Source organism: Dasypus novemcinctus, chromosome 8 (assembly GCF_030445035.2).
Source record: "Dasypus novemcinctus isolate mDasNov1 chromosome 8, mDasNov1.1.hap2, whole genome shotgun sequence".
Taxonomy (NCBI): domain Eukaryota; kingdom Metazoa; phylum Chordata; class Mammalia; order Cingulata; family Dasypodidae; genus Dasypus; species Dasypus novemcinctus.
The window spans coordinates 10,606,729-10,895,086 of record NC_080680.1 but is presented as its reverse complement, the minus strand read 5'-3'; the positions used below and the strand labels follow the sequence as shown (position 1 = coordinate 10,895,086).

At 44.4% G+C, this 288,358-nt stretch overlaps 2 protein-coding genes, 1 long non-coding RNA gene and 2 pseudogenes across 4 annotated transcripts; 1 reads left to right on the top strand and 4 right to left on the bottom strand.

The window, feature by feature from the left end:
• Positions 1-70,994: 70,994 nt before the first annotated feature.
• Positions 70,995-85,900, top strand: S1PR3 (sphingosine-1-phosphate receptor 3). Of its 2 annotated transcripts, none has more exons than XM_004481424.4 (2): positions 70,995-71,242; positions 80,193-85,900. In XM_004481424.4, the coding sequence occupies exon 2, from the start codon at positions 80,354-80,356 to the stop codon at positions 81,488-81,490; it is 1,137 nt and encodes a 378-aa protein (XP_004481481.2). In that variant the 5' UTR covers positions 70,995-71,242; positions 80,193-80,353; the 3' UTR covers positions 81,491-85,900. The 2 variants fall into 2 exon arrangements, with proteins under 2 accessions (XP_004481481.2, XP_004481482.2); XM_004481425.3 differs by lacking the exon at positions 70,995-71,242 and adding an exon at positions 74,771-75,522 and having other exon boundaries at positions 80,193-84,001.
• Positions 84,923-268,369, bottom strand: SHC3 (SHC adaptor protein 3). Its single transcript, XM_058301443.1, has 13 exons — positions 267,401-268,369; positions 265,937-266,802; positions 214,325-214,395; positions 160,872-160,935; positions 158,532-158,651; positions 154,412-154,465; positions 147,622-147,673; positions 136,089-136,215; positions 128,553-128,703; positions 127,466-127,553; positions 122,848-123,042; positions 118,061-118,356; positions 84,923-93,152 (listed from the first exon to the last, which is right to left on the bottom strand). Exons 2-13 carry the CDS (start codon positions 266,423-266,425, stop codon positions 93,024-93,026), a joined length of 1,836 nt encoding a protein of 611 aa, XP_058157426.1. The 5' UTR covers positions 266,426-266,802; positions 267,401-268,369; the 3' UTR covers positions 84,923-93,023.
• LOC139439479 (uncharacterized) lies at positions 181,232-214,313 on the bottom strand. Its single transcript, XR_011649346.1, has 2 exons — positions 208,869-214,313; positions 181,232-181,516 (listed from the first exon to the last, which is right to left on the bottom strand). It is a non-coding gene; the product is annotated as an uncharacterized lncRNA (long non-coding RNA).
• LOC139439422 (WW domain-binding protein 11 pseudogene) lies at positions 187,920-189,106 on the bottom strand (annotated as a pseudogene).
• LOC139439421 (WW domain-binding protein 11-like) lies at positions 189,108-190,364 on the bottom strand (annotated as a pseudogene).
• Positions 268,370-288,358: the final 19,989 nt, after the last annotated feature.

Here is a 288,358-nt window from a genome sequence, read left to right as displayed (position 1 = left end):
GTAAGGGATGCAGCAGGTGAGCATGGAGGTGCACTGGCAGCACCGGGCAAGGCAGTCTGCACAGAATCTTCCCGCACAGTTTATAGCTCCAGCCAGTGCTACTAAATCTTCACTTTCTGAGTACTAAATTCAGCCCCAACTGTTTTCAAAGTAAGAAAATAAAGTTAGAATCAAGAGCATGAGATATTTCTGTTGTCAAAAAGCAAAAGTTAAGAGTAAAACCAAGTCTACAGAGCCAGTAGTGAGAGTTTCTACTGGTCCGAGTTGGTGAAGGGGAATTCTGGAGGTTCTCCTTATCTTCATACATCCTTCTGGCTTTCCATAATTCCAAACGTACCAAACAGAGCTGACAAACTGGATTCCAAGTCACTAAGTTGACACATATACATTGAATTTTGTTTTCTTGCTTGTTCTTTTTTTTTAAGATTTATTTTTTATTTATTTCTCTCCCCTTCTCCCTGTCCCCCAGTTGTCTGCTCTCTGTCCACTCGCTGTGTGTTCCTCTGTGCCCGCTTCTATCCTTATTAGGGGCACCAGGAATCTGTGTTTCTTTTTGTTGCATCATCTTGCTGTGTCAGCTCTCCGTGTGCACGGTGCCATTCCTGGGCAGGCTGCACTTTCTTTCGCACTGGGCTCTCCTTATGGGGCGCACTCCTTGCTCTGTGGGGCTCCCTTATGCGGGGGACACCCCTGCGTGGCAGGGCACTCCTTGCGCGCATCAGCACTGCGCATGGGCCAGCTCCACATGGGTCAAGGAGGCCCGGGGTTTGAACCCTGGACCTCCCGTGTGGTAGGCGGACGCCCTAACCAGTGGGCCAAGTCCGCTGCCCTCTTGCTTGTTCTTGAATGGTTTCCACTTGACTGGATACTACTGGATTGGCTTTGAGCACTGCTAGCTTCATATTTAGGGCAAAAAAGGAATTAGTGTCAAAGTCTTAGTTGAAGATGTGTTTTCAATTATTGCACCAGGAATAGATGACATAAAAAATGGATTTGAAGACTCCCCACTGGATACGATGCCACTATTTGATCAAAGTTCTTCATTATTTGCATCACAAACTTTTGGTTCCATATTTACGATTGCTTCCTCCTCTTAGAGATCTTGACCTAGGAATGCTTCCCTGTTTGGTTCTTTCAGTTCTTGACTTAATTTCCAGATATTCTTATTTTCACTTATATGTAATATTTTTAACACCGGAGATCAACCACCTCCTCCTAAGACATCTCCGCGGGGGCGCGGGCGCCGGGTCTCCTTCCACCTTCCGCGGGTCGCGAGGGGCTCCCGCTCCCGCCCTCAGCCCCCCGGTGGCCGGGGGCGCTGGCAGCCCACCCCGCCTGCTCCGCCGCGCCGGCGTCCCTGCGAGCGCGGGCCGAGACCTCGGGGCCCTTTCCTGGCTAGGAAGGCGGTGGGCGCCCCCCACCCCGGAAGCCGTCGCCGAGGTGGCCGAGCACCCGCCGTGCTTTTCCCGCTGCCCCACGGCCCACGCCGAGGGAGCTGGTTGCTCCCAGCCAGACACCAAACCTTGGCAGCCGTCTCCAGCCCTTGCTCATTTGTGTCTTTTCTTCTCTCCTTGACTTTTTTTCTTTCTCCTTTATTCTTACGTAAAATACTTGGTTTATTAAACTTCAGAGCAGCATAGGTTTTTACTGTTTTTTGAAATCATTTTGTATGTTCTGCCTCATTGGATTATATATGTATACACGTACCATTTGGTGACAAAATTTCAGGACGTTGGAAAGTGAAAGAACATTGGTCTGGAGATGGTTTTAAGAAAACACATCTGTCTACAATTAAATTTTTAAAATTAAAAAAAAAAGACATCTGCCTGTATTATATTGTTCATGGGTGAGCAGAGTTGCTGCACAGGGTGCCTGTTTTGTGCTCTGCTCATTTGTCTTGCCTGCACAGTGACAGTCATACTCACGGAGCCACCTCATCTTGGTAGAGCACAGTATGAAAAAGAACACTGCCTCTAGAAGATTCTGCTTAAGTGAGCTACTTTTCCTCCAGAGGTTTCCAGGTGTTTTTTTTTTTTTTAAGGCATCCTGTTTCTAATTTACTAACACACAAGTTCCCAGCAGCCAAGCTCCCTTTCACTTTTCCATTACACATTTACTCCTTTCTATTTTTCTCATCTCAATTGTTTGCAAAGAACAGAATTCTTCATGCTCAGGATTTCAGCATAATCCTAGACCTTTGGAAACTGGACATTTCCAACTAACCATGAGGCAAAAGGCCAGGCTGTGCACCCACTCATACGAGTCCCTTACTCCTTTTCTCTTTGCTTGGCAGGGTTGAGTAGTTACCCACACGAGTCCTGGCGTATGGCCAGGTGCAACACTGGTTATGGGGTGACTGACTTAAGCCCCCGCGGTTTAAACTTACGGTGCTGAGGAGAAGCTGCCTGGTGGCTATGGAAGTTGTCCTCTGAGCACACACAATGTCACCAGTTGGTGTGACAATCACAAAAGACCTATGAGGGAAGCGGATCTGGCTTAACTGATAGAGCATCTGCCTACCACATGCGAAGTCCAGGGTTCAAACCCAGGGCCTCCTGACCCATGTGGTAAGCTGGCCCATGTGCAGTGCTGATGCACGCAAGGAGTGCAGTGCCACACAGGGGTGTCCCCCGTGTAGGGGAACCCCATGTGCAAGGAGTGTGTCCCATAAGGAGAGCTGCCCAGGGCAAAAAAAGTGCAGACTGCCCAGGAGTGGTACCACCCACACAGAGAGCTGACTCAGCAAGATGATGCAAGAAAAAGAGATGCAGATTCCCAGTGCTGCTGACAAGAATACAAGCGGACAAAGAAGAACACACAGCGAATGGACACAGAGAGCAGACAATGGGAAGGGGGGAGGGGAGAGAAGTAAATAATTAATTAATTTTTAAAAAAAGAAAAGACCTATGAGTATGGGGCAGCAACGCAGCTATGTTGAAGGCCAGGTGTGTTTACACTGCCTTTGAAAAGTAGATTTATTTTGTCCAGGGTCCCAAATAATCTCTGCAAGACCAATTCTCACATCTGAAAATGCAAGTGAGACAGAAGCACATACCAGGAGATCAATTTATTAATGTCCACATCAGCTTCTCCAGTGCATTCTCTCCTCACAGTTACGCTACTTGGGAAGCCAAATCATAGTCAGAAGCCACTTGACTGATTTACCATGCCAAAATGGCTTTCAAAAAGACCAGAAATATGCATGCTCATACTCTATAGAGAGAGAAATCCGCACAGCAGTTAAGTTGCTTGCCCAGGACAGATCAGTGGGAGCTGAGGTCTGAGGGCTGGCCTTGAACCCATGCTCTGAGCTGACACTCATTATAACTTACACAAATCCCATGGGAGTGAGTCTTATAATTGAACTTTGGGAAGACCATTTAAAAGACTGATATTGGTCACTTAGTGGGTGTGTGGGTTTCCTTTTGGTTCAAAAATCAAGAAATAGGAAAATGGACTTTGGCCCAGTGGTTAGGGCGTCCGTCTACCATATGGGAGGTCCGTGGTTCAAACCCCGGGCCTCCTTGACCCATGTGGAGCTGGCCATGCGCAGCGCTGATGCGCGCAAGGAGTGCCGTGCCACGCAAGGGTGTCCCCGCGTGGGGGAGCCCCACGCGCAAGGAGTGCGCCCGTGAGGAAAGCCGCCCAGCGTGAAAAGAAAGAGCAGCCTGCCCAGGAATGGCGCCGCCCACACTTCCTGTGCCGCTGACGACAACAGAAGCGGACAAAGAAACAAGACACAGCAAATAGACACCAAGAACAGACAACCAGGGGAGGGGGGGGGAAATTAAATAAATAAATAAATCTTTAAAAAAAAAAATCAAGAAATACAGTGGCACAACTTTGTAGAAGAATGAACAGTTGCAACCAAACTTAAGCCAGCCTTACCATTAATCAGGCACCATTAACCAACCTGGAAAGTAAAGCAGCCTCCCTGGTCCTTAGTCTCATTATTGTTCACATTAGATGGTGGAGTGAGCTCACTGTCTTTCCTGGAGCAACAGGGATTTGGCATTGCTTGTTGAGCAAGCAGTATGTGTTTCTGGGGGGAAAAAAAAGAGAAAACTTTTCCAGGGAATGCATTTTCTTTCCTACCCCTCTGAGAAACCATGGACTGTTTGCCCTTGAAAATTCTTCCAACACCGATGGTCTGTTTGGGGTTTTTCCAAATGGGGTTTGAGTGTGAGAATCCATAAGTATTTGTGTTTACAAAGAACATACACACATATCATCTCAATCCTGGGAGAACTGATGCTCCAAGGAGCCACTGGCTCCTTCCCCAAGGACACAGAGCTAGCATGCTGCAGGTGGCCATTATGTATTTTGTCATAACTTACAAAATTGTGCAGGACAGAGGGTAAATTATAATTTAAATTTATAATCCATGGTAAGGGGCAATGCTTCACTATATGTTCATCAATTCCACACCAATAAAGGATGTTGTTAATGTGGGAAAGTATGGGAAGGGGAGGGAGTGGGGCATATGGGAATCCCTGGTAATTTTTATGTAATAGTTATGTAATATAAAGCATCATTAAAATTTAAAATAATTAATTGGAAAAAAAAAAGAAAGCCCAGTGTTCTAAGTGACTACAGAGAGTAGGGCTCCATGGCTGGGAACTTGGGTAAATGGTACTTAGTCATCTACTTCCCACCCTTCCTTTCCTGCAGCGCCAACAGTTACCTTCACACAGTGTTTCCAGGTGAGGGAAACACTTTCAGACGTCCATCAATCCAGTTTCTATTTTTATTTCAGGATTTAATTCAAATGCTCATAAAAGTCAATAGCATCTTGATCAATAGAATTCTTTAAACTGCTTAAGATAACTAACCCCATGTTGCTTTGGGCAAAACATTGTAGAAACATTCTCAATGGGATTTGACTGGGATTGCTGAGCCATATGTTCTATGTAAATGGCATTCTCTCACTGGAGCACCCTTTGAGGAAGTCAAAAGATGGTAGCACAGTAAACAGATTAATCAAGTTGTTCTTAGCAGACCACAAAACACTCTCTAACCCATCCTCCACCTGTATCCCAAACCTGATTAATTCATTCTTCCTTTGGGAAGAGTGAAGTCAACTAATTTGTTCCACTTCCAGCTCATGTCTTTTCTATTTATGGGATGCTTATTTAGGAAATTCCCAGTCTTCCAAAGCCTCTTATCTGGCCAAGTTCTGCTACATAAACTACTTTCCCATGTGCCTCCCTTCCACGACCACTCTGCTTCTCCTGCACCCCAACAGATTCTTCTTTATCTGGAGGCAGGTGAACCATGCCAGTGACCAAGTGGATTTGCCCATTCAGCAGAAATTCATCAGCAGCCTCAGCCCTGCCTTCTGCCCAGAAGTCCCTGACAACCCTGCTGGACCACTCTGCCAAAGAGCCAAGGTCTCCAAGCAAGAGTGTTTTTCCTGGAAACATCTGTATTCAATTTCAAATTCTTTCTCAGAGTCTTTACTTAGCTGAATAGGAAAGAGTCCTGCTGGGGATGGAGTGCAAACATGGGCCAAATGATCTCTAAGGAATGAAAGAAACTGCCCATGCCAGGATTCCACAGAGGGTGACAGTTTCATTGCCCTGAAAGCCTATTTCCTATCAAGCAGGCATTGCTGGGACAAGAGATGTAAAAGGGAATTCTCTTTTCTTATTATTTCCACCAAGCATTGACCTAAATGCAGAGGTTGAATCTGTAAGCATCTGTGGATAACTGAAATTGTGAATTTCAAAAGCTAATTCTCAGAAAGAAACATCAAATGGGCCTGCAAATAATTTAAAATTTACTGATTCCGAGTTTGACAGACATGGTAGGGTTGCTGCTGTGCAGGTGAATCTCCTGGGAAGACAGAGTCTGTAGAGGGTGATTATTCAATCCAGATATATACAGCCCATATAAAAACTTCTCCAAATTAATTATAAGGAGACTTTAAAAGGCAGTGGAGGAGGTTTTTATGAGAGTCCAAAATGGGAATCCTTTGGAAGGAATCTTATTTTCCCCATAATTATTAAAATCTTAAATGTGCTAGTCCATTAGCAGGTTACCTGCTCTCTAAAATGCTTAAAATTCTAAGACTTCTCAATTAGCTGTGATGGATGGATCCTAATGCAGCTCTTTTTTTTTTAGTTAATTTTATATTTTTAAAGAAGTTTTAGATTACTTATTTTTACATCAAAACTATAAGCAGGCAGGAAGTGGACTTGGCCTAATGGATAGGGCATCTTCCTACCACATGGGAGGTCCGCGGTTCAAACCCTGGACCTCCTTGACCCATGTGCAGCTGGCCCATGTGCAGTGCTGATGCGCGCAAGAAGTGCTGTGCCACGCACGCGTGTCCCCCACATAGGGGAGCCCCATGCAACAAGGAGTGTGCCCCGCAAGGAGAGCTGCCCAGTGTGAAAGAAAGTGTAGCCTGCCCAGGAATGGCGCCACCCACACAGAGAGCTGACACAACAAGATGACGCAACAAAAAGAAACACAGATTCCTGTGCCGCTGACAACAACAGAAGCAGGCAAAGAAGAACACACAGCAAAATAGACACAGAGAACAGACAACCAGGGCGTTGGTGTGTGTGTGTGGGGGGGAAAATAAATAAATAAATAAATCTTTAAAAAAAGCTATAAGCAGGGGAACAGATGTAGCTTAAGAGGTTGAGTGCCTACCTCCCATGTACAAGGTCCTGGGTTCAACCCCTCATACCTCCTAAAAATTAATTAATTAATAAGTAAACTCTATCTTTAAAACATATATGTAGGGAGTTCCCATATACCCCACCCTTTCACCCCTCCCACTCTTTCCCACCTTTACAAAATCTTTCATTAGGGTGGTACATTTTTTACAATTGATGAACACATATTCCACAGATGATAGTTTACATTGTTTACACTTTGCCCCACGCAATTTTATAGACTTTGACAAAATGTATACTGGCCTGTATCTATCATTGCAATGTCATGCAGGACAATTCCAATGTCCCAAAAAAGCCCTATGTTACACCTATTCTTTGCTCTCCCTCCCCTCAAAACCTCAGGTGACCACTGCCTTTATATCAATGACACAAGTTCTTCCATTGGTAGAATAATAATGTCTACTTTAATCTATACTTGCATTTCCCCCTCATGTTTGTTCATTCCTCAATCTTGAGGATTTGGGGATGTTGATGCCCACTCTGTTTCTGATTGAGAGGGGTCTTAGATCCCATGGGATGGGTGGATGGAACTGTCTTGCTTGCAGTTGTAGATACTCTCTGTTTTTTAGGATGGGTGTTGTCCATCATCATTTTTTTGCAAGTTGTCTTGAGTGAGTCCAATGAACTGGAGAGGACGTGATACAATTCTGCTAAGATTCAGGTCTCAACTGGCATATGAACAGACCAAAGATTTAAGGACATATATTTAATGAGTTTATCTTGAGAAGATAAGCTTAATAAGAAGAAAAAAGAAAAAAAAAGATAGGATGTAGAATTTTTCCACATTAATATGCATTCTATATCTAACCTTTAAACTCATCGCAATATTCCATTTTACTATTAAGAGAACCTGGCAATATATTGGGCTTCACTTTTCAGGAAGTTTTGGATCACAGAGAGGTTCAACAATGGCAGCGGAGGAATACTGGTGTGGGATGTTATTGACAGGGGACGCATAGTTGGCAGGGAGTTCTACAGGGCATATATCCAGGGTACATAAAAATGTTTGGATGTTTTCATAGTGGATACAATTAAAAACAACAACTGAGGGAGTGCTGAGTTCCTAGCCAGGAGAGCTCTATCACAGTCTCTAAAGGAACAGCAACAATCCCCCAAGTGCAACAGCAAAGACCAACAAAGAATGAAAGTCCAACAGTGAGCCCTTGATACTAATGACTATGCTTGTGATCCTGTGCACCTGAAATAAGAACAAGGCCTAGAGCTGCAGTGTGCCTAAGAGTTACCTCCTGAGAGCCTCTGTGTTGCTCAAATGTGACCAGTCTCGAAGCCAAACTCAGCATGTAAATGCATTGCCTTCCCCCCAGCATGGGATATGACTCCTGGGGATGAGCCTCCCTGGTGCTGAGGGATTATTACCAAGTACCAGCTCATGGTGTAACTAGAAAATGACCTTGAATAAAAGGTTCAACTCGGACCAGCAGAATATCTCAGGCTACATATAATACAAGGAGTTAAAAATACTTTTTGACCTGAACCAAGGGAGAAATGGAAAGGACAAATGAGTTTATATGGCTATGAGTCTCCAAAAAAGAGCCAGGAGGTTATCAGAGGGGTTGCCCTTATGCACACCTCAGCAGAGTCCAAGAGACAGATAAAGTAGATACAACCCCAGGTATTGGTTCTTCTGAGGGCTACAGAGACCCACAGGTCCTATGGTCATGGCAGATGGAGTTCAGTGCCATGTCAGTTGGCCCTTCTTCGGAGTTTGTGTATCTGTGTGATGGAGCTGGACTCAGATGTGATCTTTTTCCACAAGCCTTTCCTGTTACTTCACCAGAATTGTAGTTGGTGCTGGGGTTTAATATATACCCAGGGGATCTGAATCTCTGGACTGACCATATGATAGCCAGGCCCTGAGCCTCAACAGACTTCAGCTCCTACACTCTGGTTTATTGGACTTACCCCACTCAGCTAACATGGAGTTGAAGAAGGTCAACCACCACACCATGGAGCCTAGAGTGCCTACAACTGAAAGCAGGAGAATTGCATCCAGCATCCATGTGGAATCTAAGCCCCCTCTTGATATAGATGTGGAATGAACACAACCAATCCAAGGTCCACAGGATGGAGGAATAGAATATGGATTAGAGTGGACTTACTGATATTCTATTCATGAACTATTGTGATTAGCAATCGAAGAAAATGTGGCATTGGTGTGGAGAAAGTGGCCATAGTGGCTGCTGGGTGTGGGGAATGGGAGGAAGAGATGAGATGTGGAGGGGTTTTCAGAACTTTGAGTTGTCCTGGGTGGTGCTGCAAGGACAATTACCGGACATTGTATGTCCTCCCATGGCCCACTGGATGGAACTTGGGAGAGTGTGGACTATGATGTGTACCATTGACCATGAGGTGCAGCGATGCTCAGAGATGTATTCACCAAATGCAATGAATGTCTCATGATGATGGAGGAGAATGTTGCTATGGGGGGGGAGTGGAGTGAGGGGGGTGGGGGGTATATGGGGACCTCATTCTTTTTAATGTAATATTAAAAAAATAAATAGAGACCAAAAAAAGGTAAAAAAATATAATAATTTCACATGATGCAAATAGACCTAAAAAAAAATTTAATGAGTTTAGTACTAATTACACATTCAAATAAAAGAGGCAGAAGAGTTATGTGTAGGGAAATTATGAATCAGTCTAACTCTGTTACATTGGGGATCACATATTACAAAGTAAAGCTCACTGACAGGGTACCAAATTCCTGAGATTGTCTACCCTGCCTATAGGACTTACATGTCCCAAGACCCTCAGGAGGCTTGCTGTTTGAGGCACTATTTACTGTGACAGTCAATGAGATCCTGCTGAGACGTGCATAACCATAACCTCTCGAATGACCTCCTGACTCTTTTGAAATCTCTTAACCATAAAAACTCATTTGTATTTAGTATTCCCCCCTTTCAGTCAAGGTCTTTTTCCAAATGTATTGGTAGTTTGCACTTGGTAATAATCTCTTGGCGCTAGGGAGGCTCATCCTCTGGAGTTTTGTCCCATGCTGGGGGTGGGAGGGAGGGGAAGGTAGTACATTTAAAAGCTGATATAAAGTACAATAAAAATTTTCTTTCAGTATTTCTTTCATCACCATAAGATCTATCTTTCATATATAGTAACAATTTCTTCCGAATGCTCCCCCAGTGTCTTATTTTTTTTTTCTGTTTTATCTTCAAAGAAGCTTTAGATTACAGAAAAGTCGCATAGAAAATTTAGGGAATTCCCATATACCTAACCTCCTCCTCCTCTCCCCCTCTCCCCTATTAATAACATTTTACATGAGCATGGTGTATTTGTTACAACTGATGTACAAATATTGAAACATTTCTATTAACCATGGTCAATGGTTTACATTACAGTTTACATTTTGCACTATACACTTTTGTAGGTTTTGACAAAATTTGAAATGACCTGTATCCATCATTGCAATGTCATGCACAACAATCCCAATGCCCTAAATTCCATCAATAGATTCTATTTATCCTTCCCCCTCCTCTCAGACCCTAGAGTGACCATTAAGTATCAATTTTTGAAGAATAGGGTTCATAGTAGCTCTTTAAAAGTGGTCTACCTTATGTTACGGTGCTTAACATTTTGAAAGAGAATTCTTAATGACAGAAGGAGAGAGAGAAAGAAAAATTGGCCCCTATAAGACATTTGTGGCAAAAAATCAAGTTTAAAAATAAGTTTCTCATTTCAGCAAAATCAAAAACAAAAGTCTCTACAAATATGGACATCCGTAATAGAAGAGAAGGGAGATGGGTATGGTGGCAGACAGATTTCTAACATGGCCCTGTGATCCCTGCTCCCTGGTGAAACACTCTGTAGGATCATCTCCCCTCAGCTGTGGGCAGGACCTTTGACTTCCTTCTAGCCAACACAGTATGGCAAGGTGATGGCTTAGCTTTTCCAAGCTTGCCTTTCATGGTAGCATGTACAAGAGAAATATACCTGCCGGTCTTGAAAAAATGAGCTGCCATCTTGTGAAATACTTATGTATGGACAGGGCCATGTGGCAGGGAAATACTGCTGCCTCTTTCCTATAGCCTCAACTCTACTGCCACAGGAATCAAATTCTGCCAGTACCAGCAAGAACTTGGAGGAAGACCCCAAGTTTCAGATAACGCAACCTTCTCAACAGCTTGATGGCTGCTGTGTGAGATCCCCTGTGACACTCAGCTAAGCTCTGTCCCACCTCCTGACCCACAGAGACTGACATAATTAATGGGTGTTTTTTTAAAACAGCTTTATTGAGATACAAGTCACTTACCATAAAATTCATTACAAGTGTATAGTGCAATGTATTTTAGTACATTCACAAGGTTATGAAATCATCAACACTCATTTTAAGACATTCTCATCCTTCCTTAAAGAACACCATACACATTATTTGTCACTCCCTATTCCCTCTACCCTATCCCCTGCCTAGCCGTGAACAATCACTCATCTAGTTTCTGTCTGTATAGATTCATCCATTCTGGACATTTCATATAAATGGAATCATACAATATGGGGTCTTTAGTGACTGAATACTTTCACTTAACATAATGTTTTCATGGTCCATCCATGTTGTAGCATGTATTAGCACTTCATTCCTTTTTATTCCATTGTATGGTTATACCACATTTTACTATCCATTGATAGGTTGATGGAAATTAGTGTTGTTTTTCCTTTGTGGCTATTAGGAATAATGCTGCTATACATATTCCTGTACAAGTTTTTTTTTAAATAACTTGGATTGATCACAATTTTTTTAAAGATTTATTTTATTTATTTATTGCCCCCCCCCCATTGTTTTGTGCTTGTTGTCTGCTCTCTGTGTCTATTTGCTGTCCGTTCTTTTGTGTCTGCTTGTCTTCTTTTTAGGCAGCACCAGGAACCAATCCTGGTACCTTCTGGAGTGGGAGAGAGGTGCTCATTCTCTTGAGCCACCTCAGCTCCCTGGTCTGCTGTGTTTCTTATTGTCTCTCCTCTGTGTCTCTTTTTGTTGCATCATCTTGCTGTGCCAGCTCATTGTGTGGACCAGCACTCCACTCAGGCTAGCTCACCACGTGGGCCAGTGTGCCTTTCACCAGGAGGTCCTGAAAATAAAACACTGGACCTCCTCAATGGTAGATGGGAGCCCAATTACTTGAGCTACATCCATTTCCCTCTGTACAAGTTTTTGTGCAATCTTAACAACTGTGGCAATTTGAAGTTTTTGTGGACCCCAGAAAATCCTGTTCTTTAAGTTAATCCATTCCTGTGCATGTAAACCTATTTTAGGTGGGATTTTTTGGTAAAATTACTTCAGGGAAGGGCTATTGATTAGGTTACATGACCCACGGTGGTTTTTAATCCTTTTATTGGAGTCCTTTATAAATGGAGGAACAAAAAACTGTGCATACAGAAAAAAGTAGCAGAGCCAGAGAGGAACCCAGAAGCTAAGAGAGCATGCCCTGGGAGTCAGAAGCTGAAATCGATGGAACAGAGAAGCTGAGCGGAAGACACTGTAGCCAGAAACCAAAAGCAATGAAGCAAGCCCTGAGAAGAAAAGGGAGATGAGCAGATGCTGCCATGTGCCCGATTGCCCACAGCTGCCACTCAGGGGGAAGGGATTTCATGATGATTTGGACACTTTCATGACCTCAGAACTGTAAACTTTTAACCTAATAAACCCCCATTGTAAAAGCCAGCCCATTTCTCGCATATTGCTCCCAGCAGCTTTTACAAACTGAAACAACAACATTAACTCTTACAATCCAGGAACATGGAATGTCTTTCCAATTATTTGGATCTTCTTTAATTTCTTCTAACAATGTTTTATAGTTTTGAGTATTGAAATTTTGAACATATTTAATTAAATTTATTTCCCAGGTATCTTATTCTTTTTTTAGTGCTGTTGTAAATAAAATTGTTTCCTTAATTTTTTTTTTCAAAATGTTCATTGGTAAAGTATAGGCATACATTAATTTATGTATACTGATCTTATGTCCTGAGACATTGCTAAACTCATTCATTAATTCTACAATGGATTTTTATAGAGGATTCCTTAGGATTTTGTATATACAGATCATGACATCTGTAAATAAAGATAGTTTTACCACTTCTCCAGTGTGGATGCATTTTACTTTTATTTCTTACCTAATTGCCCTGGGTAGAACTTCCAGCACACAGTTGAATGGAAGTGGTGAAAGCAGACATCCCTGTTTTGTTCCTGATCTTAGGGATAAAAGCAATCAGATCTTCATCATCAGTATGATCTTTGCTATGGTCTTCTTGTAGATGTCCCTTAGCAGTTCGAGGAACTTCCCTTGTATTCCTTGTTTGTGAAAGATTTTTTTAATGAAAAGGTTTTGAATTTTGTCAAGTTTTTTTTTTTTTGTCTTTAGATATGACCATATGGTTTTTGTTATTTTATTAAATGGTGTATTCCATTAATTGATTTTCAGAAGATAAACCAACTTTACATTCCTAGTATGACTACCACTTGGTTATGGTGTACAATACTTGCAATATTTTGGTGGATTCAGTTTGCTACTATTTTATTGAACATTTATGAATCTATATTTACAAGGGATACCGGTCCTAGTTTCTTTTTCTTATGATACCCTTGTCTGTTTTAGGTATTGGGGTAATACTGGCCTAATAGACTGAGTTTGAAATTGTTTCCCGTTATTATATGGAAGATTTTGTTTTTAAAAAAAACTGATATAATTCTTCATTAAATGTTTGGTAGAATTTACTGGTGAAGGCTTCTGGACCTGAAGTTTGTGTATATGGATGTGGAAAGTTTTAAAATTATTAATTTGATCTCTTTATTTGTTATACATCTATTCAGACATTCCATTTCTTCTTGAGTCAGTTTCCATAATTTGTATCTTTCTAGGAATTTGTCCATTTCATCTAAGTTATCTAATCGGCTGGCACATAGTTGTTCAATGTATTTCTTTCAAATAAAATTTGGAAAGTTCTCAGTCATTATTTCTTCAAAAATTATTGTGATCCTTTTTCTCTCTCCTCTCCTTCTGATACTGCTTTTACATGCATATTGGCTTAGACAATGGCTGCTACATTTCTCTGTATCTCATTTTGAAATATCCTGGAGCCACTAGGCTCTTCTTAAATGCTCTCCAAGATCTGTACTATTTTCCCAACACTGGTAAGCATGGAATTATCCTTCCTCTTGTTCCAAAGCCATAATCCTCAGGTAAAATTTCAGAGCTACCTTAAGGGCTATGTTTCCACCCAGACAGAACCCCTGTTACACTGTACTGGAGCTGGGGGATTGGGAGCCACTTTTCCCAGAGTCACAAGTGAGCTCCTTGGCCTTCTCTGCTGTCCAGTCCCGTCAGGGAATTTCCACTCTTAAGTGAGCTGGAGCAGGGGCTGGTTGGAGCCCCAGTGCTCTTGGCCTGCCATGCCTGGGACAGATCTACCCTTTTAGTGGGATCTGGGTGGAAAAGATAGACCTGGTCCTCTCAGCTGTACTTACCTGGAAGAGAGGTTCTGCTGCACAGGGTAAGGGACCTGAGAAACACCAGAAGCTAGCCTTAGCCCTAGGATGGAACCAGAGTCCTAGATTAGAGTCTGGGAAGGAGAGAAAGCCCTGTCTTCTTGGCTGCACTTGCTCAGGGTAGAGCTCCTGTAGCAAGAGGATGCTGGGGCAGAGAACTAGCGGGGCAGGTCTCAGTTCAAATTCCACAGACTCTCACTGTTCTTACTGAGCTTTAACAGATTTCCTTAAATGAATGTTTCTCCATTTGCTGTATTGCCTTAGGAAAATTTCCAAACACTTTGATTGTGTTTTAATATAATTTTTGCCAGTTAAATTATTATTTTGTTGGAGAGGGGGCCTGTGGAGCTCCTTAATTCCTCATTCCAGAAGTCTTGCCCTCTAGATATTTTTTTTTTTTACATTGTTAAATGTTATACAGCAACAGAAAGCTAATACAAGTGTGATTTGCATTCTGGTTGCGATTCTATTGAATACAGAAAAGCAAATGCAGAAAAATGTTGTAGATGTCATACCTCTCTAGATGATTTCTCTAGTCCAGGCCACTAGCCAGGAGCAGGCAAACTGAGGACATGCCCTTTGGAGAAAGCTTCATTTTGCCAAGGAGCTCACAGGGGCTGCAAGGAAGCAGCCTGTGCCACACAGAGAGGCCAATATTCCTGCTACTCAGGACTGAAAATTTCCAGGCTCCAACTTCTGAGGCCCAAAGCACCTCTACTGAGAGTTAATCCCCAATTTAAAACTAAGAAAAAGTATTCAAGACGAAGGAAGTACTTACTCTGAGACAATAAATGCAGATACGACTTTAGTAGAGACTAGGTAAGTTAGACATAATAAATTCTTAGCAAGTAAGAAATCTCTGTTCCTTTTGACCACCCTTTTTTGCTTTATTGATAAGTTATACCTAGCTATGATTATTTTCACTAAGTAGCTGTGTCATTATTTTAGAAAATGCTTACATTTTTAGAGGTAAGATTGGTTTCTTTTAGTAATCCAACCTCTGGGAAAGATTCATACAAACCTATTTCCACAAACTGGCGTGTGCCAACTGGTAAATCCATGAATTGTTGCCATCCACCATATGAGGAAACTGGTAACTTGTGGAGATGTGATGTTTATCTCAATCTTCCAGTGAAGAAGATGCCACAGAGGATGGAAACAAATGATTTAGCAGCACAGACAAGGCATAGAAGAATATGAGTTGCTGCTTCCCTTCTTGGGAAAGGTCCCTTTGAGTTTAGGACTGCAAGGAGCTTAATATAGGGAAGTATATTATGGAAGTATTGATAACTGCCAAGTGTCAGAACAAATTAAAGGATAAGGGAATGGTTAAATAAATGATGGTCCATCCATATAATGGAAAACTGTAGTCATTGAAAATCATGGTCTTGATATTTAATGGCATTAGGAAAACTGTACTGGTTATTCTTATTAAAGAGCAAGACAGACTATCTTAGTTTCCCAGCTTCTATGACAGATACCAAACAATGGGCTAGCTTAGACAATAGAGATTTATCAACTCACGATTTCATAGGCTAGAAGCCTGGCTTCCTTCCGGGTCAGTAGCATTCTGGTGCCAGCTTGCCTCAGCCCTTGGGGTTCTTCGGTTTGAATCCCTAACTCACGCCACATGGCATTGTCATCTCCTTTCTCTTCCAGATCACGCTGACTTTTGGCTTCCAGCTTCTCCCTGTGACGTTTTCTGAGTTTCTTGACTCCAGTAAGACCTGCTCTCATTCAGTTAGGCAACTACTTTAAAATAACATCTTCAAGAGGTCCTATTTATAATAGGATCAAGACCAAGAGCAAGTCAAAATTGGAGTACATAATTCAATCCACCCCAGACTCTTAGGTCACATCACTATAATTCTGTACTGTACAACATATGATGGCTCTCTATGGTTAGCAGATGTGGGTCTTGTGTATATTCACACACACACAAATGCACACACCATGTAGTAGGGAACATTTGTTCTCTCTTTGTATACATATATTTTTAAACTTGAATACTAATACAAACTGTCATGTATCAAGGGCACACACGATGCTAAGTACTTTAGAATCATCATCTTATTTGTTCCTTGCAACAATTCTGAGGTCAGTATATTTATCTCAATGTGGTACCCCCAGAAAATTAGGATGTGTAAGAGTAGGAAAACCACCGAAGACCACACCAAGTAGGTGTGCAGATGGACTTTGTATGCAGGCAAAATGGTGCCAGGGAGACCAGAGCCAGCAGGCCAAGCTGCCTCCTAGAGTTTGGTAAATGTCACAGGGAAGAGATCTTAAAAACATTCCAGCATTTATTTCTGGTAGTTGAATAATGGGTGATTTTTATTTTCTTCCCTGTACTTTTTTGCAGTTTTCAGGGTGAACATATGTAAATGCTTATATAATCCAAAGAAAAAGAATTGTTATTCAAGAACTCTGTCTCCCCTGGGGGGCCGTGGTCACAGGTAGAGCACCCCTCAACACCTTTCCCTTCCAACCAGCCTCTCAGGACAGCTGGCTTGAGGCTAAATCCAGAAAATGGCAGAGGAAACAGCAGCAGACGTCCCTCCCAAGATGAGGCCCTTCAGCCCAGCTGAGTCAGGGGACTGCAACTTAACAACTAGTGGTTTTAGCTCCTGGCACTCGAGGCTCAGGACAGGTTTGAGTTCTAATGGATGGCTGTTCAGGTGGAAGTGGAAACCCCTCCTCGGTGAACACCTCCCTGGTCAGGGGGCCTGCAGGGGATTCTCTTGCCTCATCATATAATTTACCGGGATTCAGCACCACCCATGCTGGGGTTCAGGAAGGCAGGTCACGGCTACAATTATTTCCACCCAGAATGATCAGCACATCTACTAACCAGTCGAGGCTTTTGGAAGTGCATTCAGGTAAACGTTCCAGCACTCCCCCTCTCCCTGTTTCCCTTTCCTCCCAGACCCCTCTCTAGAGTAACTGCTGCTGGCAGTAGCAGGGGCTGGGCTGCCTTCGCAGTGCCCAGGGAGCTGGGGGACAGCTGCCGAGAGATGGCTCTCACTACCTCAGGGCTCTGCAAGAACGGGGTGTGAGCTTCTCTTCAGGCCGCCTGCCGAAGGCGGTGCTTTCTCCCGAGACCCTGCTCGGGTCCTGCTTGCTCCTAAAGACCCTCAGGAAGCCTGGGGCAAACACCCTAAGGGGCCAAATGACTCTGTCACCAAGGTCAGGAGAAAATGGTCTCTTGCACCCAAAGACCTAAAAATATGCTTCTGCTTTTCCTGCTCCCCCCCCAAAACAGCAATTTGTCAGCCCATGCGGCCTCTCTGAAGAAAATCCTGGAGGAAGTTCTCCAAATAAAGAATGCAGAAATGTCACCTTAAGTCTCAAAGCAGGGAGCGGTGGCCATGAGAGCCAACAGGTACACATGTACAGCAAGGTAGATCTGGCCGGTCAGGCGATGGTGACCGCGATGGTGATGATTTGGCTGGAGTGTGGTAATACCAGAGCTAAGAATGATGTTTAAATGAAGAGAAACTGTAATTTAAAATCTAATAATGACCTGGAACTAAAAGTTTTTAATTACCAACAAAATTAGGAGTTTGGGGGAGGCAGGGGAGCCAGGGGAGAGAAAACATATTTTGATAGTTTCCCTTTCGTTTGTGGGGAGAGGATGGAGGCCCTAATATATTTTGGGGAAAGATAATTATTGAATGTTTGTGTAGTTATAAACAAATAAAGACTGAGTTACAAATGTGGGAAACAGGAAGTGGGATGGATATATTGCACAAATTCCAATATAAAAGGGATGAAAATATGAAGGAAATTTGATCATAAGACAATACAGTAGACATGTGGGCAAAATATATAAAGAAATATTTCACAAATACATTCAATGAGCTTATAAATTTAATTGTCACTTATATAATTCAAATTAAGATCACAATGAAATACCAATACACACTCATTTGATTGGGAATATATAAGAAGCCTGAGAATACCAACAGTGGGAGAGGGTTTGGATCCACAGACTCTGACATACTGCTGCGGGGGAGTGCAAATTGAAACAACGATTTGGGAAATAATTTACCATTTTCTCTTAAAGTTGGGTAATCATACCTACAGCTCAGCCATTCCATTCCTAAGTGTGTGTCCAAAAGAAACTTCTGCTTGTGGACATCAGAAGACCTGCACAAAAATAATCATACCACCTAAAACCTAGAATCAATGAGAAAGCCCATCAACAGGAAAATGGAAAAGTTGTGGTATTTTCACAAAAGGAATGTGATACAGCAATCCAAATAATTGAACAGCAGCACAACAGCATGAATTGATCTTTATAACCCAAGATCACATGCAAAACACAGGTTCTAGGAGAGGATGTATACCATGATATTCTTTTATGAAGTTCAAAAATAAGCGAAACTAAACAATATATGCTTTAGACATATAAACAACTTATTACAGAGCAAAAGATTGATAAACCCAAACTTCAGGACAGCAAATGTAGTTGTTAAAGGAGTCAGCAGAAGTTGCTTTGATTTTAAAACATGTTCACAGTTTATTCCTTAACCAGTTTCCAGATAAGTCAGGCTTTCCTGCAGTTAGCAAATGACAATTTTAGGCAATGCTTTGCCTCCAAAATTTTTCTCCACCAAGCAAATGTGTCATTTCAGTTTCTATTTACTTGCTGACTTGTTTGAGAGATGTTTTTTTAGTGCGTCCTTTGAGAATAGCCTTGCTTATAGTGTCGAAATTTTGTGATATCTTGCGGAAAAACTGAATGAAAGCATACTGTATCTACAAACAGTCAAGTTTTTTCAGCAGGGTTCTTTAACAGAAGTGTTTGTTTTGTTTTGTTTTTCCCTTGGAAAATAGGCCAGTTGAGTAACTCCCATTGTCCTTCTGAATGCACATCATTTCCATATGAGAGTCTACTCTGGGAGTGAGGGGGCAGAGTGTGGATGGTGAATTGGTAGCAAAATGCGCTTCCTCCACTCACAGGAATGAGGACAGGCACATCCCAGACTTGTGCTCCTCGTGAATTTGAAAATCTGAGAAGACCCTCCGACTGCAACGAGCCTGGCTCTTAGTATCTGGCCAAGTAAGAATGCTGTGTATTAACACTTTTATTAATTTTAAAGTTGCCTGAGCCCCAACTCCAAAGGACAGGGCTTCTTTTTCTGCAATTGTGGTAAATAGAACTCCATATGATTCGAGCAAAGCTGAACATGATGCCACTGCCTACATGCTCCGCACGAGTTATTTTAAAGACGTAATTTCTGGGATCTGAGACTTCTTACTGTTGGGGACTGAGTCACGAGTCCCATGAAGATGGGTTCATCTTAATCCCCATTTGGGATGTGACCCCATTTGTAAGTTGGGCCTTTGAAAATGTTGCTGTTAAAGTGTGGACTCATTCGTGAAGGTCCTCATTAGATGAGGCCAGATTGAATCAACACGGGCCTTAACTCTTGTGGCTGAAGTCTTTATAAACAAAGGAAACTGGACGTGGAAGTGGCAGCCAGAAGTTAGCAGAAACAGCAGGGAGAGAGGGGCCGCCCGTGACAGGAGGCTGAGGTGCCAGCCAAGGGACCCCCAGGATTGCAGCTGCCAACACCAGAATGCCACAGGCTCTGGGGGAAAGCAGGCCCTGCCAGCGCCTTCATTTTGGACTTCTAGCCTCCAAACTATGAGACAGTACAGTCCAAAGAGTGTGCCGTATTTGTCACAGCAGCCCTGACAAACGAAGGTACTTACTATTGTAAGATTATTATTTAGGAAAAAAAAAAAAGATATCAGGGAGGCTGGAAAACCTGCTGATACCATTTTTCTAAGTTCTCCAAACAACAGGAAAATTAGGAAAGAAGCTGTATCTAAGTGAATAGCTAGTTGAAGGGGAACATTTTCCTAAATCACAGGCTCTGTTACTGAAAATCCCCTGTAACCCTAAATCCATTAGATGGTACAAGGGTTAGACCACCTCTTCTTACCAGTCTTGCAAAGGAAGGAACATGGCCAGTGCACACCCCTTTTGAGGCATGTGCAGGGCAGATAACAGGCTCTTTGCGCTTTTTTTCTTCTTTCTATAAAAAATATCCAAAATGATAGGAGAAGAAATAGGAGTCAGCTGTCTGAGGAGAGGTGTGGGTGCAGAAGCCAGATTGAGTGTCCTATGAAAGAAGGAGGTGAGCAAATAGAGACATCTGGTGCAAGCTCTGGACAGGGAAAGCTGGAGAAGGGATCAAAGCCCAGCCAGAGGGCACACAGGCCAAGGGAGGTCTTCTCATTCGCTTATCTAATTCTTTGTGGGGTGACACATGATCAGGGCAGCTTTCAAGCTACAGGAACAAGAGGGAGACGGTGGAGAGGACGGGTCTAAGGATGGCTGACTGGAAACATCTCACGGATGTTTGGTGAGAATTCAGTGGTGGATGGCTTAAGTAAGAAATTAAAAGAAAAGGGCCGAGGGACCGTGTCTACAGCATCAGTCTACTAATGGTGTATGTAGGAGCTTTAGGCCACTAACTCAGGTAAGGCAAGACACAATCCTTTATTTTTCTTTAAATAAGACTTTGAATCTTATGCTTCCAGGCTTGGGGAATTGGACTTCGGTCAATCTGGATATCTCTCGCTTTCCCAGACTGCACCCCAACATGAAGGCTTATGGCATGGGAAGAGCCTCTAATGCAACGCATCATCGTGATCACTGACATCTCACTGAGTTATTTGAGTTCTTATGATTTACTCTTTCCTTGACTTTAGAAAACTGAACTCTGAAACCAAAGCATTTATCAAAAATATCTGTATGAACCAAGAAAATTGTGTTTTTTCCTCCCCTAATCAAAATCTGATTACATCAGCAATAGATTGGTGATAGAATAAAGCTGAAGACATCAATGTGCGCTCATAGTTCTGTTTTGTTTTGTTTTTTCCTACCTGATTGTATCATCATCTTGTTCATATGTCCCTCTGCCACGCTGGGGCCTGTGCCTCACCGCACAATGGGATGCCCTTTTCCTTTTTTTTCCCACCAGGAGGTGCCGGGGATTGAACCTGGGTCCTCCATGTGGTAAACAGCAGCTCAATTGCTTGAGTCACAGCCACTTTCCTCGTGTTGGTTTTAATGCAGTTATAGATTGTTTTAGTTTCCTAACTGGACATACCATGAAATAAGTCTGGTTAAACAATGGGGATTTATTAGTTTATGGTTTTGAAGCCAAAAGAAAGTCCAAATCAAGGCATCAAGACAATGCTTTCTCCCCTAAGACTGGTATTCTGGGCCCAGCTGCTGGCAATCTTTGGTCCTTAACTTGTCACATGGCAGGGCATGTGGCGGCATCTCATGGTTTTTCCCTTCTCTCCTGGGTTCTGTGGAGCTTCAGCTTCTTGCTTCTGTGGCTTTCTCTCTCTCTGTCTGAGTTTCAGGCTCTTATAAAGGACTCCAGTATTAGGATGAAGAGCCATCCTGACTGAGGTGGGCCACACCTTCCTAACTGAAATAATCTAACCAAAATTTCCTTCTTACAAGCACTCCTTGTGCGTGGGGGTCCCCTACCTGGGGGGCACCCCTGCGTGGCATGGCACTCTTTGCGTGCAGCAGCACTGTGTGTGGGCCAGCTCACCACATGGGCCAGGAGGTCCTGGGTTTGAACCCTGGACCTCTTATATGGGCTTGATGTAATCTCAAGGGCCATTTAAATGTGGAGCAGGGAAACAGGAAAATCAGTGTGGGGAGAAATTTGAAGATGCTAGGTTACATGGTTGACTTTTGAAGATTGAGGGAGGGGGCGTGAGGTAAGAAATGCAAATGGCTTCTAGAAGCTGGCAAAGGCAACGTGGTAAGGGACAGTCCTAGCACGACCTTTCCACCAGAGCTTGTGTACATCAGGCTTTTGCTGACGACCCCAACAGCATCACTGGAGTGGTGTCTCTCCTTTGGACTGACAGGTAAGGAAACAGCTTCTTCCCTAGAGCCTCCAGAACAATGCAGCCTGGCAACACCTTGATTTTAGCTCAGTGACATAAAATCCATTTTGGAATAAATAAATTTGTGTTGTTTCCAAAAAAAAACAAAGCAGGTTGAGACCACAGGCAAAGTAAAACAAAGCCCCTCCTGCTACACAGAACCTGGAACTCCCTCCAGCTATAGGCGAACTGCACTTTTTCATTCCCTTATTCTCAAAATCAATTGAACTATATTTATTGTTCCATCCATATACTTCAATTTTCCCTACCCAAGGAACACGGCTCATTTTGGCTCTTCTCATTGGGATTCCTTTTCCCTAATAATTCACTGTTTTCATTTACTTCCCTTTCTAGATTATAAATTCCTGGAGAATAAAACCACCAGCTGCTCCACCTTTATAGCCCTCAACTTTTGCACAGACTAAATAGTGAAAACAACATGATTTTTAAAAAACGAATGATTGGCTTATTGAACAAATCATACCAGCAGGTTCTTCCCATAGGCAATTGGAAGACCAGGCAGGGAAGTTAACAATGAATGCAGATTTTGAGGAAAGAATAGCAAAAGAACTGGTAGAAATATTGGGGACTATGGTGAAGTATTTATATTTTATTTGGACCATTGAGAAAAAAATACATATATCCTTCTGGCTGATATATGTATATTGCTTGATAATAATCAGTTTTTCATTATTAGTATGTCACTGAGATGGCTAAGGAGCAAATGTACATTCAGGGCCTCTCACCCTGTGTTAGCCAGAGTTCTCCAGGGAAACACAAGCAACAGGATATTTATATATTCACACACACATATGTAATTATCAAGAGATTTGTTATGGAAATTGGCTCACATAGCCATGGGGACTGGCATGGGCAGGTTTTGTAGGGCAGGCCATGAACTGGAAACGCCAATGAAGGTGATGCTGAATTCCCCAGAAGCAGGCTGGCTGAAGCAGAAGTAGGAATTCACTCTCTGGCTTCTGAAATCTTTGGTTCTGGCTCTAAGTCTCCAACTGATTGGATGAGAAGATGCCCCACTTTGCTGAGGGCTCTCTCCTTGGTTGGTTGTAGATGCAATCAGCCATGGATGCCACCAACAGTCTATAGCTGCAAATCCATCTATGAAATACCCTCCCAGTAACAGACAGGCCAGAACTTGCTTGACCAAACAACTGGACACCATAACCTAGCCAAGTTTACACATGAACTTAATCATCATACACCCAACCCCAATACTGCATCTTCCATGTAGTGCTGGACCCTGAGCCTGGAGAATGCTAGCTTGGGCTCTTTCCCAGGATAGAGTCATGCTGGATCATCTAAAGAGTTTATTCTGAACACACAGTTACTGGGCATATGACAAAATCCACTATTAGACTGACCCCTTATTTTGTTACCTTGATGTTTATTTCCTTTAAGAACATACAAAATTAAAACAAAACCATATTCAATGACAGAGTATAGATGCAGTAGAAACTGTGATGGTTTTAAACTGTGCATACCCTAGAAAATTATGTTCTTAAAGCTAATCCATTCCTGTGGCTATAAACCTATTGTAAGTAGAGCCTTTTCATGAGGTTACATGGCCCAGAAAGGGTCTTACTGGAGTCCTATACATATATACCTATATATGTATATACACACGTATAAAGAGAGAAAGCCATGGAAGCAATAAGCTGAAAGCAATGAAACCTAAGAGGAAGGGAAAGACTAGCAGATGCTGCCGTGTGCCTTGCCATGGGGCAGAGGAGCTAAGGATCGCCAGGAGCTAGTCTTCAGGAAGAAAGCATCACCTTGATGATGCCTTGATTTGGACATTTTTCTCAGCCCAACAGCTGTAAGCTTGTAAGCTAATAAATGCCCATTGTTAAAAGCCAACCCAACCCACTTAATGGTATCTGCTTTGAGCAGCTTAGCAAACTAAAACAGAAGCACCTAGGACCAAAGAAAACGAGTTGGTAAACAATAAAATGTTCCAAGAAAAGAAGGTAGGAATAAAAAACAAATGAACCAAAGAGCTAAAACCTGGAGGAATCACCTCCTGGATAGGAGAGCAGCTATGATCATATCACTATCCCAGCTACATAGCTCATGAGCAATGTTTTAGGGAAATATACACATCTTGTTGCTTTAACATTCATGATTTGCTTAGAAAAATTCATATTCATGGAACAATTTAACTCTCTTGACTTTTAATTTTATTTTTATTCTATTTAATATTTATACATATATAAAATATAATTATATTATTTCTGTTTATTATTAAATATTTCAAAAACACAAAATATGAATAACAAATAATCAAATATTCAAGTACTTCCCATCCAACTTAAAACATCACCCCCTGTGGCAGTTTGTTATTGCTTATAAGTTCCAAAAATAGATGTTGGATTGTGTTTGTAAACAGGTCCATTCCTTTGAGCATATTAGACTGTATTAATTTCAGAGGCTTCACTTTTACTTGATTAAATTATGATTAGGGCTTTGATTGGACCACATCAGTAAGACATTGAGTCCCCGCCCCCTTGATGGGCAGGGACTCACAGAGAAAATGACAAGGCAGAGGAGAGAGTTTGAGTTTCGGTGCTGGAGCCCCAGGGACAGAGCCAAGCCATTTGCCTGATGGTTTGCTGCTGAAGAGATCAGAGCCCTGAACAGCTGACAAAGCCTGGGAAGAAGTGAGCCCCAGGGAGAGGGACAAGCATTATGCTAGCCTACATCTGAGTACAGAAGAAGCTGGCTCCACAGAGCTTTAAAAGGGAGAAGGAATGCTGAACCCTTGCAGACTTCAGCAGCCATCTTGTTCCAACACGTGGCAACAGGCTTTGATGAGGGAAGTAACTTACGCTTTATGGCCTGATCACTGAAAGCTTCTACCCCAAACCCTTTATAAAAGCCAACAGACTTCTGGTATTTTACATCAGCACCCCTTTGGCTAATACACCCCCAATACCCTCCCCATCGCATCTTTTCTCAATGATGACACACATCATGCCTGTCCATTCCTTTACACTATGCTATACATGAAACCTTATGTTAAGGTATTGCACAATTTGCTTTGTATGCCCTTAAACTCTATACAAATGATATCATAATTCATGTATTCCTCTGCACTTTGCTTTTTCCTTGAGCATGTTGTTGTAGAGATTTATCCACATTATTAGACATAAATCTAAGCCATTCATTTTTACTGCTTTGTGACCATATCATTGCATGACTCTACAGCTATTTAATCAGTCCCCTGTTGATGGACATGTGGCTAGTTTCTATCTTCTAGCATTTAAAAATTGTTGCTAAGACTAGCTCTGTGCCTGTCCCCTTCTGCTTAGTGGCTACAGCATCACTGGGATACTTACCTAGGACAAGAATTGCTAAGTCACAGGGTTTGCATATTAGATACTGCTCTCTCAAGTTTGTTTATAATAAAAACTCCTTGTGTTTATCCCAGATGAACAGAAGGCAAATGTGCATTCCCTGCTTCCAAACTCACCTGTTGGCTGAAATTTCCCTCTTAGAGTTTCCCTCATGCTCTTAGGAGTGGATTTGGTATCCTGATTCATGCTATGGTGTAACGACTGTTAAGCTCGGGATTTTTGGCTTTTTAACAAAGGATAAAAATCTTACTTGCTTGCAGACAAAATAAGTATCCAGTTTAGTCATTTATCAGCAGGGCTAGGAGAAGGGGCAAGAAGGTAGTGTGTGAATGGCTTCTCCAAGCCCTGGAAATCATGCAGAAAAGTGGTTCCCAACCCTGTGTCAGTGGGAACAGCATTCATTAGTGAATCCCAAGAGAAGAAGACTAGTGCAGGAACAGCGGGGGTAAATATGTGTGCAAGGGTGCACTTCCGGTGTGTCATGGAGGAGGGCACAGTGACAACTGCAGCATTTCTTCTGATTAAGGCTTGTCCTTCTCACTGGATGGAAACTTCTCCCCCACCTCCATCAAAATGTTATTAAATTACTGTTTTTTGATTTGTAATGGGAGAATGGTATTGGTGGATTTCCTGACTTTGCTTAATGCATGCAAGTCTCGATCCATTAAGAATCATTATAAAGAAGGCTATAATGCTTTCAAAGTATTTGTTTCCAAACCATCTTCCTCTCAGCCTTTCAAGTGTTGGGAGACTTGGCTATGGTAATCATTTTTTTTCCAAAACAGTTCTTAGACATGGATACCCAAAAGCATCCAACGAGGAAACTAGAATTAAATAAAAAATACTGGCATCCCCATAAAATGAAGTTTGCCAAAGAAGCACCCTTGAGTTTCGCGAAAGGAAATTGCGCTTAAAAGGGAAGGTGCAATGTGATGCTGTCTGTCTCAGGCTAAGGCACAAACTGGGGGGCTTGAAACAATAGAAATTGATAGTTTCACAGTTCTGGAGGCTTGGAGTCTGAAATCAAAGCGTCAGTAAGACCAGGCCCCCCGTGAAACCTGTGGGAAAGAGCCCTTCCTCGCCTCTTCCCATTGTGGCGGACTGCCGGCCCTCCCTGGCATCCTCGGCTTGTAGAGGCAGCACTCTAATGTTTGCCTCCTCCATCCTCACTGACCGTCTCCTTAGTTTCTGTCTGTGTTTTCTCTGCTTTTCATACAAGGATCCCAATCATACTGGATTGGGGCCCATTGTAATCCAATTTGGCCTCACCGTAACTAATCCCATCTTCAAAGATCTTATTTCCAAATAGGGTCACATTCACCGGACCAGGCCTTAGGACCCAAAACCCTCACACTGTTGCTGGATTTTTTTCCAGGGTCTTGGCTAAGCTACAAAAAAAAGAATTTCGAGAACACACCAGGTTAGTTAGGCCAGTAACTAATTAGGGAATGGAGAGAAGAGAAATGGGAGAAAATTACAGATCGTGGGGCCCAGGTAGAGAGGAAGGGACTGAAGAGTGATAAAGAGGGCCCATTTGCAGACTACAATTCCCCGTTACAGATGATAAATTCCCGGGTTTACTTGTGTGTTGATCCAGGCGGGCAAAGATGGCCAGAACAGGGCACCAAAGGGCGCAGGGACAGGGCTTGTTCGCCTTTCTGCTTGCCTTTTAAACCGTTAATTATCCCGCCCCCTTTGCTAAGGCAAGGGGAGGAGTTCCAGCTGTTTGCTGTTTTGATTGATTACCCCACCCATCAATCCCCCAGGAAGGCCCAATGAAAAGGCCCCTGGAGAATACCCAGGGCTTCTCCTGGCTTCCAGAGAAAATTTCGTTCCACCTGGGAGTTCTCGTGAGAGTCTCCCAGCAGCCATCTTGGGGGTACTGATGTCCACGTGGACTTTTGCCGGGTTCCAGATCCATCTGTTGATTTCCTGTTTTACTAGCCTGCATCAACACTGTGTCTAAGAAATTCTATGGGCACATTCTACAGCGAAGTGTTTGTGTAACCAATCACAAAAAGCTGAATTTCAGGACAGCTGTTGGACATCACTGCGGGAAGCATGCCGCATTCAACAGCCAAACCTCGGCACCACTTCCCTGAGAGGCAGGTTATGGTTACACACAAGGAATCTGACTCTTTGGCACTGCCCTGGAGACTCGAGCTCAGTTTATTTTAAGACTCAGCTAATCAACAAAGCTGCACAGACTTTATCCGATAAGGAAAGTTCAAAGGTGGAAGAGAATGTTCCCAGAACAGAATTTTTCTCCTGGTACTTTCAGAGTCCCTCAAGTGCGTGACCTAGTGCTGAACCGCGCTGGCAAAGCAGTGGAAGCTCTCGCCCTCCACCTACACAGGGCGAAGGGAAGGCGGTGTCCCTGCTTGGCGCTGAGAACACAGAGCATTTCCACTGCCTACGTGGAGACTGGGGTCCATGAACACCACACGGACGACAAACAGCACAGCCAAGGCTATAAAAATGCACCATAATCGTTAAAAACGGATACATGCATTCCCCAAGAGAAACTCAGTCCAAAGCGTCATATTCCAAATGGACCGGTCCAATGTTTTGGCATTTTGTGCATGTGCGTGGCACACATGTGAAAATGTTTACTACTCTGGTATTAGTTTGCAAAAAAAATTACTGTGCCTTGTAACACCCAAATTTAAGCCACATGCCTAAAGAACTCGCATCTCTTTTAGGGTTTATCCAATCTGTCTTTATAATATTTGAAAGAGGAAGTAGAGATTTGATTTCACAGATATGCACACTTGATTGTGAACTGACTTGCCCAAATGAGTGGAGCCGACTAGGTAAAGAAAGACTAGAAATCAGTCTCATTCTCAGGCTTCCCAGTTCTGCAGGGGTTTGGTCCAGCCAACAGCCTCATGTTTTGGCTACAGGGCTGAGAACTTTCACCATTTTGTGGGCACCCAGTGGTGGCACTTTGAGCTCAGCTCTCTGTCCTCAAGACCTTTTTTGCTCACTGCAGTAGTCAATTTTAACACGGCTGGCTCCTGGATCCCTTTGAAACTTTGATTAAAGCATGCAGAACAAAGGGGCTTGCTCACAGACACATCTTGCATACCTGCTAAAATTGCCAGTGACACCTCCCCAGCCAATTTCACAAGCAGCTGCTTCTCTTTTCTTATCCATCAGAACCCCTCCGTTTTACTGCTCAAACAATGATCACCTCCTCCCTGATGCTTCCAGAGCTCCTACTAACCTGGTAAGGCCTTTTCTAACTCCTCCAAGCTCTCACATTCCCTCCTCCAAACCCACTCTTTTATGCACAGTTATAATTTACCGGGACCACGTGAGTAGCTTTGTACTATTTCATTCTTTGTGTCTTTCACAACAACACTTGCGAAACATTCTTGAACAAACACAATGCAAAGCAAACAAGATGAACCTCTTTAAAATTTTACTTAAATGCACTCACTGTCTTTTCAGTATAAAGCTCTCGAAAGCTTCACGAGCTTGAAGCTCAGGAAAATAAATATTCCTCTGTGATTTGCCTGTAAGAAAGCATACACCAGTAAGCCAGGTCCAAATCTGAGACTATTTCTTATAGAGGAGTTTGATCATTTTTATTTTTATTCTCACAGGAATGGATTAGCTCTAAAGACAGGATTGCGTGGGGTTCATCCAGCTTCAGCCCATCACAGGGTGTCCCCAACATTGATGTTCAATGAGCATGGCATATCTTGTGAGTCCCAGGCCTGTGCAGCAGGACACGGTTCTCAAGGACCTCACAGGCATAGAAGGGAGCAGTGAAGACTCTCTCCACAGTTTAGAGGAGGGGGCGGAGGTCAGAGAAAGTGCGGGGCAAGAGAGAAGCCAGCTCAAAAAGAGAGTGGTGAGAAACGGCGTGCTGGTAAACGGACATCAGAATGATGGTGTTGGTGAGCACAGGCCGAAAACGTTGGCTTCAGCTGATCTTAGGGTTGGCACAAGACTTGTCCTATCTTTACTGTAGTGGTTCTCCTGAATCAGAATCCCCTGGAGGCCTCCTGAAACAGATGGCTGGGCCTCACCTCAGATTTTCAGATTCAGTAAATCTGGGGCGGGGCCCAGGAATTTGCGTTTCTAACAACCTCCCAGGTGACTCTCTGGTTGTAGAACCCCGTCCTGTTGGGATCCGTTTGGAGGCATCCATGTTGCTCCTTCATTGATAGCTGAGAATCAGCGCAGGCCCTCAGAGGACCAGAGAGTACGCTGGCAGAACTGTTTAGTCTTCAACTTTATCCGGACTCCAAAGAAGGCCACCCAAGAGGAGCCCGGGTCGTGACTCCCCGCCTCTCGTGGATGGCAGCTAGAAGCCACAGGCCAGCCTCCACTCTGCCCTGGTGGTCTCTGCTTCCCACACCCTACTCCGGCCCACCAGGATGAGAGTCCACAATTCCACAGCCACTCCTTTGCCCCCACAGAAAAATGTGGGTAGCCCTCGCTTCTCAGAGTGTTGTCCAGGGACCACCCGCGGATACTTATTTAAAAAATAATAATAATAAGCTGCTTCTTGATAGCCTAAATCCAAGGCTTTGGAGATATGGCATTACAACAGCACCGTGTTGGCCCTGGGTGTGCTGGAGTTTGAGACCAAAGGAGATTAAGCCTTATGATTATGCACCAAAAGAACCTGAAAGCAGGGTGTGTTCATCTCCAAATGCCCCCGTGCTTCTGCACCAGGCTGCCCTCTACCCATTCATCCAACGCACATTAATATCAACTCCAAGAATAGGTTCCTTGGACTGTTGCAGGGAAGGGGTGAGAGTGGGCAGGGCAGTAGTGAGGGCCAAGTTCAGCAAGAGACAGGCCAAAGGGGCCCCTACGAAGAGACTTATACCTATGGGGAGCCCCCCTCGGAGGGAAGGAACGATATTTCTCCCTGTGGTTTATGTCTCTGTGTATGTCAGTGGACATCTTACCAACATTACCTTTTATGTTTAAACATCTAACTACCCCCTGCGGGTCCAAACATCTGTGCTGGGTTGAGGGTAAGGGTGAGAAGCTCCGGTCTCCTTCTCTTTCCAGGCCTTTCCCTGGGCTGTGTCCAGGACTCTCCGGAGAGGCAGCCCAACCCCCATCTTCTGAAGACTGTCAGGGAAGCAGGAGGAAGTCGAGCAGGCGGGTTTCTTCAGAAGAAGCATCTGGTGGGCTCAGGCCCGCCTGCATTCAGCTCTGCTAAGTTCAGGGCAGCTCCGTTCACCTCCTCATCCCTCGCACGTTCGCAGCCCTGCACGGGTGGGCTTTCTCCTTCTTAACCTTTTGGTCAGCGTGCAGTGAGGAATCAGAGCACATTCCTGCAGAGGCCAGGAGTAGACCTGGTTGGTGGGGTGGGAACATCTGGGTTAGCAGTATTGCTGCCCTAGCCCAAATCAACACTAATAAAAAACACTTCTATCGGGTGATTTGGGGACAGGAGGAACAAATTAAATCATTCAGAGTGAAGGGTGCACCCTTGAATTAATCATAGCCACAGTAAACTGAAATCTCTTCATTTTCTACACTTCGGAGATTATATAAGGCAAAGCCACAGATTTTCATCTTCTGATTTCCTGATCCTTGTCAAGACTGTGGGGGGAGGATTTGATGAGCCCTTTGCACAGCAAGGTGACAGGTTTTTGTTGTGTTGATGATGCTGTTGCAGCCAAAGGAATGAAAGGTACTTCCTAGGGAAGGTGGGGGGCCCAGGTTGGACCCTTCTTTTTTCCAGGGAGGCAGCAGTTGGCCCTTGTGGTTAGTTAGGCAAAGGGGGACGTAGCCAGGCAAGTGTGGAGGCCCATGACCACCTGGTCTTTCTGTTTTGTCATTTGCTAAACCTATAGTTGGGGAAACAGACCTTCTTCTGTGTGCAGAGGGTTCAAAAGTGAAAGTGGTCATGGGGTTGGGATCCAGAACCCCCCAGTTCAAACAGAGGAGTCCATCAACTGAGGAATGGATAAACACACTGCGGTGTATACACATGGTGGAATATCATGCAGCTGTAGGAAGAAATGAAGCCGTGAAGCATATGACAACACGGATGAACCTGGAGAACGTTATGTGAGCAAAGCAAGGCAGACGCAAATGGACAAATACTGTATGATTATTCTATTATGAACTAAATATATTGTGTAAACTCACAGAGTTAATAATTAGAATATAGGTCACCAGAAAATAAAAGGGGGGTAGAGAATGAAAAGCTGAGGGTTAATCTGTGCAGAATTGGTAAAAAGATTGTCTTTGGAAATGAATAGAAACGGTGAAATCATATCATGTTATTTGTAACTAGCAGTGCTATTATGAGTATGACAGTGGTTGAAAGGGAAAGTCTAAGGACATGTATATGACTAGAAAGAAAGCTAAAAAATGTAACATGGGACTGTATAACAGTAAAACTTCATGTAAAATATGAATATGGGTAATATTACATATATAAAAATTTTATAAAATATAAATACAAATATATTTGAAAGAAGGAAAAAGAATAGCAGCTATGTATAGCAGGGAAGCATAGAGAGATTGAGAGGTGATGAGTTTTGTTTTTTTATTTTATTATTATTATTACTGGAATAATGAAAGCGCTCTAAGAATGACCAAAGTGATGAATGCACACTTTGTGTGCATTCACAATTAAATATATGATTACACCGAATACCATTGATTATACACTTTCAATAGATTTATGACTAATATGTATCAATAAAATTTATAACTTAAAAAAAAAAACCCACACAGTCCATTCACTCCCCAGGGGCCCATGGCTGGGCACAGAGAATTGCAATCTGCAGAGCTGGGCTCTGTGTAAGGGAAGAGTTTTCCCACAGACAGCTGTTGTCTGTCCCCCTGGCAGAGAGCCAGCTGCCCAAGGGAACTCTAGCTCCCACAGGCAACAGCCATGACATAGCAGCAGATGCTAAAGTACTAAGTAGTGGGGCTTCTTGAAGGGTAGCCACACCTAGCTTAAGCCTCGGAGCCTCTGACTTCATGTTATACCAGAGCATGGCATCAGAATGTGCAGGGGCATTGTGGTTGGTTGACTGATGTACACCCACAAGACACATCCTTCCTCTTAATCCCTAACCCTGTGGGTGGGAACCCATTTGTAAGTAGACCTTTGGAAGATGTGTTATTAGTTAAGGTATGGCCCAGCTGAATCAGGGTGAGCCTGAAGCTGTATCACTGGAGTCCTTTAAAAGCAGAAGATACTCAAATGCAGGGAGTCAGAGAAGGCCTCGGGAAGAAGCTGGAAGCCAGTGAAAACTAGAAGATCAAACACAAGGAAAGAGAGAGATCTCCATATGATAGGAGGCAGAGATGCCCACTGTGATGGTAGGCTATTGTGTCAACTCGGGCAGGTAATTGTGCCTGGTTGTTTGGTCAACCAAGCACTGGGCTAACTGTAATACAAGGGCATTTATGGACTTTAGTGCAGTGGTAAGTCATAGATAGCTGATTACAATTACATCAGGAAGATTGCCATCAGCAATGAGTGATGCTTTATCCAATCAGTTAAATGCCTTAAAAGAGGAAGTGATTCCAGCATTCAGTGAGTATTTCCTAGCTCATCTTTAAACAGCCAATGTCTCCCAGAACTCATCAAGAATCTTCATTGGACTTTCATTGGAGCCCCTGGTTGCAGCCTGCCTGCGGAACCTGGACTTGTGCATCCCCATGGCTGCGTGAAAGACTCTTATAGAACCACATACTATTGACAGACATCTCTTATTGATTCTGTTTCCCTAGAGAACCCTGATTAATACAGCTGTCCAACCCCAAGGATCACAACAAACCATGCTAAAGTACCACAATCTTTGGGGAGAAAGTATGGTCTTACCAACACCTTGATTTTAGACTTCTGTCCTCCAGAACTGTAAAACAATAAACAGTTAAGCTAACCATTGTATGGTATTTGTCATAGCAGCTCTGGCAAACTAATACAGGCATGTACAGGTGGTGTCTGCTGAAGCTGAGGTAGCCTCTGGAGTGGACCAAGGGGGATAAGGGCAGGTGCAAGCAAACCTACCCCAAGCAAATGTGGGCTGGAAGTCTTCTGAACAAACCCCTATTCACCTGCATTTGCATCACAGTGTCCTATCTTCAGGTATCTATAAACACTTGAGGAAAAGGAATGCCTGCAATAATGGGCTTTGAAATGACTGACAAAGATATCAGTTTCTTTGTTTAGCCAATTGTGCCTCTCTTGCCAAAGTAATAAGAACTAAATAGCAAGAATCAATTAACCAACCCACTTTAAAATAATATTTGAAAATGCACTCTGTGTTCAACATTGATCTCAGTGCAGTCAGAAAGAAAAAATAAGTAAGAAACTTGATCCCTGCCAAAGAGAAGCTGACAGTGAATTGAGAAGATTCATGCACCACCATATTGAACCCAGAAGTCATCTGTGGTGATTCTGAAAATGTTCTCTGGGTTGACCTCCCCAGTTCCTTGACTTGAGTTTAAACTGGAGAGAAGCAAGAGCCACTAGCTGCACATAAGGAACTACAAGAGAAAATCAAAAGTTGTATGGATTTAAAAGATCTTGCACAGTTACCATCCTACCCTCTACATTTTTCCAAACGTTTTATTATGAAAATTTTTGAAACATACAGAAAGATTGGAAGAAATTTGCAGTAAATACCATTAAATACCATTAAATTTTTAATTTATATATGTGCTCACCCTTCCAACCACCCATCAATCCCCTACCTTCTACTTTTAGGCTGGATGATAAAGTTAACATATGCCAGATCTTTCTATTTTATTTGATGAGGGAGGATATAGCACAGTTAAGGAAGGCAACTAAAGCAGGCAAAGAATTTGGATTGAAGAAAACCAACCTTTCATGATAAGACTTTCCTGCAGGACACATTATATAAGAGGTTTGAGCTAATGCATTACTTAAAACATTTTCTGGTGTTGACTATGACCAACCCTTGACTATGGGCAAACCATTCTCTCAACCCCCGTCAAAATGTGTGGGAGTTTGCCATACCAGTGAGTGCATTTAGACAGTTTTGTTAGAGCAGAACATAGTTTCAGGACTTAAGATAAAAGGCCAGGCTTGTAACGGTTGATGGGGAAAATGGGGTCTCTTCCTACTGTGAAAGCCCCTGCAGAGCCTGCTGTCCGCACTTTTGGCTAATGAGTAATCAGGAAATGGTGCCCAAGAAAAACGCACTGAAAATTTACCAGGGTTAATATTAATAACTGGAAATGTATTTGCTTAATATTTTGGAAATTCAACTTTTCATTTCCACCAGGATTATTAAACATGTGTCTCTATTTTGGATAAGATTATGTAACAATTATGTGTTTTTCTGAGCATTTACTTAAAGAACTTTATGCATTTTTGCGCAGTTATTTACCTCATCAAAAGGTTGAGCATGAAAAGAAATATCTGAGAAACAAAGAAATCTTTAAAAGAAAAGAGGGGAAAAGCAAATAGACCTCAAGACCCAGATGACATTTTAAAATTATAAAAATAGACAGAAAAATAAATAAATGTGTAAAAGTGGAGAAAGAATGATTGAAAATCAGGAAAACATTGGTCAAAAACAAAGACAAAACCAAACAAAAGAAACAAATATCATTAAGCAATCGTCAGCAATGTGGAAGAGCACAAAAAAGAAACTGGGTATTATAACCACGAGTACTGCCTACATAGCATGGCAAAATACTCTGCTTAACAGAGTAAATCCTATTTCCAACAAGACAAAAGGAATGGCCGAAGGCTGCTCAGGCATTCAGCTAGGCTCCCGTCTGTGGGTGGGAAACAGCAGACCTCAGTGGTGCTGACTACCCAGGGACAAAAGTCACATGGATGCTCCTGGGAAGTCAAATCTGTAGTTGTTCCACAGATTGACTGCTTGGCTCACAATAAGCCCCCAAAGAAGCCTGTGGGTTACGATACTCAAGACATACATGTTGGGAAGTGGAGGTGGCTCAAGCGCTTGAGCATCCGCCTCCCACATGGGAGGTCCCAGGTTCAGTTCCCAGTGCCTCCTAAAGAAAAAAACTGAACAGACAAGGAGCAGACAACAAACAAGAAATAACGAGCAGAAAACAAGTGCAAAACAAGGAGCAAAAACAATCAGCAATCAGACAAAGGAGCCATCGGGAGAGAGAGGCAATAAAAAAATAAAAATTAAAAAAGGACATACTTGTTAAATAACATGTCAGGTGCATTAAATCCAATAAGTTTGTCTTCCAGTACTGAATAAAATAAATATCCTCTAGTGTAAACATTCCTTCTTCTGTTCCTAATCTTTCTGGTAATAGTTTTCTTCCTCTATCGCATGTATTTCTCTCATTTTTCCACGTTCACGCTCATATTGCCAAATGTTGCAACAACTTTCACAAAATAAGACAGCATAAATATAACTGAATGCAAGCTGTTAAGTAGCTAACTTTTCAGCTTTGGTGAAGATTATCTCTCAAACAAAGATTTTCAACTTTTTTTTCTCACGAGTTTTACTAACTTGTGCTAATGTATGAAAATAATTTACTATGAGTATAGTTATTTCCTGGCAACTTGCACACTATCCTACATAAACAATTAAAAGGGTCATCATCTCCACTTCTGTTTTAAAGACCATTACACAAGAATATTGAACATAGCGAGGATATTACTTAAAATGAGCTGTTAAATAATTTAGGAATTATATTGAAGCTGACTTTTAAACTTAATGGAAAAGCAAAGGAGACACAGAGTTACAGAAAATAAAGATAGGAATCTCGAAAACGATTTCCCTCTTGCAATATGAAGGCGGCTGATCCATAACAAATTCTAAGGGATTTTGGTTTCTGTTGTGCTTTAAAAAGCCCTGATGGTGGATGTTTCACCATTTTGCTCTTTTGTCAAACAGATAACTTGGAAAATTCTGGAAGAGGCCCTGACCAGAAGAAGTTGGATGACTGACAGCTCTGGAACACAGGGTAGGTAGCACCAGTTTTGAGTGGAGCCCAGGAGTGCCTGGCACCCAGCAGCCATGCCTACTGCCCAAAGGACACAGTGAGGGGCTCCTCTGGCCTCCCTCCTCCCTAACTTCCTACCTCAGAAGGCTTCCCTACACAAAATCCTGCAACATCTCCCTGCCACACTCAGATAAAAACCCAAACTCCCTACCTAGCGAAAAAAAATGAACAATGTCCTCCAAAGCTGTGCACATCTTGATCCCCGGAAATTGTGCATATCTTGGCTTACATAGCCAAGGGAACCTAAGGAGGCAGGTGGCATTAAGGTTGCTAATTAGCTGACTTAAAATAGGGAGATTATCCTGTATCACAAGGGTCCTTAAAAGGGGAAAAGAGAAACAAAGGGGTGGCAACCTGAGAAGGACTTGGCTTGCTGTCACTGAATTTGAAGATGGAGAAAGAAGTCATAAGCTAAGGAAAGTGGTAGTCTATGGAAGTAGAAGAGACCAGAAAATAGATTCTCCCTATATTAGTCAGCCCAAGGGGTGCTAATGCAAAATACCAGAAATGGGTTGGTTTTCATAAAGGGTATTTGGGGTAGGAGCTTACAGATACCAGACCATAAAGCGTAAGTTACTTCCCTCACCAAAGTCTTTTTTCATGTGTTGGAGCAGATGTCTGCCGACGTCTGTGAGGGTTCAGGCTTCCTGGGTTCCTCTCTCCCCAGGGCTTCTTTCCAGGCTTAAGGTTCCTCTCTTTCTGGGACTGCAGCTTAAGGCTTCAGCGTCAAACTCCAACATCAAAACTCCAACATTAAGAACCCTCCAACTCTGTCCTTTGCCATGCCTTTTATCTCGGAGCCCCCACCCACCAAGGGTGGGGGCTCAATGCCCTACTGGCACAATGTACCTACTGGTACAAGAGCCTACTGGCTCTGAATCCAATATAATCTAATATGCCCTGAGGAAAAGATCAGTTTACAAACATAATCCAATATTTCTTTTGGGAATTCATCAATAATATCAAACTGCTACACTCCCCTAGAGCCTCCAGCAAAGAATGCACCCTGTCGAGACCTTGCTCTAGCCCAGTAAGATCCACGCAGGATTGCTCCTTAACAGAGCTGCAAGATCATACACTTGTGTTGTTTTAAGCCACTAAGCTTGTGGTAATTTGTTATAGCAGTAATAGGAAACTAATACCAAGATGTATAGGTTTTCCCCCACCATCTTCTCTGGCCTTTTCTGTACCATTCTGATCATGGTTCATTATGCCATGGGCAAAGTGACTCTCTCATTCCTACTAAAATGCCAATATGGTGGCCACCTCAGGCCTTTGCACAGGTGGCTCCTTCTGCTTGGACCACTTGGCCATGCCCATCTTCACACAGCTGGACCTCCCAAGCAACAAGGGTCATGCAAGCACATTCCCAGAGATCTTACCTGGCCACCCGACTGAAGGCAACGCCCACACTCTCCACACACCACTGTGATCTGTTCCCTCAAAGTCCTGCTGACCTGGCAGGGAAACAGAATGGTCCCAGCATGGAGTCTGGAGCCAGATTGCCTTGCATTATGTTTTCATTCAGTCATTCACCCGGGGCGTGCTCTTTGGCAAGTTACTTATCTTCTCCCTGCACCGGTTTCCTCCTATGCCACGAGGCTTAAAAACAGAACACATGTGACGTGCACAGAATGGTTCCAGCCACGTGGTTAGTCCTCAATACCTTTGGAGTATTGTGAGGGTTAATTCTATGTGCCAACTTGACCAGGCTATAGGATCAGACTGATTGTTTGACATTGGCCTAGGTGTTGCTGTGAAGGCATCTCCTACAAGTGAGGAGCATCCCTTTAAGTAACGGAGATTCCCTTGATAATATGGGTAAGCCTCAGTCAATCCATTGAAGGCCTTAAGAGAAAGAAACTGAGGTTTCCTAGAGAAGAAGAAATTCTACATCAAGACGTCACCTTTACTCTTGTCAGAATTTCTAGCCTGCCGATCTGCCCTCTAGATTTCAGACTCAAGATGCAACATCAACTCTTGTCAGAATTTCTAGCCTGCCAGAGTTTCAGCTTGCCAGCCTCCACAATCATGTGAGCCAATTCCTTAAAATAAATCTCATATATGTGTGTATATATATATGTATATAAATATAATTATATTTATGTATAACAAATATAGTATATTGGCTGTTTCTTTGGAGAACACTGATTGATAATAGACATCATTAAAATCATCACTCAATGAGATATGTTACTATTATTTCATTGTTTATTTGATTATTAATTGGTCTGTTCCTCTCTGGCAGATAATACACAACTTTTTATATTACTGAGGGAATGAGGGTGAGATACTCAATAAATGATTATGAAATGAATGAATGAATGAATTGTCCCACCAGAAAAGAGGACAAACTCAGTGACTTCTAGCTCTACAAGTCCACGATTCTAAGTCATAAACAGCCATTGATTTCAATCTCCCTTTGTGTGTGATAAAATATCTGCCCCCCTTGGGAATCAATGGCTTTAAAATGATCTCTATTGAGCCAAGATGTTATCACTGCAGAAGAATCACTGAAGGTCTGGGTAAGTAGGCGGCAAGGAGAACTGTAGCTCCTGTGTGCTCCCCATTATGACTTGAAGTGATTTGGGCAAATGGCTACCACACACCTACCTCCATATATAACCCAGACGTGCATGCGCACAGCCCTAACCTCAGCTAAATCTTCATCCTTTTATTTCTATTTGATTTCTTTGTCCCTGTAGTCACTTTATTTTGTGTTTCTTCTTTGCACTTTTTCCTTTTTGTTTCCTTTTCTTCCAGTAGTTTGAAACCCAAAACTATGCACAGTTTCAGAGGCTCCCTAAAACCTGAACCTCAGAAAGGTGGAACCCAGCCTCCAGGGCAAGACCCTTTGGATCCAGCCTGGGTGCACGATGGGCTGGCAATGGAATCCTGGGGGATCCCCAAAGGCAAAGGATCATAAGTGGGGTGCTTCAGAACCGTTTAGTACCGTTCTGGAGACACAACTGTCTTTCCTCCCAGAGGTCTTTACTCTTATAACAACCACATTTGAAATTAATGCTTTGTAGCGAGCACTTCAAAACACTTTGACATTACCATCAATCCTGGATGTCAGAGTCATCTGCCCAGATGCATGTCACCGCTGGTTGCTGCTGTCACATCATGCCATATGACATCTGTGTCCTGCCCCCACTCTGCACATTCAGGCCTCAGAGAGGGAAAGCCTTCCGCTCCAGCTGAGGCGAGCAAAGGGTCCTGCTTTCCCACTAGCCCCTGCAAAGCATTTGGCAGTGATATCATTAGTTGAGGGCAGAATCAGGCTAGGGAAAAATAAAATAAAATTTTAAAAACTCCAAGGATCCGTGGTAACAATGACAAAAGTATTTTAAAACTCAGGTTTGATTAGAGATGGTAAGTCAAGTCTCTGAATTACACTTGGAAAGGACTTTCCTAGATCAGGGGAGAAATTGGAAAAAACTTTCTTAAATAACCTGTGGTATAGTTCTGGCAGAGGTCTTTTTGTTAGGTAGATTGAATTAAACCAAACTATTTTCCCCTGCCAATGAAAGCTGTAGAGGTAAAAAGCAGGAAGTCTCAGGAGTTCTTGGGAAGGGTCTCTCCAGTATGTGAATTTCAGTGGAATGAACCTCATGGAAGTCAACTTACAGAAATATTCCTGTACTAACCACAAAAGATAGCTTACCTTGTGGCCTGATTGACTTTATATCTCTTGGTTAATACGCACAAAATCTGCAAAGCGACTTAGGATGATTTTCTTTTGTCTGATCCTGTGTGCGATGGCTTTCCACCACCATCTGGCTCCAGCTCTTGGCTTGTAGTGCTGGCTGGAGGAGTCTGTCTGCATGCCAGGTCATATCTGCCTTCTTAGAGGTTAAATCTCTCCCTAAAGGTCTCCTGGAGTATTAGAGTCCCTCCTTTCCTTATTCGTCCATGTTCCCGGTGTCTGGGCTGGGATCTGTAGTGCCAGCCACTACAAAATGGTGAGTGACTTCAGTCAAGTCTCTTAATTGTTAAGGTTCTTCCCCTCTGCAAAGAGATTTGGGAGAAACCACTACTCAGAAATTTTTCCAAAGCAAAATCTATCTGTTTCTCATAGAGATAGCTAAATAAAGGAAGGATGGCCACATAAACAAGCCTTCAGATTAAGTAAAAATCAACTCATAATTTAACAAACTCTCTGCCAAAATGCCTTGGCTTTCGGGATCATCCCTGAAGAGTATGCAGAGGGGTAACTGTCCTGGTTTCCTGATGTCCTTTATACATACACTGTGCCTGTCTCCTGGCTGCGCTCTCTTTACCCTTCATTTCAACGTCCCTCTAAACTTTTTAAACAATAGCCTCATTCATAGTCTCAGAAAATGGTCATGAGCACTCTTTTGTTATAATTTTATTATATAGTTTTAATAAGGCATTGTTCCCAGCCACGGTCAAGAACCATTGATATAAACAGCCCAGTGTGGGACATGCTGTGAAAGGTCCAGGGCTGGGATCCACCTCCTCTGACCTTTGAACCCTTGGCAAGGTGTGGGACCCCACAGGACAAGATCCCGGAGTTCCATCCTTAGAACTGCAACATTCCATAACTCTGTGATAATTTCTGCCATAAAGAGAAAATGCCGTTAGAGAATTAAAAAGCTACATAAAATTACAAGTGGTAACATTGAGAATGGCTCCATCATGCAAGATGATACTCCTCTTACAGTGAAAGTCATGGCCAGAAGAGTAACCAATTTTTTCTCAAGCTTTAATCTTTTAATCGATTGCCACCTTTACGTGAAACACGTCCAGACCCTTTTCACTGCGCCTCACTCAGGTTTTAGGGCAGAAGAAATGGGGTTGTTTGTATAGATGTATCAAAGACTCAGAACTTCCATGAAATGTATCCACATAAAATGTTCTTAAATTTTTTATAGAAATTAAGAATAAGAGACTTTTGGTCTCTCCATTTACCCTAGGTCAAGCTCATTCACCCCAGAGGATGAAGGAAGGTTGCCCCTTTGTGTCCTCCCTTCTCCTTTGTCCTCTGTCTTTCCCAGAGGCAAACACACTAACTTAGGATAAGGAGCTGGAGTAACCCTGGGGAGGGGAGGGAGGGAAAGGGCACAGAAGCCAGGCTCCCTCCCACCTCCAGCAGCTCCAAGGCTGCTCCTGACTCCTGGGAGGACAGAAGGGGATGTGGAGGGGTGGGTCAGGAGCAGGGAGCAGCGCAGAGCAGTGCCTGCTGCTGGGCTCTTTCCCAACTCACTGCACAGGTGCAACAGACATATGCCCAGCGGGGCTCTTCACCGCCCAAAGGGCAAGGGAAGAACACTGCTTTATAGCTAACAGGGAGCTCCCTGGATATCCCCAGGCCACCAGCCCTGGCGTTCCCCCACTCCATCCTGCTGACCAGCCTTCCTCCCAGCTGAGTTGCCCTGGAAACCCTGAAGGGTCTGCGAGCGGCCAGCAGGTGCCCGGGCAATCACTACAGGACAGAAGGGCGCTAGGCAGAGCCGGCGTGGCCAGGAGCTGCGGGAGGTCAGCTGGCCTTGCCTTTCCCCAGTGCGTGGTCTGTGCAGGCAGAGGTCCCGCAGCCTCCGCCGGGCCTCCAGCTTTGAGTCAGGCCCAGAGGCAAGCCTCGGCTTTGTCCGTCACCCCACACTTGATCTTTGCAGAGAGGAAACCCCTCCCCGGGAGTATGACCGTCTGGTCTGGCCACCCCAGCTGACCACATCCTGCCCTGGCCAAGGCCATTCTGGAGAGCCTTTGATCTCAGGTCCTGGCAAAGGACCCAGCCTGGGAGGGGGTTGAGTCTCCTTCCCGCCCACCCCAAAGTGGGGCCATGATTGGGGGTAACGGGGGCCTCCTGTACCTCCCCAGAAGCCACCCAGAGCCTGTCACCAGCATGCCCCCAGCTGTCTCCTGGCAGACTTCTCCACCCTCTACCTCGCCAAAGGTCCTTCATCTCACTTCTATGGACTTACCCATGACCCACTGCAAGTCGACGCCTCTATGAAGATCAGGAGAGCTGTGCACATCACATCCCCACCCAAGCCCTTGACCCAAGCCCCTAGGCCTCCTGGCTCTACTCACAGCCCATCCTCCGGAGGCTCAGCCCCAATTCCAGCAGCAAACTGACCTGTGCCTCCAGCCCCATCGTCCCTGCCCTTCGCCCTCTCCCGATCCTGCGGCCCACATGGCGCAGGCATATGGAAGCCACTTCATAAGCGTGCCCGGAGGGGGTGCCCTCCTGTGCTTCTTGCCAGCAGCTGGTACTTTGCGCACATCATTAGAGCCAGGCTGAAGTCATGTTGTCCTTAGATATTTACGTGAAAGATGTAGCCTTGAAAGAAAACTGCCCTTCACCTAACAGATATGCTGATGCAGCCCTGCCACATCTATTTCAGATAAGATTCTCAGAACTCCAGGGGTGCAGAGGACTCCCATGTACTCAGATTCCCAGCATTAAACTAGGAGGCCGTGGCAAGCTGACTTGCCACAGTTTTTCTCTTCTTGCTGCATTTTTGATGAACATCCAGCTCTTTCCTCTGCCCAGTTCTTGCCCCGTGGTCGAAGCTTGTCTTTTAATTGGCTGCTAACACTTACTTGATTTCAGAAATTCCAGGACACTTTTACATGCATGCTGTGTGTTCAATTCTCCCCATAATCTCTTTGTCTCTGGCCTGACAAAGTAGGAACCTAAAACCTGGAAAAGGAACATTCCAATATTCAAAGTACCTTAACTTAAAAGAAGAGCTCACGGTAAAAGCTTTGTTTTTAAAACGATAGTAATCAGTCCCCAAACTTGCAGAGAATCACAGGCAGGAAAGGATTGTTATAAATACAGTTGGATTTCCATAAAAACAAGCAAAACAATACCTACAATGTTCATTGACTAAACACAATTTTCAGGACTGAGATGAATGTATGTGTATGTATGTACCTATATATAAAGTTTATGTACCTAGTTTATGTAAATACATGTTTGTGTTGCTTTGAGATAAATAGATGCTAAAGTTATAGATATATATTACAAGAATTATATGTATGTTGAATGTGTGTATATATGTGTTGCTACATTTGTATGGGTATGTATACCTATATATATGCATGTGTCTACATATACATGCACAGGTGTGTATATGATAGCCATATATGTGTGTGCATGTATGTGCATGTGTGTATATGCACCTATATGTATGTATGTATGTATGTATGTATATTAGGTTACAATGTGTTCAGTTTGAGATACCTGTTGGACACCTGGAGTCTAGAGTTCAAGGGAGGCTGGGGTAGGGATTGCTATGTATCTGTCATCAGTGCACAGATGAAGCTTAAAGCCTTAGGAAGTGGCAGATAAACTGGGTAGCAAATCGGGGCGGAAAAGACAAGAGGTCTGAGGCTGAGCCCTTCGGAATGCCTTGATGAAGTTCCAGTGAAGGGGCCTGGAAAGGAGCTGCAGTGAGGCAGGAGGACCCCCAAGAGCATGCTGGCCCCAAAGCCCAGTGCAGAATTGTTTCCAGCTGCATTAAAGCCCCAATGGTTCAGGGAGATGAGCACTGAGCCAGATAGAACAGCTCTGGCAGAACGGTGGGGAAGACAGCTGAGCAGTAGATTCTAGAGAGGAAGCAAGGAGAAGCAATGGGAACAGTAAATAGAGACAGCTATTTAGAGGACTCTGGCTATGAAATGGAGCAAGACAGGGATGTGGGAAACAATAAAAGGCTTTTTTAGGGTGGGAGATCTCACACTGTGGTGAACTTTGATGAGATCCAAGCAACTCTGAAGATGCAGGAAAGGGGGGAGACCACAGCAGGACAGAACTCTTGAAAAGGAAACACGGGGTGGGGGAGGGTCCAGGGACAAGTGGGGGGCTGCCGTGGGTAGCTTTCAGAGACTTCCTCCACTTTAACAATAAAGAAGACAGGCCTCCAGGATAGACCTAGTTGGTGGAAGATGAGGTATGGGAATATAAATTTTTTTTCTAGTTTCTTCTATTTGCTTAATGGAAAAACGAAAAGCAGCAAATGATGAGAAGGGCAAGGACATGTAAGCAGAGAACAGGAGATGTGAAATAATTGTCTCTGAGGATGGGTGGATAAATGGATGACCATCCAGGACAGCACCAAAGGGCCACAGATGTAGAGTCTGACCCATCGGTGTCAATGCTAGACTTCTGTCCCTGGCTGCCTTCAGCCACTTGGAGACCAGGAAGGAAATAAGTCAGAGCTTGATTAAATGAAGCTCCAGGTCTTGTCAGAGGGCTCAAAAGATGTCAGAGGAAGAGTGATTGGAAGTGGAAGAGGACAGCAAACGGGAGATTATAGTAATGGGCCATGGACTCTAACCTTGGGAAGTGAGGACACGTCAGGAGGAGATAGATGACAAGAAATCAACCTGATGAAAGGAGTTTTGAAAACAACACTATCTCTGGAGTTGGGGCCCAGCTCTAGAAACATGTCAAGCTCCCAACTTTGCAGCCAGGGCTAAGAGGCTGCTCCAGGCTCACCTTTTGGCACTACCCCAGATCTGTTAGCCAGAACCTCCTGGGCCTGGGGTGGTGCCCAGGCATGGGTATGTTTTAAAGCATGCCAGGGGATTCCAAGCTGCTGAGTCACCAGAGGAAGAGAACACAGAGATTAAGGAGCCCCAGAGGGAGTTGCAGAAAGTTCCAGATCCAGATGGTATGGGAGGCTAGGGCAGGCCAAGACCATTATTAGCAGATCCACTGGCGATCGAGATGCTGGGCTCAGGTCCAACCAAACCCAGCAGGTGAGTCTGGAGCAGCTTCTCAGCCCTGGTTGCACAGCTGGGAGCTCAAGAGGTATCTAGGCCTGAGAAGTTGCTTCAGCTGGAAAGTTTCAAAAGCTTCCCCCAAGATTCTACTGAGCTGAGAACTGCGGTTGTAGCTCAGAGCTTCTCACATCTCCATGTGCACACAAAACACCCTTGGTGGGGGGGGGGGCAGAGTAGGGGGGGGGTGTCTTGTGAAAATACGGATCCTGGTACAGGAGTTCCAGGGTAGGGCCTGAGATGCTGCATTTCTAATGAGTTCTCAGATGGTGCCAAAGTTTCTGGCCCACCATTCACACTTTGAGTAGCAAGGCTGTCTTGGTTTGCCAGAGCTGCTATAACAAATACCACAGGCCATTTGGCTTAAACAACAGGAATTCATTGTGTCAGGGTTTGGGAGACTAGAAGTCCAAAATCAAGGCTCATACTTTCTGGTGGTGGCTTGCTGGTGTTCCATTTCTTAGCCTCTGCCTGTCCCATGGCCGTCTATCTCCTTATCTCCTACTCACTCCAACCACTGTGTCCAAATTTCCCCTGCTTACAAGGATTACCATCATATTGTAATCTGATTCAGTTTGGCCTCATCTTAATAGGATCTTTGAAGATCTTATTTACATACTAGTTTACATCCACAGTACAGGAGTTAGGACTCAAACATGTCTTTGAAGGGGACAGGATTCAATCCATCGCCAAGACCCTAGCAAGTAGGTTTCTTTAACAAAATCTTATTTCTACATGGTGACTCATGCAGGTTAACTAAAATATACCTGCCGGAATACCTGATGTGCATGGATAATATAGATGTTTATGGGAAGCACTCAATCAAAAGTACAAATAACCATTTCCAAAATATTCCTGATGAATCATTACAGCAGAGTTCACCCTATTGTGGTTCGAATGCCATCCCCAGGGCTGCAGTTCCCAGGGGCTCAGAAGCTGGGGGGACACATCTCCCCCAGTGTTCAGCCCGGCCCAGCCCTCCCCAGCTCCCCCTTCTCTTTGCAAGGAAGCCCTTCCTGAGGGAGAAAGTGAGAACTGCCTGCAGCACCCGGGACCACAGCCACCCACCAATTTTGCAGGGAAGCGTGAGGACCTGTCCCCTTTACTCAGAGCCAGTCATGACTCTGCCCAGCTCTCAGCAACTCCTGTGGCTTTTCAGTCTCTGCAGCCCTTGAAGCCTCTGCCCTCGGACCCCCAGGTCCCTATCTCCATCTCAGTCCCCACCCTCGCCCCTGAGAAGCCTCTCCCCCTTCCAGCCCTGGAATATGCTGCCCAGGGTTCCGAACAACTCCGTCTCTTCCGTGTGCCGCTTCACTGCACAGGGGCCAGCGCCTGCCGTGCGGGGGCCCTAATATATTTATTGAGCCTTATTCTGCTTTTACTTACTGAAGTGGGTTTTGTTGTCTGCAGTCAGAACTCTAACCAATTCCCCGGAGGTCACTGCTCCAGGAAGCTTACCAGCACACATTCCAGCCCAACCTCGCAAAGCGTTTACATACTTATGCGGGTCTATTTAGCTGCCCCTGTGTGGGAGATAGATTTATGTATCCCAAATTAGATTTATTCTTAAGCTTTTTAAAGATTTATTTTATTTCTTTCTTTCCCCTTCCCCCCAGTTGTCTGCTCTCTGTGTCCATTCGTTGTGTGTTCTTCTGTGTCTGCTTTTGCATTACCTGGCAGCTCTGGGAAACTGCGTCTCTTTTTTGTTGCATCATCTTGCTGCATCAGCTCTCCGTGTGTGTGGTGCCTCTCCTGGGCGAGCTGCTCTTTTTTCATGCAAGGTGGCTCTCCTTACGGGGTGCACTCCTTTCATGTGGGGCTCCCCTATGCGGGGGGCACCTCTGTGTGGCACAGCACTCCTTGCGTGGCTCATCACTCCTTACATGGCACGTCACTCCTCGTGCAGCAGCACTGCGCATGGGTCAGCTTACCACACCGGTCAGGAGGCCCTGGGGATCAAACCCTGGACCCTCCGTATGGTAGGCAGACGTTCTATCAGCTGAGCCACATCCACTTCCTGTTCTTACGCTTAGTCTGCATTCCTGTGGGAGGAAACCCTTTGTAAACAGGATTTCTCGAAGATGAAAGTGATGGGGAACCCTTGCAGCTGGGCAGGGCTAAAGTCAGCAAAGTCTTCCTTCCTCCAAGTCAAAGCCGGCCTCCCAGACATGGACTCTTTAGCCCGGTGATGGTCTTGACAGTTGCACAGAATAAACTTCTCTAAGTCCGTGGTTCTGAATATTCCATGACCAAAGTCATGATAAGCAAGGGTTCTTGGAGCTGCTGTGCTGCCCGTCCCCCCTTCCTTCTCATGCTATTCAGAGAGACAACCACATGTCACAGCACCTGGGCAGAGGGACCCCTCGATAGATTCACGGACTTTCAGAAGAGTGCTCCTGCTACTTTGCAGAGCTAACACCAACACCAGAGCATTTTTAAAAAGGAGAGAGAAACAAGAACTGGTAGAGGTGAAAAAACTTACTTCAAAAAGCATGTTTGAGAATAAAATCAAGAATCAGCCAATATCGCCCCAGCAAATTCGACTCCCCAGAACTGGAAAGTGTCCATACACACTCTTGTGCGCCAATAGGCATAGCAGCATTATTCAAAATAGCCGAAAGGTGGAGACAGTCCAGGTGGTCATTAATTGCTGAATGGATAAACAAAATGTGCTCTCTACAGACAGCGGCATATTACCAGTCATAGAAAAGGAGTGAGGTACTGATACCCTCTACAACACAGATGAACCTTAAGAACATTTTGCTGAGTGGGAGGCAAACACAAAAGGACAAATACCATATGATTCCACTCATATGAAATATCTAGAATAGGTAAATCCAGACCAGAAAGTAGAATGCCAGGAGCGGAAAGGAATGGGGAGATAAAAATGCTCTAAAATTGATTGTGGTGACGGTAGCACACCATCTGTGAAAACACTACAAGCTACTGGTGGGCTTTAGAAGAGTGGATTTAATGGTATTTGAATTCTTGCTCAATATAAAGTAGTTATAAGAAGAAAAAAAAAAGGATCAACCAATAACTTCTCCTTCAGGCCAAGAGAGAGTAACAGAAAGTGGATTTAAACTCCTCACATGAAACTACCAAAAAGCTGGACAACTGTATGCAACAATGACCTTCGGGTTGACTGGTTTTCCACACTGGACATTGAGCCCGGCTGCCTATCGGCTCCCACTCGGCTGGAATCCAATGCACGAAAAGGAAAGAGTGCTCACCCGTGCCACAGAGAGCGAGAGGCGTTCAGGCCAGGTGGAGTCCAGGGGTCACTGCAGACGCGGGAGGGGCAGCCGATCTGGGAGAGGGGAGACACCTGCTCTGAAGGAAGGCAGCTTCGACTCCTCCTGGAGGGGTGACGTAAAAACTGACAGCAACGTTCAAACTCAAATGTGCAGAAGGATCCCCAGGGAAAGGTGTTCAGCATGCAGACTGCCGAGCCCACAGCCCCCCACCCCCAGCCGTCTCCGAGGCTGCTCTGTGCCAGGCCCCGGAATCTGCATGTTTAACTCGCACTGCAAGAAAGTGAGACACAGGTGATCTAGGGCCCTAATGGATACCTGGACCAGGTCAACCAGCCACCTGGACTCCAAACCTAATCAACGTGGAATGGAAAAACACAAAGCCTGGAATTCGGGTGCTGTCTCCCTGGGGACTCGCTTGACTTGGGGACACTGTGCCAACGGCAGAGCTTCCCACCGGCCCTGCCCCAGCCGCCCTCCAGCCCCAGGGGGGCCTCGGGATCAGCAGGTGTGCCTCCTCTCTCCTCCCAGCCTGGGAGGGACACCTGTTTGGTCCATTTTGGCTTTTTCTCAGGCCGAGGCAACTGAAAATGAAGATGGTGCAACAGGATCTGAGCAGGTCGGGAGTATGTCCTACATTCAACAAACATTCCGCAAATGCGGAATCGGGTAAGCACTGAACACTTAGCCGGTGCATTCCCTTTCTAGGCACTTGAACCGCCGACCTGAAAGAAAATGGTTTTCATGGCACAAGGGTGAAGAGGGGCAGCACAGGCTCCAGGAACCCGAGACGCCCCTGCCTGGAGCCCGGGCTCCCAGGCTCCCCTGGCCACCATCCCGGTCCCATCGCCGGGCCCTGAAGCCTCCCTCCTCACCCCGCAGGGGCCCCGGCCAGGCCGTCCACGTCCCCACAAGCCTGAGGGGCAGGTGACCCTGCAGCCGCGAAGCCCGCAGAGGCCCCGAGGGCACTCAGAAGACCGTGGGAGAAGCGGAGCAGGGCGCAGGAGGGCTTCCGGCCCACTCGGCCAGCCCAGACTTCACAGGTCTTCCCCCCCAAAAAAATACACAGGCCCATCTCCAGCCATTTGTATATGTGTGCAGAACCCCGAGGGGCCTGCCCTCCAGCCCCCCAGCCCCTTGGCTCCGTTCCTAGAGTCCAGGGCTGGGCCCCTTCCTTCCCTGGACGCCTTCCCCACCAGCCCCAGGCCCGCTGCTCCCCTCGGCCTGCTGAGCCCGCGTGAGGGCACCTTCAAGCTGTGCCATCGCCTCTACCTTCTGTCATTCCACCGCCTCTGGATTACAGGCTTCTGGAGGGCAGACATTTGATCCTTTTCATCACTGGGCATTTTAAATATTTTCCAGGGACAGAGGAAAGATACATGAATGGTGGATGGGAGGGGGAGTGGAAGGGAGGATGGGAAGAAGGAAGAGGAGAGAAGGGGAGGGAGGGAAAGAGGGAGCGGAGAGGGAGGAAAAGGGAGGGGGAGAGAAGGGGAGGGAGGGTGGAAGGAAAGCATTTAGTTGCCCCAATGTCATTTGCTATTTTCCAATCCAATCTCTATTTCCTCTGGTGAATAAGACTGATAGTGAGAAAAAAAATAAGAGAGGATCCATCTTAACTTTTCCTCCACTATTGTTAAAAGAAAACTGGGTTGAAAATACTAGGGACTAAAGCGGTAATGAGCAGGAAGCATTCAGAAATCATTGTCAGCCCCATCAGATACCAGAAATGCCTGCTAAACAAGGAGCTCGGCAGAGACAGGTCAACTGACTCAAAGTCAGCCTGCTCTGGCTGCAGAAAACCGCCTCGCCCAGCTCTGAGACCCTCCCCGCCCCAGCTCCAACACACACATTCCACCTCGTTAAGCTTCAGGCCATAGAATTGCTGAGCCTACATTTCGGCCATCTCCAGGAGTTGGAATCTTTCCAAAGCCCAAGTTTTTATTTCCCTCCTGCCTTCTTACTTATTAAGCAGTCAACCGTTAAGCATTTTAATTTGGTGAGCAAACACCTCTTGACCCCAGAAGACTGTGAATTGAGTGTTCTTGCTCTGCATTGCCACCTAGCTCTGCTGTGCACATCTGGCCACCTCTGGGGCTTCACAGCCCATCAAAGGGTGGTACCCGCCCCCCCCCCCCAGGGACCCAAAGCACCCAGGCTAGGGCATGCCATGATGAGATCAAAATAGTCTCCACGTCCTAAAAGTTCAGGGCTATACATGTGCATTTTAATGATGTGAACTGAAAATAAAATAGCACTCCACACTAAAAATTTTAAAAATCTAAATCCTTCTGCAAAAAAAAAAAATCCTCCCTCCCCTACATAATTTGAAAGCTGGCCAGAAAAGTAAATGTAAATTGCTTCCACTACAATCACATGGGAGAACAGAAAAGCCCTCCAACCTGTGTCAGGACTGACTGGCACGATGCTAAAAAAAACATACCAAAAGCTCACTTGAAAGGCAACACATGGGAAACGGACTTTGGCCCAGTGGTTAGGGCGTCCGTCTACCATATGGGAGGTCCGCGGTTCAAACCCCGGGCCTCCTTGACCCGTGTGGAGCTGGCCATGCGCAGTGCTGATGCGCGCAAGGAGTGCCGTGCCACGCAAGGGTGTCCCCCATGTAGGGGAGCCCCACGCGCAAGGAGTGCACCCATAAGGAGAGCCGCCCAGCGTGAAAAGAAAGAGCAGCCTGCCCAGGAATGGCGCCGCCCACACTTCCCATGCCGCTGACGACAACAGAAGCAGACAAAGAAACAAGACGCAGCAAATAGATACCAAGAACAGACAACCAGGGGAGGGGGGGAAATTAAATAAATAAATAAATCTTTAAAAAAAAAAAATTAAAAAAAAAAAAAAAAAGAAAGGCAACACAGATCCAAGCCTGCTCAAATGATGAGGCTAAAGGTCTTGCACAAGCAGAATCCAGGTGGGGCAGTGGAGAGGGGAGTAGAGGAATATTTGTCCTTCCAGTGACCAGAAGGGAATATGGAGTGAATCAGATTTGTCAAGGGTGGCAGCCTTCAGGAAAGGCCACTTCATCTAGAAGGATTCGATGAGGTGAAGAGGAGGACAAACATGCAAGGTGATCATGTGCAAAGGGTCCTGTGGCAGGAGACACATGGTGAGGGTGAGGCTTCCCCAGGGGGAGAGGAGAGCGCCAAGAGGTCTAGGGAGAGCATGGATGTGGCGAGAGGGGAGATGACCTAAAGCTGGGGCACACTGGGCACGTGGGCCCTGAAGGAGTCTGGACTTTATCCCAGGAGCCAGAGCTGTCAGAGGGCATTGTGAGGTGGGGAAGGATTGAAGAAATGTGTAATCAAATTTGCATTATGAAAAGATCACTTTGGCTACCAAGTGAAAAACGAATTGGCGGGAGGTAAGAGATATGGGCAGACAATTACAGAAATTGAAAATGAGAAGGCCTTAAGAAAACCACGAGTTAGCCTCGAATAAAGCAAGGGTTGCCTGAAAGAGGAGTAAAGGGAGCAGCAGATGGGAGGATAAATAGACGGTCAGGGAAAGAATGGCTTTCCCAAAGGGTGTGGTCTGTTATTAAGAGTGTGGGCTGAGGGATCATGGTGAGGACTGAAAAAGAGAAGGTTTTGGGTTTAGTGGCATGGAGGTTGTTGGTGGCCTCAGCAAGAGCTGTTTTGAGGAAGCGAATGTGGCTCAAGCAGTTGGGTGCCTGCCTACCACATGGGAGGTCCTGGGTTTGCTTTCCAGTGCCTCCTAAAGAAGATAGGATGCAACAGGTTGGCATGGTGAGCTAATGTAACAAGATGACGCAAAGAAGAGACACAACGAAGAAACACAATGAGAGACACAACATGTGGGAGGCAGAGGTGGCTCAAGCTAATGGGCACCTACCTCCCACAAGGAAGATCCCGGGTTCACTTCCTGGTGCCTCCTAAATGAAGACAAATGGACACAGAAAGCAGACAGCAAGTACAAAGAACAAGGTGGGGAGGGGGATTAAATGAATAAATAAGTCTTTCATAAAAAAAAAGATCTGTTTTGGCTGGAGCAATGGATTCCAGCTAAATGGGAAGGAACCGAGGTATATGCGAGAGAGGAAATAGTAATTTTCTAGAGAGGAAAGAAAATAGGTAAGATGGTGCTTGTGGGGAAGGAGAAGTTGTTGAGGCTGTTTTGTTGTTATTTTTTTTAAGTAAAAAGTTTTGGCTCTGTCTAAAATCCAATGAGTTTTGCAGCTAAATATAATGCATTGACTACACTTATTTATCTTTTCTGCTTTCTGAAACCCCACTATAGTGGTAATTAATGTCAAAGATTTGAAAGTTAAAGGGACAAAGAGAAATGTACCAGAGACATCAGTGAAAGGACATTTCAGCTAACTTTTGGGAGAGGGAAAGAGGATAAAGGGTGGTAACCACCCTAGCAAAGTGGAAAAAATCTTTACCCTGGGCAAAAGGGACACCGACAAACTTGCCTACTTATCCTCCAGCACCCTGGAGCTTCAGGATCAATAGCTTAGAGAAGGAGCTGAGCTGAAGCAGGAGAGTTCAACAAACTGTGGGACTCCACTCACTTCTCTGACAACACAGCCACGTTGAGGTCTCATAATGAGAAGAAAGGAGGACGCTGCTGCTGATGAAGAAAATGAAGGAATGGGCAAACAAAAGAACTCCAGACACTTTCTACCGACAGGGAAACAAACTCCCAGATACACAGAGCTTCTCATCAGCTTTTTGGTGCCCCATTCTTAAATATGAACAGAGAGCCAAAGATCACAAAATATTTAAAGAAAGTCTCCAGCTTGAAAGAGAAAGATCAAAACAAGCAAACAGAGGAAAATAATTTTGGGACAAACAAATACAATGTAGGGAACAGAAGAAAATATTAATTATATATATATATCCATAGAGAAAAATTTACATTAATAAAACAAGAAGAGGGTCCTATGAAAAAGAAGCAATCAGAGAAAGAGCCTGGTGTGTGTGTGTGTGTGTGTATGTATGTGTGTGTACAGGACCTTTCTAAAGATTGGATGGAATTGAGGATAAAGTTTTTAAAATCTTGCCAGAATTAGAGTAGAAAGACAAATAGAACTTAAATAGGGAATAAAATAAAATAAAATTATAAAATAAATCCAGGGAATCAGGATTCAGAAAGAAGACAGAGAAAATAGAGAGGAAGAAAGTTTCCAAAATGGAAGTTCACAAGTCTCCAGACTGAAAGGGTCCCCTAAAGACTGACAGAATTCCACAGCCATCATCAAAAAATTTCAAGCACTAGGGATGAAGGAAAGATCCTAAAATCTTCTGGTAGGAGGAAAGACAAAATAGGCCACATGCCAGGAAACAGTTATCATGCCACATTAAACTTCTCCACAGTAACTCTGGAAGGAAAAAGACAATGGAGTGATGCCTTTGAAATTCATAGGGAGAAAGATTTTCATCCTAGACTTTCATACCCAGCCAAACTACCCATCAAGTATGATTATAAAGATCAGGAAATGAAAGATTTAAAACCATTTGCCTCCTATGCCCTCTTTCTTGGGAAGCTCTATGAGAATGAACTGCTGCAAAATGAGGGAGTAAACTAAGAAAGGGAACAGAATAGGCCCAGGAAATAAGAATCCCCACACGGGCAAGCAGGACAGCCAGCATGCCTATGAAGGGAAGTCTCCGATGACAGTGGTGCAGGAAGGAGGCTCATCACTGAGTATTTCTGTTCTTCTCTCCCCTCCTTTTTATACCACTGTAAGAAGAATAATCTTCCTTCAGTTTCCTGAGTAAGCTATCCTCACCCGTCTGAAATATTAAAGTTTGTGAACCACATCGAATATTGATATCTCCGAGGAATGGGTAAATATTGTGGTCAGTTAAGATGGCAACAAGTGAAATGAGATGAGGCTTGTCAGAGGAGGGGGACTAGGAAGAGAGAGAGAAAAAACATGTTTGTATGTTTGGAGTAGAAGGAGGTGGGTGGGAGAAAAGACTGGATACTAGGGGAAAGTATTAAATTGAATCTTGTGAAATTGCCACTTTTCAGCCATTTTTTATCCATTAAAATGGCAATTTTATATGGTTCACACTAAGAAGACTATTACTAAAAAGCACAAAGCTCGTCAGGGTAAATGACCTCAATCATCCATAAATAAAATATAAAACCAAGCTACACATACATCCTGTCCTCCTTCCTTGTCTCTCCTTCCATGACTCTCTTGTTTCCTTCACTGTCCTAAACAATAAGGGAAGAAACAAAATGCCCTCTCTAAGTCCCTGAACCCCAGGAGTTTCATTTCTTCAATTCTGAAAATCCCTAAGAGTCAAGTCAAAGTCAGCAGTGCAAGGGTCCCCCGACTCCCAGTTCTATAGATTGCTGTAGCCTTAGGATTTTGCAAAGTGAGATAAAAAGCCAAGGAAAATCATTAACTAGAAAATAAATCCTGCCTGGAAGGTCTAACCTACTGTCTGAAGTCCCGTAGGAAATTTATAATCCTCTGCAATGGCCTGAAGAAAGATTCCATAAACACTAGAAGGAACGGACTTTAATTCATAAAAAGGAGAGTCAATTCTATTCAATAGAAGCTGCAGGGTGAAAATGTACCAGGAACTTCATAGAATATAATGGCCTATATAGGCACTTAAAAATAAACTGAGTGGGAGAAAGTCAAAAAGAAAAAAAATAAGAACCTTTGGAACATTATGATTTTTAAATTTAGATGCTCACGCTCACCAAGGAGAGATAAGTGGATAAACCCAGGAAAAATAAACACTCCAGCTGGGAACTATTCATTTATCTAAAAAGCTGAGTCAAAGGCAGTAAGTCCCTTGAGAACCAGCAAGAACCACAGGGGCCAACCTTAGTTCCTTGAAGGAGGAAACGGCAGAGAACGCCCCCAGCCTTGAGCTCTTCTCTCTGGAGTGCAGACAGGCCTGCAGCTCCGTGACCTGCCTCCAGCCTCCTCACTTACCGTGGGATCCTAGGATTCATTGGCTTAAGGTTATTTTATCTCTCCAAGTGCTGTTGCACTGTCTGGAAGGAGGATGTTGCAGACTAAGACACTCCTCATTGAGACCACAAGCTCAGGGAGCAGCAGCATGATTTGAAACCAGTTCTGCAGGATGTCCGAGGGATTTCCAAGCCACCCGGGCTCTTTCATGAGAGATGGGTTCTTTTTCATAGGATACCCTGGTCATCAGCACTTGTTTATGATTATTTGGATACTTATTCCTGTCAAACACACAAATGCGTCAGGAACATCACGTGTGAAAGCTTCCGCTCAAAAAGTGGATTTTTAGGGAAACGGATGTGGCTCAACTAATTGGGCTCCGTCTACCATACAGGAGGTCCAGAGCTCACAGGCCAGAGCCTCCTGGTGAGGGCAAGCCGGTCCACGTGGTGAGCTGACCCACGCGGAGTGCCGGGCCACGAGGAATGTCACCCCGCGCAGGAGTGCTGCCCTGCGTGGGAATGCCGCCCATCGCAGGAAAGCTGCCCCATTCAGGAGTGCCGGCCAACGCGGAGAGCTGGCACAGCAAGATGACACAACAAGAGACACAGAGGAGAGGAAATAAGAAGACGGGGCAGAACAGGGAGCTGAGGTGGTGCAAGAGCGTAATCGCCTCTCTCCCACTCCAGAAGGTCCCAGAGCCACCTAACGAGAATACAACAGACACAGAAAAACACAGTGAATACAGAGAGCGTAGAACCGGGGTGGGGGGAGGGGTAGGAGTAAAAAAAAATCTTTAAAGAAAAAAGTGGATTTTTACATTATTTACACATTTCCTAAGTTTCTATTTTTAAATAAGTACACATTCATAGGAACTTTTAACCATAGTACATAGTGTTTCCAGGTACCTTTCACAATTTCCCACAATGTGACGTCTTACTTAATTTTAGTGTAATATCAAAACCAGGAAATTCACATTAATAGAATGTGTGTATGTGGTCACATGTCATTTTTATCACAAGGGTAGTCATATGACCGCCACCACACACAGGATGTGGCTTCATCACCCAGCGGCCTCCCCCTCACAGTCACCCCCATCCCTCTCCTCCATGACCCCTGCCAGCCCTCTCTCCTCCATGACCCCTGCCAGCCCTGACTTCTGGAAGACACCAATCTGGTCTCTCTAATTTTGTTTCTTCAAGAATGACAGTGACGTTTTCACTGTATCCAGTTGTTGGCTATTACAAATAAAGCTTCTATAAACAATTGTGTACCTTTTTTTTTTTAGCATGGTAATAAATCTTCATTTATCTGAGATAAATGCCCAGGAATACAATTGCTTGGCTATTCAGCAGGTAAACATCCAGTATTTTAGAAACGTGCTTACCCTGTTTTCCAGAGGAACTATCCATTCCCATCAGCGATAGATGGGTGATCCAGTTTCCTTCTCATCCTCACCAGCATTGGGGGTTGTCACTATTTTTTGTTTCAGCTATTTTCATCCATGTGCAATGAAATTTCATCATGGTCTTAATTTGCATTTTCCAGATAGCTAGTGATGTTGAACATCTTATCCTGGGCTTATTTTCCATCCATTTATTCTCCTCCATACTTTTGCCAATTTTCTACTTGAATTGCCTGTTTTTTATTATTGTTTTTCAAGTTCTTTATACATTCTAAATATGGGTCCTTTATCAGATACCTAGTCTGCAAATACTTTCTGCCAGTCTACTGCTCATTATTTATCCCCTTAAAGGATTTTTCACAGAGCAAAAGTTCATTTGGGTGAAGTCCAATCTATTGATCTTTTTGTGTTCACAATCACTCACCATTCTAGATCCTTTGCCTTTCCATGTAAATATTAGAACAATCTTGTCTATATCTAACACAAAATCTTGTTGGAATTTGGGTAAGAATTGTGTTAAATTTGTATGTAAGTTTGATGAGAAGAGTCAACATCTTCACGACGCTGAGTCTTTCCATCTATGAATATGGTATATATCTCCATTTACTTCTATTTTCTTTTTCTCTTTTCAGTACTTTGTAGTTTTCAACATACAGGTCTTGTACATGTTTCATTAGGTTTGCATCTGAGTGTTTCATATTTTTAACGATTTTATATGGTATTGTGTTTTACCATCTGTTCAATGCTAGTATATAGGAATGCAATTGTTTATGTTGATTTTGCATGCTGTGATTTTCTTTATTGATTCCATGAGTTTTGTTTTGTAGAATCCTTGGGATTTTCTATATAGACCATCATGTCAACTGCAAATAGAGACAATTTTATTTCTTCTTTTATAATACATATGCTTTTTCTTTCCTTTTTTCCCTTATCACACTGTCTAGGACTTCTAGTGATATGTTGAATAGCAGTGGTGAGCATGGGCATCTTTGTTTTGTGTCTAATCTTAGTGAAAGAACTCAGTCTTTCACCATTAAGTATGACATCAGCTATGGATTTTTTGCAGGTGTTCTTTATCAAGTTAAGGAAGTTGCCCTCTACTCCTGGTTTCTGGAGAGTTTTATCACGGATGCATGTTGAATTTTGTGAAATGCGTTGTCTTCATCAGTTGATACACTCAGATTATTTTTCTTCTTTATTAATATTATAGATTACTGTGGTCTTGTTTATGAATTCCAAAAATAGATATTGGATTGTGTTTGTAAACTGGTCTGTTCCTCTGGGCCCATTAGACCATTTTAGATTCAGAGGATTCACTTTTACTTTATTAAATCAAGATTAGGGCTTTTACTTGACCACATCACTAGGGTGTGCAGGATTGAGTCCCCACGCCCGTGGTGGGGATAAAACAGACTCTCACGTGAGACTCACAGAGAGTTTAGTTTTGGATGCTGGAGTCCCATGGAGAGAGCTGAGCTGTTCACCTGATGGTTTGTAGCCGAAGAGAACAGAGCCCTGAACAGCTGAGAAAGCTGGGAAAGAAACAACCCTCAGGGAGAGAGATGAGCCTTATGCTAGCCTACAGCTGAGACTGGAACAAGCTGGGACCACAGAGCCTTAGGAGGAAGAGGAAGGCTGAACCCTCACAGAGTCTGGGAGCCATCTCGCTCCAACACATGGCAACAGACTTTGGTGAGGGAAGTCACTTGCTCTTTATGGCCTTGTGACTGTCAGCTTCTACCCCAAATAAATACCCTTTATAAAGCCAACAGATTTCTGATATTTTATATCAGCACTCCTTTGGCTGGCTAATACAATTTGATTATTTTTGAACATTGAACCAGTCTGACATCTTGGAATAAATTTCTCTTGGGCATACTATACAGTTCTTTTTATATATTGTTGAAGTAAAGGTTGTTAAGAATGCTTATGAGATATATTGGTCTGCAGTTTTATTTAATTTTTCTTTTTCTGATTTTGACATCAAGATAATACTTGCTTCATGAAATGAGTTGTTAAGTGTTCTCTCTTCTTCTATATTTTGGAAGAGATCTGTAGAATTGATCTTAATTTTTCTATAAACATATGGTAGAATTTTTTCAGTGACATCATCTAGGCCTGAAGATTTCTTTTATGGGAGTTTTTAAAATTGTGAATTTCACATCCTTAATAATTACGGGGCTTTTCAGATCACCTAATTCATATTGTTGAGTTGCGGTCATTTATACATTTTTAGGAATAGGTCCATTATATCTAAATTATCAAATTTATGAGTGTAGTGTAGAGTTGTTTATGGTGCTCCCTTGTTCTCCCTTTGATGTCTTCAGGGTCTGTAGTGATAACACCTGTTTCATTCCCGATAGTAATCATTTGTCCTCCTTCATTGTTTCTTTGTCAGTCTTGCTAGAATTTTATGAGTTCATCGATCTTCTCTAAGAATCACCTTTTGTTTACCTGATTTTTTCCCGTTTTTCAAAATTTCAATTAATTTCTGCTCTTTAATATTACTTTTCTTCTGTTTACTCTGGGCTTGCTTTATTGTTTTGTTTTGTTTTTTTAAGATTTATTTTTTATTTATTTCTCTTCCCTCCTGCCCCCCCCCCCCAGTTGTCTGCTCTCTGTGTCCATTTGCTGTGTGTTCTTCTGTGAGTATCCATGCCACGTCTTTCAGGAGAGTTGCAACCCTCAGAGGGCTAAAATAGATCCACATACTCCTGCTGTACAAGGCATCGCCACTGGTTCTCTAAAGCCAGGGTCAAATCACAGCTCCACCACTTACCGCTGGCGGTGGAGGAGTGAGGCAACGGGCAATTACTGCTTATTATCACGGCCATCCTCTTCCCATCCCTACCACCAAGAAAACCCTTTACTTGCCAAGAAAAAGCAAAGTTACTCAGCAACATTGCAGACACTTGTTCAAGAAGCCCGGAGCTCAGGAGGAAAACACTCAACCAGCCTGAACAGAACGCAAACAGGTTTGCACAGAGCCACTCCACCGCATGTTATGTAAAAGATAACATGAATGGGATTCAAGTCGTTTTCGTTGCACCACACAGTCTACGGTGTGTATGTACAACCTTCCGTCAATTAAGAACTTTGCTCCAGCAAGCCAGCCTCATAACAACTTCCCCGGTGTGTCACCCACAAAGACACGGGCATGTTTAGAGATGAACTGACTCAAGCTGTCAGGACCGCATAAGACTGAGCTGCCTAGGCTGTGGGACTCAGATGCTTGTACTGGCTGCCATCCCTCTAGTAATTCTCCCCGTCAAAGCAAAAACGTGAAACAATAGAGTGAATCAAGCCTGCCTCCGCCCATGGATGCACCCTCCAACATACCTTTCCTCACCTGCTTTCAGAATGCTGAGGCTTTTACTGAAATCACAGGCACGGGCACACACACAAACCCAGGGTTCCCTCGCCACTTCCTGAGTTCCTATGTTCCCCTCTGTTTGGTCTCGCGGCATCTGAAACCTCCTGCATCCTGTCCAATGTAACTCCCAATTCATCATGCTGGAAGATTTTGCTAATTTGTTTCCAAATCCTACATGATGGTGCAAGTAAGCAAGTAAGAAACTCCTCCCCACAGGTGAAAAAGTCCGGTGTTCACTTCAGTGATGGAGCCTCTCTGGGCAAAGGATGCCAGCCTGCAGTGTGCTACAACAACATGGACACATTGTTTCTTGTTTCCTGTGAAATAGTGTTTCTTTGGGGTGGCAGTTCAACAGTTTGTTCCTCAGCAGGTTGACCTGGAAAGAGGAGCAACAAGAAAAGAGGGGAAGGGGCCTGCCTCAGTTTCCTGGCCTCTGTGACAATACCGCTTTGCGGGATGACTTAACAACAGGAATCTGTTGGCCCGCGGTTTGGAGGCTAGAGCGCCAGCTTCCTCCCGGGCTGGGTCGCGTGTGGCCCAGCGGGCAATGCGGAGGCTTCCTTGGTCTTCCCGCCCCGTGGCTGTGTCCTCCGTCTCTTCCAGGCTCCTGCTGATTTCGGCTTCTGGCTCCTTCCACGGCTTCGTTCTTTAAGGCCCATCCTACTCGGGTGGCCGCCACTTCACCCCACATCTTCAAAAGGTCCCGTTTACAGTGAGTTCACACACACGCATTTACACACACGAAAGGGATTAAGATTAAGAACAGGTTTTTTCTGCCTGGGATACATGTTGGTGGTTTTTTTCCCTGAATACATGAGAATCAGTAGCTCTTGTACTTATGAGCTACATGAATTTGAACTAGTTCCCCTCTGTGAACCTTAGCTTTCTCATTTGTAACCAAGACTAATGCCTTTCTGCTTCACAGAAACGGTATGAAATGACCCTGATTTCATATGACATTCTGCAAATTCGGTTCCAACAGTAGTGATGTTGGATATGCCAAAAACAATTCTTCCAAATTTTTAAAAAAATTTAAACTTGTTGCATGACCTAGGTGATGATTTTCAGTTTGCTTTCAGAAAGTTTGAATACATTTCATTTTATTCTGTGATGGTGGAAAACAGTGTGGTCACATGCCCACAGGATGGTTTATTCCCAGTCTTCCATTAATCAGGACCTGCTCTGGGGGGAAGGATTTCACCCGGAAAGGGGCTGGGATTGGTTAAACTTACCCTTCACTTATTAAAGGGGATCACTTCACCGAGAGGGTTTGGGGGCCCCAGGAGCTCCTGGGTGTGTCTCCTGTTCAGGTGTGCCGTTTTACCTGCAACCTGAGGCTAACTCAAATTCTGCGTGGATTAGCTTTAGCAGAGGACACGCAAGGAGAAGGCAGAGCTCAACGAGGAGACGGTACCTGCACGACGGAAGGACAGCAGGGGACAGAGGGGCTGCTCTAGTGACTCCACCCTCCTGTGCAGCCCTCCTGCGCTCACGCAGCCCCCAGCCCCCGGGGGTCGGGGCCACGCCAGGCATAGGGTGGGGCGACAACGCAGCTGCGACCTCTCACTCCGGGGGAAATAGCTTCCCCTGAGCTGGGTCTCTGGGTGGCCTTCCATCTGCTGGCCGCTCTCTGGTTACCACCAAGGAGTCAGGGAGGAGCCTGCAGCCGAGGGCGGGTGTGTGCAGGGCAGGAGGGGAGGCCCGCGCCCTTCAAGCCCCACAAAACCACGGAAGCCACGCAGCTGCGGGGAGCAGAGTTTCACTGGACAGCGGGCAGGGTGGAGCCCAGCACAGCCAAGGACAGGGAGAAAGTGAATCGGGAACCCTAACCACACTGGTCGTCCAAGCAACAAGGGCGAGCCCGGGCCTTGCTGTGCACGCATTTTCATGCAGATGGGCCAGCACGTGGTCATCACCACCAGATGAAGTCTTCCGGGTTACTTTTTCTTAAACTAAAAGTAGGAAGGACACATGGTCAAAGCAACCCTAGTTATAAGGAAAGGAACCTTTTTTTTTTTAATAATAAAAGGGGCATCCAACCCCATAAAACCCAGTCCTATTCTACAAAAATGAGTGCAGGCTTCAAGAAATCTCCCATACAAACCTATATGATGATTTAAAGCTGTTCGATTGAGATAGAATTCATACCATGTATCCTGGGTTGAGTTGTGTCCCCCAAAAAGGTGATGAAGTACCTGTGAAGGCAAGCTTATTTGTCGGTGGGGCCTTTGCAGATTATTCAAGTCAAAATGAGGTTACAGTGGAGTAGGGTGGGGGCTAAGTCAGAGACAAAGCCACACACACCGGGGAAAGCCAGGTGAAGACCGACACGGCGGCGGGAGGGACGCAGCCACAAGCCGCCACCAGATGCTCGGGAGAGGCAAGGGAGGCTCCTTCCCTGGAGGTTTCAGAGGAAGCTGGATGCAGACTTCTGACCTCCAGAATTGTGAGAGAAGACAGGCCTGCTGTTTCCAGCCACGTAGGCAGTGGTACTCTCACAGCCTATGATGCACCCGCTTAAAATGCACAATCCAGTGGCGCTTAGAATATTCACAGAGTGGTGCAAACATCACTGCAGTCAGTGTGAGAACATCTCATTACCCCCAAAAGAAGCCCACCCCCATTAGCAGTCTCCCCTCATTTCCCCCAACCCCCATGTCACCTCCAGCTCTAGGCAACACTAATCTACGTTCTCTTAAGCTTCCCTTATTTTGGACACCACATATAAATGGAATCCTACCATATAACAATTTTACATGCAAGCTAATGCACGTGGGATTTAGACCTTACTTGCGATTTGGATTCTTGCTTTTTTCCTTTGATACAGTAGCTTACTAGCTCATCAGGGACACATACAGATAAATCTCATTTTTAAAAATGCATACAGATGTGCTCATTCTCTACTGATGGGTGATCCGCTTGTTGCCAGCTTCTTGCCTTTACAAAAATACTGTGATCACCATCTTTTAACTGTGCCTTGTGAACTTTGGCAAGTATCCACATAGGGCACAGCCCCAGAGTGGATTAGATGAGGAAGGAGGATGCACATATCAAAATAAAAAGACGAAGACAGAAAACGCTACAACCTCTTAAGTTGTGTAAACATAGATAAAGTCAGTGGAGATAAGGATTTGCAGTGCAAAGCCCTGTAAGTTCGTCCAGGGGCCTGAGATCCTCTGTAGCAAATCCTGCGGAGAGGCGGAGCGGGAGGCGGTGGGGGGCAGAGGGGCCAGGAGAAGTCGGGCAGAGCAGCAGGGCAGCAGACCTGCCGGCAAAGGGGCTGCGCGTTTGGAGGCTCCAGTTGTCTCCTTCAGGCTTGTGCTCCTCGAGCTGATGATTGGGGAGCTCCAGGAATGGTCACCTCGAACACCAGCCCCTGGGGGCAGAGGGCCTCCTCCAGGCCCTGCTGACCGAGCCACGTGCCTAGCTTCCAGCGAGGGGGCGGCTTCCTCACAGGTGCGCCGCCCCCTGCAGCCCGAGCGTGCACACACACCTGCCATCCTCTCCAACACACACACACCTGCCACCCTCCCCAACACACACACACACACCTGCCACCCTTTCCAACACACACACACACCTGCCACCCTCCCCAACACACACACACCTGCCACACTCCCCAACACACACACACACCTCCACCTGCTCCAACACACACACACACACCTGCCACCCTCCCCAACACACACACACATCTGCCACCCTCCCCAACACACACACACACACCTGCCACCCTTTCCAACACACACACACACCTGCCACCCTCCCCAACACACACACACCTGCCACACTCCCCAACACACACACACACCTCCACCTGCTCCAACACACACACACACACCTGCCGCCCTCCCCAACACACACACACATCTGCCACCCTCCCCAACACACACACCTCCACCTGCTCCAACACACACACACACATCTGCCACCCTCCCCAACACACACACACCTCCACCAGCTCCAACACACACACACACACCTGCCACCCTCTCCAACACACACACACACACACCTGCCACCCTCTCCAACACACACACACACCTCCACCTGCTCCAACACACACACACACCTGCCACCCTCTCCAACACACACACACACCTCCACCTGCTCCAACACACACACACACCTGCCACCCTCTCCAACACACACACACACCTCCACCTGCTCCAACACACACACACACCTGCCACCCTCTCCAACACACACACACACCTCCACCTGCTCCAACACACACACACACACACCTGCCACCCTCTCCAACACACACACACACCTCCACCTGCTCCAACACACACACACCTGCCACCCTCCCCAATAAACACACACACCTGCCACCCTCCCCAACACACACACACATCTGCCACCCTCTCCAACACACACACACACCTGCCTCCCTTCTCAATACACACATACACAAGCCACTTCCACACATACGCACATACATACCTGCCACCCTCTCCAACATACACACACACACACGTCCCTCTCCTCCTCCCGCCAAGAGCCCCCTCTCCAGCACACATACACACACAATTTATGTTTCTGAATATTGGAAACATCCTTAAAAAATATCTTCCTGGAGGTGAAGAGAACAATTCCTGGAAGTTCTGAGGGTCCCCGGCTAACAGCGCAGAGGAGAACGGGGCCTTATTAAGGACACAGGGATCCGGATGAGGTAAGTTAGCAATGGTGGAAGTCACAATCCAAATAACGAGATTTAGTTTCAGTTGACATTTCTATCAACAAATGACTGCTTTACATTAGGGAGTTCTGGCAGCGAGTCAAGGCCTTCATTTGGGTCGAGACAAGGTTATTAGACAAAAAGCAAAGTTTCATGTTGCAAATGCAGACCCACATCAATATTTTAAAGCTTTTTCTCTCCAGTCCCGAGTACAGTGAGCAGCCGAGAGCAGAGGGCTTTGGGGTCCCGTAAAGAGTGTGCAGGCTGTCCTGCACGGCTGAGTCCCTGTCGTTGTCCAGGCTGAGTCCCTGTCGTTGTCCAGTGCTCCAGAAAGACACAGAGAAGACTTCCCCCTTCACTCCCTCCGCAAACAACTGCTGAGCCTGCCTGCAGGTCAGGCTCTAAGGTACAGTAACGCCCCGCCTTCAGGGACATTACAGGAGGAATCACTGCAAACAGGCAACTGGTTTCAAGAGAGGGGGTTACCAGAGATTAAAACTGGGTGACATGTTGACGAGTGGCTGTGAGGGTCTCTGAGGACGTGACACTTTGCTGACCCCTCCCAAGGGAGAGGCACTCAGTGGGAAATCGTCCGGCGAGAGAATGGACCACAGCGCACAGCGGGCAAAGGCAGAGCACGGAGGTTTTTCCCGCCGGCATCAGGAGTGTGGCTTTGCACTCCCAGTGTGCTGGGAAGGCACCCAAGGGCTCCAAGGGGCCAGCGGACCTGCTTTTAACATAGGAACCAACTATGGGTACACACAGTAAAGCGGGTAAAGCACGGAGGCACCTTGCTGAGAGCAGGGAGTCCCGCTCAAGAGTGAAGGACGTATGATTCTAAAATGGGCAAAACTAAACCACGATGGCGTTTGGGTGGCACAGGTGGACACGTGTCAGAATCTCGTAGAACGGTTTGCCAAGATTTGTGCATTTTTTTCTATGTAAATTTGACCCCCAAAAAGAACTGGAAAAGAATATTAAGTTCTAGCTGACAGATCTTTTCCATAGCACACACCATGTTTTAAAAGGCATGTGAGGAGTGGGGGGTCTCTAAAAAATTTTAAAAAGGCATGTTCCTATCCTCAAGAAGCTCAAAATCTAGTGGCGGTGGTGGTGAGGGGCTGCCCATTTCCTCCAGTTAGACAGCCTACCACAGCCCACGTGGCAGCCGAAACGGAGCTAAGAACAAGTGCAGTTCTTGTCTGCAGAGTACTTGTAAATGCATCCCAAAATAAGATGGGTCGAGGGCTGGAGAGAAGGGGGATATGTGATAAAGCTAATCGAGGAAAATGGGCACAGTGAGAGGTGGCTGATGGCTATCTGAAAGGCCACCGTTCACTTCTTTCCATTTTTCTGTACGCTTGAAACTTTTGCACAATTAAAGGTTGCAGCCCACATCTTGAGACCTCCATGAGGGCAGGGATCTGTTTTGTGTAAACCTGTATCCCAAGCACCTCAGACAGCACGCCAGCCTGCAGTCGCCCCTCAGTGCATAAGTCTTGGATACGTAAATGCCCTTCGCCATGTGCAGTGCACATGTGTACACAGCCTGAATAAATAAGATGACCAAGTGTAAACATCTCTACATACATATTAAGACAATCACATACATATTCTCTGGTGTTCAATGTGTTGTATCTCCCCTCCCCCAGCCCCATCACCTTCCATCCATTTTCCATTTTATTCTAATACTTTCTATCGCTTGGTTCTGATGGATGGAAAACCTCGAGGGGCTCCTGACCCCAGTCAGAGTGCCAGCTGCTTGGAACTGCCCTCATCTCCAGGCCAGGTTAATTTCCCTGACTCGGAGAGGCAGAGGTGGTGCTGGCACGAAGCTCTGGGAGCTGGGGCGGCTGCCTTGGGCCTTTTGTGCCAGTCCTTGTGTACTTCCTCTGACTCATGGGACCCTGCCCCCACCAGAAGGCCCCTCCTCTGGGACCCTCCCGGGGCTCCCAGAGGCTCAGTCTGCTGTGCCTCTAGCACAGTGAATCCAAAAATCATGAACTCAGATGGACACACCTTTACGTAAATACACACCATTAACTCTTTCTTCTTTTAAGATTCATTTCTCCCCACCCCCTCGTTGTTTGCATTTGCTGTGTCTGTGTGTTGTGTGTTGGTCTTCTTTTTAGGAGGGACTGGGAACTGAACCTGGGACCTCCCATGTGGGAGGGTGGCACCTAATCGCTTGAGCCACCCCGGCTCCCTGCTTTGCTGTGTCTCTCATTACGTTTTCCTCCTTGAGTCTCTTGTTGCATCAGCTTGCGCACGGGTCTGTCATCTTGCTGGTCTTCTTTAGGAGGCACCTCTTCTTTAGGAGGTAACAGAACCAAACCCGGGACCTCCCATGTGGTAGGCAGGGGCTCAATTGCTTGAGCCACATCTGCTTCCCACATCATGCACTATTGAGAAGGGGAACTTTAAAAATCAAAAAGGTGGCATGCACATTTACTCAGATCATGACTGCCTGCCACAGCCTGGGATAAGAGCTAAAATAGAGCTAAGAGCACGCACACAGCACAGATTAATGCCGACAGAGGGACTGGGAAAAGGGTCCTGGCATTCCAGGAGCCAGAGGCTGGGGAGGGAGAGAGAGGAAGGGAGGGAAGTTTAGAGCGCACGTGTCTGGTAGTCTCAGGTACTGGGGTCTTCCGAGGAAGTGATCCGCTTGCTCCTGCAGTGGGTTTGGCTCTCCTGGGGAAACACTTCACTTTGGGGGAGGGTTTTAAAACTGGAAGTCCCTTAACCGCACAGTTCCTGCTCACCAGGCAGCAGGGAGCTGACGTGTTGGAAAAGTAAATGCAGTTCCTTCTTTAAAACTGCAGATATGTACCCGATATTCTATTACATATTATATGCACAATGTATTAAAATATAGTTTATATATACTATATACCTATAACGTATATGTATAGTATACACATGTATATCATATTTATTCAAATTATATTCAAGTTGCGGACATATGGTTTTCAAAAGCACACAGGTATACATCACGGTACCTTCTTATTTTACTTCTGTAAGCTTAAATTTGATTTGAAAGCCTGGGCACAGAGGTGGAAAAATGTTTTAATTGTTTAGTCCTGACATTTTATTTATTCCCAACATTTTATTATGGGAAATGTTCAAACATATATACAAGGGTAACAAATAGTACAATCTCTCCTCTACCCACCTTTTATATCCCAATAATGGCTAACATTTTGCATATCAACCTTTTCTAGATTCCTGTGTGTGTGTGAGCACATATACCTTTTGCTGAACCATTTGAAAATAAGTTTCAGACATCAAGACACCCTTAAATACTTCAGCGGTATTTAAAATGTGGTCATTCTCCTATATAAAAATTGTACTATCATGACACCTAATAAAATGAATGGTAATCCTATAATATCATTCAATACCTCTCATCCAAAATATCTTTCAAGGCTTGTCTGTGGAGCCAGAAGGCATGTTGTTAAGTGTGTTACACCTTTTTAGTTGTTTTCACGCTAGAACAGTCCCTTCTCCCCGCCCCCCCCACCCCTTTTTTCATGGCATTACCTTTTTGAAGAGACCAGGCCAATTGACTAAAGAAAGTGTCTGTTTCTCTGCGCTACCATTTAACTTGTTGCTGTATCCCTTCTCCTCCTTGTGAACTGGAAGTGAGGTCTAGAGGCTCGACGATTCGAGTGAAACAGTTTGGACAAGAACCTTCCTAAGTGAGCTGTGCGCTTTATCTAGCATCACATGTCATCAGGCAGCTCAGGGATTGTGATGCAAAGTCTGACCCAAAGTTGCGGTGCCCACAGCCAGAGCTAACATCAGTACTAGAAAATGATCTTCCTTTTCCACTGAACACTGTGCAATTTGCCAGTTCTCCTTCACATTCTCACCTAAGCATTTAGCATTGGTTGTGTGCCCTGCCTGACTCAATGATTTCACCCAGGGTTGCAAGATGGGAACTTTCTAATTCTCTCATTCCTTTAATGTTTTCGAGTTGGCATTCTTCTGTACAGAAGAGCTTTCCCTCGTTAACCAGAGTTGCAGAACTTTAGAAAGGGCTGAGTTTCTCGAGAAAAGTAGCAGGAGGCGAAGATGGTCTCCAGGGCCTTTAAGGCCCAAGGGGGCAGGTATCAAAGGAAGGGTCGAAGCCCCGGGTCCCAGAGAGGGCTGTGTGAGCAGAGCGCGCGAGCTGGGGGCTGGGAAGCGTTAAGAGAGCAGTGTCCAAGAGGATTTTTGGGAATGCCTCCTCGATGCCTTGTTTCAATTGCTTGTACCTCTCCCCGTGGAAATCTGCGAAGAAGAGACACATTGTTTCTCAGGGCTCAGGGGTCTGTCCTGAGGTTGGTTCAGGAGGCATCGGGCCTCTCTATCCGGGTCACTGTCTTTCTCCAATGAAAGAAGACACAGGCTGGACTGGAAGTCGGTCAAAACACACTTCAGCCAGGAACCCAGGTGTGAATGTGACGCGGCACCGAACAGCTAAATGAGCAGAGCTGATGATGAACCAACCGACTCCTCTAGTAACCAGGAGACACGTGCCGCAGTTTTAACCGTGGCTGTGGCATGTGGCCCAGGAAGCAGGTTCCCATTCCTCCTTTTCTTGACTCCACGCTGGAGATGTCAACCCCCTGCGGGCACATTGGTTCCCACTGGCAACTTGAGACAGGAGTGGCTTCTGGAACGGGTGCCCAAGACACCTGCGCATGCTCGCCCGGCTAGACGGCGGAGGCGGCTTGAACACAGGCGAATCCGCTTGAGTGAAAAACCGGGAAGGTCCAAGTCCCACCAGCCGCCCGGAGGACACCAGCAGCACCAGACCTGCCACGTAGGTCCGTCCAAGCTGGGGACGGACAAGTGTGCAGCGCACCCCAACATTCGTCTTCTCCTGAGCTCGGATTTCCCACTGGGGAGCGAGAGCAGCTAACACCCTCCGCTCCGTCTCAATATACCAGGTGCCCGCCCTGCTCAAACAGCACCCCAAATAGGCATCTGCTCTCTGCGTTAAAGGAAGGGTATGCTGGGCTCATCTTCCTGCTGCAAGGAGCACATCAGCGACAGGAAACCTGAGATTTCCCCGCAGAACCCCACCAGCCCGTGGGACCACTGCCTCTGGACCGCAGGGCCCCGAATCCTTGTCTGCCCAGGAAGGGGCAGGCTGGCTTTGGAGAGCAGACCTTCCGGGTCCCTCCTCTTCTCCTTCTCTCCTTGCTCCTTTTCCTCCCCCTCCTCTCTCTCTTCTCTTTCGCTCCCGCTCCCACACCCCAGAAGTTTCTATGGCTTCCGTGTTCACTCAAGCAGTGCCTTTGCTTTCCGTTTCGAAAGGGGAAAGTTGTGGTAATCCCCTGCCCGGGGATTTTTCTTTCTTTCTCTTTAAGCTCTTTGCATCTTATTTAGTTACACAAAAGCGGCCAGCCCCTGTGCGGGACTGGGGGCTCAGCGAACATCCGTTTGCTGCCGCCTGAGTTGCGCTGCCCAGAGGGTAGGGTGCCCGTTAAGGAGCGGCAGGCAGGAAGCGGCCTTCCCGGCGGGGGCGCGCGCCTCGACGCATGGGAGGGTGGGCTGGGGGAGAGGAGCGGGGCGAGCTGAGGAGGGCGGAGGAGAGAGGGCTGGAGAAGTGCACGCCAAGGCGCCCCCGGGGGCCAGATGCTGCCCTAAAAGCCAGTTTCCAACAGAGATGACGATGAAATACTAACAACCACCACCACCACCCGCCAAAGTCCTGGCGGCGCGGCGCGGCCTCTCCCCGCAGGCGCCGGGACCAGACTCAACCCGTGTCTTCTCCCGGGACCCGGTTCCGAACCGAGCCGCCGCTGGGTCCTCGGGCGCCCAAGGCCCGCACCCTGGAGGCTGGCCTGCTGGGCGCAGGGTGTGGAGGCCGGCCCGGGAGGAGGAGGAGAAGGTGCCCCCCAAGACGCGGCCCGGGGCGCTCGGCGAGAAGGCACCGGGAGTCCCGCTGAACCGCGGCGGGGGCCGGCCTGCGAGCCGAGCGCGCCGGGGCCGGGAGGGGAACCGACCCCGAAGCCTGGGAGCGGGCGCGGGGGCGGGGACTGCGGGCGGGGCGGGGCGCGCGGCCCGCGGGGGCGGCCCCGGGGGCGGGGGTGGCGGGCGGCCCCGCCCCGGCGGGCTGCTGGAAAAGTTTGCGCCCTGGCTTGCTCCGGCAGAGGCAGAGTGAGCTTGTACTAGGGACGCGCGACGGGACACCCGGCGCCGCGCGCGGTGGCCGGAGCGGTGCGGCTGGCGAGTGTGAGCGCCAACCCCAGGCCCGGCGCGGCCGCCCGAGCCCCGAGACTGCCCCGTCTCCCCAGCCCAGCTCGCGCACCCGAACGGAGGGAGGGGGGTCCGGACCCTCCGTCGTGGGCCACCCGCCAGGATGCTGGTGGCCAGAGCGCCCTTCCCACGTAGAGGTGAGCCGGCAGGGGCTGGGCAGAGTCGGGCGGGGGGCTGAATTCCAGCGACCCCCGGCGCGACAGGGACCTCAGCGCGTCGAGAGCGCCGCAGCCGCCGGAGCGCACCGCGTCTCCATCCGGTCTCATTCCAGGGACCGAGCCGCGGCAGGGGAATGACCCCTTTTAATTACAGCTGGAGCGTTTGGTGGTAACCCGAAGCAGCGAGAGGTGGCTCTTCCCTCGACAAGTTCCAGCTGACCTGTCCCCCGAACAATTAAAAAGTTAGGCGCCGTCCCCGGACGAGGCTCCGCGGGCACTGGGGGACGCGTTGTGGCCGTTCGCCTGGGAAAATCCTTCCTTCTCACTGTGCTCGCCGCGAAATTCCAGTTTTCCTTCTGTTTGTCAAACAAGGCAATTAGGACTATCAGAATCGGAGGCTGGAAGATAAAGTCTGACTCTACTAATGAGGTTCCCACGGAAAACCAGCCCTTCACCGGTTCACAACTGAGACGTCGTTCAGAGAAGGGCCACGATTAGTCCTGCTCTGGCTTGTGCCAGCTTTGCCGCTTGGCACTAACAGCCCAGCTTTAAAGTGGTTTTTATCTTTCTCGTTTGCTTGTTTGCTTGCTAGCCACGGACACTGCCAAAGGCATATTTATGGTGTTTTTATATTTAAATATGAGAGGGACTTGATATTGAATTTTTAAAGGGAATGCAGTTTGGTTTGAACATGAAGGGGGAAAAAGGGGTGAGGGCGAGAAGTAGGCCTTCCACTAGCTGGAATTGAGTACCCCAGAATTACGGGTCTTTCTAAAGCCCAGATATTAGTACAAACTGTGTATAATCACTGTTCTTATTTCATCTTTTCAGTATTTTTTTTCTTCATAGATGAAAATCTTGCGGGCCTGGTTAAGAAATTTATAATTGTAGAAAGCGTGAGGGCAGGATTATGCTCTGCAAGCGTGTGGCCACTGAGGCCCGCCGTGCCCCTGGCTGTGCTGGTGACGGAGGGGGTGGTCTGTGTGTCTGGGTGGGCTGTACTCAGGCAGCAGTGGAAGTACCAGGAGCTGTGCAATCTCTTACGTAACTGGTGCAGAACTCGATGCTAATGCGGAATAGTTTGGGTGTCATAGAAGAACCATTGGGTTTTCTCAGCAGATGTTGGCATTGGGCCAACTGGTCGCTCCTCCCCCAGACACTAGAGCTCTAAAAGGCAAAGCGAGCCCCAACATGGCCCCTGCCCAAAATACCCACCAAGTAATTTCTCCGCCCCTTCTCATCTTCCAAAATTTTCTTCTGTACACTTGTGAATTTCCTTAAGTGCATGCTCATCCAAATTTCCTACCACATGAGGATACATATTTCTCATTTCCTGCAGGAGGAGCTTTAGGTCTTGGCCTAATAACCTTGTTTCTCGAGACTCAGGGCAATGATTTTCCTCTTGCCTGATATTATGATACTAACTTGATTCCATGGTATCTCTTCCATCTTCCTAAAATTGTTTCAGTATCTACAGGGTGTGTGTATTTATTTTATTATAGAAAAATGGAGAATTTGAACATGCCATCGTCTTGAAAATTTTGGAGTTGCCTTATTGTAGGTCCTCTTTTTCTTCTGCCGGGTCTTTGGCCTGAGCCCAGGTGCTGGCAAAGCTGGTGAACAACCTTGGGCAGTCCGTTTAGATTAGCCAGAGCCATGGCACCCTGGGTGACCGGGGCCTCTGCATGTCTTTGCATTTGGCTTCATAATTCCTTCTTTAATAATTTTGGAGCCATTCCCTTACCATACATTTCCTGTTGAATTACTTAATTGTCTTTGGGAATCTTCCAAAAGTCTTTGGAGATAATATGATGTTTGAAGACAAGGATATACTGAGTGGAAGCATATCTGGTTTCAGTTAATGCTACATTTCAGCTATGCTGTCTCAGCTCTGGGGCATAAAGTCAGCCTGTTTTTTTAAATTTCTATTTTTGAGGATTTGAAGCTGTGTCTACGAGGGACATGGTGATGGGCCTCTTAAATTGGCGAGGAAAAAAAATAGTTCCATGGAGGACATGGTACCCAATGAGTGGATTTTTTTCAGTTTTCATCCAGCGAATCTGGTGTCAGGTTGTCATAGTTGGGGACAGGAATCCGGCAGACGACCTTCCGTGACCTTGAAGGTGCCATGCTGTTTCCTTGGCTTCAACATTTTCCAAATATTACCGTCAAAGCCCTCAGATTAGCATTCGAACTTGGTGCTAGCTGGGTAGCTAGAAGTGATTCCGTTTGGAGAGAATGCTGGCAAACTCTCGTCACCTTGTAGGTAAATGACAGGGAAGAAGGTCACAGCCATCCTAGAACTGGATGGGATGCCCGGCCCAGTGCAGCCTCCTCCAAGCTGAGCTGCCAAGGCCAAGACCCCCTCCCCCTCCCTTAGCCTCCCTTCCTCCTGCTGTGGCACCTGGAGATGATAGACAGAGCACATACAAGGGGCAGCTTGGCACAGATGTGGAGTCATCAGATGAGACAGCTGCCCTGGAGAAAGGTGGAAGGGCCCACACTGTGGGAGCCTGCTCGGGCTGGACGCCTCTTGTTTGCCTACCCTTTAGGTGCATTGCAAAGCTCTACCCCTTTAGGTGCATTGCAGAGCTCACATGCATGTGCTTCCGCTTGTCCTGCTGCAAGCAGGAGAGGAATTCAATTCTGTGCCCTCGCTGAGAAAATGCAGAGTGGAAATGGTTGAAAAAGCCTGGCTGAAAAGCACAGGAGGTAAGGGAAGGGCTCTAGAACCAAGAGCAGTTGCTTTCTAGCGAGCACGGCTGGAAGCCCCGGAGGACGCCCCCTGAGGCAGAGGCTCGGGGACATATACCCAAGTATCCTCTGACACAGAACTTGAATATCTGGGGTTTCCTGGGCTGTTCCCAGATTCACATGAACACCCGAGCCTTGTTTGCCAGAGAGAATGACTTGTAGAAAAGCCATTTGGAAACAGAAAGACTGAGTTGGGTGCTAATTTGTTTTCATGCTCTGATGAAAATAAAAGGGAGGAGGGAAAGAATGCCAACCCCTTCCCTGATTTATCTCAAATGGCTGTTATTTAACTGGGGGCCTCCAAAAATGGGCCTAGAACAAAGTGTCAAGTATACGAGACTCCTCTGTGTTGTAGGCGTTTTGTAATGAAGTATCTCTGAAAGCACCTAAGAAATTGGGGGCAAGAAAAAGCATTCATAGTAAGTGATTTTGCTGCAGTCCTAGGATGGCCAACTCATTGTGTCCTTTCTAAATTCTTTTGCGTGGAACAAAAAATTTTTTGCTTTCCAAGAAACTTTACTCACTGGCAAATGCTGGGGTTCTGACTCAGTTTGGATGATGCACTATTTTATTTTGCCTTTTAAACATGTCTTTTTAAAATATAGCCTCCTGCATTGGACCAGGAGAATTTTCTCACTGTCTTATTGTGCTTTTCTTTTATGCCATTAAAGAGAGGGAGAGAGAAAAAGACTAGACTTGGAGAAAATACATTCCTGTATTTTTTTTCCCCTTTTCCTTCTTTTTATAGTTTATTTTTTCAAGTTGACATGCGTAGAGAAAGTCAAATTGCTAGAGTAAAAAGCACATCTGGAATCCATCTGCCCTCCTCCTCCCAGGCTCGTTGCTCCGAGTGAAATGAAGAAGAAGGTAAGAAGCTCCCCTGGCATCGGCCGGGGCCTGAGTTGGGCGCACACTCAGCACAGTTATCATCCAGAAGGCATCCTGTTCCTTCCTGGCAAAAAGCAAAGTCTTGGTGTTAAAATGTTTTGAGGTTAAGTTTGGTGAAGCAAACTTAACGAGCATGCCGTGAATACTCTTACAGAAAGTTCAGATGTGGGCGTTGACTATGAACTAACTGAAGGATGGAAACAAAGAAATAGTTATGGCCATCGTAGCGCAGAGTGAGGAGGACGGGTCTTCCCTGCCTCCCGTCAGGCGCCTGGACGTGAGTGCTTCGTGCTAATGAGCTTGCAAGGGAGAATCCGCTCAAGCTGGCAGCTCCCAGGTGGACTCTACTTGTTAAAAGACCACTGTTAAGGAGAAAGAGCATCCTTAACATCCTTAAGCATCCTTGTCTTGGAGATGTTCCTTATCTTGGATCTCCTAGAAGATTGCCAGTTTTCTGAAGACAAATGAAAGCGTCAGCGCATAGCCACATTGATCAGCATCAGGCTTTATTTTTAAGCGTGCAGGTGGAAATGGAGCAGCGACCAAACTCTAACAATGTAAAGCAAAACCTGCTCACTGGCAGCTACAGACCCTCGTGTTTTAAAATAAGGCAAAAGGTAAGTATTAGAAAATGCACAGCTTGCCCTCTAGCTCACGCGCAGAGGCGTTGGCAGGATGCACGGAGATGGGGCCCTGGGAAGCTCTGCGGGCACCCCTCCCGGAGCCCGTGCTCAGGGCAGGTGGTCCAGCATCTTCACGCCACCCCCTCACCTCTCAGGGTGGCCCACGGACATCCAAGCGCTTGGCCCCCGGTCCTCGCAGTGCTGTCCACAGCCGGAAGCGTAGCTCGGTGGAGTGGGGACCCCACAGTGGGAGCCCTGAGAATGACCTATGGGCCTGCCAGTTGTTTGCCATGGGATTCCGTTTATATAAAGGTCAGAAACAGGCCCAACTCGTCTAGGGGACTGGACGCCCAGGCAGTCGGCGACTCTGGGGAGCAGGCAGTGACATGACGGGGGCACTGGCCTCACGAGGGTGTCGGCGTTGGGAACGCTGTGCGCCGTGGGCAGAGGAGGGGCCGCCCCCGGGGAGGCTGCATCCCTCGGTGACCCAGCCCCTCTGCACGCAGGTGGCAATGACAGTCCTGCTCTTCCGAAGGGGGCTGCTCCCCAGGGATGGCCCCTCCCCTGCCCTCTCTGCCAGCAGGGCGCCCCAGGGGAACTGGAAGTGGCGGAGAGCGCAGAGCGGTCATCCCCCGGACTCGAGGACCTCCCAAGTGTGGAGGGGAGAACTGAGCTCCGGCCCATGGGATGCTTTCGACCCAAAGTAGCACTTAGAGCCAAACGTGGTCCAGAGTGCAGACGCCTTTCAGGTGTACAAGAGGAAGCGAAGGGCGTCGAACCAAAGAGGTCCTGAGCCATGGGCTCTCAAGACAGGCGCTTAATTAAGGAGAACGCTGAACCAGGCATTCAGGGGAAAATGAAGTTTGCCCTCAAAACTCTTGGCCTGATGTGTCTCTGGCATATTTTACACTGTCTTTATTGTGGTTATTTGATTGCTGGTTATTTGTGTCAGTTGCTTGCTTGTTTTCTCCTCCGCTCCTTTTACAACAACTCTGCACAGGCAGAAAGACGCAGCCTGCGGAGTGGGATGGTGGGCCCCTGTGCCGCTGGCTCTTTACTCCCGAGAGCAGGTCCAAATCCAGCCCTTTTAAAGGGAAGAGCGTTCCAAAGGAATCAGGAATCGAATGGCGGAGCGGAGTCGCCACGCGGCGGGGCTGGAGGGGCGGAGGTGCAGAGAGCCTGGCGTCTGGCTCCCTGTCACTTCGGGCTTCCTGGTGTGTAGCACGCTGGGAAGTGGTTCGCCAGGGCTGGTGCTCGGAGCCTTTCTCCAGCTTCGGTTGGAATCCAGGTTCGATTCCACGTTCCTTATCCCTTTGGCTGACACTAGTCTCTCTTCGTATTCAGAGCTACCTTGGGGGGTGACTGTGCGCCGTGGCTTAGCACGGGCTTTGCCAGTATCAGTTCCTGGGCAGAAATCCCCCGGTGCTGTGGCAGACGAGCGAGGGACGTTTTTAGGTCAATAAAACACGGTGGCATCATGGAAAGGGCGGGGACAGTACGCAGTGTAGCAGGCTGCCGCACCATGCTGCGGTGTGCAGGCCCCTCCCGCAGGTGTGAACTGAGCCAGCCTGACCCTCGGCTGTTTCCTCTGTTCCACGAGTATAATGACTTCCGCCCCCCGGGCATCCTGCCTTTGAGGAAATAAGACGCCTTCGTTTCTTTTTTTCTGCTTTTTTTCTGGGCTGCTTCTCCTGAACAAGGAAACACTATTGGTGCAGTTCAGCCAAGTGTCCGATGTGTGACAAAGCAGAACTCCTGCTCGGGCAGCTGTTTTGAATGCGGCGCTAATGTTAGAAGGGGTGGTAAAAATAACCGGGGGTGAGGGCCTGAAGTTCTCCTTGTGTGCGGCATCGTGAGGTGGGGGAGGGCTGAGACCTGGGCAGATGCGCCCATGGGGTGCCTCGATGGGGGATGGAATTCCAGCAGGGTGCGGCCGGGGGCGTAGAGCTTCTCCACGCACTGCTGTCAGATGAATGAATGAATGAGTGAATGAACGAATGAAGGGGTGAGCAGATAATAAATAGCACAGGCATTCACTGAGCACCTGCTAATGTACAAGGTGCTGTGAACGACGGGGTCTCCACCCCCAAGAGCTGCCAGTCTGATGGTGGAGGCAGGACTCCAGAAGGTGGAGGATGAAGGTCTGGTTTGTCGAATCAGCTCCGTGGGGACTGTCTGTGGGGGTGGGACTGGCACCTCAGCCCCTTCCTCCTCAGTTCTTTAATAATAATAATAATAATAATAAGGACCTCACCATGTTGCTGCAAGTATTAAATAAGATATTCCAGGTAAACTGCCTGCCACGTTAATTGGCGTGCATAAGTGCCCAGAAAATATCAGCTGCTATCATTACTTCTATTGTTAGAAAAACAGATTGCAATTTTTTTTTCCCTAGGAGGTACCAGGGCGTGAACCCAGGACCTCGTATATGGAAAGCGGGTGTTCAATCACTGAGCTACACCCACTCCCTGCAATTTTTTTAAAAGTGGTGTAGAGCCTCCGAGAAGAGTCCCTGGTGGCTATGCTGATTGCAGAAAGTTAACAAGCAGGTAGAATTTGACTTGAGACTTGGAGGGTAGACAGGATATAAATAAAAACTCGGGGAGGCAGGAGTTGACAGGAGCTGGAGGGAAAGGAGCCCACCTGAGTCCCTCCGTCAGTGTCCAGGGAGAATCTGCAGGCAAATCCCCTTGGCCTCCTGGCCGGGTCCCAGGCCCTGGGGACAAGGAGGCACCTCCTGGCTTGGAAGCAGCGTGGGCAGACTCCAGGTCCCCCTCTTCCTGGCGTGGCTTCATCCTGGAAGGGGGAGACCCTTGCTATTCCTTAATCATCAGCCCTGGCTCACAACTGGCTTGTTTTTCCTTCTTACCTGCGGGAGTGGGTGTTGGCTACAGTGTAAAGCTTTCTGCCAACCCGTGGCCCTGGCCCTTCCAAGCCCTCCTTCGCTGCAGGCAGCACTCAGCCTACGTGCCAGGGAGCAGGTACAGCCGGAGGGACGCTGGAGCCCACGTGGTGGATTCTTACAAGCTCCATGACACTGGCAGGGATCTCTGCAGGGGAACGATGGGGCTGTTTCTTCCAGGTGTCAGGAAATCCAAGGCCCCCCGGAACTGATCAAAGGGGAGGGGAGGGCTTTGGCAGCACCCGCCGAGCCCTGGGACCGGCCGCCCGGGAGTGGCAGGAGAGCATCCCTGGGCACCTCTGCAGCACCCACCTGCAGGGCAGCCGCCCCCACAGAGCTCCCAGGGGGACTGCGATCCTCCGTCCGAAACCCTCAGTGGGCCTGGCTCCGAACCCAGAACGAACCAGGTGGGCGGATGAGGCCTTTGAATTCCCTCGTGTCCCGAAAGGTTGAGCCTCATCGCAGTAGAGAAGGGTCCATTTGTCGCTGAGCCAAATTCAGGGCTGTGGAAAGGAAAAAGTCTTCACTTGCCACACGGAGGAGGCGGTTTGAAATGAACCTCATTTGATCTGAGTTGGCTATTGAGCTATGCACATAAATTGCATTTAAAATAAACGAGTCCACTGAAAACAATGTCTGTCTTGATAATGTGTTCAAAGTCAACCCTGAAGGAGGTAGATCCACTTCAACGCAGCCAGGTGGGACTTGGAGGTGATCTCACCTGCTCAGGGTGGGGCAGGTGACGAGTGGCCTCCAGGAGCCCTCAGGCTGGATCTTTGGATCACTGCCTACACCATCTCACTACTGCTCCCACGTGTATTGGTTCTTTTGACTCAAATGGGTTGGTTTTCATTTGGGGGAATTAGACAGTTATACCCAATATTCAGGCCTCTCGATTTTCTTCGTTCTTAAATTTATTATGAAATAACTTCAAACCTGCAGGACAGTTGCAAAAACAATATAAAACCCACACAGAGAATTGCAGCATATCCTCCACCCAGATTCCCAGGCCCACCGGCGTTCAACATTTTGCCACATTTGTCAGGCCCCTGATTTTTTTTAAGGCAAACTTGAAGTCCTTTTGATTGTCCTTGCTTTAACCTCCAGAGGAACTGATTCCTTTCCTGACGGGTCTGAGACACAGCTGCTCACTTGGGGTGTTCTTTCTTCCCCAGCTGTCTGGTCAGGCCCCGGGCAGACCTACCGCCCATCAGAACCCGTGGCCTGGCTCTGGCACCAGTACCAGGGCAGGCTGTCCCGGAAGTGTGGCTGCTTTCCATGATGTCACCCCAGAATTCATCAGGGCCGTCTTGGGGTGCTGGGGGGCATCGTTGCGGATTCTGTACCAGTTTTTTTGGGGTTTTGAGAAAATCTTCGGTTTCTCTCTTGCTAACTGGGGACACTGGTTTACCAGCGCTTGTAGGGGTAGTTGAGGACCGCCTGGGCAGCATTTCCTAGTGCTTCGAGTTTCCTGATGGAGCCTTCACCAGGGTCTGTGTGTCGTCATTATATGATTGAGTGATCTTGCCGCTTAAGTCATTGGATTTCCCAGCCCGGCAAATGCAGACAGCGAATTACTTTCCTGGCCTCCCTCAGTGACCTGCAGGTCTGCAGTGTAGTTAGAAACCACTCCGTGGCCCCTCCGTGACCAAGGGCTGTAGTTTTTCCATGCCTTTCTCGGGCTTCGCTGTTCTCATTGTTGTTTCGGTGGTGTTCAGTGTTATCAACGGGGGCGCCCCCTTCCCTTTTATCTCCTTTGCAGGAGCCTGTTTTCGACGTCCCTGTTGGAGTTCGATGAGCAAATCATGATTCCAGCCCCCGCGGAGCCGCGTTCCTCGTCCTTCCGTGAAAAGAGTGCCCCGAGGATGTTCCTAGAGCGCCCTCTTGTGGACCTTGGCTCTAATTGCCCGTGAATTCCAGGTGATGGCGACTGTCTTCACCCCCCAAGAGAGACCCTCCTGGGGGAACGAGACCCTGCAGGAGCACTACAACTACGTGGGGAAGCTGGCGGGCAGGCTGAAGGACGCCTCCAAGAGCAGCACGCTCACCACCGTGCTGTTCCTGATCATCTGCAGCTTCATCGTCTTGGAGAACCTGATGGTCTTGATTGCCATCTGGAAAAACAATAAGTTTCACAACCGCATGTACTTTTTCATCGGCAATCTGGCTCTCTGCGACCTGCTGGCCGGCATAGCTTACAAGGTCAACATTTTGATGTCCGGCAAGAAGACGTTCAGCCTGTCTCCGACGGTCTGGTTCATAAGGGAGGGCAGCATGTTCGTGGCTCTTGGGGCATCCACCTGTAGTTTACTGGCCATCGCCATAGAGAGACACTTGACGATGATCAAAATGAGGCCGTACGATGCCAACAAGAAGCACCGCGTCTTCCTCCTGATCGGGATGTGCTGGCTCATTGCCTTCTCCCTGGGTGCTTTGCCCATCCTGGGCTGGAACTGCCTCCACAATCTCCCCGACTGCTCCACCGTCCTGCCTCTCTACTCCAAGAAGTACATCGCGTTCTGCATCAGCATCTTCATCGCCATCCTGGCGGCCATCGTCGTCCTCTACGCCCGCATCTATTTCCTGGTCAAGTCCAGCAGCCGCAACGTGGCCAACCACAACAACTCGGAGAGGTCCATGGCCCTGCTGCGCACCGTGGTGATCGTCGTGAGCGTGTTCATCGCCTGCTGGTCCCCGCTCTTCATCCTCCTCCTCATCGACGTGGCCTGCCAGGTGAGGGAGTGCGCGGTGCTCTTCAAAGCCCAGTGGTTCATCGCGCTGGCGGTGCTCAATTCCGCCATGAACCCCGTCATCTACACGCTGGCCAGCAAGGAGATGCGCCGTGCCTTCTTCCGCCTCATCTGCAACTGCCTGGTCAGGCGCAAGGGCGCCCGCTCCTCGCCCATCCAGCCTGCTCTCGAACCCAGCAGAAGCAAATCGAGCAGCAGCAACCACAGCGGCCTTTCCCCGAAGATCAAGGAAGACCTTTCCCAGATGCCCACCTCGTCCTGCATCACCGACAAAAACAAAACCCTGCAGAACGGTATCCTCTGCAAGTGAGGGCATCGACTCTAAGGAGCAGAGGGCGAATCTTTCCGTGCCTGTGCAGTGAAATCACAGGGGGACACGGCAGGCGGCGCTGCATCCACGTTCTTACTTCTTGCATGCATCACTCCCACGTGGGTGCTTTGTGAGTGGTGACTCGGGAGATCTACTTTATTTGGCCCGATGCCTGCCCAGCGGGGATGTCTCCTAAGGAGTGGAACCCAAGGAATTGCCACTGCATTTCAATGTAGGCATGTGCCTTGTCTGCATCGAGCCCTGGAGTTTTCCGACACCATATTAAGCTGCTGACATTGTCCACGACCTTGGGCTGGATCTCTCCTCCCATTCTCTTGTTCATGGAGAGGGAAGGTCCTGTCGCATCAGTGCACCAAGTATTTCTCAGTGTGCCTCTGGATGATGTTTTTTATGTTGTTTTTTTTGAGGAGGTACTGGGGATTGAAATTGAACCTGGGTGCTTGTACATGGGAAGAAGGTGCCCCACCACTGAGCTACACTCACTCCCCAGGATGAAGTTTTGATAACGCTACACTACATTTATCGTGCATAAAAATGGATGCTTGGATATTTGTACATTTCTATGTTACATAGCATTTGTGTTTCAGAAGTTTGCCGTACGGTACGTGATGTTGCCATATGCCACGCAGTTGCAAACAGGTTATACAGATAGGTTCTCACCAGGGAAGGAGGCATAAGGACATAGCTGGTGGGAATCAGGTGGACATCTTGTTCCCAGGCCTCTCAGCTGACATGAAGACTGCAGTGAAGAAAATTCACCGAAAGGGCTTGCCCATCATGGGTCTCAGGTGGGTGGATCTGGCCCGAAACCATCCTGAGAAGGGTCTTCACTTGTAAAGCCCAGGTCAGAAGGACCCTGGCCAGAAAGAACTAATTCCACGGGCTCAGGTCCTCCTAAGGTGGGACAGTCACGGGTGCCTGACAGAGTTTTGGGGGTTTTTTTGAGGTACCGGGGCCAGTTACTGAACCAGAACCTCAAATGTGGAAGGCTGGCCACATCGGCTTCCCTGAGTTTGTTTTTTTGTTTGTTTTGCTTGTTGTTTGGTTTTGTTTTTTCAGGAGGCACTGGGAACCGAACCTGGAACCTTCCGTGTAAGAGGTGGGAGCTCGACCGCTTAAGCCACATCTGCTCCCCTGACATAGTTTTAAGCAGATCCAGAAGCCAATCTGTGTGATTATTTTGGGGCTTCTCCAGATCCCCAAAATGCCAGCCAAAGTCTTCCATACCAACCAACCAAGAATCCACGAGGGTGAAGCCAGGGTACAGACCACTGACCTGTTCGCTCTTTCCCAGCTGCCGGAAGTGGGGGTCTGTTTAATGTAATGGAAACTTTATGTTGAATTAAGAGACATCTCCAAGACAACACTTGGATCCAATGTGAGGCTGATGCTCTATTAGGAAAGCACGCGTCAGTAAACCGTGCACCCCGCCCCTACCCAATGTTGTCACAGCTACATAGCTGGGGGCTCTAAGCAGTTCCACAGCTTCCTGAAAGTTGACACTGATGGTGGCTATTAGTAGGATATAATTGTCAGGTTCGAAAATGTCACCTGGCAATTTATGCATTCTTCAACAATATGTCCATGATACTGTGATTTTACTTTTCAGTGTAGGTTGAACCTGTACCACTCTGTTGACCTTATATAGGGATTACCTAGAAGGCAATTTTGTATCTACCATCCCCCAAGGACTCTACAGGTAACATGAAATAGATGAAAAGTGCGCACATTTGCAGAGCTCTTGCAAGCACATAGAGTTGATGTCTTGAGTGCTTTGAAAACTAAAACACAAACAACCCACCTTCAAAAGGATTCTAGCCCCCTGGAGTTTTGGTTTCAGTGAGAATTTTGCCAGAGTAAAGACTAAACAAAATAGAGATCTTTATACATTGATAACTTTTTCAAAGAGAAATTGACTCCTATTATCTGATGTAATTTGCTCTTCTCTATAAATATTTCCGTGGGTGCTGGGTGGTAATATCAGTGAACTGACCAAGAATTTTAAAGGGATGGTCACTGGTGACATTTTTCATTGCTTTCTCTCCATCACTGCAGAGTAGTTTATTCTCTTACCAAATGCCTAATAGAAAAGGTCCTGGGATAAGAAAACAAAAAACCAAATACATTTGTGAGCCAAAGTGTTTGGTATTCTGCCTTCACTTAAGTAAAGAAATGACTTCAGAACTTGATTTGTATCAGAGTTTTGAGTTCCTTGGGGGCCTGCCTATGTCTTGAGCTAATATGGATACAACTGTGCATCATAACCCCATCTTCTCCAGTATCTCAGGATGCCAGCTTTCATCGACTGGCTTCCAGGGAGCCCCGTCCACTGTTGCCACGAGGAGGTATCAATATTTGTGGGGTGATGTGAGGCTTCTTTGAGATAACACAAAATGTTTCAGCCATCTGAATTAAAAATCCACCAAAAAGGTAACTCTGTTCATTTGATGTACGCAAAAATAAATAAATAAATAAATAAATGACTAAAAATAAGCTTTGGTACAAGTATGCACCTTCAAACTAGTTGGCCTGAGATGATTCAGAAGTTGAGTGTCTCCAGTACACACACACACAGAGAAGTTATGCATTAAATCCCATTTCTGTTAGTAACTTTGAGTATTTCCAATAAATGTTCGTTAAAAATAAACAATAACAGACCGGAAAAGCCTTAAACCTGTTTTTGGGAATTCTTGTTGCTGGATTGTTATCTCGAAGGCCACCTGTGTAGTGCAGTTTGGCAGGCTTGCCTGTCATCGGTACGGTGTTTCTCAGCATTTCAGGGACTAGACCAATTTTAGAACCCCAAATAACCTTTGCTCCCCCCAAACTCCCCCACTCTCATAGATGGTGTTTTAATATAGCTGATTTTGACAAGCCATGCTGTTGAGAAAGGTCAGTGGGCTGTTTGTGGGATTGGGGGGAAATTGTAAGAGTCGTGGTGAGGGACGCAACATTTCTTCTGTTTGCCATTATTTATTTGTTTATCTAGTGTACCAGGACAGAACGGGTGGGAATCGGCCTCTCTACCTTAGCCTTCTTCTTTGCACATGGTAAGTTTTAGCCTCTCATCCTATGTTCTACGTAAAAAAGAGGCCAGCGTTCTACTTAACACTTGTCCCAACTCATGAAGAAATCCTTCCTGCACTGTGTGTCTTTGATTCTGTCCAAGACCCAACCAGAAGCTGCTTCACATCATTGAATATAAATCTCCCTTAGTGAATGCTTCTGCCCAGTCGCTATCTTCTCTTCACACCCTTGGCAGGTGGCATAAGGTTTCATTGTGATTGTTTCCTTGAGGAGTGTTCCTGAGGAATAAATGAGAATATCCACTTTCTCTGGAAAAGTTTTGAACTCTCCGAACTTGGCCTCTCTTTTGCGAAACCATACAAGATGTCTCATCCAAATCAAAGAGATTTTTCACAATATTCTTTATTGCCAACAGACTTACAGCTACAGTCGTTTACACAATTAAACAATTTAGAAAACAACGGTTTCTCTCAACCCTTTGAGCCTGGTCATGATGCTTTTCCCAGAAATTTAACAAGGTGTATTTCATAGAAAACTTAGAATAATTAAATGAGCAATTCCATGCTTTTAAATTGAATCTACAAGTGCAAAACCTCAATACCCAAATGTTTTTAGTATCTAAGTCAAAGATCCAAAGGGTTGCTACATAATCAGAAATGCACAAGCCATTATTCCGATAATAAAGGCACATTTTCCAATAACCAATTTTAAGGAGAAGTGCAGCATTACCTAAAGTGTGTCATCTTCCACCCTTGGGATACAGTGGTGACACTTGGGAGGGCCTCTCCACTGGGCTATCCCAGAAGCAGAGCACTGCATTAGATGCACTGTGAAGGGATAATGATTGGAAATCACATCAGTTCCTGAAGGAGGGAAATGGATTCCTTAAAGGTGAAGAGGAAACTTAAGCCAATTCTCCTCACCAATTGTTTTGCTACCTCTCCAAAACGGCTCAAAGCTTAGGGTTTAGTAAGTTTTTATAAATTAGAAAACTTCGAATCTGTTTTTTTTGTTTTGTTTTGTTTTTGGGAGGTACCAGGGATTGAACCCAGGACCTTGTACACGGGAAGCAGGCGCTCAACCACTGAGCTATGCCTGCTCCCCTTCAAATCCGTTTTGTATTTCCACTCCTCAAGAACGTCCAAAAAGCCAATTCTGTTCCAAAAGCAAAGTAGAAAGTGGTGAACTGGCAATAAGCCAAGACAGAGAACTTTACAATAATTCTTTTTTGTGTTTCACAAAAATGAATGGGGAAAAAAACCACGGTATTTTCAAATGATATTCATTTATCAAGATGCATAATTTACCATCCAAATGCTTTTTAAAAAGTAATAAATAATGTATTATTACATGTTAAATTTACATGGAGTCATCTCCTAATCCTTGGCTTTAATTCTTGTTTAATTCTGAGTACAAAGAAATATTCGTTTACTTAATTTTACAATATTTATTCTGAAACAAGTTATATTCAAAAGTCAAGTGAACAGAGAACATTCCACTTGCAACCAACACATAGCTGTTACCCCAAAAAAGTAATTCAGTGTTCACAGACGGGACTTGCCCGTTAATTTCTGCTTTGTTAATGGCCGCTAGGTTTTGATGGTTAGAAACTGGATGTGGTAAAAAGCTCCTAGATGAGCGTGAATGAGTTACCTCAAAAGTGAAAGACCGCAGCGTTTACTTCCCGTATGCATATTTTTCTACCTACAGCAATACCAGGTAGAGCAACACGAGGGAAACTCAGGGTGGCAGGGGGTGTCCCTGCAGCCCTCCCTCCACTGAGCGTGGCTCTCCCCGCGGGGGAAGCAGCCACAAGCACTGGGGGCCTCAGGATTCAGGCAGAGTGTCTGTGAAAGTAGGAAGGGGAAAGAAGCGGTGCTGCAGCAGCCGCCCCTCCCTCCAGCATTGCCCCCTCTAGTCCTGGCGATTCCCCCACTCCCAGTGGTGCCCTTGACCTCCTCCTGCAGCCTGCCCCGCCTCCAGGGACCTCTCCTAACACTCAACAGGCACTGCCGACTCTGCAAAGACTTCCTGACTCCCCAGGCGGACCTGGGTTCCCCCCCCCCCCCCCCCCCCCCCCCCCCCCCCCGGTATCTAGCCACCACTGAAACACTTCGCACACTCCAACACTCGCGCGCGCTTCTTCCCGCTAGATTATAAACGCAGGCAGGCAGAAACCACGGGGGCTGTGTCTCTGTCCCCTACACCTCCCACAGTGCGTGCTGCCTAGGGGCTCGTAGATACTTGCTGAGTGGATGAACTCAAGTACAAGGAAGGCCGAGAGGAAGACCTGTGGCCAGTGTCAGCCGTGATGTGGCCGTGCAGCAGGGAGGTCCAGAACACGCCATGATGGGGGCGATCGCCCACGGTGCTTTCCAGCCTCACCTCTGCAGGCACATTCCTCTTTTGATAGATAAGGTGAGTGTCGCGTTGAGCTGTGCACTGCTGGATTCATACATGATTTCGTCTGAATGCATTTGGGCCCACCTTCCCTTTTTACCTTTTCCCCCTCTGTCCTTCGGCCCTGTCCTTCTGTGGCTTATCTCCCTTCTTGTCCCACTATAATTTCCCATAATGGACTCCTGTATCTTATCTACCGGATCCTGTAGCATCTGCAAAATGCCAGGACCTGCTTGCTCCCCAAACTCTTGAGATCTGTGCTCCACTTTTTAGTTGTCCTTGTCAATTTTAAAGAAGCTAGATCCTGATGAGGAATCCCAGGATGCACACGCCCCCAGCCAATCTACATATGTCTACATATAGAGCGATGCACATCCACTTTAATAAAAGTATATATATATATATATATATATACGCACACACACAAATGCGATTGACATTCACAAGTCCTGGTATAAAGTTGCAATTTTCCTGACGGCTATAAAAGGTGCCAGTTTTAAAACTGTGCATTTGTTGCTTGCAAACTTATAAATATGTATAAATCCCATTATAAATAAATTGTGGTTGGCAGATGGTATTTTATCTGCCAGCAATGATCGCCTAGAGTTATAAATGCTTATTAATCTTCCACTTTTAAGTGCACAGCATGGCCCCTGGGATACAGGACACCAAGTGGATGAAAATATCATCATAAATTAAAGGGGGCACTACCGTCAATGAGAGACAGGTGAGGACTGGCAGCTCATCTATGTCAGTGGTTCTCCAAGCGGAGGCTCCCAGCCAGCAGCACAAACAGCACCTCACAATTGATTTGAAATACAAATTCCCGGGCCCACCACCCCCTCAGCTGTTCAGACTCAGTAGAGCTGAAGTGGGACCCTGGAACAGGCGTGCCTGGGGTTCTGATGCACGCCTCCCAAGCCAAGTGCATATATTAGAAACACCTGTCGCTGCTTGTGTGCCCAGGTGTGTACGGGGCAAGCTGGAATTCTAGGGTATTGTAGTCCCTGGAAACAGCCCTCAGTCAGTGGTGGGCTTGGTGTATAAATTACCCGAGACAGTAGAGCACTGCCTCAAGAGTCCCCCAGTGGACTGAGCTCCAGTGCCCACACTGTGGTGGCAGCCCTGATCGTGCTCTCTTCATGGGCTGCCTTCCTTTCCCTACTGCTGGGAGCATCCCCCAAATAAACGACATGCTCTCAAATCCTTGTCTCAGGCTCTGCTTCTGAAGGAACCCAAACTAAGAGGAAACAGACACACAGCTGTAAGCATTTTGAGATGGAGCACAAACACAAATCAAAGAGGGAGGAACTATATGACATTTTCCACAGGGACGGAGCTTCCTGTGTAAGCCTTGATGGCCCTTAGTAAGTCCTGCACTTTGTTTCTAGGTTCATTCAGTGAACGTCCACCCTCAAGCAAGAGAGGTTTTTTTTTTTTTTGAGGTACCGGGGGTGGGGATTGAAACTGGAACCTTGCATATGGGGAGGCGGTGCTCAACCACTGAGCCACATCGGCTCCCCTGAATTGTTTTTTTTCATTTGTTGGCTTGTTGTTTTGTTTTTGTTTTATCAGGAGGCACTGGGAACTGAGCCTGAGACCTCCCATGTGCAAGGCGGGAGCTCAGGCACTTGAGCCACCTCCGCTCCCTCCAGGAAGACTCCTGACTTCAGTTTCCTCTTCTGAAAAGTGGGGACTCCTCCAACTGGGTTACTCTGTGAAGCTCCTTTCCTGGTTATCCTATACAGCAGTCCTAGATTGGCAATATGTTCCAGGAGTATGTTTTTCCCCCAACTTTAAAGGCTCCACGACAGGACCAGGTGATTATTCTGAAACCCAATTCAAAGCTTTGTCTGAATCCTGCAGTTCCCATTTGCCATCTTCCCACAGTTGACCTTCCATTTTCAGGAAGGTCAACGTTTGGAACCCAAGCCAACCGTTCAGCCAATGATGGAGAACCTGAGTGTGCCTTCATGGAATGAAGAATCACGGAGGCTTCAGCCTTCACACGCAGCCCCGACCCTCCCAGCACGCTCTCACGACGGGGGCCGCTGTGCCGCTGTGCTGGCAGGGGCCACCCCGGGGCGCAGACACGCTCGCTCGAGGCAGAACCAAGAGGCTTACTAGCCTGTCTGACCTGCCGCGGGGGCCCTGTGCTCAGATGCCTCTACCCCCAAACCCCACCAGGAGGGCAGCGTGTGACCCTGATGTGGACACACATGAGGACAGATTCAGGGGAAAGTAGGACCAGGACCTTAGTTCCCCATTTTTTTTTTTTAGGAAGCACCAAGCATTGAACCGGGGCCTCGTACAAGGGCAGCAGATGCTCAACCACTGAGCGACATGCGCCCCGCAGGACCTCTGTGTTAAAGCATGACTCCCAGGCTCCCCAGAACAAGGCGTCCCATTCTGGGAGGGGGGGGCCACGTCTTAGGGACCCCAGGACAGGGCACAGAGGGGGCCACGTGCTGATGGTGGCTCTGAGTACGGAGCCCTCCAGGGGGGTGGCGGGGGGGGGGGGGCATAAAACAGCGTTGCCCAGGCCCCTCTTCGTCCCCTGGGCTTGTCCTCCTTTCTGGTCCAGTCCTTTACTTCCTCCCAATGGCTGACCGCTTTCTACCTTCATCTGGAATTGACCTCCAGGGGGAGATCCTCAAGGATTATGTACCCCAACACCTAAGAAGGCCCCAACCACAATAGTTGCTCAAACGAATTACACGATCCAAAGGCTGCGCAGAAGCCCAGCATCTGGCCCCTCAAATATAGAAAGCAAAAAAACCTCAAACCAAACCAACCAAAAAAAAAACCAGCTGAAACGGTGGGGGGAGTGACTTCAGCGAAGGCGTCACGTTGAGAGCTGTTGGAACTGCGGTTTATCACGCTGCTCCGCCCTGAGCCACTGGGGTAGCTTGAAAGGGAGCAATCGCAGCCAATTTAACCCAGTTATGGATACCCCAGCGGGACCCCGGCGCAGCTCAGCAGGACTAAGACGGCGTTTTCCACCAGCCTGAATTGACCCGTGGGTGCTGGCCCTGGGGAGAGAGGTGGGGAGGGGTCTCCGGGGTAAGAGCAGAGAGAGACCATTTGGGGGCTCTGGTCTCACCACTCGCGCTCCCCGCAGACCTGGAGGTCTGGCTGCGCGGGGCGACGGCCCGGGGAGCAGCAGGGTGCGCCGGGCCCGGCGAGCGCAAAGCCACGTGCCCCACGGCCGAGGGGCGCTCCGCTCGCGCCCTTCGCGCGGGCAGACACGGGGGCCCCCAAACCCCCGGAAGGAGCGGGACCCAAGCTGGGCGGGGAGGAGGTCCCGCGCTTGTCCCCAAGTCCTGGGATCCAAGGCCAGGTGGGCCCGAGGCAGGAGTTGGCGACAGGCTGAATTCGCGGAGGAGCGGATCCCAGCTCCGCTGTGCGCAGACCCCGTGGCCTTTGGCGAGTGCGGCAAGCGCGGCGCCAGTCGGAGCCTCAGTTTCCCCGCCTGAGAAGTGAGGACACGGTAATACCGCTTCACTTGAAAGGAGTGATGAGATCACGCGTGTCAGCTCTGTCACGCCTTACAAACGGAGGAGATGGGAGAAATGGAAAGCCGCTGCCTTCGGCTGCATTTCAAATCTGCTTTCATGGCTAAAAAGGAGTGCCCGTTTTTCACGGGCACTCTTCCACTGCAAGTGATCCTGTAATCTGAGTTTAAAAATCCATAGTTTGAATTTTATGGAAAAGAAAAACTTTGAGCTTCCCCCATATTTTCAATTTCCTAAATTGATTCTCATGCAAAAAAATATTATCTATATTGCTTATCGCCATTGAGATAAACACTGACTTCAGAGCAGAGAGTTACTAAAACTGCGGATTATCCATACTTTAGTCCCCAAGAAAAAAATAAAGCAGGCCCATTTTTAAGGTGTTCTTGCTGCTTTAGCTTTCATCTTCTGGTTTGCTGTTACCTCCCGAGCATTCCCTCTTGGGCCTTGCAACGTGGAAAGGGCAGAAACGTCAAAAGGAAAGTCCTTCTGTGTATTTTTACATATAGTGAGCACTCACCCACAGAGGAGGGCCACACGTCGAGGCGACAGGACCTTCCTACACATTTATGAGGTCATCACCTCCCAGGAGACGAGGGGAAGGTTTCGTCGCAATCTCCCACGTCTACCTGGTCGTGCCTGAGTCGGCTGCCGCTGCTCTGGATAACGTGGAGCAGGGTATCGGCACTGAGCCCGAAACCAGAACCATTCGGGAGGGCACGGAAGTCTAACTTGGTGCCAGGACTCCCACAGAGCTCCAGTACACTGCGGAACATTCTGGAGGGTTGGCTCCACTGTCGTCTTGGAGTTCCTGGACTCTCAAAGGGCAAAGCACCAAAGAAAGCGAACTACGAAGTCTTGGACAAGCCCTCAGACCATCTCATCCATTAGTTACTACCCCGTTTCCGTTCTGACCATCTTACCTCTCTGTCCACACACGCCCCGTGGGGTTCACACACTTAGCATTAGAACTAAGTGCTAATTGTTAGGACCAGATCCTTGCAAAGCGCACCCCAACTCCTCACTCTTAGAGCATCAAACTACTACGATCCAAGCAGCTTTCAGACCCACAGATCAGGTGGGTGCTGGAGGCTACAGGACTTCACTGGGACAAGAGCAAACACTTAGCATGGCTAAGTGGGTGCCAAAGAAAGTAAGCATTCATCTGTCTTTTGAAAGACATCTTTTTAATCATGGGGTCTTCTCAACCTATATATATATATACATATATATATATATATTTTTTTTTTTGAGTTATAGACACAGTCAATGTCCTACTGCCAAGTGACCAGGCAGGAAACCACAATGTTTTCTCTCAAAGGATTCAAGACAAACACAGCACAGGGGTACACCCTTTTCATGGAGTGGTTGGTAAACGCTGTTGTAGAGACAGCAAGGTCTCTCACTCCACAGGCATTCCTGGAACTGAACCTCAAATGAAATCCACAGCATCCTGAACCTCTCACCAAGCTTCCGGCAAACGGAGGCCCAGGCATAATGGCCAACGCGTGCATCTCCAGGGCTCAACTCTGAGAAAAGATTCTCGTGTCTCTCACGGGCACAGCTCCTACACATGCCTCTCCCCCTGCTGTCAACAAGGGGAGGAAAGCAATTTGACTAGCAGCTCCCACAGCAGTCTGTAAGTAACCCATTGGCAAGAAGGAGCGAGAAACCAAGACTCAGCCCCCAGCCACCCTCCATGATACAGTCAAGAAGAAGGGAAGCATTGCTGGTCAAGACCTTCGAGAATGGGGCTTATTGTGTGAGCCAGATTTGGAAGTAAAACGAGTTCCTCCAAGAAACCCTGGGCAACCAGACCGAATACATATGCAACAAGTCTCAGCATTCTGGTCCTTAGCAGAGTCACAAATTGATGCCTGCTGTTTACTTAGAGCTGCAGTGAGTTATCCAGGGGTAGGACGCAAGCATGCACAGTGTGCACGGCGGAGAATGTGGGAGTTGCGGTGGAGACGGGGCACCAATATCTTTGAGAGGACTGGAACTCCCCATCAGAAAGCATAGCCATGCTTTCAGAATCAGGACTTCCGAGAGCTCTCACTGCAGAGCTAGATTTCTTTGGGATAGCATTTTGACTTTTTCTACTTCAATTCCATGTTTATTACTGAGAACTCACTAATTGCCTTCTACTCAGCTTGTATTGTGCTTATTAAGTAAAACTCACACCGTCCTAATGGAATTCCCCAATGGAATGGGTCAGTCGAATTGAATTTCTGCCCAGACAAACACTGTCAAACTTTTTTTTTCCAGTAAAAATGGACAGCACAGAACATGAGTCGTAAATCTTTCTTAGTCTTAAAAAATATAAATATTAGAGGGATTGTTTGTACAGGCTGTATAGGTATGTACACCTTTAATATGCATATGAGAAATGGGAACACGTGTATTCAACTTGAAAGGTAAGGAAGCCTTCTGTTTGGGGTTGGTGAAGAACCCGGCCCTACAGAGGCTGCCCCAGCTTCCGCAGCCCCCGCCCATCCACGGGGAAGAAAGCACGCGTTCCTGCCTGCGGGGCCGAGCGCAGAGCCGGAGGCCAGGCTGCCTGCGGCGGGTCACTGCTTCCTCTCCACCGGCTGCTGGAGGCAGAGTTCACTCCCCGTGGAGACGATGGGCAGGTGGTTCTCCAGGTGGTGGTTGATGAGGTGGCTTATGCTGTCAAAAACCCTGTCCTTCGTGCGGATCTGTGGAGGAAGCAATGCAAGGCTGAGCACTTGCCGCAGGTGCGGAGAAGGACAATGCACCGAGCTCGCCCTGAAGGGCCGGGCAAGAGGCCGCTGCTTTGAGAATGGGACCTGCCGACAGCCTGGAGCCTGTGGACGGTCAGTCGACCCAGCCAGTCGCTGGCCGCTGCTCCGCGGGCCCTTCCGCAGCCCCTTCCCTCCTGCCCGCCCCAGGGGAGGGGCTTGGGGTCTGGTCTTCCCCCTCCCACACCCCTCTCCCCCCCACACACACCCCGGGACCTCTGCCCGCCCGGCCTGCACTACGCAGCAGCACCCTGTTGTCCGGGGAAGACCCGGGAATTTCCCTGGGGTGGCTTGGTCAGGACGCTTCCTTGGAAGCCAGGAGCTCAGCGGCCGGCTAGGTGGGGTGGCACCTGCCACTGATTCCTTATTTCTACCTCTTAGTGATTAATGCTCATTCACGTTGTGGGTTAGTAGAGAAGGATGGTTGGGGGTATATGAGGCCTTGTGACGGCCTGGACAGAAGTTCTCCACCTGGGCACGTGGCCAGAGGCGATCCCTCCGTGGCTAGGCCCCGGCCAACTTCACCGGCATCGCGGAGTGGGGCCTGGACATCAATGCCTGCTGCCCAGGTGACCCCCGGGTATCGCCAACGCACAGGGCCACGGAGGAGCTTCTTTAGGGTATACAGACTGGCAGAGATACCCGACACGGCCGACACAAGTGTGTGAACATGCAAACAAAGCCAGGCAGTGGGAAAAAGTCATGTCATTCCTGCCGAAAGAAACAGAAGGGCCAGTTCAACTCATTCCCCTAAACGTGCCCTGAAAGGCCGCGAGCCCAGCGCTGGCTGGGTGCCGGGAGGCAGGCTCCAGCCGGGAGAACCTGCGGCCCAGCCCAGCTACCTCTCCTGCCGCCGGAAATGCCCACGGGCCCATTGAACCCTCCTGCGGCCTGGATGCCAGGACGAGCCTCTCTAGATAGCTGACGGGATTCTGCTATGACGATGCCACGTGGAATTTTAACCCCAGGAACCGAGCCTCTCCAGGCAGAGGGCCAATGAAAGTGCGATGAAGACACGCATTTGGGCTAGCCAGGCCTCAGCATGGCCCATACTCAAGCTGAGACCATCTCGTGGGTGGGGGATGGGGCTTTGGGGTTTGGGGTTGAAGAAGGGAATGGACGGAGTTAGAAGAGAAGGCAACGTCGTCCACTGCTTAAATTATGGATCTTCTGGAATTGCTCATGAAACAGACTATTTTGTAGATTTGATTTTTATTGATTTTGATGATCGCTAATAACTGTTACCTTTTTTAACTAAAGATCCCCCAAGAGCTCACAGCAGCTGAACTAAAGACTTCCCTTCCCTAGGCTCATGAAACGCACACAGCGGGCTGCACGGGCGCGGGAGGGCGGTGCACACTAGTGCACTCGGCTCCGGCCAGGGAGCCCGCGGGCCCTGTGCACAGTGCTTGAGTCTCTCTCCTCTTATGGTCCATATCCTGAGTGCCCTGAGCTTTTATCCCACTGGGCCTTTCCCCTTTATTAGCTTATATTTGTTGGTTTTGAAAAAAAATTTTTTTATTATCATCTTTTTTTTAAAAAAGATACATGGATCACACAAAAGTTACATTAAAAAATAGAAGAGGGAAGAATCAGCAAGATGGCGGTGGAGGAAGGAGCTCCAAGAGTCGGATCCTGCTACAGGGCAGTTAGCACACACCCAGAGCTCTCTGGAGCTGCTGAAGCACCTGTCCGGGGGCTCCAGGAGGCCAGAAGAGCATCCGGCAACGTCCTTGGGGGAGTGGAAGGAGGAGGCGCCCGTCTGCAGAGAAGACTCGTAAGTAGAGGCTCCACGCCCTGGAGGCCAGTGCCCATCCTCCCCTGGAGGCACAAGCCGCCTCGGGAGCTGTTCCACAGCTGGAATTGAAAGCTCCACTTCCCCAAAACGGGGGAGGAAGAGACGGTTGGGCACCAATTTCAACTATGATAAGTAAATTCAGTGGGCTACAGTATGATCCTGGGAACAGCTAAGGGTTAAGCCTGTCCAAGTCGAAAAGAGGCTGGGAGCTGTCATCTTAACTCTGCACCTGGCAGGAGGGGAAGCGGGGCGACCTGAGGATCCCAGTGCTGGTGGGGACTGGCTTCTTCCCGTCCAGGTCAGAATGCAGCTCTAGCCGAGGCCCCAGTGCCACCTCCAGCAGGGAGGAAGCTGCGGGGACCCGCGCCAGCCTCTCCTGGAAATTACCAGCCAAGCTGCGGAGGCTGGTGATTATCCTACTCTGGAGGCACGAGCCACCCCAGGAGCTGTTCTGTGGCTGGAATTGGAAGCTCCATTTCCTAGAAACAGGGGAGGAGAAGTTGGTTGCTGATTTCGGACTGCTGATTGGTAGACATGGCTGGCTGGGATATAACACTGGGAACTGGTGGGACATGAACCAGACCAAGTCAGAAAGAAGCCAGTAGCCACCATTCTGACTCCACCCCCAGAATGAGGGGAAGCTGGGCTGACAGAAACTCTCAGTGTCGGCAGGAACCAGTTTCATTCAGGCAGATCACCCTGCAGCCCGCCCATGCTTCAGCCCCGCCTCTGGCAGGGAGGAGGCTGAGAAGCCCTGCACCAGCCCATACAGGTAACCAGAGGTAACTTTGGCTGCCATAGACAAAAATCAGAAGTCTACCAGGGCAATTGTGGTCATCTTGGACCTGCGCTGCATAGATTGCTGCCCAAACCTGCAGTTCCATCTCTGCCCCAGGTAGGGGAGAAAGAGATGTGAAGCTTCATTAGTCTCTCTGAGCAACTACAGTCTAGCCCTGCACATGGATTATTCCACATAGCTGTAACTCTGTCCCTACCCCTGGCAAAGGAGAAAGTTGGAAGAAGCTTCATTGGTCCCTGGTGCAATGAGGGCAGCTTGAGCCTCCACAGCTTACAGCACCAACTACACGCTTGGCTCCTACTGCACAACCAGCAAGGGAGAAAGGATAGGAAGCCCTGAACTAAAAATGCTCTAGTAAGTCAGATGCGAAGATACCAACAAAAAATTACAATCCACACCAAGAAACAGAAAGCTATGACCCAGTTAAAGGCACAAGATAAGCCTCCAGATGACATAAAGGGTTTGAGACAACTAATATAGATGTTCAAACAAATCTCCTTAATAAATTTAGTGATATCACTAAAGAGATTAAGGATATTAAGAAGACATTGGATGAGCACAAAGAAGAATTTGAAAGCATACATAGGAAAATTGCAGATCTTATGGGAATAAAGGTGCAATAAATGAAATTTAAAAAACATTGGAATCATATAATAGCAGATTTGAGGAGGCAGAAAAAAGATTGGTGAGCTTGAAGAAATGACCTCTGAAAGTGAACATACAAAAAAACAGATAAAGAAAAGAATGGAAAAAATGAAACAAGGTCTCAGGGAACTCAATGACAGCAAAAGGCATGCAAAAATATGTGTCATGGGTGTCCCAGGAGGAGAAGAGAAGAGAAAAAGGGCATAAGGAATATTTGAAGAAATAATGGTAGAAAATTTCCCAACCCATTGAAGGACATAGATATCCCTGTCCAAGAAGCACAACATACTTCCATCTGAAAAAATCCAAATAGACCAACTCCAAGTCACATACTCATCAGAATGTCAAATGCCAAAGACAAAGAGAGAATTCTGAGAGCAGCAAGAGAAAAGCAATGCATAATATATAAGGGCTATCCAATAAGATTAAGTGCTGATTTCTTACCAGAAACCATGGAGGCAAGAAGAGAGTGGTCTGATATGTTTAAGATACTACAAGAGAAAAACTTCCAGCCAAGAATCTTATATCCAGCAAGACAGTCTTTCAAAATGAGGGTGAAATTAGAATATTCACAGGTAAACAGAAACTGAGAGAATTTATAAGCAAGAGACCACATTTTCAGGAAATACTAACGGGTGTGCTAGAGCCTGAAAAGACAGGAGAGAGGGGTCTGGAAGAGAGAAATGAAGATTATATCAATAAAAGTAACTAAAAGAGTCAAAAGAGTGGTGAAAATAAAATATGACAGATAAAATTCAAACAGTCAGGAATAAACTTAACCAATGATGTAAAACACTTGTATTCAGAAAACTGCAACTCAGTATTAAAAGAAATTTTAAAAGGCCTAAATAATTGGAAGAACATTCCATGCTCATGGATTGGAAGACTAAATATCATTAAGATGTCAATTCTACTCAAATTGATATACAGATTTAATGAAATCCTGATAAAAATTATACCAGCATTAAAGAAAAAATTGAAAACACGATCATCAAATTTATTTGGAAAGGTAAGGAGTCCTGAATAGCCAGAAACATCATTAAAAGGAGAAGTGAGCCCTCATCTCCAGACTTTAAATCATAATACGTACCTATCGTGGTAAAAACAGCATGGTACTGGTCTAAAGACAGGCACAATAAACCAATGAAACCAAATTTATGGTTCAGAAACAGACCCTCACAAGTATGGTCAAGTGATTTTTTACTAGCCTGTCTAACTCACACAGCTCAGGCAGAACAATCCATTCAACAATGGTGCTGAAGGAATTGGATATCCATAGCCGCAAGAAGGAAAGAGGACCTCTATCTCACACCTTATCCAAAAAGTAACTCAAAATGGATTTAAAAAACACTAAAAATAAAAGCAAGAACCATAAAACTTCTAGAAGAAATTATTGGAAAATATCTTCAAGACCTGGTGGTAGGTGGTGGATTCTTTAAGGAGATAAGAGGAGGACTGAGTGGACTACTGATGTTTAATGTATGTAGAAGTTTTAATTAGCTTTACTTTAAAAGTGTGGAAATGTATAGAGTGGATGGTAACACACAGTGAGTAACAGCTAGTTTATAAATAGGATGTGACTGAAAATGGTAGTCTAGTTATATAAATGCCAATTGACAGAACACTTGAGAATAATCTAGGAACTGGATGGCACAGTGAACCAAGAGGTGGGTGAGAATTGTGGTTGATGGTATGGATGCAAAAGTGTCCTTTGTTAGCTAGAACAAATGTCTATCACTATTGCAGGGTGTTGGGAATGTGAAGAAGCATGGGAAAAATACAGCTGGGGTGACCTATGGACTGTGATTAGCAGTAATAATATAATATTCTTGTATCTATGCAAAAGATGTACTGTATTGATACTGAGGCAGTATGGAAAATGTGAGCCAAATGTATACTATGGACATGGTAACAATCAGATGCTATTATTTTATCTGTAGCAAATGACACACCACATTGTGGTGTGTTGATGGAGGGGTGTTGTATGGGAATTCTGCACATGTGCATGATTGTTTTATAAGTTTACAACTTCTGTCATAAAAAATATATTTAAGAAATAATAATAGGGTGAGTTGGGGAAAAATACACCAAATGTAAGATAAAGACTATGATTAGTAGTAACATTTTGACAATATTCTTTCATAATTTGTAACAAATGTCTCACGACAATGCCAGGTGTTGGTGGAGTGTTGATGTATGGGACCCCCATATGATGTTATGCATGTTTGCTTTCTAGGTTCACAACTTTTACTATACACTTGTTTATGTATGTTCATATATAAATTATATAAAGATAATAATAATAGGATTGGTTGGGGGAAAAGACTTTGTTTAGTAGTAATATTTTGACAATGTTCTTTAATCATTAGTTAAAAAGGTTTAACAACAATGCAAGTTATTGGTGGTAGGGTGAGTTATGAGAGTCCTGTATGATGTTATATATGTTTGTTTTGTAAGTTCACAACTATTATTATACACTTATTGTTTATGTATGTTTATGTATGAGTGATATACTTCAATAAATTAAATATATTCATATATATTAATATATATGTATATGAGGCTCCATAGAATGGCCATTATTAAAAAAACAGACAACAGTAAGTGCTGGAGAGGATGTGGAGAAATAGGAACCCTCCTTCACTGTTGGTGGGAGTGTAAAATGGTGCAGCCTCTGTGGAAGACTGTTTGGTGGTTCCTCAGGAAGCTAAATATAGAACTGCCATATGATCCAGCAATTTCTCTACTAGGAATATATCCAGAAGAACTAAAAACTATGACATGAGTAGACATCTGCACACCAATGATCATAGCAGCATTATTCACAATTGCCAAAAGATGGAAACAACCTAAGTGTCCATCCACCAATGAGTGGATAAACAAAATGTGGTATATACATATGATGGAATACTATGCTGCAGTAAGAAGAAATGAAATTGGGATAAATGTGGTAACATGGATGAGTCTTGAGGACATTATACTAAGTGAAGTAAGCCAGACACAAAAGGACAAATATTGCATGGTCTCATTAATATGAACTAAAAATGAATAATAAACACATGGAATTAAAACCTAGAGTATAGGTTGTTAGGCAATAAGAGGAAGGTTGAGAAGAACTATGGATACTTAATGTATGTAGAACTTTTAATTACTTGACTGTAAAAGTATGGAGATGGATAGAGTTTATTTGTAACACATTATAGTGAGTAGCAACTGCTTTATACATGGGATTGTGACTGAAAAAGGTAGTCTAGGGAAATAGTGTCAATAGAAAGAAGGCTAAAGAATAATCTAGGGACTGAATAATATAGTGAATGCAGAGGTGGTTGAGACTTGTGGTTAAGGGTACAAATGCAAGAGAGTCCTTCTGTGAGCTAGAGCAGATGTACATCACTATTGCAGGGTGATGGGAATATGGAGAAGCATGGGAAAACTACAATTGGTGTGACCTTTAGACTGTGGTTAACAACAATGCTATAATTTTCTTTCATCAATGCCAAAGCTGTACTGTGCTGATAATGGAGGTGTATGGAAAACATGTGCCAAATGTATGCTATGGACCATGTTTGGTGGTAATAGTCTGATGATATTGTCTCATAATCTGTAACAAATGTTCCACCAGGGTGTGGAGTTGTATGAGGAATCTATACATCTGTATGATTGTTTTGCAAGTTCAGAACGTCTGTAACAAAAATATATCTTAAAAGAAAATAATATGGGTTGGGGGGAAAATACACCAAATGTAAGATAAGGACTATAGGTGGTAGTCATTTTTGAAAATGCTCTTGCATAGTTTGTAACAAATGTTTCACAACAATGCAAAGAGTCGGTGAAGGGGTGATGTATGAGACCCCTGTGTGATATTATGTATGTTTAATTTGTAAGTTCACAGTCTTTACAATACACTTATTGTTTATGTGTGTTCATGTATGAATGATATACTTCAATAAAAAAATAAAAATTAAAAAAAAATATATAAGAGGTTCCCATATGCCCCACTCCCCACACCTCCCACATCAACAACCTCTTTCATTAGTGTGGTACATTCATTGCACTTGATGAGTACATTCTGGAGCAAAGCTACACAGCATGGATTATAGTTTACATTGTAGTTTACACTCTCTTCCAGTCCATTCAGTGGGTTATGGCAGGATATATAATGTCCTGCATCTGTTCCTGCAATATCATTCAGGACAACTCCACATCCCCACATCACACTGTCCTTTCCCTCTCCCTGCCCTCAGCAACTCCTGTGGCCACTGTCTCCATATCATGTATTTGGTTTTTAAGCCTCCTCGAGTCCTTTTTGAAACTGGGGAGATGCAAAGAGACTTCCCATGGATTGACTGCAATCTCTTCAAGACCTAGGGACTGGGGAGGCAGACGCAGGGTGCCAGATGCACACCAGGAGGGGGAATGGCACCCTGGCTCTGTGCGGTCTCAGGGAGGCATATGGAGCCTCTCGTCGCCCTTCCTCACCCCAATCCTCACAGCTCCCAGGGTGGTCGGCCAGGGCAGGCAAGGCTCCTTCTCTGTTAAGGAGGGACAGAGCAGGGACAGAGCAGCGGATGCTTCTGTGATGCCAGAACCAGCATGGTACCAGGGCATCAAAGGCAGTGGAAGGAGAGGATGGAGTTCACCAGACCAGAGCCCCCTGCGGGGCACACTTGAAAGTGGCTGGAAGAAAGCAGCCCCCTTTGAGAGGAAGGTAGAAGGCACGACTCTGAGCAGAGCCACTGATCTGCCTTCTCAGGAGGGATGTGCAGGGTGATCCAGCCTCATGCCGAGGGACTGGGGAGGCCTGAGGACACAAGACAGACTAAATGATACCCCTGAGCTCCTTCTCCACCCTCCCCTCCCCGATTCTCACGTGTTCTCCATCAACGTTGAGTGAGCCTGGCATGGGCATTTGCTGGAAGGGGTCTCCAGGCTTGAGCTCTTTGCCTTGATGATCACCAAAGTGCCCCAGTGTTGGAAGAAAGAAATGGGCTCGAGCTCCCTTGCAGTGCACAGGAAGTTAGGGGGACATCTCAAGGCTTGTGGTGAGGCCATAGTGATGTAATCAAGGGGATCAGAAGAGGCCTGAGGTAAAGGCTTGATTTCTCTTGACTCTACACAGATCACTTCATTTCTGTGAACCTCGACTTCATTGCAGGAGAAATGAGGGGCTGGGCCAACCTTTGGAATTCTAACATCCTAGTAACTTCACATTTCTTAGCTATTTTCTAATTCTATGGAAAATATATTAATAATTGTTAGTATCAACTGTCACAACTGTGATCATTAATACAGGTGTCAACATGTCTAAGTCTAGTTGTTTGGTCAAGCAGGCACTGCCCTGATTGTTACTGGAGGGCATTTAGTAGATGGATTTATATCATTAGTCATTACTTGCTTCTAAGGTTGATTGCAACTATAGTCAACAAAGGACACTGCCCCCAGCAAATGACAGAAGTCTCCTCCTCCAGTCAGTTTGTGGATGAATATCATGTGTCAGCTTGGCTAGGTTATGGTGTCCAGTTGTTTGGTGAAGTCAGTGCTGGCCTGATTGCTAAATTCATTTAGTAGATGAATTTAGATCATTAAGTTATTGATTATATCTGTAGCCAATTGCATCGACAATTGACAAAGGAGATTCCCTTCAGCAATGAGGGAAGTCTCCTCAGCAATCAGTTGGATGTCTTAAAGCAAGAACTAAGGATCTTCGAAGTCAGAAAGAATGTCTGCCTCTTCCTCAGCCAGCTTCAGTGGAGAATTCAACCTCACCTTCACTGGAATTTCCAGCCTGTAGCAAGCCCTCCTGAACGTGGACTTGCTAATCCCCATAGTCGAGTGAGTCGATTCCTATAATAAATCTCTTAAGATACACAGGCACACACGCACACATCTCTTGTCCGTTCTGTTTCTCTGGAGAATCCTGGCTAACACAATGACGACTTCCATCTTTAAAAACTAAGTGAGGAGCTGGGAGAATGGTAATCTCTCCAATGTAACACATTCCAGGAACATAGCTCAGGAACCTACTTGTTCCCCAAGTCTCAGTCTCCAGGCTTGCACTCTGCCCCTGGAGCAGGGGTCCCAGGTGTGAGGGCAGGCTGCCTGGGAGGTGTGCTCCCTCTCCCAAGCCTCCAGGACCCAATTTGATAAGTCTCTGTCTAAGGAACCACAAAGACGTCCTAATCCAGCTGCTGACGGGGAGAGGCTGGGACTGCCTAACTCAGCATGGTGTCAAAGGGACCAGCCGCTCCACTCAGCTCCTGAAGGCAACCCCAGACCTGTTCACAGAGGGAGGGGGACAGGAAGTCAGGAGGGCTTGGTCCTTTTTTCAAAATCCACTAACAGAGCAAATCTGGCCAAGAGAAGAAAGGGAAAGCATGAAATAATGAGTGTGCAGCTCCCAGGAAAAGGATGCCTCCAGCTGCAAGAAGGGTAGGGGGTGAGAGGCTCCTCCTCATCACCCACCTGCCTGCCCCGGAGAGTGGACACGCTGTTCTTTCATCGCCCTCTAGTGGCCGAAAGGAGCATAGAGCTGCCGTCCAGGGAACTGCTGTGGCCACCTGGGCACATTCAGGGACTATTGACTTGAGACTTTTGAGAGCAGGGAGATTCCTTCCACATGATCTGATGCTGGCGTCTTAAGACATTTGCCTCTAGCCACAGAACAACTCGGTCAGACAAAATCCACATGGATGCCCAAAATGTACAACGCAGGGGCAAGAGGCTGCAGGGGCCCCTCTCTGCCCCGAGGGGGCTCCGGCCAGTCAGGAGACCATCCTTCACTCCCCAGGTCTCCACCAGATGGGTAAGGCAACGCTGTCACGTGGCCTGCCCATGGGCAGGAGGTGACCAGCTTGCAGGGTAATTTCCACATGTCCTTTGAATACCTGCATTCATCCAGCAAACTGAGCTGAGGCCACCTTCTTGTTACGCTCATCCGGCATGTCGGCAAGGATGGTCTTGCCAGATGCGGACCTTCAGGGTCCTGGGCAAGAGCCTGCACAGCCCAGGGCACTGCCCGGCACCTTGACCTGCCTCTGGGGGCTCTAGGGCCTTGAAGGAGAGGCTGAGGAGGCCACCATGCAGGGGAGGGAAGGGCGCCCGTTCCTGGTTTCAGCCCACCTGGCTGCACAGCCAGGGAAGCACTGCCTTGTCCAGGGCCTTCTCCATCAGCCCAGCCCGTGGTGTGGCTTGGGGGATTTTCCAGATACACTACAGACTTAGGGAGCCCTGCCCTTTTTAGGAAGGATGTAAGTGAAGGTTTTCTTCATGAGATGCAACCCGTAACAGAGAAGGTGCGACTTCCTGGGCCTAGGCCATCCTGAACCCCACTGGTAAAAGATTAGCCTCCGGGGCAGTCACTTACAATAACTTAAAAAAAGTCATTGGAGAGAGTCTAAAAGTAGAAGCAAATCAGCTCCCAAAGACAAAAGCAAATGGAGATAAGCTCAGTAGGAAGGAAATCAAACTGGAGGTGTCCAGAAGACTTGGTCTTACTTGGGACAAAGTGTGCTGGGGAGCCCGAGAAAGAATTCGGAAGTGGTGAGAAATTAAAATAATTAACAAACAATGTTTATTAGGATTTTTTTCAAATCTGCTCATGAAGCCATGGCATATTTGCAGAGAAAAAGGGGGAAGGTTGTTACTGACAGGTTACTAGGCGAGGAAGATGGTAAAATTTACCCTTGGGCTTTTATTTCTTTTGTTTTGCTTAATTTCAAAATCCTTGAATCTAATTATTGATAAAAAATACTTAGAGACAGGTGAACGACTGATGTTTTATGTCAGCCAAGACTTCAATTTTTTATAGGAAAACCATTAGTAAAGGAATTTATGATTTAAAATGTTAGTCTGAGTATATTCCATTTTCCCCAATCCCAATAAAATGGCACTAGAGGAAAAAACTTCTAAAACAAAGGAGGTGGAGGCACCTTCAGAGGCTACATCGATACATCGATGGAAGCCCACTGAAAGATGGAGAGCAGGGAGGGCAAGGGCAGCCTAGAGTGGGAGGAACCTACAGCAGAGGCGCGAGAGCCAAACTAGCATTGAACTTCAGGGAGAAGTCAGACAACATTTATCCCAAGAAGTTGAACAAGTTTCCTGGAGATACTAAGGCTGCAAGAGGGTGACAGTGCAGCCCAAGCAAAGCACTCTTGGGAGGCACCCACCCTAAAAGACCAAACCCCCCACCCTTCTCAGCTAAAGTCTAACCTGAAGATACCCTTACCACCACCACACTCCCCCACCCCCCTACACACACATGTACTCTCAGGCAGCCTTCTGATGCAGGAGGAAGGAGACCACCTACCCCTATCATGGCAGGCAAGGCCAAAATCAGTCCAGCCCCCTGTTCTTAAAAAAAGCAGTCAAGGATCACCCCACATTTTACAAATGCCAGCACCATGAGGGAGGAAGATCACGGTGAGCAAACAAAACACCTGCCCCAGAAGATAATTTTGGGAACAGACAAAATAAAACAACTCTTGCTAATAATTTAAAACAATCAAAAAAGATACTGCATCCATTAAAAATAGCATGATGCATGAAAATTAAAAGAGGGCAGGAAAAATCTTTTATAAATGAAATATTCAATCTGTAATGTAAAAAGATATGTATATTTAATATTAGAGTTGGAAGGTAGTCAAGGGAAGCTCCCAGGGCATACAGCAAAATTTCAAAGAACTGGAAACCTGAGGGAAATACGAGACAGAAGGTCCCCCTTCCATGAGTGTAGGAAGAGAGGGCAGAACATAGAGGGCAGGAAATTATTAAAGAAATAGTATATGAAAACTGCTCTGACTTACAAAAAAATTCACATCTTCAGTTTGAAGGAGTTAATCAAGTTCCTAGAAAAATAAGTGAAAAATACATCTACACTTAGATTCATGATTGTGTCTTTGCAGAACATGAAGAATAAAGAAAGATTGTAATAATTTCTAGAGGGAAAAGTAAATGTTACCTACTAAGGATCTAGAATTAGGCCAGCCACACTGCATTCAACCAAACTGGGAATCAAGCATTGAGTTCGAAGTTCATTTCTGGACGTGTGAAGGATAATCTCCCATATACCTGATCTGAGAAAGACTCTTGAGGAAGCAGTCCAGTAAATATGAGTGAAAACCAAGAAAAAGGAAGAAACAGGATACATAATAGGATGAAATTTACCCAAGAGTCCATTTAAAATATGTTCGTGGAGTTATGGGTTTGCTCTAGAAATCTATTACGTCAACATTAGGGCAGGAAGTCAGTCAGTTTTTGTGTGATTTCCAAAGAATAGATGGGATGGCCGAGGTGCTGGATGATAGTAATAGCCTCAAAAGAAAAGCACCAGTATTTTTTCCTGTCCAAAAGAAAGGCAATTAGGTACTTCAAGATTGAAGAAATATGGAAGAAACTAAAAAGGTGGTCTGAGTTTGAACAACTAATGGCATGAAAGAGAATTTTCAAACCCTGGATATTCCCTTATGTAGCATAAGACTGTGACATAGGACCTATTAAAAAAGGAACAGTAATCATAGCACTCTACTTGATAACAGCAATTAAAATGCTATTTACTGAACTTTTGGTTTTAGAAGCAACCTATAGAAAAACAATGATAAATTTTTGCATTATGAGAGAACAAATTATAAGTCTTGACCATGTAATAGTGAAGACAGAAAACAAATACTAGAAAAAAACATGGGTGAATTCTATTTTAACCTGAGTATGGGGGAAAACCTTCCAAAGTGGACACTTTAGGAAGATGTAGACCATGTATGTGGAATCAAAATCCAGAACCAATACAAAACAAAGGGTCACTAAATTTGCAAAATAAGCAAAACAAAAATATAAATGAGTAACTAGAAAGAATATTTGCAACTTACATCACAAAGGGTTAATATCTTTAATGCATAAAGAATACTAAAAACTAAGAAGTAAAAGACCAACAACCTAATACATAAAAACGCAAAAGATATGAACAAAGAGTTCACAGTTAAAAAAATATATATGCATTTTAAGCATATTATAAGCTCATTCCACTTAATGATAAAGAAAATACAAATTGAAACTATATTTAAGTAATCACCTACCAGATTGTCAAAAATCCAAATCTTTGACGCCAAACTATGTTTATTGAGGCTGTGTGAAAATCGCCACTCTTGTCTACTGCTGGTGGGAACACAGAGTGGTAAACTCTTATAGGGGGTGGGGAGTCTGGCAATATCTAATAATAATATAGATGCATTCATTCTCTTTTTTTTTGCAGTACCGGGAGCTGGGGATTGAACCTGGGACCTTGTATGCGGGAAGGTGGCACTCAACTACTGAGCCACATTGACTTCCCTGAGTTGGCTTTCTCATTTGTGTTGCTCGTTGTTTGTTTTTTTGTTTTTTTCAGGAGGCACTGGGAACTGAACCCAGGACCTCCCCTGTGGGAGGTGGGACTGCTTGAGTCACATCTGCTCCCCTGCATTTATTCTTTGACCCAGCAAATTTAGGTGCACAAAATGACAGCTGCACAGACCATTTTGTACTTTATTGTATGTAGTAGTAAGAATCCAGAAAGAGTTCAAACGTCCAACTTGTGGAATGATCTCTGGCACATCTACACAATGCACTTGTTGCTATCAAAAGCAGTGAAGACTGTCCCCACGTACTAATGTGGAATGATCCCCAGTGACTGAAACAATGTGCAGAACAGTCTTGAGAGTGAGCTACCTTTTCTGAAAGGAGAAGGTTAATAATATATATACATGCACATGTTCTTTTTTGGTTAGAGAAGGTGTGGGTTTATAGAACAATCGTGCATAAAATGCAGGATTCCCATCCACCACCCTCTCAGTAACACCTTGCACTGGTGTAGTAGAACATAGCTCCAAAAGGAAGCAAGGAAAGGACAGAGTTTGGAAATGAGCAAAAATGATGACCTAAATGGATGGAGAGACTAGAGTCAGAGGCAGGCTTCTGTGAATATGCCCAATATAGAGCTTTGTCTTAGGGATCTGGAAAATGTTTTACACCATTTAAATAGTTAAAGGGGGATTTTTTAAAAACCTTAAAAATTAAAAACAAAACTGAAAAAAATATTTTCAAATTGGTGGGCTAAACACATAGAGAAAAGATGGAATTTAAGTGATTCTATGACATGGTATTTTTACTGTACATCTCTAATGGGATATATTCTAAGGGAAAGAGCCACAAAGAAACCTCAAACTGCACTGATTTATCTTATTATTAGTAGACTAGTATCATTATTTTGATATATGTATATTGGGTATAAGTATGAGTACGTTATATAGGTAATTTGTTAAGAACCAAGATTTCTTGTTTAAGAGAGAATCAAGTGCAAAATCACATATTTTCTTGCTCTGTCCGTTGAAAAAACATAAAAACCATGACAACCCAACAGCAAAGAAAATCCTGAGCATCTAGATCATATTCCCTAAATACAACTTCCCACTAAATGGACCCAAGGCTGCTCAGGAAACTTCCAGAAATGTGCAAAAGGGTACTGCGAGAAACCAAACTGTGCCAGAAAGTAAGGAGTCCATCCAAAACAACTGGATCAGGACAAAACTTCAAGTGAACCAACCTGCAGGTACTCTCACTGGCAAAGATGGGGCAATTTAACCACCAGAAATAAGGAGACTGTCACAGCTGAAACAAATAATGTATAAAAATCCATGGGTTCATAGTATTTAAAAAACCCATGGGGGGGAAGCAGATGTGGCTCAACAGAGAGAGTGTCCACCTACCATATAGGAGGTCCAAGGGTTTGATACCCAAGGCCTCCTGGCTCCTGTGGTGAGCTGGCCCATGCGCAGTGCCGCTGCACACAAGGAGCACCGGCCCACGCAGGGATGCCCCCACACAAGGAGTGGCCCCTGAGCAAGGAGAGCTGCCCCACGTGAAACTGCCATCTGCCCAGGAGTGGTGCCACATGCACGGAGCAAGAGGACACAACAAAGAGAAACACAGATCCCCAGTGCGGCCTGATGAGAATACAAGCGGACACAGAAGAACATGCAGTGAATGGACACAGAGAACAGAAAATTGGGATGAAGGGGGGCGGGGAATAAATAAATAAATCTTTTTAAAAAGCCAAAAACCCATGGGTCACAATTGGACATAGCTTTATCAGTTTGCAAATTGGTAACTAAGGGGAAATATCTAGGAATTATTTCACCTTTCCTGCTTAAACTATGTATCAGGGTGATCAAATACGAAATGAAAGTTCTTCATAGAAAATCCCAACCGATAAATGCAAAAGGCATAATGGAATTTAAACCCTACCCCTTGCAACTCCTAACAAAATAATAGATATGGGCAATGATCATCAGTGTATGATCATTATTGCTGATTATCTCACCTATTAGGTGAAAAGTTAGGAGGAACTTTACATGGTGGAGATCAGGCTAGCATCACTCCAAGTGGGACACCAGACCTTCTGTGCCTCGGGAATAAGGCAATAGTAAACCCCAGAACTGCCTAAAAACACTGGACCTGGGTTGAATCAAATCTCTACCACCTTACAGGAAAGACAGGGGACAGAAGAACAAGTTAATGCCCCCAAGGAAGCAGCAGTCACATCGATAGTGTGGGACAAGCTACAGGCAAATATCTAGTCTCTCAAGCCAACAGCATGAGGGGTGGGCAAAGAGGGGGAAAGGAAGGAAATTCTACAACAGAATAAAAGGGTCTTCAGAGACATAACAAGAGACAACATGTGGACCCTGTTCGGATTCTGATTCCAACAAGTTTACTATAAAAAAGACACCTTAAGGACATTCAGGACAATTTGAATATGGACTGGATATTGACTAACAGTACATAATTATTTTTCATTTTGTAGGATGTAATAATGGTATGCTGTGTTATATATATATACATTTTTTTTAAGTCCTTATTGGTGGAGATGTGTGCTGATTTCCTTACGGGAGCAATGACAGGAGGCCTAGGATATGCTATAAAATACTTGGAAAAGCTGCTCCTCTCCTCTTCCTTTGCATGCCCGTTCCTTCTTTGACCAGTAGCAGTCAGTCCAAAAGCCAAGCACAACAGATGTCTGAGTGGCAGGGCGTGCGACAGCCTAATGGCTCAAATGGGATACTGAGTCAAGCAGAGGGAGGACAACAAGACTGTGGGACAGACAGACTGCCATGGGGTATCAGAGCCCAAGTCAGAGGGCATCCAGGCCAGGGAGAGGACGGAGCGGCCGATGGGGACCGGGGAGGGCATCGGTGTGGGAGCACGGAGCGGGTAGGAGGCAGGCCGCGTGGGGAAGCGCTGGGCAGGAGCAGTCAGGCCCAGGAGAGACGCGGACAGGCTCCACAAAGGGGAGAGGGAAGCAGCAGCGAGGGGAGACGGGTCACACGCACGTGAGTCAGTCAAGTCAGCCAAAATACCAGGATAGTGGGAATCAGGCATCTCCCTGTCGGAGAAGGGTGTTATGAACACGGGAACGGGAAAAAATGATAATGAGCCCAGCGACGTGGGAAGAATTGTTTTGAGTTCAATATATACAGACAGATACAGAAATAAATACAGGTATCACACATGTTATACACACATACCATGCCACACACACCCTAACTGAGCATTGGGAAGCTAGGGAGCAGCAACACCCCAGGAGAACCGAGCACCACCCTCCACTAAAAGGAACCAGGGCTTCTTGGAAAATGGCTGGTTGTAGGACTAGGGAAGAGATTAAATTGTTTTGTATCAAAAGGGAGGAAGTACTCAGAGATGATGGGGACACATCGGAAGGAAAGAGAAGCCAGTTAGAAGGATCATCAGATTAAATATAGTAATAGATTATAACCAACCAAATGAAACAGGAAACGATGAGTCCAAACTGATAAAAGGAAAGCAATGAACCAATCGAGCGCTTGATTAGGAACAGAGTAGCTATACAGTTCCAAAGTACCTTCCCACAAAATATGTGTTAAGCACAAAGGGGGAAAGGAGTGAGTTTTCAGTTGGCAAACACCACATGCGTCAAGTGATCGAAGTGAACATTATCGAAACTGTACTTATTTCCACCTACTAGGAGGAAGCGAGAAGAAAACAGCATGACTTCTGTGACAGCCAACCCAAGATCCTTACTTAATACCCAAGATCCTGAACTTAATAATGAGGAAATATCAGACAAACCCAAATTGAGGAGTATTCTACAGAATGACTGCTCTGTGCACTCCAAAAGTGTCAAGCTCATAAAAATTGAGGAAAGAGACATAACAATGAACTGCAATGTGTGTTTCTGAGTTGGACCCTTTTGTTATAAAAGCATATTCTGGACAATTGGTGAAACACGAATGGGCTCTGAGGATTAGATGGTAGTGAGGTATCAGTGTTAATTTCCTGATTCTGATGCCTGTAGGAGAATGTCCTTGTTTGTAGGGAATGCACGTTCAAAGTTTCAGGGGTGACAGAAGACGAGGTCAGCAACTTACTCTCCAATGATTCAGAAAAAAAGAGTTCTTTGTGCTATGTTAAAAAATACTTCAAAAAATTGATGGGGTGGAATACAAATGAATCAAGATTGGTACGATATGGATAATTTTTGCAGCCAATAATAGATATATGGGAGCTTATTACACTATTTTCTCTATTTTTGTTCATTTAAGTTTTTAAAAAGTAAAGGTGCAGCTGATAGAAGATGGAGAGAAGAGAAAGAACTAGCAGCGCTGCCAGTTTCCCAGTGGAGCAGTGGAGGAAGTCACGAGATGCTGCCTGACACTAATGGAACAAGAAAGAGAGGGTGGATTTGTTACAACCACTAGGAAAACTAAGAACTTGCCGAAAATGGAAAGAAGTATCAAAAGTGAGCTAAATCTTTAGTTACCGCATGGAACATCAAGAAATGAAATCTTAAAATGATAAATCAACATATAGCAGTTTAAGCATAGTACTTCCAGGTAGGGTGGTACTAGCCAAGAGAACCCCAAAGAGAAATGATGTTGGAAGTGAATGGGGTGCAGAGGGGTGAGGGGAAATAACTACTGCTTTCATTAGAAGCCTTTCTGCAATGTCTTACTGTTTTATATTTTATGAGTATCATATTGGTAAAAATGCAAAAGACATATTGCTGAGATAGTCTTATTCCTCAAACACACCACGTGCTTCCTGACATTTTTCAGCCTCCTTTGCAGTTAGGTTGGGAGTAATAAACCATGAGAGACTGTTGCTGCCCCAGCAAGGCGATGGAGAGCTGCTGTGTTTTCTCCTCCCCTCTCCCCTCCTTTGATAGTGGTCATCCAGCCCCCATGCTGAGGAGGTGGAGCCACAAGACAGAAGCCTGCAGAATCCCTGAGTCACCCACGGATCAAAGCAATCTGAAGAATAGCCCCACCCACATGGGAATTGGCATGAGTGGGGACTGAAGGGATTGGCATGAGCGGGAAGTGAAGTTCAGTTGGGTTAAACCACTGAGAATTCACATTTTATTTGTTATGCAGCTCAGCCTGTACTGACTGATACAGGGGAATTTAGGACATAGTAACAAGGCTTTATTAAGTGATTGAAGTAGGGGATTTTTTATTTTCTTATTTTTTCTCTGAATAAAATAAAAGCCTAGTAAATGTGGGGGTGTTGAAGGGTTGTCATGGTTTTGCCATTTTATGAATGCAAAGCCCAAGTGTGTACTGTCGAATGTGCTATCAGCTGAGAGCATTGCTAACAAGCTCTTGGTTAAGCCTCATTAACCAAGCTGTGGAGACCTGGCTTTTTGACTCAGGGAGCCAAAGCCCAAGCCCACCCATTTGTGTGGAAGCAACTTATTCAAATGCAGAGCCCACTTCACTTTTCTAGTCCTTGAAGGTGAAACAGATGAATCAATGATTAATGACTCAGGAAATAAATTTAGACACAAGAGGGATGACTAAGTGATTCCAAAGATGTCAAAAAGGAAAAAAATGGTGCTCGGAACCCGTCTCCACAGCTGCCCCTAGGGGCCCAGTCACCAGTCTCTTGCCAAGGGCTCTACTAGGGTTTTAGCACCTCACAAGGCAGCTCGGAAGCCCTGCCACGGTCCTCCTTACCAGCCAGCCTTCAGAGAGCTCGGGCTCCCTCTTCTTGAATAATCAGTGCTCCGTGGGAAGGCACCTAGGTTGTATGCTCTCCAGTAAGTTTAGACACAGGCCTGCTTTGCATCCTCATTTCTCTGAGTAATCCATTCTGCCAAGTTTCCCCCTGTATAGTCGGGGCCCAACCAATTACCATGAAAATCAGATGAATAAATATCGAAGAGAACGTGTTCATAGCTTATTTTGGATTCCTCACAGCAAGGAAGCAGCATTACATTTTTAATTAAGTCTTTCATTTCCATTTTCTTTTTTCTGCTAAAGCTGGCCTCAAAAGGATCAATTAAACCACATAATCGGATGCAGCAAAAAGCCTCCCAAAAGAACAATTATTAGTAGGTGTGACTTAACAATTATTAGTAGGTGTGACTCAACAGCACTACAAATTTCTCCTCTGAAAATAAAATTTTATGGACAGCACAGCTTTGGTTCTTGGCTTACTTCCATACTTGATTTAACCACACAACCACAACTCTATTTCCTCCTTATCCTCTACATTATCTTTCTTGATTCTGGTTTGTACATGTATAATAAATACAGTATTAGCAATGCAAATCTTTAAAAATCATTCTTTGGGCTATAAGGACTGTTGCGGATTGCATTACACCCCCAACAAAGAAATGTTCAAGTTTTCTTCTGCATTCCTGTGGGTGTGAACTCATTTGTAAATAGGTCCTTTGGGAATATTATTGTTAGCTAAGGCAGGAACTCATTTGTGAGTGGGACCAAATTGAATCAGGATGGGCCTTGATTCATATGGCTCAAGTCCTTATGAGGAGAGGAATAGACTGGAGAGGAAGCAGGGCCTGTTGAGACCTTGATTTTGGACTTCCAGCCTCCACAACTGTGAGACAATAAATATCCATTGTTTAAACCAACCCACTGGGTTGCATTTGTCATAGCAGCCCTGACAAATTGAGACTAAGATGAAATGTACAAAAAAACTAATATTGTATTTGGCTAATTTTTAACTTTTCATTTATTATTTTTTTAAAGATTTATTTTATTAACTTCTCCCTGCCCCTTCGTTGTTTGCATTTGCTGTGTCTGTTCAGTGTCTACTCATCATCTTTTTAGGAGGCACTGGGAACCGAACCTGGAACCTCCCATGTGGGAGGGAGGCATCTTATCACTTGAGCCACATCTGCTCCCTGCTTTGTTGGGTCTCTCATTATGTTTTTCTTCCTTGTGTCTCTTGTTGTGTTGTCTTGTTGCGTCAGCTCACCATGACTGCCTGTCACATCAGCTTGCTGTCCTGCTAATCCTTTCCAGGAGACCCTGAGGACAGAACCTGGGACCTCGCATGTGGTAGGCAGGAGCTCAGACACTTGAGCCACATCCGCTTCCCAAGTTTTCACTTATTTTAATGCTTAAACTTTTCAGATGAAATATTTAGAGTCTCATAGAATTGCTTAGTGTGGGGACCCAGGACCTGGGCTCCCCCTAAGCCCTCAGCATGTAGCTGCCTGCATGACCTAGACATGAGTAAAAGGTTAACAACCCTCCCCGGAGGGGAAAGGATGTATAGATGGTATCATAAACCATAATCTCCTCAGAGCGGTAAACCTTCATTCCTGTGATAACATCACCAGACCCCATATGTGGTGGTGTTTCCTAGCAGGAACTCTGTTCTCTACCCTGTGGAATGTCCTTGTTCTGAAACCCCTTATATCATCCTCATTTTCCCACCTCTCTGTGGCACGCTGCTCTCATTCTCCAGATCACTGCCACTGGAGGTTCTCTTTCGTTCGTAAGTTCCAACCAAGCTCATGTCTGACTCAGTGCCAGGTGTGTCCTTTGGCCTCACAGCTGCCCCAACTCGTGCCCCCCAGGAGCTGGGTTGGAACACTTGGATATTTTCTCTCCTGTTTTCATTTAGATAACAGCAACTGGACCATTACCCAGCCAGTTCATATGGAAAGGCCTTCAGACTGATTTTACTTAGAAAACCTTGTTTGCAGGTCTACTTGTGCCAATAGCTGAGAACTTCATCAACCTGCTCCACCTCCTCAGGCAGTTTCCTGAACTGTAAATGTCTTGAGTTGAACTACACATTCATGAATTGGATGTGTGTGAAGATCTGCTATGTAACAGATGCTGAAGATAAAGCCATGAATGAAATTGCTGTCCTCATTGCCAGTGGGGGAGCTGAACAATAAACTTAAATGCCAGTTTGTGATAAGTGCTGAAAGCAGAAATAAAGCAAGGTAAAGAAATAGAGAATGTCAAGAGGTATCTCTCTGACATAAAATGGTTAGGGAGGGCTTCTCTGATACGGTGACATCTGGAGTAAACCTAGCTCGTTTTAAGTGTTACTGTGGAATATTGATTCCCAAACCAGTTGAGGGCAGCACAAGCAAAGGGAGTAGAGACAATTAAGACCCATTTCACTCATGGAGAGGGACTCCACAAAACCCCAACGAAAATTCCAGCTACCCAAATCCAAGGAAGTACTGCACAAGTAATATGTTCAGTTCTGGCAGGTTTTACACCAAGATTACATCAGAAGATCTATCTACGCAATTCCCCATCATAATGGATTTTAAATCACATGATGTCAAAAGATGCTGAAAAAGCATTTGATAAAGTTCAATACCTATGTACAATTAAAGTAATTAGGTGATTAATATGCCTAAGTCCCATGAGAGCAGAGATTTTCTTTTTAAACTGGTTTATTGATGTATCCCAGATGCCAAAAAGAGTGCCTGGATTTAGGAGGCATTCAGAACATGAATGAATGAAGTCCTTTAGCCTGATTTTTAAAAATCTACCAAAAGCCTACTTGCAAACATTATATTTTTTCTTTATTAACCTATCAAAAGTCTATGTGCAAACATCATTTCATTTGTTTAGTTTTTCTTTATTAGAGATGCTGTGGGTTTAAAACATCATTTTTAACGGAACAAAACCTCAAAAGCCTTCCCTTTACCATGGGATCCAAAAGCAAGGGCGCCCTCTCTTGTGCAACACAGAAAGGCAACAGGTCCTCATGAGTGCAGCGGGTCAAGAATAACGCAAAAGAACAGGGAGAGAAGGCAGGAGACAGAATTGTCAGTATTTTAAACTTTATGGTCACTGTTGCAGCAAAACTAAAATCCACGAGACTGTTCAGCAAGATTTCTGGGCATAAGATCCCACACACTGCATTCTCCTCCTCACAACAGTGCCTGTTGAGAAAAAGAAGCCAAAACAGCACACCGCTTACACCGTTACCAAAACTAGACACTTCAGGAAACACAGGAACAAATTCGACAGAAGAAATTTCTGGAGAAAATTTTAAAAACTCTATTGAATAACATCTTAAGAACTAATAAAAGTGTGTTCAAAATCATGATAATTTTATATTGGAAAATATCAGTCCATTACCAAACTAATCTCTAAATTCAAAACAAATCCAATCAAAATCCCAGCGTGCATTTATGTAACTTGGAAAGCTGACTTTATAATTCATGGAAGTATAAAAGTCTGAGAATAGGTAATTTAGAAAAAGAAGAATCAAAAGGAAGGACTCACAGCATCGGATTTTAAAACAGTTTCAAAGCCATAATAATTAAAACAGAGTATCACTTGTGCAAAGAATTAGTAATCAGAAACATGAGGAGAATTAAAATTTGAGAAATGGATCCATGACACAAGAGTATGTATGTAATATGCAACAGAAGGGCACTGTGCAACATGGCAGAGAAAAGATGAATTGTTTGGCAAATGGTCACAGAAAAATGGACTTAATATATGGAGATTTAATAAATACTGAGTCCTTATACCATATCAAATTCAAAGGTAAACTTCCAGTGGAATTAAGACCTAAATGTGAAAGATGAAAATATAAAGCTAATAGAAGCAAATGTAGAAAGCAATTTGTGGGTGAGGAATTTTTTTAAGACTCAAAACCATAAACCACACAGGGTAAAACTCATCGATTTAGCTCTATTTGGAAGAAAGCCTCCCTTTTGGTGAAGAACACCACAAATAATATTATCAGACAGGTGAAAAGGGGGGAGAATATGCATGGAAATCCCCTGGCTGAGAAATTCCACAAGAAAACCCGAGAGCAAAGTCAGTAGAAAAATAAGGGGAAAAGAGAATAACATACAGTTTACAGAGAAACCTACTAATGAGGTAGAGTGGAAGGACTGCCAACCAAACAGTGAGCTCTCCCCTTGCTCCTGACTCCAGTCAGATCAGCAAAAACCGAGAGATGACACCTGAGGAAGGAGGAGCGTGGGAGCAGACCCCACAAGCCCTGCTGGTGGGGGCATCAGGAACCCAGCTGTCCCGGAAGCAAGGGCAACCTAGTGAAATTAAATGCACGTATATTCCATGGCCAAAAATCCCACTCCTGGGTTTACGCCCCTAGAGAAACCATCCCTTGGATTCAGAGAACTCATGCACAAAGGCTTACAGAGGCTTAGGCGTCCTTTGCTAGAGAGTTCGGTAAGGGATACGTGGGCTGCACAAATGAAACCCCAAGCTGCTTTTCTGCCGTAACGACTCAGGATGTGGAAAGCAACATTCAGAGAATGTTGCAGAGGAAGAAATTAAATCAGATCGGTGGAACAATGCCGTGTTTGCAAATTCTTAAAAACACACGCAAAAATTTATCTTCACAGATGTACATATATATAAAAAATAGAAACCATAGAAAGTGGATTGGAAGGATATACATAACGTTCCCGGGGAAGTGGGTGCTAACATTGAGAAGGAAAAACAACTGTGAAGAGACAGAAGTTTAGAGAAGGCCAGGATTTGAGTCAAGGGCAACTCCGTCTAGGCACCCTGCCACCCACACGTGGCTAATTGTGTTAAAGTCCAACGGGAGATAAAGCTTCCTCCCTACCTAGCAGTAAGAAAATGCAAGTTTTTTAAAATGACCATTTAAGTAACTCTACCCTGCTTCTTTATTTTCACTGGTATAAAGGGTTTTAAACAACAATCCTGGAATTTGTTCGATGGTTAGCTTAAGTCAACTGCATTTATTAAACTTAGCAATTCTTGGACTGTGCCCAGTGTGAAGTAAAATATATTTATTGACTGAAAGATGGAAAATTCAGTCAATCCCATAGAATTATTCAGACACAACTGCCCTGCCATAGACGGTCAACCTCAATGTCACGGGGCATTAATTCTCTGAGTGGGAAAACAAGAAACGAAGGAGGGTTTTATTTACGGCTCCAACACATTTTACAACTTGCAAATAAAAACCCCACTGATTCAACTTCTAGAGGTAAATATTAAAAGCCCAGGGGCCTGCGCCTTTCCACTGTGAATGCATCTGGAGGAAAACCCTCCCCAGTTTGTGTATTTATTTACCTTAAAGGCCATGAAAGTCAAGGCTCTCAGCCTGAGCCCTGGCATTTTCCCAAGTGTCACATGGGGACCCTGTTGCCCCTCTCCGGCGGGACAGCATGAGTCTTTCAGTCTCCCAGGTCCCAGAGGAGTGACCTTCAGGGTTTCAGAAGGAATGTCATCACAAGGGCAATGATGGAAAGCGGGCGCAGGCTCTCTTACAGGTCATCCCCAGCCACCCCAGCCATGCGCTCACCGTGCCTTCGGGATCCACGAGCAGCAAGTGTTTGGCCTGGCCGTTTTGCATGCCTGTGAGGACGAAGGAGCCCGGGTTGTTGGTGCTCTTCCTGACCAGGAAGTCTCCCCCTTTCTTCAGCAACCCCTCTGCCTCCTTCCTGCTCATCTCGCCGAGGTACCACGGCTCCCCCTTCAACTCCTCCAGCATCTGGGCATCTGGGGCTCTGGGGGAGACTGGGCTGATGCATTCCACCGATGCTGCCTTACTCAACGTGGACCCCAAGGGCTGATGCTTGAGAGCATCTTCAAAAGGTTCTGTCAACGACATCCGCCAGCGACAAATCAGTCCCCACAATTACAAAGGGTGAAATGCACATCATCAGAGATGGAAACACAAAGGCAATGTCTACCATGAAAAAAAAAATCTGGAGCAACATAACTGCTGGTAATATAACAAGACTCATGATAACAAGCATTGAAAAGCACAGCCAAAATTTTGGCATGACTCCTTCTGAGGAGTCTGCTTTTCCCAGACAGCTGGGATTTGTGCATTGTGCCAAGGATCCAAGGCCGCCCTTCGTCTGGCTAGTTAGAATTACTTCATTTTTCATGCATGGCATAATCTAAGAGGTCATGCATATGACATGCTATCTACTTTCTCTGGAACATCAGATAGAGTCTTTTTTTTCAAAAAATCTGTTCCCCTTTTGAATAAAAACCTGAAAATAGACAAAAGAAATAGACAAAGGAACAAGACATGTTGCAAAGTTTTTATTTCATGCAAAACCTAAGTCTAACCCACCAAATGCTTATTTCAAAATCTTTGCATCTGGCAAAAAAAAAAATTTCAGGCTCGTTTTCTTATTATGACTCTGAAGTAATTTTTAATGAACTTTATTTAGACACACTCAATAGGGAAAGTGTTTCAGAGAAGAAAACTGACATTTTATTGAGTGTGTTTTATGTGACCTGCCCCAGAAACTCTAACTTCCCTTGATCTTCAACTTTCTCCCTGTGAAAAAGGACTCTGAGTGTCTGAAATCCAGCTGGTTCATCTCCTTTAGAACACTCTTCTCACTGCAGGGGATCAGTGAACAGTGAATCTGCCCCTCCCATTGCCAAGCATTGAAGTTCAGTGTTTGATTTTCAAATAAGGTAGTATGAACAAAAGCACTCTGGAAAATGTAGGCAGGGCTATGCAACGATGAGGTATTAGGATGATTATTTAGGACCTCGCTGACCACCCTACAATGCAAGCACCATGAGAGCAGGAAGCATTCTGTTCTGGGCACTCTTTTATCCCAGAGCCTAACACTGCTCCTAGAGCACAGTTCGTACTCTATTAATATTCAAAGATTGCTGCAAAATAAGACCAGTTAGTTAAATGTTAGGAGGGAATGGACAGAAGTGAAGGAGAACAAATGAAACCAAAATTGGGTCATTTTGACATAGTAAATAATTTGCAGATTTGTGGAGAGGAAGAGATTTGAACTATTGGCTAAACTTATGTTTGTGAATTTTCCTCTTACATCCTACATTTTTCCAGATTGCCCTGAATCATTGAAAATTTGTGTTTACTCTTTCTGCACCATCACCGTCATCACCACTCAGCACTGTCATCAACACCCTCATCACCATCACCACCATTATCATCTTCACTTCCATCAGCATCATCCTCATCATTTCCACATTCAATTTTATCATCACCACCACCATAGTCATCATCACTCTTACCACCATCAGCTCCACCTTCACCTCTACCAGCCCCATAGGAACCACCATCAGCTCCATTAGCATCACCAGCACCATCATCACCGTTATCCCACATTCACCTTTACCACCATCATGGTCATCATCACCACCATTAGCTCCATCATCAGCATCACTGTCAGCACATCATCACCACCATCATCATCATTAGCAGTACCACCACCACCAGCACCACCAGCACCACCAGCACCACCTCCACCAGCACCAGCACTAGCACCTCCACCATCAGCACCTCCATCAGCGCCACCTCCATTACCATCACCAGCACCTCCACCCCAGCACCTCCACCAGCCCCACCAGCACCTCCACCACCAGCACCACCAGCACCACCTCCACCAGCACCAGCACTAGCACCTCCACCATCAGCACCTCCATCAGCGCCACCTCCATTACCATCACCAGCACCTCCACCCCAGCACCTCCACCAGCCCCACCAGCACCTCCAGCACCTCCACCATCAGCACCACCTCCATTACCACTACCAGCACCACCAGCACGACCTCCTTTACCACCACCAGCACCTCTACCATCAGCACCACCTCTATCAGTAACACCACCACTACTTCCATCAGCATCAGCATCACACTACCATCATCACTAACACCACCAGCTCCACCTCCATCAGCACCACGACCATCATCACCACCATCAGCACCATCATCACACCACCATCACCACCACCAGCACCACCTCCATCAGCACCATCATCACACCACCATCACTACCACCACCAGCATCACCTCCATCAGCACCATGACCACCATCACCATCATCACCACCACCAGCACCACCACCTCCATCAGCACCATGACCACCATCACCATCATCACCACCACCAGCACCACTACCTCCATCAGCACCATCACCATTACCACCACCAGCATCACCAGCACCTCCACCATCAGCACCACCTCCATCAGCACCATCACCATCATCTCCACCATGACATCCATCAGCACCATCAGCATCATCATGACACCACCATCATCACTACCAGCACCAGCATCACCTCCATCAGCACCACGACCATCAGCACCACCAGCCTACCACCTCCATCAGTACATCAGCACTATCTTATCATCATCACCATCATTATTTAATTTTAGAGGTTCAAGATAGACTAGGTCGAGTGCTGACTTTATTTATATTTCCATAGTTTTCAATAGATATCATCCTCTCCAGGGTTCCTTCCACTTTCTGTCTCTCCTTCTCTAGTTTTGGGAGCAGGAGTAGAAATCCATTCATGGAAAAAGCGATGGCTCTAGTTCTTATTTTTCCAATCTCAAACCCCAGTCCAATATAATGTTCCTCAGATGCTGAGGAAATTGGTAAATTAAGCTCACTGGTTAATTGGCTAAATTAAACAAGAAAAATTACCTGACCTTACCATAAATACAACTACTAAACTGCAGTTGGACGATACTGTAAAAACTGGAGCAGAGATTAGGAGAGCCACCACTTTTCTCTGCTTCCTAGGGAAAAGTATTTCACTCCTTTCAGGCTGTTTGTATATATTTTTTTTAGATGAAGGGGTTGGATTAGGTGATGTTTAAGTCCCTCTAAGCACTGTTATTCTACATGTCTTCTCGCTCTGGTGGTTTTTGTAAGTCAGAATGGAAATATGGTCTGGCTGGGGAACCAAACAGGCTGAGGAAAACTAGTGTTTTGTTGTCATCATGTTGCCTAATCATAAAGGGACTTAACCCTGTTTCCACATGCATAAAATATCATGACATCAAGTGGTGAGACAGCAAGATTCCAGCTCTGCCTTTCATAAGCGGTTAAGTTACTTAACCTCTAGAAGTCTCCACTTCCTCCTCTGTAAATTAGGTATGATTAATAATAATATAATAATAATATCTACCTGTGGGACTGTTGTAAAAATTAAATAAAGTAATAAGTGTCTAGCACATGATAGAAACTCACCAAACATTAGTCTCCTTTCCCTTCCTCTTCAGCCTATAAACTTCTAAAGGAATTTGACAAAGAAAGTTAGGACGCACAACTCTGACTCTTTGTGAGCCTGAGAACAGCAATTTCCACTTTCATTAATCAGTAAATGAACAATTTAGTTTTCCCAGCCTATACCAACAGAAAGCCATGGCTCTCCGCTCACTATCTGAATAGCTGTGCTCACTCCTGAGCTATCCTTTATGTTAAATAGTTTTTCATCAGAGCACTTATCATCATCTGATATTGTATATTTGGTTGTTTCTTTAAGCTCCAGGAGAGTAAGAGCTTTGTCTTTCTTTCCTGTGTATCCTCTGTAAGTAGAATAGTTTCTGATACAAGATAAGCATTCTGTCAATATTTGGAGAAGGTTAGGGGGACAGAAAGGATGAGAAAAGCAAGAGAAAGAATGAGAGTGAGAGGGTGGACATACATGCGCACAAGAGAAGATGTACTGCAATTTCTTATTTCTATGTTGGTCCTACTTAAGAGAGTTCCTTGAAGACAGAGGACATTGCATTTAATCTGTGCATACTTAGAAACTAAGACAGTATTTAGCACATAGTAGCCAATTAATACTTCAAAGAATAAAGAGATGAGTGCATTTATTTACACAAATAATTTTTCACAATATATGCGCAGATCTTCTCAACACATTTGCTGAGAATAGTCACTTCCAAAATGGGGAAGAAAATTGCTTTGCCTCTTGACTGCAGCAAAGGTTGGCCAAGCTCAATGCCTTAAACAACCCCAATTACTACCCAGAAAACTATGACTGATCTTCACCACAAATCAAAGCCCTGTTAGCAAGCAGACACTCTAAACGCCTGGGGAACCCAGGTGACCTGAAGAAGCCCAACAATGACTATCACGTTAATCTGACAAGTTTAATTTTCAAAATTGATTATTTTATTTTTAAAAAATTAGTTCACCTAGAGGAAATAGCTAATATTTTCTTCGGGGACAGGGAAAAACAAAACAAAACCCTGTTGGTGGAAAATCCAATAATGACACGAATTTCAAACAAAAGGCAGTGTAAAAAGCAACCACAAAAGAGAAGAGGACCAGAAACAAAAGGAAACCCACTCATGTCAAACAAGTCTTTCCGTGGACTGCTCTCTCCACTGCTGACGGAGGCTCCAGCGGCAGCACTCAGCGCTGCCCCCACCAGGGTGGGTGCCACCTGTGGGGGGATGTGCTGGGTGTTGATGTAGGTGGGTGCTTCTCCCACAGGTATGACATGGGATTTTCCTTCTGGCAGTCTGTAGATATCCAAAGACCCTGCAACAAGAAATGAGCCCTCTGTTTCCTTCTGATGGTAGCACTATTCAGGCATCTCTAGCTAAGCCACCAAACACTTCATACAGAAGTTCCTTACACCTGTTAGTAGGAAAGTTATTCTTCCAGATAGCCACTGGTTAAATCCTCCTCTTTTGATCTTATCCTAATATGCCAATGCCTTCTGGCTAGGACGCTTTCCAGTCCTTCGTGTCAGGATGGGACACCCTGGAAGGTTAGGGGTTTCCCACACTTTGGGACTCATGGGAGCAGAGCGGGCAACGTCTATAGCAGAAGAGGCCCTGGTCTCCTCGTGTCCTTTACAAATGCTCTCAGATCAAATAACTGGGCAGAAGAACAAGTTGTATTTTAATTGCTCTTTTTTTGGTAAGCATAAATGAGTGTTCTAAAATAACTCCATTCTGCCAATACAGTGCTGGCCCAAGGACCCCCCTTTTAGAAGGGCATCTCCTAATTTACTAAGACATGCTCTTACAAAATGGAGCTGGGCATTGCTGACACTGGGTGGGACCCCGCCTCCCCCAGGGCAGCGGTGCTGCCACAGTGGGACGGCCCAGAGGGTGGACAGCCGGTTCCAGGCTCCAACCTGGGCCCCCTTGTTCAGTCGCCCAGAGGTGAGTGGGCCACTATCAGATTCCTTACACATGAGCTTTGTTTCCAACACACTGACATAAACTCATTCAGGAGAAATGCAGTCATTTCTGGAAAGAGGTTATCTTTCATACCTGATTGTCAGGGGCATGAGGAAGGCAGCTCAGTCCGGCTCACAGGAGCGGATGGTCTGCTTTTCTTCCCAATGCTACCATCAGTGGTGTCATTTTGGCAGTTTGAAATCAACCCGAGATCAGCAGATGTTTCAAATCAGTTCTTGTTTTTTATTTTTATTTCTCAAGAGCTGACTGTTGAACCTTTGCCAGAGGGCACAGCACTACCTCCCAGCCTGTAAGTGTGCACATTATCTATGCCGTGCTACAATTCCAGGTGCTGAGGAACATTATCAGAAATTCTTGCCTTGTGTCTCTAGTTTTTCATCTACCCCTGAATCTGATTTCTGTGTTTAAGCAGCTATGCCTGGAATGCCTGCCCTAGGTTGGTGATGGCTATTTGCAGTTCCATGCCTTCGTTTGCAGTGCAAATAAGTTAATCTTGAAGGAAGAATCTTACAAGCTAATTTTAAAAAGATCAAATACCCAGAGAATAACTTTCCTGAAAGCCCTTTCCAAGTGTAGATGCTGAACTGAGGCAGGTAGACACTCATCAGTGGCTATACCTTAATTTCCATTTAGGGAGAAAAGCTTACAGCAAAGTAATAGGTGATATTCTTATTTTTTTTCCTACTGAAAAAAAGACCATTGCTTATTGATTTCAAAAAAGAACTTGAAATTTACTGAGTTATGAGTCTCAAGTACTAGACCACAAACTTGTATAAGGCTCATTTGTCCCTGACTTGACCAAAATAACTTGAATATACAAAAAAGACCTCATTTTAAAATTAAGACTGATATAGTCTATAATAAAGTAAATGTCTATTGTAAATACTCTCTCTCCTTTAGTCTCTAGCATTGTATTATTATGTGTCTATATACGCATATGTTATATAAATGAATTTTTTAAACTATGAGGAATTCAAATGAATAGCCCATAGCCTCTGGTAAAGTTATTTCCTTCCTATTCTGAGGGAGAACCATGCGGCAGCTTCTGCAAGGTCAGATGTTTTATTGCCTGGGTCAATACTAATGGGTCTTTATCCAGCTGGGGCAGCAACACAGGAAATTCTCCCATACTGGAGAACTTTTTAAAATTTATCATTTACTCCCTGGTACAAATAGCTATAATGGAAGTGTAAACCTTAACATTATACCAATGAATGATTAAATTCACGTGCATAGAAACATAAATTGGATCTCAATTCACTGATTGCTCCTTCTCCTTTAGACCCTATAGATTTAGTAGCCAGGCCTTGGGGCTATTGAAATGGCTTTGAAAATGTTAGAGACGTGGAAAAAATACACACACATAGATATTTGTATGTATAACTATCCAGAAAACAGAGACTTATGCTAGCAGTAAGCTTCCAGCCAGCTCTTAGGTAGTTCTACTTGATTACTTCTAATGTGGGAGGTAGGTGCGTGCTAACAGGTTTGATGAGATGGGGAAGCATCCTCCAGAGGTACGTGGGGTCTGTGGGAAATTCCATCCTTGGTGCCATCTCTGTGCCCTGCATCATGGGCACCACCACCCATTTGATTGTCCTTTGTAAGTAGCATTAAAGAAAGAAGAAATCAGATATATTTTACTGCTTTCTCGGTTGGTGGGAGATGGAATGTGGGATGAGAAGGGGAGAAAAGGCTGGATGTATGTAGAAGGTTTAATAAGGTCAAGTGTAAGCATAAATGAGTGCATGGTTGAACTTGATGGTAACACATTATAATGGATGTAACAAACACTGTTGATTCATGGATGTGATTGTGGCTGATACAAGTAATCTAGAAAGATCAATGTTAGTTGGAGGACAGCTGGAGGGTAATATTGGGAATGGGTAGCAGTGATTTTGGAAGTAGATGAGGATTGTGGTTAATAATAGAAATTCAGTAATGCTCTTCTACTACAGGGTGTTAAGAATGTGGTGATATATGGGAAAACTATAACTAATGTAATTTATGGACTACATCAACAACATCATCATGTTTTGTAGCAAAAACAAAGTTGGTACTCTAATAATTCTAAAGGTAAAAAATATGGGGTTTGATTTTGTGAGATATTACTATGATTAAGCAAATTTTTCCTCTTCTTCAATTTTTTCGTTAATAAGGAGCCCTTGGCTATGTCATTTAACTAATCTGTTTTTCTAAACACTAGAGGAACAGCTGAGTTAGCAGTTGGAATTTGATGAGATAAAATGTCTGAAAAAGAATGTTTTAGGAGTAATGTTTCCATAACTTGTTGAGCTGCCTTTTTCTGTTCTTTTATTTTTGTGAATGTGAAATAAAGTTGTTGGAGTTGGACTCAGATGTGACCTTCTACACATACTTCTTCTATCACTTTACTGGACCTGTGGTTGGCGCTGGGCTTGGTGTATACTCAGGAGACCCAAATCTCTGGACTATCCATGTGACAGCCAGACCCTGAGCCTCAGCAAACTTACAACTCCTACCCTCTGGTTTATTGGACTTACCCTGGCTAGAGAACAGGGAGGTGAAAAAGGTCTACCACCACATCAGAGAGCCAAGAGTGCCTACAATTGCAAGTAGGAAAATTGTATCCATCGTCCATGTGGAATCGAAGCCCCCTTTTGATATAGAGGGGGAGTGGACATAACCACCTCAGGGTCCATAGGATGGAGGAATAGAGTATGGATTAGAGTGGACTTACTGGTCCACTATGGAACTATTGTGATTAGTAATGGAAGAAATTGTAAAACTGACATGGAGAGAGTGGCCACGGTAGCTCCTGAGGGTAGGGAGAGGGAAGAAGAGATATGATGTGGGGGCATTTTCAGGACTTGGAGTTGTCCTGGGTGGTGCTACAGGGACAGATGATGGACATTGTATGTCCTGCCATGGCCCACTGGGTGGACTGGGGGACAGTGTAAACTACAATGTAAACCATTATCCATGTGGTGCAGCAGTGCTCCAAAATGTATTCACCAAATGCAAAGAAAGTCCCATGATGATGAAAGAGGTTGTTGATGTGGGAGGAGTGGGGTGAGGGGTAAATGGGGACCGCTTGTATTTTCTGAATGTAACATTTTTTAAAAAATAAAGAGAGAAAAGAAAAAAAGAAATAAAGTTGTTAATAAAGAAAAAGAATGATTTCTCCCCTACAACTCTGTTTCCATCCAGAAGTTTTGGTTGCTGGTGCTCTAGCAATCCCTACTCCAGGCTGTATATCTTTATGTTCCTCCTGAAGCAGACGCTGAGTCGGGTGAAGTGGGCTTTTGAGACAAGAAAGAAAGGAAAGGCAGCAGAATAGGATCTGCCCTATCTTATTGAGCAAGTTGCTATTCTGAGTCCCTTGGACTCAATCTTGCTGGGGAATGTAGAGACAAGACACTCTGAAGTTGCCCCACTCCCGTTCAAATTGGTTGAGGATGCCCATTGCTCAGCACCTCTGGGCAAGTAAGCTCTAACACCAGAGGAAGCCTTTAAGTGGAGTGTCTCCAGGGTGCAAGAGAAAGAGGTGTCAAGTGGGTATGTACTGGACTCCGGGTGCTATACCAGGCATCTTCTAATTTGTGCCAGTGGACCTCCTAGACAGCTATTATTTCCATTTCTGTGATGTAACCAGGAATCTGAAGCAACATCCACAACAAATATTTCCAGTGGGTTTCTCTAATACTCTGCAAGAGCTGAGCTCAACTTTTTAAAACTTTTAGGCTTCTCACCCACCTCCCCTTGCCTCTCACCTTGCCTGACAGGTGCTTGTTGCCAGTCTTCGCTGAACTTGTCTCCTAAGTGTCTTCCCTGGTAATAAGTTTGCTCTTTTCCTGCAAACTATAGACACATGTACATACACACACAAAGAGAAAACATTATCCTCTTCTTGTTTCACTCTCTTTGAAAGCCATAATACAGTAGGAGGGAGCTTAATGATGGGTGGATTGCATCCCATATTATACCCAATTTTCCCTTTTTTGCCTCACAGCTGGCATTACAATTTGGAAAATAGGTTTGGGTGGGTGTGAAGGAGAGTCTGAAATGCCACCAAATCGCCACATACTCTCTCGTTTCTTAACTTCCACATCATCTCCCTAACTGTGACCGTAAACTGAGCTCTCCATATGCAGCTGCATCATTCATCATGTCTTAAAATAAATTCAGTTAGAGAGTATCCAAGTGTCGGAATATACTTGCCATCCAAAGATATGCCCATAATCTGTTTAGGCTGCCTGAGTCACCCACTGCAATCCAGTCTATTGGCTCTCATTGTTAGATTCTTGATTACAATGTTATATTGCCACTTTTATTAGTGTCTTTAGCATTCACATAAGGTAGGTGACATTAAAAATTTTTCCCTAAAACAAAGTAGAGATATCATAACTCTACAAGGCAATTGCCTTATTAGAATCTTGAGTTGGAGGGGAAATCAAAGGAATAGGTAAAGGAGAAAAATTCAAAATTCTCACCATTTCAGGTATCTACATTCACTCTCTTTTCAAGTGTTCCAAAGCACTCCAAGCCTTTTAAAAGTCTTACGTTTCTCTATTCCCCTCGTTAAGACCAAGTATGATGGGATTTGTTCTAGGATGCAGAAGAGATCCCAGACTCCTGTCTCAGAAATCACAATATAGTATCAAAGCATTCAGCTAATGCCTTACAATGTTAAAACTAAAGCCTCTACTAATTATCTGCTTTGTGAAATCCAATGGGAGACTGTTAGCAAGTTACTCTGTAAAGAGATTGGACAGAACATCAGCCAGAAATAAAATGGAAGAAAATAAAAGGAAATAAATTCAGTTAGCCACCACCAAAGGAAGAAAGGAAAAAGCTTACCTGGGAGGCATCAGGGACACAGGATCTGTTTTTCAGTCGAGCATCAAGAAACCCTCCTGGAGGTGGAATCTTGTTGGGAATACTATTGTAGTATGGCTGATCCAAGCCATCCCCCTCTTCCTCAGTCCATGGCTCATCCAAGCTCTGCATCCTGTAAAAACAGGTTTTTCAAGAGCTTTAGTGAAAGTTCAGCTTACAGTCAAGTCCAATAAATCTAATATTAGTACCTGTTACGGAGAAATAGAGTTTAATCACTGCTCCCCTCAACCCTCAGGGTCTCAGGCACATATGAAAAATAGATGAGTGGTTTGGTTAAATATATCTGTGATTCAGCATTCTACCAGTTGGAAAATCCAAGCCTATTTGAAACAGGAAGAAAATTCTTTTATAAATGCATTACAATTTGAAGGTAAGAATTTATGTCTAAAGAAAATCAGATCCTCATGGCACAGATACATATCTCAGCATTTCAGATAGTCATAAAATTTACCCCAAATAACATCAACTCAAAAATGGAGCTTTAGTGCATAAGACAGATAGTGGATTGCAGGTTGCCAAGTGTGGGAATGGGAGGAATTATTGCTTGATTGGTACAGAGTTTCCATCTGAGGTGACAAAAAGTTGAGGTAATGGACATTCGTGATGGTAACATAATATTGTGAATGTAATTAGCACTACTGATTAGTGCTATTGAGAGAGCTTAACATGGGGAATATTGAGTTGTATGATTTTTACTACAATAAAATAATTTATATACATTAGTATATCACGTAAAGAAAAAATCAAATAGAAAAAAATGGAGTTTTGCTGAAACCAGCAAAAATGGTGGAGTAAGGACTTTGAGAAGTCTCTCCTCTGTAAAAGCAATGAGAACACTGGCAAAAATGATCCAAATCAACTTTTTTTCAGACTCTGGAAATTTGCCAAAAGCTTGCACAACTGGAAAGCATTTTTTTTAAAAAGAAAAATACCTAAATCTCAGTACAACAGTGGGCTTTATGGTACTCTAACTTACCCTATCCCCAAGCCTCCTTGCTAAGCTCAGTGGTAGCTTTGAAAATGGACAGCCCAAAATCAGTGAAAACCAGCAGCCTGGAAGCCACTGAAGGAGGAGCAATAGCTAGAGCTCCTTCAAAATCCTATTCTCAGAGACTTGAAATTATTTGACCCTTCTGGTGTCTGGTGGTTCCCTGGAATCCCTACTTACAAGGCTGTCTATATTTGCTCTGATTCAAAGCTCATTTATGGAAGAAAGAAAAGCCTTTACTCCAGGTGTGTTTGCTGAAAACAATTAGAGGTAGTTGTTTAACATTACAAATGTCTGAGGCAATGGAATTGGGGGAATGAAATGTCCAAAGGGACTTTGACAGCTCCAACATATTGCTGGGAATCTAGAAAGCCACAAGCATGCTTAGGACTGCACAGAAACTCAAGAAAAACCTGAGAAAGCCCTATTCTTTCAGCTCAGGCTGACCTTGAAGTTCTATGTAAGCAAGGAGTGAAGGCTAAGTTAGAGTTGTCACCTGGTTGGCTGAATATTGAAGGCATGCAACCAAAATACACACAGACGAGTTCTTTGGCAAAGACTAGGAGACTTCTTGGTTCCAGGCATTTAAGGAAGTCTCTGGGTAATCATTAGCTGTTTATTGAGCTGACCAAACAGAGAACACAATGGCTACACATGACAAATAATACTTTATAGAACTAGTTCAGAAATCAACAACAATCCACAACAAACAGTAACAACAAAAAAACCTGGGGGTGGGGCAGAGTTGCCACATTATATTACTTATATCATTTAAAATTTCCAGTTTGTAGCAAAAATTAAGAGTCATGCCAAACAACAAGAAAGAGTGACCTGTACACAGGAAATGAAACAGATGATAGAAACTGTCCCTGAGTAATCACAGATATTGTACTTACTAGACAAGAGACTAAATCAACTACTTTAAAATTTCAAAGAATTAAAGGAACATATGAGAACAGGGTGTCACCATATAGATAATAGCAATGAAAACATAGAAATTATTAATAAGTACCAACCATAGAAATTCTGGGGTTGAAAAATACAATAATTGAAATGAAAATTTCATTTAAAGAACTCAGTAGATTTGAGCATGCTGAACAATTAGCAAAGTTGAAGATATGTCATTGAGATTATCCAATCTGAGGAACAGAAAGAAAAAAGAATGAAGAAAAATGAACAGAACCTCATAGACCTAAGGAGCACCATCAGGCAAATCAACACATACCCATGACAGGAGTCCCAGATGGAAAGGATAAAGAAAAGGGGTAAAGAATATTTGAAGAAATAATGGCCAAAATCTTCCCATATTTGATGAAAAATATTAATTTTCACATCCAAGAAGCTCAACCAATTCCAAGTAGGATAAACTGAAAGAGATGTCTACCTAGACACACCATAATCAAACTGCCAAAAGACAAAGACAAAGAGAGAATCATGAAAGCAGCAAGAGAGAATTGACTTCTTACACACAAGGAATTTTCAATAAATTTAAAAGGCATGGAGGCAGAACAAGAGATGTATCCAAAGTACTGGAAAAGGACTGTCAATTAAAATTCTATGTCCACTGAAACTCTTTCAAAACTAAAGGAAAAATGAAGGCATTACAAAATAAACAGAAACTGAGAGAATTCATTGTTGACAAATCTGCCCTGTAAGAAATGCTAAAAGGTTGAAATGAAAGGATACTAGACAGTAAATTGAATCCATATGAAGAAATAAAGAGCACCAGTAAAGACAACTACATAGATAAATTTAAAAACCAGTACATATATTTTTTGTTACTCTTTTTTTTCTCCTGTCAGATTTAAATGACAGCTGGGTAAAGCGATAACTATAAATTTGTGCTGATGGGTACAAAATGTTTAAAGATTAACAACATCAACGCAAAGGAGGGAAAGGGAATAGAACTACATGGGAGCCAAACTTTTGTATACTATCAAAATTAAGTAGGGTAGTAATCTAAACTAGATTGTTATAAATTATGATGTTAATTGTAATCCCCAAGGAAACCACAAAGAAAATAACACCAAAAACATAGCAAAATAAACAGAAAGGGAAAGAAAATGGTACACTAGAAAATATCTATTTAACATAAAAAGGCAATAATATAGATATACAGAAACACAAAAGAGATGAATATAGAAAAAATTAGCAAAATGGCGAACATAATCCTACCTTACAGTAATTACATCAAAGTAAAAATGATTGAACACTCTGATTAAAGCACAGGTTAGCACAATGGATTAAGAAACATGATCTGACCTTGTGCTTTCTTCAAAAGACACCCTTTAGGTTAGAATCTAATGAAAATAAAAACTTGGAAAAAAGATGCCTCCATGCAAAATGTAACCAAATGAAAGATTTAATGACTAGACCTATGTCAGACAAAATAGGCATTAAAAGAAAATTTGTTACTAGAGACAAAGGACAATTTATGATGAGAAAAGACTTAATCCTGCCCCGGCAGCCTGGGCGCTCGGACGCACGCTGCTGTGTCCACCCGCAGACCCCGAGGACTGAGCCGCACTGGGATTTCCCAGTCTGATCCATTAAGTCTCAGTCTCCAGATCGGTGCTTCCCCTTGTGCGGGTCTGAGCTGCTCCCCTGGGGATTTGAGGGAAATGGGCACCCTCAGCCCCTGACCCCAGACCTGCTGAGTCAGACACCCCGGGCTGGGGGCCGGCAACGTGTGCTTTCAGTAGCCTTCTAGGGGATTCTGATGGGAGCTCAAGTTGGAGATCAGTGCTGGTCTAAGTATTAGCGAAATGAAATGTTTTTTGAAAACATTTTCTTCCTCTGCAAATTAACTCTTCATACTCCTTTCCCGATGTTCTTTTATGGACTTGTTATTTTTTCCTTTGATCTCTGAAATGCTTGTTTTGTCAGGCTTTTTAAAGAACGAGATTTTGATTTTGTTGATCCCTACTTATTGCTTTATTGACATCCAATTTTTTTAATCCCCCCTCCCCATCTTTTAGTTTAGTCCTTGCCCCTTTTTTTCTTTTTCACTTTTTGAGTTGGACACTTAGTTCATTAATACTGTCTTTTTTTTCTTGTATAATATTTACTTTTAGAAATAGAAATTTCCCTCCAAGTCCTACGATAGCTGTTCCTCAATTCACAGTGTTTTCATTGTACTTCAGTTCTACATAGTGATCTAAACTGCTTTATGATTTCTTGGAGCTATTGAATACTTGCTTAGAAAATGTGAATATTTAGAAATTGCCAAGTATTTCGGTTTTCTTCTTGTTGCTGACTTGTCTTTTGCTGTGGACACATAGGACACTTAGTACAAAGTGAAACTTAATAAATGATTCAAACTCCCAGGTGCAGCGTTCTACACCTTTCTGTGAAATCAAGCTTGAGAACGGTGCTACTAAAGTCTTCTGTAACCTTAGGAATACTCTGCCTTGCCGATTTTTCCTTGAACACGTTTGTTTAAAGCATCTTTCTAGTATTGCGGCTTTTCCATTTCTCCTTGAAATTCTTTTAATTTTCAGTTTTGGGTTTACATTTTTTTAAAGACTTATTTTTATTTATTTGTCTCCCCTCAAACCCCCCCCCCCCCCCGTTGTCTGTTCTCTGTGTTCTCTGTGTCCATTTTGCTGCATGTTCTTCCTTGTCTGCTTCTGTTGTTGTCAGCGGCACGGGAATCTGTGTCTCTTTGTTGCGTCATCTTGTTATATCAGCTCTCTGTGCAGGCTGCACTTTCTTTCGCGCTTGGCAGCTCTCCTTATGGGGCGCACTCCTTGCACGTGGGGCTCCCCTATGCGGGGGACACCCCTGCGTGGCAGGGCACTCCTTGAGCACATCAACACTGCACATGGGCCAACTCCCCACACGATAAGGAGGCCCGGGGTTTGAACCGCAGACCTCCCAATGTGGTAGACGGACGCCCTAACCACTGGGCCAAGTCCACTTCCCTGAGTTTACATTTTAAAGTGCACATAAATTCTTAACTATGGATTTCTAGTGAATTGCTCCTTTTCCCATTTTCTCCATGTCTATATTGCTTGGTCTGATATTAACATAGTCATATCACTGGGGACACTATTTTTCTGGTGTATGTTTTCTGCAACATTTTCATTGTATCCTTTTGTTGATTTTTATGCATATATTTAGTAAAGAACCTATAGTTACATAAAGCTTTTAATGGGAGAAGTTGTACGTATACAGAAAAATCATGCAGAAAGTATAGAGTTCTATATAGCCCCCTTTCACACACTTTGCATTAGTGTGGCACTTTTATGACAATGGAAACAATATTTTTAATATCATACTATGAACTTCTGTACATAGTTTACATTAGGGTTCACTGTGTTCTACAATTGCATAGTTTTTCTTCTGGTAACATCTACAACCTAAATACCTCATTTTAAGCCCTTATAAATAATTCAGTGGTGTTAATTCCATTCACGATGTTGTGCTACCATCATCACCATCCATTACCAAAACTTTCCCATCACTCCAGACAGAAACTCTGCACCAGTTGAGCACTGGCTTTCCATTCCCTACCCCTGACGCAGCCCCTGGTAACCTAAATTCTGATTTCTGACTCTATGAATTTGGCATACTCTGTTTCATGTAAGTGAGCTCCTACTATATTTGTCCTTTTATGTCTGACTTGTTTCACTCAACGTGGTAACTTCAAGGTTTATCCTTGTAGCCGGTATCAGAACTTCATTCCTTTTGACAGCTGTAAATTGTACAGATACACTAAGTTGTGTTTATCCTTTTTTCCAGCGGTGGCCACTTGGGTTGCTTCCACCCTCTGTGGATTGTAAATAATGCCGCTATGTACATTGGTGTGCTGAAGTCTGCTCAAGTACCTGCTTTCAGTTCTTTTGGGTACGTGCACAGAAGTGGGATTGCCGGGTCATAGGGCATAGGTACATATATTTTTACCCACTCTTGAGGATCTGCCGGGTTTAGTCTATTTCTATCTATGTAATGCCTTGTGCCCCACTTTCTGACACTTACAACACTAGTGATCCAGGCACAGAAGCCCCACTGATCCTGCCACAGGAAACCAGCCCTGTGCAGTCACCACCATCCCTTGGCCTCGACTGCCCTGGTGCCTTCTGAATCGCAAGCATGTAGCACCTGGTTGGCAGGACCTGAGCCACATCCAGGTATCAGCTTCAAGGGAGCCCGAGAAATGTGGTTTCTCATTATCCAGCCCCTGCTTTACAGGGTTGTTCACCTGACTATGACTGGAATGGATGCTGATCAGCAGCCCACCATAACTCACTACTCTAAGTTAAGGAATTGAAATACAATCTCGCGAAAGAGGAAACTGCCACGAATAAGGCTGAATCTTTAAAATAGCATAACAAACCGATATCCTAGAATCATGGGGAGTAAACTTCTTTTCTGTCAACCTAGAAAAAATTGATCCTTCACAACCACCTCCAAAATGCAGGGCTCAATGGAATTTCCCAGGGCATGAGTAAAAATTGGAAGTCTATTTCAATAAAGATAATGAGAAAGAGACGAAGGATGTCTTCATCAGAACGAAAGTAAAAGCAGATACTGACTTCATGGCTAAACCACAGAATGTGGCTTTAAAAATTTGAGAAAAGTAAATTTAGGAGAAATGAAAGTTTACTTTCATTGAACACACCATCATAATAGGCTTACAAAGTTCAATCAAGGACAGAATATTGAATGTTCAACATGCCCCGGTTTTATGTCTTCTAATGCTTTATGCTTCACGGAGTATTTTTAAGTCCTTAAAGAAACTCAGTAGTAGGCCCTGAATATTATTTTATAATAAACAAAATCTCTCACCACTCCTTTTCACATTCACTGTTTCATTTACTGCTACAAATACATAAGTAAATAAGTCATTAAGTATAAAAGCTTGTCAAGCCACTGTTATTCCCCTTTTACAGGTGAAGCTGCTGAGCCTCAGAGAGGTTAAGGAACTTGTCCAGGACCACACAGAAGGCAAACGAGTCAGCGAGTTGCCAAGCCACACGGACCCATAAAGCAGAAACAAAGCTAGCTGCTCTCCCAGTGCTCACCCCAAGCCCAGTGCCTCCCAGAGGGAGCCTCTCAAATCAGCACTTGGCTCCTTGTGAAGATAAGGACAGTGGGATGAGGAGAACCTGTGGGGACACAGACCCATGAGGCACCATTTGGAAGCATCACATAGTTGCAGAGGAAGCAGAACAAAAAAATTTCATTACAATGAAATTGCTTTTTTTGTAACCTTGGCTACCGTCACTATAGTTTCAAGGACAAAAAAAAATGTTTTTCTAAACATTCAGAGCATCATCCATATGTTGGCTTCCATCTGCTGGCTTCTGAGTGCCATATCCCATTACTGACCAGGTGTCTCCAAAGCCAGAGTCCTGAGTGAAACCACAGCATGGAGATCAATTGTGTCTGTCCAGAGCCCAGCTCTGGGGGCCTGTTTTTGTGGTTTTCTCCTTTTGAGTATTTTTTAAGAAGAAAGGTCATGAACCGAGAAAGGCAATGACCAGCGGCGTTTCAGAGTTACTCACCGATCCTGAAGGGCAGGTATCTTGGAAGGACACTGCAAATATTGCTTAAACCGAAGCTCGAAGGCTTGTCCAATGGAGCTGATGACATCTTGGGCCAGCCCGTCACAGCATTCCAGGATGTGGCAAGCTGGTAAGGGATACAAGACCCATTAGAGATCAACACTGACCCTACCTGGGTTCTTGACCTCTCAGCAACTGCTAAGAACGGAGGAACAATGAGGAGAATGTGTCCTTCATAATAAATCTCAAAGGATCGATTCCAAGGTAATCTTGGAAAGCATCCCCAGCTTTCAAGTGGCACCATGGGGTTTCGTTCCTCTTCTCTCCAAAAGTATAGTTTTTTTTTTTTAAAACAAATTAAGAAAATTTTAAGTTCAAATTGGTTGTCCTTCCAGTTCCTTAGAGTCTATAAAATATCAATTCTTTATTCAATAGGGCAAGAGTTTTTTGAAGGAAACCTCGACACAACAAAGCAGTACCTGTAAGGTGCTATTAGGTTTTTAAAAAAGCAACACTGGACTTAACTCAGTTTTCATTGAATGATTCTTGATCTAGTCAATGGGCTTAGAGCAAGTTGTTTGCTTCCATCTTATTTGTAGGGAAACATTGGTCATCAAAAGTGGTGATTTAAAAAAATGAAGAGCACTTTTTCAAAATGAATTTAAGGGGATATAAATTCAATCACCATTACCACCCCAGCCTCATTCCACTTGCATTTAAATTAGTTTGAGACTGGATATCCTCACATGTTCTCAGAAGAGCAGCTTGTTCTAAAATTTAGATGAAAGCTAAGGGGGCTGGCAAGTCAGAATGAGGGCCGCTTGCAAGCTGGTGGCACAGAGATCCTTGCTGCTAGCCATTCAGACAAGCACACTTGGGCCTGGTGGCAAGGAAGTGAGCATAATTCATGGGAAATAGATGCCCTGGGCCCTGCAGGAAAAAAGGACTGATGGGGGAAAGGAACATGAGCAGGCCTCCCTAGAAATACTTCCATGGTGTCCACCTCAGGAGGCCAAGTCTCTCTGCCTGCCCCATCCCAGCAGATCCACAGACCCTTCCATTGTGACCAGCCGGAACGTGGTTTGACTGGCCGTGGGATGAGGGATTGCTCCCTGCAGAAAACGACAGACGAATATGGCACCCTCCACCCCTCTCCTCCCCATAGTCACAAGGTCATTGTGCTTTGAGAAGGGTGTCCCTGCAGGATCCCATTCTGTTCCAGGGATTGAGGAGGAGCCTGCAATGATAGGTGGTCTCCTGGCACCTGGCCATGACTTGGGAGACCCCAAACTGTGCCCTCCCTGCAAGAGAAGCCAGCTGATGGGGAAACTGCCCTGGGGGAGGGCCGGAGGCACCAATGCCTTCCCCCAGGCTGGGACCCTTCCCCATTGCTGCCTTCTCCATGCACATCAGCCATCTGGAGCAATCCAGGTGTGGAGGAGCCCACCCCAAAGCAGCTGCTAGGCCCTGAGTCTCAGGCTCCTTCTCCCTTGAGGCTCGGAGGGAAGCACACTTCTGTAGACACAGGGAAGAGTATTTTGAAGGAAGATCAAGTGTACAGGTATTGATGCCTTCGGCTGACAATGCCATGCAGTTCTGTTTTCAGTTAGGGTCAAAAGGAATCCATCTACCAAGGGGACAGGTATATCATTTCTGGCATCATTATCACTGCAGTCCCCTAGTACCAAGCATAAGCACCAAGGAGGATAATCACAGAGCAAGCCCACTTGAAGCTCCTGCACAGTTGTACAGGTTGCTCACTGATATGAGTGGACGTGTCTTGTCAGCAAATAAGGAAGGAGGTGTCTCAGCTTAAGCAAGGGAAATCCAGAAAGAAGCCCCGTTCCCCGGGAATTGGTCTGCTGGTCTCCAATCACGCTTCTCCCATATTCTCCACTCTGGGGCCCTCTACCCCTCTCTCTAGTATCAGCACTGACTAAAGGATTTGGCTGGAAAGTACTTTGGAGAACCAGAATAAAGTCTGGGGAAGAGTCAGAAAACTGTGTCACTTTTCTAAGGGAAATGGTTAACCCTTGAAATGGCTAATGAAGAATAAGAATCCTGTGTGATGTCATCTCCAAGACCTGTTTATCTTCTATATACCAAAAGACGCTAAGCTCTAGGCGGTTCCTGGGCCTCTGGGTGAGGACTGAGGCTTCTCAGTGGAATTTACAAAGGGAGGGACAACGCTGGCACATGGGGGCTGAGGAAGGCAGTGCCTCTCAGGAATGGAGCCAACACTTTAGATTCTGCTACAGGCAATGTCCTCAAAGAACTGAGAACACATCATTTGCTAGTCTGGTCTGAGGACTCCTCCTTATGTTCCAGAAACTCCTTCCCAGTCTGTACCTACCCTGGGACTCTGCCTACCCCTCTCTGAAAGTACTGCAGCAGACTTCAGCCAAAAACCACTAGAGTCTAGCCTGTCCTGAGTGGTTTGCAGTGTATGGAACAAATTAGTTGTTTTTCCTCACAGCGTGACCAGCAGCGCTTCCGGTCTTTACCACACTTAACATCTTCACAGAGCAAAGGACAGAGCCAAAAGCATAATTCAGAAGCAATGAAGAAGAAATATGTGAGAGAAGTACAGAAGTCCGGTACACAGAATCAAGATGCAAAACGACTTAGTAAAATCTAAAAAGTGGCCAGGTAAATGGGTAGCAAAATGGAGTCCCTTCCACTCTCCACCTGTTTTGGAGAAATCTGGCCCATCTACTAAAACCAACGGCCTGCAATAATATAAGTGGCCTGATGGTGGCGGTCATTCGCTGAGGTTCACATCCTTGCTTAGCCCTGATGTGTAAGAAACTGAAAACCCTTCTTCTCCAGGAAGGCTGGCCCAAAGCTACCCCAGGAAGGCCAGTTTAAACCTGCCCTACGTGAAGGGAGTTTCACCAGCCTACATCACAACGGAGCAAAAATACTATTAATAATGTGAATGAGATATGATCCTTCTTATCATACACAGAATGTATGGATGGAATAGAGGATGTAACCTGCTTCCTTTAGATGCTAGCCACTTGACACGACAAACCACCATGTCTGCTAAACGCTGGTGGGTCAGAAGTCAGTGACCAGCTGCTAGTTCACAGGTAGCCCATCTCCCCAAATAAGTCCAGAGGCCAGTAGCTCCAACTGCCTGTCAGTGCCCAAGGCTGCCCCTGGTCATCTGTCAGCCAAATGGACCCAAGGCCAAAGAGGACCCCTCGAGTCCAAATGGGGAGAGTATGATACCTATTCAATTGATCAGGATAAGCAAGTTCCGCTGCAAAAACAAACAACCCCACGATCCCAGTGATTTAAAACAAGTTTTGTTCTTGCTCATTCATATCTGGGCAGCTTTCCAAGGCAGCTCTCCTGTCTGCACTGACTCACTGATCCAGGCTGCCTTGATCATTTGGTCCTGAGTCACAATACAAGGCCTCCTCCACAATTGCAGAGAAAAAAGCGAAAGCAGGGCTTTGCACCAAAACTGAAAGCTTCATCCCTCCTGACCTCAACTCATTGTCCAGAACTATTGCTTTGTCTCTCCAGACACAAAAGGTCTGGAAAGTACAGTCTTCTTCAGGATTAAAAGATGGGGACTAGTAATGTCACTCACATCTTCCTACCATATCCCCAAAATGTCTTTATGTCTCTAAATCAGAGGTCTCCCAGTTTTCTTTTCTACTCATTCCTGTAAGTAAAGAACTTTTTTGACCACGTGCCCCAAATGTGTCTATAATTTATAAATTATAAACATGTATTACTGGATTAATAGAATATATATTATCAAATAATTTTAATTGACATTAAAAAGGATAAGATAAGTATTAAAAAATTTAAGATGTCTTGTTAGTTTACAAAGCATCACACTAGCATGACAAATACATTGGGTGGCATCATTAATGACAATGGGTATAAATCTATCTTTTCACATTTTTCTTAATCATTTTGAACTTGCAGGCGTTGATTTCTTGGCCAATAATTGTTGTGTTTTACTTTAAAATGTGGCCTATGAAGTGTTCAAATTGGAAGTAAACATAACTCTTAGCCCTTGCATTTCCTGGTTGCTTGAGCCACCACTGCTAGTCTAATCCCTAATCCACAGTTGCTTTCTGAGAGGTGTAGTTCAGTTAATCAAAGCTGCCACTCCACTTCCCCGAGCCATTTCACTTCAATTCACACGAGGCTGGAAGCCAAGTGCTGACAGTGCCCCTATCTACCTTTGCCCTGACTAAAAACACTTTCCCACAGTCCAAAGTCCAACTCAGTTTCCTGAGGCAGCCATAACTAAGTGCCGCAGACTGGGTGGCTTAAAACAACAGAAATGTATTCTCTCAAAGTCCTGGGGTTTAGAGCTTTGAAGTCAAGGTATCAGCAGGGCCACGTTCCCTCCGAGGGCCCTCGAGAAGAATCCTTCCTCGTCTCCTCTAGATTTTGGTAGTGACAGCCACCCTTGGGTTGTGGCAGCACCACCTTTGCATGGCCAGTGTCTAATAACACTGTCCTCATTTCCACCTGAGCCCTCACCTGAATCACCTTTAATACCTGTATTTCTACCAACAGCCTCTTCAAGGCAATCCAGGCTTTTTCTAGCATGGGCCTCAAAATTCTCCCAACCCTCTACTCATGATTCCATTCCAAAGCCATTCCCACATATTTAGATGACGCTATCTAAAATGCCTATATTTTAGCTGTTTGCTACAGCAGCACCCCACAGTACAATGGGTCCATTCTGTATTTTCTATTCTATAGTATTATAGCCAAATTACTTCCTTAAGGTTGGATTTCTCAGATTAAAAATAACTGTAAGTGGAAGCACCAATGTTCGTTTCCTGCAGTTGATTGGCTTCCACATCCTCTCTATAGGCCACCCTACCTCAGCCACCTCTGTTCTAAAGAGTGGGATTCTGCCCATGAGCTAGGGCAGAGAGATTTTCAGGACGTGTGCTCCCAACCCCCCACCCCAACCCCCACTTCACGGAGATGCAGCCCAGCAGAGGTGAGAGATGGTTTCCATCTGACCCCCACAGGGCGGTCCAGCTCCTAAAAGGGTCCCATCTCACGCCCTCCTGCAGTCATATTTTCTAGATTAAACAGGTGTCCTAAGAGTCCAAATTCACAGCCACATTCTCTACCCACTGGTGGTTGGTATAAGGGAATATGGCAGGTTGAATTCTGTGCCCCAACAAACGCGTTCTTCCTCTTTCTCTACCCACTGGTGGTTGGTATAAGGGAATATGGCAGGTTGAATTCTGTGCCCCAACAAACGCGTTCTTCCTCTTTCTCTACCCACTGGTGGTTGGTATAAGGGAATATGGCAGGTTGAATTTTGTGCCCCAACAAACGCGTTCTTCCTCTTAGTCTGCATCCCTGAGGGCGTGAACCTGTTTACAAACAGGACCTCTTGGAGATGCTCTTGTTGGTTCAAGTGTGGCCCAACTGAATGAGGGTGGTCCTGATCCAAATCACACAAGGCTCTGTACAGGGAAACTGCCCTCACAGAAGCCGGAAAGCAGAGGGCATCGCCCTGTGACAGGAGGGCAGGCAGCAGCCCCAAAATGCTCCAGTCTTTGGGGTGAAAGCCTCCCCTTGCTGAAGACTTGATTGTGTACTCCTTCTAGCCCTAAAACCGAGAGCCAATAAATTTCTGTTGTTTAAGTCAAAACCAGTTTGTGGTATTTGTGACAGCAGCTCAAGCAGACTTAGTCAGGAGCCTTGATGATACCCAGAGTCATTATTCACATTACAAAAAAAATCCCACTTAACAAATGAATCCTGTCCTATCAGCTTCAGCAGCCTGATACCTCAACACCCCTTAAAATTAATGTTGAAAACTAATGATTTCTTACCACAGAGACTCCCTAAACTCAAGGCATTGCTCTCACCTAATCCTAGTCCATGTATTTAGTGTATAGACACACTCTTAATATTTCCAGGGTTTTCATCAGAGTCAGATAAGATCTCCAAGATCCAGCTACTAAGCCACTAATATGAGTTCTTTAATATGTGTCATAACTCCAGAGGTACAAATTAAAACTCTAATGAGATAGCATTTCAACCCATTAGTTGGCAGACATTTAAAAGACTGAAAATGCAAAGTGTTGAGCAAGATCTGAAGTAAAAGGAGCCCTCCTATGCTAGCTATGGAATTACAAAGTGAAATAACCATTTAGAAAAGTTGAAGATGCCCAAAGACGCAGCAATTCTACTTTGAGGTATATCCCCTAGCAAAGTTCTTGCACATGAGCACAAGACAATCTGTATGAAAGCTTTACTATAGACTTCATTCAGCATCTATCTGCAAGGTGGGGTAGCACAAGAAAGAAAACAAAGTCCCTGTCTCACCAAGCTCCAGTCTGGAAGATAGTGGTAGTTTCAGACTGTATCCCAGAAAATCATGTTTTTAAGGCTGGTCTATTCCTGTGGGTGTGGACCTATCCTGGATGGGATACTTTGATTATGCTACTTCGGTTAAGTCGTGGCCCCAGGGTAGGTCTTAATCCTCTTACTGGAGTCCTTCATAAATGGATGAATAGAGAGAGAGAAAGAGAGAGAGAAACCAGAGGAGGTCAGAAGCTGAAGCAAGGAAATCTGCTGGAAGGTAAGTCCTTGCCATGTGACAGAGGAGTCCAGGATTCCCAGCAGCCAGTCTTAGGGGAAAAAACATTCATCTGGACATTCTTCTCAGCTTCAGAACTGTAAGCTTGCAAACTAACCCCCATTGTAAAAGCCAACCCATTTCTGATAGATTGCATTTTGGCAGCCTAATAGACTAAAAGAAAGGTCAAAGCAGAAAATAAAGAAATAAAAATATACCATGAGAGTGAGTTGATTTTGGCCTCCCAAAGACAGGTCCATGCCCTGACCCCCAGGATGTGAATGTGATCTTATGTGGAAAAGGGGTCTTTGCAGATGTATTAAGACTCTCAAGATGACGCATCGTGAGTCACCTGGCTAGGCTCTAAATCCAATAATGAGTGTCTTTATAAGAGACAGAAGAGGAGAGACAGGGCCACATGTGAAGATGGGGGCAGAAATTGGAATTGTGCAGCCATGGCCAGGGAATGCCTAGAGCCGCCAGAAGCTGGAAAAGGCAGGGAAGTCTCCTCCCCTGGAGTCTTCAAAGGGAGCTGCTGACACCTTGATTTCAGACTTCCAGTCTCTGGAACTGTGAGAGAATATATTTCTGTTTGAAGCCAACAAGTTTGTTGGAATTTGTGGGAAACTAATATAGTCAGGAAGACAGTAAAATAAAGTAAGGGGTGACAGATGTGGATGGTATAGGTAGGCTATTTTTATTGGATGACCCTGAGAAGGTGGCATTGGAGAAAAAGCCTAAATGCAGTCAGGGAGTGAACAGTGAGCATGCCTGGTGTAAGAGGCTCCAGCAAGGCCCTGGGGCAGGAGCTTGGTGGGCATGTCCAAGGAGAACCAGGAGGTCAGTGTAGTGGAAGCAGAGGGGGCACAAGAGGTTATAGGAAACGAGATAGGAGATGTAGCAAGGGTGAGACCCTAGAGGGTCTGGAGGGCATGATGATGGCTTGAAATTTTATGCTAAGTGAGCAGAGGATGGACACAATTACACCAACATTTCAAAAGGATCCTTTTGGCTACCATGTGGAGAAAAGACTTTAGAGGTCAAGGATGAGTGCAGGCAAACCTGTTCCCGTGGCTACTGCAGTATTAATGATGCAGCCTGGATGGGGAGGCAGGTCCCAGGGAAGGAGGTAAGAACTGGTAAAGCCCAAAGCTTGACTGGCAGATGGCAGGTGGAGTAGAGAAGTCAGGGAAGTAAGGAAGTCAGGAAGGAGTTTCTATTTATTGAGACCAACAGATGCTTTTTGGTGGGAGAAAAATGTTGCATGAGATTTGTGGAGGCTTGGCTTTGAGATGCCCACGAGATTTTGAGTGGGGCAGAGGAGCAGGCTTTGATACGTGAGTCTGGTTTTTGAGCCAAGCCCTGGGCTGGAAAGACCCATTTGGGAGCCTTCAGCATAGAAACGCAATTTAAAGCCAAGGGCTTAGCTTGGCTTGTAAAAACAATGTTCACAAGAATCAAATATGGAAACAACCGAAACATCCTCCATGGGAAAATCACCCCTCTGCCACGGTGTTATTAGATGAAATTTAAGCTCCTGGTTTTAAAAAATTTTTGCTTTCACCATTATACAGATGAGGTTTTGCTTTATAGAGGAAAGAAAAGTTAGAGGCAGTGCTGTATTATTTTCTACAGATTAATGAATAATATTTAAAGTCACCACTTGGGGCCTACAACTACATAGGGCTAAAGGAAATACAAATTCCTCTTGTTAAAATGACCGTGTACTATTAATGAAGCCCACAACAGGCAAGCTTGGCTATTTGAGGCAGCTTTTCCCATACATAGGCTCCCATTTAAATCCATTAATTAGGTCACCCATTATTCAGATACCCTTCCTGGGAAAAGAACAACAGAATGTTGGAGAGACAATTCAGGCCGCAAATGCAGCCCAAGTACCAGTCAAAGACTACCCAATGGCCCCCACGTGGAGCAGAATAATCTTCCAGCTGAGCCCTGTCTCAATTCCTGACCCACATTATATCAGAAGATATTCTAAAGTGGTTGTTGTTAAGCAACTAACCTTTGAACAGTTAGTGGCAGGCCATCAAAAATTGGATCAAGGGGTCAACATCTCCCATTTAGTATCTCAAAAGGCACCTGTGCTGGTGGTGTCCCCAAGTGCTAAAATAGTGCAGAGGTCTGACTTTTGTCTTCACAGTGGCACTGCATGCAAATCTCCAAGGGAGCCTGCCGCAGCAACCGCGGCACATGTGACATCATCCTGATACCCTGACCCTGAAAAGGACTGTGCGGAAGGTATTCTGGTATTGCCCCTGTGAAAGAAGATACCAGTCTGTACACTTATAGGATCCAAAATCAAATTACATCTGGTTAAACTCCCTGCTAGAGTCTTATTTCCCAACACTGGCTGTGTGTTGGAGTCACCTGGAGAGCTCCACACCCAGAAATACTGAGCCCTGAGCACTCGTAATTTTTTTTTTTTTGAGGACCTGAAGACCAGGGATTGAACCCAGGACCTCATATGTGGGAAGCCAGCACTCAATTACTGAGCCACATTTGCTTCCCTGAATTGGTTTTGTTGTTTACTTTTTTTGTTTTTTCAGGAGGCACCGGGAACCAAACCCAGGACCTCCCATGTGGGTGGTGGGTGCTCAACCACCTGAGCCACATCCACTCCCACTGGGATTTTTAAAAGCTATCCCAGGTGATTCTAAAGTGCAGCTCACTTTGAGAACTGTTGCCTTGGAAGCCCTTAAAGGTGTCAACAAAAAAAAAAAGTCTAGGGTCATTTAAATTTAGTTTGAAACAAACAAAAATTGAGAAAGAGTTTTGACTGTTAATCCTGGGCTAAAAGTGAGAATTCTCTTTCTGGGGACATGCAGCCTATCACCACCCCAAATCCCCTCCCCTCCCCTGACTTGCTGGGTCACTAGAATGGTGAAAGTGTTGGCCTCTCACTGGAAAAAGAAAAAGGGCTTTTTTTTTCAGCTAGTCTAGATGATGGTCTTGATTGCCATCGCTCATCAGAGAAAAATACTCATTATCTGTACTTGTTACAAGAACACTCCATTACGGTCAAGAAGAGGTATGCTAGAATGCATTGGCAAGGGATCCGGGGGGCAATCCTCAGCTCACCAAGACCACCCATGCCCCCTTCCCTTCTATTATCAAAATTCTGTCATGACCCCACCTCTGGTTCAGGAGTGACCATTCTAAACTAGGAAGTTATCTGTCTTAGAACATCTCATCTATAGAATCTCTTTCCCCATCTACCCCAAATGATGGCTGATGGTGGAGCTTGAACACACTTGGTGAAGAACAGGAGTAAAATTCTTCATAAGATTCTGTTATCTTTAACCTTTGTTACCAAGAACCCATGGACATGGAAAGTCGGCTCCACTGAGTCACTCTTTGCTTAACCCAGGGGTATTTCTTTTCTAGGGCTGCCAACACAGTGCCACAAGCTGGATGGCTTAACCCAACAGAAATGTACTGTCTCACAGTCTGGAGCCTACAAGTCTGACATCGGTGGGGGGAGACCTTCCTGCCTTCTTCTAGCTTCTCACTGGCCACAGACCTTGGGCCTCAGGTGCCATGTGTTCTCCTCTGTGTGGCTCTTCTCTCCTCTTTTTATAAGGATGCCAGTCATGCTGAATTAAGATCCTGCCCTACTCCAGTAGGACCTCATTTTAAGTTGCCTAATTCCATCTGTAAAGATCCTATTTCCAAATAATTTCATATTCTGTGGTCCTGGGGATTTGGATTTCAGCAAATCTTTTTGAGGGACACACTCAAACCCATAATTTCAAGGTTGGTAAAGGGTCAGGTGGAAAATAACCCTTACTTACTGTGTGGGAGGCAGTGGGTCAGGTGCATCAACCTATTAGTTTTCCAACCCTGCTGCTGGGCAAATGCCTCTTTAGGACCGCTCAGTCAATGTCATGGGGGAGAAAGATGAAGGGGAACCTACTGGAGGCTGGCCCATGGGGGCTGGGCATGAATCCTGGTACAGCCCCATCGTGAAATAGTTGGTGGTTTTGAAAAGATGTCCAAGAGAGTGTGACAGGGTGGGAGTGGTGGGGGTAGCAAAATGGAATGTTAAGATCTCCTTTGGTTGAAACTTAAAAAGAGAAACAGGATATATTATATGGATATGGATTGAAAAATCTGGCTAAGCAAGCTAAAAGATTTTAACAGCTGGTACCTGGGGTGCAGGTGCAGGAAGTAGAGGAACCAGTATTGGAAGGAAGTGCTGTTTAGTATTATTACAGATTCCATTTAAGATATTTGTAAACGGCTTTCAAATTGGAGTTGTGTCAAGACATAGCACATCCTTAGTCAGCCTCAGAAACCCTCAGGCTTGGTACCGAGTGTCTAAGGGCTGCACCATTTCTTTGTAAATGAGCAACAAGAAATGGGAGTGATGGGTGTTGGAGGTAGGTGTAAAATAAAGGATCCATGAGGATGACAAGTACTTGAACACCTCCATTTCCCTACCATCCAGGCTGGAGGTGAGGCCCTAGAAGCTTGGAGGGTATCAGGAGACAGCACCCTGAACTGGGACACTGAAGTTTAGGCTGGACACTGACAGTGTGAGGCTTCTTGGATGGCTTCAAGTAAAGGGCACAGACAAGGGGCCAGAGCTGGGCAGGAGGCCTGATGCTTTGTAGACTCTTCTTGGTGTAACCAAGGCCACTTGGGGAAGAGGGGTGGACAGTTGCTAGCACACAAGCCAGGGGTAACAAACCATAGCCATCTGGATACAAGTGTGTGAGTTTGAGGCTCAGAGACATCCACACCTCCTATGCCAGACAGGTTTGCTGGTGCCCTGGACTGCCCACCAGTCTCCATTATCAGCCTCCAATACAATCTGACACATGCTCATTTTGGTGGTGGGGGAATGAGATAGAGAGGAACAAATAGTATATTTGTGTTCAGAGTGACTGTATACAAATGAGAGATGACTAAAGGTCAAGTATTGCTTACCTCTGCGATTAACAGGGTCCTTGGCCACATATGCAACATAGTCTGTTGTGTCCTGTTAAAGAAAAATGAGACATCCACATCACTAATCACTCAAGAGGGACAACATGGTTGGAGATCCTGGACATAACCCAGCAAGCGCCTAAGGACCCAACCATCACACAGCTAAACAATCCAATACTGCCTGAACAACAGCCCTTGTAAGACAGCATTTCTCAATCCGTAACATGGTCAGGAATCACTGGGGTTCTTGGGGAAATGCAGATTCTGATTCAGCAGTTCTGGGGCAGGACCCAAGGTTCTGCATTTCCACCCAGTTCCCAGAACCGGGGCTGCAGTGGCTATTGGCCCAAGTGCACACTTTGAGTAGAAAGCTGAAAGACACAGTTCTCAGCCTTGGCTGTGTGTTGGACTCACTTGAGGAGCTTTACAAGCTTATTTGAGTAAGCTTGAGTCCCAACAATCAGATGATCTGATTTCGTTGGTTCAGATGGGAGACCTGGGAAATAGGGTTTTTTCAAAGCTCCCCCAAGGATTCTAATATGAATTAAGATGGAGAATCCTTGCTGTTAGCTCTGTCTAGAACCCTGGTCCTCAAATTTGAGCTGGGGTCAGACACCCCTGGAGGACTTGGTAAACCATAGATCGCCCAAGTACCACCCAAGTTTCTGATTCAGTGGGTCTGCAGTGAGGCCCAGGTCAGGCTGATGTAGCTGGTTGAGGATCACACCTTGAGAACTACTGGTCTATAAGAAAACCAGAAGTGGATGCACAGAAATTGTTTGCAAATGTCCCTCCCTCATGGATGGGTAAGATGTACTGGCTCTTTTCTTCTTGGACATAAGTAGTGATTTTAATCCTTTAAGATGTTCCAAAAAATATCAGTTCTACTTAAAAGTCTTGCTTGCCACATCAAATATTAGTCCCCTTTGCCTGCCTCCTCATCTAACCAGTGCAATAAAGGAAAATATGATCTCAGAGGAATGCTGAGAAAAACATATGAATTTTAGTTCCTGAACAAATAATCAGAGGAACTAAGAATTCTCCTAATTCGTTAAAGCAGAAAACACTTCCCTGAAATGTTGATATTTTCAATATTCAAAAAAATCTTGGGGCAGGATCCCAGAGACAGCCAAAGTAGATACAACCCCAGGTACTGGTGCTCCAGAGGATTCTGGAGACACACAGGTTCTACAGTCATGGCAGTTGGCTCTGGAGTTCAGTGTCTTGTCAGTGGGCCCTACTTTGGGATTTGTGTTCCTGAGTGTGATGGAGTTGGACTCAGATGTGATCTTTCTACACATGCCTCTTCTGTCACTTTTCCTGAACCTGTAGTTGGTGCTGGGGTTGGTGTATGCTTAGGAGACTTGAATCCCTGGACTGCCAAATGCCAGCTGGGCCCTGAGCCTCAGCAGAGTTGCAACTCTTACTCTCCGGTTCGTTGGGCTTACCCAGGTCAGCTAACAAGGAAGTGAGATGGTCAACCACCACAACAGGGAACCAAGAGTGCCTACAACTCCAAGCAGGAGAACTGCATCCATCAACCCTGTAGAATTTAAGCCTCCTCTCATTGTAGAGGTGGAGTAGACATCACCATTCCAGGGTCCACAGGATGGAGGAATAAAATATGGATTAGAGTGGATTTACTGATATTCCACTATAGAACTATTGTGACTAGTAATGGAAGAAAATGTAGCATTGATGTGGAAAAAGTGGCCATGGTAGTTGCTGAGGGCAGAGAGAGGGAAGAAGAGATGTGTAGGGGCATTTTCGGGATTTGGAGTTGTCCTAAACGATATTGCAGGGAGAGATGCTGGGCATTATATATCCTACCATTACCCACTGAATGGACTGGGGGAGAGTGTAAACTACAATGCAAACTATAATTCATGCAGTGCAGCAGTGCTCCAAAATGTATTCACCAAATTCAATGAATGGGCCACAATGATGAAAGAAGTTGTTGATGCGGGAGGAGTGGGGGGTGGGGTATATGGGAACCTCTTATATTTTTTAATGTAACATTTTTTGTGATCTATGTATCTTCCAAGAAATACAATTTAAAAAAATGTCTTGATCAGGGTCTAACCCCTTTCTGCAGATATTCCCCACATTGTATTGCTAAGAAGGAAGTCCATGTTCTTGGTAAGTGGATGGTGTTTTCAGCATCTGCACTGGTTCTCAGTGGTGCACTCCTTCATTTCATTCTCTGGGTAGAGGAAATGTTCCACTCTTTCTCTACAGTGTTCAGTAAAAACCTCCAATGGGAGAGGAAAAGAGTGGCGATGTGGGGAACATGTAAAGGTTGTTGGACACCTAACCCAGCTGATGTGCCACGCAAGGAACCTCTCAAAACATCATTCCCTCTGCAACTCACCAACCCAGTAAGATTAAATGGGGGAAGTGGGGAGATCTTGACAGAATCATCTGTCGTGCCAGGAGCATACTCCAGGCTCATCTGGAGGTAAGGTTCACCAAGGCTATTTCCTTTTCCTGCCCACATAGGAGTGACTTGGGAAGGGGAGTGGAAAACCATCAAACCAGAGCACCTGGCTTCTAGTTATGTCCATCAAGGCAGATCTGGCCAGGATATGAAGTTATTTGCAACTATATGGATTATAGCTTAAAATCTAGAGACTGCCTGGAGTCATAAGATGTTCATATCAAAGGGTCCAAGAAAACATCTAGCCCAGGGTTTCTCTCAAACTGAGATGCATGGAACCCAAGGATTGGGCAAGTGTATTCTCTAGTGTTTGAGACATCATCTGAATTTTTAAAAAATTTTTTGTTTTCATTTCCATGATCATCTGGGATCACCTGATTGACCGCTGTGCCACAAGTTCTGCATGTAATTTCAGTGCTAGTGATGTGGGCTATGGGTGGGAGGCTCTTTGTCTCTTTGGAGATAACCTTAACCTAAGCTGTCTGTCCTGACTTGTGGGTGTGGGATAATGAGAGGCTACAGTCCTGCCCTTGGTGACCATGGCAACGACTCCAGTCCCAGGAAACAGTTTATCAATGCAAACTCTATAAACATTAAATATTCAGGGGAAATGCAAACAAAATGTGCTAAAAGCTTATCTAGAATGTATGAAATCCATGCTAAAAGCTTACCTAGGATGTAGAAGACATATGCTAATTCAAGCCTATTGAGAACTGAAACAAAAGAACCATTTGGCCTTTCCTCTCTGTATAAAAGGGACTCAAAAATCTTGTTCGGGGCTCAGGTTTGCAACAGAAAGCTCCCAAATCCGGCCAGCTGTCAATAAACCATTTTTCCTTCCCAAAATCATTCCTGAGTATGGCCTTTCTATACGCAAATAATTGAACCTCTCTCAAATTCTACAACACTAGCACTTGCCATTGGGGTTCCAATTTCATTGGTACCAGGATTTTAAAGAATTAGAGAAAAAAGAACAGAGACAAAGAGAAAAGAATAGATGCCTTTGCACTACTGGAAGCAAATCAGTATCACATTTACCTACAATAATTGAAGTGTTTGCTTAAATAGAAGAAATTAGTGGAAAAATTGTATTATGTAGGCACCCATGGTGGTAAGAGAGACTGAACTCAAAAGCTTTTCCCCCATGATGGCCAGGAGCAAAGTAACATTGGAAACAGATTTAGTTCCAGGAAAATGTAACTTAATGTCTTTACAGTGTTCATTTGCATTTAACTTCCAAATCTGATTGGAGTCTATAGTTTAAGAAGCAATATAAACGTAAGGAAACTATACTTGATTTATTTTGAATGTATTTGAGTAAGAAAGTTAATTTGAGTCAACACTGGTAGCAGATGCATGGAAACTCTTTAGATTTTTACTCTGTTCTGAGAAACTCTGCTGTGGTTCAAATCCCTCATGTTGCAGGTGGAAAATGAGGCTCAGGAAAGAGAAGTGGTATGTTCTGTCACTCTGATGGTCCACGGCCATGTCAGGGTGTAGCTTTTCTGATACCAATACTGATCCTTTTCTGGCAGAGTAGGGGAGTGAACTGCTGTTCAAAAGAATATTCTTGACATCACCCCATAAGACAGTGACTGCATCAAGTTTCACGGAGGGGGTCTGCAAAGTGTCTTTCTACACTTGACTGTCCCTGATCTCACACTCCAAGACCCTCTCAACTTTGATCCTTGTTCTGCCGTTCTGTTGGTAGTATTTAACACTACTAATAATGCTAGAGTAAAATAATAGTGTGCCTTCATTGCTTAAGGAGATTAATAGCATTTTCCAGTCTGTCTTATTAGACATTTCAAAATACCATTTGTTTACTGGGTAAACTGCAGCACTGGGCAATAAGTGGCATATACACTTAGGAGCAGAACAAGGACTAGAACTTGGAATTGCTGGTTTATTTTTAAAATCTACCCATTGCAATGTGTCAAATTTGTGGTAACAAACCAGTTTGGTATGGGGCCTCATGCACAGTGAAATATGCATTTGGATTGCTTAAAATGGAAAGTAATCAATCAGGCTTTCTGTCCCCTGGCATCATTACATTTTCTGTAGGATCAGAAAAACGTGTAAAGGTTATAGAGTAATTTAAAGGTCGCTGAATGCTTCTGATTACTTTCTTAATGAAGAGGTGATGAGGAAATTTGAAACTAGGTCACAGACGTGGGCATCTTGAGAATATAATAATTTGAACATATCCAATGTATTTGGCTTCCCATATTCTACCTCCCTGTCTCTCCCCTCATAGTATCATCATTAAGGTTCAAGACAACTCCCTGAAAGAAGCTCTTGATGCCTTTTATTTTTTGAACTATGTTAACTTCCAAATTTGAGAAACCGTGGTCCCAAGCGTCACATTGGGCAAGCAATTAGACAACCACTGCAAATAATTAGAGCTAGGTATAGATATAGCAAATATATATGTACAGATGTGCACACAGGTAGAGGACAGGCTGCGGTAAAGGGGCACGTATACACACAGTCTGAAGAAGTGGCTCTCAGAGGGGCTGCATTCCCAAGGACTTTCACTTTCTAAATATACATATGAAAGAAATCTTTTATTATGTAATGAAGCAGAAGAAACTGTCAAGAGGAGGGAAGGGAGGGGAGGAAAGCATTAAGGAAGACTTTTAAAAACAAGACTCTAGGTAGGGAAAAGGATAAGGGCTAGGACCCAATTGAACCTATTCTATGAAAAGATAAAACGGTGCTCTGGGCATCCTTTGATAATTCAGGGAAGATATAAGGGCAAAGAACCATTTTCAGACTGGCCAAACCCCCTCCTTGCCAAGTGCCTTTGGCTCAAGGGTCTAAGCCGGGGCTTTGGGAAGCAGCTGGGTGCCCCAGGCCGGCTACCGCCTGCGCGCTTTTCACTTTTCCGAGCGGGAGCCATCCAGAATGTGCGAGTGCTGCCTGCCCCTGGAGCTGCCGCAGCTGGGATGGCCGCGCTCCTGTTGCTAAGAGACTCTGAGCCCTGATTGGAATCTCCTTGAGAAATGCAGAGGCTCCGGAGCCCGCAGTGGAAATTGTTTCCTTGGTTTGACTTTTCTTGTGCCAACAGCAGTTCTAAGATCACTCCAGGAGGCGTCCAGTAGGAAAGGTAGATAAGAGAAACACAAGGGCTTAGGAAAATTTCTCTTCCTGGAGTCAGAAATAGTGAGGGTTCCTGGCCTTGAAACCAGGAGTAAGAGAAACCACTAATTATTCAAGCTATCTTGGGACAGTAAACATTTATATAGAATTTGAGAGTTGCCTACAGATAACTTTGGCAACTCGGGCAAAACAACACAAGGAAGGGCCATTTATAAGCCACCAGAGTATCTAACACCACAAAAAGCAACAATGACATCTTACCAGGATAGAGAGAAAAGTTTTAATTGAATAAATTTAGCTCCTAGGAAAACATGCTCTATTGTCCTAGTTTTTAAGTTTCGCCCTGGACTTGTGAAAACTTTACCCAGACCAATAAAAAAATAAGGGGGACACATTCTTGGGGTGAGCCTTTTCTCCCCCTCATTGCAGGGAAGGGCTTACTTTGCTCTCTTCACTCTTCTCTCTCTACCTCATTCCCTTTTGACTGGCTTTCTATAGGGGTGTCCTTGAAAGGGTGGCCTGTGAGCAACCCACAGGCAGGTAGCGTGTGAGTGAGACCCTCGGTTGGCCGAGAAGGTGGTCCTGTCTTCCACGATGCTGCTGTTAGAGACGGGGCCACTAACACTGAACACTGACCTCACACTACAGCATTCCTGACCGAAACGTGGGGAGCAAATTCCCTTTTTATCCCACCACCTACTCAATAAAAAATCAATGCCAAAATAGAATATTCTCTTCTCTCTCCAATTCCTTCCCTGTCAGCAGAGAAAATGGTTGGCAGAGCACAGTTTAAATTTACAGAGAAAAATGCCAATTTCAAATGATTATGAATGAACCAGACCAAGTAAATTCACTGCCTTTGAGTAGACTTAAAACATTAAAATGGAGGGCCCAAATGGAGGTCCAATAGAAAAAAAGAAACAAAAACAAATGGGGGCAATCATAGTCGGGATATGAGAATGCCCTGGCAAGTCTGGAAACTTAGGGAGCTATTTCAGCACCTCTTAATAAGAGTAATGCTTCAGGTACTTTTGGCAGCTCCTGGCTAAGGAAATGAAAATCAGTGGTAAACCCTCAACATGGGTTACCCTTAAAAAAATGATAGATAAGAAGAGCTTATGAAATTAAGGAGTAGAACAAGGCTGGCATCACGGTTAATTTTCCTTAAAGTGTCCTAACAGGTGCACTTTTGGAGGAGGGGTCCTTTCCCAAAAATTTCCAACCACAGAAAGCATCTCCAAGGACACTTACCGGGTCTCCCCCGGAGGCGAAGGAGATGGACTGCATGTGATGGTTCGCAATAATCTGCCAGGCCCCAAATAAGAAATGAGATGTTAATCGTCTGACAAAATGAAACAACAAAATTTCCTGAAAATTGGTAAAATTAGTACCGTTATAAAAATAAAAAATAAAATGCATTCATTTATTTTTAAGATTTCTTTTATTTATTTATTTCTCCCCACCTCCTTGTTGTTTGCATTTGTTGCGTCTGTTTGCTGTGCGCTGGTCTTTTTTTTAGGAGGCAGTGGGAGGCGAATCTGGGACCTCCCACGTGGGAGGGAGGCACCTAATCACTTGAGCCTCCTCTGCTCCTTGCTTTGTTGTGTCTCTCAGTATGTTTTCCTCCGTGTGTCTCATCGTGTCATCTTGTTGCGTCAGCTTGCCGTGCCAGCCTGTCGCGTCAGCTCGCTGTCTTGTCTGTCTTCTTTAGGAGGCACCGGGAACCGAACCCGAGCCTCCCAGGTGGTAGGCAGGAGCTCAATCGCTTGAGCCACATCCACTTTCTGTGTTCATGTTTAATGAACATTCCCAACGGGACAGGTGCTCACCTAGCTGCTTTGCCAGATTATCCCTTTGAAACCTCATGAGGTAGAGCCATTATAATCCCCATTTTACAAGACAAGGGAACCTGAGACCCACACGTGGCTTGTCCAGTCGGCAGAGCTGTCATCAAGCGCAGCGTGGCCAACCCGCAGCCGGGGTCTCAAGATTCGAGACTCCTCAAGGAGGAAAATATCTCACTTACACATGAAAACATTTTAACTGTCTAGTTTCTATTTCCAAATACCTACCTGGGATCTCCAGGGGAGACCCTGTAGAGCATGGGAGCAAATGTGGCCTGCCTCCCCTTTCATCCTGCTGCATAATGCGCGTGTAAATTAGAAACCCTGCATCCAAAATTGTAACCTGGTGCCATCCCAGGCATTCTGGTAATTTATCAATTTAAAACCCAGAGAGGACATTCCAAGTTAATTTTTTAAATGGGGACTTTCCATTAGCATTAAAAACTGCTGCATACAGGAGAATCTAGAAGAGACCCTAAGTAAATTAGAAGCTGCCCTAAATTTAAAAAGCTACCTAAGTCTTCCACGCTATTTTTATCTTTCTGAAGACAGTGTAATGACATTGAAGGAAATTTCCTGGGAGTGGAAGCAGCGCTCTTGTCCCATCCCAACCTAACCAGGTTTATTTCTGATTGTGTCCTCAGGTCCTCGGCGGGCAGTCAGAGCTCACACAGCTGCAATCTTAGCACCCAAGCGATGTTTGCAGCCACGCTGCTGTAAAACTCAAACAAAACTATCATTGAACCATGCAATAACATAAAAGATTTTTAAATGCCTACTTCTGTGGTTGATACTTGGGAAAATAAAGAATCTGGAAAAACATGAATATAAAAATGAACGTAAATCAGCAGACTGCCTCTAACCCATGCCCGGGCCCCAGCTGAGCTGCATTAACAACTGCTCTCTGACAATCCCTAAAAGCCTGTTTGCAGTACGGGGGTACAGGCTTCCTCATATAACTTGAGGAAAACAGTGATCTCTAAATAATGATAAACTATGGCTTTCAAAATACATTTCATTTTTGGGTAGAAGCTAGCTCTAAAACTGAGATGGAGAAATTAAAGTTCAAACTATATTTTGGGGGAAAAAATGGAAATCTTATTCGGTTAGCAGGAGGCACGTCGGTGATTGTGTGACTGTACCTTATCCCCTTTAGGTAAGATGGAAATTGGAAAGAAGGATAAGAAAAGCATAGCTAATTAAGCTACTGCGTGTGTTTCTGCTCTGAGGGCACTTCCTCTTGTTTCGTCCGCGTGCACGCTCAGTGAAGTGTGATGGACAGGACCAGCTTTCTAGCAGACTGTGCATCGCCCTTTCTCCCCTCTCCCATGGGGGAGAAGAGCGTTTCCAGCCCTGTCCCATTCTCAATTGGCCAGCTGGGCCCTGCAGTCAGCTTGGAGGGAATGCCAGAGAGACATTGGCTTCTGCGAAAACTCCTGGCCCCGCACAGCTCGCCCCACGGGCCCTGAGCACGGCACTCACTTCCATGGGCCTCCACCCTGAGAACTGGACACACCAGCCAGGTCCTCGGTCCTCCACGGCCCAGGGCGAAGCAGGGTCGGACACGGCCTCATCGCCGCTGCGTCTGTGACTCTGTGTTCTATTTGTCGGTGTGGGGGGTTGTTTTGGGAGGGGAGGAATGAGGTCGAAGGGGGAATTGGGAGAGCTGACCTCATGGACGTGAGGGCCACAGCCTGGCAAGCCCAAGAAACGAAAAGTCCAACAGCCATGTGGAACAAGGATGGGGCGGGCGTGAACGGGGGGTGGGGCAGATGCAGGTGGAACTAGCCCCGCCCCAAGCCACCAAGCCCCAGGCGCCCTCGGCCGCATCCTTAGAGGAGGCCAGCGGAAGGGCGAGACTTGCTGACCTGCTCCATGCACATGGTTAAAAAGGCCGGTGTGAGCAGAGAGGGGAGCATCTGCCAGGCGAGGAGGAAGGAGGGCAGAGAGAGGGGGGGTCCAGCTAGGTCAAGGCGAGTCTCGGCCTTGCCTCGTTTCTGCGCTGGACCTAGAATTTATTTCAGCACCTTTTTTGAGGGGAAAAGAATAAATGAAGCTGGGGATGCTGCTTGCTTACTTGGGGAATATGGAAATTGATGGGCAAAGAGATAAGTATAAATACATAAATATATTTATATATATGTGTGTGTGATAGATATCAATTAGATAGATAGATAGATAGATAGATAGATAGATAGATAGATAGATAGAGAGATAGATAGATAGAGAGATAGATCGTAGACAGACAAAAGGCATGTGTACCCCTGGCAAAGCACATTGCACAGTGCCTGTCAGAATCAGGAACTAGGTCACTCAGAAGTCTGGGGTTTGTTCATCTTTTCTCCATGTAGACACATCCGATTTCCAACTCACGCTGCCTGCAAGGGAGGCTGGGATTGAGCAGAGCAGGCAAAGATGGTTCCCATCTTCAACTCTCCCACAGTTTTTTTTTTTAGGATTTTTATTGATTGATTGATTGATTTCTCTCCACCCCCTCGTTTGCACTTGCTGTGTCTGTTCCTTATGTGCTTGTTTTCCTTTTAGGAGGCACTGGGAACCAAACCCGGGACCTCCCATGTGGAGAGAGGTGCCTAATTGCTTGAGCCACCTCCACTTCCTGCTTTGTTGTGTCTCTCCTTGTGCCTTCATCCTCGTGTCTCTTGTCACGTCACCTTGTTGTGTCAGCTCACTGTGCCGGTCCATCGCATCAGCTCACTGTCTTGCTTGTCTTCTTTAGGAGGCACTGGCAACTGAACCAGGGACCTCCCATGTGGTAGGCGGGAGCTGAATCACCTGAGCCACATCTGCTTCCCTTCCCCATTGGATTTTATAAGCACTTCATCTCCATTACCTCATTTGGCCTTCAGAATTGCCCTATTGGTAGCTACTCCTGTGCCCGTTTTCCAACTAAAGAAACTAATGATCAGAAAAACCTCTCAGACAGTCACAGCACAGGAATTCAACCATCTTAAACAAAATTAGCTTCAATAAATGTCATGGCTGTGTCACCTTGATCAGCTCAGAATTCAATCCACACTGGATATGCCATATCTCATCAACTCAAAAGTACTATCAAGTTTAAGAGGTGCCATGACTATGAACCACTAGGAAAGAAAAAATACTGTCAGTTAAACCATGACATAGTATCCATTTCCAAGTTGAGAAGCATGAAAGTAAAATGTAGAATCAACGAAATATGGTAAAAATAGAAATCAAAATAGGGGTAAGGTCATTAAGAGGGGACTTTTGCCCATATATACACCTCTTTTTACATTGCAAGTGACCAATGATTTCATGTATCATACTTTTTTAAAAAGGGGATTTATGGAAGAATCAAAAAGAACCAATTTCATCTACCATTCTATGGGTGATCCTTCAAAACGCGCCAATCAAAAGTTGGTTGACTATAATGGTTTTACAAGATTGTGTTCCACATGGACTCAGCCAGGCTGGAAGCCAGAACCCTGGGGAGCAGCCATGGTTTCCAGGGGGCTCTGGGCAGGGCACAGAGGGCTGAGCCTACAGACCTGTTTAGAGTCGGACGTCCGCAGGTTCAGGCTGGCGGTGGAGATGGTGAGGGAGATGCTCATCCCTGCAAACTGGAGGTTGCTCTTTCCCAAGATGCTGGACAGCATTTTGCTCGGAGGCTGTGAAATCAAGCAGCATGACTTTAGCTTTCTATCCACTGGAGGCCACACCATCCAGGGACATCTATGGTGTCAAAAAGGGAAGCGGCGCTGATATCTGCACCCCCAAACCTTGAACGTTTTGTCCTCATTAGGCACATGAGGACAAATGTGCAATTGCTGATCATAAAAGATGTAGCATGCAAATTGTAAAGCATCTACTACGCCAATCATGAGATGAGGACTCTCCCAAGCAAGTGAGAGGTGCCAGCGTCGTGGGCAGCCCCTGGCTCTGGTCAGGATATGCCTCAGCTGGCCCTCTGCCCGCGGGGGCAGTGTAAACCCGGGGAAGATGCCGCAGGCTGGGGCTGGCCCTTGGCTCTGAAGACTCAGAAATCTGATTTTCTGCACACCAAGAGTGCAACTAAGTCTCAGGGGCAGACTAAAAGGAAGCAGCTCCTGGGGCTTTGGGCAATGCCAGAAAATGGCGAGAAGCCTCCTTGCAAGGGAATGGATCACAAATCCACTGGCCGGAACATCCTCCCAGGTCAGTGCTCACCTAAGAACCAGATGGGCCTGCAGCCAGCACAAGGATGGGGGGTCATGGTTTGACTCAACTGATGCATCCACCACCCTGTCTGAAAAGTCCTTGGCACAAGGACAGATGGACTGCATATTTCTGCCAGACACCATCTATGGGGTGCCTGGGTGTGTCCCTCCAATACTTGTCTTTCTGTCCATTGCTGACACCTATCCTTTCTAGTATGCTAATTAGCACTAATTCTTAACAGGCGTGTGACTGTTTTTGACTCACCTGCAGAGCTACGTAAAATCCGAGAGGCCTGGGCTCCACCCCCGAAGTTTTGATTAGGTACATTTGGAGAGGAGCCCAGAAAACAACATTGTTTCTACAACCTTCACCTAGAAAACCATGAGGGTACCCCTAGACTTGCTGGCTGGGGATCCCCTAGCTCTTAAAAGTGATGTCCCCTCCCTCTGCTCTCAGGTGCCTTCCTGGGGCCTGTATTCAGGATTCAGGGGCCTTGATGGTCCCCCCTGCCCCCAGGGGCTGATCAGAAGCCTGGCTGGGCACATTGAGCCTTGGTCCAAAGTTCTCTGCTGGCAACCCATTGACTGTGGGGTCACGAATGTCCTCAGTTACGAAGGCAGAGCCGACAGGAGCCCCAAGAATAGCAGAGGCAGGTACGCAGCACGCGCAGACTTTCAGAAGTCGTGAGCGCTCAGCCTCAGAGCTGATTCGGGGGCTCTCCCAGGGTAGCTTCCCCCACCCTCGGTCTAAGCACACAAGCCTGGATGGGTGTTTACGGGTGTTTTGTTATATGTTCACTAGACACTTAACTAGAGTTTTCCTGTGCCTTCTTTTAGTTCACTTTTCCCCCTTATCGCCCAGAACAAAAGCACAGCGTGAGGCCCCCCCCGTCTAGAGGTGGGCAGCCCGGGCTTCCCCTGCCAGCTTGCACAATTGTTCTCATCTCTGGGCCTTCATTTTTATCATCGGTGAAATGAGGATGACGAGGGGTGTTCTAGAACTTGTAGGTAGCACCTCATTCGGAGCCAATTGTTAAATTTTGGAAAGCTTTATGAGCCAGTTGTTCATCACAGCGTTTACTAAAAGCTCATGACCTCGTAATTATTTTACTGCATTGCACTATTATCTGTGCTGTCAGGTTATTTATGTCTATTGTATCGTCTGGGAGAAATATTATGTAATGATAGGCCACAGTGGATCTCTTCCTGACACTGTCATTATCAACATGTTGACAGCCTACAATTGACCATGGGGGCGCATTTCACCATGGACATTGACAAGTGCTACAAATCGGTGTCTCTCAACCCTTGTCAGACCCCAGGAGCCGGTTGTTGAATACACCACTGGAGATATCTACCCCAAAGGGCTGCTGCGGTTAAGGGAATTCATGGGTGTAAGGTGCATACAAGAACGCCTGGCCCAGGCGCATCACGGGGTGAAAGCCCACACTGAGCCGTCAGGGCTCAGAAGCGTCGCTGCTTTTGGCTGGCAGCGACAGCCAACAGTTCTCGTTCCCCGTGTGGGAGAGAGAAGACTCTAAGCTCTTTTTGTTTTTCAAAGCGTCAAGAGCCAGGCCATGCAAAGTGAAACCTGAACAAGTTTATGCTGACTGAGGGCACGTCAGGGTGAAACGAGCGCGAGGACGGTGGCAGGTAAAGGAGACGACAGGGGCGGCGCCGCGGTGGCCATACCTTTCTCTTCTTAAAGGCTCCGGTGGCACCAGGGACAGCTTCGCAGACACGGCTGATGGCCTCCCTTCAAAGGACAAGGAGAAAGAGCCACTTTAGAATAGGTCCACCAGGGCCATGCAACCCAGGGACTCTGCACTTGCGGGTCCCCACAGAAAAGAACTGCCCTTTTATTTCGGCACGGAAGATAGACCTGACAATTTGAGAGTCATCCAGGTTCTTTTCTCAAAAACAAGCAAAACTAAACTAAGCACAAAGTGGTCATCTTAGAACTCCCCAGCGGTGACATTCTAACGGTGGCTGTTGACAGCGGCATCCTGACTGTGTGATGCGTGTCAATGTCACGATGTCTTTGTTTGTTTTGCACATTTGGTGAGGGTTCTGTTTTGAATCGCTGATGCTCTAAAACGTAGTCTCCATGTCGTTCCTTCGTCGCTGTGGCCGCGGCACCAGGTTCAACCCTAATGGACCGTGGCTATGCTCAAGGGCCCTCTGGAGGGCGTTAGAGAGGACAGGAGACAAGAAATGTGACCCCCTGCGATGTCCCAGTTTCGGAGCTAGTAAATATTATACAATCGATCAGAACCTAGAATACAGGCCACCAGGGGACAGGGTGTGGGAAGGGAATGGGAAGTTAAGGTTTAAAATGTACAGCGTTCCTATTTGGAATGAGGGAGACGTTTTGGTGATGGATGGTGGTGAAGGCAGCATGACACTGTGAATGTAATTAGCGGCAATAAAATGTAGACTGAATGTGGTTAAAAGGTAAAGGCTACGTTGTATAAATGGTAATAGAATAAAATTTGAAAAACAATTCCATGGAACTGCACTACAGAGAGCGAACCCTACGTTAACCATGAACTATCGCTACTAGAACAATTGCACATATGTGCCTTCATCAATTGTAACAGATGTACCACACCAAAGTAAGGTTTTAATAATGGAGTGGTATATGGGAATCCTGTATTTTATGCAAACCCATTCCTTCTCTAATTAAAAAAAGGGGGAGGGGGTTGAAGGACAAGACAAATTCCAGTGGTACAAATGAGGCAGGAGTGAGGTTCTCTGCAGGGCAGTGCCACAAACAGGCATTTGTTGAGCCTTTACTATGTGCCAGGCACTGTCCTGGGTAAATGATTTAAGGCAAGGAGCATCCTGGGATTGAGGAAGGCTGATGCATGGACCCGCTGTGACTTGGGTCTCACCCGTCTGCACAGGGGCTAGGACAGTTCAGTTTGGGAGAGGAGGGACCAGTGGCAGGGTGAGAAATCAGGACCAGAGAGAAACTGTTGCAATTCCCCAAGGGCAAGAGGCTGATGGCCTCCCGTGAGGAGGAGGGGAAGGTGGAGGAAGTTGCCAGGTTTGCAGAGCTCAACTCTGACTTGGCCCAAGTGAGAGACAACAGAAGACACGAGCCAAAAAGGACGCCCAGATCAGGAGCCTGGAAAGAAGTTGGGTGACCTTCTCAACTCCCATGGGAAGAAGAAGAAAATAATAAGAGAACATAGAAAATAAAGAAATAAGCAGGGATTTGCTGAGTGACAAAGTAAATGGGTACTCAGAAACATTCTACAAATGTTCTGAGCTGAACACTTCTGGAAAGTATTTTCTAGCATCTCAAGGAGAAATAATTACCATCACAATGCAATGCTTTTAGGAGAAGGGTGTTTTTGTAAAACCAGGTAAGAAACTATTCAGATAAATTTCTCATTTGTCATTCAATTCATTGTAGAGCAAGGGGAAAGTAGGGGAAAGAATTTTTAAAAGTTCGGATGCCATGAAAATCGTAGACTATGAATAATCATGACGACAGAAAGGTAAACTGAGCATAAATGTTTTTGACACTCATTCTTGCTCCTATTTACTTTATAATAAACATTTAACTGCTATTCTATTGAAATGATCAATCATATATTATCCACAGTACTTTCTAAAAGTAAATGCCGTGTTGAAGTAGGCCAAGTTATCTCTTTAAAGAACTATATAAACACCAATATCTATATTTTATCTGTTTCATTAAAATATATAGTTCCAAGCATCTCTGCACTGTGCTTGTTATATTGAGTGATAGTAAGTGATATATTTAGCTGAGCAAAGCTGCTGAAACTCTGATGGCCCCAGCAAGCTATAAAAATATTATATAGCGGGAAGTCTCCCTTAAGCCTTTCCTTAAATACCTCTAATGAGCATCGATTTCTTTTCCCATCCACCAACATGGAATGAAAAAGAAAAATGTCAGTCTCCGACAGTTATCCAAAAGGACACACATTATCAGATGTCTAACTTATTCAGGCCCGAAGCTTTTGCAGCAGGCATCTGCTACTTACACACTGTTTCTGGAAAAGGAAAGTAGAAACTACAAATCAGCATTAAGAATGAGAGTATGAAAAAACATTGCAAACAATAAACTCATTCTGTTAAACAAGTCCCTGCATGACAGAGGTCCGGGGCATGCTCAGAGACTCATTCCAGCTTTTGTCCTTAAAATGAGCAAATATAAGAAGTTCCAGAAAATTCTTGGAACTTACATACTCAAGAAAATCCTTTAGGATCCACCCTTGGGAGCCTTTGGAATCCCCAAAGAGGTTTTCCAAAAAAAAGCTGCTTTTCAGAAAAATGCCTTATCTTCATAATTGGCCTGCGTTTGGGTCTAGTGCTTATATATGATAGCATGCCTGTATGAATTCTCCTTTCAACCAGGCTGATGGTATCTGTTTCTGATTGCTATAGAAATCTGGCATAACTATTAATAACTGCAGTATTTAATAAATGGAGTTAGTAACTTTAATTCCAAAATCTAATTTTAAGTATACCTGTTCTCATTTTCCCTCCTTACTGTTTAAGCACTGTGCATTTTCAATTTCAGTACTATTTCAATTTTCTCATTGAGCAATGATTATTTAGTTTTGAGTAGTTTCATTTCATCCCAGTTAGAGTCCCAGGTAGGGATTTTGCCCTGTTTTTAATAATGGAGATTGCTTCTTAACATTCTGTCCAGCATGACACCATTATGGTAAGCGAAATCATGACCTCAGAGCTGAGCTAATATGAAAATGGAACATTTGGCAACCTCCATGGACATCTGAGTGTAACAGAAGCCAGCGTTGCCCGAAATGCTAACCTTCACTTCCCCCATCTTCTCCTAGTAGTCTCATCAACAGAGCTGAGGTAGCACCCTTCATATACTAGGCATTTAATAGATTTTTCACCGGAATGTAGATTTTGAGAACGGGGTCCTTCAAAGTTATACAAAGTTCCATCTTTCTCTCAGCTCTTCTATCTTCTTTCATCCTGCCCCAGCCTTCCAAACGCACACACACACACAAATACACAAATACACACACTCACATACACACTTCACAGACTAAGACAATAAAATAGAGAACAGTAGGGTGATTTCTGTTCTTGGGCATTTATATCCTAGTAGGGGGAGAGATGACAAACAAATAAACAAATACCTATGACAGCAAATTGTGATCAATTTCATGAAGAAACAAAACAGAGTGATATATATGATGAATGCAGTAATGTCTACCACTGGACACAAGAGTTATCCAGTAAGTGGCATTTTAGTGCCTGGGCAGCTTTCCAGAAAAAAAATAAAGTCGGATGCCTCATATAGAAAGAAATTTAAATGGATCACAGTCTAAATTTAATGAAACCATAAAAGTACTAAAATACAAGTAGGAAGAAGTTTTATTATTATCTGAGTGGGAGGAGTACACAAAGTGCATAAAACATAGAAGAAAATGTTGAAAGACCCAACATAAAAGTAAAAATGTTTGCACAAGAAAAAAATTATGACATATCACCAAGGGATAAATTTCTTAATATCAATCAATAAGGAAAGTATCAAAACTCATGGAAAAATGGACAAAGGCTATGAACAAAGAGTTCACGTACTCTTTGTTTTCCTGTCTCCCCATATGTACCTCTGGTACCAATATATTTGTTAAAAGGAAATACAAATGGATCCTGAAAACATGAAAAGGCTTTCAGCTTTACTTATAGTAAGAATGCAAGCTGAAGTGTATACTGAAATTCCATTTTCACAGGCAAAGATCAAAAGCTCAATAATACTCTGTAGGAAAGAAGCACCTTCAGATTGCCCTCACTGGGGGTAATTTTAGCCACATCCCTGACAAATGAAAGATGCACAAACCCTTTGGCCCAGCAGGTGGGCTTCTGAGAATGCATCCTCTAAATACACTGAGGCTTGGGTCAAATGAATTGCATACAGAGCTGCTAATTGCAACAATGATTTTTTTTTCACTTTTCATTTCACAAACACTCCATCTTTCACCTTCGCTACATCCCTCCTAACCTCTAATCTGCTTTTTATCTCTGCAAATTTGTTATTTCTAGTCATCTTTGATGAATTATATCATACAGTATTTGTCCTTCTGTGCCTTGCTGTGCTGATTACGCTGAGCGTAATGTTTTCAAGGTTCTCCCATGCTGTAGCCTGTCCCAGGACTTCATTCTTTCTTACAGCCTAATAATAATTCCATTGTATATGGACCACATTTTGTTTCTTTGTTGATAGACACTTAATTTGTTTCCACCTTTTGGCAATTGTGAATAATGCTGCTCTGAAAAATGGCATACACTCATCTGCTCAAAGCCCTGATTTCACTTCCTCTGCATATATACCCAGGCATGGAGTGGCTGGATCCTATGCTAATTGTGTATTAAACTTTTTGAAGAGCCACCATATTGCTTTCCACAGAGGCCACACCATTTTACAGTCCCACCAACAATGCATTAGAGGTCAAACCTCTCTGCATCCTCTCCAATGCCTTCTGCCGTTTTAGCCATCCTTGTGGGTGTGAAGTATCTCACCGTGGGTTTAATTTGCATTTCCCTTATGGCTAATGATGTTGAGCATCTTTTCATGTGTTTATTGGCCATTTATATATCCTCTTTGGAGAAATGTCTATTTAAATCCTTTGCCCATTTTTAAAATGGGTTGTCTTTCTGTTGTTGTATTGTAGAAGTTAAGTATATATTCAGGATATTAACCATTTATTTGATCAATGGTTTGCAACAATTTTCTCCCATTCTGTACATTGTCTTTTCTGCAGCATTGATTTTAATAGACTGGTCAGAAGTAATCAATGACTGCCATTTGGAGTTACTTTAATCAATTATGGCATACCCATTAAATGGACCACCAGCATGACATTAAAAAGACTCTCTAACCATATGGCTAAGCACACAGAGCAAGGTATGGAACACCGTGTGAGAGCTTTGCAGATTAAAAAGAAAGAAAAAGGAAAGAAATAGGTGTATTCTTGAATGGATTACATCTCCCTGGAAGCTTCCATAAGGAGTTGGTGAAGTGGTTTCTTTCAAGTGGCTAGGAGATGAGATATGAGGACAACCTAGATTTTATTGTTTACTGTTTTGTGCTTTTTGAACTTTCTTATTCTGTGCACATAGTCCCTACTTTTAAAAAATTAAGGAATTTTTAAAAATAAGCTGCTCTGATAGAAATAGCGGTGTGGAGAGGGCTGCTCTGGACACCCAGTCAAGGAGGCCTCCCTGGGGTGGGGACACTAAACAGATGTAAGGAAGGAAAGAAGCCCTATGTGAGGAGGGGTGGGGACGGGCACAGCTAGCACAGCGTCGCAACCTGAAGTAGCCCTTCTTCCAAGGGCAGAAAAGACGCTGGTAAGGCTGAACTGGTGTGCCCGAGTGGAAAAAGCTAAGGAACTGCAGATGGATGAGTCATTCTTTGATGGGTACAGAATTTCTGTTTAGGGTGATAGAAAGTATTAGCCATTGATGGTGGTGATAACAGCACAACATTGTGGATGTAATTGATACCACTTGAGGGTACACCTGAAAATGGTGAAAATGGGAAATTGTGCATTGTATGTATATATGACATCACATTTTAAAAGACTGTTTTGGGGTTTTAGGTGTTTAATAAATTTCTCGTTGCAATGAAGAATTTTAGAACTGGAGAAACTTAGAAAGTTCTGTCTTTCTCCCTTCTCTGTTATCTTCTTGCCATCACACCCAACCCCTCCATGGGGGGATGGGACTCTCAGGACAGCAAGGACCAGTTCCAAAGAAACTCTCTCCTTGAGTTCCCACCTAGTCATTTCATAGCTTTTAGTGAGTGTTGGGGAAATAATAGCAGAATGGCCCTCCAGCGCCCTCCTTGGCCCACCCTGCGAAGGTGTCCAGCGCCTTGGCACTTTGTGTTGGGGTGCCGCAACCACGCTGCCTTTGGGCTTCGACTAATTAATTACCTCCATCCCCCTCTCATCCGAAGGGCCTTCATCTCACTACTTTAAATGCCTTCTGCTGCGGATGACTCCCGCATCTTTATCTCTAGCCCCCACATCTCCCCTGAGTACCAGAAACTTACAATTATCTCACCCAATTGATATCTTAAATGTCTCAAAGGCATGGCAAGCCAAGATTTGATTTTTCCCAATAAAAAATATTCCTCCCCTCATCTTCCCATCGCAAAAACTGTTACCACTGTCCACCCAGCTACTCCAACCCCAAACCTCGCTTCCCTCCCCAACCCAGCCCCCAACACATCAAATCTGTCACAGCCCTGAGCACTGAGGATATTGCAAGAAGGTCTCTGCTTGCTCTCAAGAAACGTACAGAGTGGTGGAGAGGACAGGACAGCTTACGGAATAAATACGTACAAATATAAACAAGAGCCGGCCATTTACGTACATAATGAGAGTCCACCTGTCAGAGGAGCCAGAGGCCAGTTAAACCTGGTCAGAAGAGAAGGCTGAATGCAAAAGAAGCAGGGACTTGAAGGTGCGGGAACTTCGTGAAATTGAGAACTCAGAACCAGGAACGAGTATGGCATGAGGGTCGGAGCAGAAGTCGTGCTAGAAAACGGGAGACTGAGGCTGGCATGAGACTTGAAGAAGGCAGAGAACAGCCCCAGGAGCTCAACCTTCAGATCTGAGTCTGAGAAACATTCAAGGGTGTGCCGAGGGGTGGGAAACCATGGGGACATTCTAAGTAGGGGGCGAGAGGGTAGACAATAAGGCTGAATGAAAACTCACCTAGCAGCCGGGTGCAGGGTGGATAGAGAGCAAAGAGGAACAGCGGTCAGGATGACTAGCTCGGAAGTTAGTATTATGAAGGCTCAGATTTCAGTAGTAAAAGATGAAAATGAAAAGAGGACCAGCCAGCGGTAAAAAAACGCACGAGCTGTCTGATTGTAGGGAGTGTAGATGGGCCTGGGACCACGGATGACTTGCCCTCTGCAATCCTGGGAACAGCCTCTCTCCCTTTTCATGGAAAAAGGAAAGCCGATCATCATCTCAGTCCTGACACCATGTCACCCAAGGGGCGGGAGGTCAGCAGGGACAAAGACAGGCAGGCTGCTGGCCACAATCAGAAGGCACGCAGCAGACCAGGCATCACAAGCAGAATCCAGAGAGACACAACAAATGCCCTCTTCCCAGGGCTGTCTGCAGGCAAATGAATTATAACATCCCAATACCTGTGCTCCAAAGTGCTCTGCTGTAACCAAACTGTTCAGTACAACTTACGGAGATAAAAATTAATTTTAAGCCTCAAAAATACTTTTAACTTGATTTTTATAATAAACTTTATTTTTAGAGACGTTTTAGATTACTGAAAAGTTATCTCAAGATTATAGGCGACTCCACGGGATAAGAGTTTGATATTTTCTTGTTTTTTTGTGTGGGCCTCCACCCACTGAGATAACACACTATGACAGGATGAACACTTCGGTATTCCATTGAAGCCTGCCCCAGGTACACCCCGTCCCACATACCCTCCCCCCACATCCAACACTCTACCCCAGTAACCCTCTCCTGCCTCATTTGCCAAAAGAACATTCCCAACATTGTAGTTTTAACCATAGACCTGCAAATCCCCAGAGTGCACCTGTTCATTCCCCAACCCTCCCCCTAGTTCCACGGATAGTCCAACCCAACCCCCCCCCCAAAGGGACAAGAATCCCTCAAAAACATAGGCAGTGCCTAATGAATGAGAACAGACCAATATGTCAGGCCCTCGATATTATTACAAGTAACTAGGAATCTTATTCTTCCAAAATTGAACCTTAGTTGTTATCATAGTTTCGAGGGGTGGGAGAGGGAAGAATAGAAAAGATGGAACATAGGGCATTTTTAGGGCATTATCATGATCTTGCAGTAACAGATAACAGGCCACTTCAAATTTCATCAAAACCTGTGAAAGTGTATGATCCAAAATATAAAACCATAATTGTAAACCATTAGTAGCAATGCTTCAATATTTGTACATCAATTGTTACGAATGTACCATCCCTATGTAAAATGTTATTAATAGAGGAGAGGAAAAAAGGAGGAGGGCATTGAATATGTGGGACCCTCCTATATTCTCTATGTGACTTTTCTGTCTCCTAAAGATTCTTCGAAAATAAAATGAAAAAAAAAAAAAGACACTAGGGAAATATATAGAAGAAAATGCCTCTGTACATACAAACAGATCTTACAGTGATGAAAGATACAATGTCTAAAAGATTTTTTATTCTTTCAATTTTAAAGTTTTTTAAAATTTTATTGGTTATTTTTTAAATTATTACTTCATTTTATTATTAATTTTGATGGTTTTGTTGGCTTCATTTCTGGAGAGGTTTTGGATCACAGAAGGGTTACAACAGTGGCAGGGGGATCGCTGGTGTGGGGTGTCAGTGATGGGGGGATGCATGGGGAGGGGGTCACCTGGGGCATGCCTCCACGGCATATGAATGTGTTCAAGTGTTCACAGGGCATGGTCTCAGTGGGTGGAGATCACACAATAACCTAAAGTATGCTGAATACCCATCCTGGGGAGTCCTGCTACATTCTCTAACAGGACAGCAAGAATCCCCTGAGTGCAAGGGCAGTGCCTGATGAAGGAAAACTGACCATTACGCCAGGCCCTTGATATTGTGATTGTACTTATGAACTTTTTCTTGTGAAATTGAAACTTAGTCTAGTATTACAGGTTGCCTAAGAGTTACCTCCTGAAAACCTGCTTGTTGCTCGAATGTGGCCTCTCTAAGCCAAACTCAGCATAGAAATGCACTACCTTCCCCCTGGTGTTGAAACTGACTCCCAGGGACCGAGGGATTATTACCAAGCGCCAACTATACTGCAGCTGGCAAAGAACCTTGACCAAAAGGGGAAAATGGTAAATAAAAATGAGTTTTATGGCTAAGAGTCTTCAAAGTGAGTCTGGAGATCATTCCAGAGGTTACACTTATGGAAGTCTCAGCAGAATCTCAGGGACTGCCACAATGAACAGTGCCTCAAACAGGGAGGCTTCTGATAGCTCTAGACACATCCAGAAACTATAAGCAGGGCAGACAGCTCAGGAATTTGGCACCCTGTCCATGGGCTTTCCTCTGGAATTTGTGCTCTCCAGGGTAACAGAATTAGAGTCATTTATAGGTTCTCTACACGTGGCTCTTCTGCCCCTTTTACTTGAACTTACATTTAGCACCATACTTGATAAACATATGGCCCAGAGACTTAAATCTTTGGTCCGTCAATTGCCACCTGAGCCCTGAATTTCAGCAGAGTTGCAACACTTACACAGTTCATTGGACTCACCCAGGACAACTAACAAGGAGACAATGACCGACACACCCATCCCAAGGAACAGACAGTGTCGGAAACTTCAAGCAAAATAGCTCCATGGGTTCTAAGTTTCCTGTCAGTGAGAAGCAGAATGGGCAACACCATCCCCAAATCCTCAAGATTGGGGAATGAACAATGGACTAAAGCAGGCATTATTATTCTAGCAATGGAAGAACTCTTATCATTGATATAAAGGCAGTGGTCTCCAGAGGTTCTGAGGGATGGGAGAGAAAAGAATAGGTGTAATATGGGAGCATTTTTGTGACATTGGAATTGTCCCGCATGAGATTACAATGATGGATATTGGCCATTATATATTTTGTGATAACCTACAAAATCGTGCAGAACAGCGTGTAAACTATAATATAAACCGTAATCCATGGTTAGTAGCAATGCTTCAATACATGTTCATTGACTGGAACAAATGTACCACACTAACGAAGGATGTTGTTCATGTGAGAAAGTGTGGGAGGGGGATGGAGTGGGGCATATGGGAATCCCTTATATATTTTTTATATAACATTTATGTAATCTAAAGCTTCTTTAAAAATAAAAATAAATTTTTTAATGTATAGGGATTCTCATAGAACCCACCCCATCCCTTCCCACATTTCCCCCTATTAATAACATCTTTCCATGTGTGTGGTACATTTGTTACAATGGATGGGCCAATATGGAAGCATTGTTCCTAATCAACAGTTTATATTATGGTTTACACTTTGCCCGGTACAGTTTCATAGGTTTGGATAAGACTATCATGGCCTGTACCCATCATTGACATATCAAACAAAACAAAGTCTGCTTTGGTCCGTGGTTGCATTCCTCCTTTATGTTTGTTCATCCCTCATTTTTGAGGCTTTTGTGATGATGATGCCACTCTGCGTCAGAATGGGAGGCGGCTTGGATCTTATGGGGTAGATGGAAGGAGCTATTTTGTGTGCAGTTGTAAGTTCTCTCTTAAACTTGATTTTAAAAGGTCATTAAACCAAAATGAGTTTAAACCATTTATATCTTCCAAAGATAGTTTACATGGCAAACATAAGCAAAGAGCCATGAATTTCAAAACCTTTATATCGCTTGAGATATCATCACATTGCAAAAACAACTTCTCCGGCTGTGCGTAAGGTAGAGAAGAAATCCTTTCCATTATTATCCCAACATTTTACCAATACTACTCTCTGGGCTTCAATTTGCCCCAAAGACATGCACACAGTAGGTGTAAATAAATATTAAACAGCTAATATTAATAAATAACATTAAACAGATGTAAAACTGTTATTATTATGCTAAAAGTACAGATAAAACCTCAACAGGAAACTAGAAAAGAGGTTTCTTAGCCATGCTAAAAGATATCTCACAAAGGGAAAGACAAACTCTTGGGATTACTAAGAATTTATCGACTAATAAGTAAAGCTAAATGGGGACAATATTGAGATTAGCATTCCACTTATGGTTGAATTAACTAGTGATAGTTAATTGAGTTCACTCAAGGTCACAAGTGGTGTCATTTGACAGATGTGGGAACTTGCTCTATTCTTTTTTTTTTTTTTTTAATTTTTTTATTTTTTATTGACTTTGTAATAATATTACATTAAAAATATATATGTGAGGTCCCATTCAACCCCCCCCCCCCACCCCCCCTCTCCCCCCCCCCAACAACACTCGTTCCCATCATCATGACACATCCATTGGATTTGGTAAGTACATCTTTGGGCACCTCTGCACCTCATATACATTGGTTCACATCATGGCCCATACTCTCCTCTATTCCATCATGTAGGCCCTGTGAGGATTTACAATGTCCGGTGATTACCTCTGAAGCACCATCCAGGGCAGCTCCATGTCCCGAAGACGCCTCCACCTCTCATCTCTTCCTGCCTTTCCCCATACCCTTTGTCCATTATGTCCACTTTTCCCAATCCAATGCCACCTCTTCTATGTGGACACTGGATTGGTTGTGTCCATTGCACCTTTATGTCAAGAGGAGGCTCAGATTCCACCTGGATGCTGGATGCAATCCTCCCATTTTCAGTTGTAATCACTCTAGGCTCCATGGTGTGGTGGTTGTCCTTCTTCACCTCCATCTTAGCTGAGTGTGGTAAGTCCAATAAATCAGATTGTAGGTGCTGGAGTCTGTTGAGGCTCAGGATCTGGCTATCACATTGTCAGTCCAGAGATTCAAATCCCCTAAATATATCTTAAACCCCAACATTAACTGCACCTCCAGCACATTAGCATGAAAGTCTTATGAAGGGAGATCCCATCTGAGTCCAGATTCATCACACATAAACACCATTTCCAAAGAGGGGCCATCTGCCCTGGTAGTTAACCCCATCGGCCATGACCATAACTCCCATGGGTCTCTTTAGCCCTCAAAGGAACCAATATCTGGGGGTTGTATCTGCTTTATCTGTCTCTCTGACTCTGCTCAGTTGTGCATGAGGGCAAACCTTCTGCCAGCCTCCAGACTCTTTTTTAGAAACTCGTAGCCATATAAACTCCTTTCTCCTTTCCATTTCCCCCTTACTTTAGGTCAAACAGCATTTTAAAGTCATGGTATTTTATGTAGACATGGATATTCTGCTGATCCGCATTGAACCTTCCGTATAAGGTCATTTTCCAGTTGCATCATCAGTTGGTAGTTGATAGTGGTCCCTCGTTGCCAGGGAGGCTCATCCCCGGGTGTCATGTCCCACGCTGGGGGGAAGGCATTGCATTTACATGCTGAGTTTGGCTTCGAGACTGGCCACATTTGAGTAACATGAAGGCTGACAGAAGGAAATTCCCAGGCACAAAGTTGCTCTAGGCCTTGTTATTATTTTGGGTTTATCAGCTCACAAGCATAGTCATTAGTATCAGGGGCTCACTGTTGAACCCTCACTCCCTCCCGGTCCCCACCACTGTACCTGGGAGACTGTCGCTGCTCCCCTAGGGACCACGACAGAGCACCACTGGCCAGGAACCCAGTACCCCCCCTACTGTGGTTTTTAATTGTTGCCACTATGAGTATATCCAAACATTACCATGCACCCTGGACATATGTTCTGTACAGCTCCCTGTCAGTCATATACCACCTGTCATTGGTATCCCATACCAGTATCCCTCCATTGCCATTGTTGAAACACTCTGTGATCCAGAACTCCCCGAAATTTGAAGCCCAATATAATGTCATGGTCCCTTACTAGGGAATGGCATATAGCGATGAGTTTAAAGGATAGATAAAGAACTTGGATAAAGTTAGGAACTTGCTCTATTCTTATGAACACTTGCATTGAATACATTTCACCTTGAAAATTCTAACAGTTAGGATAGAAAAAGTCTTCTGCTCCCAACTCATTTGCTTCATGATACCAATCAGTCAATCAAGGAGAGAAATTCACACTTTTATTGCATGTTCACTTTTATAAACAAGCCAAGTTCTCAGGCAGTCAGGGTCTCCCAACCATACTTCACCCCATAAAAGATGATAGGTTAACCTGGGGCTGAGCTGGGCTTCCCAAAGCAGGTGTAACCTACAGACCCAACAAAACCCTGCACGTATCGGTTTCACTGCCAGTTTTTAAGAATTACTTATCTTTTGGAGAGATACATCTTCTGAGGCAGCATAGCCCTGAATTGTTAATCAAATACCCCATGCTTTGAACAACCCAATTCCACTGATACCCCTTTCCTTAGTAGCAAAGCACTAACACACAAGAAGCAAGAGGATTCGTCCCAGCGTGGCTTTGCTCATGCATACCTAAAGCAATGGTCGACCCCCGTGGAGCCTGCTTTTGTGCCATGTTCTAAGGGCTTTCAGGGTACTTAATCCTCATGCAGCCTAGAGGGGATGAATGATTTATGTTCATTTGATAGTTGAAGAAATCAAGGCCAGAGAAGTTAAGCAATGCGCCCAAGATCATACAGCTAGAAAATGCCCGAGTCTGGCTTTGAACCCAAGTAGTACGAAACCAGTGCCACAAATGCATGTGTTATAAAAGCCGGGCCACGTGGAAGGTCCACACAGATTGGCATTCTTTCAGAACACCAGCCTGTGGACAATTCATTCAAAGAGCCTGTCTTAGTTTGCCAGGGTTGCTATGACAAATGCTACAGGATGGGGTGACTTAACAATAGACATTTATTGTCTATTGATTTTGAAGGCTAGAAGTCCAAACCAAGATCCTGACAGGTCATGCCTTCTTCCAGAGCCCATAGTATTCTTGGGGTGGCCTGCCAATAATCCTTGGGGTTCCTTGCTTGGCACCTCTGCCTCTGTCACATAGAGACCTGCCTCATTCTCTGTCTTCTTCTGACTTCTGGCTTCTACAGGCCAGTTGAATCTAAATTTCCTTTGCTTATGGGGACTTCAGTCACATGGATTAAGGTCTACCCTGATTCAATGTGGCCTCATTTAAATAGGACCTTTGAAGACCCTATTCACAAATGAGTCTATGCCTTAACTGATAATAGCATCTTCAAAGGTCGTATTTACAAATGTGTTCACATCCCTCAGTCTTTTTGGGGGGACATGACTTCCCAAAAGAGCCCATCCACATTTTACCCACAATAAGACACCGGGGGTGGTATTTGTTAGAACTATGGAATTGTATAAGACTGTAGAAGTCCTCAATGCTGGTTCTAATCCACCAAGGAGGAATGTGCCCAGTGAGTGGCAGTGGGAATCAGAAACCAGGTACCATAATGTCCCAAAAGACTGCCTTGAATGGGTAGACAAGCTGTGGTATCCAATGGAATAAGTACTCCACAATAATAAGGACCCAACTATCATACACAACACGAATGAGTCTTAAAATAATTATGCTGCGTGAAAGATGTGGGACAAAAAAGAGCACACACTGGATCATTCCATTTATTTAAAGAAACTAGGAATTGCTTACTAATCTATAGTGATAAAGCAGGTCAATGGTTTCCTGGGGTGAGGGGAAAGAGGGAGGCAAGATGGAGGGAGAAGGGATTACAAAGAGCATGAGGAAACTTTGGGGGCTGATGAATCTCTTCTTTATCTTAATGGTGGTGATGTTTTCATGGGTGTATATGTATGTCAAAACTCATCAAATTCCATATTTTTAAAATGTGGAGTTGATTGCATGCCAATTATACTTTGTCTTAGTTTCCCAGCTGCTAAGATAGGATATAATGGGTTGGCTTAAATGATGGGAATTAATTGGCTCACAGTTTTGGGGCTGGAAGACCAAAATTGAGGTGTCACCACTGCTGACCATCCTTGGATCCCGGGCTTTTGCATCACATGGCAATGCATGGGGCAGCATCTTCCTTCTCTTCTGGGTTCCCTTGACTTCCAGCTTCTGGCTGCTCCCATGGCTTTTCTCTCTGTTGCCTTCTCTATAAATCCTTCAGTAATAGGATAAAGACCATCCTGGTTCAGCTGGCCTTAACTGAAGCAACCTCATTCAAGGGTCCTATTTACAATGGGTTCAGACCCACAGGGATGGATTAGACTATGAACATGTTTTCTGGGTACATAACTCCAAGCCCCCACACTGGGGTACAGAATCCAATCTACCACATCCCTCAGTAAAGATATTTTTAAAAATGCAAATAGCACCACCCTTCCATTGTGCTGTGATGTCATAACATAAAGATCTACTTGCTTTTTATCTATTTTCTCCAAAGAAATCCACATGTCTAGTCACATTCTCCTAGGACCCCTGGATCTCCTGGTTAGAAAGTGCAAGGTGGTGGCTCTAGGCTCAATCACTCAGGCACCTACTAGCTGTGCATCCTACAGCAAATTACTTAAAACATCCCTTAACTTTTGAAACTTCCTTTCAAAAGCAAGATGAAATCAGGTCATTTTGCAGATTAAATGTGGTGATGGAAAGACACACAGCACAGATCTTGGCACAGAACACATATTTCCTCTTATCAGTATATGAAGTCCTCCAGGGCCCCTGTAAGCTGCCACCCAGGCCCTCCTCTGGCACCCAGGGCATGGGAAGGCTCTCTGTCCACTGTTGATGCATGGTCATTGGGAGTTCTTCCAGATGTTGGGCAAAACTTGCCTTCTGCTTTTAGCCAGGGGTCCTCCATTCAGTCCTGCCCAAATTCCTCCCTCCTTCCTTCATAATCTGCCTCCAAAGGTCTGAAGAGAGCTCTCACTTCCTTACAAAAGATTTCTTTTCCAGGAGAAATCCCTGTGGCTACAGTTGAGGGTCATGAAGCACAGTTCTCTGACACCTCAGCCCCCTGAACCTTCTTTTCTGCTTCTCCTCTGAGGACCTTCTTAAGGAGAGTTGCCAGAACTTTACTCAGTAGCTCTGGAGTCCTTATAGGTGTGTCCACTGATGTTCTATCACTGCCATCTAACAGTGATGATTTATGCCAACTATGTCACTCTGGAGAGTCAAAAAGAATTTAGAAACAGCTGACCTCCCCCTCCCCCACCCAGAAGGTTTCCATTTTCACAGGGAATGTAGCTTAACCAAGAGCCCACATCCTGAATTTGTTTGGGAAACCTGTAGACCCAAGGACTCAATTTAATCATATTAGAGTTCTCTTATAACTCCAGCCTGACAAGTTCTACTGATATTACCAAGCATCTCATAGATTCCCTCAGCTTCTTGTCAACTGCAAATTTTATCAGAATTTTCCAACTCCCCAATAAAAGTTGCCAATTACAGTAGGGCTTGGTGGAATAAATGCTAAAGAACCACTGTTTGAATGGGCATTATGATGGAGAAGGAGCCACAAAACAAGTAATTGGGAAAGAACTGACATAAAAATGTCTGATCTCAGATGTCACAACTGCAATGCACAGACTCTAAGTATGAATCGAGAACAAGAGGTAAACGCCAACACAGAGAAGTTCCCAGCTCTCAATGGAGTTTCTGTTCCAACTGGTTCAGGGTGCAAATGGAAGGTAACATGGTGACGAGTTGCAAGGCAGGTGTGCAAACAGAGCAGGAAACTGAGAAGTATTTAAGTGAAGACCAAGGACCAAGGAGCAATAGGGTGAGCACACGTGGAGGAAATGGACGGAGAGGGAATCCTGACATACGCACAATTAGCAAGAGCCGTCAGCCAGCGAGGGGTCCAGTAATAATCAGGTGGTGACAGCAATCATATCTGTAGGAGTTGGATAATGAGAACTGCTGTCCTAAACCTAATTCTGAACCAAGGCTGAAGCCAAACAAGAAATGACTGGAAAACAAGAAAAGATCAATGGGGTCTAATGCAAGGGTTGGTGGGGTGGGGTGAAGATGGGGCAGAGGGAACAGAGACAGAGGGCGGAGCCAAGTACTGGGAAGTCTTAGTGGTGGAGGCTAAGGAGTTTGGATTCAGGATCCAATGTGATGGGCAAGTGGCCTGCAGAAGTCTGAAGCTCGTAACGAAGACCTGGTGGGAAGGGAAGGAGGCTATTGCAGTGCAGACTCCATCCAGTGGCGTTCAAGGCAAGTCTCTATCACAAAGGCTCTCTCTTGCACTAGTCTTAAATGGACCAGGTAAACCTGGACTAAACACATGCTTTCTTTCCTCAGTGTCCTTTGTTCATTTTTCTTCGTAAAGTGGCAGTGAAACCATTTTGGGGGTTCTCCATTAGCCAGGGCAGCTCAGAAACATCCTGTCCTCTTTAGCACATTGGAGACTGAGAATGGATTTCCAAAGGAAACCATTCTCTGGAAGACCCTGCAGGTGTCGAAAATTGGGTCTTACAGGCAGCTAAAGTTAGGTTTCAGATGAGAGAAGGATTTCCAATGCTGTTCTGATGTTAAACACAAACAGCTCATCTGTAATTGTCCCATTGGCTGTCTGAATGAGTTTTCATCAAGTTCCATGGTTAACTGTTTTTGGAAAATTTCTGGACTATTTTAACTAAAAATTGTGAGGAAAAAATGTAAGTTCTCCCATTTATCTGCTATCCTCAGGCTCTAGATTTTGGGTTTGCTACATCCAAGGAGAAAAGAGGCAGGGGGGCGGGAGGTAACTGGCGCTCTGTTGGGAATGAGCAGAAAGACCCCTGGCTGCAGGGAACTCTATCTACAAGGGCTTTTAATCAAGCCATCCACTTGGTTTCCTGTAAGCTGGAGGGAGAAGGAGAACGACGATTCCTCCACCAACCATAAACTAGCTGAGGCTTCACGGTGTGCGGCGCTTTTCCTCATCAGTTCTGGTTTGGATGAGCGTGACCTGGGAGGTTGTGAAGCTGACGTACTACCCAGGAACCCCAGATCACAACGTCATGGATGGGGATGAAAGAGCAGGTGGAACCGTGGTGGGCTTTGCTCTGCAGCAGTTAGCTTCAGAAAAGGCACACAGTCCCCAGAAGGTAACATCACACTCACCCACCAAGACGCCAGTGGACTTTCCAAAATAAGGGCACAGGGCTTGATCAACCCTGAGGGCATCAGAATGGTAAAATGCTTCCCAAATTCTTCCAACCCATCAGCTCTGTCAAGGAAGAGACAATCAGTTCCTTCCCCAGTAAGAGCCTCTGTTCCCCTGGGTCCACATCCCAGATCTACAGGATACTGGTTAGGGGCATGGGTGGGAATTCTGCCCCTGCCACCTCCATCGGGAGGACTTTGAAAACTGCTTCACTTGGTTGCACTCAGTCTGTTTAATGGGATTAACGACTAAACCTATCGATTAGCATTTGGCATGGGGCAAACACTAATAACTATTAATGTTATTGTTGGAGAAAATATGGCACCCACTGGGACATGGAGACTGAAATAACTATAGATAAAGAAAGATTCATTGAGAAGCTCTCCCAACAGAGGGGGTCTGAAGAGAGACTTCAGCCCACTCCTGGAAGGGGGGACTTGAATTTATACAGAACTTTCCTAGGTGGGGAAAGGATAGTTGGTGGGAGGGGGCTGACGGTCCAAGTGAGGCGCAGGGACCAACAGGAAGCCCCAGAGGTGAAAACTTTCCCTGATGGTGACTAGAACATAGTGGGTTAGAGAGTTATGGTTTCTTGGCATGCTGCAGGAGCAGATGTTTCTTTGATCGGTAGGGATTTTATCTTCCATTTCCCTTTACTACTGTCTTTATGTGGTTTCTTTATTTAACCTGTGGGGAAGTGCAATGTCCTTAGGCACATAGGCTTACGGAAGATGGGGTTAGCCTTTTCCCAATGCGTAAGAGGGGAAACTGAGCTACAGCTTGTTAATTATTGCAAACCTCTAACAGTTATATTCATCAATATTCAAACCTAAGAATTGAAAGAAAAGCTTTTATTGATGGAAGCATATGAACTGGTCCTAAAAATTTATATGTATCGAGAGACAGAGAAAGAGAGATATAAAGAGAGAGAATTGTAGAAGTCCTGGTAGCTAATTCTGGCTCCAGACACAATTTGATTCATTTATAGGAACCTGTTGCCAAGAAACATATGGTTGCCAGAAGCTTATAGGAAAATAAGTAGCTCTGCTTGTAAGCACAGGCTACTGAATAGTCAATTTTTGGATTTTTATTAACACCATTATTAGCATTGTCATTATTACTACAATTTGCCAGGGTCTGTGCTAAGGGGCTACCCCGGTAACCTTATTCTCTTCTCGTCGCCACGAGGCAGGTTCCTCCATGTGCACACACCCAGCAATGCCCAGGGACAAGGATGGACACAACATGTGGTTCCAAACATTCTCAGAAAGTCCACGGTAGAACTGGAATTCAGACTAATTCCCCTGTTTTCCAATCAAGCATCCTTTGACAAAGTCAGACACGTAACGGTGAAATTAAAACAACCAATAAAACTAAATCATATTAATTGGCTATTTAATACTACTTCTGCCATAAAGAAACAAACGGTAAATAAAAATTGAGGGAAACGGACTTTGGCCCAGTGGTTAGGGCGTCCGTCTACCACATGGGAGGTCCGTGGTTCAAGCCCCGGGCCTCCTTGACCTGTGTGGAGCTGGCCCATGCGCAGTGCTGATGCGTGCAAGGAGTGCCGTGCCACACAGTGGTGTGCCCCGCGTAGGGGAGCCCCACGCGCAAGGAGTGCACCCATAAGGAGAGCCGCCCAGCGCGAAGGAGGGAGCAGCCTGCCGAGGAATGGCGCCGCCCACACTTCCCGTGCCGCTGACGACAACAGAAGCAGACAAAAGAAAACAAGACGCAGCAAAAAAGACACAGAAAACAGACAACCGGGGGAGGGGAGGGGAATTAAATAAATAAATAAATAAATCTTAAAAAAAAAAAAATTTTGAAAAATAAGAAAAGCAAAAAAAGTAAAACAGCACACCAAATCCTAGTCTTTCACCCGAAGGCACCTAAATCACATTTCCTTGATTAGCATGATTTTTTTTTTCAGCATAAGCCCCTGTTAGCAGTAACTGATTTGGCAATAGACTCTGGGGCTAATAAGAGCAAATACTCTCGCGACACCACGCTGCATTTTGAGGGGCCCCGGGAATGGGGTCTCAGGCCAGCCTCCCAGTGTCTTGGGGGTAGGGGCATTTTATGAGCCTCTCCTCCCTGTGCTGGGGCAGCTGCCAGGTGGCCAGGGTGTGGGGGAGCCCTGAGGAAATGAGGGCTTCCTCAGAGCCCCCAGTGGGCAGAGAAGGGGAGGGAAAGCCAGGTGGCTCCCCACACTGCCTTGTTCCTGGTGGCCCACTATGTCCATCCAAAACAGTCTTCCTCTGTCACCCATCTTATTACTAACACGACGAATACAGCTGCTTATTATAAACCAGCTCTAGAAGACGAGCAGCATGGAATACAAGAAACCAAGGAACGAACTCCTAGAAATAAGCACTCTGTGGACACAGTGGGTCTATTTTCCCCCCAGAAATGTATTTGATATCAGGGAAAGGCTACAATGCATGCCATAGAGCAGGCTCCATCAGAGAAGAGCGGGAAGGCAGAGAAGTGGGGACAGGAGGTGACGGCCAGCCAGAGGAAGGAGAGTCAGCACAGCAAAGGCAGGTGAGCGGCGGGGCTCAGGTGTGCGCAGGTTACATCCCGGCGCAGGCGAGAGGTGTCAGGACGTGCTTTCAGCCTTGTCAGAACTGTTCTCCATGGGTCCGCTTGGGAGTATCTTTCTGTGCGAGAACACGTCTGCAAGACAAGAGAGGAAAAAACCACCATGCTGGATTTGTTTTTCACTGCTAATAAATATGAATCATATTCAAGCCTTTGTGTGGGAGGAACGCTTTCTCATAGTATTCATTTAGACAATAATACAAATTAAGTGAAAATTAAGTGACCCTGTTCTCCAGCAAAATCTGCCTCCAAAGTCTATTTCCCTTCTCTGTTTGTGGGTCACACTCTGCTCCTTGCAGGAAAGCTCCACCTAGAGAGAGAGCTGCAAACGCTGCCTGTACCTTTCTTAGTCCTTAACTTTGGCTTCTTTCTGTTTATACTTATATTTTTCCACATAGAGTGAAAAGAAATGCCCACGGGCTCATTGGAGAAGAGAAGATACTAAATAGAATTTCAAAGGAAAACAGCAGCGAGGCGACAGGGCACAAGAGGGGCTGGGAGGACGGTTTTGGGGCTTCCCAAGAGAAAACCTCCCTAAACCTACAAGGGCAGACACGCACCGCGTGCGACAAGGCTGAAGGGATGACTGCATGGTCCTCTCGGAGATGCCACACAATGCTCACACAACTGGACAACCACTCCGAAGAAGTGGGAGGGAAGTTCCCATTTGGGCGAGGAAATTAAATAAACAGAATTCAACTCAGGAATTCAACTCCGATTCCCAGAAACACACATCATCAGTGGCTTCAAAATTGGAATGAAAGTATTTCAGACTACAAAGTGCAGGCTTTCCCAGCACCTAGAGTCTTTCCAAAGGCTGTGTATTAGTCAGCCAAAGGGATGCTGAGGCAAAATACCAGAAATGGGTTGGTTTTTATAAAGGGTATTTATTTGGGGTAGGAGCTTACCGATACCAGGCCATAAAGCATAAGTTCCTTCCCTCACCAAAGTTTATTTGGAGCAAGATGGCTGCCAACATCTGCAAGGGTCCAGGCTTCCTGGGTTCCTCTGGGCTCAGCTCCTCTGTTTTCTCCACAAGGTCAGCTGTAGACTATGAGGTTCTCTAGGCTTTGCCTCTCTCCACAAGGTCAGCTGGAGACTATCAGGTAAAGGGCTGTGTCTCTCCCTGGGGTTTCTGCCGTGTCTAAGGAGTGGTCTGTATTCCTCTGTGTTCTTCTCCTGGCTCAGGTCCTCTCTTCCTGGGGCTGGCTTCTTTTTTCTCTGTGTGCTGACTTCCTGAGGCTCCAGCTTGAGACTTCAGCATCAAACTCCAACATCAGAAACCCCCAACTCTGTCCTTTGCCCTGCCTTTTATCTGTGAGTCCCCACCCGCCAAGGGCCGGGGGTTCAATGCCCTAATGACATGGCTCAATCAAAGTCCTAATCATAACTTAATCACACCGAGGTACAGACCAGATCACAAACATTATCCAATAGCTATTTTTGGAATTCATAACCATTTCAAACTGCTACAGGCTGTGACTTTACACACATGAGTTCATTCAGTCCACACCGTAACCCCAGCTGATAAGCCCTGTATCCACCACCCAGAGAGGCACGGATGTGAACGACTTCTCCAAGGTCACCCGGCTCCTAAAAGGCAGAGCCTGCTCCCAGGCTCCAGGCTGAGCACTGTTCTGTGAGTCAAGGGCCTGGCTCAGTTAAGGAATGTGGGGCAGGAGCCCCCACACTCCCTCTAGCCCCAAGCTCTGTACCCTCACTTCCTCTTGTGAAAATGCTACACAGAGCTGCCCATCTAAAGGAAATGATCCCGGCCCATGCGCAGGAACGGTCAGCAGACAGGACTCGTGGTGCCCGGCTGGCCCACGTCACACAAGGCACGTCATCTGATCTCTCCGGCGAGGCAGATGCGGACAGGAGCCCCGTCTGTAGACGCGAGAGGCCGAGGAGGGCGCAGGCTGCCAAGGACCACCAAGCTGGCCTTCGAGCCAAGTCCCGCCCCTGTCGCATGCGGTGCCGCCTCCGGGTTCTGCGGCTTCGGCTCTGGGGGCTCTGGGAACAGGGGGTCACACGAAGAGAAAAGCCAGCCCCTGCGCTCAGAGGGCTCAGAGGAGGTGTGAGAAAACAGGCCTAAGTACATGGAGGGATGAGAAGCCCTGAACGACGATATCCACCCAAAGAGCAGCCACGCGGCAAAGCGTTCCGAGGCAGGTCCCACGAGGCTCCCAGCGCCAAGTCGAGCTGGGGAATCAGTTTCTGTCCGAGCGCGAGCAGATCCCCGGGCGGGTTTCTGGCTGGGCATTTAGGTAAGGAGGAGCGTCCCCCAGGCTGCTTCACCACCCCTGGGGGAGCAGAAGGCTTCTCAGAGCGGGAAAGGCTTGGATGGGACCAAGGAGACTGAGGAGGGGTGGAGAAGGGGAGCGCCAGCGAAGCACCCAGCAATAGTGGGGAGAGGGCTGGGTCCCCGCGGACTGGGAGGCACCTGCGGGTGCAGCTCCTGGGGCCTGAGCGTGGGCTCCCTGTAGCTGAACCCAAAATGGAGAACCCAAGAAAGCAGGCCAAAACCCCACATGGGTGTGCCACAAACACAGGAAGGGGCTATCTTCTTAAAGACTTGCAGGGAAGCAATGACTGAGACCCGACAGGCGGATCTGGCAATGTAGACAGAACAAGAAAGACCCTTTCCCCTCTAACAGCAATAAGCAAATGGAATGGGGGGAAGAGAATAAAGGGGGATGGAGAGAAGCCCCTGCCACACCAAAGACAACACAATACGATACACAGGTCTGCACACAAGGAGTTCATGAAAAAAAGCATAAATGGAAAATCAGAATAAAGGGAAACCCATGTGATGTCCTCAGATATAAAGGTTTAGTATTTCTGAAATACAAATTCTCCCCACATTAATAAATTCAACCATTTTAATTACAACCCTAATGAGATCTTTTTGAACTGAGCACAGGCTCTGATTGGGCCACATCAGTAGGGTGTTGAGTTTGCACACACCCCCAGGGGGTGGAGACTCACGGAGAAACCACACCGCAGAGAAGGGAGGTTGGGGTTTTGAGCTGGAGCCTGGGAAGTAAGCACACAGAGGAGCAGCTGTGTGAAGAAGGAGAGAAACTCCACTAGAGGCAGAGGTCCCAGGAAGAGAGACAAGCTGTTTGCCTGAAAGTATACAGCTGGCCTTGTGGAGAGAGCAGAGGTGCTGAGTCCAGAGAGAAACAGCCCTGGAAGGAGAGGAACCCAGGAAGCCTGAACCCTCCCAGATGTCGGCAGCCATCTTGCTCCAACATGCGGAAGTAGACTTTGGTGAGGGAAGTAACTTCTGCTTTATGATCTGGTAACTGTAAGCTTCTACCCCAAATAAATACTCTTTATAAAAGCCAAACAGATTTCTGGTATTTTGCATCAGCACCCCTCTTGGCTGACTAATACAGAGGTGAATTAAAAATCCATTGTAAAAAGCAAAGTAAATAAAAATATTAGAAGATTATTAGTATAATCCTATGGTGAGGGAAAACTACAAGCCAGAAAGGAACAATTGACAGATACACCCTAGTAAAAAAATTTTTTTAATTGTATGGCAAAATATTTCCAGCACATCTAAATAAGCAAAAAGCTCCCACTAATTGATAAGAAAATTAAGAACCTAATAGAAAAATGGACAAGTGATATCAACAGGCAATTCATGAAAGAGGAAATGAAATCAGCTAATAAATACAGGTTCACCTTTCTGGTGCACACACCATACAACTGAAACAAAAACATTAACTATTGTGTTGATCACAAAACTGGCAAATAAGAACAACATTAATAGCATCCGGTGTTCACCTGCCAACGTGGCTGAGAAGTCCAGTGGTTTGGTCACGTGAGCACTGGCCTGATGGTGACTGAGAGGTGCTTTGTAGAGGGATTTACATCATTGGTCAGTAGATTGCATCAGCTTCAGCACTTAAGGGTAGAGGCCCTTTATAGTCAGCACAACATCATTTTCCCAGGAAAACTAAGCAAAAATGGCAACCGTTGACTAAATTACCGTATAGCCATAACAATTTGCAGATATTAAAAGTAAAGATTTAGATACCAATCTCCTATTTGTATGTGAAGAAAGCAAGTTGTGGAGTAATGATCTGGTAGATTCCCACTTTTACCAAAAAAGAGGTGAGGCTGCTGTGTGTGTGTGTACGTGTGTGCATGCAAATACAAAACAATGTAGAAATTAACGCTGATCACCTCACCTCTTCTAAGTGTGAGGGGAATGGAGAGACTCTTTCGTCATCTTTTTTTTCTCTCCCACTCTACTGTTCAACCCATTACAATATTCATCTATTCTGTTTTAATTAAAAAAGAGAAAAGAAAAAAACTTTTTTAAAAATAAAACAAGAAATTGTCCTTATTATTGCCTGCATCAGTAGTTCGTTCCGCATTGTGGCTGCACAGTATTTACAGCGTGTATATACCAATATTTGTAAGGAAAATCCATGGACAATTGTGCAGCCTGTAGTTTGGGTCTAATTATGAATAATTCTGTGACGAACATTTACACACTGTGTATGGACATATGTTTTTATTGTGAAGCCATATGGTACACTTAGGTTTAACTTTATGATAAACAGTCCAACTGTTTTTCCAAAGTGCCCGAACCATTTTACTTTCCAACTGAAATGACGCACAACATTACGATGAGTGAAAGAAGTTGCAAAAGACCTCACACTGTATGATTCCATTTACAGGAAACTCTAGAAAAGGCAAAATTATAGTGATGGAAAGTACTGTGGAGAGGGAGTGATAGAAAAGTTTTATATCTTGATTGTGGTGGTAATCAAATGACTATGTAGAAGTACCAACACTCATCAAACTGTCCACTTAAAATTGGCTTACTTTATTACATGGGAACCAGACCTCAGTGAAGCTAGAGAAAATTTATAGCCTTAACTTTTTAATGAAACAGGAAACATAGCCTACCTATGGCCCACCAATTCTACACCTAAGTATATATCCGAAAGAAATTACTGCATATGTTCACCAAAAGACAGGCACAGAAACGTTCCTAGCTGCTTCATGGTATTTTCACTCACTGGAACACTATTCAACAATAAAACTACTGAGACAAATAACAGTATGAATGAAGTTGGGACAAAATGATGATGAAAAAAAAAGCCAGACACAAGAAAACATTGTATCCCCCTAGTCAGGAGAAGTTCAAGAACAAGCAAACTGGTGGATCACCATCATCAGGGAAGAGATCAGGTGGGGGCTGAGGGTGGGTAGTGACTGGGAAGGGGCACAGGGCGCTCTATGGGGGCTGGTGCAATGTCTTGATCAGTGTGATGGCTAAGTTCATGTGTCCACTTAGCTAAATTATGGTGGCCAGTTGCTTGGTCAGGTCAAGCAAGCACTGGTCTGATTGTTATTATGAGGTTATTTCATAGATGAATTTAAATCATTAGTCAGTTGATTTGCATCTACAGCTGATTGCATCTACAACCAACAAAGGAGACTGCCTTTAGCAAGGAGGGTTCTCTCCTGATCAAATCAATCGGAGACCTTAAGGCAAGAACTGAAGATTTCAGCAATCACAGAGGATTTTCTGCCTCCTTCAGCCAGTCAGCTTCTCTCGGGGAATTCAACTTCACTTTCACCGGAGTTTTCAACTTGTAGTTTCTTTCAGGAAATTCAGGGTCACCCTTATCCAGTTTCCAACTTGTGGCCTGCCCTACGGAATGCAGACTTGTCAAACTCCATGGTTGCATGAGCCAATTCCTACAGTAAATCTCTGAATACTCACCTATCTCGTTGGTTCTGTTTCTCTGGAAAAACCTTCACGAATATACGAATAAGAGTTACTCTAGTGTATGCATACAGAAAATTCCAATGAACCAGACACTTAAGATTTGTGCACTATACAAGAGGCATTTTTATACCACAAGGCATTATTTTTTTAATTCAAAGACAAAAATAAAACTAAAGCCAAGAAAACCAGGTAGCAGGATGGAGATGTAAGTTACTGTATAAGTAGGAGCTATTGCAGCTTTTGAAGCTGAAGAAAAATACGATGGAAGTGATTTCAGGAAAGGAATACGGCAATTTTTAGGAGCAACTGGAGAAATGGGCTGAACAAATTCTTTTTTTTAGATCAGTGGGAAATAATTTGAATCAAACAATAGTACATTTCCTTTCCACAAATCCTGCTTTGTATTAGGATATGACATAATGATCCATTGCACTGCCGGGAACATATCACAAAATATTTACAATAAAGCATTCAAAATAACACAAACACAAAAGTCAACAAGGGGTGAAATAAACCATTTCTTCCGAAATCTCGACTCCGATGCCCACAGCACAAGGAGAGGAGAGAGAAAACAAATAGGTCCCTAAGATTCCCTGGTCACATGTTTCAAAAGAACTGGAGATGGAGAAGAAATGAAAGGGAATGGATGTTAGCATGCCTTCAATAATCTATCTATTCGGAATGAAATGCCCTCTTGTATGCAGGGACTTCTGACCAAGGCTAAAGTCGAGCTGAGTCTCTGCACGGAAATTAGAAAACACCCTGACTGTGGAAGTCGCTCTTTCGCCTCTCCTGAACAAGAGCCTCTTTTTCCGTGAGCCAGCGACGGGAACAGAAGCCTGCGATGGCATCGGGAGTGGCCACAGAAGCCCTTTCATGCCTTTCATGAAAGCTCCACACGTGTGGCCCTGAGTCTGCACTGAGCCAGGGGCAGCAGCGCCAGCCCCGGGGCTGCAGGAGGCGCAGCAGGAGCTGCCTCTGCCTTCCTCTGGGGGCGGCAGCGCTTCGGTTCTCCCGACGGGCCCCCGGGGCTGTGAGCACGCAGGGAGCCACGTCCGTCCCCCTGGGGCCGGTGACCTGGGCGTGGCCCTGACTGCTGCCGTGGCTTTCGCCTCCGTGGCCGCTGCCCTGGCATTGCCCGCCTCAGGTGGCCGAGTCGAGCTGGGTGGGACGCTTAAGACCCCCGGGTTTGGCAAGGGAGCCGGTGGGAAAAGCCCGGATGGGGCAGGTCCGAGTGGGGGCAAGAAGGGGGGGCACAGCATGCCAGGACGAGGCGGAGGGCTAATGGGAGGCTGGCCCTGGTGGAGATCCCCCAGGAGGAGGGCCGGGAGTGGGGCCTGGGGCAGGGTCAGCAGCTCTGCCCGGTGGTGGTCCTGGAAGTAAGTCAGGGTGAAGGTCCAATGCGCAGCTCTCCAGGTGGTCTCAGGGATGGAAGAGCTCCTGGAGGTGGTCCCAGTGGTCCTGGCATGGGGGGTCCGCCTGCGGGGGAGCCTGCTGCTGTGACGAAGCTGGAGATGTGCCACCAGGCACGGTCTCCTCTACGCCACGCACAGGATTGCTCTCCTGCCTCGGAATCGTCAGCATCAACTGCACCATCAGCCTCTGAGAACTCCTCTCCTTCTCGTCCCTCCCTGGGATTTCCTGTCCCACCAATCAAAGCACCGTGGCCTGAAGAGTCGGCTCCCTCGCGTCTATTTTTTCCCCCTTGGTTGTCCAGCACAGCTGCAGATCGTACACTCAGGCCTGTTTTTCTTCATCGTTGTCTCTGTCCCGGTCATCGGGCTGCACGAGCGCATCCCCCTGACCGGCCGGAGTCGCCGTCGTCGGTGGTCACCAGTCTCCTCCGGATCCACGCCCAGGGGCCGGCTGCCCTCCTCGCTGGTGCTGGAGCACAGTCGGGGCTGCATGTCACCTACGAGGACAAAGAGCCGGGACAGAGCCGCACGTCTGCGAGCCGGGAGGAGGCGGCGGCCCTGGGCGGACCGGGAGGTTTCCCGCCGGGGCACACGCGGCGCCCCGTGTCCAAGAGGAGGACACGGAGGGGCTGCCCCAGCTGGGGGCCCGTGGGCTGGGCACTGAGGCGGCGTGGCTGGGTGGAGATGCCGAAGGAGCACGAGGCTTAGGGCAGAGGAGCGCTCACTTCCACGCTGAGCTTTCCCAGCAGGTATTGTCAGGAGACTGGCTGGGTCGAGCCCTCTTCTGTTCATATTCTCCTGCCAGCTTTCTGGATTCTTTGTAACTACCTGGATTCCCCTTTCCGTAGAGTAGAAGACGCTCAAGGGTTTCACGCAGTGCTCGACGTTTGTCTTTCCGCGCCCTCCCGTTTAACTGTGGCTTTTGCACAAGGTTACCTCATTTCACCCAGTTTCTCCATGTCATAGATAATCTGCGTGGGAGCCTCCCTTTTCAGAACTGCAGCTCGTGCTGCCACGCGCTGTGTATGCTCCTCTTTAATTCTCTCTTCCAGCTTCCTTTCCAGCCTGGTCTGTGGGGTTCCTGAGTTTTCACTTCTTCGTGGATGATGCATCTCTCCGTCCCACGTTTAAAATCGTGTTTAAAAACAACACGTCTGCTGAGGCTCCGGGGCTGCCGGCAGTGGGGTAGGGCGACTCCTGCTCCCTTTCACCTGGCGGGCGTCTTCCCCGCGGCCCCCCGCTCAGCCACTGCTCTCCTGAAAGCTCACGGCCCTCCCTGAACAGATTCTTAGAGGACGAAGGTAGACTCCATCCTTGAGGGGGGTGAGCCCAGGCCGAGGAAGGCCCAGGAGGAATAGGGAAGTGTGACCCCAAGAGGCACGTCAAGGGAAAAGCCACAGAGGTGGAAGACGGTGACTCTAATCCCCGTGTCCGGGAGAAGTCGTTGCCCAAAGCAGGAAGATCTTAAAAGTAATAATAATAACCACAGTGAATATTCCTGGTGTTTACTAAGTGCCTGGCCCTGTTCTATTACCTTTGACAGTATTAATTTTCTAACAGGGTAGGGAACATCATGATCCGCACTCTACTGATGAGAACATGAAGACAGAGAGGTTAGGTAAGCTGTCTGAGGTCACACAGCAGCGAGGTGGGGTTGCGCACCTGGGAGGTGGATCCCGGGCAGGCTGGCTGCAGGGCGCGGCGGCGCTGGGAGGAAGAAGCAGTTTGGCACATGGTGCTTTTGAATCATGACCACTCACAAGAGATCAAATGGGAACTCCCATGTCAAGGGACTTTGGGATCATAAAACAAAGCACCGCACAAGTGCAAAAGGCCTTCACTGTTAGGCCAGGCACCGAGGGATGCGTGCCCAGTCACGGGGCATTTGTGGCCGCCTGATGTAAAACTCCAGCACATCTCCCTCCTCCTGGGCCCAGCCCATCAGGGCACGGACGGGCCGCCGGGGATTCAGAGCACGTCTAATCTCCCCCTTCAGTTTGGGCACCATTAAACGTCCAGCACTTCCCATCAATGCATCAGCATTTTGCGACGCATTTCTGTGCCTATAGCGACAGGACTTGTGCCTGAAGCTGTAAATAATGGAGCCGAGCGGCTTTCAAACCTCGGTGATAATACGCTTCTCCTGGGCAACCTGCGCAGATTCTTCGGCCCATCCTGTTCTCTGCAGCTATCCAAAGGCTCTGTGGGCCTCTGGCCACAGGAAAGAGAGCGCCAGCTCAGATGTAAGCAACACAGCGAGGAAACAATCTAAAGGGCACATATTTAGGCACATACACTTCAGAGCCTCCAGCTCCCCGTTCTAATCGACGACAGGCGCAAATGTGCTACATGGATGCAATAGATTCAGATGAAAGCAGTTCCTTCACCAAACAGCCAAAAATGCTACCCACTCCTAAGAAGCCAAGAGATGATTCACAATTCCCAGAAAACTGGAAAATCCTAATTTGCTTGTGCCTTGGGGGGCTCAAGAGGCCCAAGAAGGTAAGGCAGGCCCCACCCAATGCACACCCACCTCCGACGCCCACCCCACAAGGTCTATACTTTGGCTTGGCTCCCGCCAGATGTGAAAGGCTCAGAAGTTGATTTTCATTAAGACTAGGTGAATGAAATAGGGGAAGGGGAGTGACAGAGTAGTAATATATGCATACATCAAATTAAATGACTATATTACCGCAATTACTTAATAGTACACTTAAGAGGAAAATGCAGGGCACAAATTTTATATAAAGTATGACGGCAAATATGTGAAATCTAAGGGGAAATTTTTCTCCACTTTTTTACACTTAGATTTCTCTAGTGAATATGTTTTTAGGACGTCCACAATGAGATAAAATTTACTTTCAAGGTGTGAAGGTTAGCGTAGAGTAGCGGTTTTAAAAACCGGGCAATAGTCGGCGAAGTCTGAAGGCAAGTTTGGTTGGCGTGGTGGGGGCAGGTAGAGGCCAGGGGTGACAGAGAATTACCAGCCTCTACTGTCAGTATTCCGAGGGGGAGAAACCCTGGTGTAAATTCTATATTTTCTCTCCTAAGGAACGGCAGTCCCCGGAGCCTGGCTTCCACCCCAGGGGCAAACACTAGTGACATTCCTGGTGTTTCCTCCCAGGAGTAACCTGTAAATAAGCAATGGGAAGCTGAGCTGTTTAAATGAAGAGAAAGGTGTGTCAGGAAGATGTAAAGCTCTGTTTCTAAAATCTGCTGAGGTGCATGTTTCCATCCTCAGCAAATACACACAGGATTGCCCGAGGGGCAGGCTGAGCCAGGGCCAGGGCCAACCCCTCCCTGCCACCCCCCACCTCCCGCCTCCCCCCACCTCCTGCCCCAGTGGACTGTTCTGCAGGTCCCAAGGTGGGAGGGACAAGAAAGAATGCCAGGGAGAACAGTCTGAGCCTCTGACCATACCCAACGATGAACGTTTTTTAAAAGTGTAATTCCCATTTTTAAAAAAAGATTTATTTTATTTATTTCTCCCCACTCCCTCATTGATTGCCCTTGTTGTGTCTGTTTGTCTTCCTTGTTTCTTTAGGAGGCACCAGGAACTGAACCTAGGGCTCCTATGTGGAAGGGGGGTGCTTAATTGCTTGAGCCACCTCTGCTCCCTGCTTTATTGTGTCTCTTATGTTTTTCTTCTTGTGTCTCTTGTTGCATCACCTTGTTGCATCAGCTCGCTGTGCATGCCAGTTGCACCAGCTTGCTGTCTTCTTTAGGAGGCACTGGGAACTGAACCACGGACCTCCCAGGTGGTAGGCAGGAGCCCAAATGCCTGAGCCATAGCCACTTCCCAATTCCTTCTTTTTTTAAAAAGATTTATTTATTTCCCCTCCCCCTTCCTCCACCCCAGTTGTCTGCTCTGCATCTATTTGCTGCGTGCTTTTCTTTGTCCACTTCTGTTGTTGTCAGCAGCATGGGAATCTGTGTGTCTTTTTGTTGAGTCATCTTGTTGTGTCAGCTCTCTGTGTGTGTGGTGCCATTCCTGGGCAGGCTGCACTTTCTTTAGCGCTGGGCGGCTCTCCTTACGGGGTGTATTCCTTGCGCGTGGGGCTCCCCCACACGGGGACATCCCTGTGTGGCACGACACTCCTTGCACACATCAACACTGCACATGGGTCAGCTCCACACGGGTCAAGGAGGCCCGGGGTTTGAACTGTGGACCTCCCATGTGGTAGACGGACACCCTAACCACTGGGCCAAATCTGCTTCCCCCCAATTCCTTCTTACAATGTGGAATTATTTTCCTTCACTCACTTCTTTTCTCCCCCATCTCCCTGGAAGGGCAGGTTGTTAAGAAAATAGCTCCTTCAAGTTAGGACAGGAGCAGTCAGAGGCAGCAAGGAAGGGCTTGCTGCTACAGCCATGCCTCAATGGCAGGGTCCGAAAACCCCAGGCCCAATGGCGAGGAGCCAGCAGGGGTCTTGGAGGAGGACAGAGGTGGGAGAAGGGGGTCCTGCCAGACTAGAAGACACCCTGAATGCGTTCGGAGGAAGATCGCTTTGCTTGGAAAAGACGCAAACAAGAAAGGAATGCCCCGAGCCTCATAAAAATGCCATGGAGACGATGATGGTGATGGGAAGTGAGTGGCCCCAAGTGCCTGCAAGGGAAGCCCCATCAGGGCAGGTGCCGGGAGCTAGGGGCATAGGCGGGCATTGGGAGCTCCTCCAGGCGGGGGCGCTGCAGCGAGCACTGGGCCCTGATGGCTGCTGTTCCAGGCAGGGGAAGGAGGGTCCAGGCAGAGGGCTGGGCACATTCGCTTAAAAAGTGACCCGTCGCAAGCTAGCTCCACGGAGGGGGAAGCACCAGCAAACTTATCAGTCAATAACAATCTCTCTCTTCTTTGATCTTTTTCGGTATTAAAATACATTTAACTAAATTACAGGAAATTGAAGCTTGGCTAATTGAATTTACTTTTGAGTGTTTAAAGACGTGACTTCAAAAGGAGTTATGAGATGCGGATCTTTGAATAAGCTAACAAATCTTCATTTTTTAATGTTATAACCTGAAGAGAAAGGACATTATACCAAACATTATTCTCAAGCAAACGAAGTTGAGTTTTCTGAAATAAGTGGCTTCCATACTGTTAAGCAGTTACAGATGTGCTAATTTTCATTTGAAAAAAAAAACCCTGGAGGCAGAAAGAAAGGAAAAATGATAGAACGTAACTTTTCCACATGGAGTTTGTCTAATTAACCACATCTTCTGAGCTGGCATTATGAGCAGCTTGCTTTTTCTGCTGCTTCAGTTTTAGTTATTTCTTTCAACTCCTGAAAATTTTAAGATTTCCACAAACACTGAGCACCTACTATGTGCTAGGCCATGAGTCCCTACTAGTCCTTGCCAGGCACTGCTGTCCTTGTGGGCCCCTGGGGAGCTCCTTAACCTGAGCTTCTCAAGGAAAGGCAAAGCTCAGCTTTGTAGGATAACTTGGCTCAACCCTCAGCATTTGGAGACACTTTAGGTTCTGTTACTTTTCAATAATAAACAATAAATACGAAGAGCTTATAATGACAAGAAAATGCTTGTGATAAAAGGAATGAAAGGTGAAAACAGCCATTCATATACAGTCTGAGCATTATTGTTTCAAAAATGCACATGAATGAAACAATTATGAAAGATATAACATTATGTGTAATGGGAATACCAGAAGGAGAAGAAAGAGAGAAAGAACAGAAGGAATATTTGAAGTAATAATGACTCAGAATTTTCCAAAACAAATGACTCAGAAGCCCAGAGAACACGAAACAGGATAAATACCAAAAAAATCTACACATAAGCATATTATATTCAAACTGCAGAAAATTGAGGACAGAGAGAAAATCTTGAAAGGAGGAAGAGAAAAAAGTACCTTTCTAATAAATGAGCAAGGATATGAATTATATTGGACTTCTCTTCACAAACCATGAAAGCAGGAATAGAAGAGAGTGAATTATTTAGTGTTGAAATTCACCAATCTATAATTCTGTATCCAGTGAAATTATTCTTCAAAAGTGAAGGAGAAATGAAGGCTTTCTCAAATAAATAAAAATCGAGTAATTTGCCAGCAGATCTGCCTTACAAGAACTTTTAAAAGAAGTTATTCAGAGAGAAGTGAAATGATATAGGTCAGAAATTTGTTTCTACATAAAGAAAGGAAGAACATTCAAGAAGGGATAAATGAAGTTAAAATATTTTATTTTTCTTATTCTTAATTGATCTAATTGACAATAATTTGTTCAAAATAATAACAGTAATGTATTGAGTGATTATAGCTTATGGATAAGTGAAGCAATGTAATGAGGGATGGGAGGCAGAAATTGGAAATATTCTGTTATAAGATACCTACATTATGCAGGTAATACCAGAAAAAGAAAGAGAGAAAGAACAGAAATGGTATAGTGCTATTTGAAAGTGGACTTAGTTTAGCTGGAAATGCATATTGCAAACTCCAGAGCAGCCACTGAAAAAATGTTAAATGAAATAAAACCGGTATATAAGAGAGGAGAGAAAATGAAGTCATAAATCATAGAAGGCAGAGAAAAAGTGGAAGACCAAAAAAAAAAAAAAAAGAAATGAACAAGGGCAACAGTTGAAAATAGTTACAAATATGGTAGCTATTAATCCAATTATATCAATAATCTCTTTAAATGCGAATGATCTAAATACACCAATTAAAAGACAGAGATTATTGAGTGGATGAAAAAAGGAAAACCAATTCTATGTTGTCTGCAAGAAACCCATTTTAAATTAAAGACACAGATTAAAAGGAAAGGGATGGAGAAAGACATACCATTCTAACACTAATCAAAAGAAAGATGGAGCACCTGTATTAACTTCAGACAAAGAAGACTTCAAACTAAGGAAAGTTATCAGGGCTAAAGAAGGGTGTTACATAATGATAAAAGGGTCCTCCATTCTCCAAGAAGACATAAAAATGCTTAAAGTGTATGTGCCTAACAATGCAGCATCAAATTGTGTGAGGCAAAAACTGATACAACTGCAAAGGGAAATAAATGAACCCACTATTGTAACTGGAGATGTTGACATCACTCTACCAGTAATTGACAGATCCAGCAGTCAAGGGCTCAGTTGAACTCAAAAGAGCCATCAATCAAATGGATCTAATTGATACTATTTTTTTAGTTTTAAATTTCACTTTACTTATTTATTTCCCCCCTCCCCTGTTGTTTGCACTCACTGCTCTCAGCTCTCCACGGTGGTGCCAGCCAGCTCGCCTTCACCAGGAGGCCCTGGGAATCTAACCCAGGGCCTCCCATATGGTAGACAGGAGCCCAATTGCTTGTGCCACATCCACTTCCCTAATTGACATTTATGTAACACTTCATCCAACAACAGAATAGGCATTCTTCTCAAGCTCACATGGGACATTCACAAAGATATACCACCTTCTGAGCCTTAAAACACATCTTAACAAATTGAAAAGAGAAACCATATGAAGTTTGCCCTCTGACCACAATGGAATTAAACTAGAAACTGATAATAGAAAGATAGCTGGAAAATCCCAAAATATTTAGAGATTAAACTGCACACTTCTAAATAACATATTGGTCAAAAAAGAATAAGCATGGGAAACAAATAGGTTAACATATCCCTCAAATTCCCTCACATTCTGAGTCCAACGTTCTGAATCATTTTTGATTCAGAATTGTGCATGTCTGTATTTTCCTACACAATTCATCCTCTGAGTCATCTAGAGTGTAGATGATATAGCACGTTCTCACAAAAATGTTCCATGATTATTTCCAGTAAGTTTATCCAAGCTACTGGTGCCCATTCTGCAAGCTTTAATGCTTGTCCTTTCCAGAAAGGATCAATGGAGTGACTTTAGCCAATGACAAGATTCTTTCAATGCTTGGTGGAGTCTAAGTTGTCTAACTGTGCTAACAAGAGTAACCACACAAACTGCCACTGACCTGTCAGAAAAAGATGTTAAGACACCATTGATTATAAGATGCCTCCATATTTCACAGACATTAAAATGTGAAAAGGGTACATCTTGGAATGAAAATATGGTATTTTAAAATATTAACATTGCTGAGATGTGGGTGGGAGTTTATACTGCTTCTGGATAGACTCCAATTTTGTACCAATAAGCACATGCTAATTTTTTGGTGTTATTGTGTTATTTTTATCATCAGAAAAATCTCGATCTGCAAATTACAGTCATTTCATCTAAATTTCATGCTTAATTTTTATCTTGACACACCCTATGCTTACTAAGGTACAAAATTTCCCACTCATTAGTTCAGGTCTAAGGCACTCCTTTACTATCAAATAAATTAATTGACCCAATAAATAGTAAACAAAAGACTGTGAGGGGTTAGGATAAGCCAGGCTCAAATGAGACCATCAGGGGTCTTAGATCTGGTAAAGTGAGGGTACCACGTTGATACATTTGATCTAAGACGTACATGTTTTCACATTTTAACATTTCTGAAATCTCTGTGGGCCAGGCAGTAGTCATGATTGCAGTTATTTCCTACATATGGGCATCAAAACTTGCAGAATAAATATTATTTGTTGGAAAGAAAATTCCAGAGACAATAGTGGAGCACCTTCATTAGAGGTCAGGGTTATTGATGTATAATTTATAATAAAAACCCCGTTTAGATGTTTAGTTCCAAGAATTTTGGAAATCACATGTAGTCATGTAACCAGGACCAAATCAAGATGTAAATTATCTCCATTACCCCAAAAGTTTCCCCATGCCACTTTGTGGTCAGCTGCCTTCCCTTACCACGAGACCCTGGCAACCAGTGATCTGGTTTCTGTCTTGATAGTTTTGACCTTTTCTAAAATGTCACATAAATGGAACCATATAGCATGTAGACTTTCGTGGCTGGCTTCTTTCATTTATAACAATACTTTTGAGATTCGTCCAGCTTGCTGCATGTATCAGGAATTTTTTCATTAAATTTACAACTGTTTATTAGCAAGACAGTCCCCAAATGGTCATGCCACCTGTTATAGAATTTTGGGACAATCCAATCTCTGCCTAGACACATTGATTAATACCTTGTATAAGAGACTCTTGTCAGGGTGAATGCAGTGATGTTCTGTGTATCAGGATTTTGTTCTTCTTCGTTGCTGAATAGTATCTCACTGTTTTGAGCTACAGCCATTGGCTTGTCTGTTCATCAGTAGATGGATATTTACATTACTTCCAGGTTGAGGCAATTATGTATAAAGCTGCTATAAACATTCATATACACGATTTTATGTGTATGCACATAATGTTTTCATTTCTCTTGGAAAAATATCTAGATATGGGATTGCTTGATCATAAGGTAAGTGACTATTTATAAGAAATTGCTAAACTGTTTTCCAATATGACTGTACTCCAAGAAGCAATGTCTGAAACTTACAGCTGCTCCATGTCATTGCCAGCCCTCAGTATTCTTAAGATATTTTGTTCGGTTTGCCATTTCCAGGTAAGTGTGAAGTGACATCTCTATATGGTTTTAATTTGCATTTCCCTAATGACTAATAATGTTGAGCATCTTTTCATGTGCTTATTTGTCATCCATATCCATTCTTTAATAGAGCACCATTCAAATCATTTTCCTATATAAAAGAGCTTTTGTTTCTCTTTTTATTATTGAACTGTAAGACTTCTTTCCACATTCTGGATACAAGTGTTTTATCAGATATTTTCACCCAAGGAATGGTTTGTCTTTTCATTCTTTTAACGGTGACTTTCAAGGAGAAAATTTTTAATTTTATGAAGGCAATTTGTCAACTTTTTCTTTTATGGTTTGCCTAACCCAAGGTCAAAAAGACTTTCTCCTGTATTTTATACTAGAGGTTTTAGAGTTTTAAGATTTACATTTAGGTCTATGACATATTTCAAGTTAATTTTTGTGCACGGTGTGAGATATGGATAGAATTTTTTCCCTCTTTTTCTTTCTTGCATATGGATATCCAGTTGCCTCAGCAGCATTTGTTGAAGAGACTAGATATCCTTTCTCCATTGAGTTATCTTGCCACCCTTGTCAAAAATATATTAGCCATATGTGTGTGGGTATATTGCTGGACTCTGTTGTTGTGTTCCATTAATCCACTCATCTGCCTTTATGCTACTGACACACTGTATTGTTACTTTAACTTTATAGTGTTAGTTCTGGAACTTTGTTTCTTTTTCAAAATTGTTTTAACTATTCTAGGTCCTTGACTATTCTATCTACATTTTACAATCAGCTTTTCAATTTCTACAAAAAGATCCACTGGGATTTTGACTGGAATTGATTTAAATCTATGGATCAATTTGGAAAGATTGACATTTTAGAAAAACTGAGTCTACTGATCCATGAACACAGTGTACCTCTTGATTTATTTAGAGCTTCTCTAACTTCTTTCATCAGTATTTATTAGTTTTTTAGCATACACATCCTACACATATATAGTTAATTTTATCCCTATTTCATGTTTTATGTCATTGTGAATCATCTTTTTAAATTTCACCTTCTAATTGATCTTTGATAGCAGATAGAAATACAATTTACATTTGTATATTGACCTGTTGCCTGCAACTTGCTAAACTCACTTATTAGTTCTAGTAGCTTTTACATAGATTTTTCAGGGTTTTCTATGTCAAATGCAAAAAAATATATATATATTTCTTCCTTTCTAATTTGTATGGATTGTACTTTTTTCTTGCTTAACTACTTTGACTAGGATCTCTAGTACAATATGGAATAAAAGGGGTGAAAACAGACATCCTTGCTTCGGTCCTGATCTTACAGGAAAAGCCTGCAATTTTTCACTATTATCTATCATGTTAGTGATAGGTGTTTTGTGACTGTCCTGTTATCAGATTGAGGAAGTTTTCTTCATTCATGCTGAGTGTTCTTACTTTTGAACTCTTCCCAATATATTTTGAATTTTTTCAAAGGCTTTTCCGCACCTATTGAGATTTTCACTTAAGTTTTCATTCGTGTACTGATTCGGGGAATTCCATTGATTGATTTTTGAATGTTGAATCAACCTTGTGATCTTTGGCCAAACACTTTTTCTGAATGAAGTATTCTTATCCTTTTCAAATATTGCTGGATTCAGTTTGCTAATATATTGTTAGTTTTTGTGCGTGGCTGTGTTCATGACATATACTGGGCTGCAGTTTTCTCTTTTTCCGTAAGGGTTTGGTATAATTCACTAGTGAATCCAACTGAGTCTGGAGTTTTCTCTTTGGGGAGTTTTTTGGTTTTTTTAAAACTAGGAATTCAATTTCTTTCATAGATATAGGACTAGTCAGTTTATCTTTTACTTTTTGAGTGAACTCTGGTAGTTATGCCTTTCATGGGCTTTGTCAATTTCATCTAAGTTATCAAATTTATTGGCACAAAGTTGCTAATAGTTTTGCTCTACTACCTTTTCAATGCTGATAAGAGCCCCAGCGATATCCCCACTTACAATCCTGATATTGGTAATTTGTATTTTCTTTCTTTTTTCTGGATCAGCCTGGTTAGCAGTTTATTGATTATGGTGATATTTTTTAAAACCTGTTTAGATTTCAAAGATTTTCTCTATTTTTTAAAAATTTCAATTTCATTGATTTCCAGTGCTCTTAAGTGGCCTAAAGGCCCATCAAGTATAGAAAAACCTTAAAGAGCAATGATTCTGAGTCAAGAAATGATTCAGATATACAGACTCTGACTTTGAAGAAGTTTGTAGAAATACCTTTTTTACATTGCACATATTTTTCTTTTGACAAATATGCAGGAGTTATGATACAAGTCTATGCTTGAAAAAATCCGAAACAATTTTTAGGTTCATTATAAATTGACTCTAAATGATAAGAAAGCATTATGTCATATTTTTTATTAGAGAAGTTATGGGTTTACGGAACAATTATGCATACAATACAAGATTCCCATATACCACCCTATCATTAACAACTTGCATTGGTGTGGTACATTTGTTGCAATTCATTAAAGCACATTTTTATAATTGTACTATTAACTGCAGGCCATTATTTAACTGTGTGGTGCAGTCCATGGTTTTTTAAAAATTCTTATTCTCTTACAATATACGTAACCTAACACTTGCCCCTTTTAACCACATTCAGCACATTTCAGTGCTATTAGTTACACTCCCGGTGTTGTGCTACTATCACCACCACCCATTATGAAAAAATTTCCATTGTTCCAAATAGGAACTCTGTCCATTTTAAGCTTTAATTCTCTCTTTCCTATCCCCACTGCATCTCCCGGTAATCTATATTCTAGATTCTGACCCTCTGAGTTTGCTTAGTCATTATGTCATATTTTAACAGGCAGTGGCTTTTCTTTCTTAGTGGTTATAAAACAAGGAAGTGTTTTATAATAAGATGGCATTTTTAAGTGAATGAAATATGGTCTGTGTCTTTAAAAGGACTATTGTGCAGTGAGGGAAAAGTCTCTAGATGAAAATAGGCCAGTTGGTGAAGTACAGCACGGGGCAAAAGAAAATGCTTCTGTGGCTGATTATTTACCCTTGAGGGCAAGGATAGGAGATGGGGAGAAGGAGGCAGTATGTGGTTCAGTTTGGAGAAGCAGCAGAATGAGGGATCATGAGAAACGCACTTGGAAAGGTAAGTCGGGGTGGCGAAGAGGGACACTAATGTAAAACGAAGAATTCTCGTTTTATTCTTCAGATAATGGTTCAGCAATGAAGTTCAATGGGGAGTCATGCGGCCAAAACTATGTTGCAGGCACCTTAGCAGGTACTAAGAAAACTGAAGGAGAAATTAGAAGAAGGGAGAGCAAAGACTAGTTTCCAAAGGCAAATCAACAAATGTAAAGGGAAAAGGTGGGATGAGGCTGACTGCCAGGCTTCTGGTTTGGGAGAACGGGTCGGTTGTGGATATGACAACAATTCAGAGTTTTGAGCTGGACCCGATGATGGTGATGGAGGTGAGAACAGGAGGAAATAAACAGAATGAAGGGGCAATGCAGAAATAATACTCATCAGACTTGGCAACTATCTCCATGAGGCCATATGTTAATGGCCAACTACAAATACAGGAGACTGGGCTTCAAGAGAAAAGTCAGGGGTGCAGGTAGAGATTTGTGGCTCATAAATGTGGGAGTGTTAGCTGAAGCAATGCTATTACCAACAGAGAGAGGATATAATACAATGAAAATATTAATATTAGCTAACATGTCTGGTGCCCTTCCATGTACACCCCGTTAGATACTTTTCAGATAATGACTCATTTAATTCTTCATCCTCTGAGGGCGGCACCATTGGGATTCTCATTTTAAAGATGGAGAAATTGGGATCCAGAGAACTTAAATTAGTTGCACAAGGTCACACAGCTGGAATGCTATAGACCAAACCCAGATAATCTGACTCCAAAAAAGCTGCCATGCTGTACTGCCCCTCTGCCAAGGACCCTTGTGGAATCAACACATCCTTAAGGAATGACATATTTTGGGGGTAAGTGAATTGAAAGAGACAGACAGAAAAGGAGCAGAGAGGTACATTCCGACACAAATGTGCTTCTGACATGAGGATTATAAATACACACCATACCAGATGGCCCTTAAGGAAAGCATGCGCTTGAATGCCACGTATTCATTTTATGGATTCTATTTAAGCCATTCTAAGCCACTAAGTTGTCTATGCTCTCAATTTTTAAAATTTCTGGATGAGTGGGAGCACTTGAAAAAAAAAAATAAATGGACTAGTTTTCAAAGCCATGGTTCCATAGATGGGAATTGTAAATGGTTTAGAAGGTAAAAATAACTAGAACCCTAAAATACTGGGCCTCAAAGAGTGGTACCGAGACTCGCAGCTCCAGCAGCCCCTGAGAGCTTGCTGGAAGTATAAATTCTAGGGTCCTACCCCAGACCTACTGAATGAGAAACTCTGGCAGAGGGGCCCAGGCATCCGTGTTGTAACAAGCCCTCCCAGCGATTCTGGTGCAGGCCCAAATTTGGGAACCACTGCTGTGATTATCCAGAAATATGGGGCAGGATCCTCCTGGGAACTGAAAAAATGTGGCTGTCCAGACCTTCCCCAACCCCACTGAGGTAGAATCTCCATGGGAGGACATCACAGGCATTACCAAGGGCCCCATTTCTCCCAGTCTTGAAAGAGTGGCATCCTTTCACTAGCCAGAAAGTTCCACCAGGGGACAGAGACAGCTTAATAGGCTGTCAAATAAGGAAATAGATCAATAAGTTACAAATAAATCTTGAGGCTTTGCATATGAGACTCTGCAAAGTACTTGACTTGCTCTGCTAAAACCTGGTGAAATCGAGCCCACCCTGTGCCTAACACCCCCTCCCCAGGAAACGGTCCCTAGGAAGATTTCCTCTTCCAGGTCCCCAGGGGCTCGGCCCATGTTTGGAAGTGTTCACGCCCTGTGGTGATAAATGCTCTTTCTGGCCGAAACAACTATATACGTGTACCTGAAATGCATAACCAGCTTGTTCAGAAAATTACAGCTATCAAGTCACCCTGGTGTAGACTGTTAATCAGTGTTTGAAATGCAAGAGGAAAACAAAGGAATACAATGATGTTGGTATTTTTTGATTAGAGACAAAATGAGAATCAGATGGATTTATTCAGGTGTTCAAAGTGAGAAAAGGAAATGGATCTCTCTTGGAGTAAGACAGAAGAGATTTCATTGTTTCCACTCAAACCCATTCCATCTCACCCTAGTCTGTTCCATTTCATGCCCTCCAGCTTCACCTTTCCCGTTTCACTCCACTGCACCTCACACCACAGGCTTTCACGTTCCGTCTATCCTCTCTACTCACCAGTCACACCCCTTTCCATCCCATCTCACCCAACCATCTCACCCTTCTCTACTTCAAGCTATTTAAGGTAGCTAGATCCTGGAAACAAGGAAAGATCAGAATTATAAAATCCTCCTCCTTTTTATGAATTACTCATCTGATATTTTTATAGTCTCTTATTGTATTACATTTTTTTTCTATTACTCTGTGAAATTCAACTAAGAGTTGCTGAAACACGGTATGGAGGCTTCCCCCCAGGGTCATGATGGTTCCCAGGGTGAACGGAAGCAAGTAACACCCTCTTGGCAGAGGCCACCGTGCACTCCGTAAGTGACGCTTTTCTTTATGTGCATCCGCCACATTCACTCCACTGTCTGGACACACCTTGCCCACTGGAGCCATGTTTACATCCGTTTTCTTTGTGCCATGCTCAACGCCACTAAGTAGTCAAGAAATGCTTTGAGACAGTGTTGTAATTAGGGCCAATTTCCATCTTTCAAACAGTGCCCAGCTGGCCACTGGGCTTCCCAGTGTTGGCCTGTAATCAACATGTCTCTCTGAAGGATGGAATATGCAGTACAATGGGGGTGGTAATAAGTATAGACTGGATTCAGTCTGCTCTGGTTCAAATCCCAGTTTCACCACTTTCTAGCTATGTGGTCTTAGACAATTTTTTAAACTTCTGAACCTCAGTTTCCTCATCTCTAGATTGAGCCCAACCTGTCTCATGAGGTTACACAAGTTCTCATTACTACCTGAAACTATTATGTTTTTCTATATGAGATTGTTTACATCTGACCATTGTCATCTTCAGAAATGGGAAGTTCATATGGTTCCCCTTAATATCCTACTTGGGTCTATGTTTATTTTTTCTTTCTCCCCACAAAGGAGGTGTGGTAAACTAAATTACATACTCCAACATATATACCCCAACACTCTTTTAGCCTTTTTTTAGGAGGCACTGGGCACTCAACCTCTGAGCTACACTGCCCTCCAAGGCTCTTCAACCTTAACCTGCGCTCATGTGCATGTGAACCCATTGTGGATAGGACTCTTGAAGATGCTGTTTTAGTTAAGGTGTGGCCAACTGAGGGAGAGTGGTCATAATTCCTATAACTAGAGGCTTTCTAAAGAAAAGAAACCAGAAGCTAGAAGTTGGAGAGGGCCATTGTGGTGGTTTAGATCTGTATGCACCCCAGAAAAAACATGTTCTTAAACTTAACCCATTCCTGTAGGTGTGAACCCATTGCAAGTAGGATCCTTTTGATGACGTTACTTCAGTTAAAGATGATGTTACTTCAGTTAAAGTATGACCTGCCTTGGCCCAGTGGTTAGGGCGTCCGTCTACCACATGGGAGGTCCTCGGTTCAAACCCCGGGCCTCCTTGACCCATGTGGAGCTGGCCCATGCGCAGTGCTGATGCACGCAAGGAGTGCCCTGCCACGCAGGGGTGTCCCCGTAGGGGAGCCCCACGCGCAAGGAGTGCACCCGTAAGGAGAACCGCCCAGCGTGAAAGAAAGTGCAGCCTGCCCAGGAATGGCACCGCATGCACAGAGAGCTGACACAGCAAGATGATGCAACAGATTCCTGTGCCGCTGACAACAACAGAAGCGGACAAAGAAGACACAGCAAATAGACACAGAGAACAGACAACCGGGATGGGGGGAAGGGGAGAGAAATAAATAAATAAATACATCTTTTGAAAAGTAAAAATAAAAAAATAAAGTATGACCCGCCTCAATCAGCATGGGTCTTAATCCTCTTTCTAGAGTCCTTTATAAGACAATGAACTTCAGAGAGACAGAGAAAGCCACAGAGACAAGGAGCTGAAAGCAGTGAAACCCAGAAGAGATGGGAAGAGCAGCAGACACGCCACGTGCCTTGCCCTGGGGCAGGGGAGCCCAGGAGGCTGGGCGCTGGTCCCGGGGAAGAAAGCATCACCTGATGGTGCTTGATTCAGCTGTTTTCCTGGCCTCAAAACGGTGAGCAAATAAATTCCCACTATTTAACACAACCCATTTTATGGTATTTGCTTTGAGCAGCCCAGGAAACTAAAATAGGCACAGGGGAAGAAACCAGAAGCCAGTGAAAACCAGAAGAGCAGACAAAAGAAGATACCGCCATGTGACAGGGGTGGAGAGGCAAGCAAACCAAGGAGCCTGAGGGCTGTGGCAAGGCAACACCAGAACATCCCATACCCCAGGAGAAAGCAAGCCTTGCTGACTGGACTTTGTCTACTCTCAAAAGCATGAGCCATTAGATTCCTGTTGTTAAGCCAACCCGGTCTGTGCTATTTATCCTAGCAGCCTGGCAAACTACGACAGAAGGGAAACTTATTCTGTGTTTTATTTCCAGTATCTGTAACAGTGATTGGTGTGTGCTCAAGAAATATTTGTTGAATGAATAAATAGAATGATTAGAAAAGTACCTGGAACATAGCAAGTATTTAATACTGGTGTTGTTGTTGTTGTTAGCAATTAGCAAAGCAGGAACACAGGAACACAGAATAAAAAACTAGACAATATTAGCTCAAATGAGAGTTATTGCCAAAAATTGCTAACAGTAACTTCAGTTTTTTGCATCAAACCAACCTTTCTTTTCAGTTAGAAAAAAAAATACCCTGGGTTGAATTGGCTACTATTAATAATAATTAATTATTATTATGTAAGTTGCATTAATAATTCTGGTATTTAATAACTGATATTGTTATACACAGAAATTTATGAAGCGTGAGCAGCAAAATTAGACTCATGATAACAACAGCACCCACATTTACTGAGCACTAACTAGATGCCAGCTACAACCCCAGGCACTGTGCAGGTGTCATTTATAAGTCTCTCAACAAGCCTGCAAGGTGTGGGGCCCTATATCTGGTGTACAAACGAGGAAGGCAACGCCAGCGAGGCTAACTGGCGAAATGCACTCCTCTGGTGCATGTCAGTACTGAACTGGTACTCAAGAATTCCTTTACTTACCTGTTCAACTTTGGAAACTCACCCCCAAGCAAAAAGGGCTTTGCTAGAAACGGTTACAAGCCTGCTGTCCAAAGACAGTCCTTAACTGAAAACCCCAATTCAGAAAGACAGACACCAGGAGCCAGGATGCACTGAGTGCCCTTAGCCAGGGCTGTCATGTCTGACCTGTGGCAGGCTTGACGGCTTTCTCCAGCCTTTTCAGCCAGCTGAGGGCAGCCCAGCGGCCCTGGGCACTGGCGCCCACTGGGGACAAGCCTTAGCTAGTCAGGGGTGGCAGGTGGTAACCCCAGGTTCCCCGTCCCTCTGCAGGACAATTCTGAGGCACACTCCTTACATTTCCTCAAGGGGTCTCCAGCGGAGTCTGAGCCCACTGCCCACAGTGGGAACCTACTCATGAACGTTTCCCTGGTGGCTGCTCTTCCTTCCCTGTTTCACTTTTCCCACTCCCACCCTGTGCTTCCTAGAACACATTCCCAAATGGCTTCTCTGCTCTCAGGTCTCAGGGTCTACACGTGAGGGTCTGATCAAGAATTTAGAGCTCGGGTTCTGTGATGGTTAAGTTCATGTGTCAACTTGGCTTTGTTATGATGTCCAGTTGTTTGGTCAAGCAAGCACTGGTTTGTTGCTGGGAGGGTATTTCATAGATGGCCTTAAATTATTAGTCAGCTGATTGCATCTACAGCTGATTGCATCTACACAAAGGAGACTGCCTTCAGCGACGAGGGGAGTCTCCTCATCCAGTCTGTTGGAAGCTTTAAAGCCAGAGCTGACGATCTTGGCAGTCAGAAGGAAGGATTTCCATGTGGACTTCAGCCCGCCAGCTCCTTCTGGGGATCTCATCAGAACCTTCACCCGAGTTCCCAGCTTGCAGCCTGCACTGTGGAATTGGAACTTGCCATTCCCCACAGTTGCCTGAGCCAGGTCCTATAAGAAACCTCATAATATTTACACTACATCCTATATATCTCCTCTTGGGTCCTGTTTCCCTGGAGAACCTGACTAATGTAGGTACCGGCACATACTGGGCATTTCCGTAAAGAATACGATCATCAGACACTGAAGTTGCAGAGAAGGGAGCATTAAAACAGAACGGAAAAAGCTGCTGTGGGAGAGCAGGAGTGAAAGCCCCATTCTCCAGGTGGGCTTTCCCGGTTGTCCCAAAGGCAGCCTGGCTCCGTGTCCCAGCCCTCTGGGGGATGCAGATTTTTCTTGGGTCCCTTCACTGCTGCCCAGAGTTGTACAGGAAAGACCAAGGTGAGTCCAGTTAAGGGATTTTCAAGTTTCTCTGACCACATTCCATTGACACTTGTGGTCCTGCTTTGGAACCCAACTCCAAGTAGATGCAATTGCCTCGTTCTTTTGCTTTCTTGGTGGGCACCACCGAGCCAGGGGAAAGCCTCTGCATTAAGTCCTCGTCCTCTGGGAGGTTTCTCCTGACTCGGGTGGGCTGGGACCTTCTCTCTTCTGGGGTGCTTTCACACGTGCTTCCTACCGCATGTCCTATTGCCCTGTGCCCCTGGGCCTCTCACTTGGGCGGTGGGTGGTGGGGGACCTAGAATGTCCTGCCCCATGCACCTGGCATGGCCTGGCACACAGCTCTCCTCAACCCATGTGAAGGAAGAAGCCACGGGGTTCAAAATTATCCTAGCTGGTGTTAGAACTCGAGTACGGATGTACAAGTGAGACTGAAGGGCTCGGCCTGTTCTATTCCAAAAACCAGGATGCATATGCATGCAGGCAAGCTGGTGTTTTCAGAGAGAATTCTAAGCTGAGAAAACACTGACTCCCTCCCTGCCAGGCCTCACCCCTCTGGAGCAGAAGGGCTGCGAGAGGCACAGCCCGGGGAGACGTGGTTAGAACGGGTAAATTTAGAAAACGCCAGTGCGGCTGCAAGAAAAAGTGAGCTCTCCTTCCGAATGCAGCTCTGTGCTTCCCAAAAATACCGCGGAGGGTGGGGGAAGAGGAGGCGTGGGTGCTTCACACCCAGGGCACTCCTTTCTAAATCTGAGGGTCGACCAGCCTCAGAAAAGATCCGTGCGGATCTGCTCCTTTTCCTGGCACGTGCTTCTTAAATCAACATTCGAGAATGCGTATTCCGTAGTGCGGGAGGCATTCGGGAACAGCGCACTCAAGTGGTCTCATTGAAGAGATGGGCTCTGCGGCGCACCCGGGGGGCCCAGGAGCCAGCTTTGTTTTTCATACCCTGCTCCGGTCATAAAAGGGCACACGTCTTCACCTTCACTCACGCGGTGGACTTGCAGCCACGGAACCCATCGAATCACTCCCTCCGTGTTTGCTAAGTGAACACACAGCCTGGCTATCCTGAGCCTTTCAGTAACGTCAAGCGGGAGCAGCCCATTCCTGCCCACTTAGCATGGCATGTAGCGTGCATTTCACCAGTTCTCAAGGGTGAAACTACACACCCGAACCAAAGGCCTTTGGACAACCGGGGTATTCAACCAGGCAAGGTGGGGCAATGGGATCTTCACCTCATTCCCTGGGTTTCCCAGAGGTTATCCCAGAGGCTGGAGAGGAAAAGTGCCTTACCTGTGTTTCTTCTCTGTGTCCTTCTTCTACCATCTGCTTTCTCACTGCCCGAAAGCCACCCTGATGGCAGGCAAGCTTCTACAAATGACACAAATATTCTGTTAGTCCACGTGGCCTTTCCTGAGACGACACAATATGAATTGCCTCAATCCCCATATGTACGTGTTGTTAAATGTCCATGCAACACAGAGATGTTGAGGGCACGATGGCAAAGAGATGCTGCTGCACGTGAACAGACAAGGTCCCTCCCTCTGGAGAAGCACCCAGCATGCAACCTGGCCATCCCTCTCTTGCAGGAAGTCCCACCCCACCCGGGGCATGAGACGAGGCTCGCTGGGGCTGGGGAAGGCGAGCAGGCATACAAGGACGGAGGCAGCCGGAGATGGAATGGAATGCACGGATGGATTGCGTGGTGAAAGCTTTTACCTGGGATCTTTAATTTATCTATTTCGAGAGCATTTACAGAATGTTGGAAGCCAGCAGGGACCCAGGAACTTGGCTTTACCAAGCCCTCCGGGTCAACTCTTTGAGAAGAGAGGGAGGGTGCCATCACCAGCCGTGCAGATGTCCTGTCGGGCTTGGCCTCCTCCAGGCTGACGGTGAAGCGAGGAGACTGCCCCAGCAGGCCAGGCTGGAGATCTCCCGGCCATCACCAACGTCACAGTTCAGAAAAGCACCAGCTTTCTTCATATCACGGCGTGCTAGCTCTCTTGTTCATACCCAGAGACTCGAAACGACCGACATGCGTTATTTCAGACAAATACCATATGGTCACATGTTCACCTTTTCAAAACACCTTTGCATAAAACATTGAACGACAAAGATTCGACTTCACGGCATTCAATTAAACTCAGCAGATCACTTATTCCCGTGTGCACCTCTACCGCTGCCTCATTGCTTTCATAAGAACTTGAGAGGACTGTTACTCGCTTATAGCGCTCTGAACTTCAACACACGTGCACTGACATCAGAAATAAAATTCTCCTGAGATCTAATCCAATACACTGAAAAAGAACAGACAGGAAGTGCTTCCTTAAAAGAAAGACGCTTTTCTTTTACAGACTTTGGTTATTGTTTACAGACTAAAGGGATTTTACGCACATCCCTGGAGAATTAAAAAAACAAATCCCAAGACATTTGTGTACATAATTTGAAATCTTCGAGAGCTTGGCACATTTGGTGGCAGGGAGCTCTGGAGCACAGGGTAGTACACATGTATGTCTGGGTCAAGCAAACTCGAAGCAGATTCTTTAAGGTCTGTTGAAACTACGACAGCCTTTAAAATAGGAAAGCTAAACATTTTTAAACAAATTAAAACAGTCACTTTTTCACCATCAACAATTTGAAAAAGCAGGTTTATGTTGGCTCCTGGACAATTTGTGATAAATCTATCTGCAGCTTGCCCTAGAATTTTAGCCAAGCCACACATGGCTGGGTCCACGCATAATCCTGAGAGGAAGGCAAGCACGACAGATGCCCGACATATCCCAGCAGAGCAGGAAGTCAGCAGGGACGACTGAGCCAGAAGCACGTGCCAGATGTTAGCTTCTGCTCTTGTGGGAGGACCACCTCGTTTGAGCACTCTGGGTTAGACTCTATCTGTTTATAACCTCCCAACTTCTATAAGTGGTTTGAGGTGGCTCCCAAAGAGAGACAAAATAAAACGTAACAAAATAAAAATAAGTATGTGAGTCAATCAAAGTAAAGGGGGAAAGAAGGTAAGGCTGCTGGTCTAGTGCCCAAGGGCACCTCGGGAGCTTCTCACCAATCACGGGGGCTGTTCTGAGCAAAGAGCACTTAGCCGCCGCAGAGCACAGACAGGCCAGGAGAAGCGGCTGCTCCAGGCACTAAGGTGAAAGAGAGCACTGTCTCAGAAGGCCCCCATAGGATGTGGCAAGTCCCACTGTTACCAGAAATGCCGTGGCACAGTTCAAGCCATCCCTCGACGAGAGCTGAGAGCAACTGCATCAAGAGGAATTCTCCAGAAGGCACAAAGAACAGTCCAGGCATATGACTCCCTGAAGGTCAAACTCAAGGCCAAAATGAGCCGGCCCCTGGGAGACTGGTTTCCAGGCGTTTTTAGTGACAGTGATCTTGTGCAGAACTCTGGTGGGGTAGCTCAGATGAAAGCAGGGGTCTTTGAGCCAGGACTGACTCTCGCTCAGTCCTCTTTGCTTGGTGCCCCATCTCCCCCAGGATAGCGCCAACCAAGACGCCTCCCTCAGACCCCTCAGGGCTTCCTAGCACAGTGGGCGACCCAGGCACCTCCAGTATTCTAAGAGTGCTTCACGGACAACGAGTGGCCTTGGTGAGGGGGTGCTGGAGAGAGAGGACAGTTCCCAGTCAAGTAGTTCCCAGGCTGGTATGGGAAACACTAGAATAAGCTAAATTTCACAGCTTCTCTCAAGTGGGATTTCTAGATCACCTTTATGTGAATCTACAAAGGTGGGGGAAAGAGATTTTGAATGCTGCATTCTAAAACTGTATTTGTCTAGGGATCCCTTGGGGGACGAGGTAAGATCTCAGAGGACTAGTCTTTTGCAGAAACTATTAGGAGAAACACCCATCCACTGGTGTGCATATCTGTCTCTGGGGCAAACTTTCAGGAGCATTCTCTCTTGGCCAAAATCTTGATGCTTCCTGAGCCTGAGCGATTCCGAGGCTGAGCCCTGGCCAAGGCCTGGGACAGCCTCCCTTCCTGGCTGGCTTCTCTATGCCTCGCCAACAGCAGGCAGACCCAAGAGGGAAGCAGGGACTGCAGAAGGTGCAGTAACTGCCACTAACTCTACAACTTCAACTGCCCACTTGCTTGTGGACAGAAATGTCTTCCTTGAAGTGCCCACCAAGCTGAACCAGCACAGAGCTTCCACCAAACCGGGCCTGTCCCATGGGTTCTGGATGCTGAAACTGGCTTCTTCCTCACAACCACCGCTGAGGTAGGCATTACTCTCGCCCTTTTATATAGGTGTGCAAATCAAAGCCAACTTGTAGGAATCGTAGAGCTGGGATCCTCAGCCCAGCAGCCTGCCTGTCAGCGTCCACACTCATCGCCATGACGGCCACTCAGTTTCAACCAGTCACCAAGTCCCTCTGCTCAAGGCGTTTCTCATATAAGGCTTCTAACAGCCACCACAGCAACTAAGTGTCTAATCAGGTGGCAACTTCACTGGGTAATTTTTTAAATTACCTTTTAGTAAGATATCAGTAATCCATGAGTAGTGCTATTGAGAATGCCACAGAAATCTAAACCCAGATGCCAGAAATTACGTAAAACAGATCCTAAAAAAGACACATGATATGGTTGTCAGAGCCTCCAAAAGAGGCTACATATCCAACACTTAAAAATATGGAACAAAAAATGTTGAAACTGATTATTTTCTTAGGAAAAAATATGCCTTTATAAAAGGCATGTCTGGGGTCCCTTTGGGAACAAATTTTCTTAGTGCCTGTATACTATAACTTAATAACAACTTATAGATTTCCCTACAACCTCTCAAGAATGCCTTGTGTATATAAAGTAATATATACACATACATTTGTTTAATATTCAGTTACCACCTAGAGGTTGAAAGCTCCATAGTGTGGTCGATCTACAAAGACATCATTGTATATTCTTCTTGTGGATGTAAAGTATTTGCTTCTGACATTGATTTGTCAACTACAAGTGGTCTCCAGCTATTAACCAAAGTAAGAAACACGTCATATAATCAAACTGAGGCAAGAGTCAATGAAAACCATTTTCAAAAAGTTTAATAGAACCCAAAGGCAATCATTATACATCCAGAAGTCCACAGTAAGTTTCTGGAATCCAAAAAAGGTACTCCAATTGCCCCATTATGCTGCCTCACCTCAACTAAAGTCTAGATGCAATGGGATTGGAGAAAGACATCTGAACCTCCAAACCCACTGACTTCTGCTCACTGCTTTCTTCTACAATTTTAGTATCAATTCTGTCCATTGGAGTTTTACCCTCAGAGTCAATATCCTCATCAACGGGAAAACTGAGATTATTCACGTGACCCATTACAGGTCCCTCAGTCATTTGGAATGTGACTTTCTCCCCAACACGGGAGGCCTATCAAAGCAAGCCTCCCGCTTTGCCCAATCAGCTAGAAGCAGATGCTCAATAAACACAGAGCAAAATTAAAACGGCACGAAATCATCTCAGAAATTCTAGTACTATAAAGATGTGGTCCACAGTTCTTCCCCAGTCAATTATCATTCCTTTAAGAACAACAACTCCTGCACATGAAAGAGTGGGCAATGTCTCATACTGTTGCCAAATTTCCCCAGGCACCCAGGCAAGGTAGTCTGCCCACAGAGCTGCCATGCACATGCCTTTGCTGGGTGGGATGAATGCCTGATTCGGAATTTTCCTTTAAATGCTTTCATGTCAAAATACCATTCCTCTGCCATGGAAATTTCCATAAACCACGTTCTACTAATATGTGGAGGCAGATTCATTCTTTAATACAGATAACCTAAAGCAGTATGTTCCCAACAGTGCAGAGGCACTTTAGAGAGAAGAGAAGCATCAGCCTTTCATGAATTCTTCAAGGAAGAGGAGTTATTACAATAGTTAAAACACAGCATTGAGGTGTGCACATTTAATTAGCAGTGACCTACTAAAAATAATTGCTCTTGAAACATCAATCTTTAGAGTTTGGCTTGCTAACCTAAGAATATACAATAGAGCGATTTGCATGGAACAAATATGAGGCATTTTCTGAGGGTGCTGTTTAGATGAAGTAATTCCACAAACATTGAAACAACATAAACTCATTGTCTGCTGAGAATAAAAGAGCTATTCCACAGACCATCTCCTAGATTTGCAATTCTCTTCCTTCAAGATGACTCGACATTGGCGTTTTTCTAAAGGTATAATAAGCTCTACTAGAAACCATCCTAAGCTATGAAATTTTACTTAAAAACCAATATTTAAATACAGAATTGGCCCTCAAGAAGTTTAGAATCTAGTTCATGGTGGACAGTATATAAGCCTGTTACTAAATAACCTACTTCCATTAATCTTCCTATTTCCACTTCTATACATTTTATTTTCTGGGCATACTGTTGGAAATTCTTTCCAGACATTCCAGATTTTTTTTTTCTAAATAGAATATGGTTCAGTAGAGTTTAAAGAATCAACCTCATGTTATAGTCACATACTTGAAAGACTCCAGGATAAACAGGTAGCTCCATCTGCCTGCAGCTTGATTATAAAAGAACGTGCAATGGGGACGAATCCTTCAGTGTGTTTCCATCAAGAGACACATGTGATAAACATGGATGATGAAATGAAGGTCTTACTCTCCAGTGAAATTCTGGTTCACAACTCAGCCGATACTTGGCATTCTAAGGGCAGCCTTTTACTCTGGAAATTTCTAGGCTGTTGGCCTCTGAGATCATTCTTTTCTAATATAAAATCATGAAAGTCCATTTTCAAGGGGGCTTACCTGGTAATTTGTGTTCTTGTACTGAAGTCAAGAGACCTCATTGAGCGCAGAACTTCAATGCACCCCAAGTACTGCAAGAGGAAAATAAACGTAAATTATAAGCCAGGAAACTGAGATGAAAAGGCAGTTAATACCAAAAACAAGGGCATTTACAGAAGTCATATACATTTCCCAAATTATATTTATTCTATATTCTATATTCTATAGTAAGGCTATGCTCTTTTTCTCTAAAAGCTGTAACTCACACCCATAAGAAAATACCTTGAGTGCTTATATTGGCATTTTGTACTCAACTTTTCTAAAAATCATTTGTATATTCACTTTATTTATTAGTGCATTTTTAACAACTTTTATTGAGGCATAACTTGCATGCAAAAAATGCAGAATTCTTAAATGCATAATTCAATGATTGTTTTAACATACATGTGCCCTGAAAGCAATATCAGATCCCAACATCATATAGCTAACCCTGCATCAAGTTTCTAGAGGTGTATGATGTTAAACAACGAATGAAAATACCATATGACCAACAATCTCACCACACATCTTAACTTGGTTATTTAATAAATATATATTGGGCTCTGTGAATAGACTATAGATTTATTTCCCAAAGGTACTTTCCTTTGGTTTCCAGAAAATCCTCCTCTGCATTATTTAACCTACATTATCAGGAATTCAATTTTATACCTCTGTACTTAACAACTAAATTTTGATCAGATCCACACTTGTTAATTTATACATGTATGTAATATATGGGCAGAATTAAAGTTATAAAGAACTAGCATGGTAGAGATACAGTATTTGTATTTCAAAGCACTGGATTAGAGGGTACAGATATTTTACACCAATGCCTTTACATTTAGACTTAGTAAAAAGAGACCTCTCAATGTGGTGCAGAAAGACTGCATTTGAATTATTCAGAACACGTAAATTTGAGCCTGATTCTATCGTATCTTGTTATAGGATTTTAAGCAAAACTTTACACTTCTCTGAGCCTAAGTTTCTACATTCATTAAATGTGAATACTACTACAATCATCTCAGAGTCGTGTGGAAAACACAACCACCAGTGTCTCAGATGTACAGGGAATTCACCACCAGCAGCATCGTAGAGTTACATGAAAATAACTACCAAGGCAGAGTTGTATGATTTCCACGTCTACCATCCCAGAGTTATATTAATACTATCACCAACCTCAGACTTAGGTGGAAACCATCTGTGGTGGTTTGAAGCTGTCTGTACCCCCAGAAAAGCATGTTTTTAATTTGAACCATTCCTGTGGGTATGGGCCCATTGTAAGTAGGCCCTTCTGATGAGGCTACTTCAGTTAAGGTGTGGCCCATCTCATTCAGGATGGGTCTTCATTCTCTTACTCGAGTCCTTTATAAGGGAATGAACTTCAGACAGAGAGACAGAAAGCCATGGAAGCAAGAAACTGAAATTAATGAAACCCCAAAGAGAAGGAATAGACCAGAAGATGTGCCAGTGCCTTGCCATGTGGCAGAGGAACCAAGGATCACTGGAAGCTGGTCTTCAGGAAGAAAGAATTGTCTTGATGATGCCTCGATCTGGACATTTTCACAGCCTCAAAACTGTAAGCAAACAAATTCCCATTGTTTAAGTCAATCCATTTCATGGTTCTTGCTGGAGCAGCCAAAGAAACTAAACTACCACTTAACCCTGCCTTTCCAGAGTTTGATGGCAACTGTGAGCAATGTCACAAAGTTATTTGAATCACAGATCTGTGGAAACCAATGTCAGCACTGACACTTATGGCCATATCCAGCAGTAATATCACACCTTCCTATGCAAAGCACCAGCACCATCGCAGAGTTGTATGAATGCCACAGCCACAAACATTCTTGAGCTCCAACACCACCTAGGCGGCAGAGCAATCCGAATACTTTCTCCATCATCCCAGAAATACGTCTACTGCAACCACCGCCATTTTATATCTCTAATGTCAAGAGTTATTAATGACCATGATCAACTCGCCAGAAGTTCCAAGGTGCAGAATTATGTACACACTGCTACCACCTCACAGAGTTATATAAATGCCAGCATCTCTACTGGAGCAGAGTACATGATTCCCATGCTCATCATTGCAGAGTTAGGTGACTACAACCATCCCCATTACATTTTTATGTAAATACTACAACCAACAACCTCACCAACACCATATCCGACATCACAGAGGGTGATGTGAATAACAGGCCAATGTCACAGAGTATGTGAATGCCCCAGCACCATCACAGAGATACATGGAAACCACCACCACCACGCCACAGGGCTCTATGGAATCCACCAAGCCACAGGGCTATCTGGAAACCACCACAAAGCCACAGAGCAATATGGAACCACTACTACCAAGCCACAGATTTGCATGGGTACCTTGACCACAGTCACAGAATTATAGGGATACCATCAGCATCAACGTCAGAATTATGTGGATACCACCAAATCATGAAGTGATAAAACTACTACCACCAACACTGCAGAATTATGTAAATTGCACAACCAATGCAGCATTCATTATGTAAATCCCACATTCACACTGGCAGAAACATTTCAAGACCACCCAAGACCATGGAAGATTCTATAAATGCCACCTCTAGTGCTGCTGTCACCATGACCACCCACAGAGCTAACTGAATCCCACACCACACCAATGGCATGAATTATGTCAACTACATGATTGATGCCACAAAACAATGTGTCTGCTGCAGCCATCATCACAGGATTATGGGGCCAGCACCACCCATAGTTTTGCAACCATGTGACTACTCCCACGACCACCCTGGTAGAGTTCCGTGCATACCACGTCCACCTATGTTCCAGAGTTTTGTGAGTACCACGTTGTCTTCCTCTGTTTTCTGGGAATGCCACCAACACCATCACCAAGTTATGTGGTTACCACCATACTACAGTCCCAGAATTATTTCAAGAACACCATCACCATAGCAGAGTCATTGGAAGTCACAGGCAAAAATGCTGCAATGATTGTAAATTTAAAAAAAAATTTTTTAATTTAATTTTATTTATTTAATTATTTTTTTCTTAAAGTTAATAGATCACACAAAACATTATATTAAAAAACATAAGAGGTTCCCATATACCTCACTCCCCATCCCCCCACCCCCAACATTTTTTATAGTATTCTTTTGAAGATACATAGATCACAAAAAATGTTACATTAAAAAATATAAGAGGTTCCCATAAATCCCACACCCCACACACCCCACTCCTCCCACATCAACAACCTCTTTCATCATTGTGGCACATTCATTGCATTTGGTGAATACATTTTGGAGCACTGCTGCACCACATGAATAATAGTTTATATTGTAGTTTACACTCTCCTCCAGTACATTCAGTGGGTTATTGCAGGATATATAATGTCCAGCATCTGTCCCTGCAATATTGTTTAGGACAACTACAAGTCATGGAAATGCCCTCACATCACATCTCTTCTTCCCTCTCCCTGCCTTCAGCAACTACCATGGCCACTTTCTCCACATCAATACTACAATTTCTTCCATTACTAGTCACAATAGCTCTATAGTAGAATATCGGTAAGTCCACTCTAATCCATATTTTATTCCTCCATCCTGTCGACCCTGGGATGGTGATGTCCATTCCTCCACCTCTATATCAAGAGGGGGCTTAGATCCCACGTGGATGATGCATGCAATTCTCCTGCTTGCAGTTGTAGGCACTCACGGTTCCCTGGTGTGGTAGTTTACCATCTTCACCTCCCTGTTAGGTGACCTGGGTAAGTCCAACAAACCAGAGGGTAGGAGTTGCAACTCTGCTGAGGCTCAGGGCCCAGCTGGCACAAGGCCAGTCCAGAGATTCAAGACTACTGAGTATACACCAACCAAGTTTTAAAATATTTTTCATTTTTTAATACCCCAATTTATTTTTACTTTATTTTAGCTTTTCTAAATTAGTATGTATTCTATTTCTAATCTTTAAACATATCACTACTATTTCATTTTCCTATTAATTGAATTTGGCAATATATTAGGCTTCATTTTTTAAGATGTTTTGGACCACAGAGAGGTTCAATCATGGCAGGGGAGGAATGCTGGTGTGGGGTGTTATTGATGGGAGGGGGCACATGGTTGGGAGGGAGTTCTCCAGGGCATGTATATAGGGTACATAAAAATGTTCAGATATATGTTGGTTATTTTCATAGTAGTTACAGTTACAAATGACAGCTGAGGGAGTGCTGAGTTCCTACCCAAGGGAGTTCTGTCACATTCCCCAATGGAACAGCAACAATCCCCCAAGTGCAACAGCAAAGATCAATGAAGAAGGATGGTCCAATGATGAGCCCTTGATACTGATGACTATGCTTATGAGCCTGTGCACCTGAAATATGAACTAGGCCTAGAGCTGCAGGGTGCCTGAGAGTTACCTCCTGAGAGCCTCCATGTTGCTCAAATGTGGCCACTCTAGAAGCCAAACTCAGCAGGTAAAAGCATTACCTTCCCCAGAGCATGGAACATGAATCCCTGGGATAAGCCTCCCTGGTGTTGAGGGATTACTACCAATCACAAACTAGTGATGAAACTAGAAAGGGAACTTGAATAAAAGGGTTAACTCAGACCAGCAGAATATCTCAGCTTACGTGTAGGATCATGTGTTAAAAACTACTTTTTGACCTTGATTAATGATTGTAAATTAAACCTTGATCTTTTACATAGTTGTGTGAATACCACACCCACTATCATCACAAGGTTATATGGAGAACATGACTGTCATTATAGTGATGTGAATATCACCGCCACCAATGTAGTCATTACATGACTACCATTACTTCCTAAAAGTTACTGAAGAAAATGTACTCATGACAAATCACCTTGTAAATTATTCTCCCCCTCTCTCTGTCTCTCTCTGTCTCTCAACAGACATAAGCATGTTATTATTCCTATAGTGATGAATGGGAAAAAATGGAATAAAGAGAAGATGGTGTGATAATTTGGAGCTGTGAACCCTAGAAAATCAAGCTCTAAAACTTAATCCATTCCTGTGGGTCAGAACCCATTGTAAGTGGAAACTTTTGAGGTGGTTATATTAGCTGAGTGTCCAATCTCATTCAGGATGGGCCTTAATCATATTACTGGAATCTTTTAAAAGTGGAATGAAATTCAAACAGAGAGAGAAAGTAAAGTCACAGGAAGCAAGAAGATGACACTCAATGGAACCTGGAACCTGAAAGAGAAGGGAGAGACCAGGAGAGGCTGCCACATGCCTTGCATGTGATAGAGGAACCCAGGACCAAAGATCACCAGCAGCCAGTCCCATCTTTAGGAGGGAAGCATCACCTTGATGACACTTCATTTGGACTTTCTCTAAGATTTATTTATTTATTTAATCCCACCCCCCACCCCCCGGGTTGTCTGTTCTCTGTGTCTATTTGTTGTGTCTTGTTTCTTTGTCCACTTCTGTTGTCGTCAGCGGCATGGGAAGTGTGGGCAGCGCCATTCCTGGGCAGGCTGCACTTTTTCTTTCGCGCAGGGCGGCTCTCCTGATGGGTGCACTCCTTGCGCGTGGGGCTCCCCTACGCGGGGGACACTCCTGCGTGGCACAGCACTCCTTGCGCGCATCAGCACTGCACATGGGCCAGCTCCACACGGGTCAAGGAGGGCCGGGGTTTCAACCACGGACCTCCCATGCGGTAGACGGACGCCCTAACCACTGGGCCAAGTCCTTTTTCCCTGGACTTTCTCTTAACCTCAGAACTGCGAGCTAATAAATCCCCCGTTGTTTAAGCCAACCTATTGGGTGACATTTGCTTCAGCAGTCAAGGAAAACCAATACAGATGGTAAAGTGTTAAAAAGTAGAACAGTAGGGAGAAATGAGAGAAAGAAACTGGAGAGAATGAGAAAGGAAAAAGTATGTGGGAAAACTCCAGATTATTGGGGAAATGCAAACATAAGCCCCTCTGTTCATTTGTGGAACAGTAACAGGTGAAAGTCTGTTTTTTCTTTAAGATGCTCAAGTTTTTCCTATAACTTCTTTTGTAGAGAGGTAAGTGAAAGTAAAAATAACATGTTTCCAACCCAAACACTCAGTGGAAAGAAAAACTAAGGCAGAGATCTGAAGAAATGGGATAAGGCTGTTTGATATGTAAACTGCGTCCTTGTTTCAGAGTAAAATGGAAGTAAATATAAAGACTCCACAGGGAGACAAAAGCTGGGATGTAGCCTTCACATAACAGGCAGGGACTGCAGAGCTCTGAATTATAGTGTGATGGTCAGGTTCATGTGTCAACTCGGCCAGGCAGTGGTGCCCAGTTGTTTGATCAAGGAAGCTCTGGGCTAATTGTAATACAAGGGCATTTCATGGACTTCAATCACCAGTGAGTTGCTTGCATAGATGACTGGTTACATCTACAATCATCTGAGGAGATTGCCATCAGCAATGAGTGACATATCAGCCAATTAGTTGAAGGAGAAGTGATTTCAGCATTCAGAGAGAGAATCATCATCTCTCCTTCAGACTGCCAGGGTCTCCTGGAGAATTCAACAAGGTCCTTCATCTGAGTCTCTGGCTTATGGCCTGCCCTACAGAATTTGGACTTGTGTATCCCCACCATAGCATGAGACAATTTTATAAAATCTCATGCCATTTACAGATGTCTCCTGTCAGCTCTGTTTCCTTCAAAAACCCTCATATATATAGGAAGAAGTGCTGCCACTATGTGGTTTTGGACAAGTTACTTAACCCCTCTGTGTAAAATGATGGCAGAGCTTCCTTCCAGATTAAATTTTTTGTTGGCTTTTGAATTGTCTGGAGTGTGGGGATGGTCTTCTCTTCCAGAAAACTAGTTTCCCTGTGTAGCTGTGGAAAGTTAGACTATTCTTGAGGTGATGTTTCCATTTTCATTGTCCTCCGAAAAATAACTTTTTAATATAACTTAACCCAATTGTAACAAAAGGAAATAATTCAAGACCTATAAAGAAAATATGGAACATCTCTTTCCATACTTCCCTCTTATGCCACCACTGGAGTAGGCATTACCCCATTCTTCCCAACTTCCAAGAAAAGGGTACTTCCTTGATTTCCTGGAGGTAATTTGTGGCCACACGATTAGCCTTTGCTGTTGAAATGTGGGTGGCAAGTGATGTGGGCCAGAGAACGTGATTGTGGGAGCAAGATTTCTAGCATTTACTTCCTCTTGCCTCCTCAGTGGTGTTGGTCCCAGTGAGGAAGTCTCGCTCAGCCTGGTCCCAATGAGAGTGATGTCAGCCTGTTGCCTCCACAGCCAAGCAGAGGGCTGGAAGCATGAGCAAGCCATAATCCACTGTTGCTTTAAGCCAGTAAGACCTTAGCATAGCTTGTTAACAAAGCATCCCCTGGTCTTCCCAACTGATACAAAAGCCATGAGGTAGCCAAGTTAAACCTGCTGAGACTTTTTCCATACTTTTATGCTTACACAATCGTTCCTTAACATATGTACACATGTATGTTATATAGGAGATCTGGTCTCTTTAAAATAAAAATACAATCATTTTCTATGCCTTACTCTGCAATTTGCTTCTTTTGACATAATGATATATCTGCACCTCTCCAGCTTTCTCCCCTCTCTCAACTCCATGGGGACTATATAGCTACTCCCATGTGTATATATGTATGGACATATGGACATACGTGTGTATGATATTCCACATATATAATTTATCTACCATTTCCCTCTTAATATATATTCTGGTGATTTCTCATCATTTAGGTCCCCATAAACAGTCATAGAGCAAAACTCCTTGCACATACACCCTAATCACTGGAAGGAGATTAATTTTTGACAGATGTTCCTGGATTGCTCTCCAAAGAGTTGTAACAACTTGTCCTCCCACCATTGAAGTACAAGCCAGTTTATTTCCTTCTGCCCTCCACTGCACTACGTAGTATCACTCATCTGTCTTCTGATGATGTCTACATTTTACCTAACAAAAATCATCACTGCTTTTGCAATCAATTGTCTTTGTCATTTTCTCTGTGAATTCTGAGTGTCCTGTCTTGCCTGCCCTGAAGGTCATCCTGACCCTGAGTTCTTATACTTCCTGGATTTTAGCTTAACAGTATTTACCTACTTATTTATTGTCTACTTATTATTTAGTTAAATATTTTATTTGATAGCCTTCATTTTGTTCTTTAATCTATTTGGAACTTACTGATCTATACAGGATATGGTATGAGTTCTAATATTTAGCCTCCAGATGGGCTATTATTTAGGCAGCCCCACTTATTAAATAATTCATCTGTTTTTTCCTGAACTGATGTGCCAGCTTTGTGCATATAAAGTCCCACTGGTGTGTGAACCTTTTCTTAAAATCAATTACATTACACTATGTTTGTCACCTCCTGCATATCTTATAAGTACTTTCCCTTGAGAACTTCCAAATCATGTTGTGAAGTCCCCTACACCTCAACAACTATTTGGACTGGTCGGAATTTCATAGTATCTTGAGAAGAACTGAAATTTGTTATTGAATCTTTTCATCCATAAACATGAGAGATACCACTATTTGTCAGGTATTATTTTCTGCCTTTAATAAGACCGCATGGCTTCTTTTATATATGCCCTCTACTTTTATTCTTCAATGTATTGCAAGGCATTTTTTTTTAAGTTTTGGACACTGTGATGGTGGTTTTACGTGTCCACTTGGCTAAGCTGTATAGTACCTAGTTATTTAATCAAACTCTACTCTAGGTGCTGTTGTGAAGTTATTCTGTAGATATGGTTAACATCTACAATCAGTTGATTTTAAGTAAAGGAGATTACCCTCAGTCATGTGGGTGGGCCTCATTCAAACAGTTAAACGATCTTACAAGCAAAAACTGAGATTTCCCAGAGAAGGAGAAATTCTGCCTCAAGACTACACCACCTACTTGTCTTTGAGTTTTCACCCTGCCAGCTTCCATACAGATTTCAGACTTGCCAAACCCATAATTACATGAGTCAATTCCTTGAAATAAGTCTCTTTATAATATGATATGAGATATGATATGATTAATATATAATATGATACACTATAAATATGCACATTTGTGTGTCTTGGTTCTGTTTCCCTGAAGAACCCTGACTAACACAACCACCATTGGGAAAGAGAGAAAGTATGACTTTGCATTCCCTGGACACCTGGTTTTTGCTTAGCAGAGGGAAAATCTTGATTTGGGATACAAACAGAACACTCATCCAATGTGTTCGAGAGAAGAGTACAAAGTTAAAAAAAAATTCTTGAGAGCTGGATAATGGAGCTCAGAAAATTTCCCGTAACCAAGTTCAAAGCACCAAAGTGACTGCATTACAAAAGAAAGTGTGAAGTCTTGAAGGATAGATCAAGAGGTTCCTGCATGTGCCTCACAGGAATTCCTGAAAAAGAACAGAGAAAAGAGAAGAAATGTTCAAGAATTAATAGACCAAAATACTTGGTGATGGAGAGAGACAGAAGTGTTCATGTCTTCTTGGATTCCCAGAAGAAACATCCCCATGTGGATCTTATGTTTAGATGGACACATGGTGACTTAATTTTAGGACAAAAGGATCAAAAGAGAAATACTCTGAAGCATCCAGTGGGCGGAAAAAAACAAATTACTTACAAAGAAAGGAGATATGGAGTAATGTTAGAGCCCTTTTTCGCTACCAATACATGAAGACAAATAATGTCTTCAAAAGTACTGAGCCAAGGGGAGTAGATATGGCTCAAGCAGTTGGGTGCCCACCTCCTGCATGGGAGGTCCTGGGTTCAGTTCCCAGTGCCTCCTAAAGAAGACAAAAGGACATTGCAAGGAGCAGAAGCCGCAACCCCACAACCAGTAGATGCTGCAACCAGCAGGGAGCAGATGTGGCTTAAGCGGCTGAGCACTTGCCTCCCACACAGAAGGTCCTGGGTTCAGTTCCCAGTGCCTCCTAAAGACGGGCAGACACAGTGAGCAGACAATGAGCAGACAGAAAGGGAGCCATGGGGGGGGCCAGTATGATTAAAAAATGCTTACTTGGGTGATAATATAATGTTTCAAAAGTGACTCAGGAAAATAAAATTTCTTTAAAATAAAAATCAAGTCAACTAGTTCAAACATTAAAAAAAAGCACTGAGCCAAGAATCTTATATCCCAAACTAGCATTCCAGTAGGAGGGCAGAGCAAGGGCTCAGAAAGCTAACCACCTACAGATGCTATCCGAAAGAACTATTCCAGAGAAACAATGAATACCAAAAAGAGGAGAACATGGGCTACATAAAACAATGATAAAAAAAGAGTCAACAGAACTTATAGGTATGCTTTACACCTTTAGAATTTTTTGAAGCATAATTTTAAATATATATATATATATATTTGTGTGTGTGCAATTATTTTGAACTAAAATCTCAAAGAAATCTCAACATGGATGATAGGAGACAGATAAAAAGGATAGGAGAAGGAAAAGAATACTAAAGACTATTGTCTGTTTTGGAGGTAGGTGTAGAACTGATTAAATTCTATGTCATAGTAGGAAACTATATATTTGTTGTAAAATACAGTTGTGGTAGTTTGGAGATGTGTGCCCAAGAAAAACCATGTTCTTAAACTTAATCCATTCCTGTGGGTGTGAACACATTGTAAGTAGGACATTTTGATGAGGCTCCTGCAGTTAAGGTGTGGACCAGCCCAAACAAGATGGGTCCTAATCCTATTACTGGAGTCCTTTATAAGTAGAATGAAATTCAGACAGAGAGAAAGCCATGGGAAGCAAAAAGCTGAAGGTCAAAGGGACCCCGAAGAGAAGGGAGTGGTCAGGACAGGCTGCCATGTGCACTGCCATGTGACAGAGGAGTCCAGAGCAAATGACATAAATATGATTAAACGGCAAGTAAAAGACTGTGAAAATTGAAATAAATATAACAATGAAAAATCATACCCAGAGTGCTCTAAGTTTCTATGATCATTAAAGAAGTCCATCAACTCAATAGAAAATATGGGTGAACTATTGAAACAGCAAATTCACAAAAAAAGAAAGACAAGTGGCCAATATGCATCTGAAAAGAGTAGTGACCAGAGAAATTAAAATAACACCAAAAGAGATATCATCTTTCACCCAGAAGGATAGCCAAATTGAGTAACGATGCAAGAAAACGGGCCCTCTCTCCTATAATTAAGGAGGGTGAAAATTGGTAAAAGCTTCTTGGAATACTATTTGGAACTTAATCTTATGGATATTCAAAATATACTTTCTTTGACCCAGTACTTTTATTTCTTTTTTTAAGATTTATTTTTTTATTTTTTATTTCTCTCCCCTTCCCCACCCCCAGTTGTCTGTTCTCTGTGTCTATTTGCTGCGTGTTCTTCTTTGTCCGCTTCTGTTGTTGTCAGCAGCACAGGAATCTGTGTTTCTTTTTTGTTGCATCATCTTATTGTGTCAGCTCTCCGTGTGTGCGGCACCATTTCTGGGCAGGCTGCACTTTCTTTCCTTACAGGGTGCACTCCTTGCCCATGGAGCACCCCTACGCGGGGGACACCCCTGCGTGGCACGGCACTCCTTGTGCACATCAGCACTGTGCATGGGCCAGCTCCACACGGGTCAAGGAGGCCCAGGGTTTGAAATGCAGACCTCCCATGTGGTAAACAGATGCCCTAACCACTGGGCCAAGTCCGCTTCCCCAGTACTTTTATTTCTAAGCCTACTTGTCAAAAAAGACTCCCACATGTGCATGGAATTGCATGGGCAAAGATATTCACTGTTTCATTGCCTGTAAAGGGTGAAAATCTAAACACACCACCACCATCACCAAATGTTTGTCATTAAGTGAATAGTTAAACAAGTAAAGGGCACACCCAGAGTCTGATTCCAGGTGCAGCTATTTGTTAAATGATGCAAACTTAGAGTCTCCGAGAAACACCCTCACGTCTATCACGTTATACCGGTGAAAGCAAGTCACTGGTTTCGCCTCGGATCAAGGCGAGGGGACCACATCCACGTGTGGCTGCAAGGAGCCTTGAGTCAGGAGGGCAACTTACGGGGACATGGTCGCAGAGTCCACGCGGGCACAGAGGGGAGACGGGGGCAGGTGCTGCCTGTGGGGAGCAGAGCAAAAGCAAGAACAGTGAGGGCGTGGGATCTTTGATCTCGGAATATGTCTGTAGTGCTAAAATACTTCATAACAACAAGGCCTAGAGCAACATTGTGCCTGGGAATTTCCTCCTGTCAGCCTTCATGTTACTCAAATGTGGCCAGTCTCGAAGCCAAACTCAGCATGTAAATGCAATGCCTTCCCCCAGCGTGGGACATGACACCCGGGGATGAGCCTCCCTGGCAACGAGGGACCACTATCAACTACCAACTGATGATGCAACTGGAAAATGACCTTATACGGAAGGTTCAATGCGGATCAGCAGAATATCCATGTCTACATAAAATACCATGACTTTAAAATGCTGTTTGACCTAAAGTAAGGGGGAAATGGAAAGGAGAAATGAGTTTATATGGCTACGAGTTTCTAAAAAAGAGTCTGGAGGCTGGCAGAAGGTTTGCCCTCATGCACAACTGAGCAGAGTCAGAGAGACAGATAAAGCAGATACAACCCCCAGATATGGTTCCTTTGAGGGCTAAAGAGACCCATGGGAGTTATGGCCATGGCCGATGGGGTTAACTACCAGGGCAGATGGCCCCTCTTTGGAAATGGTGTTTATGTGTGATGAATCTGGACTCAGATGGGATCTCCCTTCATAAGACTTTCATGCTAATGAGCTGGAGGTGCAGTTAATGTTGGGGTTTAAGATATATTTAGGGGATTTGAATCTCTGGACTGACAATGTGATAGCCAGATCCTGAGCCTCAACAGACTCCAGCACCTACAATCTGATTTATTGGACTTACCACACTCAGCTAAGATGGAGTTGAAGAAGGACAACCACCACACCATGGAGCCTAGAGTGATTACAACTGAAAATGGGAGGATTGCATCCAGCATCCATGTGGAATCTGAGCCTCCTCTTGACATAGAGGTGCAATGGACACAACCAATCCAATGTCCACATAGAAGAGGTGGCATTGGATTGGGAAAAGTGGACATGGTGGACGAAGGGTATGGGGAAAGGCAGGAAGAGATGAGAGGTGGAGGCGTCTTTGGGACATGGAGCTGCCCTGGATGGTGCTTCAGAGGTAATCACCGGACATTGTAAATCCTCACAGGGCCCACTGGATGGAATGGAGGAGAGTATGGGCCATGATGTGAACCATTGTCTATGAGGTGCAGAGGTGCCCAAAGATGTACTTACCAAAACCAATGGATGTGTCATGATGATGGGAACGAGTGTTGTTGGGGGGGGAGAAGGGGGGTGGGGGGGTGGGGTTGAATGGGACCTCACATATATATTTTTAATGTAATATTATTACAAAGTCAATAAAAAAAATACTTCATAACAAGAATGTGTCCATGTATTACTTGTACAATTACAAAATAATATTTTTAAAGGTATATTCCCTACCTGCCTTAGCCCATCCCTGCCTCCCAAAAAGACCATGTTCAATAAAACTAGGGCTCTGCAGAACTGGCCACAGAGTGACTGCAGGAGATCTGGTGATTCCAGCTACCTCACAGATGCCACGTGGACCAAAGACAATTTGGGCAAAGGCTCTAGAACCTTCTTCCTCAATGGCTCTCTTGAGAATCACTTGTTCCAATGCTGCCATTGGGGAGTAAAGCGGAGGTGATGCTATCGGCCTTGCCCCCCTCCTCAAATAGAGCCTCCATGGTGGACTACTCCTCCGAGGGGTTTGGGGGTGCCCAGTCGTTGAATTCCAACCGCCATTTCCCCAGCTGCAGACATTGGTGGGCAATGGGTGTGTGATCTCAGAGAGGCCAAGGAACCACGGGCCCAAGGCTTTTGCTGGAACTGCCTAGACCAGCTACTGTCTAGGGGTGATCCAACACACCTTCGGCAACTGGCTTTGCATCCCCTGGCCCTTCAGCCATCAGGCTTTTCTGACCAGAGGAGCTTAGGAGAATTTACAGTACTGGCTTCCATAAAATTAATTACCACTGGTTCTTTCTATCCTCGGCAACTTCCTTTGGAGTTACAGTGTTCCCAGGCCTGTTATTTTTAAGCATGGCCTAAAAATGATATAGTATCCATGTTAAGCCTACAGAAAAATATATTATACCTTGATTATTTTATAGTGAGCATACTGAGAAATTTGCCATTTGGGCTTCTGGTACTGGGCAGAAAGGAGTCTCTTAAATGACTTTAAAACTCTTAAGCCATTATTAAATTGTGACTATTAATAATAGAAGCATTTTTTGCTAATTAGATTCTGAAATCTTCTACATCATTCATGCCATCAATTAATAAACATTTATCTGCGTTGAGAGACTACTCAAGCGGAGAGAAATAGAACAGGTCTCATGTTGCCCTCAAAGTCCTTAGAGTTTACTAGTTGTGCCTATGAAAGCTGCATCATGAGTGAGAAAAAGAAATGTGCCAAAGCTAGGACTAAAAATAAATTGTTGGGAAATCAAAGAAAGAAATTGTTTTAGCTTCCTAGGTTGCTTAAAGCAGATACTATGAAATGGGTTGACTTTAACTATGGGAACTTACAAGCTTACAGTTTAGAACTGAGAAAGTGTCCCAATCAAGCATCTTCAAGACGATGCTTTCTTCCCAGAGATTGCCTGCTGGAGATCCTGGGCTCCTCTGCCACATGGCAAGGCACATGGCGGTGTCTGCTGGGCTCTCCCTTCTCTTCCAGGTTCCATGGTTTCAGCTTCTTGCTTCCATGACTCTCTCTCTCTCTCTTTTTCTTTCTACATTCCCCTTATAAAGGACTCCAGAAAGAGGATTAAGACTCATCCTGATTGAGGCCTCATGAAATGGTCCTACTTACAATGGGTCCACAGCCACAGGAATGGATGAAATTTAAAAATGTGTCTTTCTGGGATACATATGGCTTCAAAGCACCATGGAGTACCATACATATGAGCTACAAGTCTGGGACAGCAATTCTCAAAGTGTGGGGTCCCCTGGTCATAGCGTCAGCATCACCATCACCTACAAATTCTTGTGCTTCACCCAGATCTCTTGCAAGCTCTCCAGGGGATTCTGATGCCCATTCAGGTTTGATATTTGTCTGTAGAGACTGATCTAAGTTTCTAAGATCTCTTCACCTGATCAGTGTATCTGATTCAGGTGACATAAATGCAAATTTTGGTTCTTCCATTTAATAGCTATAACCTGAGATTCTTGTCTTGTTTGTTTGTTTTTTACTGAATCTCCTTGAACCTTGCTTTCCTTAAATGAAAACTGGGATGATGACAGCCACCTCCCGGTCTGTTGTGAGTATAAAATGTACTTGTAAAGTAGTTCACACAATCCTGACAAACCATGTGGCTTGAGATACTATTAATATTGTTATTTGTCCAATTTAGTCCAAGTTCTCAGGGATACCTTTATACACATGGCTGAGGGCTAAGATATAGTTCACACTGAAGTTTCAGCACCTTGTCTTTGTTCAAGCTCTAGACGGTTTTGAGGATCCCAGGGGAGTGTGGCTTTCTGACTCCACCTGTTTCCCACAATAAACCCAAGACATGTAGCCCCCAGGTAGGGTATCAAACATTTTAAAGCTTAAGAACTCCATGGCACAAAGTTGGTAGATGAACTTCATGAAAACCCAGGTTCATGAAATTAAAGTAAAGTAGTTCCAATCAAGTGTCGGAAGGTTTTCTTCAGGAAATGGAGGCGTGTGGGAAAGCAGCGCTGTATTAAAAATAATAAGTCAAGGGCACAGAATAAAATTCGCTTTCTGAATGAGAAATGTTAGGAACAAAAACACTGAGGGGTGGAGACAGAACTACTGTAGCAGAAAGGAGAATGTCACTGATAGAATAAACGGAACTAGCTTGCTAAAATATTCAAAGAAATAGTGGGAGTGTGTAGGCATGGAGTCAGAGCAATTAGAGAAGGAGCTGCGACTTACAAAGACCCTAAAAGAAAACACAATTCTTCAGAAGCAAAAGGAGAATAAATGAAAAATCTTGTTCCTTCAATACATGGGAAGAGAATGATAACCGCCAGTGGCACTAAGACAAAAGCCATTATTTTCTAAAAGAGAGTCTTGACAAAGAAGTTCCTCGGCAACTGTGAGTCTGAGAAGGCTGTAAAAGAAACAGAAAGGGCAGGAAGCCAAAACAGAATTGGGAAAGTTTAGTCATGAGTCACAGATATGTCACCCTTTACAGACTCTTGCCTCACCCTGGAAAGATGTGCATCTCAAAAGCCTACAGGGACCTGGAAATCAGGCGACCTTGGCCATGAGGGGCCTGGTGGCAAGAATGCTGCTCAGTCCTTGCAGAGCTGGGCTCCCATCTGGGGGTCTAAGAAGCATGAGGGGGGCTTAGATAAGTGAGGGACTGAGTATACAAACAACAATAGCCAGACCACATATAAAAATACAACCCAGACCCACCGCCACCTGCAGCAACCAGTCCAGGAAGCTAAACCATAATGCCTGTGACAATTAACACCAAAGAGCCAAGACCTGATCCATAATTGACAGCTTCCCTAATTTTTGCCCCAGCTTCCAGCTTAGGACAAAGAGAAAGTCAACGACGCTCCCCAGCCGATCACAGGATGCCCTGCTTCTAGCTGGCCCACTGCCGGCTTCCCCAAGCCAGCAGCCTCCTTTCAGGCGATTCCTGGAGCCTTCTTTTTTCCCACTAGAAAACTTTGCTATTCCTCTATAGGCCTTTGAGTCTCCACCAAATGTCAGGGAGAGTGGCTGACTCCCTTGCTACAGCAAGCTCTGGTTAAATAGCCTATACTTCTTCTTATTGCGGTATTCTTCACAGAGTACCGCAGGAAGAAGACACAGTGCTGGAGGCCAGACTGCAGAAGGTTCCGTGTGATCTAGGATGACCCTGCCGGGGGCACTGGGGTCCAGAACAGCAGGGGAGCCAGGAGGGGAGCCCCTGCTACAAAGTAGCCCTACTCTTGTCAGCTGCTCAGAACCTCCAAGCCCAAGAGGCAGGAGCCAGGCCAGTTACTGTGTCAAGGTGCTTTGTAAACTACAGAGCAATACTAAAATTAAAAAGATGATGCTCATCCATCAGTTATTGGTAAGGGTGTTTCTTCTATATGAATATTGTTCCCCATTTGTATGGGAAAAAATTGTAGCTAAACGTTTCATTGCCCCCAGTCTGCAAAAGAAGTGCAATTCTATTTGCTTTGTCTTATAGTCATGAAATCACTACCTTTGCATTAAAAATATATGTGTGTGTGTGTGTGATATTCACTCTTCAGGCTAGAGAGGAACGGTATGCCCTATAACCATTTTAAAACAGCTTCAGTGCGTGCAGCACTGAGCACATGCACCACCACATCAGGTGAGCATCCGCACAGGGCCACAGGCAGGGGCATCCAGGCGAACGAGGCTGCTCCTTGCTCTCGGGGCTCCCAGTGGGGGAGACAGGCAGGGGCGCGTCTTTCACGCACATCTGTGTCACACAAGGAGCATCTCATGCTTCCTGGGATGCCGAGAGGGGGCATTAAACCAAAAGAGGACAAAACGCCCACACCCCCATCACAGCGTTTGCTTCCCGCTTAGCGGGGGCCTGGGAGAGGCAGAGAGGACACAACTCTTTAGCCTTTTCAGGTCATGGTCTGATTCTGAGTTTTCTCATACAGGATCTTACGTGAAGAATAATGGAGTGTAGCTTGAAAATCCATGAACCTGAGGAATAGTAAGGGAAATCATGATAAAATAAGCACGCGGGTGCCAAAAAAAGAGCAAGGCAAAGAATGAGCAATATTGGCTTTTATTTAAAATAATAATTATCCAAACAGACAAATATTTTTCCTGATGTTTTCTCCGTATAATTAAACATGCATGCTTGCTTGTGTGTGTCTGAGTGTATTTGACCGCATAAAAAAAGAAAGGGTGCTGCAAGTTACAAACCAAACGGACTCCAGGAAGCTTGCTGAGGGAGAAAAGTATCTTTACTTTTATCGCACACACTTTTGGACTGTTGGATTATTTCTTGGTAGTAAGTAGGTATTATTCAAAATAAAAATATCTTTTAAAATATTGGTATAGCAATTACTGAAAATAATTTAGGAAAATATATTTTAAAGGCTCCAAATAGTTCTTTTGCTCCAGAAACTTCATTTCTGAAATTATAATCTAAGGAATTGATCTTAATGACCCCCACCAAAAAGTTTCATGCACAAAGATGTTCTATCAACTCTTATTTATTATAACCAAAAAAAAAAAAAAATTATGAACAAACTAAATATCCCCAAGGGGATGGTAAGTAATGTCGTAGCTACGTTACTTGATGGACTTTGTAGTCATTACGTAGTTAGGAAGACTTTATAATTACCGGGAAAAGGTTGTAATAATACTCAATGGGAAAAATAAGAGTATTACTCTAACCAAGTTTTTCAAAAACTACATATAAAAACTGGAAAGAAAGATGCCAAAATGTTAATAAAAAGTTAACCTCTATTAAGCCTTTACTAAGTACCAGACTTTGTACTAACCACTTTGGATGTTAATCATCGCCATAACCCCAAATTATGGGTACTACTAGTTTCTCCATTTCACAATGAGAAAACTGAGGCAGAGCATTACTAGGGAATTTCCAGAAGACACTCAGGTGACCACCTCGCACATGAAGAGATGGGAAACCTCATCAGCACTCAAAGACACGCAAATTAAAACCACACGGAGAAACTGAAATGGACAAAAAAGGGAAAGTGTGAAGAAACAGCACTTTCTTATTTACCCACTGGTAGAACTGTAAATTGCTACAACTACTTTAGAGAATGACTTAAGAGTTTAAATGTGCACGCTCCTCTTTTGCCCTAAAAACTTGGAGATATCTCAGGGTGATACACATTTCAAGAGAAGTCATGTGCAAAGATTGTCACTGCATTACTATTTGTATTGGTGAGAAATTAAATAAATCATAGTTGATTCAAGCAGCAATTAAAAAAATAGAAAGGTAGAATGATTTTGGAAAAGAGTATCAACTCATATTATTTTTTAAAAAATAAAGCTAACTGCAAAATATGGGTACAGTATAAGACCATTCACACTAAAACGAAAAGGAAAAAATCCATAACCTGCATATTTCTAGAGGCATATATACCTGCATGGATGTGTAAATACACAAAAAAGGTCTGCAGGCACAGGCACCAACCTAGAAACTGCACTGACCTATTGGAAGGAGTCTGAGATGATGGTTAAATGGTATTTTTGCTTTTTTACTCTATAGATACCTTATAGTTTTAAACTTTTGCAAAGGAAATGTATTCACGTATTCCTTATGCAATTAAAAATAATTACTTAAGTTTAGTTCTCAAATGTGAGCATTCATTAAGATCAAATAGATTGCTTGGGCTGCATCCCCAGAGCCTCTGACTCTAGGTCTAGGTTGTGAGAATTTGCATTTCAAGCAAGTTCCCAAGGGCCGCTGAAGATCTGGGCACACTTTGAAAACTGCTTAGTGAGGTGGAACACTGAGCTTCAGGTGTTCCTGGAGAGCCGGGACGCCCCACAGCCTCGCCTGGCCTGGATGGGCTGCTGGCCAGGGCTATGGTTCAAAGGGAGGCGCAAGGGGCATTTGCTGTTGCCCATTATTTCAAAATATCCTTGTGGTTTTAATAATAAATAAATATATATTTTAAATGTCCTTACTGGACTTTTAAAATATATTATCAACTCACCCTAAAAATCCTAAAATTATGCTTTCCGTATTTTCCAAAGAACACAAGTATTCATTGCTTTGATGATTTTTTAAAAATCACATAAGGACCCCTTTTTTAAAAAACTAATTAATTTATTTTTAATGTTACATTAAAAAAATATGAGGTCCCCATATACCCCATTACCCCCCTCCCATAACCACAACCTCCTCCATCATCACAGGACATTCATTGCACTTGATGAATACATCTCTGAGCACTGCTGCACCACATGGTCAATGGTCCACATTACAGTTTACACTCTCCCCCAGTCCACCCAGTGGGCCATGGGAGGACATACAATGTCCAGGAACTGTCCCTGCAGCTCCACTCAGGACACCTCCAAGTCCTGAAAATGCCCCCACATCACATCTCTTCTTCCCATTCCCACCCTCAGCAGCTACCACGGCCACTTTCTCCATCTCAGTGTTACATTTACTTCCACTACTAATCACATTAGTTCCAGAACAGAGTATCAGTAAGTCCACTCGAATCCATACTCTACTCCTCCATTCTGTGGACTCTGGGATGGCTATGTTAAGGACCTTTTTTGTTTTTCTCAACGAAATGTCTGCTTGAGACTGTGACTTCCTGGTGAGAACCTGAGCTAAGCTGTAAAGGAAAGGACTTAGCTCTCTCAATTTTGTAGACACACTCTCACTCCATTTACTACTGAGTCACACATGCCAATCAAGGCTGACAAGGAAACATCTTTCCTCGAACAGCGGGCATTATCCTAAAATATAAATAGGTTTAACTAATCCAAGGAAGTTAGGGTGGAAAAGCACTTGTATTATGATTGAAAAAAATTATTTCTTTCTGTTTAAAAAACAAATGTTGGCAGTCTGCCGCTTTCCACCCAAATCCCTAGTAGCGGCAAGAGAGTGATAAAAATAAGTGAATCCAAAAATCTTCCCTGAAAAAGCAAAAGCCAATCAGAAGACAACTGAAGAAGAAAATCACACGCACCAGGCCTACAGCAGAAGACTGACAAAGAAGAACTAGCAAACACAGAGAACACAAGAAGACCCCGTGAGAATTTTGCCAAGACAATGCCTTGCACTGACGGACTTAATCCTGGTTCCTGAACCAGTCATTTCAAAGGCGAATGTGATGGCAGCCACTCCCAGAGATGGGGCTCAATTCTCAAAACACACTGACGCTCAACAATGTGGAAGGAGTAAGTGGACTTGGAGAACTGACCACAGTGAGCACTAAAACAACACAAAAGAACAGAGATGGGATGAGTAAAAGAAAATGCAAGAAACCTGGAGTAAGCTTGAGACATTCCAACATCCACCAAGAATAAGGTGCAGAAATAAAGAATATGGAGAAGGAGTAATAGAGAAAACTTTCCCAGAACTGAAGACAAGTCCTCACTGGAAATGTCCCCCCAAGGGTGAAGCAAGATTAAAGGAACAAATGAACAAAATCTCCCATGTCTTAGTGTAATATCAGAACAATGATGAAGATAAAATTCTGAAATACTCTGAGAGTGGTTGGTATGGGGAGTGTATCAGTCCAAGTTCTCTAGAGAAACAGAATCAACAAGGGATATCCATCGATAGGAGGAGATTTATCAGAGTGTCTCACGCAGCCGTGGGGATGCACAAGTCCAGGTTCCGCAGGCAGGCTGCAACCAGAGGCTCTGATGAAAGTCCAGTGAAGATTCTTGATGAGTTCTGGGAGATGCTGGCTGTCCAAAGATGAGTTGGGAAATTCTCTTTCAATGCTGGAATCACTTCCCTTTTTAAGGCATTCATCTGATTGGGTTAAACATCACTCACTGCTGATGGTAATCTCCCTGGTTGATGTAATTATAACCAGCTATCTATGATTTACCACTTTTTTCCCCCATGTTTGCCAACTCTGCAGGATGTCCTCATGAGTGGTTTTATTTTCATTTATCTGAATATCATAATTTTTAAAATGAACACTATTACTTTAGAAATGAGGTTTTGCTGAAATTTTAGGGTCCATTCTCTCCCACTAAATATAAGGACATAATCAGAGATGCAATAAAAATGCATGTTTTCTCCACCCCCCCCCCAAGACCTTTCCACATACCACTCCTGTTATTTGGGACAATTTTTCCCCTCTCTTCCTCTAGCTAATTACTATTTATCTTTACGCCTCAGGCCCTTGAGGAGGTCAAGTCTCCATTTGCCTCTGGTTCATTTTATTTAATATGTCTTGCATTTTTGTAAAATTTTATTGAGAGATAATTCACATACCATAAAATTCATTCTTCTTAGGTGTATAATTCAGTGATTTTTTTTTTTTTCGGTATAGTCACAAAGTTGTGTGACCATCACCACTCCAGTTGTGTACAAATTTCTGGATTTGCAATAATGGTTGGTGATTTTATTTCTAGGCTTTTATGGGGAGCAGAGCCAATTACTTTTGACCTGGGTGGCTTCACATTCTGCCAGGAGAGGTGGCCACAGGCTATAAATTGTCATCTGGGAAATTAGGGTTAAAGATCCAGAGTGTAAAAGAGCACCCTAAGCTCTTGCCTGAGTTTTAACTGTGACTTGCTGAACTATCACTTAACAACCCCATGAGAACCCACTGTCTAGGAAGGCAGATGTATGCTACCTCTTTCACCCAGACCCCTTGCATTGCTTTTCTCTGTCCAATGGTGATCAGTGGGCCTGAGCACAGGTAAGTGCTACCCCCCAGTACGCATAAAATAGAATAGAATGAAATCAATTCACAGAACGTGTGGCAAGTATAAAGTCAAACATTATTCTGCTCTAGAATTTTCAGGTTTGAAAAATCCTCGAGGCTGCAAAGTTAGTTGTGGCACAACTGCTTTAGCAAGTACCGTAGACCCTCTAAATGTCTGCGTTCAACTCTTAGTAAGTCCACTAGAGATTCTCTAAACATCGGTGCTAACAGCACCTTCTCATAATTTCCTTTTTTTAAGTTGACCACTGCCCATTCTCCAGCTTCATGGCATGCTGAGTGTGCCCTGCTTGAAACTGCTATTGAAATATTCTGAGGTTCCATAATGGCTTGATTTAGTGATACTAAATTTAATATTATTTGTTACATATTTATATATATATTTGAGAAAAGGAAAGTTCTAGATTTCATCAATGAATTGCCTAATCTACTTTCTACAGGATTTTGTGGCATCAAAGTTAAATATTTTTAATTTTTTCTCTAAATAATAGCCTTGAGATTATTTAGAAGTCACTACCCATGCTAGAAGAATGAGCTATACTTAACAGTACCAATTTTATCAACCCTGTGACTATTTTTTCATTTGAAAGATCATGTCAGAGGATCATCCAGGGGCTGTTTAGTGTGGTGAACTCAGTGGTGGACGAGGATTGTGGTTGATAGTATAAATAGATACAAGAACGTTCTTCCATGAACTAGAACAAATGTACGTCACTCTTACAAAGTGCTAAGAATATGGTTATAAATGGGAAAATACAATTAAAGTAACTTATGAACCATAGTTAAGAGTAATATTGTATTGTTTTTGCAGCAATGGGAAAGAAATACTATATCAATGCCAAAATGAGAAGTATAAGGGGCTATGGGATTTTTTCCTTTTGAAGTAATGAAAACATTCTAAAATTAACTGAGATGATGACAGCATGGCTCTGTGATGAGAATGAGAGCCCCTGAGTGTACACTTTGAATGGACTGTACAAAGCATGGGACTGTATAACACAATGAACTGCATTGTGGATGATGGACTGTGGTTAACAGAACAAATATGAGAACGTCCTCTCATGAACTATAACAAATATACAATACTAATACATGGTGTTAATAGGGGGGTTTATGGGGAAAATACATCAAATGTAAGCTGTGGATTATAGTCAGCAGCAATATTTTGATGATGTTTTTTCATCATTTGTAACAAATGTTCCACAAAAATGCAAGGTGCTGGTGGTGGGATGATGTATGGGAGTCCTGTATGTTATGCATGATTGCATAACAATAAACTCACAACTTCTCTTTAAAAAAAAAAACATCATTGATAACAGTAGCAGAATGAAAAGAAAACTGCATGATGATTTCTACTGAACCAGAAAAGACAATTGACAAAATCCAGCACCCTTTCTTGATAAAAACCCTCTCAAAAATAGGAATAGAAGGTCATTTCTTCAACATTATAAAGGGCATATATGAAGAACCATGGCTAACATGATATGCAATGGTGAAAGACTGAAAGCTTTCCTGGTAAGGTCAGGAACAAGACAAGGATGCTCACACTCATTGCTATTCGAAACTGTACTGGAACTGCTAGCCAGAGCAATTAGGCAAGAAAAAGAAAGAAAAGGCATCCAGATTAAAGCAGAAGAAGTAAAACTATCATTATTTGCAGATGGCATGATCCCATACATAGAAAATCTACTAGAGTTAAATAAATTCTTCAAAGTGGTGGGATATAAGATCAATAAACAAAAATCAGTGGTATTTCCATACACCAGCAATGAACAATCTGAAAAGGAAATCAAGAAAACAATTCCATTTACAATAGTAACTAAAAGAATAAAATATCTAGGAATAAATGTAACCAAGGATGTGAATGACTTGTATGCAGAAAACTACAAATCAGTACTGAAAGAAATTAAAGATCTAAATAAATGGAAAGATATTTTGTGCTCATGAATTGAAAGACTTAATAGTATTAAGATATCAATACTATCCAAAGCAATCTACAGATTTTTAAAATATATTTTTTATTATTTTTAAAGATACTTAGATCACAGAAATGTTACATATGAAATAAAGGGGAGTTACATATCCCCCACTCCCTACACCCCCACATTTTCCTACATTAACAACATCCTTCATTAGCATGGTACAAAGTTACAATTGATGAACACATTTGAAGCATAGCTGCTAAGTATGGATTAAAGTTTACACTATAGTTTATACTCTATCCGGCACAATTTTGTAGGTTATGGCAAGATATATAATGGCCCGTATCTGTCATTGCAATGTCATTCAGGACAATTCCCAAGTCCCCAAAATGTCCCCATATTACATCTCTTTTTCCCTCTCCCTGCCTTGAAAGCCTCCAGTGTGGCCACTGCCTCCACATCAATGATATTAGTTCTTCCATTGCTAAACTCACAATAAGTCTACAGTAGAATACCAGTAAGTCTACTTTTGTCTATAGTTCATTCCCCAATACTGAGGATTCTGGGATGGTGATGCCCATTGCTCCTCTAATTGAGAGGGGGCTTAGATCCCATAGGGCCTGTGAATGGGACTCTCTTGCTTGCAGTGGTAGACTCTCTCAGTTCCTTGGGATGGTCATTGTCCATCATCATCTCCTTATTAGTTGTTCTGGGTGAGTCCAATGAACTGTAGAATAGTTGTTGCAACTCCCTTGAGATTCAGAGTCCAGCTGGTACACAGACAGCCCAGAGATTTATGTCTCTTGGAAATATACCTATCAAATCTAGTACTAATTATAGGTTCATGCAGAAAGGTCAGGAGAGTCATGTGTAGAAAATCAGAACTGAGTCCAACTCTGTTACACTGGGGAGCATACATTCCAAAGAAGGGCCCACTGGCAAGGCACCAAACTTCTGAGCTATCTGCCCTGACTATAGTGTCTGGATGTCTCCAGAGCCCTCAAGAGCCCTGCTATTTTGAGATAGTATTTACTTTGGCAGTCAATGAGATTCTGCTGAGATGTGCACAAGCATAACCTTTGGAATGACCTCTAGACTCACTTTGAAGACTCCTAGCCATGTAAACTCATTTGTCTTTACCTTTCTCCCCTTTTATTCAAGGGCTTTTTCCAGTTGCATCACCAGCTGGTGCTTGGTAGTAATCCATTCGTGCCAGGAAGGCTCATCCCTGGGAGCCATGCCCCACACTGGGGAGAAGGTAATGCATTTATATGTTGAATTTGGCTTAGAAAGAGCAACAAGGGGGTTTTCAGGAGGTAACTCTGAGGCACCCTATAATACTAGGTTAAGTTTCCATTTCAAAAGTAAAGGTTCATTAGTACAGTCATCAATATCAAGGGCCCATCAATGGACCATCCTCTATCACTAGTCATTGCTCCTGTACTTGGGGGATTCTTGCTGTTCCATTAGAGAATGTAGCAGAGTTCCCTAGGATGGGAATTCAATATTCTTTTGGTTATTTTGTGAGTCTGCACCCACCAGAACAATGCCCTATGCATCCCCAATCAAAATTCCATCAGGATTCCTCAGAGAGATGGAAAATATAATCATTAAATTCATACGAAAGTGCAAAGGATCCCAAATAGTCAAAAATCATTTTGAAAAAGAAAAGCAAAGCTGGAAGACTTATATCTCCTGATTTTAAAACTTACTACAAAGCTACAGCAATCAAAACAGCATATTGACATAAATACAAACATATAAATCAATGGAATTGAAATGAGAGTTCAGAAATCAACCCTCACATTTATGGTCACCTGATTTTTGACAAGGCACCCAAGTCCACTCAATGGGAAAAGAACAATCTCTTCAACAAATAGAGTGGGAAAACCGGACATCCACATGTACAAGATTGAAAGTGGACTCCTACCTCATACCGTATAAAAATTCAACTCAAAATAGATCAATGCTTACATAAAGATCTAAAACTATAAAACTCTTAGAATAAAACATAGGGTAAACACCAAAATAATAAATATATACACATACATACACATATATATAAAAACATAGGGAGGTATCTTCAGGGATTTGTATTAGGCAATGGATTTTTAGACTTTACACCAAAAGCACAAACAACAGAAGAAAAATAGACAAATTGAGCTTCATCAAAATTTAAAACTTCTGTGCGTCTAAGGACATTATCAAGATAGTGAAAAGACAACTAACAAATGGGAGAAAATATTTGGAAACCATATATCTAATAAGGATTTAAAGCCCAAAATATATAAAGAATATTTTCAAGTCAACAACAAAAAGATAAACCACCCAATTAAAACATGGGCAAAGGATTTGAATAGATAATTCTTCAAAGAAGATATACAAATGGCCTCATAATAAGCACATGAAAAGGTGCTCAACATTAGCCATTAGGGGAATGAAAATCAAAACCACAATAAGATACCACCCCATACCCATTAAAATGGCTATTATTTTAAAAAACAACAACAAAAACAAATCAAAATAACAAGCACCAGTGAGGATGCAAAAAAATGGAAATTCTTTTACATTGTTGGTAGGAATGTAAAATGGGGCAGCCATTTTGGAAAAAAACAATTTGGCATTTCCTCAAAAACTTAGACATAGAATGGCCATATGACTCAGCAATCCCACCTCTAGGCGTACACCCAAAAGAATTAAAAGAAGGGACTAAGACAGATATTTGTCCACCAGTGTTCAAAGAAGCATTATTCACAATAACCAAGAAGTGGAAACAATACAAATGTCCATCATCCAATGAATGGATAAATAAAATGTGGTATATAAATACAATGGAGCATTATTCAGTCATAAAAATGAATGAAGTCCTGCTACACTTCATTCCATGGATAAACACTGAAGGCAACATGTTGAATGAAATACATCAGAGACAAAATGACAGATACTGTATGATCTACATATAGAGGCAGAATGTAGAGCACTGGTTGCCAGGGCAGGGGTAGGGGGAATGGAGAGTTAATGCATAACAGATGTAGGGAGCTTGTTTGGGAAGATGAGAAAGTTCTGGTAATGGGCGATGGTGAGGGTACTACAATATTGTAAATGTGAATTATCCCATTGAATGTTATGCTTGGGAGGGGCTGAGTTGGGAAAGTTGATGTTGTATTTATGTTTCCACAATTAAAAGGGAAAAAAAGCAACTAAAGAGATGACAACAACAATTAATGCAATCTATGTTCCTGGACTGGATCTAATAATGGAAAAGAAAAGACTTAAATGGACATTATTGAGACATCAGAAAAAACTGGAATACAGACCATGAGATTTGTATCAATGTTAAATTTCTTGAACTTGACAGGATTACTTAATGTGGTTACGTAAGTGAATACTCTTGTTCTTAGGAAATGTACACGGAATTATTACATGTTCAAGGAGCATGATGTGTACAACCTACTCTAAAATGTTCAGAAAAAGATGGATGGATGCAAGGATACATGGATAGAGAGAGAGGTAAATAGATACATAGAGATGAAAGAAAGGAAAAAAGAATATATAGCAATTGTGGCCAATTGGCGGATCTGGAATGTGTATGTTACGTATTATTGTATTATTTTTGTAACTGTGTTGTAAGTTTGAAATTATTTCAAAGTAAAAAATTTTTTAAAAAGATCATCAACATAAACTAATCAATGGTGACAGAAATTAGAATACTGGATACCGTTGGGCATACACTGACTGATTAAGACATGAGGTAGTGGGGGTGGGGGAGTCTTAGGGATGTGTGTTAGATCTTGATCCATGGGTGTGATGTGTCTATATGTGCTCATTGAGGTGAACACTTAAGATTGCATGGTCTACTGTATACATTTTGTATACAATAAAAGAGAACTACAGATGATTGCTTTAAAGAGAGTCCTTGAAATTATTTTGTTTTTAATGCTCATCTTTTTCTGATAAAGCATGTATGCTCATTGTAGTAAAATCTGGAATATAAAGAAACATCTGAAAACTAAAAATAATTTCTAATTGATCCACTCTGAGATAACTTGGTATTATGATAAATGTTGTTTCAAGCCCTGTAACAGCTCAAACTCATCAGCTTCTAAGGTGGTGGTCTCTGGCAAGCTCTTCATCAATACCACCCATTTCAGCACTCAATGGGAAGCTGCTGCCACAATCACAGCCACCCATCCTGCTCCTCGAGCCCCCAAATCCACACTGCTCTTCTTCTAAGTGGTGGGCCCGTCCTCTTACCCCAAAATAATCTGCAGAAGCTGTGGTCCCAAGGAGCCCACATGAGGAACCAGGAAGACTCCTGTCACTTAGCTTTCATCCCGCCGTGTCTCAACTGCACATCCACCTCGTTGGCAAGGAGCATGGCCGCGTGGCACCACGTCACATGGAATGGATCTCACATGAGTTAGGAGGCTAAGTGACACACCGGTGGAGTCATGATCTTGTGACATAACAGCACTCTCTCCTGAGTAAAGCAATTATGAATAATTCACCTCTTTGACGAAAGGCTCTGACTCATCCAACTTTGGAGAGGTAGCTCTGAATTTAACAGCAGGACTGCAGAAGGTTCCAACATTCATCAGGCACTGGCCACGTGTCCCACACTGGGCCACGTGCCTTACAAGCCTGTCTTCCCTTTGTTTCTCCTGATGGCCCTGTAAAAACCGTGCTGTTTTCACCCCCGTGTCTTAGTTTGCGAGGTCTTCTGCAACACCAGACCCTGGCTGGATTAACCAACAGGGCCTTGTCTCACAGTTTTGGAGGTAGAAGTCCAATACCAAGGTGTCTGCGGGCTCCCCTTCCTCTGCAGTCTATAGGGTTCTGGTGGTGGCTTGCAGGCAAAGCATAACTCGATTTCTGCCTCTGTCACTTGGCAACTTGTGCCCCCGTCTGCCCCTAACTCCTGGGTCCACATTTCCTGCTTATAAGGACTCCAGTCGTGTTGGATTAAGCCCACCCTCATTCAGTTTGGCCTCACCTTACCTGATACCATCTTCTAAGAGCCTATTTACAAATGGGTTCATGCTTACAAGGCCAGGGTCAAGGACCTGATCACGTCTTTATGCGAGCCAAGATTCAGTACATAAAAGCCCATTTTACAGACGAGGAACCTCCCATTGGGCATCCTCCCAGATGGTGGAAGATGAAGACTTAAGTAAGGGGAAGTGGATGTGGCTCAAGCGGTTCAGTGCCTGGCTACCACATGGGAGGTCCTGGGTTCAGTTCCTGGTGCCTCCTAAAGAGGACGAGTAAGACAGTGAGCTGACACAACAAGATGACGCAGCAAAATGTCACAACAAAGAGACAAAGCAAGGGGACACAGAGAGAGCAGGGAGTGGAGGTGGCTCAAGAGGTTGAGCACCTCCCTCCCACATGGGAGGCCCTGGGTTCCATTCTTGGTGCCTCCTAAAAAGAAGTGGGGGGGGGGATGGGGAGGAGAAATTTTAAAAAATAAATCTTAAAAAAAAAGTTAAGTAACATTTTCCATATGGCCAGAGAACTCAAGGAACCTGTTTTGAAGGATGGAACCCAACAGTTTCTGAGCCAGAAACATGGTCCCAGTGTAACTAGACACAACGGGCAAGTGAGGAAGGGGCTGTCCGTGATTATCATGTGGGAGTAAATAGCATGGGCATTAAAAGAGGGATGGCACACTTTCAGTTTTTCTACCTCCTCTGTGAGATTTTTTTCTTCAAGCCCTATCCAGTTAATTCAGGCAAGAAATTAGCTGTTGGGTTTACATCCTATTCCTATATCCAGATATCCTTAGCTAATACAACAATTCTCTTTCAATCTTTCATCTCACTGAGAAAATGACATTAACACAAATGCCATATAGGTTTCATCCAAAGCCCTGTCGTGAATGTAAATGTTAGCTGGCGGCGTGTGGCATCCGTCTCATTTACGACGAGGAAGCTGAGTCACAGAGAGGAAGTATGACAGGAGCTCGGTTCAAAGCAAACCATTGTGCTCCATTTCATTTGAAAATCACAGTCATGAAATAGACCACATCTGCTGTTCCAAGTCAAAGGAAGAGAGGAGAGAACTATTCCAAAAATACCCATCAGTATTACAGCTAAAGTCACAATCTAGCTCCTTTATGAGGGAGGCAAATCTAACCAGTCGTTTTTTTTTCCCCTCGTGGGCCTCCATTTCCCACTCCAGTCCTTACTCTGATGCTAAACTAGCTGTTTAGTCTTGGAAAATTCATTCTCGACCTTTCAGTTTTGATTTCTTTCACCTGAAGAACAATTATTTCTGGACAAGATAGCCCCTGAAAGGGTCCTCAGGCTCCTCTCTGGGTAGCTCAAGCCTCTCAACTATCCCTCCAGGCTAAGTTCCACCAGTCAAGTTCTCATTCCCATTTCAGGTCTGATAGACCAGCCCTGGTGGTCTTTCCTGTAGACCCACTCTACCTTGAGTCCCCGTGTCAATGATGTGCCTCCATTCTGTTGGACTGCACTGTATCTGAATCCCTGGCTTTGCATTCTATTCTGGGCTCCAGGCCCATAAGACTGGAACCTGCTTTACTCTCCTTGCTCTTAGAGGACCACCATCAAGCCTATGGTCTGGGCTCGAAGGACAGACTGAGATCAGGTCCTGCTGCCTCTGAAACCTGGGCTGGAGTTCTGGTGTTGGGTGACTTAGCTCCCCTGTCTGACCCACCCTACCCCCACCCCCAATGGTTAGGTCACAAAGTCCTACCTTATTGAATGTGTATGGGCCACCAAACCTAAAGGGACCACATCATGCTCTATTCCTTACAGGAACATCACAACAGCCTTGCTGCCACCACCCAAGAAAGGTGCCTTTTTTTCCTGGTGTGCCCCTGAGCCCAGCAATGCCATCCTAAATAGCTACGTTAGATAAAAAATACCAGCTGTTGCTTCTGACTCATCTGAGCCTGTCAGTCACCACATCTGGCTTCTGAATCATCATCTACCTGCTTTTTACCTTCACATGCCTTCCTTTGCTGGTGAATTTTCCCTTCTAATTCCCTGCTGATTGTCAACTCCCTGCTCTGGTCGACTTGACCTGGCATCTGGAGGTTCAGCTCTTATAACTGCCCTAGTACTAGAAATTCTTCTCCAGGTTGGCTAGCCAACTCCATCGACCTTTTTGAAGAGGAGAATTTTTCCTGTAAGACTTGGAAATTCCACCTTTTCTCATCAGCCAGGCAGATTCCTCTCCTCATCCAGGTCTTTGTATGGTTCTTTCTAGCCCCACACCCATGAATCTACACCCATTTATGCATCTGAGGTAGGCAGCCATCAAGATGGCCACCAAAGACCCATGCCCCCTAGTGGTCACAGCTTTACAGAGCCCCCACATTGACGGGGGCTGACTTGTGCCCAAGAGAATATGGTAATGATGCCTGACCTCCAAGTCGAGGTCATAAAAGGCATGGTGGCTTCAGTCTTGATCTCTGCTCCCTCTGAGTGAGGCCACACATGCAAGAAGGACACTCAAGCTGGCCTGTGGAGAGGTCCACATGGAGAGAAACTGAGGCCCCCTGCCTACAGCCAGGTACCACCTGTCAACCAGTGAGGGAACCATGCTGAAGTGCATCCCCCCGCCCCACTCAAGCCTTCAGATGTCTGCAACCCAAGCTGTCATCTGACAATCTCACAAAAGACCCAAGCTGGAAATGCCCAGTCAAGCATCCCCCAATTTCTGATCTGCAGAAACTGTGAAAGAAAATACAGATTCAGTGCTGTTTTGAGGCACTACGTCTTAGGGTAATTTGTATTCCAGCAATAAATATCTAATATGGTATCCTCCTCTAGTTTTCTGCATGCTCCTACACAGACATATAAAAACATACTTGTCTTTAGATAAAGACTTTTAATTTGGAGATAATTTTAGATTCATATGCAGTCATAAGAAATAATACAGAGAGATCCCATGGACCCTTTACCCAATTTCTCTCAATGGTAGCATCCTTCAAAATTATAGTACGGCATCACAACCAGCATATTGAGAGTAAACATAAAGAACATTTAAGTCTCCACAAATACCCCTTATTATGGCCTTGCATGCATCCCTCCTAGCTCCCCTGACCCTAACCTCTGGCAACCACTAATAAGCCTTCCATTCCGTCATCTTGCCATCTTAAGAAAGTTATATAAATGGAATTACACAGTACATAAACTTTGGGGGTTGGCTTTTTTTCACTCAACATGATTCCCTGGAAGGTCATGCAAGTTGTTGCATGTATCCACAGTTTGTTCCTTTTTACTGCTGAGTAGTATTCCATGGTATGGATGTACCAGAGTTTGCTCAACCATCCCTCCTCTGAAAGACATCCGTGCTGTTTCCAGTAAGGGGTCGTTATGAATAAAGCTTCTATGAACATTCACGCACAGGTTTTTGTGTTAGCATAAGTTATCATCTTCCTGCCTAATGCCTAAGAGAGCAATTACTTGTCTATACGGTAGCTTCATATTCATTCAATAGGAAACTGCTTTGGAAGGCTGAATAATGGCCCCCAAAGAAACGCAGGCCCTAATCCGTGGAACCCATGAACATTACTTTATGTGGCAAAGGGGCACTTTATAGATGTGATTAAGTTAAGGACCTTGAGATGGGAGGTTTATCCTCAATTATCTGGGTGGACCCCATGCAATCACAAGGGTTCTTATAAGAGGGAGGTAGATGGAGATTTGACTACATAAGAAAAGGCCATGTGACTATGGAAGCAGAGATTGGAATGATGTGGCCACAAACCAAGGATGCCGACAGCCTCAGCAGCTGGAGGAGACAATAAAGAGCTCCTGCCCTGGAGCTTACAACAGGAGCCAGCCCTGCTGACACCTTGACTTTAGCCCTACAAGACTCATTTTAGACTTCTGACCTCCAAAACTGTAAGATATTGAAATGTGCATTGTTTTAAGGCACTAAATTCATGGTAATTTGTTATAATGGCAACAGGAAATGAATACATTGACAAACTGGTTTTATTACAACTATTTTGTTTTGTTTGGGTTCAACTGATCCCAATAGTTATCTCCTACATAATGATGTTTTTTTACAGAGTGACTGCACCATTTTATATTCCCACCAGCAACATGTGAATGATTCAGTTTCTCTGCATCCTAGCCAAGTATTTGGTTTTGTTACCTTTTTTTTTTTTAATCTTAACCATTCCAAAAGGCTTGTAATGAAATCCCATTGTGGTATTAATGATGTTGAACATGATTTCATGTGTTTGACATTTTTATAACCTCTTTGGTGAAATACTTTTCATGTCTTTTGTCCGTTTTATAATTGGATTGTTTGTTTTATTACTGCTGAGTTTTGAGAATTCTTTATATAGTTTAGATACTGGTCCTTTGTTGGATATATGATTTGCAAATAATTTCTCCAAGTCTGTAGCTTGTCTTTTCATCCTCTTCACAGGGTTTTTTGCTGAGCAAAATATTTTATTTTAATGAGGTAAAATTCATCGATTTCTTCATTTTATGGATGGCGCTTTTGTTATCAAGCCAAAGAACTCTTTGCCTAACCCTAGACCAAATACCAAAGATTTCCCCCTGTGTTTTCTTTCTAGAATTTTTAGAATTTCACATTTTACATATAAGTTGGTGACCCATTCTAAGTTAGTATTTGTATAAGGTGTGAGGTTTAGAACTGAAGTTGTTTTTTTTTTTGCCTGTGAATGTCCAATTGTTTCAGTACCATTTGTTGTAAAGGGGATCCTTCCTCCATTGAATTACTTTTGCAACTTTGTAAAAAACCAGCGGAGCATATTTGTGTGGGTCTATTTCTGCATTCTCTCTCCAGTTCCACTCATCTTTCTTTTCCTCTGCCAATACCAAGCTGTCTAGATTACTGTAGCTATACAAGAGTAGTCTTAATTCGTCCCACTTTATTCTTCTTCAAAAGTGGCATAGCTATTTTAGTCCCATTGTCTTTCCATATACATTTTAAAACACTCTTTGCTGTATCTACAACAAATCTTACTGGAATTTGTATAGGTGTTGCATTAAACTTAAAGATTAATTTGGGGCAAACTGACATGCTTACAATGTTGAATCTTATAGTCCATGAACACTGTGTATTTTTTTTTCATTTATTTAAGTCTTCCCTGGACTTTCATCAGCATTTTGCAGTTTTCAGCATCCAGATCCTATACATAGTTTGGCAGATTTATATGTACTTTATTTTCTTTAGCAAATTCATAAATGTTTTTGTGCCATAATTTTTGGTTTCCACATGTTCATTTTTATCACATAGAAATGAGATTATTTTGTGTATGTGTATATTGTATTCTGTAATCTTTTTTTTTTTTTTTGAATCAGGAACCTTGTATGTGCAAAGCAGGCACTCAACCAATGAGCTATGCCTGCACCTATGTATCCTACAATCCCTGATGAGCTCACTTATTAGTCTTAAAAGTTTTCAGAGTATCTACAACTGCAAGCAAGACAGTTCCACCCATCTGCCCCATTGTATCTAAGACCCCTCTCAACTGGAATCAGAGCAGACATCACCATCCCAAAATCCTCAAGATTGAGGAACGAACAAACATGAGGAGGAATGCAACTATGGACTAAAGTACACTTGCCTTGTTCTCAATCTTCAAAAGAAATCATTAGTTCTTTCACTATTAAGTATGTAGGTTTTATGTAGATGCTCTTTACGAAGTTGAGGAAGATCCCCCTGTTATTAGTTTATTGAAAGCTTTTGTCATGAATAAGTGTTAGATTTCATCAAATGTTTTTTCTATGTCAATTGAGATGATTATTTGATTTCTTGTTTAGCCTGTTGAGATGGATGATTATATTGATTGGTTTTCAAATGTTGAACCAGTTTTGAATATCTGGAATAAATCCCATTTACTTTTGGCATAAAATTCTTATTATATGTTGACAGATTTGATTTGGCAATATTTTGTTAAGAAATTTTACTTCTATATTCATGGGGGATATTGGTCTGTCCTCTTTTTTTTTTTTTGTACTGTCTTATCTGGTTTTGGTATAACGGTAATGCTAGTTGGGAATTATTCCCTTCTCATCTATTTTCTGGAAGAGAATGTGCAAAAGTGGTGTAAATTCTTTAAATGGTTTAGTAGAATTCTCCAGGGAAACCATTTGGGCCTGTAGATTTTTTTTGGGGGGGGGGGGATCTTTTTAATTACAAATCCAATTTCTATGATGATTATAGGATTTTTTGGGGTCATTTATCTCACCTTGGCTGAGTCTGCATAGTTTGTGGTTTTCAAGGAATCAATCCATTTCTTCTAAGTTGTCAAATTTATGGTTATAACATTGTTTATGGTATTCCCTAATTATCTTTTTTAATGGCTGCAGGATCTATCGAGATATCCTTTATTTTATTCCCTGATTGGTGATTTCTGTCTTCCCTCTTTTTATCTTTGTCAGTCTTGCTAGAAGTTTATCAAATTTATTGATTTTTTTCCAAAGAACAAAATTTTGTTCTCATAGACATTTTTTTCCTATAGTTTTCCTATTTTATTTCATTGATTTCAGCTCTTATCTTTATTGTTTCCTTCCTTCTGCTTGATTCAGTTTTATTTTGTCCTTTTTCTAAGTTTATTATGGTAGGAACTTAGATTATTGGTTTGAGTTTTTCTTTCCTAATGTGAGCATTTAGTGCTCTATATTTCGCTCCTAGCACTTCTATAACCAAGTCCCACGTGTTTTGATATGTTGCATTTTCATTTTCATTCCAGTCTATGTATTTTTAAATTTTCCTTTGAGACTCCTCTTTGTCCTGTGGATTATTTACAGGACAAGGTTGTTCAAGTTCCAAGTGTTTGCAGATTTTCTTGTTTTCTTTCTGTTATCTGTTATCAATTTCAACTTAATTCTACTATGGTCAAAGAACACACTCTAGGCGATTTCAATTCTTTTAAATTTGGCCAGATTTGTTTTATGGCCCAAGAAATGGTCGCTCTTGGTGAATGCTCATTGGGCACTTGAAAAGAATGTTTATTCTGCTGTTTGTTGTGTGAAGTGTTCTACATACATCTCTCAGCCCCTATTGGTGGTCATGTCATTCAGATCTGGAATGTCCTTGCTTAATTTTCTGTCTAGTTGTTCTAGCAACTGTTGGGTGTGAAATCAAGTTCACAACTGTGACTTTGGGTACATACATAAATTTTAGTAACTGTTTCTGTTACAAGAATGGGTTCACATCTGTGATAGGTTGAATTATGTATCCCAGAATAAAACACGTTCTGAATCTCAACCCATTTCTGTTGGTGTAAACCCACTGCTAGTAAGACCTTCTGAAGATGTTGGTTTTAGTTGAGATGTAGCCTTAATCCTATTGCCAGAGGTTTTTTGAAGAGAAAACAATGTGGAAAATAGGCTGCTGGAAGTCAAGGGAACCAGAAGAGAAAGGAAAGGATATCACCAAGAGACAGGAAAGCCAAGGAACCCAAGGATTTCTGGCCAGCCAGACACTAAGAACCTCAAGAAGAAGCAACACACCTAGCCTCTGAAACTATGAGCCAAAAAATTCCTGTTGCTAAGCTAATCCATTGTGTAGTATTTGTCATAGGACCTGGGAAACTAAGATAGCACACACCCTTTGTTGTGGCATGCTATTCTCATCCAACAATGCCTTATGAAATCCTTTCAAGTCAACTGTAACAGTACTATAATTCACTAGTGTAAATGGCCACCCAGTATTCCATGGTGTGAATGCTCCAGAATTTATTCAATCATCCCATTATGGGATATTCACTTTGTATGACAGTAACACAATTCCACTGACCTGCTTAGTTTCAATTCTGAGTTTTTATGACAGAGGCTGAAGGTTGGAAATTGAAAGTAGTTGAGCATCTGCAGTAGGCAGGGAATGGGGGGAACTCTATATTGGGCCTTTTGGTAAATGAAAGTGGGACTCTGGAAATCCTGAATAATTGCTTTTATATCATAACAAAGAAGCCATAAAGAAAGCACTATCATCTTTTCTTGAAAAAAGGGAAGACATATCTTAGACAAAGTTTAAGTAATCTCTGTCTTCTAGGTATAAGAATTAAATAAAATTCTAAATTATTCTTAGGACAGGACAAAGCTCTATGAATAAAATATATACCAACTCTGGCCAAAACTGTTATTCCAGCACATCCCTTTACCATAATCAGAGTCTATGAGATTTAATTTCAAATCAGAATGTAAATAGATAAGAACATCCAGGATATAAAGAGTCAAAACTATTGAAGAAGTGAGAAATGTTGAGCTGGGGAAAAGAAGACTAATGGAACACATCCCTCCAGCTACCTGAAGAATGGTCATCTGGTGAGGATGAGATCCATTCTGCAGGGCTCGAGAGGACAAATGTCGGCCACATGGTAGGTGTTATAGAAAATAGACTTAATTCAGTCCAGTCCAGCAATGGCCAGCAACAGACCTGTCACCCCATTAAATAGGGAGCTCTCTGCTTTGAAGAAATGCAAACAGAGACATGCGTCCACAGGAGTCTAATCCTGGGCTAGGTGTTGGATTGGATACATTCCAGCTCGAAGAAGCTACGACCCATGTAACAGACAAACCCCGCTGACTGCAGCCAGCCAGCAGCAGAAGGACTTCCACAGGTCTTCTGCACACACGTGCCCACTCCGACCTCCAAGCATTTCTCATCCCGATTCTCCTGCCTGAAATATCTTTCCACCCCTCCACCTACCCACATCTGACTAATCGTTCTAGACCCAGAAAAAAAAAAAATCTCACCTCCTCTGGGAGGCCTTTCTCCATAACTCCAACCCACAAGTCATCTCTTACCACGTAATTAGTACCATATTGAACTTGTTCTGGTTTTTTAAAATATGGAGCCTTTTTCCCTGCTCAACCACATCACGATTTCCTTTAGAAAATCACCGGGCATTTGTTTTACAATCTACCATATCTTACACAGGGCATGGCATCTAGTGGAGCCCTCGGAAGAGATGTGATAGATTCATTCCACCTGTTCTTTTTCCTAGATCCGTGTGCTTTAATTAGAGGTGAGCACACACACAAGTGTCCGGGAGTTTAGCTTCTTCATGCAGAATGTCCTGATGAAGTATTTTAACTTAATAATGACCACCGGTGGCTTTCATGAAAGTGGAGTCTCTTACCAAAATTAGCATTAAAGGGAAACGGGCAGAAGAAAGGAGAGACCAGGGGTGTGTAGATAATGCTTCCCGTCACACCTGAGTGGGAACACTCTTCTCTGCTGGGCTGTGGTAGACGTGCCAGTTTGTATAAAGGACACTTAGCAAGGCATTTGCAAATAGGGCAGAAATCAAAGTGCGCCTTTGAGCAGTTCCTTTCTTGATTGCCGTGTGTCACCTTCTTGACCAGTCCCTTATGACCTGTCACATTGCCCAGTGCCCTTCAGCTACCTGTCCTCCTTCGGTCTGGCTCGTCTCACCCACAACTCCTGCCTTTCTTGTGACGTGTGTCAGCTCCCTCTAGATTCTGATGTCCCTGAGAGCAGGGACCACGGGATTCTCAGGGGCTCCAGTGCTAAGCACCTGGGCGGTCGTCACTTAACATGCGTTGAATTTATGAATCCAAAGATCAGTACACAGAACTGTGGAGATCCTAAAGGATGAGCTACTAGAGCCACCTGCCCGGGAGAGATGGCAGAGGACGGCTTCAGATTTGGGCTGAGTCTTGAAGGCCCAAGGGCATTACTCTAGGCCACAGTGGGTTGGAGAAAAGGGGGCCCAGAAGAGGAAAATGTGAGCTAAGGCCAGAGGTGCCACTTGTGTGGGGAGCAACAAATTATTCCACGTAGCTGGAACATAAAGGCAGTGGGGCTGGAGATGAAGCTGGAGAGCTAAAATGAGGCCCAACTGGAAAAGGGTTTATGCCCATAATAAAGAGTTTTGATATAATTCTGTGGGCAAAGGCAAGCACAGAGAGAATTTAATCAAGAGGATGAGATAGATATGTATTTTAGAAAGGTAAGTGGTTCAGCACATTTACAGAAAAAGGTGAAAAAATACATATTTATCTTCATAGATGGTGAAAACGTACTTCATAAAATTCAACAATTATTTCCTTTTTTTAAAATTAGGAAATTTAGGGTAATGGGAAAACTTTCTTAGCTGGTAAAAGGGTACAGAATAATATAGGTCATCCTTCATAGTTGAATAAACGAGCATTCATTCTAAAGCCATCATCAATGGAAGCGATCATTGTACTCAAGATTGCAACCAATGAATAAGATAAAGAGATTAATATCAGCTAAAACTTAATGTACACAGATACAAAAATAGATTGCCAAGTGGAAAACATGAATGCAGAAGGATGTTCATTATGTTATTACTCTGTGCAAATTTAAAACTATCTACATGTCTAATCGTAGGGATTTGTTTAAATAAATTTTGGTTTCTCCATACATTTAATATAAGCAAATGCTCAAAAGAATGAAGCAAAACTGTATATACCAGTATTGAAAGGTCTTCAATGCATATTAAGGAAAAGGGGCAAGTTGCAAAATAATTTCTGTAGAATGTTTCCATTTGTGTAACAGAGAGGAAGAAAGACAAAGAAAATTCTTTGTACGGAGGGGGCTTGTATAGGCACTCACACACACTAGAAATATAAATAGCAGATAGCTGACAGTGATTATCTCTGAAAGGAATAAAATTAGAAGTATCTGATATGGGTTTGGAGCAAACTTTCCATTTTTACTCCACATATTTGTGTATTGTATGAAATATCTCCATGAGACTACAGCATACATTTTCCTCTAATTTAAAAAGAAGAGTTCCCACCCCCCACCCCCCCCAAAAAAGTCATCTGGTGAAACCAGTTAATTTATGACAGTAATTTAGAGGCAAGAAACCGTGAATCAGAACAAGTGGAAAGGAAAAGAAGAGAGATTAGAAACTGTTTTGAGGTAGAAATGACAGAATTTACTGACTGCACAGATGTAATGGGTTTAGGAAGAAGCGTTCGAGGATGACTCTCAGGTCTCTAATTTGGGGATGTGGGAGGACAGTGATACCGTTAAGGAAGGAACGGGAGGGAAAAGAGGGTTTGAGACGCGCGGCGGTTAAGGGGCCACGAGGCTGTGCTGTAGGGTGGGCAGTGAGCAAGGCAGACCTGGGGCCGACGTTAGGTCACTGGTATGTAGCCGGTGGTGCTGGGCTAGGCTGTCGCCTCTCCCAATGACCTCCTAATTACCTCTACTTTCACCCCTACCTTTTCCACCTCTCCTCCACACAGAACATAGAATAACTTGGGGAGCAACCCTCAGTGACCCCTCCCCGCACCTGCGAGGTCCAGCACGTTACAGAGCCTTCCCCCCCCCCCCCCCCCGCCCCTCGGATCTCAGCCTGGTCATCCTGCACCTGGATCAGTACATTCCAGCCACTCCAGCCACTCTGCTTCTATCTCCTCCTCCTGGAAGGAGCCCCCCCCCCCCCACTCCTGCACTAACATATCTACAAACGCAGCCCCATCGCCCTGGAGAATCTGCACTCCTCAATTCAGTCACCATTTCAGTGTCACCTCCTCAGAGAAGCCACCCTTGATTTCCACCTCAGCAACACCAACGTCGTCCCCTGGTGTTGTTCCTTTCTCATCAGTCTTCCCCCACTGGCACCAAAAGAGCAAAAATGACATCTGTTTGATTCACCAGTTTATCCCCAGCTCTTAGCGCAGGCATACCCCTGAGCCAACTCAATTAAATAACTGACTCGTACATTGATGGAGGGGAAATTAATGACGAGACTAACGGAGAAGGCAAGACTGCTCAGAAATGATCAGAAGCAAAAATGAGAAGACGGCTGCACAGAGACCAAAGAAGAAACACCTAGGCAGATGCTGGTGGGTCAACAGCATCTGTGTGCTGTGGGGAGAGGGGTCAAGTTCAAACAGAACTGAGAAGGGGCTTTAGATTTTATAATTAGGGGGACATCTATGTACCTTTTCCAGAGTACTTGCCACGAATCAGGAGAAGCCAACCTTTGATGTGAAGAAGAAAAGAGGCAGTGAAGTGAGGAAGAGGAAGGAAGGGGCACAGAAGAGAAGAATGGTGCTTAAAGGGGAGGCAAGAAGGAGGGAAGCTGATTTAGGGTGAAAGACATCGAAGTATATCTACAGGAAAAAAAAGTATATATGTAATAATTTGTTATAAAAACAAAGGCAAGGAATGCTCAAAACGCCTCACTTCCTAATGATTGTCCTCCACTTTGATACCTCTATATCCTTGAGGTTATGTCCATTTTATCTCCACAGTATGAACAGTCTACAAACCTGCGCTACTATGCATTGCTTATCACCTCCCAAAGGCAGCAGGCTAACGGCTTCAGATCAGCCAGGGTGGGAGTATTTACACCACGGGAATTGGGAAACACTGCCCGTCCCCGCCGGTTTGTCCTGAAAGCCGGGTGTCAACTTTTTACCGGCGCACCCCAGGGTCCTAATAAAGTTGCCAACTGCCATGGAAGGAATAAGAAAGGCTGGGCAATAAAGGAGTCAGAATTTGTGGTCCGCACTAGCATGAGAATCCCGGCTGCTGGCCACTGTTTGATGAACCGCTATTTTCTCCTACCTGCGTTAATAAGTCACCCTGCCAGTGAGATTATTGTCTATTACAGGAGTTGCTACATCACAGCTCGGTTCTTTAGATAGTGTAGCCATCACCTCTTCGAAAATAACGGTCCTTTAAAAAGCAGTGTCTCTTACCGAGATACCGGGAAGAGGAGGAGCTGGGAGACGATCCTAAGGAAGGAGTGAGGCGCACAAGACAAGCAGAGACTATCGTGGTGCATAGCCGTATGCAAGGACTAACACTGGTGGGGCATACCCTGGCTTCCCTCTTGCATGTGGACGTGGAAACTCAAGTGACAGAGGCTTCCCAACAGAGAAGAGCTGGTGGTCTCAGGCACCACGCAGCTAAGACCTTCCTTTCAGCATCTCCTCTGGCCAAGTGCCCACGCTGGCTGGCCCACCCCACTACCACCTTCCAGTAGAATCCCAGATTCCCGGAAGAGACCCTACTCTAGCTATTTCCAGTTTCTGCTAATATGTATTTTCTACTTGTTTTTTAATTTACTCGAGGCAGACGAAGGGGAACACACCTCGGAATACTTTTTAACAATCTGTGCCAGCAAGTCTTAAATTGAGAGAATTGCATCTATAAATTATCATCGTTGTTATTATTGTTGGCAAATGGGGAACACGAGACATTTGTTTCCCAACTTCCTTGGTGAAATACTTTGATCTAGTTTACACCTCTTCCCCCTCCTGGGGCATCTGTCCCTGGTTGTGACTCTATATCATAAACACAGAAGGGGTTAAGTTTTCTGCTGGTGAACTTGTTCCCACCTTGGGTGATTACACAAAGTCCGGCACCGGCGTTCCTCGAGGCCCAGGAGCTGGAGCAAGACTCCTCGAGAGAAGCCTTCTTGGCTCTCCTGGTTTTTATGCCCCCAGGGCTCCAGTGTAGTGCCCGCACGTAGCAAATCCTCAACAACGGTTTGAGTAATTTTTAGGCTGTCTTCCTGTGGTGCCCAGGACTGTAAGGAAATCTGACAGTCTTCCAGGTAAGTTTGTCATTCCTCATCCATTCTCATTGCTGCTTTCAGGGACCAGGAATCCCCAAAAATGCTGGGATCAGGGAATAGCAAGCTGGGCAGGACTTCAAAAGCTTTAGGTACATACTATTTAAAACAATTTGGTGAGTTTATATGGCTAAGAGACTTCAAAATGAGTCAGGAGGTCATCAGAGAGGTAATGCTTATGCACATCTGAAAGGATCTCGTAGACAGCCAAGGGAGATACTACCCCAAATAGTGGGGCTCCTGAGAGCTACAGAGACACCCAGGTCCTATGGTCATGGCAGATGGCTCTGGAGTTTGGTGCCTTGCCAGCGGGGCCTACTTTGGAGTTTGTGCCCCCAAGTGTGACAGAGTTGGACTCAGATGTGGCTTTTCTACACAGGCCTCTTCTGTCCCTTTTATTGAACCTATAGTTGGCACTGAAGTTGGTAGGTATATGTCCAAGAGACTTAAATCTTTGGGCTATCCATGTACCAGCCGGGCCCTGAGCCTCAGTGGAGTTGCAAAACCTACTTTCCAGTTCATTGGACTCACCCAGGACAACTAACAAGGATGTGAGGATGGTCAACCACCACACCAAGGAACCAAGAGATTCTACAACTGCAAGCAGGCGAATCCCATGCATCAACCATATGGGATCAAAGCCCACTCTCAATTAGAGGTGCAGTGGGCATCACCATCCCAGAATCCTCAGGATTGGGGAATAAAATATGGACTAGAGTGGACTTACTGGCATTCCACTATAGACTTATTGTGATTCTAGCAATAGAAAAAATTATATCATTGATGTGGAGACAGTGGCCACTGGAATTGCAGAAGGCAGGGAGAGGAAAAGTGGTGTACTATGGGGGCATTTTTGGGACTGGGAATTTTCCTGAATGACATTGCAATGACAGATACAGGCCATTATATATCCTGCCATAACCTACAGAATGGAGTGGGAGAGAGTGTGAACTACAATGTAAACTATAATCCATGCTGTGCAGCAGTGCTCCAAAATGTATTCATCAATTGCAATGAATGTACCACACTAACGAAAGAAGTTGTTAATATGGGGAAAAGCAGGAGGTGTGGGGAGTGGGGCATATGGGAGTCCCTTGTATTTTTTTATGTAACATTTTATGTAATCTAAGTATCTTCTAAAAATAAAAAATAAATTTAAAAAAAATAAAATAAATTAAAACAATTTGGTGAGAGCAGATGTAGCTCAATGGTTAAATACCTGCTTCCCATGTACAAGGTCCAGGATTCAATTCCCTCTACCTTCTAAAAAAAAATTGGGGGGAGGGGAAAATACCCATTTCCAAAAGGATTGTTGGATCCTTGGAAAAGGTGCCGTGTGATAGGGAGTGGGTGGCCCAGTGGAGCTTTGAGCTGGTGGGAGGACATACAGCTCTGACCCCTCTCCTGGAGGTGGCTCTCCAGAAGGCAATTTTGTTCTCCCTGAAAGGGGAATCAGGGCAGCTGGGCCCCTCTACCCACAGCATTGACACAAGGAACCTGCGGTCAAAACCGGTGACCTTGGAATGCCTTTCAGAAAGGAACTTGCTCTGCCATATTTGCCGTAGTAAGCCCAATGCTGCACCTGGATAATCGAAAACTTGGTAAGCTCTCTGTGGCCCGAGGCGGGAGGCGCCCAGCAAATCCACACCATCCACACCGTTGGTCGATTCCTTATTAACTGAGGGCCGCCACCACCAGCAACCGGCCTGAGGCCCCTGTTTTTAAAAGGACCTTGAGCATCCAGAAAATCCAAAAGGTTGTAAGGCACACCCACAAAAATCAGGAGAGCAACAGATAAAATGATAGGAAGCCTGGAGGTTGTTTTAAATATCTCGGTGGGGGGAAGAGATGGGTGCAAATGGTGAATTGATGAGTTGATGCCTGTTGGTGCTGGGCAATGGGTACTTTGAGGCTCATTGTATTATTCTCCCTACTTTTTTTTTTTACCAGTTTTTTTTTCAGGGTACCGGGGATTGAACCCAGGACCTCGTACATGGGAAGCAGGCGCTCAGCCACTGAGCTACATCCACTCACCTCTCCCTACTTTTTACGTTCATATGTTTTGTGTGTTGTGTGTACGTCTGAAATTCTCCAAACTGCACCCCAGTAAGGTAGAGGAAGCAAGAAGGGACATGCTAAATGCGGATGGTAAAAGAGGTTCTTTGAGGTTCGACAGGGTACAACCCAGTAGTCCACTCAGGAACTTCACAGCAATGCATGTTTTGCCAGCCTGCAGTGTAGTTCCTGGGCTAAAGAAGGTTGGGGGAGACAACAAGGCTAGGAGATCCGACTGTATGATTCAACGCACTTGTGTATGACGAAACACACGGATATCCTCACCATCAGCACTTAATCATCATCTCCTTCATCCAACTTGGAAAGGACCAGTACGTCCTTGTCACAGGCTGACTCGTGGAGGCAAAGAAGGTGCAGTCTTGTTTGTATTGTTTTACCCCAAGAAGTGAAAGCAGCCCATTTATCCTTCACTGGAGGAAACATAAGAGGCCCCGATTACACGGCATCTCTGCTGAAAGTCCGGTTGGAACACTAGGCCTTTGTCAAAGGAGCTAAAACCGTGTTGTGATTTTTGTTGTTGTTTTTAAAATAAGGTTTCTCTTCGGGCAGGTGCCTTTAAAACAGTTCCGTATGGGCAAAGCAAAATAGCCGTGGTATGAAATGTCTCTCGTCAGTCAGTCCCTACGGACTGCCAAACAATTACACTTAATGGAATCTGACCAATGAAGTTTGTCAGAGTGATGTCAGCAGAGCGCAGTTATTCTTGTTAATCTTGGTGAGATTGGGTTAAGGCCAAGATCCATGTGTTTTGAAGGGATTGGACCAGCTTAAATTCTTCTAACTTGAAAGGAAACCCTTCCTTCTTTTTCTGCCTATTCCACAGGCAGAAGCGAGGAAGAACTCTTTTGAGAGGTTTTTCCACTTGAGGGAAACAACACGTTTCCAGATGACACACAGAGATGGTTTCGAGTCTCACATAAGCAGCATTGTAGCAATAAGCTCTTACAATGTCTTTTTTCTCAGAAAGCCTTGACTTTGAGGGGTCTCACATATTCAGATAGCTCTGGGGGTGCCAGTGACCTGGGCAGCTGCAGGGGACAAAGTGAGGGCACCTGTTCCATCTCCCTGCGGCGTCTTCCTCCAGCTCCCAGATCCCACGACAGTTCCTCTCAGGAGCCTGAAATCATGGCTGGAGGCTCCACCCTTCCCTGGATGGTGATGGACCTTGCCAAACATTCTGAGGTGGCCATTCGTCCACTCAGCCATTGCTGCGCTAGTGCCTCCCGCCATAAAGACAGCCCTTATCCATTGCATATGGCGGATCTCTCACGTTACATTTACAAAATGTTTTCTATCTTTGCTCAGAAAAGATGGGCAACTGGTCACTTCTTTCCAAATTATTTCTGCATGAAATAACTCCACTGAATCTTTCCCCGGATCCTTCCGTTTAAAATGCAGACTCGCAGTCACGGTTTCCCTCTGAGCCCTGTCCTCCTCTCTGGGTTCTCCTCGCAGCGTGGAGTTAGGCCCTGACCGCAGCAGGCTGGCCGGAACCTCCCCTGGGAAAGCCCGCCCCTGATAGTGACGTCTCGTTTCTCTTAGTTACATTAGCTCTGGGAGCGAGGAACTGTCCCGCTCGTGAGGGCCTCACCAGTCCTGCCTTGGCAAGGCGCACGGGACTGAACGCCCTCAGCGCCCAGGGACGCCGAGCCTGGCCCAACCCCTCCGTCCAGGGAGGCGGGCTGAGCCCACGCCCCACACGAGGAAGCAGCAAAGTGGAGCTGGAGTCCCGGGTGTCCACCTCTCAGCCAAGCCAGGACAGAGCAAGCCCCTGCTCCGATGTGCCATCATCCAAGCCCGGGGGAATTCTGCACCCTTCAGGGAGAGCCGTTTGCTGGAAAGCCGGTCTCTTAGGTGTGCTCTGCGCGGCTGTTGGACTCTTGTTGCTCGAGGCTTGGCTTAAGTGACATCTGCCCCACATCCCTTAAAAACAGGACGTCTATTCAAGGATGAACTGTACTGGCGAGGCAGTAGTCATAACTCCTTGTATAGAATTAAGGTTTAGTAGCTTAGCTTTCAGTATTATTTCTTTGTAAATGTTGAGTGTGAAAACAATGAGGGATATGATCAGGTATTTGTGGAAATATGGCATTTACTATTTTCTTACCCGAAAGAAAAAAACAACAGCGCCTTGTCCACAGTTATCACATGTTGCCTGTGTGTGGATCTGTGTGCTAAGTGCACCCATGTCTATGTGTGTCTATGTGTGAACGTGTGTGTATGTTTATATAGACCTATGTGTGTACCTGTGTGCACGTCTGTATATGTGTGTTTGTGTGTATGTGTCTTTAACACGTCTTCTATGCTTGTGTAACATCAAAAGAGAAATGACACATTTTCTAGATCAAATAAATAGCTTTGCCAATTGATGTCAAAATAATTTTTGAACTATTTGTCAAACCATTGGACAACATTTATACGTAATACTTAAGATGTTATCATATTTGTATACAAGTTACATAAAAAGATTAACTTTTAAAGTTCAACTCCACGTCAAGGACCAAAGAAACTACCATTTTTAACCTAGAATTAATATAAAATTCGATCCATTACATCATAATAACATCTCATGGCTAATTTTAAATAGCTTTGTGAATGACTATTTTGTATGATATTTGCTCACAGTTACCAAAAGATCATGGTGGTAAAAAAAGAATATTGAAGATATTTTTATAAACACTGAGTCAAGTGAAAAAATTACCAATTTTAGAGCCAATACAATTTATAAAGACCATCTATAAAGAGCAAGGAACACTTATAAATAAAACAAACAATTTATACCACCCCGAATATCCTCAGACTCACAAATGAGAGATATAAAATAATTTTTAAAGAGTCCCAGCAAAAACAGGACTTCGTTCCAAAAGAAACACAATCCAACACACCAGGAAATAATCCTGTAATTTTCCGATGGTTCAAATCTCCTATAAATAGCTTGTAACTTAATGTGTTAATACCAGCATGATCCTCCACAAACTGAAACCTCTTTAAGTCTGACTAAGCCTTCACCAATACTTATTCCTGCCACAAATACTTATTCTCCTAACAAAATGTGGATGCCTTTATCAGTAGCCCTATGCATGGAGCACCGAAAGCCATTGCTTTTAATTCCTGCTGTTGGATGCTAGGATCGAACGATTGCATCACAGTTCGAAGCCCTTTCTGAAATCTGTGATGCACTGTGCTCTAAGGAGGAGGCTTTCTTCTCCCCATCCCGGGACTAAATGCTGACCCGTGCCCACCCTGCTCCAGCCACAGCCCACACACACCGGTGTGTGGACGCAGACCAGCAGTTTTAAGGGTGACATTTGTCTTCAGATGGTTCCTCCGCTTGGGCCCAATGGCTATTTTTAAGAACTGAAACATCCTCCCTGCACCCATGAACTGTTTGTGGCTCTTCTCTGTCCTAAAGCCTCTGGTTCTGTGTGTGCACACAGGAGAAGAGAAAGGGACACACTGGTATATTGCCTTATAGACCTGCTAAAGACCTGCTAGCACAATCCACGCACAGACAGGGCCCTAACCCAAGCTTTGACTTACGCAATTTTAAAGGAGCTGGGCAGCCAGTGTCGTCAACAATTGTTTTTATTTTTCTCTCTCTGTTCTGCCCAAATAGTAAACTGACTTGAGTTTTTCAATGCAATTTTCATAAAAATATTCATTGATCTTTGCTGCTGGATTATCCTTATTAGTCTATCAAGGGCAAAAATTCTTGTATCTTTTATGACAATAAAATAAAAAACATAAGTGTCAGATACACCTAAGGGGGTAAAAAGGTGTTACCGATGGCCATTGTGGCATAAATATAAACCTGCTTATGTTAGAGTCTTCCTCACTGGCAAAACGTCAAGCGTAATTAGCAAACTCAAAGGATGGCACGAAGGATTAATTAAACAATTCTATGGGCTTTGAATTCTGGTATTGCTCAATAACTTTTTTTCCATTTTGAAATTTTATATCCTTCACTAATAATATTACAAGCTGCTGTTCAAAAAGTTTGATGTTCACTAGCTGATCAAAACCCGCTGTATTTCTGTATCTTAAAAATTCATTTTCATATCAGTAGACAGAATTAAAATACGCCTGAATAATATTTCTGTGTGCAGAATCTTAATATTGTTAGCAAGTTGGTGTTTCTGTGAGGGGGAAATCTATAATTATACATCATACGAATTTTCCAGGAAACTTGAAAACATTGGGAATTTTCCTCAAGTTAAAAAAAAATGTAAATCGGAAAGGAAATAAGTTCTTTCCCAAACTCTAAACCTTTAGACTATACAATCTATGTCCATTAATATTCTACTTTTGCCCATTTTTATCTGCCAGGGAAATTCTGAAGTAACAATACCAGTAAATCTATTCACAACTCAGCCAATTAACACTAAATTAAGACTTTTTTTTCAGTTTTATATTTTTCCAAGAAAATCAGTTCACGGTTTTAGACTCAACTCAGGGAATGGGGAAAATTGCACACGTGCACCAACAGAGGGCCATGTGATCATGTGAATCAACCACGGCCGCGAGAAAGTGTCCTTTCGGGTCTGCTTTCCTTTGCCATGTGATTCCAAACTTCTCCAGAGAAGTCAGGGCCGACACCCGAGTTTCTGTTCATGTGACAGCACAGCACGTTCTCCGCTGATAAGGGGCAAGGGGGCAAGCCCAGTGACAGCTTAAATTACTAATTAATCATGCCCCATGCTCCCAGCTGCAACCCCAAACTCAGAAATCTCCCTTTGACTGTGAGACGAGACTTAGTGAAGGAAAGAGACAGAGAAGACCCAGCCCTCTGTCTGAATCCTGCTCTCTGCTCTGTGCTGAGGGGTAAGCCACGAAGCCTGCTGCCAACAGCATGTCTCAGAAGAAACAACTTATTTTACTAGGTCCAGCATTCATTTACCATGTTTGAACTCTAGCACTAGCCTTCGTTCTTCAAACGGCAAACAGAAAGCGCCCAGCATATTGAATGTTTGGGTTCTTTTTTAAGAAAAACTTCAAAGGCATAAATTTGAGACTTCTCCCTCAATTTGAAATCTATATATATTGCATTAAGCGCAACAGGTATCCAAAGCTTTGCCAAGATCTATTTGTCTGTTTTTAATGCAGACCTTTTTTTTCTTTTTTGAGATAGGTATTATACTAACACTCTAGAAGTAATATACTCCAGTGTCACTTTTTAACCTCAAAGTTGTAAGGGGTTTTGTTTTGTTTGTTTTGCATTTTCTTTTTTATTTGGGGCCCCCAATTATATAACATAAATAGGCAATGCAGGTAGGAAATTCATGATGTTTTACAATAAATGCAACCAAATGTATTAGGCTGAACTATATCCCTTTGGGTAAAATATAATAATCTGCAGACACTAAGACTAAGATGAAATGAAAATGCAGGCTCAGAAGATGAAGGAGGCTTAATTTTTAACACTGATTGTCACATTTGTTTATAAGTACTTTTTATATAGTTTAAGATAACCTTCAAAGTTAAATGTCTCCTTTAATATTTTGCTATTTGCCAACAAAAATTATGAAGGTGCTGCATGTTACTTGAGGATGCATTCTGTTGAATTTTTAGACTTGATCTACTGCCAACATTTACAGGCATCACAAACTGCAGGTTTCTCAATGTTATTAACCACACAGTGGAGATACAGTTTGCATCTCATTTCTTTTTAAATGAAAAGTAATGCCGTGGAAGGGCGGGACTTAACTAACGCAACTTTGATCATTTTCATACCTCATATAGTAAATATCTGCCCCAGTCTTAGAGCACTATAGTAGCTAGCTGCTACCAACATGCAAAGAGAAAATAAGCATTTAGCCAGACTAATTTAACTGTGCTGAGTGTTTAATTCCCTAAATATCATAAAATGTTTGCATACAGGAGGAATTTCCTTGGATTCATCTTGCCTTTTATACTCTTTGTGTTGGAGGGGAAAAAAAAAACAACAACAACTCCTTTGCAGCCCATGCCTCTAGATGCAGCACCTATTTAAGTTAAAGAGTACAGTCACTAGAAAATTCTAGTTTTGCTGCTGTAAACCAAAAAACATTAAGTATAGAAAGAGACCAACCCCAAAGAAAAGCTTGCTGGGCGAGAATGCACAACCCATCTTACGTAAAGGAGAGAGCGCTGGGCCTCCACGGGGTGGAGGGCTAGTCCACGCGAGGGGAGAAAGGCAGCACCGGCCTTCCTCGGGAAAACAGAACCCAAGAAGTGACAACACATGCATTTTTCCTCTCCAGGAGGCTGCCCCAGTTCTTCAAAGTGCTTTGAACGTACAGCAGGTGCCGCGTGACCCGCCGCTTACAGGAGCAGGGGCCGAAAGGGGCGCCAACAGGGCATCTTGTAAGGCCAAGGGGCCAAGGCAGGTCAGAAGAGCGGGTCCAAGGGAAAACCAGGCCACAGCGGGGGACACCCGATTTTGAAAAAAAAAATTCCCAGTGGATGCTGAACAGGCACAGGTATAGTTGCCTCTTCCCTGACAGCTAAGGAGGGAGCATCTCCTCGCCCTCCTGTGACAAATCCGGCAGCCCCCGGCACCCCGGGGCTCCGAGCCACGCGGCGCTCCGCAGGGAAGAAAGCCAGAAGCGCGCGTGTCCCCGCAGCCCGCGCCCGCCCGCCGGCCCCGGGGGCCTCGGCCCGGCACCCACCTTGACGACGTACGTCACTCCGGGCCCCAGGACCTGGTCGCTGGCGTGCAGCCACCCCCGGGGGGGCCTGGGCAGCGGCTCGTCGTCGGGCCGGCCCTTCCTGGCGGCGCTCATCGCGCCCGGGGCCCGCGGCGCGCTGCTCGGACCCGGGGCGCCCGCGGCCAGGCTGGGCGCGCTGCAGCTGCCGGTGAGCGGGGCGCCCGCCCGCTCCCTCGCGGCCGCCGACAGGCTGCGGAGGCCCGAGCTGGAGAGTTTCAGGTGGGACACCTTGTGGAGCAGGTGGCCCAGGCTGCTGGGCCCATCGCCCGGCGCTTTGCGCAGCGCCTCGCTGGAGACCAGGTAGGGGGGCGCCGCGGAGGTCGCGGGCACTGCCGAGCCCTTGCCGCCGCCGCCGCCGCCGCCGCCGCTCATGGACAGGTTGTGGAGAAGTTCGTCCACTGATGTCACCGAATCATTCCTGAAGCGGTTATACTTGGTCCGTTGAAGCATGCCCTTCTAGCGGCTCGCCTGCATTCGCCCGGGCGCCGCTGGTGCCAGCCCCGAAGCAGGCTCCCTCGCATAGCAGGCGAGCCACCGTCTACGGTGCAAGGACGGAAAGTGGGTGCCCCCGGTACAGCTCTGGTTTTGTTTTTGTTTTTCAGAGGAGGCAAGAGAAACAAGAAAATCGTACCCTCCCCACACCCTGAAAACACGGCCTCCACCCAGGAGACGGTTTAGGGTTCCACGTTTGATTTGGAAAAGTATTAGTTTCCTCTGGTAGAGATTCCAGCTGCTGGCAGCTGCCAAGTCTCTCACACCAAAAGCATGACTCACTCAATGAGGAGACCCTTCTCAACAAAGGCTCGGTGAACACTGCAAATCACTTCCTGTAGCAAAAAAAAAAAAAAAAAAGGGAAAAAAAAGAAGAAGAAAAAAAAAAACTACATCCACCCACTGACAGCACACTAGAACCAATCAATTCTCAAATTTCCTTTCTCTACCTTCCCAGATCCTTCCTTCCAACCTTTGATTCTTCACCCTCCCATCCCCCCACATTTGTGCCAAAGGTAAATCCAGTTCCTCCCAATAATCAAATTAACTCTCTGAAACCCATGATTCTAGGTTATGTTTTGATCTTTCCAGCTCAGCCCATCTGTGGGAGCCTAAGAGTTTCTGACGCGTTAAAATGTGACGAAGGCTTTTTAAGACTACGATCTTCAGCAAATCCTGATGAATTCAGATTTGGAAAGCAGCAGGAATTTTTAAATAGCACAAAAAGGAATATTCCATCCCAGTGGATATAAAATATCCTGGGCTTTTCTTTTCCTTTTCAAATCATCAGAGCAGCATAAGTGTCTTTGTGCCAATGCAGGTCCTCCAAAAAAAAAAAAATCTGCATATGAACTTGTGCATAATGCCAAGTAAGGTGCCTTCACAGTTAATTTAGAGCAATCTTTCTTAGCCAGAGTTCAATTAAATACCTACTTCCAACGAAGAGGAGTGGTTTTTTTTTGATGGGTGGCAAGAGGCTCCAGAAATCCATTCCAAAGAAGGGGCTGTGTTTGCAGCGTTATCCCAACTGTATGTGTTGTTTAAGCTCTGGAAAAATGCCTAAGAAATGCTACAAATACATCTCCATATCCCTTCAGTTGCTGCTTGCAACCCTGCAGTAAAGAAGGGGGAAAAAAGATGCGGTTGCTCTTGTGACACATGAAATCCACAGGGAAAAAAAACACCTTCTTTTCAGGAGCCAGATTCAAGCTTTGAAAGGGGAATGCGCAGGCCTTCTTCCACTCCCTGAGGAAGAGAGGAAATTGACAACACCAAGAAGGTCGGCTGGAGACAGGGGAGCCCACTCCCTCTTGCCATCAGACACCTCTGCTAATCTTCCTCCTGCGTGAAGACAACCTGCCCGGCAGAATGAGACACTGGCTGTCAAAGTTTCCAGGCAACTTCTGCGCAAGCAGATGCATTTACCTCGAGCACATTTTCAGGTCATCCTGAGCCTCCTCGAGCACCCCCCAAGACTGAACATCTGTGGCACGTGAAGTACCAAATCCTGAAAAGAGCCTTAGGGAGCCGGGCTTAACTCGTGCCGTTCAGGGCGTGCTGAGTGAAGCCAGCTCCCTGGGTGCAGGGCCGTCAAAGAGCAGCCGCGTCCCCCGGCCCTGGAAAGCCCACCCGGGCCGCGCGCCTGGCGGTCCTCTCTCTGCCGCAGCCCTAGCAGAGCAGCCACCACACAGCACTCATTTTTTTTTCTTCCCCTTGCTTGCATAGCAACAGCAAATACACACCCCATAGAGGGTTTCGATTGTTATCAACCCCCCCTCCCAATCTAAACCCATACAGCCCTATCATTCCCAAACCGTGGTCTTCATTAGAAGCAGATCAAAACGGCAAAATGTGAATGAAATTCTGTTTGCGTGAATGAAAGGGCTAGCAAGCCAGCCAGCGTTTCTGTGAATGAAGCAGGCCCTTGCAGCCTATGCCAAGCAATCCCTTGGGTACGAGCGGCCCCGGCCAATCAGCAGCCGCCCCGATGACTCATTCAACAAAGGCTTGCTCAATAGTGGAAGATTCCATTTCAATCAAAGGCGGGATCTTCTCTCCAACAGCAGTGTTGGGAGAAAGAAAAAAAAAGGCAGCTGATTCCAAAGATCCAGAAATGAAGAGGACAGCTGGTGATAGACAGAGGGAAGGCTCGTTTTACCAGAAAATTCAAGAACCATTTGTCAGGTGTGGGGATGAGCTGGATCGTTCTCTGTGAGGTGAGCTGTGCCCCAAGATTTCCATTCACCAGGTTCATTTGCATCAAGGAGCAAACATGAATGTGCCCATTCGGTTCAGCATTTATTATGAATGTACACTGAGTGCACATTCAAAACCTGAGCACCTTGCCCTCCCTTCTTTTTTTTTATGAAAGGAATATAGAACAGCGGGTCCACATTCTGAGACTCCTAGGGGAGAAAAAAATCCAAGGCTACATAGTTAACTCTTTAGCAAACAGGAGACTTTTATTTCTTTTATTATGATGAGGCAAATAGAGGGAAATTGGTCACTTAAAATTATAAACAGCAAGTGTATTTCCTGTACTGCTCCAGGTAAAAAGATACATAATCAAAGAGGGTGATTAATATTCCAAGCAGACAATAGTAACATAAAACCTCACTTATCAGGAGGATGGTAACATGTTAAAACATAAAAGAGAAGCAGAAAAGAAATTCCCAGAGGTCTCTCTCAACATGGAAACAGAAGCTGCAAAGCTCATGCCTAGACACTCATACCCTTCCCTCACAGGAGAGCCCCTTGAACCCTCGCTCGGGGACGCTAATGCTTATTTTAAACTTTATTCCCCAAAGCCTGAGGATCTGGTTTTAGCCGTGTGCAACAACACAGAGGAGAGTGAGAGAGAAGACTATTAGATTAGGGCATGAGAAATGAAATTTTCATGTTGTGACAACACAGAAGAAAAGAGAAGAAAGAAAACCGATAGAAAGTCAGACTTGAGATCATTTATGGTGAGCTTTTCAAGAACATTGTGTGTGGCAGTTTGAAGCTGTACGGACCCACCCCAGAAAACCATGTTTTTAAAGCTAATCCATTTCTATGGGTGTGGTACTACTGGAGGTGGTATCTTTTAATTAGGTTACTTTTAAGGGTCTTTTGGTTAGGTTACTTCAGGTAAGGTGTGGCCAGGGTGGCCTTGATCCTCTTACTGGAGTCCTTTCTAAGAGAATGTAATTCAGACGAGCAGAGAGAAAGCCACTGAAGGCAGAAACTGAAAGCAACAAAAACCAGAAGAGAAGGGAGAGCCCAGCAGACACCGCCATGTGCCTTGCCATGTGGCAGAGGAGCCCAGGATCGCTAGCAGCTGGTCTTTGGGGAGAAAGCATCATCTGTCGATGCCTTGATTTGACATCTTCCAGCCTCAGAACTATAAGCTTGTAAATTAATAAATACCCATTGTAAAAGCCAACCCATTTCTGGTATATTGCATTTTGGTAGCCTAGCAAATTGATATTTAAAAGAGTGTGTTTGCTTTCTAATGCAGTTGTAACACATTACCACAAATTAGGGCCTTAATATGAATTTGCTGTCTTACAGTTCTGTAGGTCAGAAGTCCGAAATGGGTCCTACAGGTATAAAAATCAAGATGTCAGCAGGTCGCATCCCTTCTGGAGGCTTGAGGGGGAAAGTTTTGCCTTGCCTTTCCAGCTTCTAGAGGCTCCTGGCCCCTTCTTCTTTCTTCAAAGTCAGAAGGGTTGTGCCTCTACCCATTCTTCTGCAGTCATATCTCCCTCTTACTACAGCAGGCAAAGGCTCTTTACCTTTAAAGACTTTGTGGGATTAGATTGGGCTCACGCAGATAATCCAGGATAAATTCCCTTCTCAAGGTCCTTGACCTTAACCACATCTCAAAAGTCCCTTTTGCCATGTAAAGTAACATTTCTATGGGTTCTGAGGACTAGGGCCTGGACGTCTTTGAGGGTCGTTATTCAACTCACTACAAGGATGTAGACTTTAGCTATTTGGAACTTCCACTTCTATGGGTGTATCAGTAACACCTGACGAAAAATGTTGCATCAGTTCATCTAAACATAAGGAATTTGGCATCTCAGTGCTAAATGGACCCAGAGTTGGTTGACTCATCAGCCAACAGGGACATCAAGGGTTTACTCAGCTTCTATCTTTTCCCTTTCAGGTCCATAAGGCATTGACCAATTCCCCTATGTAGTCTCATAGTGGTTGCAGAAGCTCCAGGCATCAGTCCTCACACCCCAACGCTCATGGGGGCTATAAGAAATGGTCATTCTTTCTTGTGCCTCCTTTTAAAATTGGAAAAGTCCTTCCAGAAGATTTTCCCTCCTGTTTCATTGCCCAATATGGGGCCACATGACCCTTCCTAAAGGAAAAATTGGCCAAAGGAATGCAGTGATCATGAACAACCAACATGACCCTTGAGAGTGGGAGTAGCTCACCCTTCTCATGCACATGGCCACAGAAAATCTCTGCAGAGCAGTGTGCTGCAAACAAGGAAGGAGGACAGATCCAGGTAGCCAGCCAACAAGGCCTGCTAAAATGGGAGATCTCCTGACTGCGATTCGCAAGTCCTTGGCCACTGCAACCACGACAGTGGGGTCCACAGCCTCAGACACAGGCTGTGAAAGCACAGAAAAGCAACCTCAGGCTCCCAAATCTGAAATCAGGCTCTCTACACATTCTGTTTTGTATCCACACCCAGTGGTACCCAAGAACGGGGCTTCAGGCCGCCTCTTCCCAGACCACCTCTGTTATACGCCAAAGCTCGGCTAGAGCTTTCTGCCTTCTCTCTGCACTCCACAGAATGGGTCATCTTTGCACTCAGGTGTCACTTTTTTGTGTGTGGTGGGTTGATTTCCTGATGGTGGAGGGGGTCCCTGCAGCCACCTTCCCTCTCACGCTTAGGGAGCTCTTTAGCTGGAGGAGGTGGACTGGGAAAAGAGAATGTAGCAACACAGAAATTGTGGAGGCATTGCAGGGGTTCCTATTGCATCCTATTCTGATCATCTTGCACATTCGACATTGTCACAAAAAGAAACTTAACTGCAGCCCCACAGTCTCAGGATGCAGAATGAGCTGGGTCCACCTGTACAAAGTTTTGTATGCACAGAAAGCTATGCTTAAAAATGATGCTGGAAGCAGAAACATGGTGTACCACGTGGATTTCTGCATCCTCCAAGCAAGCCTTGTTGCTCTTCTTAGGGCTTGCCATGGCCTCAAGAAGGTTTCATCCTAGCAGGAGAAGCAGAAAACCCAAGAGGGAGAGTCTGGTCCATTATGCTATGTGATTCTTTTTAGAGATGTATGGAAATACATGAAAAATATTCGGAGGGCACTGAGACAAATTTTGCCTGACTATATCAGGGAAGACTTCATCAGGGAGACTATCTCCAAGCAGAGTTTTGAAGGATTTCCTGAGCAGACTCAGGGAGAAAGACACACGAAGCTCTGTATGCGACAGCACAGGAGCATGAGATAGCACAGGGGCATAAGACAGCACCATGTTTTCCCAGAATCACAGGTAGGTGGGTTGGAGTGGTTATAAAACCAAGTCCAAGGGCCAGTGCCAGCAGTGTCAGGAAGCCAGCCGCTAAGAGGGCTCAGGCTGGAGATGATCTAGTAATAAACTTGACTTCCTCCTAAATGCAATGAAAGGCGTGGACATGGCTGGAGAAGGGGCTGGTTCAATCAGATTTGCATTTTCTGCAGATCACTTGATAGAGGTGTGCTGGATGGCCCTGGAAAGTTGAGAAGATGATAATATCAATGAAAAAATAATTAGGGCTTGAACTGAGGCATAAGCCATGGGATTGGAAAGGAGGGTGTATTAGTCAGCCAAAGAGGTGCGTATGCAAAGTACCAGAAATCTATGGGCTTTTACAAAGGGTATTTATTTGGGGTAAAAGCTTACAATTATGATGCTCTAAAGAGCCCAGCTCAAGGTACCATAAGAGGTACTTCCTCACCCAAGTCAGTTGCCATGTGTTGATTAAGATAGCGGGCCTGGCCTCTCCTTCCTTCTTCCTCTTAAGGGTCTATGAACCCAGCTTCTTCTGAACTCAGCTATGGGCTGGCATAGGGTTTGTCTCTCTTCCTGGGGGCCACAGGATCAAAGTTCTCTCCTCTGCCATGTCTATGCAGTTGCTTTCTTCCTGTGCCAACTTCTGTGTGTTTTCTTGAGTGAGTGTCCAATTATATAGCCCACCAAGGGGGCAGAGATGTAACCTGTGTTACACCCTACCGATGTGGTCAAATCAAGCCCTAATCTTAGCATAATTTAATCAAAGACATGTCATCTGAATTTACTACAATCAAAGGGGATCACACCCAGAGGAACAGACCAGTTTACAAACATAATCTCTCTTTTTGGAATTCATAAATTATCTTAAACTGCCACAGAGGGAATGGATTCCAGGTAAATTCAGGAATAAAATCATCTGTCTCATTGAGGGGCAGGATGAGGAAAGGTGAGGCGTTTTTGGGTTGTCTGGAGGCAGAAGCTGAGATAAAGTTGGAGCTGCAGGATGCTCATTAAGGACCAACTTTTGCTCAAAGTGGGGGAAGCAGTAGGATTGGGCAAAGGGAGAAGTTGGGCTGTGATGCAAGCTCAACCATGTCCAGCCACCCTTTGGAGCTTTAGAATAGCCCTTGGTGACTCTTCACAGCCCAGGCTCATCCACTTGTTGTGGGCTGTTCCTGAAGTTTCCCCGCAGCTGAGGCTGCCCCTGAAGGAGCTGACAATGGAGGCTAGCTGCTTATCTCCCACAGCAAGAGGTTCCGACATGAGGGAACCTGGGTACACACCTTGGCATCTCCCACTGGTGGGATTTTGGAGCAATGCCCACATTTCTGAGTTGGATGATTAGGCAGATTTGAGTCTCATTCATCAGGATAAAAGACACAGGCAGGAGGGCCTATTGGAGAGAAAGCTGAGGAGTTGGGTTTAGATGTGCCTGAAGTGGCTGGTGAATTTCCATGCCAAAATGGCCAGTGCTGAAGAGATGTCAGGACTGAAGGCTGGAACTTGAAGTGCATCAGTGCCCAGGTGATGTCATGAGCTCTTTATTGACCAGAAGCAAACTGGGGAAGGAAAGGCATGAAGGAGGAAGCCCCAGAGAATGCCAGACCTCTGAGCGTTGTCAGTGGAAGGGGATCCAGTGATGGGAAGAAATGGCCAGAGTTTGGAGGATACGTAGGAAGACTTGATTTGATGGATGTCAAGGGAAGAGAGAGCTGCAAAAGAAAAACCAGTGACGGTTATCAAAAGTAGTAAAAACCAACACAATGTTGGTCCACCATGGACCAAGCAATGCACACCCATTGACTCCCTCAAATCCCATGACGTCGAGGTAGATTTTCCATCCCTATTTTATACAGAAAGAAACTGAGGATCAGAGAGGTCAAAAACACTTGCCCAGGGCCTCAGTAGGTAAGAAACTGATTCCAGAGCCAGGTTCATCCTGATTCAGAGAGCTCGTGTAACCTAAGTGCTGAGACACAGCCTTTGGAGGTGATGATTATTCCTCATTGAACACCTTACTAAGGAGAATGGCGAGGTGCTACTCAGAGCACAGGATGGCACCAACTGAATGGGGCATGAGAAGATGGATAAAAGGATCAGACTTTCCAGAATATGGAATGAAATGAAAGATAGATCTAAGGCAAGAGCTAGAAGCTCAGCAGAGAATGAAAAGTGGGTGATGAAAGAGTTAGGGGGGCTTTTAGAGGAAGGGGATAGAATAGAGTGGAAGAGATTATGGTATAAGAAGGAAGAAGGGTCAAGGACAGGTGCAGATGTCCTTGACAGGGTGAGGTACCACCTCCTCTGAAGAGAGAGAAGAACTGATGAGCATGTCCTCCAGGTCCCCAGAGGAAACAGAGGATGATCTCAATGGCTCAAAGGAAGAGACTTTAATGAAAGGAAAGCTTATGGAGGTGGGGTTAGGGTGGTTAATAAAGATGGTGATCCAGCAGGGCTTCAGAGGAGCCAGAAGCCATTTCCATCTTTAGAGTTGATGGAACAAGAAAGAAATGCCCTCACAGAAACAATCAAGACAGTGCTTGCTTGACCAAACCTCTGGACATACAACCTGGCCAAAGGTGATACACAAAATTAACCATTACAGATGGGCAGGGAAGAAATACCTCAGCCTCTCTCTCTTCCTACCCTCTGATGCCCTGTTGGTGCCTCCCATTGGACAAACCCAACAGGAAACCAGAAGTGACCTTCTCAGGGTGACACGGCTAGTAGGTGGTGCAGGCAGTCACTCCAAAGCCAGCCTGACTCAAGAGCCCCCACAAAGCCATGCATACAGAATGAGGGTCCTCATTTTGGCTCTAAGGAATGGAAAGAATAACCCAGCCTACCACCATCTTGTGCCATTGCCATGGTGACTAGATGGCACCTGGACAAAATAGAAGTGTTGTACAGCTCAGCATGGGGTACTTTTATTATTAATGGGAGGGGAGTTCAGACAAGTCATTTACTCCTTTACTCATGGAAAGGGGACAAATAATCCCTGGGGCACGTCATCGACACGCTGGCCTGGTTAGGGGTGATGAGGAAGGGAGAGGACAATATTCATACACTTTGAAACAGAGACACTGTGAAGCAAAGAACACAAGGGACGCAATTCTCATCTGAAACAGAGAAATCTCAGGGGACCATCCTTATAAAGGAGGGAGAAGTACAGGGATTTTCACTCTAAGGGATAGCCAAGTGCCTTCTGTGTGCTTAAAAATAGATGCCTGGTTAAAATACATAGAGACCTTATTTTATTTGTGAAAGAATAAATTACAGCTTTTCCCAAAGAAGAATTAATTCATTTGGAGATTATTTGAATGCGATACTGCATTCCCTTCAATTCCTTGACCATATGCATATCTTTTTTTTATAGAAACAACTTTATATTCTATATTTTTCCTCTAAACGATGTATTTTTAAAGACTTTACATCATACAATATGATCTTCTCCAGAATGTTTATGGCAGAATAATATTCCGAGGAGTCAAAGCACTATATTTCCTTCAGCCCCTCCCCTATTCCTGCAACTTTGAATCTTCCTAATGTATCAATACCCAAAATATGGACTTATGAGAGTCTCTATGCATACAGCTTGTTTTGTAACTGTTGAATGATTTTCCCCATGTTAATAGCAAGAGAATGGAAGATTTTATAACTCTTGATTTATATTGCTAAATGGCTTTCCCAGACACATTGGTCAATTTTCACAAGCCATTGGCTAGGGACATACTGACCTCATTTCAACCTCACCAGCTTTTGGGTTTTGTTCTTTTTGCTGTTTTCATTGTTGCACAGAAGTGCCTCATGTTTCATAGGTACAAGAGTCAAGAGTTTGTGGCTTTTGATTGGCAGAAGAGATAACATACTTCTGCCTACATTCCAAGTGGTTGGCTCCAAACCCAAAACGGCGAGATCTGCCCCATGTCTAATCTGTTTCTGGACTTGAACCTTTGCAGACCTTCCTCTACATCCTTCCCTTTAAAAGCAGCCCCGCTTGAACTTCAGACTTATCATTCTGGGTTCACATTAGTGTGTTAGCTATTTTTAACTTAGATTATTTTTGCCAGACTCTGCTTGGGTTTTTGGTAGAGGTATCAAGTGTTTACTGCTTGTAACTTTTTTGATACATCATTTAGCATATATATAATTTTAGGCAATATAGTCATATTATGAAACTATTTCTATTATATAATAAACTACGCATTATGTTTTATACATAATTGCATGTATTTATGTAACATACATTGGTGTGATATTCATGCACATTAATTGCATACATTATTCCTCTTTCATCTGGAGAATGAGTAGCAGCAACTCAGGGACATCAGTAAAAATACGGCTTAGGAGAGCAGATGTAGCTCAAGTGGTTGAATGCCTGCTTGCCATGGATCATGTCCGGGTTCGACCCCCAGTACCTCTTTAAAAAAGAATTCCAGCAAGTTGATTCAGAAATTGATCTGTAAGAATAAAGTCCAAGAAGTAATAAATAAATAAATGAGTGAGTGAATGAATGAATGAATAAATAAATAAAAGACAACTTATAGTCCAGAAAGGCCTTCCTAGCTCAAAAGAGGTTAGTAAGGCTTAGAATACAAGGCTTTATGTTTTCCTCTTACAAGCGGCCAGCAGCCAGTTTGTTGTTCAGTGGTTCTCAAACTTGAGCGGGTGGTAGAACCCTCTAGAAGGGCTTGTTAACACAGATAGTTGGGCCCCACCCAGAGTCTCCGCCTTGGTAGGTGTGGTGCAGGGTCTGGGAATTTGCATTTCTAACTAGCTCCCAGGTGAAGCTGAGCTGCTCTCTTGGGGACCACGTGGCCGCAATTCCCAGATAAAGACCAAGGGATCCTCCAACAGCTCTGGAAGCCCGTGATCCCAAACTGAAACCCAAATACCTCAACGCATTCCAATCACCCAGCGGACAGGGCGTCCGTCTACCACATGGGAGGTCCGCGGTTCAAACCCCGGGCCTCCTTGACCCGTGTGGAGCTGGCCCACGTGCAGTGCTGATGCGCGCAAGGAGTGCCCTGCCACGCAGGAGTGTCCCCGCGTAGGGGAGCCCCACGCGCAAGGAGTGCGCCCCGTAAGGAGAGCTGCCCAGCGTGAAAGAAAGTGCAGCCTGCCGAGGAATGGCGCCTCACACACGGAGAGCTGACGCAGCAAGATGACGCAACAAAAAGCCACTGACAACAACAGAAGTGGACAAAGAACATGCAGCAAATAGACACAGAGAACAGACAACTGGGGTGGGAGTGGGGGTGGGAGAAGGGGAGATAAATAAATAAATAAATCTTAAAAAAAAAAAGAAAATGGTTCTCACTGTGCAGGATCTGGAAAGTCAGGGATGGCTAAACTTCAGAGGGCTAAAGACAAAATCCTGGGAAAGTTAGAGACACAGCATTTTTAGTGGCACTTCGGAGGATACACTCAGAACTTCAGTAAAGTGAAATCCCTCTTCAACAGAGGTTCTCAATCTAGCCTGCACATTGGAATCACCCAGAGATGTTCCTAATCCAGGAAGCCACTCATTTAAACCAAGAACCCTTAAAATAATAGCAATAGTAATGGTTAAACATGTGTGCCAGATACTCTTCTCAGCCCTTTAAATGGGTTTTTTGCTTTTCTTTTCTTGTCTTACACTTCTTATTTTGAAATAATTTAAAACTTGTAGGACACTTGCAAAAATAATACAAAGCCCATACAGAAAATTCTAATTTATACCCCCTTAGATACCCAGATCGACCAAGTTTAACATTTTGCCACATTTGCCACATCATTCCATCTGTCCATCCATCTACCTATCTATCTGTATTAGTCAGCCAAAGGGGTGCTGATACAAAATACCAGAAATTGGTTGGTTTTTATAAAGGGTATTTATTTGCAGTAGGAGCTTACAGATTCCAGGCCATTAAGCATTAGTTACTTCCCTTACCAAGGTCTATTTGGAGCAAGATAGCTGTCGATGCCTGCGAGGGTCCAGGCTTCCTGGGTTCCTACGTTCCTGTGGCTTGCTTTATTCTGGGTTCAACGTCCCTTTCTTCCTGGGGCTGGTTTCTCTTTCCGCTGTGTGCTGAATTCCCAGGGCTCCAGCTTAAGTCTTCAGCATCAAACTCCAACATCAAAACTCCAACATCAGAAACCCCTCAACTCTGTCCTTTGCCATGCCTTTTATCTGGTGGGTGGAGACTCAACGCCCTAATCATAACTCAGTCATGCCCAGGTACAGATGAGATTACAACATAATCCAATATTTCTTTTTGGAATTCATCAATAATATCAAACAGCTACAGTCTCTATCCATTTTCTAAACACTTGAGTGTAGATTTTATACGTCATGTTCCTTGAACAAATAATGCTTCCATGTATATCCTAATAACAGGAATATTCACTCATATAACCACCTTAAGCACAGTTGCCAAGTTCAAGAAATTTAACATTGACATAAAACTCACAGTCTATATTCCAGTTTTCCATACATCCTAATAATAGAATAATATCCCTTTCAGCCGTTTCTCCTCCAGTTTGAGATCCAGTCCAGGATCACAGTTTGCATTTAACTGCCATTGTCTCTTAAGCTGCTCTTTTTTTTCTTTCCAATTGTGGAAACACATATACAACATAAGTTTCCCCATCTCAACCACTCCCAATTTAAATGTTTTAATCCTCACAAGCGCCCTAATGAAGTAGATACTATCATTACCTGTGTTTTATAGATGAGGAAACTGAGGCACAGAGAGGATAAGTAACTTGCCCAAGACCACAGGCTAGTTAGGGGAGAGCCAGCACTCAGCTCAGGGCACTCGGCCCCAGACTGAACTCTTCATGCCTGGTCTCTACTGCCTTATGAATTAGCAGCACCAGGTTCCAGAAGAGGGCAAATGGGAGATGGCTAAAATAAAGAGGCTTGATTGAAAGTCCGTTTAGAAAGTAATTTGATCTCTAAAACCCCTTCCCAACTCTACACACCCAGGCTAAAACCTCTGGTCCACCCAGCAAAAGACAGGATACTTTTTATCTGGAGAAGGAAGGATGGAGGTGTCTACTTGGAAACATCAACCCAGGCCGACATGAGGTCTCTAAGGGACAACAGTGTTAAGCAAAGGGATCCACACTGAATGGTGAGGCTTCCTGCTCTTCTCGCACTGGCGCCCAGAGTACTGGCAGCCAGACCTGCTCCTTCCAGACTGGATGTGTTGGGTCCTTCTTCAATCAGCCCAAGAGAAAGATCCTGGCAAATGGCACTGACATCACCACACACTGCAGCTGGCCCTTGGCCAGCCTCCCCCTTGCACTCAGAGCTTCCAGTCAGCTTTTTAGAGCCCCAGCCCTAAGTATGAGCAGACAACTAGGTATTGCTGAACATCTGGGGGAAATGTCTACCATGAAATATAGGGATCAAAACATACAGAAAAAAAGTAACCTTTTTCCTAGAGGAAACAGATTATGCAGTAAGAAGAAAACATAAAGAAACAAAACTATCAAGAATATCCTCAAAGAGATAAGGTATTGCTTATATGAAGGACAAGATACCACAAGAAAGATAGAAAGGGAAGGAGAAGGGAGGAGTGGGAAGGAAGGAAGGAAAGAAGGAAGGGAGGGAGGGAGGGAGAAAGAATGCATTAAGAGAATAAAAAGAATATTTTGTAAGTTAAAACCTGACAGAAATGAAAAAAGTGTTTTGTATAGGGATTGAGGAAATCTAGCAAAAGAATGAAGTGATGGAAATAGGAGAGAAAGAGGGGAGGGAATAGTCAATGAAATAACACAACAAAATTTCCCAGAACTGAAGCACATGAATATCTTGACTGAACGTTTATTTACCAGGTGCCCATAACAATGAACATAAAGGGATTTGGGGACTTGGGGACAAAAAGATTATTCTACAGTCCTCAGTGGGAAAGTGACAGAGACACAAAGAAAGAGACCAGAAGAAGGAGGTCACATGAAAAATAATCAGGAATCAGAAACACTAGAAGCTAGAATACCCTATAGCAATGTCCTCGGAACTGTGAGGGGAAATAATTTCTGACCTAAACTTTTATACCCAGCCAAATAATTAAAGGTGAAGGTAGAATAAAGACAGTTTTAGATATTCAACATGTCAAAAATCATGCACCCTTCCTCAGGCAAGCTACTATATGTTGGCTTCCCCACATCCTACAAGGCATATAACTAAAAGAGAAAAAGCAAGGACACAGGAAAAGGGATCCAACCCAAGAGACAGGAAAAGGAAAAGTCCAGGACAATGATGAAAGGGAATCCCAAGATGACACTGTAAAATCAGGCCAGAAGACACCAGGAAAGCATTCTCCAAGAATATGAAACTGATGAGAAGCGGATTTGGCTCAATGGATAGAGCGTCCACCTACCACATGGGAGTTCCAGGGTTCAAACCCAGGCCTCCTGACCTGTGTGGCGCTGGCCCACGTGCAGTGCTGCCGTGCAAAAGGAGTGCTGTGCCACGCAGGGGTGTCCCCCACGTAGGGGAGCCCCACACTCATGGAGTGTGCCCCATAAGGGGAACTGCCCAGCGCAAAAGAAGTGCAGCCTGTCCAGGAATGGCACCACACACATGGAGAGCTGATGCAGCAAGATGATGCAGCAAAAAGAGGCACACATTCCCCATGCCGCTGACAAGAATACAGGTGGACACTGAAGAGCACACAGCGAATGGATACAGAGAGTGGACAACTGGGGGGGGAAGGGGGGAGAAATAAATAAAAAATAAATCTTAAAAAAAAATAGAATATGAAACTGAATGAATATACAGAAAAGCAATTTAGACTATTAGTGATAAGTACAATGGATACTAGGAAAATAAAACAGGCAACATTAAACTCTAAGAAATATATGGAAAAATAATTATAGTATATTATATGGCCCAGTTCTGAGTAGCACTTATATCACCAAAATGATTTAAATACTGAATGTTAATCTAACCAAAATACACTATAACTCTATTGTGAGTATTGGGGATTGGGAAGTACATGTGTGTTTGGGAAGTATAGTAAATTCCAAAGAATCATTAAATAATGGAAACTCATTGCTGCTGAAATAGGAGAAATAGGAAGAGAAAGGGCTGGTGGCTGCTGTTTCACAAAACTTTCCATGTAGAAATGATGGGCTTTTCCAACTCTATGCACACCTAACTTTAGCTCAGAAGGTTTGTAGATCGAGTGTGACAATCAGACCAACCAGGAAAAAATATGTTATTCACCCTTAAGACTCTGATTTTGACAGTTTTGTATCTTTGTTGTCCTTCCAAGAATTATTTGCAAAATTTATTTCCAGGTAACTAAATGAATTGACCTATTGGATGAAATTTCTTTTTTTTTTCTTTTTTTTTTTTTAAAGAGTTATTTATTTATTTAATTTCCCCCCCTCCCCTGGTTGTCTGTTCTTGGTGTCTATTTGCTGCGTCTTGTTTCTTTGTCCGCTTCTGTTGTCGTCAGCGGCACGGGAAGTGTGGGTGGCGCCATTCCTGGGCAGGCTGCTCTTTCTTTTCACACTGGGCGGCATTCCTCACGGGCGCACTCCTTGCGCGTGGGGCTCCCCCACGCGGGGGACACCCTTGCGTGGCACGGCACTCCTTGCGCGCATCAGCACTGCGCATGGCCAGCTCCACACGGGTCAAGGAGGCCCAGGGTTTGAACTGCAGACCTCCCATATGGTAGACGGACGCCCTGACCGCTGGGCCAAAGTCCGTTTCCCAAAATTTCTTATCAGTGTCTGTCTACTTTGTGGAGCAAGTCTGCCAGAACTGATGACTGGGTTCCTGGCAGTCGATACTGAGAGGTTCCGCTTGCCAACAATCAGACCTTAAATTTATCTGATCTTTGGGTTGCTCCTGTTGGCAGTACTGAAGGCCTCTCCATCTTCAAGGCAGGAGAGGGCATCAATCTTCCCACTTGCTAAGGCAAGTGGGAATGAACCTCGTACATCTAAAAATTTAAACCAGTGAGAAGGCAAAATGGTGCCACCATTTTGGAAAACAGTTTGGCAGTCTCTTAAAAGATTAGACACAGATTTACTAACCTATGCAGTAATTCCATTCCTAGGAATCTACCAAACAGAAATTAAAACATATATCCGCAAAAGGCTTGTGCATGAATACTCAAAGCAGCATGTTTTATAATAGCCAAAAGGTGAAAACAACCCAAATGTCCATCAATTGGTAAATGGATAAACAGTATACTGTGTAGTCATACAATGGAATAGTATTCATCCATTAAAAGGAATGAACTGCCAATGCATGTGACAACAGAGATGAATCACAAAAATATTATGCTGGGTGAAAGAAGCCAATGCAAAAGACCATACTATGATTCCATTTATATGAAATGTTTAGAAAAGGCAGTTCTATTAAGACAGAAAGTGTATCAGTGGATGTATTGGACAGGGGTAAGGAGGTTGATTGCAGATGGGCTCAAGGGAACTTTTGGGGGTAATGAAAATGTTTTAGAATTGGATGGTTGTAATAGTTGTACAAATCTGTAAGTTTAATAAAATTATTGAATTGTGTATTTTCGAAGGGTGAATTTTATGGTATGTAAATTATGCCTGAAAAAATAAACTGCTTTTTAAAAAGGCACTTATATAGATTGTTTAATAAGAAAAATAAGGAAACAAGACATCACTTTGTGTAAAATATTTGCCATTCTGGTTCTTCCCGTGGTCTGGTTTTGGGCTGAAAATCATTTGTTCCTCATGCAGAGATATCACATCAAGTCAGCTAGCCAGCACCTCATTAACAACACAAGTTTTGGGTAGGAAGACTTGTATCTTATTATATTTTCCCCACTGTTAAAACAAATAGCATTCGTTGGGTTGGCTTATACAAAGGGGAATTTTATTGGCCCACAGTTTTGAGGCAAGAAGTCCAAAATCAAACTGTCAGCAAAAGGATGCTTTCTTCCCCATGGCTGGCATTCTGGGGCTGGCTGTTGGCATCCTCGGTTTCTGTCATGTGGCACTGCCCATGGTAACATTGTCTTCTGCTTTCTCTTCTGCATTCTGTTGACTTGTGGGTTCTTCTTCCCATGGTGCTTTCTCTCTCTCTATCTCTCCAGCTCTCTTTCTCTGTCTATCTGACTGTCTGAATTTCTTCTGCTTATAAAGTCTCCAGCAATCCAGATTAAAGCCCAACCTGTTTCAGCTGGACCACACCTTCCCTAAAAATAACATCATCAAAAGGTCCTTTTTACAATGGGTTCACACCCAGAGGAATGGATTAAGATTAAGAATATGTTTTTCTGGGCTACATAATTCAGTCTATCACAGGGCAAGATAGGAAGGGAGCAAAATAAGGAATCTACAACTGTTATTTGTAATAAAGATGTAAAGATGTCCTGCACTGTGAGGTTTCAAGGAAGTTAGGCTCATAAAATTTAATTTTGCAATTAAAAGGTCTTTTCTTGGAGCACTTCTCAACTTCAAAAATGAAACAAGGATGGTATTACTGAGTCCCACCTAGGGAGTGTGTTGGAGTTTACAAATGTGGAAGGATAACCACAAAGGTGTAAAGTTGAGAGAAATAAGTCCCTCAACAATTCATGAAAGCTGGTGCCCAATATTACATCTTAGAGAAATTATATTGTTTTAGTTCCCTAGCTGTGAAAACGAATACCACGCAGTGGATTGGCTGAACAATGGGAACGTATTGGACCATGGTTCTGAGGCTAGGAGAAGTCCAAAACCAAGGGTCATCCAGACGATGCGTTCTTCCCCACTGCGGCATTTGGGGGCTGGCTGCTGGCACTCCCTGGCCCTGGGCTTCTCTGTCACATGCCCATGCGCATGGCGGCCTCTCCTGGCTTCTCCTCTCTCTTCCCGCTCTGTTGGCTTTCAGTTTCTGGGTGCTCCCTCCCTTTGGGTTTGACCCTCAATAATAGGATTAAGAGCCATCCTGATTCAGCTGGGCCACACCTTCACTGAAGCAACCTCATCAGAGCGGCCTATTTACAAGAGTTCATGCCCACAGGAATGGGTTAAGTTTAAGAACATGTTTTTCTGGGGTCCATAGGTCCAAGCCACCACACATACTTGATTACCATTTTCATAGCTAAAATAGCTAAAGTCATCATGCTCTCCTATAAAAAGCTTTATTTTCAGGTATGTTTAAAAAGTGGAATTATTTTTGTTTGAACTTCCCAGAATTGCAGGCTTTATAACCTCTGCTTGGCTCTCCTAGAAGGGTTTATCAAAGCCTCAAAGCGGAATAAATTTAAAGAATTAGAAAGGACTTAAGGACCATATGACCACCTCTTGCCATGCCCCAAATCTCTGGTTCAAAGAGAGAATAAAGGAGAATTAATTGATAATAATCTGCAATACTGATTTACTATACATGAACATTGCTCTACTCTGGTGCTATAGATTGCCAATTAATGCTATCTTATAGGTTGCCAATTAATGTTATTAATCGCAATTATACATTCACTTTGCCTGCATTTTCCTCACTGAATCAGATACTTGCTGTAGAGGTGTGGCATGTAAGGAAACAGACTTTCAAATCCACATGTTGTAAATGGGGATTTACAACCACCATTACATGATGCTAACTATCAATCACACCTCCTAAAACCTGATAGGAGTATAGAATGTATAAAATTCAAAACACTATCAAGTTTGAATTAGAGGGAAGCTGATTTGGCCCAATGGATAGGGCATCGCCTACCACATGAGAGGTCCAATGTTCAAACTCAGGGCCTCCTGACACGTGTGATGAGCAAGCCCATGCACAGTGCTGCTGTGCACAAGGAGTGCTGTGCCATGCAGGGGTGTCCCCTGCATAGGGGAGCCCCACATGCAAGGAGAGCTGCCATGTCTGAAAAAAAGCACAGCTGACCCAGGAGTGGCGTGACACACACGGAGAGTTGATGCAGCAAGGTGACTAAACAAAAAGAGACACAGATTCCGGGTACTACTGACAAGAATACAGGAGGACACAGAAGAACACACACAAATGGACACAGAGAACAGACAACTGGGGGTTGGAAGGGAGGGAAGGAGAGAGAAAAAACAGTTTGAATTAGATATCTGAGTAGTATATAGACCTTAAATTACAGAAGTTTAAGTCCAGTCATATGAAAATACCTGCTCAAGAGCAGCAAAAATAAATTATATTTTAAGTGCCAGGAAGCTCAGAAACCATGCCTATGTTACCACATAGGTCTGCATGACTGGCTCTTATAGTCAGGACAGAGGAGCTTACACTGTGGCAACAAAAACCCCACATGTCAGTGGTTTGCAACCACAAAGGCCCATTTCTTGTACCCTTCACACACTCATCACATGTCCACTGAGGACTCTGCTGGCTATAGTTTGGTCTCAAGGACTCGTGCTGACAGAGTAGGCAAACCTGGGACTTTACTAATATTTTGCCCAAGGAAAAGAGTGCCTAGCAGAGCTTGCCCTGGCTCTTCAAGTTTCTGCCAGGAAGGGACAAGCATCTTCTACTCACATTCCATTGGCCATAGCAAGTCCCATGTCTGTGCCTGAGTTCCATGGGGTGGAGATGTAGGGTTCTCCTTGGAGAGAGGGGAGCAGTGCTTGGTGAGTGGTAATTCAGCCTCCCCAGCCACCCCTGTCTTTACTGATTAGGCTTGAGGATCCCTGTGACAGATCCTAGAAAAGTATGTTGTTAATGTTAACCCATTTCTATGGTTGTAAACCTATGTTAAATAGAACCATGTGGTAAGGTTACTTCAGTTAAGGCATGACCCAGGGTGCATCTTAATCTTCTTACTAGAGTCTTTTATAAGAGAATGACATTCAGACTAAGAGACAGAGCCCCAAAAGCAAGATGCTGAAAGCAGTGGGTATTAGTCAGCCAAAGGGGTACTGATGCAAAATACCAGAAATTGGTTGGTTTATAAAAAGGGTATTTATTTGGAATAGGAGTTTTCAGATACAAGGCCATAAAGCATAAGTTATTTCCCTCACCAAAGTATTTTCATGTGTTGGAGCAAGATGGCTGCCAATGGCTGCGAGGGTTCAAGCTTCCCGGGTTTCTCCCTTCCAGGGTCTTGCGTCTCTCTGGGTTCAGGGTTCCTTTCTTCCCAGGGCTTACTTCTTCCTGGGCTCAGGGTTCCTCTCTTCCTGGGCCTGGCTTCTCTTTCCTCTGTGGGCTTACTTCCCAGGGCTCCAGCTTAAGGCTTCCGCATCAAACTCCAACAACAGAAGCCCTCAACTCTGTTCTTTGCCCTGTCTTTTATCTGTGACAAGGGGTGGGGACTCAATGCCCTAATCATAACTCAGTCATGCTCAGGTACAGACCAGATTAGAAACATAATCCAATATCTATTTTTGGAATTCATAACCACATCAAACTGCTACACAGTGAAACCCAGAAGAGAAAGGAGAGACCAGCAGATGCTACCATGTCCCTTGTCATGTGGCAGAGGAGTCTAGGATCACCAGCAGCCAGCCTTTGGGAAGAAAGCATCACCTGATGATGTCTTGATTTGGATATTTTCACAGCCTCAGAAGTGTAACTTTGTAAACTCTTAAATTCCCATGCTAAAAGCCAACCATTTTATGGTATCTGCTTGACCAGCTTTAGCAATCTAGAACACTCCCTGAGGGCAAGAACTGTCATCATCATCTCTGCACCATCAGCATCTCAACTCTATCTGGCCTGCATGACCTACTCATTCATGCCTCAGGAAAGAGTAAACCAATGAATGGATGGACGTGGATGTGAATGAATACTAAAGGTGCATAGCCTTGGGCTTGACTAGAAAAAGACACAGAGCCTTCACCATGAAGGGAAACTACCTGTTATGCTCAAGATGCTCAAGAGCAACCACACATGCTCTTGGGGCCTCAGACCTTGTGAGAAGACAAACATGGAACAGTGAATCACGGTGTGATATCCACCCTCAACACACACTGGAAATGTTTAAGATACAGACAAGCAAGAAGGAGAAAATTAGACCACTACCAACATTCAGTCCTCAATTTCCATTCTCTATTGTTCCGCATAAAGAAAACCATGTTGCTTTATCTACTGCTTCATTCACTTAGTGTTTGTGGCAGATTAACATAATTTATGAATTCCAAAAAGAGATATTGATGATATTTGTAAACTGGTCTGTTCCTTTGATTGTATTAAATTCAGAGGTTTCACTTTTACTTTATTAAATCAAGATTAGGGCTTTGATTCAGCCACATTGTTAGGGCGTGTAGGGTTGAGTCCCTGCTTGCATGGGACGCCAATAAAACAGAGTCTTACACAGAAGTAGACACATAAGAGAATTAGATACACAGAAAAAGACACAGTAGAGAGAACTCGGTTTTGATGCAGGAGCCCCAGGGAGAGTTGAGCCATTTGCCTGAGTTTATAGCTGACCTTGTGAAAAGAACAGAGTAGCTGAGCTCAGATAGAAACGAGCCCCAGGAAGAGTGACAGGCCTTATGCTAGCCTACAGCTGAGATTGGAAGAAGCTGGACCCATGGAGCCTTAAGAGGAAGAGGAAGGCTGAACCCTCACAGACAATGCCTGCCATCTTGCTCCAACACGTGGCAACAGACTTTGGGTGAGGAAGTTTCTCTTACAGTACCTTGAGTTGGACTCTTCATGGCCTGGTTACTGTAAGCTTCTACCCCAAATAAACACCCTTTATGAAAGCAAACAGATTTCTGGTACTTTGCATCAGCACCCTTGTGGCTAACACAGTGATATCCTGAGCATCTGCCTTTATCTTTCAATATTCTAAGATAGCAGGGTTCTTAAACAGAGAACTTGCATGGGGAAAAGTGAGTCTTTGGAATTTAGCAATTCAATCAAGCATGAACACAAGGACAGACATGCTACCACTGTCATACGAGAGTTACTACATATATTTTAGAATAATTCTTTTTTTAATCCATGGAACTGCATAACACAAACAGTGAATGCTAAGTTAAACTATGGAATATAATTAAGAGTACAATTATAAAAATGTGCTTTCATCAATTGGAACAAATGTACCACATCAGTGCAAGGTGTTCATAATAGGGCTCCTGTTATAAGGGAATCCTGTATTTTATGCAAAATTGTTCTGTAAAACCACAACTCCTCGAATAATATACATATATTATTATATATTATATATTACACATATATAATATATAATATATATTACATAATATATATATTGTATATATATAATTTATGTTCTTAACTAACTCACAATCACAGTCACAATAACTCCTACCATGATATCTGTATATTTTATACATTAGTTAAGAATATGCATTGGTATAAAACGAATGTATTTTTAATATATTGAAGACTGCATTTCAATTGTTTCCTTTGTAATCCTGCAAGTGTTACTTTGTGCACTTAAAAACATCACCCTCATGCCTCACCACACCGCGAAAGAGGTCCATATCATAAA

Bases quoted from the DNA above. Each gene is read 5' to 3' on its own strand.
- S1PR3 (XM_004481424.4), top strand. From the start codon at position 80,354: ATGGCGACTGTCTTCACCCCCCAAGAGAGACCCTCCTGGGGGAACGAG.
- SHC3 (XM_058301443.1), bottom strand. From the start codon at position 266,425: ATGCTTCAACGGACCAAGTATAACCGCTTCAGGAATGATTCGGTGACA. The intron at 147,674-154,411 runs GTAAGTGTCCTT...TTTCTTTAACAG, and splicing joins TCGCCTCCGGGGGAGACCCG to GACACAACAGACTATGTTGC. The intron at 118,357-122,847 runs GTGGGTTTCCTT...TGTCGTTGACAG, and splicing joins GAAAGACTTGTTTGACATGA to AACCTTTTGAAGATGCTCTC.